A 288,358-nucleotide genomic window follows, 5' to 3' on the forward strand; every position below is an offset into this window, starting at 1 on the left:
TTAACAGAACTGCGCAAGCTAACGAAACACTTCCAGTTTGGAACGGGACTAGCAGATACTTTAAGGGACAAATTTGTGTGTGGGCTTCAAAGTGAAGGAGCCCAGAAATGGCTTCTATCAGAAAAGGATCTTACACTGGACAAGGCTTTCAGCATTGCAGTATCACATGAAGCAGCAGCACGGGGCGCGGCAGAGATACAACGGAGACCGCAAGAATATGGCACAAATGAAATGTCATACGGAACAGTGAAGTGCTATCGCTGCGGCAGAACAACACACGACCATAAGGATTGCTGGTTCAAGGGCAAAGTGTGCAGACAGTGTGGAAAAGTAGGACACATAGCAAGAGTCTACAGGCCAGGAAAGAAAACCAGCAGCAAGAAATCTCCACAGGAGAAGTACAAGAAGGTACATAAGGTGACGGAGAGTAGTTCAGACGAACAGAAAAGTGATACAGACTCCGGAAGCAAGGAGCTGGGTTGTCTGAAACTACATAATGTGATCAAAACGGAGGATCACCAAACTATCTGGGTCACACTCAAGATAGCAGGAGTCCAAGTAAAAATGGAATTGGACACAGGATCAGCCCTAGCAGTCATAAATCGAAGGGACTACAAGTGGCTATTCTCACATATACCCTTGAGAGATACAAAGATTGTCTTGAAGACGTACACGGGGCAAAAAGTCTACCCCAAAGGAAAAATAAGGGTGAACGTTATATATAACGGCAAGGAAACACCAAAAATGGGCCTATATGTATTGCCAGATGGAGGACCACCACAACTAGGATGTGAATGGATCCGGAAGATACAGCTAGATTGGCATTCCATACAAGCACTGACTGTAGATGCCAAAAAGGATGACGACGTCACACCTGGGCGACTGTCAAAAATGCTAACTGACGCACAAGAAGTGTTCCAGCAGGGACTTGGAACACTAAAAGTCATAACAGCGATGATCAAAATAGAGGAAAATGCAAGCCCAATGTTTAAGGCCAGACCGGTACCTAATGTGATCCGCCCAGCCGTCGAAGCAGAGCTGGAAGGTTTGGAATGTTCAGGAGTGCTGTCCAAAGTGGACTGGAGCGAGTGGGCTACACCCATCGTTCCTGTAATGAAGTGGTCATTGAGTAATACGCCTGGGGAACCAAAGAAGGTTCGCATCTGTGGGGACTTTAAGGTGACAGTGAACCCACTCCTTCACACTGTACAATATCCGCTTCCGCGGATTGAAGATATTTTCGCCTCGCTATCGGGAGGGAAACGCTTCACTAAGGTTGATCTGGCCCAGGCGTACCTGCAAATGGAGGTAGAAGAAGCCTCGAAACAGTACCTCACGATCAACACTCATAAAGGTCTCTACCAATACAACCGGCTGGTGTTCGGGGTAGCATCAGCTCCGGCTATTTGGCAAAGGGCAATGGAACAAATCCTGCAAGGGATTCCAGGGACCCAGTGTTATTTGGACGACATCCTGGTCATGGGCGAAAATGACAGTGATCACCTCGCCAACCTCGAGCAGGTGCTCACTAGATTGAAGGAATATGGGCTCCGAGCTAATCGCCACAAATGCAAGTTTTTCCAGAAGCAGATCTCGTATTGTGGCCACGTTATTGATAAAGAGGGGTTACATAAGTCCCCTGAAAAGATTGAGGCAGTAGTCAAGGCTCCAGCACCGGAAAATGTGTCACAACTGAGGTCGTTCCTCGGGCTGGTGAACTACTACCATAAGTTCTTGCCGAATTTGTCTACCGTACTACACCCACTGAACACCCTACTGCAAACGGGGGTACCATGGAAGTGGAGTGACGAATGTAAATGAGCTTTCCAGAAGAGCAAAGCATTGATCACATCAAAAGAGGTGTTGGCTCATTTCAACCCAGCACTACCAATTCGGTTGGCGTGTGATGTATCACCCTATGGCATTGGAGTGGTGCTGTCGCACAAATTCCCGGACGGCTCGAAGAGGCCAGTAGCATTTGCGTCTCGGTCACTAAGCTCAGCCGAGCATAACTACGCCCAGATTGACAGGGAGGCCCTCAGCCTAGTGTGGGGAGTGAAAAAGTTCAATCACTATCTGCACGGGCAGAAGTTCACCTTGCTGACTGACCACCAACCACTTGTCTCCATCTTTAATCCAAAGAAGGGCGTTCCGGTGATGGCTGCGCAACGGGTACAAAGGTGGTCGCTTTTTCTAGGGGCGCACCAATATGAAATTGAGTATAAGGGCACGAAACAGCATAGAAACGCTGATGGGCTATCATGCCTGCGACTGCCTGCTGCGGAGGAAGCACCAGCAGTGGATCCTGTCGAAATATTTCATTCGACTATAATTGAATGCTTGCCAGTAACTAACGCTGGTATAGAGAAGGAGACCCAAAATGACCCGACACTGTCTCGGGTATATGATTTGACGGTGAAGGGATGGCCAGCACATGGCGACTCACTGTTGCCAGCATTCTCATCCAGAAGAGAACAGCTGTCATTATGCCAGGGGACATTGATGTGTGGATCCCGAGTGGTAATTCCACCCAAGTTAAGGGAGAGAGTGCTCAATGAGCTTCACGAAGGTCATCTGGGAGGGGTGAAAATGAAAAGCCTTGCTAGGGCTTGTGCGGTGGCCGGGGATCGATCAGCAAATCGAGGACCTGACAAAGAGCTGCTCAGGATGCCAGAAGGTCCAAAATGCACCACCACATGCCCCTCTACACCCATGGGAGTGGCCCTCATCTCCATGGCAACGGGTGCATAATGATTTTGCTGGTCCATTCATGGACTCAATGTTTTTAATAGCCGTGGATGCGCACTCGAAATGGCCTGAGGTGATCAAAATGTCCTCCACCACCACGGAGAAAACTATTGCAGTCCTACGGACCATTTTTGCCAGGAACGGCTTGCCAGAGCAGATTTGCTCTGATAACGGACCACAGTTTGTGTCTGAAGAGTTTCGAAGATTTATGAAAAGGAATGGGGTAAGGCATTACACATCCGCCGTGTATCATCCAGCCACAAATGGATTGGCTGAGAGGTTCGTACAAACCTTTAAAAAAGCAGTAAAGGCCATGTGCGATGACGACATTCCACTGCAGCATAAGTTGGACAATTTCCTGTTAGCCTACAGAAATGCGACACATGCAGTCACCAACCAGGCCCCGGCCATGATGTTCTTTAACCGAAGGTTGAGATCTCGTCTGGATTTGCTCAGACCAAATGTATGAAGAGATGTTGAGAATAAGCAATTCCAGCACATCAATGAGAAGCCGACAAGGAGCTTAAATATAGGGCAACCAGTCTTGGCCCGTGACTGCCGAACAGAGAAATGGCAACCAGGAACGAGATGCACACGGCAGGGGCCACTAATGTACACAGTGGATGTTGGGGAGAACATTGTGAGACGCCATGTTGACCAGGTCCTAGAGTCACAGGAACGAGTCAACCCCATGTCTCGCCCAAACGTACCTGGTGATGAACCCAACGTACAGGTAGCATCTACCCTCGAAACAGTAGCATCGGAAGCGGATGAACCAACCGATGACAGGGGGCCAGAATCGCCTCCGCACCAAGAGCAAGACACTCGGGAAAGACACTATCCAGAAAGGATCAGGAAGCCTCCCCAAAGACTGAATTTATAAATAGATGATTTTCAGTTAATGTTGCATGTTAAAAGTGTTAATTGTAATTAGTTTGATATTTAATTGTTAAATGAGTGTTATGGTACTGTTAATCTAAAAGGGGAGGAATTGTAATGTATGTACCTTTAAGGGGAGAACTACTTTTTACAGCTCCTATATACTGTAGTACCGGCAGTGACCACACCGGTATATAAACCCTGAGTAGTGATCTGTACAGTTAGTTCTAGAGTAACCCTCATTCAGTAAACACCTGTTGATCGTTGCCTCAGTCTCTTGTCTAAATATTGAAGGACACAACATCAAGATACACGGATCTAACACTCGCCCCTCCCTATCTCTGTAATCTCCTTCAGCCCCACAAATGCCCCGAGATATCTGCGCTCCTCAAACTCTGCCTCTTGAGCATCCCTGATTATAATCGCTCAACATTCGGTGGCCATGCCTTCTGTTGCCAAGGCCGTAAGCTCTGGAATTCCCTCCCTAAACCTCTCCACCTCTCTATCCCTATCTTTCTTCCTTTAAGACGCTCCTTAAAACCAACCTCTTTGACCAAGCTTTTGGTCATCTGCGCTAACTTTTCCTTATGTGGCTCGGTGTCAAATGTTTTGTCTTATAACGCTGCTATGAAGCGCCTTGGGATGTTTTACTATGTTAAAAACGCTATAAAAATACAAGTTGTTGTTGTTGAACCCCAGGACTCATTCCGGGGTATAATTCACAGGCCCCTGCGACCTTTTGACCCCTCACCCAAGTGAGGTTTAAATATAATCTTACAGAGTGAGTAGTAGTGAGGGAGATAGAGTGATGTTGTCCACACATGTGGATAGAGATCGGGGCAGTAACCCTAGCTAACCTTCCATTCACATATATTTTTAACAACCCTAATAATTAACACAAAATAGTAACATTAGGTGCACCACTCCAGCTTTTAGAATATGACAAAACCAGACCGACAATGAATGTTCTGTGACCCATCACTTTCACAGTGAAGCATCTTGTGCTGTCTTTTTAGATAAGATCATTTACATCACTTTTATGTAATAATTTTGGAATTTGGCAGAGTAAAGCTGTAGACCAGGTAATATTTAAAAGGACAAGAAATACAAGTTACCTTTTTTCTTAGGCCATAGGAACAAATTGGCATTCACATGATTTATTTACTTTCGGCAGCAAATTTCCTTTGCTCTATGTTTTTGAATACAATTGGGTGAATTATTACAGTGGATTTAAAAACACGATCGCATCAAATGTTAACAATGCTCACTCTGCCTCACTGATGCACATTAATCCCAGCCATGGAAACAGTGATTCCCGTCCCTCTATTCCATCATTGGTAGCAGAGCTTTCAGCCATTAGGATCCTGCATTGTGGAATTCTCTTCCTATGTGCACAAATCGTTGAAGGTGGCAGGGCAGTTTGAGAAAGCAGTTAAAAAACCCTCCGAGATCCTGGGCTTCATGAATAGAGGTATAGAGTACAAAAGCAAGGAAGTTATGTTGAACCTGTACAAAACACTGGTTCAGCCTCAACTGGAGGATTGTGTCCAATTCTGGGCACTGCACTTTAGGAAGGATTTGAAGGCCTTAGAGAGGGTGCAGAAAAGATTTATAAGAATGATTCCAGGGATGAGGAACTTCAGTTATGTGGCTAGACAGGAGAAGCTGGGGTTGTTCACCTTAGAGCAGTGAAGGTTGAGAAGAGATTTGATAGAGGTGTTCGAAATCATGAGGGGCTTGGGCAGAGTAGATAGAGAGAAACTGTTGCCATTGGTAGAAGGGTCGAGAACCAGAGGACACAGATTTAAGATGATTGGCAGATAAATGGGGAAAGGGTGGGGGAGTGGGACTAGCTGAAGTGCTCTTGCAGAGAGCTGGCACGGGCTCGATGGGCCGAATGGCCTTCTTCCGTGCTGTAACCATTCTACCATTCTATAAACCCCCTCCACTTTGCTTCATCTCTATCCATTTGTAAAGCTTCCTCAAATCTTACGCATTTCACCTCTTTAATCACCTCCTTCCGTTATTTTTCTAATTCTTGCTTGGACTCCAGTGTTCTGCCTCTCTTTGAGCACCTTGAAATATTAAACGTGTTGTATTAATGTAAATTGTCATTGAGCATTTCATACTGCATCAGTGTGAATTTTCTATTTCCCGTATCAACTATCATGATGGCCTCTCTGAATAATATTGCCAATTTATGCTATTTAATCTCATTTACAAACACTCTTGTGCTGTGGACTAACATGAGGAATTGGTTTGAGAATGCCCAACTTCATGTCATGCAGAGCCCTTACAACTCATCCAAGTGAGATTTAAGTTTAAGCTTATGAGTAGACTTTCAGTTCATCATCTAAGGAGGATTTGAACTCAGATCCCAACTGTGTTAAAATTTGAGAGTGAGATCCATCAAAATAAGCAACATTTTTAAACTGAAGTGAGTGAGACCCTCTCGAAGTGCACAAGGATTAAAAGGTCTAGATGGGCATGGTGTATGGTGCTATATTTATTGACACAATGGAAAATGAGAAGCAATGAATGAAAAAGCAATAGCTTTAAATCAATGAAAGAAACTTTCAAAATCTAAGTGATATAATTTCTGAACTTTGCACAAGTATTTTATCTTCCTGACAACCCTGATTTCAATAAGTGCGTGGGAACTAAGGAACGTACAGGATTAGAAAACACCATTGCAGTTCGTTGGCTGGTTCCAAAATTGGACGAGTACCATACAATACTCTACTTGTATACATCTCAATTACTTGTTACAGTGCAGGTTGAGTCTTCTTCCAGAGATACAAATATGGAGGAAGTCAACTCGATCAGCACTGTGATAAACAGTTCAATCAGTTACACAACAAACATTTAGGGCTGGATTTCCCGAGTCCCACTCGCACAGTGCAGGGAGACCCGGGAGACGACGGGAAAGTTGGAAGGTCAGGTTTCCCAGCATGCTGTGCAATGTCAGTGGCAGTTTCCTCACCTGGAAGTCAGCCTGATTGACAGGCTGGTTTCCAGTCGTAGGGGGAACTCGGAGAAGGAGGTTGCAGCAACAGTTAAGTGCTGGGCCCAGGATGGTTGGGGGGGGGGCGATCCAAGCCCGGAGGAGGGGGAGATCTGATCCCCCAGGGCGGGGTTCAATCAGAGTTATTATCCCCGGGGGGTCGTGTTCATGGCCGTGGGGGGATTCCGATCTCTGGGAGGGGTCGGATCCCCAACCCCGAGGAGGGCCAGGCTGATAGTGGGGGAGCTTGGGGGGTGCCAGGAGGAAGCACTCCTGCTCCTCCTGGCCCACAAGCATTGCTCCCGGAGGCTGAGGCCATCTCGTTGCAGCCACCAGGAATCCCGAGTCCTGGGATCCCCGGCCACCTGCAATAAAACCTGCAAAGCAGGTTAAGGTAGAGGCTTCAGGCCTCATTATAATATGTAAATTGCCAACCCGATTCCTGGCAGCGGGTTGATAGCCCGCCCCCTCCCTCTCCCCCTCCTCCCCGTCCCGCCTAAGTGAAAAGTGAAAGTGGGTGGGTTGGAGGCAGGTTGGGGTCAAGGTTCATATTTTTTCAACTTTCACTTCCCCCCCACGCCTCCAACCCACCCACTCTTACCTCAGAAAATTCCAGCCTTAAATTCTGCATCAAATCATTAAAAGTTAGATTCTGATGCATTTTTCAAGGTATCGAGAATGTTGCTCTGAATGCCACACAGCATTTTGTCTGTACACTGAAACCTATTCTTCCCTTTGTCCAAATAAAGGAAGTTGATCAACAAGGAAAATGGAATTCATGTTCAAGTTACTCTCAATCAATTATTAAAATTAACCACAGTGTATTGAATTCAACAAGGTGATCTAACTAGTGCACAGATCTAACAGTAACAAAAAGAGTGTACAAATTACTTTAGAGTACAGAAATACCATAGGGTTAAAGAAGTGGTTAATTTAGACAGTTATAGATTACTATAGATTACTATGCCATTAACTTATTTTTCATCCAGTAGGCATTGATTACATAATTACAAGATGAAAATACATGTTTGTAAAGTAGGCCATATCATTCATGAATAGACTACATCATTTATGCTTTGTTCCAAGTCACATGCAAATGATGCTACAATTCTTCAGAATTCTGTATTAATGAGAATATTGTCAAAATTAACATTATACATAAACCAAAGGAAAGGTGGTCAATATACTAGACCAACCAGTGAGATTCTCTTCTTTTCTTTCAATTCCTGAAGCCACATTTCCAAATAGCCAAACAATGAATCTTTCCAACATTCCTTTTTAAAACTTGGCATAATTTATGTTTCTCTTTTTGCTCTTAATGGATTGTTCCACTAAAGATGGGTCTTAGATATATTCTTTGCATTATCTGTTCAATTAATGGTGTCATCCATTAATCTTACCAAAAAGGTGAGCACAATCATTTTGAGATTAAAATTTATAGATTCGGGATTTTGAACTTTTTACCAATGGGTTTTGATAATGGACCCATTGGCTGCTTAAATTTAAAAAGCATACTGCTAACTCCAGGTTTTCTGTAACCTTTAAACTTGATTGACTGCAGGTGCTTGTGTAATTATGGCTTATAAATATGATTAGTAGTCAAAATTTGATATATATTCGGTGAGATGAAAGAAGGAGAAAGTGGTTTCAGCTGGCTCATCCCAATTACACTATGCAGGTTGTCCCATCTTTCTGGCCAAAGGGAAACAAGGGTTGAGCGGTCAAGGCCTAGAAATGGGCCACACGATCAAACATTTAGACAAGCGGCTAACTGTCTATATGTACCAAGAAATACCTGCCATCATAACAATCCTATACATAGAAACATAGAAACATAAAAGATAGGAGCAGGAGTAGGCCATTCGGCCCCTCGAGCCTGCTCCGCCATTCAATGAGATCATGGCTGATCATCCAAACTCAGTACCCTGTCCCTGCCTTCTCCCCATATCCCTTGATCCCTTTAGCTTTAAGATATATATCTAACTCCTTCTTGAATATATTTAATGAATTGGCCTCAACTGCCTTCTGTGGTAGAGAATTCCACAGGTTCACCACTCTCTGGGTGAAGAAATTCCTCATCTCTGTCCTAAATGGGTTAACCCTTATCCTTAGACTGTGACCCCTGGTTCTGGACTCCCCTGCCATCAGGAACATCCTTCCTGCATTTAGTCTGTCTAGTCCTGTTAGAATTTTATAAGTTTCAATGAGATCCCCTCTCATTCTTCTAAACTCCAGTGAGTATAAGCCCAATCGACCCAATCTCCCCTCATAAGTCATTCCTGCCATCCCAGGTATTAGTCTGGTGAATCTTCGCTGCACTCCCTCTGTGGCAAGAACATGCTTCCTCAAATAAGGCGACCAAAACTGCACACAATACTCATGGTGTTGTCTCACCAAGGCCCTGTACAACTGCAGCAAGACATCCTTGTTCCTGTACTCGAACCCTCTCGCTAAGAAGGCCAACATACCAGTTGCCTTCTTAATCGCCTGCTGCACCTGCATACTTACCTTCAGCGACTGGTGCACAAGGACACCCAGGTCTCGTTGCACTTCCGCTTCTCCCAATCTATTGCCGTTCAGATAATAGTCTGCCTTCCTGTTTTTGCCACCAAAGTGGATAAACTGACATTTATCCACATTATACTGCATCTGCCATGCATCTGCCCAATCACCCAACCTGTCCAAATCATACTGGAGTTTCTCGGCATCGTCCTCACAGCACATATGCCCACCCAGCTTTGTGTCGTCTGCAAACTTGGAGATATTACATCTAATTCCCTCGTCTAGATCATTAATATATATTGTGAATAGCTGGGGTCCTAGGACCGATCCCTGTGGTACCCCACTAGTCACTGCCTGCCACTCGGAAAAAGACCCGTTTATTCCAACTCTTTGCTTCCTGTCTGCCAACCAGTTCTCTATCTAAATCAGTACCTGGCCCCCAATCCCATGTGCCCTAACTTTACACGCTAATCTCTTATTCGGGACCATATTGAAAGCCTTCTGAAAGTCCAAATACACCACATCCACTGGTTCTCCCTTATCTATTCTACCAGTTACATCCTCAAAAAATTCCAGTAGATTAGTCAAGCATGATTTACCTTTTGTAAATTCATGTCGACTTTGTCCGATGCTGTCACTGTTTTCTACGTGCTCTGCTATTACATCTTTTATAATGGACTCTAGCATTTTCCCCACTACCGATGTCAGGCTTACCGGTCTATAATTCCCCGTTTTCGCCCTACCACCTTTTTTGAATAGTGGGGTAACATTAGCTACCCTCCAATCCATGGGTACCGTGCCAGAGTCTATAGGATTTTGGAAGATGACCAGCAATGCATCTACTATTTCTAGGGCCACTTCCTTAAGTACCCTAGGATGTAGATTATCAGGCCCTGGTGATTTATCGGCCTTCAATCCCGTCAATTTCCCTAACACCATTTCCGTACAAATACTGATTTCATTCAGTTCCTCCCTCTCATTAGACCCTATGTTCCCCGACATCTCTGGGAGGTTACTTGTGTCCTCCTTTGTGAAGACAAAACCAAAGTATGTATTTAATTGGTCAGCCATTTCTTTGTTCCCCATGATAAATTACCCTGATTCTGACTGCAAGGGACCTACGCTTGACTTCACCAATCTTTTTCTCTGCACATATCTATAGAAGCTTTTACAGTCAGTTTTTATGTTACCTTCAAGCTTAATTTCATACTCTATTTTTCCCCTCTTAATTAATCCCTTTGTCCTCCTTTGTTGAATCCTAAACTGCTCCCAATTCTCAGGATTTTTGCTTTTTCTGGCCAATTTGTATGTCCCCTCCTTGGATCTTATGCTATCGCTACTTTCCCTTTTTAGCCACGGTTGAGTCACCTTTTTTGTTTTATTTTTATGCCAAACAGGGATGAACAAATTCTGTAGTTCATCCATGCGATCTTTAAATGTTTGCCATTGCATACCCACCATCAACCCTTTGAGTAACATTCCCCAATCAATCCTACCCAATTCGTGCCTCATACCATCGTAGTTTCCTTTATTTAAATTCAGGACCCTAGTCTCTGAGTCAAATACTTCACTCTCCATCTTAATGAAGAATTCTATCATATTATGATCGCTCCGCCCCAAGGGGCCTCGCACAACAAGATTGCTAATTATTCCTTTCTCATTACATACTACCCAGTCTAAGATGGCCTGATCTCTAGTTGGTTCCTTGACATATTGGTCCAGGAAACCATCCCGTATACACTCCAGGAATTCCTTCTCCACAGTATTGTTACTAATTTGGTTAGCCCAATCTATATGTAGATTAAAGTCACCCATGATAACTGCTGTGCCCTTATTGCACGCATCTCTAATTTCCCGTTTAATGCCATCCCCAACCTCTGCATTACTGTTTGGGGGTCTGTATACAACTCCCACTAACGTTTTCTGCCCCTTGGTATTTCTCAGCTCTACCCATACAGATTCCACATCATCAGAGCTAATATCCTTCCTTACAATTGTATTAATCTCCTCTTTAACCAGCAATGCTACCCCACCTCCTTTTCCTTTTTGCCTGTCTTTCCTGAATATTGATTACCCCTGGACCCAGCCTTGGACACCCTGGAGCCATGTTTCCGTAATACCAATCATATCATATCCGTTTACATCTATTTGCGCAGCTAAATCATTCACCTTATTACGAATGCTCCTTGCATTAAGACACAAAGCCTTCAGGCTTGTTTTTTTTTAACACTCTTAGACCTTTTAGAAAGATTATTTACTGTGGCCATGTTTGATTTAAACCCTTGGGGGGAGAAATTCGGTATCGCCCCATTTGGGGTACAATTATCGGCCGGGCGCAAAGATTAGCGCCTGGCGCTAATTATCGCCTCTGACTGCAAACTTGGCTTTTATCACCCCTGGAGGTGATTGGAGCGCTAAGTCAGGCGCTTCACATCTGTCTTAAGGCGCAAAGGCCAAGGAGCGAGGCGCTAACTCACAGCGCTGGCGAAGCTCATGTCATGTCAGTCAGCAATGGAACACAGGCACACTGGCACCGGCCAATTCTTCAAGGGAAGTTGTGATGAATGGTCATCGACCTGAAACGTTAACTCTGTTTTTCTCTTCACAGATGCTGCTTGACCTGCTAAGTTTCTCCAGCATTTTCTGTTTTTATCTTAAAGGGGAGGGTTTATCTTGGTCTCCATCCACATCCTGTTCATTGCAGCCTTGAGTCTCGGCCTGGAGAGACCTGTACATCAAATCTGCTGGAAAGAACAATGGAGAGACCCAGGGAAAGAGCTCAGAGTGCAGCCCCAACAGTTTCTTCTAAATAGATGCAAGGAGGGGCAAATCAAAATGAACCTGCCAAGTGCTGCTCAGTATGCAAAACTCCTTCACACAGTGCAGAATCTCTCCAGAAGTCTCTCTCTCTCTCTCAGAATGCATGGTGCAAAAATGTCACCAACAAAAAAAGGCAAGAAGCGGTCGCCTTTATATAGCACTCCCCCAGTCCCTTCCCGAATGCAAAACGCTCCCCTCAACCTGTCGTTGCTAGCGGCAGGCATTAAGGCAGGGGGCGCCACTCAATTTCCAGTCCGGGGCGTTGCGCACTCGACTGACGTCATGCTCTGCCGGCGCAGGAGATCATGGCGGTAGTGTTTAGCGCCAGCACAAAATGTCCAGCCAATTTTGCGAGAGGCGCAGATATCGCCGTGCCCGGGCGCTAGTTGGTTTGCGCCCCACTTAGGGCCCTCTTAAGGCGCTAACGGGTGGTGCTACCAACTGTATTTTTTCCCCCTTGATTTCTCTGACTGCCATTTTTGCTTTTTTCCTTCCTGTCTATTGCTTCTATCCTTGTTTCCCTTTCCTCTGTCTCCCTGCACAGGTTCCCAACTCCCTGCCATTTTAGTTTAAACCCTCCCCCACAGCACTAGCAAACACTCCCCCTAGGACATCGGTCCCGGTCCTGCCCAGGTGCAAACCGTCCAGTTTGTACTGGTCCCACCTCCCCCAGAACCAGTTCCAATGTCCCAGGAATTTGAATCCCTCCCCCTTGCACCATTCCTCTAGCCATGTATTCATCTGAAATATCCTTCTATTTTTACTATGACTACACAAAGCTCCAACCAATAAAATCAGGTTAAAACTGTATGTATTCAGGCTCATCTCACCACTGCTTTCTCCCTGTGAATAACGAATAAAATAAAATAAATTCCTAAATAAAAGAATTACATTTTAAAATTAAAATTCACTCTCAGAACTGAAGATCTGCATTGCACCATTTTCAACTGCACCTGCCAGTTACAACACTTCCCCTGAACTATTGTATATTTATCATGCAGGGAGAGCAGAAAGCTAATAGTTTACCAGTAATAGAAAGACTTGCATTTATGCAGTGCCTTTCACAACCTCAGGACGTCCCAAAGCACTTTACAGCCAATGAAGTACTTTTTGAAGTGCAGTCACTGTTGTAATGTGAAATAATTTGTGCACAATTCAGCATGAAAAAAACTTTCAGGGTCTTTGAAACTAGTCATGTCACTCTAAAATATTATTTACAGTCAGAAGTGGGAAGGACAATGTCTGTCAGGATTCAAACTGACAAGTGCAGAGAGGGGCCTTTAGCTCCTCACTGCTTCGCCAACAGGCCCTATTAAGCCTGCCCCGTGTGTTACCCGGCACAATTAAATGGTGCAGATCTGCTGACATCATCAATAACGCGTTTTCAGCCAGGATATTTAAAGGAGCCATCGCCACATTGCATTTGAAGGTTCATCTAGGAGTGTGCAGTCACTGCACGGCACAATTCCACTGCTGGCCAGACCAGCAAAGATGACTGCACAGAGGCAGAGGGCTGCACCCAGGTTGTCCGATGAATCCTTCCATATACTTGTGGAGAGAGTCAGGGCATGCAGGGAGGTCCTCTTCCCTGCTGATGGGCGGAAGAGACCTCCCCAGGAGACAAAAAGAGCCTGGCTCCAAATTGCAGAGGAGGTCACCAGCAGGGATGTGGTCAGGAAGACCTGGGTGCAGTGCTGGAAATGTTTCAATGACTTCATTAGATCAGGAAAGATGAGTAAAAAGCCACACTCAACTTTATCCTGCAGTTATCATGGGTGACTTTAATTTATATATAGATTGGGCTAACCAAATTAGTAGCAATACTGTAGAGTAGGAATTCCTGGAGTGTATACAGGATGGTTTCCTGGACCAATATGTCGAGGAACCAACTAGAGATCAGGCCATTTTAGACTGGGTATTATGTAATGAGAAAGGATCAATTAGCAATATTGTTGTGCGAGGCCCCTTGGGGCGGAGCGATAATAATATGATAGAATTCTTCATTAAGATGGAGAGTGAAGTAGTTGACTCAGAGACTAGGGTCCTGAATTTAAATAAAGGAAACTACGATGGTATGAGGCATGAGTTGGGTAGGTTGGATTGGGGAATGTTACTTAAAGGGTTGATGGTGGATAGGCAATGGCAAACATTTAAAGATCGCATGGATGAACTACAGAATTTGTTCATCCCTGTTTGGCATAACAATAAAACAAAAAAGGTGACTCAACCGTGGCTAACAAGGGAAATTAGGGATAGCATAAGATCCAAAGAGAGAACATATAAATTGGCCAGAAAAAGCAGCAAACCTGAGGATTGGGAGCAGTTTAGGATTCAGCAAAGGAGGACAAAGGGATTAATTAAGAGGGGAGAAATAGAGTATGAGAGTAAGCTTGCAGGAAACATAAAAACTGACTGTGAAAGCTTCTATAGATATGTGAAGCGAAAAAGATTGGTGAAGTCAAGTGTAGGTCACTTGCAGTCAGAATCAAGGGAATTTATAATGGGGAACAAAGAAATGGCAGACCAATTAAATACATACTTTGGTTCTGTCTTCACAAAGGAGGACACAAATAACCTCCTAGAGATGTTGGGGAACACGGGGTCTAATGAAAGGGAGGAACTGAATGAAATCAGTCTTTGTAGGGAAATGGTGTTAAGGAAATTGACGGGAGTGAAGGCCGATAAATCCCCAGGGCCTGATAATTTACATCCTAGGGGACTTAAGGAAGTGGCCCTAGAAATAGTAGATATATTGCTGGTCATCTTGCAAAATTCTAGAGATTTTGGAACAGTTCCCATGGATTGGAGGGTAGCTAATGTTACCCCACTATTCAAAAAAGGTGGTAGAGAGAAAACAGAGAATTATAGACCGGTAAGCCTGACTTCGGTAGTGGGAAAATGCTAGAGTCCATTATAAAAGATGTAATAGCAGAGCACTTAGAAAACAGTGACAGGATCGGAAAAAGTCAACATTGATTTACAAAAGGTAAATCATACTTGACTAATCTACTGGAATTTTTTGAGGATGTAACTGGTAGAATAGATAAGGGAGAACCAGTGGATGTGGTGTATTTGGACTTTCAGAAGGCTTTCGATAAGGCCCCGCATAAGAGATTAGCATGTAAAGTTAAAGCACATTGGATTGGGGTCAAGGTATTGACTTGGATAGAGAACTGCCTGGCAGACAGGAAGCAAAGATTTGGAATAAACGGCTCTTTTTCCGAGTGACAGGCAGTGACTAGTGGGGTACCGCAGGGATCGGTCCTTGGACCCCAGCTATTCACAATATATATTAATGATCTAGACAAGGGAACTAGGTGTAATATCTCCAAATTTGTAGATGACACAAAGCTGGGTGGGGCTGTGTGCTGTGAGGAGGATGCCGGGAAACTCCAGTATGATTTGGACAGGTTGGGTGATTGGGCAGATGTATGGCAGATGCAGTATAATGTGGATAAATGTCAGTTTATCCACTTTGGTGGCAAAAACAGGAAGGCAGATTATTATCTGAACGGCAATAGATTGGGAGAAGGGGAAGTGCAATGAGACCTGGGTGTCCTTGTGCAACAGTCGCTCAAGTTAAGCATGCAGGTACAGGAACAAGGATGTCTTGCTGCAGTTGTACAGGGCCTTGGTGAGACATCACCTTGAGTATTGTGTGCAGTTTTGGTCGCCTTATCTGAGGAAGGATGTTCTTGCCATGGAGGGAGTGCAGTGAAGATTCACAAGACTGATACCTGGGATGGCAGGAATGATGTATGAGGAGAGATTGGGTCGATTGGGCTTATACTCGCTGGAGTTCAGAAGAATGAGAGGGGATCTCATTGAAACTTATAAAATTCTAACAAGACTGGACAGACTAGATGCAGGAAGGATGTTCCCGATGGCGGGGTAGTCCAGAACCAGGGCTCACAGTATAAAGATAAGGGGTAAGCCATTTAGGACAGAGATGAGGAGGAATTTCTTCACCCAGAGAGTGGTGAACCTGTGGAATGTTCTACCACAGAAGGCAGTTGAGGCCAATTCATTAAATATATTCAAGAAGGAGTTAGATATATTTCTTAAGGCTAAAGGGATCAAGGGATATGGAGAGAAGGCAGGGACAGGGTACTGAGTTTGGATGATCAGCCATGATCTCATTGAATGGCGGAGCAGGCTCGAGAGGCCGAATGGCCTACTCCTGCTCCTATTTTCTATGTTTCTATGTGCCTCTCATCACACCCCCATCACTCTGCCTTCCCAACCCTGCTGCTGCCCATCCTTACTCACAACAACATACCTTGCACGTCCACCCATCCCTCTCTCTCTATCTATCTATATTATCACATCCCCATATGACTAACCACCCCTCACACTCAACCTCATCCTAATGCAATCGTAACAACTAACAACACACAAGGAGGCCGCTTGGAATTACCATCCCACTCCATCATAGTCACCCTCTATAGATGTAACCCATCCATTCCTTACACTCATTCCATCACTCTAACTCATCCTTCTCTTTTTTCCCTCCTTGCAGGAAAAGAGAGCCCACAATAAGAGGGAGAGGGAGAGAACTGGCGGTGGAACGGCATCAATGGCCACCCTGACCACAGCAGAGGAGGCTGCCTTAGAGCTGGTGGGAGTCGCCGAGCAGCTGGAGGTGGGAGACGGAGAGAGGGGGACATCTCAGCAACCTGGTGACAGAATTACATATCAAACAGCTACATGGCACACAGCAGTCACTCATATGGGGGCTGATGTCAGCAGCCATTCAATGGTCATCATGTGCATAATGGTATCTGTACCCATTCTTCATGTGGCATATCTAACTCATCTCTTTACTCTCCCACAGGTCCACTGTCCAGGAGCAAGAGGAAGACAAAGGACATTTGCCAAGGAAACCTCATTCGGCGATGTGTTTTATTTAATTTGCTTTGCTAGCACTGTGCTCAGCAATATATGCAATGTGCAACGACTTTTGAAATACAACGTTCTACAACAAGGAGCTCGCTTTGGTGCAAGAATTGGTTTGGAGAAAGTCTGGAAAGGGTGAATTGTAAAATTTTGATTGTGCCAATTAATATCAAATATCAGAGTGATAACAGTTCATGGAACTCAATGAAGCATATTCTAATTCTCCTTGTAGCTCAGGTCACACATTTAAAGGATTATAATCTAACAGCATGCTATGGTAGTATATCTGTGTCAGAGACGTAACCGGTGGCATTTCAACAACCCAGAACATAATATCAACACCCTACTGTTGTATGTTGAGCTAGTCTCTAGTGACCGAACTAATGGCTTCCAATCCCTTGGTAAGGCTATGAAACTATTCAGTGCTAAAATAAGTTCTTGACCTAAGCAGAAAGAATTTCACATTTAACTCATTGAGAAAGTGGCTTCCTTATTCCCACAGAGAATAAATTATGTGGAATTGAACACATTAATTTCAAATAGTGGAATTTGAGTTAATTATTATTGAACTATTTCTAAATGGTTGTAAGATCTGCTAAAACTAACACTAAATCTCAGACTGAACATTGTATAATTAAATAATAATGAGCTGGTACGAAGCAGTGAGGAGCTAAAGGCCCCTCTCTGCACTTGTCGGTTTGAATCCTGACAGACATTGCCCTTCCCACTTCTGACTGTAAATAATATTTTAGTGACATGACTAGTTTCAAAGACCCCGAAAGTTTTTTCATGCTGAACTGTGTACAAATTATTTCATATTACAACAGTGACTACACTTCAAAAGTACTTCATTGGCTGTACAGCACTTTGGAATGTCCGGTGGTCGTGAAAGGCGCTATATAAATGCAAGTCTTTCTTTCTTTACAACCAATGGCAGAGCAACTAGTTTATTATAATAATAAAGCACAAGATTTCTTTAAAACGCCTCTCAAATTTTGAAACATATGGCATAAGGATGTATAATAATTTGTTACAAACTTGTTAAGATTTATTTCATATTATGTTGTCTCCTTCATTAATGACACCTGCAGTTTTCTGTACATCATTGTAATTGTTGCCATTTTTGTCTTTAAAGAGTTTATCAACATATATAATAAGTTTACTTCATTTAAACCTGGCCTCTGAGTGCATGTCCCTCTGTGTAGGAGTCGAGCTCACCAGCATCTCCTGTATATAATGAAGTGAATGTGCAGAGAAGCTGAATGTGTTTTACCAAATTGTGAAATACAACAATCATTAATGATGGCAACTGCACTTTTTATATTACCAGGTTTCACTGGCTTGTTTGGCGTCTTGCGGGCCTCCCACGATTTGATGTTAAAATGGGGTTGCTGCGCTAATAACGTCATCAGGCCGAGACTTTTCCATGTACAGTAGGCCCCCACCTACCTGTGGCGGGTGGCCCTCCCGTGCCTGATCCGAGGTAAGTTAAGATGGTGGGGGGAGGGAACATGTCACCCCCAACACATAACCGTTCCCACTGGATGAGCAGGGTTAAAAATCACGAGTCATACTAGAGATTCAGCACATTCTTCATTTGTAATGTCACCACTATTCATCTACTGATAATGACTAATTAATGATAAATTGGACAGCCTACTCTTCGTGATCTGAAGAATAATTTACATATTCATGTTAAAATTTAATTTTTGGGCCACGTCAGCATTTCTGTCTTGTGCAAAGCTGTAAACTCAACCCTTGCAGGAAGGAGTAATAATTTACCATGTCCTTCAATGTAAAAATAAAGCATTAGTTCCAATAAAGAAATTAAAAGAAAGTGTGAATGCTGGAACCTGAAATAAAAGCTGCCAAATACAGGACCTGCACAATGCAGACTGTCCTGTGGTACACCCGTAGCATTTCCTGTTTTATGGTAATAGCGATGAATCTCACTTTTGATACAGGGTACAAAAAAAATCCCTATTTGAGCACTCTAAATGTAATAATTAAGCAAATAAGATTTCTTCAACAGCTCAAAATCCCCATATATAAATTTAACAAGATGAACTTTTAAAAGCCAGGTTAAAACACACTCGAAAACAGAGACAGGCAAAATGACTGGTTAAGCATTGAGTTCTAATGAAGGGTCATTGACCTGAATCGTTGGCCGCGATTTTGTGGATCTTGATGGGTCCGATGCGGTTGGTGGCGGGTCCTGACCCCACTGCTGACTCCATCCCTCTGTCTGAAATGAATTTCGCCAATGGGGCTTGTTAAGCCACGCCCAGCACATTTCCCCGCCAATTAGAGGAAGCGGGTCTGATGATGTCATTTGATGACGCGCCATCCACTTTTTTCCTTAAAGGCAGCATGGCCAACTTTAGTTTGTTCTACAGCATTGAGGTGCTGCAAACACTGACAAGCACTGCACAAAGGCACAGGGCTGCACCCAGGCCTCCCATGACTCCCTCCATATGCTTATGGAGGGAGTCACAGCACACAGGGAGGCCCTCTTCCTTGCCGATGGGCAGAAGAGACCTCCCCAGAAGACCAACACAGCCTGGTTGCACATTGCAGAGGAGGGCACAAGTAGGGATGTCATCAGGAGGACCAGGCTGCAGTGGTACAAACCTTTCAATGATCTCAGTAGATCACAAAACATTAGTACAAAGCCACACTCAACCTCATCCTGCTGTGCCTCTCATCACATCCACATCACTCTGCCTTCCCTACCCTACCCCTGCCTTCCCTACCCTACCCCTGCACACCAACTTACCTTGCACCTCCACCCATCTCTCTCTATCTACATTATCACATCCCCATCTCACTAGCTACCCCTCACACTTACTCTCATCCTAGTCCAATCATACCAGCTAACCACACACAAGGGTAGGCACTTGGGTGTTTTAAGCAATGTTCATGTAAAGTTTTTGTTAATGTGGTGTCAAACATTGAAACCTTTAATTTCAACACTGACCATGGTGAGGCCATCCCTGACCTCTTGGGCAGCAATGTGGTTGGGTGCTGATGCCCTCTGTTGATTGCGGAGAAGGTTGGTATGGTTGTTGGTGCTGCTGGTGTTGGGGCTGATTGTGGTCGGATTCTGAGGACTAAAGTGAGCGAGTATAAAGGGCACTCATGCTGATAGAATAGATGGCAGGTGAAGTAGAGATGACAGAGGCAATCTGTCAATGGTGAGAGAGGTAATGAGGTCAGACTGGATGGAGACTTGTGTAAAGACTTGCAGCATGGTGAATCTGTTGTGGAAATGCATTGAGCAAGAGCTTGTGGCTGAGGAAAGATATCTCTGTAAAGTGGGAGCTTTTACTGTACATTTGAAACTGTCAACTAATCAGCTGATTCAATGGCCACTGAACTCCTGCCTCAGCTTCACAGACATGATCTAGCAATTGCATGAAACACATGGACAACCTATCAAATTCAAAAGGTAATCCATTGTTAAGTGGCTGTAAACAAGCCACTAATCATTTAAATTGGCTTCCCCACCATTGCGTGTCGGGTCTGCTCAGCGCTGGCAGACCCGACATCGGGAAAGGCAAGTGTGCGCAATTTGACAGTGGGCTCCCGACCTGCTGTCAATCAATTCACATTTAACTGCTGACCCGCCACCCATCCTGTCCACTGAGCACTGGCAAAATTCAGGCCATTAACTCTGTTTCTCTCTCCACAGATGCTGCCTGACCTGCTGAGCATTTCCAGCATTTTCTGTTTTTATTTCAGATTACCAGCATCCCCAGTAGTTTGCTTTTTCTTAAACACTGGTCCTGTTGTTTAACTATGTTCAAGAAAAGACTCGGCGTAACAGAGATCAGTACATTGAGTGAGATGAGGTCTTAGAAGGACAGTTGTGGGCTCGCCATGGTGGCCCAGGCCAGGGGAAAGGACTGGATCCCACAAATGTTATTATAATTTTAGTTTTGGCCCTGTTAGACAGGGGAGACTGTACGGGTCTCCGTGGCGGGTGTCCATGCACTCCATCCCCGGATAATGTCCAGGCACCTGTTTCCAGCGGTATGAGGTGGGTGGGTGCCTGAGATGTGGTTGTAGTGGTGCTGACTCCTGCCGGCCCCATGTTAATGAGATGCCATCACACTGAGCCTACAAAGTGGGGAGTCAGCCCTGGAGGGCTCCAGCAGGTGGGGTCCCAGTGCAACTTCAAGGATCTCGGCCACACGTTTTCAGGGTCAGATTGTTTCCCCAACAAAATCATGGAAAATTGTTATCTTCTAGTAGCATGGTTTTTGAAAAGGTTTGTCTCCTTGAACAGCAGTCATTCCATCATCTTTCTGCTTGAGGAAGGGTCAAACTGCAATACATTCACTCTCTTTTGCGGTTGAGCTGTTCCCAAGTATTTCTCCCATATAAAACAATGTTCGAATTTACCTCAAGCTCTCCAGTAGGCACTGACCAATGCGTTCCATGGGTGTAGGCAGACCTCTGGTACCTCAGCTAAGTTGCTGTTCTTCCTGTGCGTGCCTCGGCATTGAGTGCTGGTAGGCTAATCACCACGAAGGGCATCACAGACAGGTTGGTGCTGTTTTCACTTCACATCCACAAATGGGTGCTTTCTAGCTGCAATCGCTGGATATTAAACAACAGGAATGGAAACCCTGGCTCATTTAACCTTCTCTGCAGCCCAGGTCTAAATGTTGCAACCCAAATACTGGCCCAGTCAAGATCAATTGACTTAGCACAGACTGAGAATGAAACTTTTTTATTTGAATCAAAGATCACCTCAGCCTTTGTGCAAGCTGAAGTGAAGACATCATTTTGATTACCAATGCAATTATGTTTACCTATGGTTTACAAAAGGGCTACTTATTTTGCAGAAGTCTAATGATTATCATTAAATCAGGCAGAGACTCATTTACTTCAATAATCATTTTCAGTTTGTTAGAATTGTCCTCGCTACAGTTCTTCACTTACATAAGAACATAAGAAGAACATAAGAAACTGGAGCAGGACTCAGCCATTCGGCCCCTTGAGCCTGCTCCGCCATTCAATAAGATCTTGGCCTCAACTCCACTTTCCTGCCCGCTCCCCATAACCCTCGACTCCTCTGTTGCTCAAAAATCTGTCAATCTCCGCCTTGAATATATTCAATGGCTCCGCCTCCACGGCTCTCTGAGGTAGAGAATTCCAAAGATTCACGACGCTCTGAGAGAAGAAATTTCTCCTCATCTCCGGTTTAAATGGGAGACCCCTTATTCTGAAACTATGCCCCCTAGTTCTAGATTCCTCCTTGCATTAAGACTGTAACTGTAACTGTAAGCTTGGCTTAGTCGGTATAGTAAAGAATGTCCTCAGGAAAAAAAACACAGTTGCTGCATTTTACTGCGTCAACATGCAAATTTAAGTACTGGAATATTTTTGAGCATTATAATAATCTATGAAAGAAAATATCAGCAACTTTGTCAAAACGCCCCCAGATTATATAAACTGTATACAGTTTTTAACTTACAGAACTTAGGATGGAAGTGCTGCACCAGCATTTCCCTTCCAAGATTGTGTGCAATTTGCTGCAGATCATAATAGACATTGTGTTCCCTCTGATTCTTCTGTGTGCTGAGCTGAATTGCAAATTAATTGCCCCAGAATGAGCTGGCACCAGTAGGAACTAAATTGATGCAAAGAAATTCACTTGTATAAAATTTAAATATATTTAAAAAATCCTTGGCATAAAGTGCTAACAAACAGATTTATAGTGATATCAGCTTGCACTGGCTGACCCTGTGCTTTCGCCCTGTACATTCATCACAACTAAGGCAGAGATTTTATATTATGTTCCATTTTAAAATCCGCAACCTGTACTAATAAAAACTGTTTAGTCGGATCAACCTGAGATTTATGTTAATCTATTTCTGTCTTTTTTGTTGTCAGCTAAATAATTAGAGATAATTCCGCTGGCGGCTTTTTAAAATTTATTTCTGCTAATTGTAGTGCAGTGTGACTCCAGCTTTCCGAAGCAGTAAAAGAATGAAATGTTCTCTGCCGCTGCTAATGAGTAGAAATAATAAGGAATGCTGTTGGTGCCACTTTACTAACTGTGCTGTGACCGCAGTGGAACTGAATGTCAGGCGCTGCGTATAACGGGCGGCCGATTCCATACCGCACACTTTGTGCCACCGCCCGAGACGAATTTCTCGGCCTCGATCCAACCCCGGAGTCAATTGAGTCCACTGCCTCTGTTGAAGCTGCCACTTAACATTTTGCTTTGTTTTTACTCCTTGTCCTGCAACGTTTGATTTTGCTGTCAGTTGAGCGAAATGCCTTATTTAATGGGAGCACTTGAAGAGCAAGGCCACCAAAGATGTGGATGTTTCATTTGAGCACAGAAGCTGCTCCAGAAGCAGCTTTAAACTAGCGTTAGATTTATCTGCAGAATGGTAAAGCTATAAAAAGCCTGACCAAATGAGTATTGGCTACCCCAGACTTTACTGAGAGGTGCTTATTGTTTAACAGAGTACATTTTACACAAAATAAAGAAAACTTTCTCCATTATTTCAATGTGATTTTATTCAGGGGGCGGTATAGTGAAGAAAGGAATGAGTAAGCAAATTGCGGTCATTGGTAGAGTCAAAGTAGAGACGGGGGCAAAATTGGGTCACGCCTCTTTTGGGGTGCTAACTTCACTACTTTTAGCGCCCAAAAAAATTATCGCTCCCGCACGCGAAATTCACTGGTAGCAGCGCAAGAGGGAGGCGGGGCACTACTGGAAGTGCCCCGCCTTGCTCTTGGGGCGCGGCGAGTGAATATTGCGGCGCTAAGCGCTGGGGCACGACGCGCCGCGGTACTGCAGGCCTTCTTCCCCTTATTAAAGGGGAGGGGCCTAGCACAGCGTGACCTGGTGCCTAGCTGGACCACCAGGGATTGGAGTGCTGCCAAAAGAGCCCGGCACTCAAGAGAAGTGCCAGGCTCACAGAGCGCAGCCGGCAGTCCGCGAGGGGCTGCACAGGAGGCCGAGGACGGCAACAGGGGCAGGTGCTGGCAAGTGACCAGCAACAAAAATGGCCGCCCGGCACCTCCCCTTTAATTTGCGCCGCCCTGGCCGCAGGTAGGCCTCCCCGACCCTGTCAGACATAGCGTCTGGTGGTAAGCCAGGGGGCGCTACTGAAGATCACGGCTGGAGCGCGAGCGGGGCGCTGCGCACGGCGATGCCGGCATCGCCAGAGGCGCAGCGCCGCAGGGCCCTAATGGTTACTGCCGCAGCTAACCTCCTGCTGAATTTCGTGTGAGGCGTTAGCGGCGCCGTGCCCGAGCGCTAGTTGCTTTGCGCCCCATTAGTGTCCTCTTAGGGCACTAATGGGAGGCACAAATCAACCAAATTTTATGGAAATAAAGGGAGGCTAAGATGGACAATTCCAGCTGTCGAGTCCCCAAACTTATGCAGCAGCAGGAAGATGCTGGGCCTGGTGGAGTAGAAGGATTATGTCGAAATTACATAGAAATTGTGTTGTGTTGGTGTTTTTCCTTCACACCATATCCCTTTATTTCCCTTTCCATCAACCACCTACCTACTACTTCCTCTATACTTCTATAGCCACTCCGGTAGTGCATTCCACAGCCTCACAACTCTCTGTGTAAAAACGTTTCTCCTGCTCTCTGTCCTAAATTTCTTACATTTAATCATATATCAATGTCCCATTGTTCTAGGCTACTCAATTACTGGAAACAGTCTGTTTCTCTATAACAGGTCTCACTCCTTAATAATTTTAAATCTATTTTTACATTAGATAACATAAACAGGCCAGTTGGCCCATTATGTCTATGCCAGTTCTTTGCTAGAGCAATCGAAGGCTAATACCACTGCCGCACTCTCTCCTCATAGCCCTGTATCTTTTTCTGGTTCAAATATTTATGCAATTTTCTCTTAAATGAAGCAATGGTCTCTGCCTTAGCCATTCCCTGTGGTAAAGCATTCCATGCTCCAACAGCCACCTGTGTTAAGATATTTCCCCTAGCCTCTCGCCTCACTGTCTTAGTGATAATTTTAAATTAATGACCCCCTAGTCACTGACTTCCTAATCAGAGAAAATTGCCTTTCCCTATTTTCTCTATCAAAACTCATCATAATTTTAAAAACCTCTATTACAGCCTTCTCTGCCCTATTGGAAATAATTCCAGTATCTCAAATTTTATAGTTTCCCATCTATGGCATCATCCTGGTTTGTTGTATGCTCTCAATACCTTTAATTTGGGGGGTACAGTTAATACAGAGGAGGAGAACTGCGACAAAATACAGGAAGACGTAAATAAACTTGCAGAGTGGGCATGCAATTGGCAAATGGACTTCAATATAGATAAGTGGGAGGTAGTACATCTTAGTAAGAAGAATAAAGAGGTCCCTTACTCCTTGGAAAATAAGGCCACGATATTTACTCACAGGGGAGTGGTACGATATCGCGTGGGAAACCCGGAAGTAGGTTCAGCGCATTTGTTTGTGGGCTTTATAATGCAGCCACCTCACTGACGTAATAAAACTCACTACGCACTTGGTTTGAGCGTAAAGCAAGGCTTTAATCAACTTGTTTCAGAACATGGAGGTCTAGTTGTACTTCACTAGTTCCTTGTCTTACAAAATGTCCCTGGCAAGCTGGGCCGACGCCCGAGTATTTATACTCCTTGGACGGTGCCACCAGCTGGCCATCCAGCGTTATTTCACGAGTAGTTTCTTGATGAATGATGAGATTTATAACACTCACTATTATCTTACTTCCGGGTTTGGCGTCGATTGCGCTGCAGCGGGCGTGATGAGGACGCACACGACGTGATCTCAACTCCGGTATTTAAAGGACCAATCCAAAGATGGAATTTGCAGGAGCTTGGAGTTGGAAAGCAACAGAGGAAGAAAGCTGAGTAACATACAGGACGATCAAAGGCCGTGCCCCGCTTTAATGAGGCCTCACAGTTGTGAGGAGCTGCAGAGAGATACTCTTCCCCAGCAACGAGAGGAAGGAACCTGCCGCTGACACAAAGAAGGCGTCACTGGATCTGGCCCAGGACGTCACCACCAGAAGCACAGTGCCCCGCTCCTGGATTCAGTGCAGGAAGTGCTTTAATGACCTAACCAGGTCAGGAAAGGCGAGTATAGTTGCACATTTCACCTACATCCTGCTGTGCTCATCACCCGACCCCTCACTCTGCTTTGTCAAGCCTACTCCATCACATCACTCCTCACACCCACTTACCTTGCAAGCACACCCATACATCTCTTTCTACGCACTTCCTCACATCCCCATCTATTCATCCACCACTGCCACTCGCCCTGATCCTTATGCACTTTCATGCTCTCCCTGATAGTCACCCTCACCAAATGCACCCCATCCATCGGGTGAACACATGCCATTACACTCACTCATAGGTCTGTCCTTTCACCTGTTGCAGGCGAAGAAAGCACATATCACGAGAGACAGGAAGAGAACTGGAGGTGGGCCTCCACGGATCACGCAGCTCACAACTGCAGAGGAGGAGGCGCTAGAGATCAGTGGCATTTCAGCATCCCAGGCCATCGGAGATGGGGAGACGGGGACCTCCCAGCTACCTTGTGACACAAATAAATATCAGCAACCCATCTGTTATACGACACTCAGTCATGTTGACTTGATTTCAGCAGCGAGTGAAATATGTTCATCCTCATCATGATGTTGCAACATTCTTACCTTTCCAGGACTGATTCACATCTTTTCTCTCTGCCAGGGTCTTCACATGTGCAGCAGCAGTCGGTGGACCTCGCGGACAACGAATCCTCAGAGGAGCTGATTCCCTCTGAGGGAGCACCGTCACAGGACCAATGACAACCAAGCACCAGCTCAGATACTCGCACTTTGGTGGGACCAGTAAGGCAAATAGTTGGGTTTTCACCTGGTGACTCACACTTCACAAGTGAGCAAGAGCAGATAGTGGAGGCAGGGACAGCAGTGGAGAGTCTGTGTCAGAACGCGCAGCCTTCTCCGAGCTCCGCTCAGCTGGACACAGAAGCTGTGCCCTGGGGTCGGTGGGTGAAAAGTATAATCATTGAGCAGCAGCAGAGAATGTGCGATGTACTGATAGACCTTCAAAGCACACTGACCATGATTGCAGAGAGAATGGTGGCGTTTGCTTCAAGCTTGAGTGGGATGATGTCACAGGGCATTGTGACAATGTGGTCTTCTTGCATGGATAGAGTGGCCAACTCCAGGAAACATCAAGCGCGGCAATCACATGAGTCCATGCAGGCCCTGACCATAGCCGTGCAGACTCTGGATGCCAGAATAGAATGACAAGTACCTTAGCCTTGGCCTTACAGCGCTGCACTGATCTGCACCAAAGTGTTCTCCAGCAGAGTGGTAGCAGTGAAGTGTGGCTGGGCCATGAGAGGGATGATGGCGAAAGGGGACATGGAAGTGGGGACTCCACTCAAAGCGCTTCCACTGCTCACCCGTTGCCCCCCACTTCAGTCTGTACCTGATATGCTGCCTCATCTCACAGGTGCAGGTGGAGCAGTCTTTGGCGGGGCCCTCATGGGTTCCAAAACACAGAGGTCATTGGTAAAGAGCATCTCAGCAGTCAGAGCAGGGGTCACAACAACCTGGCTCTGCCTCTGCTGAAGCCAGAGCGGTTGCACCACATAGGAGCAGTAGCCAAAGGAAGAATAAAATGTTGTAGTTCACTGAGGGTTTGCACATGGGTGTCTGAGAAAATGTTATGTTGTGAAGTTTCTGTTCTTTACTTCAATCACATAAATGTTATTCTTTTGCACCACTTTCCTGTTTTGCCCATTAGGAACATAGGAACAGGAGTAGGCCATTCAGCCCCTCGAGCCTGTTCCACCATTCAATGAGACCATGGCTGATCTGTGACCTGACTCCATATACCGGCCTTTGTCCCATATCCCTTAATATCTTTGGTTAACAGAAATCTATCAATCTCAGATTTAACAACTAGCCTAGCATTAACTGCCGTTTGTGGAAGAGAGTTCCAAACTTCTATCACCCTTTGTGTGTAGAAGTGTTTCCTAACTTCACTCCTATAAGGCTTGGCACTAAATTTTAGGCGACATCCCCTATTCCTAGACTCCCCAACCAATGGAAATAGGTTCTCTCTATCTATCCTATCAGTTCCCCTTAATTTCTTAAAAACTTCAATCAAATCACTCCTTAACCTTCTAAATTCCAGGGAATACAACCCTAGCTTATGTAATCTCTCCTCGTAATTTAATCCTTGGAGTCCAGATAACATTCTAGTAAATCTACGCTGCTCTCCCTCCAAAGCCAAGTATCCTTCCTAAGGTCTGGTGCCCAGAACTGCTCACAGTACTCCAGGTGTGGTCTAACCAGGGTTTTGTATAGCTGCAGCATTACTTCTACCCACTTGTATTCTAGTCCTCTCGAAATAAAGCACAGAATTCCATTAATCTTTTTAATTATTTTCTGTACCTGTCCATGATATTTTAATGATCTATGTACATGGACCCCTAAGTTGCTTTGGATCTCCACTGTTTTTAGCTTTTCCACATTTAGAAAGTGCCCTGTTCTATCCTTTTTAGATCCAAAGTGGATGACCTCACACTGAGCTATATTGGAATCCATCTGCCACAGTTTTGCCCATTCACTTAATGTATTAATATCTCTTTGTAATTTTATGTTTCTATCTACACTGCTTACAATGCTGCCTATATTTGTGTCATTGGAAAACTTAGATATATGACTTTCTATCCCATCATCTAAGTCATTAATAAATACGGTAAATAGCTGAGGCCCCAAAACAAGTCCCTGTGGGGCACCACTAGTCACATCCTGCCAATTAGAGTACCTGCCCATTATCCCTACTCTCTAATGCCTGCTGCTCAGCCATTTCCTAACCAGGTCAATAATTTGCTTTCAAGTCCACGAGCTTCAACATTAGCTAACATTCTTGGTTTCTGGGTGGCAAGTCGTCTTATAGCTTGTTTGATTGGGAAGATACACTGATCAACTTCTTTCACCGGTGTGCTTCCAGCCCAACGAGGAAGGAAGCAGTGCTGGATCTAGTTCTGGGGAATGAAGTGCGGCAAGTGGAGCATGTTTCAGTGGGAGAGCATTTGGGGAACAGTGATCATAATATCATCAGGTTTAGAACAGTTATGGAAAAGGACAAGTACAATCAAGGGTAAAAATATGTAACTGGAGGAGGGCTACCTTCAGTTAGTTGAAAAGGGATCTGGCCCAGGTGGATTGGAATCAAAAACTGGTAGGCAAAACAGTAATTGAACAATGGGAGGCCTTCAAAGAGGAGATAGTTCGGGTACAGGGAAGACACATGCCCATGAGGGAGAAAGGAAGAGCATCCAAAGCTAGAGCTTCCTGGATGACTAAAGATAGAGGTTAAAATGAGACAGAAAAAGGAGGCTCATGACAATTGTAAGGTTCATAACACAGTAGTGAATCAAGCAGAATATAGAAAGTACAGAGGAGATCTAAAATAGGGAATAAGAGGGGCAAAGAGAAAGTATGAGAATAGATTAGCGGTTACCAAAGAAAGGAGCCCAAAGGTCTTTTATGAACACATAAATAATGAAAGGATAGCCAAAGAAAGGGTGGAGCCGATTCGGGACCAAAAAAGGAGATCTTCTTGTGGAGGCAGAGGGCATGGCTGAAGTACTGAATGAGTACTTAGCATCTGTCTTCACCAGAGAAGCAAATGCTGCCAATTTAGCTGTAAAAGAGACAGCAGTGAAATTGGATAGGATAAAAATAGATAGAGAGGAGGTACTTAAAGGATTGGCAGTCCTTAATGTAGAAAAGTCACCCAGTCCAGATGGGATGCATCCTAGGTTACTGAGGGAAGTAAGGGTGGACATTGAAAAGCTTCTGCCAAAAGCTGCCAATCCTTCTTAGATATCGGGGTGCTCCCAGAGGACTGGAGCATTGCAAATGTTACATCCTTGCACCACAACCCTACCCTTGTGTCTTTCTCCTTTCAGATATCCAAGACCTGCAACCTGGCCAGGCAGTGGTGGCGGAGCAAGAGGTGGAAGAGCAAGAAAACAGTGATGATGCACACACACCATCACTCATTTTCACACTCACAGCCACCAGCTCAGATACTGACACTCTGCATATTTTAGAGGATAGCTGAGACGCTATCTGCATGTGGTGAGACATCAGGCACGAGTGGCCTGCAGCCAGGGCAAAGGCCAAGGGTAGCACAGGTGCCAGCTCCAGGTGAGGTCGCACGTGAGTTCTGCTGCAGAGGACTCAGATGAGCACTTTGATGGGGCAGGGTACAGAAGAAAGGTGATGGGTATGTGCAATGAAATGCTTGGTGCATTGGCAGGCTGGCCAGAAAGCCTGCGTTCAACGTTAAGGAGCGTGGAGGAGTCTGGCACCAACTTGTCACAGGGCTTTGCGCAGAGGTTGAAGCATGGGGAAGTGTGATAAATCCAGAAAGTGGAACAAGGAACTCAAAGAGGCTAGATGTTAGAATTAACACGAGTACTTATTAACAACTGGGAAACACGTTTACAGACAGCCTGCATCAGCATCCTGGCATTCCACCTTGTGCTGACCTATACAGGAAGCAAACCTCTGACCTTAACAGGAAGCAAACCTCTGACCTTAGTAGCAGCATTGGCTACAGCACCACCTGGTGGATAAGCTTAATCATAACATCCCAGATTACTATATCCCTCCTCCCTTAAGATTTCAGTATGAATTTCTTAACAAACAACCATTCCTGAGGGTTACATAAGGAGTCTCCATTCATCATGTTCCATACTTGATGAATCTAACAGTTCAGTATCAATCTCTCTGGTGGCTTGCGAGCCCTTTGTGAACGTCTAACAGTAAAGTCCCTGCTTGTTTGTGGTGAAGCCACCAGCTACTCCTGAGCAGTGCTCAGGGTATCTGACTCTGCAACGATGGTTTCCTCTTGATGGGTAGGTTCCTGTGGAATTATCTCTGTCCCTGGTGGTGGCACCACAGATGCACTTGGATAACTGGGGGCAACCCTGTCTTCAGTCATTGCATCTGGAACCTTCATTTCAATTTCCCCTTGTCTGGGAAGTATCTGATCTACATGTCTCCGTACTACTCTACCATCTCCCAACATGACCTTGTATGATACTGGACCTGTCATTGAGTCTATGAAGCCAGGAATCCACTTTGGTCCATAACTGAAATTCCTGGTAAGGACCGCATCTCCTTCTCCAAAACTTCGGCTCTTTGTTCTTTTGTCATGGTTCTCTTTTTGTTTGTTTTGTCAGTTTTCCATTTTCCTTTTTAGGTCTGGGTGGACAAGGTCAAGAGTGGAGCGTAGTCTACGACCTAATAACATCTCAGCAGGAGAGAGTCCTATGGTGGATTGAGGTGTTATTCTGTAGCTGAACAGAACCCGTGACACTTTGGCTGCTAAACTCCCTTCTGCACTTTTTTTCATCATCTCCTTAAATGTTTGTACGGCTCTCTCCTCAAGTCCATTCGAGGATGGATGATATGGAGCCGAGATCACCTGCACCATGCCATTTTTTCTCGAGAACTCTTTTGTCTCTGTAGTCACAAAACAAGTGGCATTGTCAGTCACCACGATCTCCAGTAGCCCTTGATTACTGAAGCTTCGATGCAGGCAGTCTATAGTCGTAGTGGCGGAAGCAGAAATTACAGGATAAACATCCATCCATTTGGAATGTCCGTCAATGATTATGAGGAACATCTTCCCCATGAATGTCTCCGCATAATCTAAGTGCAATCTTCTCCATGGTTTATCCGGCCACTCCCAGGGGTGGAGAGGAGCCGCTGCTGGTGCCTTCCGGTGTTCCTGACAAGTGCTGCATGTCTTGACTAGATTTTCTATCTCCTCATCTAGTCTTGGCCACCACAAGTAACTCCTAGCCAAGGCTTTCATACACGAGACCCCAGGATGACACTGATGTAGTTGCTCTAGGATAGACGGTCGTGCTGGCTGTGGAATAATCACTCGTGCTCCCCACAACACGCAACCATCCTGCACACTCAGCTCTGTTTTCCTGACACTGCAGGGTGTGAAGTCAGCCCCTTCCGGATGCTGTGGCCATCCCCTCACCACATATTCTCGCACTCTAGACAGTACTGGATCTTTACCTGTCCATGTTCTTACTTGCTCTGCAGTCACAAGTGCCGTGTCAGTGTCCTCCAACTTCAAAACTCTGTCCTCTGGAGCTGCATGGATAGGTGTGCCTGGCAGTGGAAGACAGCTCAAGGCATCTGCGTTCCCATGGTACTTGCCCGCCTGGTAGATGATGACATACTCATATGCCCTCAATGTCACTGCCCACCTCTGGATCCGGGGTGACACCATCTGTGGAACTGCTTTCATTTCGTTGAAAAGAGAGAGAAGATGTTTATGATCGGTGCATATGGTGAACTTCCTGCCATATATGTACTTGTGGAACCTCTGTAACCCAAACATTACTGCTAACCCCTCTTTGTCTAACTGGGAATAGTTTTCTTCCACTGGTGTTAGAGTTCGGGACATAAGCCCTATTGGTCTTTCAGTTCCATCTTCCATGCAGTGTGAAAGAACTGCCCCCACCCCATACGGTGAAGTGTCACAAGAGAGAATGATGTCTTTCTCTGCATTGTAGTGAACCAGCACATCCGACGACAGTATCAGTTTCTTGGACTGTTCAAATGAAACCCCCTGCTCCTCTCCCCACTGCCACTGTGTCTCCTTGCACAGTAGTTTGTGAAGAGGTGCTAGCACAGTTGACAAGTTTGGTAAAAACCTATTATAATAGTTCAGCAGTCCCAGGTAAGCTTTTAACTCAACCACATTTGTAGGAGCAGGGATGTCCTGCAGTGCTTGTACCTTCTCCTTGAGTGGATGGAGCCCGGTGGTGTCCACTCTGTGTCCCAGGAACACTGCCTCATTCCCCAGGAAAGTGCACTTACTCATCTTGAGCCGGAACCCTGCCCTCTCCAATCTCTGTAGTACCTCTCTCAGAGTGCTCAGATGCTCCTGGTTGGTTCTTCCCATCACCAGAATGTCATCCAGATAGATGGAAACATGTGGAATCCCTTGCAGTACACCTTCGATTGTCCTCTGGAAGATAGCTGGACTAGATGAGACACCAAACGGTAAGCGGTTATATGTAAACAAGCCCTTGTGTCTATTTATGGTGACATACTTCTTTGATTCGTCATCCAGTGTAATCTGCAAGTAGGCATGACTCATATCCAACTTTGTGAATTTCTTTCCTCCAGCCAGGTTTGCAAAAAGATCCTTTGTTTTGGGAATAGGATACTGCTCTAGTTTGGACACCCGATTGACAGTCAATTTATAGTCTCCACAGAGTCTTACCGAATTGTCCGGTTTTAAAACAGGTACTGTGGGAGCTGCCCATTCTGAACATTTCACCGGCTCCAGTATGTTCTCTCTCAATAGACGGTCAAGCTCAGCCTCTACCTTTGGCTTCATGGCATAAGGCACAGGTCGTTGTTTAAAAAACCTTGGCGGTGCCTCCTTGTCTACATAAATCTTAGCTGGGGGGCCATTAAATGTGCCAAGTTCCTCCTTGAACACACTCTCATGTTCACTCAACACTTCTTGCAAAGTCAACTGTTTGCCCGCATCTATTTGATGTAGTGCTCCCCAGTCTAATTTAAGTTCTTTTATCCAGCCCCGACCTAACAGGTTTGGTCCGGTACCCGATACTATAACTGCCGGTAGCTGTCCCACTGTGTCCCTGTGTTGCACAGTTACCTTAGCTGTACCTAATGTCGCTACTCATTCACCTGTATATGTTTTAAGATGCAGGGAGCAAGGCTTTAACTCTGGAACTTTTGCACGGTTCCACAATTTTGAGTACTCTGCCTTGTTCATTATGGTCACGCCGCACCCTGTATCCACTTCAAAGTTCACCTTAGGGTCATTTACTGTCAGTTGCAATGTGATAGGAGCCACTTTTGGAATGTTCTCTAACATGCTATACATTATGAACATGTCCTCTTCTTCCTCAGCTTCCCCGCTGATGTGGTGTGCTCCATGTTTTTTCACTTCTCTCCCTTGCTTTTGCTATCCTCTCCCTTTTGGTTTGGATTCCTCCACAGGTGATTTTGCCCTGCAAGCTCGTTTTATGTGTCCTTGTTTCCCACACTTGTAGCACTTTTCCTCCAGAAACCGGCATTCACTCACCAGGTGATCGCCCTTGCATCTATAACATGCCTTCACATGCTCACGTTGTGGTTTCTGATGCATGTTCAACTTTTGCACAACAACCTGACCTGCAACTTGCGTAGCATTAGCCCTGTCTGAACCCTGTATTTCTTTTACATCTCAGTTCGCTGTCTCTATGGCTTGAGCAAGTTCCAATGCTTTTTCATAAGTAAGCCCAGTCTCAGTTAATAATCTACGCTGCATTCGGTTGTCCATAATTCCGCAAACTAGCCTATCTCGCAGCATTTCCTTCAGGTTGTTCCCATAATTGCAATCTTGTGCTAATTTACGCAACAACACTACATAGTCCATTACGCTCTCTTCCTCTTTCCTGTTCCTTGAATTAAACTTGAACCGCTGCACAATCTCACTCGGCTTAGGGTTGAAATGTTCTTTTAGCAAAGCCACTAATTCAACAAATGATTTGTCTCCAGGCTTTTCAGGACTGAGCAGATTTTTCATCAAATTGTAGGTTTGGCTTCCCACTGGACTAAGCAGAATGGCTTTCCTTTTTCCGGCATCATTTATTTCATTTGCTTCGAAAAAAATAACCCAACACTTCACAGTATTCTTCCCAGGTTTGTGCTTGAATATCAAAAGCGGAAACCGTTCCTACCATGGCAGCCATGCTCTCTTCCAGCTTGTAGCTAACTTTAGCTCGTGATTTTGTTGTTTAAACGTCCCGGCAGACTTTTCTTCTTCATGCAGGGTCCTTAGTTGCCTCGTCGCCAAATGTGATAAATCCAGAAAGTGGAACAAGGAACTCAAAGAGGCTAGATGTTAGAATTAACATGAGTACTTATTAACAACTGGGAAACATGTTTACAGACAGCCTGCATCAGCATCCTGGCATTCCACCTTGTGCTGACCTATACAGGAAGCAAACCTCTGACCTTAACAGGAAGCAAACCTCTGACCTTAGTAGCAGCATTGGCTACAGCACCACCTGGTGGATAACCTTAATCATAACATCCCAGATTACTGCAGGAAGCCTGCAATCCTCACAAAGCTGTGTGCTCGCTCCACCTGCTACTCTCTGGCCAGAGAGAAGGAAATATATTCAGCTGTCTTGGAATACAGAGCCTCAGTTACCTCCCTTATGCAACAGAGCACTGCAAATTGCGAGATGTTGCAAATATCTCCTGCACCAGCCTGGATAGAGCCCGATGCATAAAAGTTCATGGCCATGTTCACCTTCACAGCCACTGGCAAAGCGGTCCTCGCCCTGCTCAGAGTTTGCTATTGTGGCTGCAGCAAGTGGCAGATTTCAGTGAGACGTTCTTAGTGAAGCGCAGACATCTCACACACTGTTCCTTGCTGAAGCTCAGGTAGGTGAATTGCTCCCTGGGCGGATATGGCCTCCTGCTGAGAGCCCTTCTCCCCCTTATACCTCCTCCCACTTCCTGCACTTGTCCTGCCCTGTGTCACTTCTGCTCACTCTCCCTGTCATGCTGCAGGCCAAGTGGATTGCCTACTAGTGCACCCATGTCTTGGAGCAAGAGGTCTGTGCAGAATCCCTGAAGTCAGGACCAAGCCCTTCAGCACCTGCCACACCACTCCCTGTAGACTTTAGCAGCTTTACATAACTGTAGAAACCATCAAATACTTCCATCAAACTCAGCAACAGCCAGTAGAAATCAACCAGCAACTAACCTGTAAGTAGGTGATGACCACTTTAAATAGCGTTGGTGTCCTTCCTGCTGCTGAAGGTATGTTCAGCTGTGTGAGTTTAAAAGGTGGCATTTGCTGGAGCTTTGAGTGCCAAGGTGGCAGAGCTGCGTCAAATAAGCGTTACACGCACATCGACATCACAATCTGCCTACTCTGCATACTTGTGGCGCACACTCCCTGCGCCCGCGCTATTGCCCTACCTAAGATGGCGTCTGGCGCGGCCTGCACCAGAAGCGTGCTGGCGTGCCGTAAATGCCACTTTGAAACCAAAATGACACCCATGGCGCTCAAACAATGCGCGCTATGGAGCCAAATTTTGCGGCCACTATTTGGCATCATTCCCATTTCTGTAGCAGGTCCCAGGAGGATTTCACACTGAATTAATTGTGGCTATGCAAAGTGGATTGTAACATAACAATGGCAGTCAGCAATGACCAAGTTAAATTCCACATGCAAAAAAGCATTCTCTTAGTGTTTCTTATGTCTAACAGTTAGACTATAAAACAAATCAGTATCTCAGGAAATCTTCTCTCCAGATGAAGATTTTCAATATCAGAGGGTCCTCATCAGTAACAAAAACTCCATGGGTCAATTGAAGTGCTTCAACATGTGTAGTGTCAGAGGATGGGCGGATAGCTAACGTAATACCTATATTTACGAAGGGAGATAGAACATGTCCAGGGAACTATAGACCAGTCAGCTTATCATTGGAGGTAGGAAAAATAATGGAACCCTACTAAAAGGAGAAAATGGAAGAACATCTAGAAACCAAAAATATAATAATTGGCATGGATTTCAAAAGGGAAAGTCTTGCTTGACCAACCTCTTTGAATTTTTTGAAGAGGCAATTCAAAAGAAACTTCTTGACCCAGAGAGTGGTGAGAATGTGGAAATCGCTACCACAGGGAGTGGTTGAAGCGAATAGTATAGAAGCATTTAAGAGGCGGTTAGATAAGCATATGACGGAGAAGGGAATAAAGAGTTATGCTGATAGAGTTAGATGAGGAAAGACGGGAGGAGGCTCGAATGGAGCATAAACCTCGGCATGGACTGGTTGGGCCGAATGGCTTGTTTCTGTGCTGTATATCCTATGTAATTCTATGTAAAACATTGTGGTGGTCATTCCCTAAATAGTGATGTTTACAAGCAGCTGAAATGTGTAACAACATATTAGGGACAATTATGAGGTCCCACCCAAATGGTGGTGGGACTGCTGTACAGTGCACAAACCTGAGTATGTGAGGAATTTAAGTGATTGGTATACCCTCCCAGGCACTGATGGATGGGGAGGAATCTCAGGAAAATTTAAAGGCTAGCTGCAAGGCGGGTTATCCTGTTTGGCACTCTGGGGTACCCTCCACACAAGATGGCAGAGCACTTGGTCAGGCAGGAAGTGGCAGCCAGGCTTAACACTGTGTGCAGTATCTGCATGATATGAGAACAGGCACAGGAGAAGACAGCATACTTTAAAGAACCTGGCAAGGTAAGACTATACAACAGTGCCAAGTAGCGGTAGACTGCCCAAGGTTGTATGCCAGAAAAGATGTTCCACAGTTACTGCTCACATGCCAAGCCCTCACACAACTTATGTTGCACTTCATGTAAACCAATATTTTAGCATGGCCCACTTTCAAGATACAATTTATATTTATATAAGCCTTGTGGCACTAATCTACCAAAGATGTTATACATCAAACTATTGTGACACAAACATAGCCACTTACTGACAACAACAACTTGCCTTTATATAGCACCTTTAACGTAGCATCCCAAGGCGCTTCACAGGAGCATTTTCTTGGCAACATTTGACACCGAGCCACATAAAGAGATATTAGGGCAGGTGACCAAAAGCTTGGTCAAAGAGGTCGTTTTTAAGGAGTGACTTAAAGAGGAAAGAGAGTTGGAGAGGCGCCAAGGCTTTGGGAGGGAATTCCAGAGCTTAGGGCCTAGGCAGCTGAAGGCACAGCCGCCAACGGCGGAGCGATGGAAATTGGGGATGCGCAAGAGACCAGATTTGGAGGCGTGCATACATCTCAGAGTGCTGTAGGGCTGGAGGAGGTTACAGGGATAGGGAAGGGCGAGGCCATGGAGGGGTTAGAACACAAGATTAAGAATTTTAAAATGTTAACACTCAGGAAGGACTTCAGGTTGGGCATATGGCAGTCTTTTGGAAAATGGAGCAATTCCATTTCATTATGTTACGTGATGCAATGAAAAAGGAAATGGAAGTGTTTGCTAAGCTGATCCATGCATCAGTCACCTGTGTATTACACATGTGAGAAGCACATTCGCTGATATTGCAGTGCGAGCGTGGAATGAGCCACAGGCATAACAGCTAAGTGTGGTGATGACCTTGGCAACCACTGGCAGTGTGGTTCCTATGCTACATGTTGGCTGCAGGTGCCCTTGCTGCATATGGCAAACTCTGCAACTGGCTTTCTGCTGACCTGATTGTCTCATATATGGGTAGGTAGACATGCCAATGTCTGCAAATATGGTCTGGTCCTTTTATTTCGAGGGGCCTACTCCTGCTTCTAATTCTTATGTTCTTATGTTTGAGCACTTTAAAAACAAATTTACCTTAAGCAATAATATAATGGCCCCCAAAATGTAGAACAAAGTCATACAAACAACACTTTATTGAGAAAGAAAAAAGAACTCAGGGCGTCTCAAAGCACTTTACAGTCAATTAAGCACTATTGAAGTGTAATTGTGTTGTAAATTAGGAAATGCAACAGCTAATTTGTGCACAACAAGGTCCCACAAACAGCAATGAGTTAATGAGCAGATAATCTGTTTCAGTAATGTTGGTTGAGGGATAAATGTTGGCCAGGACACTCATATTCTTTGAATAGTCCCATGGGATCTTTTCCATTCAGCTGAGGGAACAGACAGTTCTTGGTTTAATGTCTTATCTGAAAGATGGAACCTCTGACAGTTCGGCATCCTCAATACTGCACTAAAATGGCAACCTAGATTATGCACTCAAATCTCTGGAGTGGGATTGAACCCACAATCTGTCACTATTTTTCCATCAAATCTGGGCCCTTAATGAAGCTCAGACACATTGGGCCCGCTAATAGCATAGACACGGGTTTTGAGTGGGGGGCGCGGACAATAGTGGGCACGATAACATGGGAGATCATGAGATGCGTGGGAATGTCTGATTTCAACAGGCATAGCTCATTATCATATTATCTCCAGGTTTCGCATCTCCAATGTGTGTGTGCAGGCGTGATATGCACCTACATGATGCAAATTCATCTGGGCTATTTAAAGGGCCAATGCAATCTTGGAATTTGGAGGAGTTAGGAGGATTTCAGTGGAGAGGAAAAAATTAGAAATGTCGTCAGGATGGTCAAAGGATGTGCCTCATTGATGCACTTTTGGGTGCAGTAAGGGACAGGAAGGAGGTAATATTCCCAAACAACGGCAAGCAGAAACCTACTGCTGTCACCAAGAAGGTGTGGTTACAGGTGGTTGAAGAGTTTAGCAGCAGGGTTAAGATGTCCCGTACCTGGATCCAGTGCAGGAAGCAGATTAATGACCTACCCAGGTCAGGAAAGGTAAGCACAGTTGCAGATTCACCTACATCCTGCCGTGCTGCATTTCTCAAACTGGGGTCCACGGACTCACCAGGTTGAATATAGAAAGTTCAGAGGGGAAGTGAAAAAGGAAATTAGAGAGGCAAAGAAGGAGTATGGGAATAGACTGGCAGCTAACATAAAAGGAAATCTAGAAGTCTTCTATAGGCATATAAATAATAAACGGGTAGTAAGAGGAGGGGTGGGGCCAATTAGTAACCAAAAAGGAGACTTATGCATGGAGGCAGAGGGTATGGCTGAGGTACTAAATGAGTACTTTGCATCTGTCTTTACCAAGGAAGAAGATGCTGCCAAAATCATAATGAAAAAGTAGGCAGTTGAGATACTGGATGGGTTAAAAATTGATAAAGTGGAGGTACTGTGGCGGAGCCACTAAAGGACTCCAATCAATTGTATATAATTCCCTTTAATAATATGTTGGCTGCAGCCTGAGTCTGTATCTTTGTTTTCACTGTTTACATGTACAGAGCGTGATCACTTTAATAGCGCGGGCAAACGCGGTGACGTCACGCCGTTCATCACGTGATCCCCACCGGCGGGAAAAACGTGATGACATCATGATGTCAGCCACGGGACAGCCCTAGCAGTCCTCGTGGAGCCTCCGAGCTGACTAGACCTATATTCGATGTTCTCCTGTAGTTATCCGTTAAACTCTGTTACTTTTCATTAAACCTCATTTATTTGATCGCCTGAGTGGACCTCAGTCTTTTGGATAGGAACTAGACATTCCTACAGGACCAGAAACATGGCCGACCACCCACAGTCGCCGTGCCAGATCAAACGCAACCGCCCGCCAGCTCGCCCGCCATCCATCAGCTTCCACTTCAAGGCTACAGAAGTCGATCTGACAGGCTTGTCAGGCCTCCTCGCCGTTTTACTTTTGCTATTAAAGACAATTCTGGGGGGGCGCATGTGGCGGAGCCACTAAGGGACTCCAATCAATTGTATATAATTCCCTTTAATAATATGTTGGCTGCAGCCTGAATCTGTATCTTTGTTTTCACTGTTTACATGTACAGAGCGCGATCACTTTAATAGCGCAGGCAAACGCGGTGACATCACGCCGTTCATCACGTGATCCCCCACCGGCGGGAAAAATGTGATGACGTCATGACGTCAGCCACGGGACCGCCCTAGCAGTCCTCGTGGAGCCTCCGAACTGACTAGACCTATATTCGATGTTTTCCTGTAGTTATCCATTAAACTCTGTTACTTTTCATTAAACCTCGTTTATTTGATCGCCTGAGTGGACCTCAGTCTTTTGGATAGGAACTAGACATTCCTACAGTACCAAAAAGGCTGGCTGTACTTAAAGTAGAAAAGTGACCAGGACCAGATGGGATGCATCCTAGGATGCTGATGGATGTAAAGGTGAGAATTGCGGAGGTACTGGCCGTAATCTTCCACTCCTCCCTAAATATGGGAGTGGTGCCAGAGGATTGGAGAATTGCAAATGTTACACCCTTGTTCAAAAAAAAAGGATAAACCCAGCAACAACAAATCATTCAGTTTAACCTCGGTAGTGGGGAAGCTTTTAGAAACGATAATCCAGGACAAAATTGACAGTCACTTGGACAAGTGTGGATTAATTAAGGAAAGCCAGCATGGAATTGTTAAAGGCACATCGTGTTTAACTAACTTGATTGAGTTTTTTAATGAGGTAACAGAGAGGGTTGATGAGGGCAATGCGGTTGATGTGGTGTACATGGATTTCCAAAAGGCGTTTGATAAAGTGCCACATAATAGGCCTGCCAGCAAAGTTGAAGCCCATGGAATAAAAGGGACAGTGGCAGCATGCATACGAAATTGGCTAAGTGACAGGGAACAGAGAGTAGTGGTGAACAGTTGTTTATTGGACTGGAGGATGGTATACATTGGTGTTCCCCAGGGGTCGGTACTAGGACCACTGCTTTTCTTGATATATATTAATGACTTGGATGTGGGAGCACAGGGCACAATTTCAAAATTTGCAGATGACACAAAACTTGGAAGTATAGTGAACAGTGAGGATAGTGACAGACTTCAAGAGGACATAGACAGGCTGGTGGAATGGGCGGACACATGGCAGATTAAATTTAACGCAGAAAAGTGCGAAGTGATACATTTTGGTAGGAAGAATGTGGAGAGGCAATATAAGCTAAAGGGTACAATTCTAAAGGGGGTGCAAGAACAGAGAGACCTGGGGGTATATGTGCACAAATCATTGAAGGTGGCAGGGCAGGTTACAAAGCGGTTAAAAAAGCATACGGGATCCTGGGCTTCATAAATAGAGGCATAGGGGTGATTTTCACTCAGAAGTCGGGAAGGAGGCGGGACTACAAATTTCGGGGTTGTAGTCCTGCTTCCATCGAGATGCAGCCAATCCACGCGATTTTAACTTGATTGACCTTGTTGAGCCCGCCCAGCGGGCTCAGCAGGCCAATTAAGGGCCACCCGGCAACAAGTGACGTCACAGACTGAAATTTCATCTGTCAAGCCGTTTTGACAGCTGAAATATCAGTGTTTCACAGCTGTTTGAAGCTGTCAAACACTGACAGTCTTACTTCTAACCTGAGTCCTTCTACACAGACTCAGTTAGAAATCTCACCAGCACAGAAAGCTGCAGGCTGTCAATTTTGACAGTTCGCAGCCATTCTGCTTTCTGTGCTGGTTGGATGATGGGCTCCCGAAACCTAGAGGAAGGAAGGCTGAAAAGGTAAGTACAGGTAATTTAAACTTCTTTACACACTTTAGACACACCAAACACACTTACCTTTGCACTCATGCACCCATCACTCACCTGAACACCGACATCTCAACCCCTCCAAGTCTTTCAGCCCGACGGCCCGACTCCTCTAACTTGGCGTGGTTTGGAGCCATCGAGAATCCCACACTTCAAGATTTAAAATAGGGATTAGGCTAAAAACTGCCTGTTAACTACCTGTTAACATGCAGTTAATTGGCACTAATTCCTTCCCGCCTCGGGTAGGTGGGTCCCAGTGCGGGGCGGGTACCCGCCTCCTTTGAAACTTATATGGAGGCGGGTTGGGGGCGGGATGGTGTCGGTACCCCCGAATTCGGGACTTTAACCACCCGCACGCCCCCAATCGCGACTCCACGGGTCAATGAAAATCGACCCCCTAGAGTACAAAAGCAAGGAAGTTATGATGAACCTTTATAAAACACTGGTTCAGCCTCAACTGGAGTATTGTGTCCAATTCGGGCACCACACTTTAGGAAAGATGTGAAGACCTTAGAGTGGGTGCCGAAAAGATTTACAAGAATGGTTCCAGGGATGAGGGACTTTAGTTACGTGGAATGACTGGAGATGCTGCGATTGTTCTCCTCAGAGCAGAGAAGGTTGAGAGGAGGTTTGATAGAGGTGTTCAAAATCATGAGGGGTCTAGACAGAGTAGATGGAGAGAAATGTCGAGAACCAGAGGACACAGATTTGATATGATTGGCAGAAGAACCAAAGGCGACATGAGGAAAAACTTTTTTACGCAGCGAGTGGTTATGATCTGGAATGCATTGCCTGAAAGGGTGATGGAGGCAGACTCAATTGTGGCTTTCAAAAGGGAATTGGATAAGTATCTGAAGGAAAAAATTTTGCAGGGCTACGGGGAAAGGGCGGGGGAGTGGGACTAGCTGAAGTGCTCTTGCAGAGAGCCGGCACGGGCTGTAACAATTTTATGATTCTATGATTCTGTGACTTTGCAGTACTTAGTAGCTTCAAGAGTTTTGATAATGTGTGAGTAAATTACTTTAAAATGCAAAAGTATTTGAAATGAGTGGGGTGCCGCAAGGATCAGTGTTGGGGCCTCAGCCATTTATAATCTATATGAATGACCTAGATGAAGGGACCGAGTGTAATGTATCCAAGTTTACTGATGATACAAAGCTAGGTAGGACAGTAAGCTATGAGAAGAACACAAAGGGCTGGATTTTACCAGCCCTGAAGAGGCGAGTTTGGAGGCAGGACTGCTGGGAAAGTAAAAAAGAATGGGAACAGGTCCCGAATCCGCTCCCAACCCGCCTCCAACCAATCTTCCCGGGAGTCGGGTTCCCAATTTGCGTAGGGACCTGACTCCGAGCGATGGGAAGAGGATTGTAGCCACCTAACTGCCTGTTAACAGGTAGTTAACTGGCAGTTAAGAGGCTTTTCCCAATTTTTACACTGCTGCTGCGGGCTTCCCGACATCGGGGAACCCTGCCAGGGTAAGTGAGGTGTGCTGTGGGTCTGTTGTAATGCTTGTGTATAGATGACAGCTGCAGAAGTGGTGTGAAGGATGCAATGGGACAATGGTTAGTATCAGAGGTAAGGAAATTGTTAAATCTCAAGAGTTTAATAACTTTGCTTGTATAACAATTAAAAGAGTACGCAGGAGATAGAGTTCAGTTTACAGCCATCACTTTCCAGAGAATCCTCTCAACTCAATGCACTCTATTTCCCATAGTGCATTGCACATCACAACTATGGTAAGCTATGTGGAACAATTCAAATACAACATTCAAAATACACAATATCTCCTCCCCTCTTACATTAGATGTCCCAATAGAACCACAAAATTTTTAAAACACAATAACCTGGGAGTGAGGGTAGACTTCCTCCAACCATGGCTATACCCATGGGGATTATTCTGCCCCAGATAAAGGGTAAGCCTCTGAATTATAAGTTCAAATGTATAGGGGCCCGCCGCTCTCTGGTAGGATACCGGCGGTCAACCTGGCTCTCCAGTTCATTGTCTCTCATAGGTGACGTCAACACAGGTGTAGGCGGCTGAGGTGCCTGTATACAGGTCTCCCTTGCTGATGAGATAGGGGCTGAAGCGGCTGCTTCCTCAGAAGGTGAGCGTCTCGGTGTAGAAGGCAGATGACCCACAGCGTCACCCAATGGCAGATAAACTGCTGTTGGTGGTTTAGTGGGTGTTGCTGCACTTCGTAGAAGCTGATCGGTGTGTCTCTTCCAGACAATATCCTCGGGTGTCTGTACAGTGTAGGATACTGGACCAGTCTGTGCAATGACAGTAGCAGGAACCCACTTAGGTCCACCACAGTAGTTCCGTGCCAACACATGTTCACCTGGACTGAAGACTCTGTCTTTGGAGTGTTGTTCACATCACTTGATCTGCTTGTCCTGCTGATACTGTACCACATCTTTCACCTTTGGCGGTTTCAGCAGGGCGAAGTTGGTTCGTAGCTCTCTTTTGAGCAGTAGAGTGGCAGGTGATGCTTTTGTGGTCGCATGTGGTGTGTTCCTGTAACTCAACAGGAAACTATTCAGGCGCTGATGAAGCGTTCCCTGGCCTTGCGATGCCTTTAGAGAGTGTTTCATGGTCTGAACAAACCTCTCAGCTAGACCATTGGTCGCAGGGTGGTATGGTGCAGCCCTGATATGTTGTACGCCATTCACCTGCAGGAATGTAGCCATTTCTTGTGACACCCACTGTGGACCGTTGTCTGAGACAAGTTGCATCGGAGATCCAAATCGGCTGAACACCTCACCTAACTTCTCGATTGTCTTCTCAGCGGTGGTGGACCTCATTATAACAACCTCTGGCCACTTACTGTGCACGTCAACAGCCACCAGGAACATTCTCTCCTCGAATGGACCTGCAAAGTCTACATGAATGCGGTGCCAGGCTTCCTCCGGAAAGTCCCAGGGGTGAAGAGGTGCAAGCTGTGGCACATTTGAACTCTCTGACATGAGGAACAGGTTTTAGCTTTGTCCTCAATCTGTCCATCCATACCCGGCCACCAGAAGTAGCTCCTCGCTATTTCTTTCATACAAACCATTCCAGTGTCCAGAGTGTAGTTGCTGTAACACTGGTTTCCGTAGCGATGGTGGAATAACCACTCTCCTCCCCCACAGCAAACATCCAAACTGCTCCGACAGTTCATTTCTCCTTAAGAGATATGGGCCTAGAAATTTGGTTGTTTGCGTCAGCGGTTAGCGCCTAAAGAGACCGAGAATTGGGGCGTTACCCAATGTTGAGGCGGGCGCAATGAAGATAGCGACAACTCCCATATTGACTATACATTTAACGCCTGCGCTAAGTGTTTGCGCGCGTCCGCGAGCGCAAGCAGATCATGATGTCATTTCAGTGTGCAACGCCTTTTAGGGGCACCTGAGCGGATATTGGGTGGCGCCCGGAGCCTTTACGCCTAGCGCTATTAGTGACAGTTCGAAGGAGCGTTAGCAGGCCCTTCTCGGAGTCGGGGGCGCTATTTAAAGGGGACAGCTCTAGTATAGAAGCTTCAGCCACTTGGCCTGTTCATTGCGATCGTTGGTGGAGAGAGTTGGTGAGCTACTGTGGAGCAGAGTTTTTGGAATTTAGCATTAGAGTACTTGGGACCTTCAAACCTGGAGCAGTTGGAGCACTAGACCTAAGAGCCTTTTGACCAACTGGCATCGGAATGGGAGATGCTTTGGAGGGCGACGGCCTCATGGCCGAACACTATGAAGGGGCAGAGAGACAGCGGGAGAGAGGGCCGGGATTGGCCAGAAGGAGGAGGGGCAATGGAGGTCGGCCAATCCGAAGGTATGCTGCGAGGGTCTTTAGGCAGCAGGTGTCATACCTTGACATGTCGGAGGAGCAGTGTGTGCGAAGGCTCCGAATCGGGAGGGACGTTGTTACTGAGCTGTGCCACCTGCTTGCTGAGGGTCTGCAGCCGCGTCTACGGTGCAGGACCGCTCTGTCAGTGGCCGTTAAACTGACTGTTGCCCTCAATTTTTATGGCAACGGATCCTTTCAGTCAGCCATTGGGGACATTGCGAATATCTCTCAGGTTGCAGTCCACTGTTGCATCCGGCAAGTTACAGCTGCCCTTTATAGGCGAAGGCGTCAATTCATCACCTTCCCTCTGACCTTGGAGAAGCAGACAGAGCGCGCGCAGGGCTTCGCTGCTATTGCGGACTTCCCCATGGTGCAGGGGGCGATTGACTGTACACACGTGGCTTTGAGGGCGCCATTCCAGAATCCTGAGGACTTCCGCAGCCGCAAGGGGTTCCACTCCCTCAACATGCAGCTGGTCTGTGACCACCGCCAAATCATCATGGCAGTCAACGCCCAATTCCCAGGGAGCAGCCACGATGCCTTTATCCTGCGGTAGGCCTCACTTTGTGACCTTTTTGAGGGGCCGGCTCGACCACGAGGCTGGCTTATTGGGGACAAGGGCTATCCTCTCTGCCCATGGCTGATGACACCACTCCGTGTGGCCGCCACCCCAGCAGAAGAGCAGTTCAACAGCCGCCATCAGGCGACCAGGAACATTGTAGAGCACACTATTGGTGTGCTCAAAAAGCGTTTCCGATATCTTGACCATTCAGGGGAGCCCTGCAGCACTCGCCGGAGCAAGTGGGTCACATCGTCGTCGTCTGCTGCATGCTCCACAACTTGGCGATTCGACGCACCCAGCCAATTCCAGCTGTCCATCAACGACCAGCAGAGCAGGCTGTCGAGGAGGAGGAGGAGGAGGAGGAGGAGGAGGAGGAGGAAGAGCAGGCGGAGGAGGTGGAGGAGCATGCGGACGAGGAGGAGGAGGAGGAGGAGGAAGATGGAAGGGCTCCTGAAAGTGGAAGGGCCATCCATCAGAGGCTCATGAGGACTCGTTTCGAGGCCCCTCTGGCGGAATGATGAGTGTCTTTACTCCTGCGCACTTTGGATGTTTGAAAGCCTCTGAAGGCCAGCATCACTGTAATTAGTCACGTGCACCATAGCACATTAAAACTTCTCTTTATTGTCACAAAAGTCTTTCATTACAGCAAAACAACGTCATGTCAACAGAAACCATAACTAACAAAATAACAGTTAACTCTTCGGCAAAGCCGCAAAACTAAACAAACCATTTCCAACAATTACAACAGGTGAGGGTGTCCTTGAATTTGGCCAAGGAAACGTCTCAGCACCTCCCTCTACTGCTGGCCCCTTGATGGAGAACGACTTCTCTTTCGCGGACGGCCCCTTCCCTCCCTGCTGCTCCTACGTAATTGAACCCCAGTGGCGGGGTGAAGGCTGGGGGACGCCTACTGACTGTGTGGAAGCGCAGATGCCCCTGAGGGACGGCCTGCCCGACCTCTGGGCTTGGAGGGTGCAGACACAGGATGCTTGATCTGACCATGGCTGGAAGCAGTGTGCCCTGCAGGTGGTGGCAGCTGCACTGCAGACGTACCAGCGCTGGCATGTGCAATGGTCACCTGCCGAGAGAGGACACCTGCACCATGGTCGGACGACACACTGGCTCTCTGAGGGGACCGGCTCGGCTCATCCGCCACAATCGTATGCTCCACTGATTCCTGGCCTTGTATGGGACTGGAAGGGCCCGGGGTGATCCTAGCTGATGCAGATAGGGTGGCTGCAGTGAGAGTTCGTGTTGCCTCAATCTGGGTGTGGACGAGGCCGGCAAGTGGCTGCGTGGCAGCAGTGAGGACCTGTGAGCCAGGTGCCAGTGCTTCAGAGAAGCCCTGGACAGTTCCTTCCATTGCTTCGGACAAGGCCGGTGCCGACCGCTCCACTGCCTCGGACAAGCCCTGGACAGACCTTTCCAGGGATTGTCCAAAGCCCTGAACAGTCCTTTCCATAGCGGCCTCGAAGCCCTGGACAGTCCTCTCCATTGTTGGCCCGAAGCCCTGGACAGTCCTCTCCATTGTTGCCCCGAAGCCCTCGAGAGTCCTGTCCATTGTTGCCCCGAAGCCCTGGAGAGTCCTGTCCATTGTTGCCCCGAAGCCCTGGAGAGTCCTCTCCATTGTTGCCCCGAAGTCCAACACACTCTTTGCCAGTGTATCTATTGACTGAGGCATCCTCCCCACTGCAGCCATCAGCTCAGTGTGCCTGAGCCAGGCCTGGGTGCTCATTTCAGCCAGGCGACGCACCTCCTCTGCACTCTGTGCCGCAGTCATCACTACCTGCCTTGCCCTCCGGGGAGATGGTGGCCGAACTTGCCTACCCCCCTTGCGTTGCTGCATGCCGCTTGTTCCGGCAACTGGCTGATCCTCAGAGCACCACCCCCCTCCCCTCCAGGGAACTACTATCCCCAGTCTGTAGATGTGTATGCTCCCCTGAGATTGGAACGGATGGTCCGGCTTCCTCCTGATCCTCGCCTCCGGAGGCACTGGCACTGGCAGCTTCAGGGCGTTGAGCCCGAGTTGGTGATGCATCATCTGAAAGCAGGGAGGTGGAAGAGTGGCTTTAGCAAAAGGACAGGTTGGCGGAAAGGCATGCCAGATTGCGGCAAGGCTCTGACATGGCTGCACACTGAGGAAGCATGCTGGCGGGGGGACCAAGTGGAAGGAAACAGCTGAAAAAGGAGAGCGCCTTACCCTCGCTGTCGGAAATGGGGTCGGCAGCTGCAGTGGTAACAGGACCAGACAGACGTCCTCCAAGAATCTGGTGCACTCTCTCCTCGAGATCCGTCAGAGTGACGACTTGTGGAGGCCCGCCACCGGTTCGAGTCTGGTCCTTTTGCCTCGCCACCAGCTTGGACTGCAGGGGAAAGAAGGGGAAGTTCTGTAACATGATGCCTTGAGAGATCATCTCATGCCCCCCATGGTGCAAGAGCCCTTACATGAGGCGTTGAGAGATCATCTCATGCCCCCCATGGTGCAAGAGCCCTTACATGAGGCCTTGAGAGATCATCGCATGCCCCCCATGGTGCAAGGGCCCTTACATGTGGCCTTGAGTGAAGTGTCCATGTGTGTGCCCAGAAAGGGCCATGGGTGCTTGCTGACAGATGGCCATTGGGGCATCATGGCAACAGGGTGCTCGAAGTCAGGTGCAGATGGAGGGAATCAGAAGTTTGCATAACCAACACTCACCCTAACGACCCGAGTGAGGTCGTTGAATTTCTTCCTGCACTGAACAGGGGTCCTGGTCGCCATACTGCTGGAGTTGACCCTCAGAGAAACCTCCCTCCAAGATCGCCGGTAATCCTTTTGATTCGGCCTCTTGCCATTGTCAGGATACAGAACATCTCGACGGCGCTCAACTGCAGACACCAACTGGTCCAGAGCCTCAGTGCTGAAGCGCTCTGCTCTCTGTCTCACCTTCTCCATCCTGACCAAGTTTCTTGCGCCATAGAAGGGCGAGCGCCGATTCTGAGGCCTACAGGGCGTTGAGTGTGGCAGCTCAGGCTGACTGACCCACCCCTTTAAGAGCTGGCCGGCGCCTGGAAGTCTCGTGGTTTCCGGTAATTGAGATCACCTGCGCTGCGCCCGTCCGCGCCGATATTGGGTAGCGCCTGAACTTTGGCGCCTTAGGAGCCCCGTGCAATGTCTGAGTTCGTACCTCAATCCCCTTTGGGGGCGATGCAACCCAATATCTCGCCAGGCAGCGATAAGTTTCGTCTGGCTATAAACTTTGCGCAGCGCCAGTTCTAACGCCTCAAGCGGGGCTATACCCAATTTCTAGGCCAAGGTTTCAGGTTTGGGTCATCGCTGTCAAACTTGCCCCTGACGATAATGTCCAGCACTGCAGACAACACTGGGTCATTTCTGGTGTTTCGTTGGACCTGTGTTGAAGTAACAGGCGTGTTCGCCACCTGCCTAAAATAGCAGATGTCCATGCTACGTGTCATAGGCTTGGTGACAGGCAGCGGCAACCTGGAAAGACCGTCGGCGTTGCCATGCAGGTCAGTCTTGCGATATCTAATGTCAAATGTGTGTGCAGGCAACAGCAGTGCCCACCTTTGCATTCTGCTCGCAGCAAGTGACGGAATCCCTGTATGTGGCCCGAAGATGGTCGTGAGAGGGCGATGATCTGTTAGTAGGGTGAACTGTCTCCCGTACAAATATTAGTGAAACTTGCGAACGCCAAAAACGATGCTCAGTGCTTCTCATTCTATTTGGGCGTAGTTAGTTTCAGCTCTGTTCAAAGTCCTAGATGCGAATGCTATCGGCTTCTCTTCTCCGTTTGGCATGATATGAGAAACGACCGCTCCCACACCATATGACGATGCATCGCAAGCTAACTGTATTGGTAATGAAGGGTTAAAATGCGTCAAAGCCTCTGACTTCAGGAGCGTGTCCTTTGCTGTCATGAACACCTCCTGGCACTTGTTAGTCCATTCCCACTTCTTGTCTTTACATAGCAACCAATGCAGCGGCCTCAGCATCGAGGCTAGGTTCGGTATGAACCGTCCATAGTAGTTCAGTAACCCTAGAAAAGAACACAGCTGGCTGATATTTTCAGGTGCTGGGGCATCCACGATTGCCTTGGTCTTGGACGGTGCCTTGTGAAGGCCTGTGGCATCGATCACTTGACCGAGGTACTCAACTGATGCCTGAAAAAAATCGCATTTATCCCTGCGAACTCTGAGTCCGTAATCCCTCAGTCTCTGTAGCGTTGCGTCCAAGTTACACAGATGGTCTTGGTCATCACACCCAGTAACTAAGATATCATCTAAGTAGCACTGGACTCCAGGCAATCCACTAAGGATCTGGTCCATAGCATGTTGGAAAAGCACTGGAGCTGATGTAATTCCGAAAGGAAGTCGATGATACCTAAATAGGCCCTTGTGCGTCACAATAGTCAGCATTTCTCGTGACTGTTCATCCACATACATTTGCAGGTAGGCTTGACAGAGGTCGATTGTGCTAAACTTCTGGCCCCCAGCAAGTCCCGCAAACAAACCATCAATATGGGGGAGCGGATATTGCTCAACTGACAATACAGGGTTAACAGTTACTTTAAAATCTCCACATATCCTAACTCCACCCCCTTTCTTGAGCACTGGTACGATGGGCGTTGCCCATTCACTCACGCTGACTGGTTCTAGTACACCGCTTTCAACTAGGGCTTCTAAGTCAGCCTCGACTTTTGGTCTGATGGCATAAGGTACGGGTCGTGCCTTCATAAACTTGGGTTTGCTATTCTGCTTAATACGAAGCTTCACAGTAATATCTTTCATGCTACCCAGTTCTCCATTAAAGACTTCTGCATGTTTCTTTAAGATGGCGGGTAAGCCTGGATCATTGTGTGACATCATGTAGACTGATGACCAGTCTAATTTTATTCTCTCCATCCACGAACGTCCCAGCAGGGAGGGGTAGTCTCCTTTAACTACGTAGAGTGGTAACTTCCTAGTTTGTCCATTCAACTGAACTGTGACCTCAGTGATACCTCTCACGGTTACTCTTTCACCGGTATATGTCTTTAACGCTAGGTTAGCTGGCTGAAGTGGAAGGTGCTTTAATGTCTTTTTGTAGACTGTCTCTGACATAAGAGATACTGCTGCCCCGGTATCGATCTGCATTCGCACAGGCTGCCCCTCTAGCAAGGGTGAGACCCAGTAGCCATGCGAATCCCCAGCTACAGTCAGCACGTTCAGTGGTAGTTCCTCCTCTGAAGTGTCACTTGCCTCTGTTTTGTCCTGTTCTACAGAGCGGACATGCTTCTTTGTCTTTTGTCTGAATGGTTTTTTTTCTTCCTTCCATCTTTGACGTTTTCTCTGTGTCCTTTTTATTTCTGCATGTGCACTGAATATGTCCCTTTTTACCACGGCTGTGGCAATCCATGTCCATACACCAGCATGCAGATGCAAGATGCCCCATTTTGCCACAACGGAAGCATGGCCCTTGGCTCTCTGTTCTTACTTTGTGCACTTTTTCTGTTGCACCCAACTGTTGAGCTTCCTTAGCTGCCAATTCCATGGAAATACTGATTTCAATGGCCTTTTGTAGAGTCAGATTACTCTCCATTAATAGTCTCTTCTGTATGGCTTCAGTTCTCATACCACACACTAGCCTGTCTCTTATAGTATCATTTAGCACATCATTAAACTCACAGTGCTCTGATCGTCTTTTTAGTGCAGCTACAAACATGGTCACTGTTTCTCCTTCTTCCTGGTTACACCTGTGGAACCTAAACCTCTCAGCTATGACTAGGGGTTTGGGTGAAAAATGCCCTTTTAGTATCTCCACAATTTTGCTATATTGTTTAGTCCCTGGTTTATCTGGATGCACTAAAGTATGCAAAAGATTGAAAGTCTTTGGTCCCATCACACTTAACAATGTCATTTGCTTGTGTGAAGTATTCAAATCATTCTGTGTATGAGCTCCATTGTTCGACATTCTCATCAAACGGTTCAATGTTACCGATAATTCCAGCCATTTTCCTTCTCTCAGGCTCCTAATTATCATTCACTAAGGATCCTTCCAATGTTGAACTCAACTAAAATCACTATCAGTTATTTAGTGCTTCAATTCACAGATCGTTTCACAGTTGAATAAATGTCCTTCCCGATTTACTCACTGCTTTTCCTCCCCTTCCCCAAGTCGTTAATACCTTATACGCCATCTCGTCTTCCCGCCATTGCAAGCTCCTTTATCCTCGAGCCAGCCTCACTTTAATTAACTCTCCACGGCAAAAATAACAGTTTTAAAACATGTAAAACCCGACTCTCTTCCGCACAGCAGAGCCATGTAAGTTCAGACATCCTCATCGCCACTTTTGTTAAATCTCAAGAGTTTAATAACCTTGCTTGTATAACAATTAAAAGAGTACGCAGGAGACAGAGTTCAGTTTACAGCCATCACTTTCCAGAGAATCCTCTCAACTCAATGCACTCTATTTCCCATAGTGCATTGCACATCACAACTACGGTAAGCTATGTGGGACAATTCAAATACAACATTCAAAGTACACAACAGAAATGTTGTGAAAGTAATTTTTAATGCGGTTAGATGTTCCTGCAGATGACAAGCTGTGAAGTGTTTGTGTAGCCTCATCTCATCGGTAGAAGTGACAGATGGCTTCTGCAATCTCAGCTGCAACTGCCATCTGTTTCATCCTAAGGAGAGAGTAATTGGAGAGTCTGGGTGCAAGGGCTCACCTGTGTACAGTGATTGTCAGTGTTTGACAGCACTTCAATGCTGTGAAACACTGTCAAACCATCTGTCAAACAAGTGTGGTGCATATGCCTTTAAGAAAACGGGCAGCTGAAGCATCATCAACTGATGTCATCTGACACTGGCTTTCCCTTAATTGGCCGGCAAGCCCACAGGGCAGGCTTAACAAGGCCAATCACGGCAAAATAGCGTCTGTTCGTCAGGTGTCGCTGGGGGCGGGACTAGAAACCGGAAGGCAGCAGTCCCGCCCCCAATGCATCTCGGTAAGTAAAATCCAGCCAAAGAGTCTGCAAAGGGATATAGATAGACTAAGTGAGTGGGCAGTAAGGTGGCAGATGGAGTATAATGTAGGGAAGTGTGAGGTTATTCACTTTGGTAAGAAGAATAGAAAAACAGAACATTTTTTAAATGGTGAGAAATTTTCAAATGTTGGTGTACAGAGAGATTTGAGTGTCCTCGTGCAAGAAACACAGAAAACTAGCAAGCAATGAGGAAGGCAAATGGCATGTTGGCCTTTATTGCAAGGGGGTTGGAGTATAAGAGTAAGGAAGTCTTGCTACAATTGTACAGGGCCTTGGTGAGACCACACCTGGAGTACTGTGCACAGTTTTAATCTCCTTATCTAAGGAAGGACATACTTGCCTTGGAGGCGGTGCAACAAAGGTTCACTAGATTGATTCCTGGGATAAGAGGGCTGTCCTATGATGAGAGATTGTGTAGAATGGGCCTATACTCGCTGGAGTCTAGAAGAATGAGAGGTAATCTCATTGAAACATACAAGATTCTGAAGGGGATTGGCAGGGTAGATGCTGAGAGGTTGTTTCCCCTGGCTGGAGAGGCTAGAACTGGGGGGCATAGTCTCAGGATAAGGGGTAGGCCATTTAAGACTGAGATGAGGAGGAATTTCTTCACACAGAGGGTTGTGAATCTTTGGAATTCTCTACCCCAGAGGGCTGTGGATGCTGAGTCTTTAATATATTCAAGGCTGAGATAGATAGACTTTTGGACTCTAGGGGAATCAAGGGATATGGAGATCGGGCGGGAAAGTGGAGTTGAGGTCGATGATCAGCCATGATCTTATTGAATGGCGGAGCAGGCTCGAGGGGCCGTATGGCCTGCTCCTGCTCTTATTCCTTATGTTCTTATACTGCCGTTGCAAGTGCTTCAGCTGAAGCAATGGGCAGGGCTGAGTCCAGTAGCAAGAAACAAACAAAGAACAGAACATAAGAAGTAAGAGCAGGAGTAGGCCATACGGCCCCTCGGGCCTGCTCCGCCATTCAATAGGATCATGGCTGATCCGAATCTAGACTCACGTCCACTTCCCTGCCCTCTCCCCGTAACCCCTAATTCCCTTATCTGCTAGGAAACTGTCTATCTCCATTTTAAATGTATTTAATGTTGCAGCTTCCACAGCTCTCTGGGGTAGCAAATTCCATAGATTTACTACCCTCTGAGTGAAGAAGTTTCTCCTCATCTCAGTTTTGAAAGGGCAGCCCCTTATTCTTAGATTATGCCCCCTAGTTCTAGTCTCACCCATCAGGGGAAACATCCTCCCCGCATCCACCCGATCAAGCCCCCTCACAATCTTATATGTTTCGATAAGATCGCCTCTCATTCATCTGAACTCCAATGAGTAGAGTCCCAACCTACTCAACCTTTCCTCATACGTCAACCTCCTCATCTCCGGAATCAACCGAGTGAACCTTCTCTGAACCGCCTCGAGAGCAAGTATATCTTTTCTTAAATATGGAAACCAAAACTGCACACGGTATGAGGAGTTTGATATAGAATTTGGATTTATGGAGCTCAGTGATGGATGGCCGCAATGTGATGTGTGCTTGCAAACTTTATCCAATGAAGCAATAAAACCTGCAAAACTAAGCGACACCTCACAATAAGGCATACAGAATATAAAGATAAATCAAAAGACATCTTTGAACTGTAAAAAGGACAATGCAGTTGTCAAATAACTCAATTGACAAATATAACATCGGTTCCGGAAAAGGCCTTGAAAGCATCCTTGTTAACAGCATTCTGGATCGTTCAAAGCAGGAAAGCCCATTGTATCGGTGTGGAGCTGATCTTCCAGCAGCTGTAGAAATGTGCAGAGTAATGGTGAGTGAAGACGCAGCACAGAAGTTGAAGGCCGTACCACTTTCTAATGGCACAGTTAGTAGAAGAATCGACGAACTTTCAAGAGATATAAAATACCAAATGACAGTAAGTCTTTGTGAATGTGAGCAGTTTGCAATTCAGCTCGATAAGACGACTGATGTCGGTAGTGCAACACAATTAATAGTCTATGTTTGTGATGTTTGGCTGGAGGAAATTTTAGGAGAACTTCTTTTCCGTCAGGCGTTACCAGAATGAGCAACAGTTGAGGAAATATTCAAGTCAATGGATAATTTCATGGAATCTGAATTGCTTAAGTGAGAGAACTGTGTTGCTGTTTACACAGACAGTGCGAGGCGAGGCCGAGAGCAGAGCGGCTGAGGAGGGCAAGGTGAGGCCGAGAGTGAGGGGCTGAGGGGGGCGAGGAGAGGCCGAGAGTGGAGAGACTGAGGATGGCGAGGAGAGGCCGGGAGTGAGGGGCTGAAGAGAGCGAGGCGAGGCCGAGAGTGAGGGGCTGAGGAGGGCGAGGAGAGGCCGAGAGTGGAGAGACTAAGGAGGGCGCGGAGAGGCCGAGAGTGGAGAGACTGAGGATGGCGAGGAGAGGCCGGGAGTGAGGGGCTGAAAAGAGCGAGGTGAGGCCGAGAGTGAGGGGCTGAGGAGGGCGAGGAGAGGCCGAGAGTGAGGGGCTGGGGAGGGCGAGGAGAGGCCGAGATTGGAGAGACTGAGGAGGGCGAGGAGAGGCCGAGAGTGAGGGGTTGAGGAGGGCAAGGAGAGGCCGAGATTGAGGGGCTGAGGAGGGCGAGGAGAGGCCGTGATTGAGGGGCTGAGGAGGGTGAGGAGAGGCCGAGATTGAGGGGCTGAGGAGGGCGAGGAGAGGCCGAGAGTGAGGGGCTGAGGAGGGCGAGGAGAGGCCAAGAGTGAGGGGCTGAGGAGGGCGAGGAGAGGCCGAGAGTGGAGAGACTGAGGAGGGCGAGGAGAGGCCAAGAGTGAGGGGCTGAGGAGGGCGAGGAGAGGCTGAGAGTGGAGAGACTGAGGAGGGCGAGAAGAGGCCGAGAGTGAGGGGCTGAGGAGGGGGAGGCGAGGCCGAGAGTGGAGAGACTGAGGAGGGCGAGAAGAGGCCGAGAGTGAGGGGCTGAGGAGGGGGAGGCGAGGCCGAGAGTGGAGAGACTGAGGAGGGCGAGAAGAGGCCGAGAGTGAGGGGCTGAGGAGGGGGAGGCGAGGCCGAGAGTGGAGAGACTGAGGAGAACGAGGAGAGGCGGAGAGTGAGGGGCTGAGAAGGGCGAGGAGAGGCCGAGAGTGAGGGGCTGAGGAGGGCGAGGAGAGGCCGAGAGTGGAGAGACTGAGGAGAACGAGGAGAGGCGGAGAGTGAGGGGCTGAGGAGGGTGATGAGGGGCTGAGGAGGGCGAGGAGAGGCCGAGAGTGGAGAGACTGAGGAGGGCGAGGAGAGGCCGGGAGTGAGGGGCTGAGGAGGGCGAGGAGAGGCCGAGAGTGAGGGGCTGAGGAGGGCGAGGAGAGGCCGAGAGTGAGGGGCTGAGGAGGGCGAGGAGAGGCCGAGAGTGAGGGGCTGAGGAGGGCGAGGAGAGGCCGAGAGTGGAGAGACTGAGGAGGGCAAGGAGAGGCCGAGAGTGAGGGGCTGAGGAGGGCGAGGAGAGGCCGAGAGTGAGGGGCTGAGGAGGGCGAGGAGAGGCCGAGAGTGAGGGGCTGAGGAGGGGGAGGCGAGGCCAGGAGTGAGGGGCTGAAGAGAGCGAGGCCGGGAGTGAGGGGCTGAGGAGGGGGAGGCGAGGCCGAGAGTGGAGAGACTGAGGAGGGCGAGAAGAGGCCGAGAGTGAGGGGCTGAGGAGGGGGAGGCGAGGCCGAGAGTGGAGAGACTGAGGAGGGCGAGAAGAGGCCGAGAGTGAGGGGCTGAGGAGGGGGAGGCGAGGCCGAGAGTGGAGAGACTGAGGAGGGCGAGAAGAGGCCGAGAGTGAGGGGCTGAGGAGGGGGAGGCGAGGCCGAGAGTGGAGAGACTGAGGAGGGCGAGAAGAGGCCGAGAGTGAGGGGCTGAGGAGGGGGAGGCGAGGCCGAGAGTGGAGAGACTGAGGAGAACGAGGAGAGGCGGAGAGTGAGGGGCTGAGAAGGGCGAGGAGAGGCCGAGAGTGAGGGGCTGAGGAGGGCGAGGAGAGGCCGAGAGTGGAGAGACTGAGGAGAACGAGGAGAGGCGGAGAGTGAGGGGCTGAGGAGGGTGATGAGGGGCTGAGGAGGGCGAGGAGAGGCCGAGAGTGGAGAGACTGAGGAGGGCGAGGAGAGGCCGGGAGTGAGGGGCTGAGGAGGGCGAGGAGAGGCCGAGAGTGAGGGGCTGAGGAGGGCGAGGAGAGGCCGAGAGTGAGGGGCTGAGGAGGGCGAGGAGAGGCCGAGAGTGAGGGGCTGAGGAGGGCGAGGAGAGGCCGAGAGTGGAGAGACTGAGGAGGGCAAGGAGAGGCCGAGAGTGAGGGGCTGAGGAGGGCGAGGAGAGGCCGAGAGTGAGGGGCTGAGGAGGGCGAGGAGAGGCCGAGAGTGAGGGGCTGAGGAGGGGGAGGCGAGGCCAGGAGTGAGGGGCTGAAGAGAGCGAGGCCGGGAGTGAGGGGCTGAGGAGGGCGAGGAGAGGCCGAGAGTGGAGAGACTGAGGAGGGCGAGGAGAGGCCGGGAGTGAAGTGCTGAGGAGGGCGAGGCGAGGCCGAGAGTGGAGAGACTGAGGAGGGCGAGGAGAGGCCGAGAGTGAGGGGCTGAGGAGGGCGAGGAGAGGCCGAGAGTGGAGAGACTGAGGAGGACGAGGAGAGGCGGAGAGTGAGGGGCTGAGAAGGGCGATGAGGGGCTGAGGAGGGCGAGGTCTGGAGTGTGTGACTGAGGAGGGCGAGGAGAGGCCGAGAGTGAGGGGCTGAGGAGGGCGAGGCCTGGAGTGAGGGGCTGAGGAGGTCGAGGCGAGGCCGAGAGTGAGGGGCTGAGGAGGTCAAGGAGAGGCCGAGAGTGAGGGGCTGAAGAGAGCGAGGAGAGGCTGAGAGTGGAGAGACTGAGGAGGGCGAGGAGAGGCTGAGAGTGAGGGGCTGAGGAGGGTGAGGAGAGGCCGGGAGTGAGGGGCTGAGGAGGGCAAGGAGAGGCTGAGAGTGAGGGGCTGAAGAGAGCGAGGAGAGGCTGAGAGTGGAGAGACTGAGGAGGGCGAGGAGAGGCTGAGAGTGGAGAGACTGAGGAGGGGGAGGTGAGGCCGGGAGTGAGGGGCTGAGGTGGGTGAGGCCAGGATTGAGGGGCTGAGGAGGGTGAGGAAAGGCCAAGAGTGGAGAGACTGAGGAGGGCAAGGAGAGGCCTAGAGTGGAGAGACTGAGGAGGGTGAAGGGAGGCCGAGAGTGAGGGGCTGAGGAGGGCGAGGAGAGGCTGAGAGTGGAGAGACTGAGGAGGGCGAGGAGAAGCCGAGAGTGAGGGGCTGAAGAGAGCAAGGCCGAGAGTGAGGGGCTGAAGAGGGTGAGGCTGAGAGTGAGGGGCTGAAGAGGGTGAGGCCGAGAGTGAGGGGCTGAGGAGGGCCACTAATGAGGTTTATAAACCAACTGTCAATCTATATTGATTTTTGTTTGAAAATAATAGCAACTCCTGATTTCTGTACCACATCTGATTTTTAAGAGTTTGTCCCTTGATTTATGAGATGGCGGGGTTGGCTTTACTGAATACCTGTTTTCTTAAAAGCATTATTAAAACACTCTTTACATGCAGCACTTGCATATTATGAGTATTATATATTATTATAATTAAATTTTAGATGGTGGGTCCGTGACTACTAATCCATTTGAAAAGTAGTCCTTCAGCCAAAAATGTTTGAGAACGCCTGCTGTAGTCCACCTACCCCCCAGCTCTGTCTTGTCAAACGTATTCCATCACATCACTCCTCACACCCATTTACGTTGCAAACGCACCCTTCGTTCACGTTCTATGCGCTTCCTCACGTCCCCATTTGTCAACCCACCACTGCTGCTTATCGCAATACAATGTCAGCCAGCTCACCCGATTCCTAGCAGACGTCAACACGTTCCTCGGATGCATACCAGTGCCAGTCGTGATGCATCTGCCTGATAGTCACCCTCACCGAATGCATTGCACCCATCGGGTGAGCACACGCCTTACCGATACTCATAGGTCTGGCATTACCCCTTGCAGAAGAGAGCACAAAATACAAGGGAGAGGGAACGGACCAGAGTGGCTCGCCACAGATCATACAGCTGACATCATCAGAGGAAGAGGCTGTGAAGGTCAGTAGCGTATCTGTGTTCCTGACCATCAGAGATGGAGAGACCAGGACATCGCAGGTTCATGGTGACAACATTAAATATCTCCGACCCACATCTCATACAAGACTCAGTCCTGTTGACTTGATTTCAGCACAGAGTGAAACATGATCATTTTAATGATGCTAAGTAGCAACATTTTTACATTGCCGTAACTAATTCATATCTGTCTCTTCTCTCCTCCAGGGCCATCATGTGAAGAACAGCAGCCCATGGCCCTTGCGGATGATGATTCCTCAGAGGAGCTGATTCCTTCTGAGGATGCACCATCACAGGTCACATGCTTACCAGGAGCCAGCGCAGATGGACACTTCGGTGGGTCCTCTTAGACAGTTGGGTGGGTTATGACCTAGTGAGTCACAGTTCACAAGTGAGAACGAGCAAGGAGTGGTGGCAGGAACAGCTGTGGAAAGTCTGCTTCAGGAGGGCGCAGTCCTCTCCAAGCTCTTCTCAGGTAGACAGAGATGCTGAACCACGGGGGCGATTGATGAAAAGGATAATCATAGAGGGACAGCAACAAATTTGCAAGGTACTGACAGTCCAGCCACGCACACGGACAACAATAGCAGAGAGGATGGAAGAGTTCAGCTGAAGCATTTGTGGACTGATGTTGCAAGCCATTGCGAGGATGTCTTCCACAGATAGACTGGCCTCCTGCGTGGAACTTCAATTGTGGCAATCTAATCAATCCATGCAAGCCCTGACCACGGCCGTGCAGACTTTGGATACCAACATGCCTGCCACCTTAGAAAGAATGAGATACTTTATCCGTGGCCTTACAACACATCACAGTGGTAGGAGTGATGTGCTGCTGGCCCAGGAGAGGGATGATGGCAAAAGTGGACATGGATGTAGGAACTCCACTCAAAGCGCTCCCATGCAGTGCACAACGATTATCCTAGAAACCCTCGCTGGTGAGTACAGACGGGCACCTCCAGTCCTATCCAGGCACCTGAAGCGCATCTTCAGCATGACGATGGCTTGCTTGATGACACATCTGGTTGTCATATAGCTGTCGCTGTTGCGCTCTTGGTGTTCATTGGTGGGGTTCCTCATCGGTGTCATTAGCGAGGTTTGAAGGGGGTATTGTAAGATTCGCAATTTTCAGCAAAAATCACGCAAGAAAAACTGGATAAAATAAGACTGTTTATTGACCAAAGTAAGCTTGCACAGAAAAACCTTTGATAAAAGGGCATACAAAATGGCCACCAGGCCCCGTGATCAGTTTCTGAACCATTTTATTTCTGTTACTGCAAGCCAGACAGGCTTGTGGATTGAAGACAGTGAGCCCGCGAAAGCCAGTATCTGGGAACCGAAACTCAGAGGAACAGCATACATATTCAATGGATTACAAGTACAGGATGGGGCCCATCAAGATATGGGCGGACAATGCAAAATCACTCATACCCATTTATTGTACAAAGGAAAAACCGTTTAGCAGCCATCAAGGAAAATCTCCGGACCGATCAATATGCGAACCGAGCCGCGGTGACAATGCAAAAGACATTAAAAGACATTATCGGCCAGGAAGGCCAGTTTAAGTCATCACCGGCTCCGTTACAAGACAAAGCGCCCCTGCAGAGATTTCTGCCCGCCAAAAATTAATACAAAGACAGGACTATGATTTGGCGGGAGATAAGACTGTCCCAAAAGAGTATAACTATGGATTGAAAGTCCATCTAAGTTACTTCGGACTTCGGGTTACTTGAACAACTTCACTTGACTGGACGGCGGCTGCTTCTTCTTCTTGGACTTCTTCAATTTCTTCGGACGGGGCCAGGATCGGCGCCCCTTCCACTTCGGCAGATGCAGAATCGATGAAAACGTTTTCGTCTTTTTAAAGACGGACGGTTTCGGTAAAAGGACAACGTGGTCGGTGTTCAGCCAAACAAGGCTCGGCCACGACGAGAAGACGACGAGGGTGGCCCGGGTACTGGGGTCGGGAGATCAACGACGACCCAGGCCGACGGAGAAGAAACCCTCTGGAGGACTGGCGATCTAGGCCACAAGATTCTCCCATGTGCATAGCCTGCATCTGGGTCTGCTCCATGAACCCAAACAGGCTTAGTGGATCTCAACCTTGACGAGCGCTCATCGAGGCTGTGTCTACCCCATCGCCTCGAGAGAGAGAGAGAGAGAGAATATCGACTGCGCCAGAAGTTTCCAAATCCACGTGACGACGGAAAGCGGTGCCAAAAAGGCTGCGAACCCCCCTTTCTCGCGATTTCGAGAGTGGTGAGCATGATCCCAGGTTCCCCAGGTCGAAACTTAGTTTAGGTATAGGGGAGGGAGTTAAGGGAAATCGTAATGTGTTTCCCCTTTTACGACGTGCCGTGTGTTCCCCATTTCCATAGAGTCAAGTTCATAAATTTGTGCATGATTGTAGTTGCTTTAATCTGTGCCTATGACATGTATTTTGTAATGCTCCAAGCTGTTTAAAAATAAAAGCATCCATTTCGTGCTATTCAGCCTGGTCTATTGAGTCCTTTTCTCTGCACTACTGTTCTCTGCATCTAAGTCCAAGGTCTAGAACTGTAGGGGGAGTGGGTCGAACCACTCAAGGGTAATTCTTGCACGAAGCCTGGCAGGAGGCCAGAACGGGCAAGAGAGCAGGAAAAAAAACCCTACAGTATCCTTTGTCGCCTAGCAGCCAACACTTAAGAGTGCTTCCAGGTATGATCAGGTCAAGGATGTTGGACTGTCACAGTATGAACATATCATGGCAGCTCCCAGGAAATTTAGCAGAGACCTGCAGGAACCTTTTCTTGTGGTTGTACTCTAGCTGAACATTGATGGAATGAAATCCCTTGCGGTTGATGAATACTCCTGGTTGATCTGGAGGTGCTCCGATTGCCACATGTGCACAATCAATGGCACCCTGTACCTGTGGGAAACCAGCCAGAAACGCAAATCTGAGTGCCCACTCATTCTGGCTATTGTCATCACAGGGGAAGTTTACATAACTCCCAGCCCTGGCAAACAATCCATCCATCACCTGCCTTATGCATGTATGTGCAGCCAACTGGAAAACCCTCGATATGTCTCCAGTCATGCCCTGGAAGGAACCAGAGGTGGTGACTTTCACAGCCACTGGTAATGGGTGGCCACCAGGTCCAGCAGGTTTTCTTCCAGGAGGCTGCAGATATCTGAGACCACCTGATGTGACAATCATAATCTCTGGAAGCAATGCTCTCCCAAGAAGTTAAGAAAGCTATGCCTCTGTCTGTACACCCAGTTAGGTGGGTAGTGCCTCCTGCAAACTGAACCCCATCTATTGTTCCCCTCTCTGCTGTCTACCTCTCTGTTGTCCACATGCAGCTCCCTCCACAGCTCGCGCTCACTGGTACTGATGCTGATTGCCTTCTTCAGCTGAAGTCCAATCTAAATCAGCCATGGTGCCAGCCATCCTGATGTTCTGTGTGTGAAGACCTCCGAACTGTTTAAATAAGTCTCTCACAACAAGTATTCTCACCGAACTGAGAAAACAGCTGTGAGCACTGGGCCTTTATTGATCTTGGGACTCCTGACCTTTCACTAGCCTCATGAAGTGCCACTTAATCTCGCCGCCATTTTATTGCCGAGTTTCCCGCACCCCAGGAAACCAGTGCAGGAGGCATTAAGTTCAAATCGTGGCGAAAATCGAATTAAATCCTAATTTAAATACTAAAATCACGAACCCACCTCTCCAGAGGGCGTTGCTCGCATGCACCCAAACCTGCCGCGATTAAACAGGAAGTAGGCATATTTTCAGCGGGTTGGGTTTGGGTTTTAGATTTCTGCCAATTTAACCCACCCCACCCCCGACCCTCTCCCACCCATTATCACAGAAATCACAGAAATCACAGAAACCCCACAGTGCAGATAGAGGCCATTTCGGCCCATCGAGCCTGCACCGACACATATCCCACCCGATCCCCGTAACCCCTGCACCAACATATATCCCACCTTATCCCCGTAACCCCACGTATTTAATCCCCCTAACACTAAGGGTCAATTTATCATAGCCAATCAACCTAACCCGCACATCTTTGGACAGTGGGAGGTAACCGGAGCACCCGGAGGAAACCCACGCAAACACGGGGAGAATGTGCAAACTCCACACAGACAGTCGCCCGAGGCCGGATTCGAACCCGGGTCCCTGGCGCTGTGAGGCAACAGTGCTAACCACTATGCCACCGTGTTAAAATTCCCCCCATTAATGCATAGAACGCAGCAGACCACAAAATTGTAGCCCAGTAGGAAATTGGCACAGATCTGGCCCTTCCAATTCTGTAACCCCTGCGGCTCGCCCAGTGCACAACATCATACCCCGTCATCTACATGTACACTTGGTCCTTCCACAACCTGTAATAAATTATTTCACCACAAGAAATCTGCGTAGATATACAAGTAACATTAAACTGAAGAAGGCACAGCCCATAGATCATGTGGCAAACAGAAATTCATGTCAAATTAAAGAATTCATCTGCAGGATGTGGAAACAGACACCATTAACAAAACATTTTTATACTATGTAAACCATGGATTAAGTGCCATTAAAACACTAAACCAAACAAACATAGTAAAGAAAAAATAAACTCCCATAAGAGCTGAGATAGATTGGAACTCCTGTCGTGCATACATAAGAACGTGAGAATTAGGAGCAGGAGTCGGCCATTCGGCCCCTCGAGCCTGCTCCGCCATTCAATAAGATCATGGCTGATCTGATCTTGGCCTCAACTCCACTTTCCCGCCCAATCCCCATATCCCTTGATTCCCCTAGAGTCCAAAAATCTATTGATCTCAGCCTTGGATATCCTCAAAGACTGAGCATCCACAACCCTCTGGGGCAGAGAATTCCAAAGATTCACAACCTTCTGACTGAAGAAATTCCTCCTCATCTCGGTCTTAAATGGCCTATCCCTTATCCTGAGACTATGTCCCCTAGTTCTAAACTCTCCAGCCAGGGGAAACAACCTTTCAGCATCTACCCTGTCAATCTCCTTCAGAATCTTATGTTTCAATGAGATCATCTCCCATTCTTCTAAACTCCAGAGAATATAGGCACATTCTACTCAATCTCTCAACATAGGGTAACCCTCTCATGCCAGGGATCAATCTGGTGAACCTCTTGTTCAGACTTCATGGGCTCGATTTTGTCAATGGGGAGCTTTTGGAGGCGGGACTCCCACTTTTTGGGTTGTAGTCTTGCCTCCATCGACTTGTGGCCAACCCACGCTATTTTTCCTTGATTGACCTTGTTAAGCCCGCCCAGCGGGCTCAGCAGGCCAATTAAGGGACACCTGGTTACTGGTGACGTCAGCGATTGACATTTCATCTGTCAAGAGCTTTTGACCGATGAAAAATCAGTATTTGACAGCTCTGTGAAGCTGTCAAACACTGACAATCTGTCTTCAAACTTGAGTCCTTCTACTCAGACTCAGTTAGAAAGCTCTCCAGACCAGAAAGCAGAAGCTGCAGCTTTTGACAGTTCAGTTGCCATTCTGCTTTCTGTGCCGGTGAGCTGAGGGACTCCTGAGAACTGAAGGAAGGAAGCCTGCAGGAGAAAGTAAAGGTAAGTTAAACTTACTGGCCCAGAAATTCGAGTCGGGGGCTTCCCGCGGCTGCAAGCCCCCGACCTGCACTTAACTTGCGCGCCGGCCGTTGAGCTGTAGGGCCCCGTGGAATTCCGATCCGGGGCCTGCTCCAGCTGCCGGCGCGCAGTGCTTGCGTATCCCAGGGGCGCAGTTAGTTCGATGCGTCCCCTGGGATCTCGTGGGCCATGGGGAGCCAATTGGAGCAGGGAATGTTCCATTCATAAGTCTGACAGGAAGTGCTGTCAAGACTTATAAATACTACGGCCCCAAAATAGCACTAAACCTTCAAATACATTTTTTTTTTAATCACATTTTTAAAATAAACTATAAATTACATGAAATAACTATTTAAAACAATAATTTAAATTTTTGAAAAAAATAAATTTATATTCTAACGGGGCTAAAAATAAACTTACCTTGCTTTAAAGTATTTAAAAATAATAAACCTGTGGAAAATGTTTTTCATTTTAATTAATTCACCACTTACCTTGTAAAAAGCAGGCCTTACGCCTGCTTTTTATATTTCTAAATTCTGCAGACTTACCCTCACGGAAAAACCTGTAAAAAAAAACTAAGTTCCATGCGCACGCGCAGCCTCCCCCGAGCACGCGTTTGACCTCTGAACCTCTGGGTTCAGAGGAACGGAAGTACTGGTTTCCCGCTCATGCGCAGTGCATGCAGGAAACCGGCACTTCCATTGGGCCTACGGGTGATTACCCCGTGCGTACTCACCCATGGAGACCCGAAGTTCTGGGCCATTAAAACACTTTACACTTACCTCACACACTTACCTCTGCACACATGCACCCATCACTCACATGCACAATGGACATCTCGACCCCACCAACCCCTGCAGACCGATGGTCTGCCTCGCTAAATTGGCGTGGTTCGGAGCCGTCGGACAGCCCACACTTCAGGGCTAAAAATAGGGATTAGGCAAAAAACTGCCTGTTAACTACCTGTTAACAGGCAGTTAATTGGCACTAATTCCCTTCCCGCCTCGGTGAGGTGGGTCCTAGCACAGGTCGGGTACCCGCCTCCTGGGACATTGGCACGGAGGCGGGTTGGGGGCGGGATGGGTTCCTGCCCCCCGATTCTGCAATTTTCCCACCACTCCCGCCTCCAAACCCGCCTCCTCGGGGTTTGGAAAATCGAGCCCCATGTGTTCTGTTAGATATTTTTTACTATATAGGAATGTTAGAAAGCAGGAGGCCATTCAGCCCCTCAAGCCTATTCTGTGATTCAGTTAGATCATAGCTGATCTGTATTTAACTCATTTATCCTTCCTTTGCTCCATAATCGTTAGTCTATCAGTCGTAGAGCCAGAAAATACATAGGCCTAGAAATTCACTTGGGCGCGGGCAGCTCGCTCGCGCCCAAAAGTTAGCGCTGGGCGGGGAGGCATTAGCGCACACCGTATATTCATCTTCTGCGCCCCAATTCGGAAGCGGGCGCTATACCAGGGTGTGCCCGCCTCCGTTTGGGGCGCTGCAACTGAATATTGGCGCGCTAGTTGCCGCAGCGCCACCCGATGCGGTGCGGCAGGCTGCGGTACTGCAGGCCTCCTCCTTCTCTTAAGGGGGAGGTGCCTGCAACGGCCGGAGCCCCGATCGCGAGTGCCAGCAAAAGAGCCCGGCACAACGGAGAAGTGCCGGGCTCCACGGAAACCAGCCGGCAATGCCGCGGGGGGGGGTGGAGGAGGCCGGGGAAGGAGGTGCGGGCAGGCGGCCGCCGAAAAAGCGGCCGGCCGCACCTTCAGCTTTAAAGCGCCCCACTATGGCAGCAGGACGGCCCCGTTTTCTGTTCGCTGTTTGCGCCCGCTTCGGAGGAGGCGGGCGCAAATAAATATGGGGATCGGCGCGGTTTCGGGGCGTTACGGGCCACCGCGCACACCGATGACGTCATCGGTCCCGGCGCAGCGCTAACGGCTACCGCCGCCAATACCGCTGCACTCAATTTCCGCGCTACCACCCCGCCGGCGCAAAAGACCTCTTTAGGCGCTAAGTGGGCGCAAGGCCCACTGAATTTCTAGGCCATAGCATTTAGTCTGTCACAAGTTGCTAAACTATTTTGGGTTCTGATCATTGGGAATTTTCTCCTAACGTTTACATTTGGACAACCAATTCATTTTCCTAATTCGTCTATTTTTCTTGTCGGTTTCACCATCCTTTCACTGCTGACTCTTTGCTGGAACATGGTTCCACAGGTGTCACTTGCTCTACATTTCCTCACCCAAGTAGCCTGCATTCATGCGTGGCCTTGATACTGACTGCGAGCCAGCTATTCAACTGCAGAATGCACTGCAGCTGGCATTAACGTCACCTCGGGCTCATTTGCAGTGGGAGTGGGGGGGAATCACCGAGTAGAAATCATGAGCAAGACTCTTGGCTGATTATCCTCACCCTAACTCAAGAGAAGTGAGACCAATTATCATGTCCCCGCTGCCATTTCAGCTGAAATAGCTAATTCAGCACAGACCAGCGTTCAAACCTCAGACTTTTATGGTCTGTTTTAAGGAGGTTAAGAGTGGGCTAAGGGGAGCTAAGAGGAAGCAACAGGAAAATAATTCAAAAAACATCAAAAGGTATAGTATTTTATAAGTATATCAGTAAAAAGAGAATTGTTAAAAGCAAGGTGGACCCTTGAGAGGAGAGGATTGTCAATTTGTAGATGCTGATCAAAAAATGGCAGAGGTTTTTTATAAGTACTTCTCATCTACCTTTAGTGAAGAAAAAGATATCAGAGAGGACATGAATCCTGAATTAGTTGAAAGCGAGATGAGCGATATTCTGACGAATACAAATACATTTTTGATAAATTAGTTAGTCTAAAGGAAGGCAAAGCACCAGGGTCTGACATAATAAGAGCAGTAATTATACTCTGAATGGAAGTTGGTGATGTGCCTCAATAAATCCGAGACTCGATGTTAGCGAAACAAAACAAGGCTTTTATTGACTTAGAAGGTAACACACAGAGGAGAATGTATCTTCCATCCAGAGGTCTGCCGTACTGGATGTGCTGCAGGCTGGGCCAGCTTACATAGGAGCCAGGTATGGGTGGAGCCCTACACACAGTACAATACAATGGAAATGAAACTGAAACCAACCACAGTCACAGGCAGAGAAATACTGATGAGTGATGAATGGAATATTTCATCACATTCACCCCTTCTATAGATTTAGTCTGTTCAGGGGTTTGATAGTCCTCTGCGACCGACGTGGCTGTTGTGGTGCCGCGGGTGTCGGCTGGGTGTCCCCGGTGGCCTCCTGGGTCTCTGCCGGGGGTGCCGCCAGGGTTGTTGAAGGGGTAGTTGGTGGGGGTACCGTTGGTCGATGTTCTTCCGGGGGTGATGAAAGAGTAGTGGATGGGTAAGAGTTGCTGTGGTCGTTGTTGCTGCTGTTGTCGTGGTTGTTGTCATTACCGGCTGGGGCGACGTCTTTTATGGACACGGTGTCCTCCCTTCCGTCGGCGTGCCGGACATACTCGTATTGGGGGTTGGCGTGGAGTAGGTGCACTGACTCCACGAGAGGGTCCGTCTTGTGGCCCCTCACATGCCTTCGCATGAATACCGGACCTGGGGTGGAGAGCCATGATGGCATGGATACGCCTGAGGTGGATTTCCGGGGAAAGACAAACATTCGCTCGTGAGGCGTGGCATTAGTGGCAGTACACAATAGCGACCGTATCGAATGGAGCACATCTGGGAGGACTTCCTGCCAGCGGGAGATAGGGAGGCCTTTGGTCCTTAGAGCTAGAGTGACTGCTTTCCATACTGTCCCGTTCTCTCGCTCCACTTGACCGTTACCCCGGGGGTTGTAGCTGGTGGTACGGCTCGTGGCGATCCCCCTGGACAGCATGTACTGGCGTAGCTCTTCACTCATGAAGGACGCCCCCCTATCCGTATGGATGTAGCTCGGCATACCGAACAGGCAGAACAGGCTGTTGAGGCATTTAATGACCGTGGCGCTGGTCATGTCTGGGCAGGGGAAGGCGAATGGGAAACGAGAGTATTCGTCCACAATGTTCAGGAAGTAAACATTGCGGTCGACGGACGGGAGGGGGCCCTTGAAATCTAAGCTGAGCCGCTCAAAGGGCCGTGTAGCTTTGATTAAGTGGGCTCTATCTGGGCGGTAGAACCGAGGCTTGCACTCAGCGCAAGTGTGACAGTTCCTGGTCAGGGACCGAACTTCCTCAATCGAGTAGGGTAAGTTGCGGGACTTTATGAAGTGGAACAGCCGCGTGACCCCTGGGTGGCAGAGGTCATTGTGGAGGGTCTGTAGCCGATCCCCGGTGGCGCTGGCACACATCCCTCGTGAGAGGGCGTCGGGGGATTCGTTAAGGGCCCCTGGCCGGTAAATGATGTCATAATCGAAGGTGGAGAGCTCGATCCGCCACCTAAGAATCTTATCATTTTTAATCTTCCCCCTCTGTTTATTATTGAACATAAACGCTACCGACCGCTGGTCGGTAAGTAGGGTGAAGCGTTTGCCGGCTAGGTAGAGGCGCCAGTGGCGCACTGCCTCCACGATGGCTTGGGCCTCCTTTTCTACGGAGGAGTGTCTGATCTCAGGCCCTTGGAGGGTCCTCGAGAAGAAAGCTACGGGCCGCCCCGCCTGGTTGAGGGTGGCCGCCAAGGCAAAGTCAGACGCATCACTTTCCACTTGAAAGGGAGTGTTCTCATCCACTGCCTGTAGCGTGGCCCGCTCAATATCCTGCTTAATGCTTTTGAAGGCGGCATGGGCCTCAGCAGAGAGCAGAAAAGAGGATGCTTTCAAGAGGGGGCGGGCTTTGTCGGAGTAGTTGGGGACCCATTGGGAATAATAAGAAAATAACCCCAGGCACCTTTTCAGGGCTTTGGGAGTGTTGGGCAGGGGCAGCTCCCATAGGGGGCGCAATCGGTCGGGGTCTGGTCCGATTTCCCCATTCTCCACCACGCTGCCTAGTATGCAGAGGCGCGTGGTGTTGTAAACGCACTTGTCCTCGTTGTAGGTGAGGTTGAGTTTTTGTGCGGTTTTCAGGAACCTCTCGAGGTTCGAGTCGTGATCCTGCTGGTTGTGACCGCAGATGGTGACGTTGTTGAGGTAGGGGAAGGTTGCCTGCAAGTGGTGGTCATTGACCATGCGGTCCATCTCCCTCTGGAAGACCGAGACCCCATTCGTCACCCCAAAGGGGACTCTGAGGAATTGGTAGAGGCGTCCGTTCGCCTCGAAGGCGGTGTACGGGCGGTCCTCTGGTCTGATAGGGAGCTGGTGGTACGCTGACTTGAGGTCGATGGTGGAGAACACCCAGTATTGGGCGATTTGGTTCACCATTTCTGATATGCGGGGTAGCGGGTAGGCGTCTAGTTGGGTGTACCTGTTGATCGTTTGGCTATAGTCGATCACCATCCGTTTCTTCTCGCTACCCCTTACCACCACCACTTGGGCGTGCCACGGGCTATTGCTGCGTTCAATAATGCGCTCTTTCAGGAGCCTGTCTACCTCGGTCGCGATAAACCGCCTGTCCTCCCAGCTGTACCTCCTGCTTTTGGTCGCTATTGGCCGGCAGTTAGGGGTAAGGTTCGCGAATAGCGAAGGCGGCTTTACCTTCAGGGTAGCCAGACCGCACACTGTGAGGGGCGGCTGGGACCCACCGTAATTGAGCGTGATGCTTTGGTGGTAGCACTGCAAATCCAGGCCCAAGATCACGCTTGCACATAGATTCTTCATGATTAATACTTTAAAATTACCGTATACAGTTCCGTTAACGGACAATTGTACCGTGCAGTAACCCATAATGGTCGATGTCTGGGTTTTATCAGCCATAGAGATGGTACCCAGAGTAGGGACCACCTTTAGGGAGAGTTGTTGTACCAGTTCAGGGTGGATAAAACTCTCCGTGCTTCCACTGTCAATTAAACATTTAACCCTGCACCCGTTTACCTCGATGTCCACCATTGATTTGGATAGCGGGTGCGGCCTGGTCTGGTCCACTGTGACCGATGCCACTGTAGGGCCCTGATCAAGACAAGATGGCGTCCACGCTGTCTGCTCACAAGATGGCGGACCCCACAAGGTCGGGCAAGATGGCGTCCAAGATGGCCGCTCCCACGGCGCACACGCGGCGGTGGTGGGTTTTCCGGCGGGGTTCCCTCTGCACACCTTCCCGAAGTGCCCCTTCTTACCGCACTTAAAGCAGGTGGTGCCTTTCGCCGGGCACAGGTTTCTGGTGTGCTTCGGCTGCCCGCAGAAGTAGCAGTTGGGCCCCCGACGCGTCGCGGCTGTCGTAGGGCTTCTGGGGGGAGAGCGGGGCCCCGACGGTGTTGGGCTGCCGGGCGGGGAAGATGCCTTCCAAGATGGCGGCGCCCTTGGTGCACACGTGGCGGCGTGGACGGCGCGGGCTGAAGAGTAGGCGTCCGAGTTTCTCTGGGCCACATCCAGGGATCGTGCTGTGTCCACAGCCTGTTTCAGGTCCAATCCCGTTTTTTCCAGCAGTCTCTGCCGGATGTAAGTGGAGCTGAGGCCTGTGATAAAGGCATCGTGAACAAGCTCGTCAGTGTACACTGCGGCTTTTACATCTTGGCACTTGCAGTCTTTGCCAAGCGTTTTCAGGGTGCCTGGGAACTCCTCCACCGATTCCCCAGGTCGCTGTGCGCGAGTAGCGAGCAGATGCCTAGCATACGCCTCATTCGTAGGCTGCTGGTAATGCGCCTTTAAGATGTCGCAGGCGGCCGGGTACGTGTCGGCGTCTTGGATGAGGGGGTAAACCCGGTGGCTTAACCAATTCCGCAGAATTCCGAGTTTCATACTCGCAGCGTCCGTAGCGTCTTTGACGGCTGCGGAATTGTCCAGGAAGAATTCCATATACATAAACCAGTGTCTGAAGCGTGCCGATGCATCCGAAGCATGCTGGTCCAAATCCAAACATTCAGGTTTCAAGAGTTGATCCATTGTGTTGAAAATTAAGTCAATAAAATTGATGTGCCTCAATAAATCCGAGACGCGATGTTAGCGAAACAAAACAAGGCTTTTATTGACTTAGAAGGTAACACACAGAGGAGAATGGATCTTCCATCCAGAGGTCTGCCATACTGGATGTGCTGCAGGCTGGGCCAGCTTACATAGGAGCCAGGTATGGGCGGAGCCCTACACACAGTACAATACAATGGAAATGAAACTGAAACCAACCACAGTCACAGGCAGAGAAATACTGATGAGTGATGAATGGAATATTTCATCACAGTTGGCTCGTTGCTGTGGAAGAGCAGAGGGACTTGGAGGAACAGGGTCAGGGGGCATTAAAGGCAGCACCACGGGTTAATAAAAAAAACAGGTCGAATTCTACGTTTTATCACAAGTGGTATAGAATATAAAAGCAAAGAGGTAATGATTAGCCTATAAAAAAACCATAATAAGACCTCATACAAAAGCAAAGTACCGCGGATGCTGGAAATCTGAAATAAAAACAGAAAATGCTGGAAATACTCAGCAGGTCAGGCAGCATCTGTGGAGAGAGAGAAACAGAGTTAACGTTTCACGTTGATGACCCTTCGGCAAAAGAACCAGAGGGGAACTGAGGAGAATTTATTTTTGCAGCGAGTTGTTATGATCTGGAATGCGCTACCTGAAAGGGTGGCAGAGGCAGAATCAATAGTAACTTTCAAAAGGTAATTGGATATATACTTGAAAAGAAAAACAATTTGCAGTGCTGTGGGGAAAAGAGCGGGGTAGTGGGACTAATTTGACAGCTTTTTCAAAGAGCCAGCGCAGGCATGATGGGCCGAACGTCCTCTTTCTGTGCTGGATGATTCTCTAATACAATGATTTAATGTAAGAGATTTCGAACAGAGGGAAGGAGAAACTTCTTTATACAGAGAGTTGTGAGGCTGAAGAATTTACTTCCAGGGCAAGTGGTTGAGGCAAAAACGATGGCCGCTATTTCGCCAGCGGAGGCGGGATGGTTGGCGGGTTCTGGTCCCGCTCCCGGCTGCAGCCTCTCTGTGAAAAGGATTCTCCATTAACAGGGCTTGTTAAACCCGCCCTGCGGGGTTCCCGGCCAATTAACAAGAAGCGGGTCTGATGATGTCATTTGATGACGCATCGTCAGCCGGTTTCCTTAAAGGGACCATGACCCCATTCATTTTGACAGTTGTGCTGTCAATGTTCTACAGCATTGAAGTGCTGCAAACACTAACAATGACTGCACAGAAGTGCACGGCTGTACCCAGGCTCTCCCATGACTCCCTCCATATGCTTACGGAGGGAGTCACAGCACGCAGGGAGTTTCTCTTCCCTTCCAAGGATTCCAATGCAGCCTGGTTGCACACTGAACAGGAGGGCACAAGCAGGGATGTCATCAGGAGGACCAGGCTACAGTGGCGCAAACCTTTCAATTACCTCAGTAGGTCACGAAATGTTACTGCAATCTTCTATGTTAACATACTGCTTGCTGACTTCCCGACCAAAACAGCCAGGAGGTCGATGGGAAGTGGCTGTCTGGCCATTAAAATCAGACGGCAGGAAGCTATGCACTCTATGTCTGGCTGAACCGCTCACTGAATATAGTCACTGAGCCAATGGGGTATTATTTTGTTTAAAGTTTGCACTGCTACCACAATGTCAAAGGCCATGACTATAAAATGGATTGTAAATGGTGTGCTCCTCTCTGTATTAGTGAAATAAAGAGAAGGCTGAAGAGCAAACTCAAAAAGCACAAGACCGCAGTTAAATAAGGCAGGAGAAAATTTCCAATGATCAGAACCCTGGCAGTAACATTAAACTGAAGAAGGCACAGCCCATAGATCATGTGGCAAACAGAAATTCATGTCAAATTGAAGAATTCAGCTGCAGGCACACAGGATATGGAAACAGACACCATTAATAAAACATTTTTATACTATGTAGACCATGGATTAAGTGCCATTAAAACACTAAACCAAACAAACATAGTAAAGAAAAAATAAACTCCCATAGGAGCTGAAATAGATTGGAACTCCTGTAGTGCATACATAAGAACATGAGAATTAGGAGCAGGAGTCGGCCATTCGGCCCCTTGAGCTGATCATGGCTGCTCTTCGACCTTAACTCCACTTTCCCGCCCGATCCCCATATTCCTTGATTCCCCTAGAGTCCAAAAATCTATCGATCTCAGCCTTGAATATACTCAACAATTGAGCATCCACAGCCGTCTGGGGCAGAGAATTCCAAAGATACACAACCCTCCGAGTGAAGAAATTCCTCCTCATCTCAGTCTTTCATGGCCGACCCCTTAACCTGAGACTGTGCCCCTAGTTCTAGACACACCAGCCGGGGGAAAGAACCTCTTCAGCATTTACCCTTTCATCCAGTTACAAGTAATGCAGGAGAACAGAACCCTGAATATATCACACTCTCCATTACAATGTGCATAATATATGAATTTTCATAGCAACAGAACTTGGGAAAATCATTCATAATTAAAGAAACAAAATCCAAAAAAACATACATTTCCTTTGTTCTGAAGATAGCCTACCTACATAAAATCAAAATATAAAACAAACATACCTTACAGATTTAGTCAAGTCCAGAATCATCTTCTTTGAATAAACACATATTAAGCAATACTTAATCCACATTTTACAGTTGAATCATTAGTATTAGTCAATATCATCCAGCCCAGACTACACTTATTTGTCTGGACCAGACTAAATCTGTTTATAACTTTGCCTTTCAGATGCAAACCTAAGAGTTTTAAGTCATTTTTGTATCAGTTTCATGATCAAGTGAAAAACTAATTTCATGCTACCCTATAGTTGTATAAAACGAAACTCCGATTCACAGGATCTGGGTTCAAATTCAATTCGGACTGTCATTCACACTGAAGTATCCTCCAAAGCACATCAACTCATTGTAACGCAAATACTACTATTGAAACAGACTCTCTCCCCACTCTCAAAACACATGCACTTCCCTTATCGGATGTATCTTTTTAAAAATTCATTCATGGGATGTAGGGGTCACTGGCAAGACCAGCCTTTATTGCCCATTCCTAGTTGCCCTTGAGAAGATGTTGGTGGGTCTTTGTCTGGAACTGCTGCAGTCCATGTGGGGAAGGTGCACCCACAGTACTGTTAGGCAGGGAGATCCAGGGTTTTGACCCAACAGCGATATAGGACCGGTGATAAAAGTCCAAGTTGGGATGGTGTGTGACTTGGATGGGAATTTGCAAGTGTTGGTGTTCCCATGCACCTGCTGTCCTTGTCCTTCTAGGTGGTGGAGGTCGCAAGTTTGGGAGATGCTATCAAGGAAGCCTCAGAGAATTGCTGCAGCGCATCCTATAGATAGTATAAAACTGCAACCACAGTACACCAATGATGGAGAGTGTGGATGTTTAGGCTACTGATGAGGTGCCAATCAAGCGGACTGCTTTGCCCTGGATTGTGTCAAGCTTCTTGAGTGTTGTTGTAGGTACACCTATCCGGGCAAGTGGAGAGTACAGGAAACTTTTTTTTATCCGGCACCGACGGGACCGACGTGGTGCCGCTTCATCAAAAATTCCGGATAACCGAAAGCTATAGTAAAAGATACAGAGAGCTGAGAGCTCCGTTTAAAGCAACAAACCCTGTTGCTTAGCAACAGGTTCAGAACAATGGCCACAAGTTCCAAGCGTCTCTGTAGCTTAGCAACAGCTGGAGCCACACCCTTGCACAGCAACAGATCGAGGAAGGCAAGTACAATATGAAGTAAAACTTGCCGGAACCTACTCCTGAATTTTGCCAGTTAACCGAGATTTCCGGTTATTTAGGTGCCGGTAAATCGAAAGTTTCCTGTATTTCATCACACTCCTAACTTATGCTTCATAGCTGGTGGAATGACTTTGGGGAATCAGGAGGTGAGCTACTTGTAATGATATCAGCAAATAGTGATGGTATTTGCCTGTTTGATTATGATGCCTTACCAGCATGTTTGCCTGATTGATTACTTATGCCTGACCAGCAGAGGGCATGTGAGAGACAAGCAGTTTAGTTTTACTTTCGTTTTAGATGGATCTGAAAGATGGTGTCTCCTGAAATGCTGTTAACTGAGTTGTAATACTTTAGATAAAAAGTCATTCTCTTTCATGAATGTGTCGTCATTGAACCCACATACAAATCGATACACTACTCACCACAGAATACCCAGCCACTGACCTGCTCTGGTAGCCATAGCATTTATGTGGCTGGTTCAGTTGAGTTTCTCGTTAATGGTAACCCCCCCCAGGATGTTGATGGTGGGGGATTCAGTGATGGTAATGCCATTGACTATCAAGGGCAGGTGTTTATGCTCTCGCTTGTTGGAGATAATCAAATGTTACTTGCTACTTATCAGCCCAGGCCTGAATGTTGTCCAGTATCTGGGCATGGACTGATTCATTGGGGTCAATTTTCCCGAAGCTGTCGGGAAGAAGGTGGGACTACAACTTTCGGGTTTTAGTCCCGCCTACATCGACGTCCAGCCAATCCGTGCGATTTTACCTTGATTGACCTTGTTGAGCCCGCCCAGCGGGCTCAGCAGGCCAATTAAGGGCCACCCGGCAACAGGTGACATCACAGACTGCAATTTCATCTGTCAAGAGTTCTTGACAGATGAAATATCCGTGTTTCACAGCTGTTTCAAGCTGCCAAACACTGACAGTCTGAGTTCTCACATGAGTCCTTCTGCACAGACTCAGTTAGAACTCTCAGCAGCACTCAAAGCTGAAGGCTGTCACTTTTCACAGATCGCAGCTGTTCAGCTTTAAGTGCCGGCTGAGTGATGGGCTCCCGACGGCTACAGGAAGAAAGGCTGTGAAGGTAAGTACAGGTAACTAAAAGTTCTTTACACACTTTAGACACACCAAACACACTTACCTTTGCACTCATGCACCCATCACTCACCTGAGTGCTGATATCTCGACCCCTCCAACTCCTTCAACCCGACGGCCCGCCTGCTCTAACCTGGTGTGGTTTGGAGCCATCGGGAAACCCACACGAAACCCCTCAAAATAGAGATTAGGCTCAAAACTGCCTGTTAACTACCTGTTAACAGGCAGTTAATTGGCACTAATCCCTTCCCGCCTGGGGTCGGCGGGTCTCAGTGCGGGGCGGGTACCCGCTGCCTCTGAAACTTATGTGGAGCGGGGTTTTGTGCGGGATGGTGTCGGGACCCCTGAAATCGGGATTTCCGCCCCCCCCCACACACCTGAAACCCCGCCTGACGGCTCCACGAAAATCAACCCCATTATCTGAGGAATTGCAAATACAGCTGAACAATGTGCAATCATCTCCAAACAGCCCCATGTACTGCGACCTCAGCAATACTCATACTAGCTTTTAGCTGGCTTGAAAGTTGCTGAGGGCTATGGAGGGCATAAAGAGTGGTATTGTCCAGGGAAGCCTGGGAACTGCCCCAGACATGCCTCCATGAGGTGGGGGGACCAGTGAAAACCCGCCAGTGGTCCCCCAAATGGTGCTTTGGGTTTTACCCACTACCTTGACAATTCCATCATTCCAGTTATTTAATCCACAAGCATAAATTCAATGTACCTGTACTTTACAGATGAGTGCAATGACTCCAATCATAAACCACTGTCTGTGATTGGCTGAATTATTTTATTTATTTTAGTTTAGATACAAGAAAGTGTCAGCCCTTGGATAATTTCTTTTTTTTTAAATTATATGAATGTCAATACTGGGAGGGAGTGGCAGCAGGAAGTCCACCTGAACAATTAATTGGTGGAGGAATAACAGAAGGGGAAATGGGCAAATATGATGTGCCAGGCCAATCAGTAACAGTAAAGGCTTACTCCGGTAGTATAATCATACAATATTACATACAGACACAAGATTGAAATTAAATTACTGAAGTAAAAACAGAAAATGTTGGAAATGCTCAGCAGGTCAGGCAGCCTCTGTGGAGAGAGAAGCAGAGTTATTGTTTCAGGTCAATGACCCTTCATCAGCACTCTGGTCACCTGTGTCAGTTGTGGCTCAGTGGGTAGCACACTCGCCTTGGCGTCAGAAGGTTGTGGGTTCAAGTCCCATTCCATGGGACTTGAGCACATAAAGCTAGGCTGGCAGCCAGTGCAGTGCTGAGGGAGCGCTGCACTGTCAGAGGTGCCATCTTTCAGATGAGACATTAAACTGAGGCCCCGTCTGCTCTCTCATGTGAATGTAAAATATTCCGGGGCACTATTTCGAAGAAGAGCAGGGGAGTTATCCCTGGTGTTCTGGCCAATATTTATCCCTCAACCGACATAACAAAAAAAGATTACCTGGTCATTATCATATTGCTGTTTGCGGGAGCTTGCTGTGCGCAAATTGGCTGCTGCGTTTCCCACATTATAACAGTGACTCCACTTCAAAATAGTACTTCATTGGCTGTAAAGCACTTTGAGATGTCCGGTGGTTGTGAAAGGCGCTATAGAAATGCAAGTCTTTCTTTCTCTCTCCACAGAGGCTGCCAGACCTGCTCAGCATTTTCTGTTTTTATTTTAGATTCCCAGCACCCGCAGTATGTTGCTTTTTGTTCTGAGAGATCAGGTCGGCAGCGTTGACAAAGATTTGCAGTGTACCTGCAATGTTCAGAAACCTTGATCCAATCAAAACAGTTCTCAGCAGACTAGTTGTCCTTTTGCCAGGATTCAGCTATGTTTGGCATTTGTTTTCGAACAATGATTAGCAGATTTAGTTGCATTGAAACGTTTTTCAGCATTCAATTGTTAACAATTAGTCACTGCAAAAATGGTGTTGCTTCTGTCAATGTACAAGGGACAATATAATAGTTTAGATTTCTGCAATTAGCTCTTCAAGTTACGCTATTCCTTTTTATCTTATAACAAACCTGATGCAATGCCCTGAAGACTTGTTACACTATCCAAAGTTACCGACTGGTGCGAGAACAAATATTTGCTTTGGGTAGAGTACTTGATCACAATGCATTTCATACAGTTCTGAAATCACTTCATCTTTCGCAAGTGTATTCAACAGCTCCTTTTAATTTGCAAGTCCCAGTACAAATACATTATTTCCACACTGTAGTTCTGCAGAAGGCAGCACAATGACAGTCTAGAAGTTTGAGCAGTGCTTAATTTAGTGTTTAATCAGTAAAAGGCCTGTAGTGTAAGCTGGCTGGTTGTTCCTCAGGTTGCTCAATTTTTTCAGATAATTGCAGGATATACTTTATTGTGACAGGACCTGAACAGTAGAATTCCAATATACTATACATCAGTTTCTCCATTATTGGATTAGCTAGATGAGGCATCATTACTGCAGTACCCTTATTCCTATCATTGATCGAATTTTTTTTTCTATTTCACAATTAATGCAAGTAGGCTGGATTGATCAATCTTCTAATGAGTTTGGGCTGCAGTCAATACATTCTTATGAGTGCATGCTACAGATCAGTGTGTGTTATGGCCAAGCCAGAAGATTTGTCATTCTTGCAATAGCTTTCCCTTGTTTGGCTTGTCTCATTTTTAAGACCTTTCTTCCTTTAGTAGTTACTGTCAAAGCACAGCGATGCTTTAAAAAAAATTCAAATGCAGTTGAATCCTAACAAATGGAGTACATGTAGATCACAAATTTCTAGACTTCAAAAGAATTATGCTTTAATCAGATGTTCTGTAGGCTGCGTAGGAAAATATCTGTTCTTCCGCCCACTACATCATTCTTTCAGAAAAGACTGCAAATTAATACAGAACACTTTACTATTACAACGTGTATTGATTGAGGGTGTAATTTATAAAAACATGTGACAGGTTTAACTTTTTAGCCTGTGCTGCTGTCTTTCAGGAAAATGATGTGATATATTCAGGGTATTGAACATTGCAAACATGAACAATTGGCGAGAGTGCTGTGCATGCATCACGGTTAGGTGTGTACATGTTGCGTCCGTTACTTCAAATAGAATTCAGTTTTGAATTTTAGGTTCGGGGACTAACGTTTTGTGTAGGCTGCCATCCATTTCATGGCCTGTTTAAATGAATCAACTGTAGTGTAATTGGACAGTAAAAAAAAAAGCACTTTTCAAAATTGATTGAAATGCAATGTTCAAGAGGAGCTCTCTTAAATTAAATTTGTATTTTCCACAGAATGTTAACTTTTTTTGATAAGCACAGATTTAAAGTAATTGGTGGAAGGTTTAGAGGGGATTTGAGGGGAAATTTCTTCACCCAGAGGGTTGTGGGGGTCTGGAACTCACTGCCTGAAAGGGTGGTAGAGGCAGGAACCCGAACCACATTTAAAAAGTACTTGGATGTGCACTTGGGATGCTCTAACCTGCAGGGCTATGGACCAAGAGCTGGAAAGTGGGATTAGGCTGGATAGCTCTTTGTTGGCCGGCGCGGACACGATGGGCCGAAATGGCCTCCTTCCGTGCTGTAACTTTCTATGATTCTATGATTCTACGAAGCTAACGTAAATCTCTCTCAGATATCACTAGTTCGGTTTACATAAACAATTGTACAACATTTTGATAACAGACTTGTAAAAATATTACCAATGAATCGGGTTCAGTGATCAGTCTGACCAGAGTGGGGGCTGATGCCCAAAGATCCTCCGCAATAAACAGTGTTGCCAGCACACTGGGAATTTCCTCGGGGGTTCTCCCAATTGGCCACCGTAACTTGCAAATTAGTTGGAAAAGTGAACTGCACAAAGCTACCCAGAAGACTGGATAAGTACCCTGTACCCAAAGATGTTTTCCCATCTTGCCTGAACTATTTTCAAGAGTATAACCAAATTAGTACTGTAATGTATGTACCATTAAAGGAGAGAACTACTTCTTACAGCTCCTGTATACTGTAGTACTGGCAGTGACCACACCTGTATATAAACCCTGAGTAGGGATCTGTATCGTTAGTTCTAGAGTAACCCTCATTCAGTAAACACCTGTTGATCGTTCCCTGCAGCTTCTTGTCTAATTATTGAAGGACACAACATTAAGATACACGGATCTAACATTGGCGATGAGCAGATTCAAACCTACCTGCAACTCTGCATCACCTCCCAGGGATTCGCTCCTGGAGAACAGTGGAAAAAGGCCGAGTCCAGAAGCACGGGCGTCGACCACGGGAAACCCCCCAGTCATCCAGCGGAGATTTGAGCATCGCAGGGGAGGCTGTCGAGAGCCAGGCTTGGCTTTCCAGTCACGGTGGTCCAGCGAAACAGGCTGGCAACAGGTACTGCGCAGACCCTTCCCGGACAGCGGCGGCTAGAGCCGACCGAAGGCACAGAAAAAGGCCGAGCAGTGTCGACGGGGGAGAGAGGGTAGAGCGCACAGGGTGCAGCCGGTGTTCAGGACCGAGCGGCATCAACGGGGGAGAGAGGCGAGAGAGAGCAGAGCATAGCCGGTGTTCAAGGGCCGAGCAGCATCAACGGGAGAGAGAGGCGTGCAGGAAAACGCGCAGAGCGCAGCCGGTGTTCAAGGGCCGAGCAGCGTCAGCGGGGAAGAAAGGAAAGCGCGGGAGACACCATTTTAAGCCGCAGTGGGGAAGAAAGGAAAGCGCGGGAGAGGCCATTTTAAGCCAGTCTAACCACACCCAAAAATGCCGAAGAGTGGCAGTATCACAGCGTTCGACAATGAAGTCGAAGATTGGACGACATATGTCGAACGCATAGAAGCATACTGCAAGGCGAATGAAGTGCCAGATGACAAGAAAGCACTGGTATTGTTGAATTCAATGGGTGCAAAAACGTATGGCTTACTACGAAACCTAGTAACCCCAGAGGAGCCAGTAGAAAAGGATTTTGAAAACATAGTGTCAATCCTACAGGACCACTTAAACCCCACACCGCTGCTGATAGCAGAAAGATTTAAGTTTCACAAAAGGAACCAGCATAAAGATGAAAGTAATGCTGAGTATTTAACGGAACTGCGCAAGCTATCGAAACACTGCCAGTTTGGAACGGGACTAGCAGATACTTCAAGGGACAAGTTTGTGTGTGGGCTTCAAAGTGAAGGAACCCAGAAACGGCTTCTATCAGAAAAGGATCTTACGCTGGACAAGGCTTTCAGCATGGCAGTATCACATGAAGCAGCAGCACGGGCGCAGCAGAGATACAATGGAGACCACAATAATATGGCACAAATGAAATGTCATACGGAACAGTGAAGTGCTATCGCTGCGGCAGAACAACACACGACCATAATGATTGCTGGTTCAAGGACAAAGTGTGCAGACAGTGTGGAAAAGTAGGACACATAGCAAGAGTCTGCAGGTCGGGAAAGAAAACCAGCAGCAAGAAATCTCCACAGGAGAAGTACAAGAAGGTACATAAGGTGACGGAGAGTAGTTCAGACGAACAGAAAAGTGATACAGACTCCGGGAGCAAGGAGCTGGGTTGTCTGAAACTACATAATGTGATCAAAACGGAGGATCACCAAACTATCTGGGTCACGCTCAAGATAGCAGGAGTCCAAGTGAAAATGGAATTGGACACAGGATCAGCCCTAACAGTCATAAACCGAAGGGACTACAAGCGGCTATTCTCACATATACCCTTGAGAGATACAAAGATTGTCTTGAAGACGTACATGGGGCAAAAAGTCTACCCCAAAGGAAAAATAAGGGTGAACGTTATATATAACGGCAAAGAAACACAAAAATGGACCTATATGTATTGCCAGATGGAGGACCACCACTACTAGGACGTGAATGGATCCGGAAGATACAGCTAGATTGGCATTCCATCCAAGCACTGACTGTAGATGCCAAAAAGGATGACGACGCCACACCTGGACGACTGTCAATAATGCTAACTGGCGCACAAGAAGTGTTCCAGGAGGGACTTGGAACACTAAAAGGCATAACAACGATGATCAAAATAGAGGAAAATGCAAGCCCAAAGTTTTTTTAAGGCCAGACCGGTACCTTATGCGATCCGCCCAGCTGTCGAAGCAGAGCTGGAAGGTTTGGAACATTCAGGAGTACTGTCCAAAGTGTACTGGAGCAAGTGGGCTACACCCATCGTTCCTCTAATGAAGAGGTCGTTGAGTACTACGCCTGGGGAACCAAAGAAGCTTTGCTTCTGTGGGGACTTTAAGGTGACAGTGAGCCCAGTCCTTCACACTGTACAATACCCGCTTCCGCGGATTGAAGATATTTTCACCTCACTATCTGGAGGGAAACGCTTCACTAAGATTGATCTGGCCCAGGCGTACCTGCAAATGGAGGTAGAAGAAGCCTCGAAACAGTACCTCACGATCAACACTCATAAAGGTCTCTACCAATACAACCGGCTGGTGTTTGGGGTAGCATCAGCTCCGGCTATTTGGCAAAGGGCAATGGATCAAGTCCTGCAAGGGATTCCAGGGACCCAGTGTTATTTGGACGACATCCTGGTCACGGGTGAAAATGACAGTGATCACCTCGCCAACCTGGAGCAGGTGCTCACTAGATTGAAGGAATATGGACTCTGAGCTAATCGCCACAAATGCGAGTTTTTCCAGAAGCAGATCTTGTATTGTGGCCATGTTATTGATAAAGAGGGGTTCCATAAGTCCCCTGAAAAGATTGAGGCAGTAGTCAAGGCTCCGGCACCGGAAAATGTGTCACAACTGCGGTCGTTCCTCGGGCTGGTGAACTACTACCATAAGTTCTTGCCGAATTTGTCTACAGTACTACACCCACTGAACACCCTACTGCAAACGGGGGTACCATGGATATGGAGTGACGAATGTAAACGAGCTTTCCAGAAGAGCAAAGCATTGATCACATCAAAAGAGGTGTTGGCTCATTTCAACCCAGCACTACCAATTCGGTTGGCGTGTGATGCATCACCCTATGGCATTGGAGCGGTGCTGTCGCACAAATTCCCGGACGGCTCGGAAAGGCCAGTAGCCTTTGCGTCTCGGTCACTAACCTCAGCCGAGCATAACTACACCCAGATTGACAGGGAGGCCCTCAGCCTAGTGTGGGGAGTGAAAAAGTTCAATCACTATCTGCACGGGCAGAAGTTCACCTTGCTGACTGACCACCAACCACTTGTCTCCATCTTTAATCCAAAGAAGGGCGTTCCAGTGATGACTGCGCAACGGCTACAAAGATGGTCGCTTTTTCTAGGGGCGCACCAATATGAAATTGAGTATAAGGGCACGAAACAGCATGGAAACGCTGATGGGCTATCATGCCTGCCACTGCCTACTGTGGAGGAAGCACCAGCAGTGGATCCTGTCGAAATATTTCATTCGACTATAATTGAATGCTTGCCAGTAACTAACGCTGGTATAGAGAAGGAGACCCGAAATGACCTGACACTGTATTGGGTATATGATTTGACGGTGAAGGGATGGCCAGCACATGGCGACTCACTGTTGCCAGCATTCTCATCCAGAAGAGAACAGCTGTCAGTATGCCAGGGGACCTTGATGTATGGATCTCGAGTGGTAATTCCACCCAAGTTAAGGGAGAGAGTGCTCAATGAGCTTCACGAAGGTCATCTGGGAGGGGTGAAAATGAAAAGCCTTGCTAGGGCTTATGTGTGGTGGCTGGGGATCGATCAGCAAATCGAGGACCTGACAAAGAGCTGCTCAGGATGCCAGAAGGTCCAAAATGCACCACCACGTGCCCCTCTACACCCATGGGAGTGGCCCTCATCTCCATGGCAACGGGTGCATATTGATTTTGCTGGTCCATTCATGGACTCAATGTTTTTAATAGCCGTGGATGCGCACTCGAAATGGCCTGAGGTGATCAAAATGTCCTACACCACCACGGAGAAAACTATTGCAGTCCTACGGACCATTTTTGCCAGGAACGGCTTGCCAGAGCAGATTTGCTCTGATAACGGACCACAGTTTGTGTCCGAAGAGTTTCGAAGATTTATGAAAAGGATTGGGGTAAGGCATTACACATCCGCCCTGTATCATCCAGCCACAAATGGATTGGCTGAGAGGTTCGTACAAACCTTTAAAAAAGCAGTAAAGGCCATGTGCGATGACGACATTCCACTGCAGCATAAGGTGGACAATTTCCTGTTAGCCTCCAGAAATGCGACACATGCAGTCACCAGCCAGGCCCCGGCCATGATGTTCTTTAACCGAAGGTTGAGATCTCGTCTGGATTTGCTCAGACCAAATGTGCGAAGAGATGTTGAGAATAAGCAATTCCAGCACATCAATGAGAAGCCGACAAGGAGTTTCAATGTAGGGCAACCAGTCTTGGCCCGCGACTACCGAACAGAGAAATGGCAACCAGGAACGATATGCACACAGCAGGGCCCACTAATGTACACAGTGGATGTTGGGGAGAACATTGTGAGACGCCATGCTGAGCAGATCCTACAGTCACAGGAACAAGTCAACCCCATGTCTCGGTCATACGTACCTGGTGAGGAACCCGACGTACAGGTCGCATCTACCCCAGAAACAGTAGCATCGGAAGCTAATGAACCAACCGACGACAGGGGGCCAGAATCGCCTCCGCACCAAGAGCAAGACACTCGGGAAAGGCGCTATCCAGAAAGGATCAGGAAGCCTCCCCAAAGACTGAATTTATAAATAGACTATTTTCAGCTAATGTTGCATGTTAAAAGTGTTAATTGTAATTAGTTGATATTTAATTGTTAAATGAGTGTTATGGTACTGTTAATCTAAAAGGGGAGGAATTGTAATGTCTGTACCTTTAAGGGAGAGAACTACTTTTTACAGCTCCTGTATACTGTAGTACCGGCAGTGACCACACCTGTATATAAACCCTGAGCAGGGATCTGTAAAGTTAGTTCTGGAGTAACCCTCATTCAGTAAACACCTGTTGATCGTTCCCTGCAGTCTCTTGTCTAATTATTGAAGGACACAACATCAAGATACACGGATTTAACAAGTACCACTGAAACTACTGGATAGTTATGTCAATACATTTCTTTAGTATTAATAGAAAAATGCATTTGGTTAATTATATGATTCATTTATGATCTGAAAATGAAGAAAACCTGAGAATTGGTTTTTCACATATCGGAGCAGTGTCTGAAAACATTATTACTCGTTAAGAAGAACTCCAGCAGTGCAGACTCCTTATTAAGAAGCATCCCATTATTGGCGTCAGTGCATTTCCTACATACTTTACTGGTTTCATGGAAAAGCAAAAAGTAAGAACCTTGACTGATAATATGAGTTGTTTAGCTTATCTCAGTAAGTTCTTACTAACAGGTTTCCCCCATGATAAAGCCAGTGAATAAATGTTTATTGCATCCTTGATATGACTGTCCTTTAGATTAGTTCCCTCGTGCTCCATTACTTCACCTTATGCAGATCAACACAGAAAAATTAGAGAGAGAGAAAACATGCAAACAAGGAATATTTTAAGGTTCAAGGTTTTTCTTTTCTTGGAGGAATTTTGAAGGTTGGCGAGACAAAAGCCTTCTGCCCATAATTCTATTTACCTGACAAAAACAGAATTGTTTGATTATGTTCTATTTCCTCCTTTCGGGCATCGTATTACCAAACACATATCATAGCTGTCAAAAAATATCTCCTTTCTAGCTCAGAAATCTTGTGTGTCAAATGTCTGTCAGTGATCAGTTGGGGCTGACATCATGATTTGTAAAGACACACAGAGCTGCTGAAATGTTCTAAGAGCCTGTAACCCAAAACATGTCATTTTTCAGCAAGTGAGGGGCACTGAATAATAAAACACACCTTTCACTGGAACGAGGGCAAATGTTCGAAATTTCAACATGTTTTCATCTACTTTTTCAACCTAGGACAGCCCCAGCTTGCCGACTACCCTCAGGCTACAGAAACCTAAAGCTCATGTGATGACAACCAAAATGTATTTGCACACATCACAATATTTGTCATCTGCATGAGGCATCGAAGGCTGTTCTCTATCAAAGCATCAAAAGGTGCAAATTGCTAAAATGATTCTGTTGATTTTGCTGTCGTGGTAAGAAAGGGATCTCAATGATGGATTTCCAAAAGATATTCTTTCAGGTACTGAGGTTTAATTAAAACAATAAAGAAATGAAATTGGGTGACTTTGCGCCTCCCGTTAGGGCCCCTGGGGGGGGGGGTGCTGACGGGGCGCAAATGGCTTTGCGAACGGGCGCGGCGCTGATAACGACTACCGCCATATTCAGCGGGAGTTTTGCGGAAGCACTACACCGTTGCCCCCTGATCTCCTTTGCCCAGAGATCGTGACGTCATCGCTGTGCACATTGTCCTGGTAGCGCGCCAGACCCGAAATTGACTTCCACCCCCTGCAGCAGCGCCGGTTGAAAACACCGACAGCTGCAGGAAGCATGCATCGGGCGACCGGCCGCTTCGGGGGCGATGATTAAAGGCGAGGTGGCCAAGGTAAGTAAAAAAAAACTTACCTTTCTTGTTCCAGTTTTTCTCGCGGGTTCTTGCCCGCGATCGATCAGCTTGGCTCTCTGCTCGAGTGCCGGGCTGATCGCACAGGATCGCGGCTGCCTTGGTGGTCCAGGTTGGTAATTTTTCTATTGCAGAGCCTGCAGCGATGGCCCTTCCCTTTAAGTGGGGGGGGGAAGGAGCCTTTGAACGCGGCAGTGCAGCACGGCCCAGTGTGCAGCGCTGCTGGAATCTCCACCCCGCCTGCTGTTGATTGCGCTCCAAGTAGAGCGCTAATTTTCACAACTTTTAAAAGTTAGCGGCTCAATCGGGGCTATAATGAATTTCTCCCCCTAAGACCTTTATCTATTCCCTATGTTTCAGATTCCGAGACTGAGCAAATTGTATTTTTAAGCCTGTGTAAGTAGTATTTGTCAAAATAAACATACACATGTATGCACATCATATTATGTAGCTATTTACTGACAGTAAATTAGATGTCTATGTCGATAACCTGATTTCACAAAATGTATCACTAGCTCTCAAAGACATTTAGGTGAATTGTCATTAGATAAGTTGGTGCAATGCTTTAAATAGTGCAGTAATATTTAATGTATTGATGTGATTGAATGAGACTGTGATAGACCTCCATTTTCGCAGGCATAGAAGCCACTTTGTTGTAAAAAATAGCTTTTTTTGAACTCAGACTCCAAATGTAATGATATGGACCATTAAAATGGTTAATGAGCTTTGATTAGGCATAAGTACATTTCATTATCCATAAAAGTTTTAATTCTGGTCAGATAGTATATTTAGCTGAAAACTAATGACAAAGCTGGATTTATTAAATAATGGGCTTTTATTTCACTTTGTACATTTAATCATTAACCTGATATAAATGTACTGTCAGAATTTGTGTTCCATACGGATAGGCTACAACCTATTTGATGCGACAGTGAGGCTAGAATGGACGAACCCCACTCTCATCTACCTCCAACTCAATTCCCAAGAATCCTACTTCATCACTGGTGGAGATTTTTCCCACAAATCGCAGCCGTGTCTAAGTGCACTTATACCCATTTGTTAAGTCCTACGGATGCCGTATTTGGTTCCATAACGAAACCACACAACTCTCTCAAGCTGCTGCATGCCTACTTCCGTCACACTTACTCTGCCTCATATCATATCATTTAAGCAATTATTATCTACAATCAATACAATATGGGATACATTAATTTACTCCCTCAGAGAATTGTTCAGAATAAGAGTTATTGCTCCACAAGCACTTTCATGAAGCCTGTGAGTGGGCTATCGACTACAGCAAGTACAGCATGATATGTTCTGCATGTTAAATCTTTGAATCCTTCTTTGTTGTCAGGCTGGTATCAATAACTGTAAGCATACTTTATAAAGGGGAATACTCAATTCTCCATATGAAAACAGACATGATTTTCAGACTGTCAATACATTTCCTTTAGATTCCTTAAAAAACAATGCTTTCTAGGTTTTACTATTTATCATATCTGGGCTCTAAAAGATTCATTTGAAATGTATGAAGTTATTAAGGAAGATTATAAAATGTTATAAAACTTATGAATTGTATTGCAGTATGCGATGTTGGAGGGAGGCGTGCTTACAGTATTTAATTTTCTGTAAATGGCTCAGCCAGTTTAAGGAATAAGGGGCTAGATTTTCAGTTGCTTGCGCCAGCAGTTAGCGCCTTAAGAGAAGTGATTTTCGGGCGCTATGCGTGTAGCGCCCGGGCGCAGCGCAGTTTGCGCCCCGCCCCAAATTAAGTTGCCCGTTAGCGCCGGCGCAAAGTTTAGCGGCCGCCCGGATGCGCGCGCAGAAAATGACGTCACATCCTCGTGCAACGCCCTTTGGCCGCCCCGAATCCAAACTTCAGTCGGACCGCCCGATTGTGCGGCTGGCGTCCAGTGCGTTTGTAAAATGGAACGCAACACACCCTGGGGAGCGCAAATTAAAGGGCCCTCCTCCTGCACTATAATGGAAGGAACCAGTGTGTTGTGAATGGTGTATTTATGTTTCCGTCCTCCTCCTCCTCCTCCTCCTCCTCCTCCTCCTCCTCCTCGTCTTTTCCCCCCCAGACTCTGCCTTTGCAAAAAACACATGCACCCTTCCCCTTTAAGAGCTCACTGGCACCAGAGTGTCTGCCGTGCGCAGCGCTCTGCACCGCCGGCTTAGCGCCTAAAGATAGTAGTGGAACGCCTCTTTTAGCGCTCCACCAACCTCTTAGGGCGAAGCCACTGAATTTCCGGCAACGGGGCGCTACTTTGGGGCGGGCGCTAAGGTTAGCGCCCCAAAACTGTCTATACTGAAAATCTAGGCCAATATTTCTCTCGTTGACCTTATATGAAAATATTTGGATGCTAAATTATCCCATAACCATCAAGCAATGAATTAATAAATTTAAACAAACACAAGGAGCTTCATTATCTAGCTAAAAACATGTCTACCAGGCATATCAGCGGTTTAGATCTGGAAGCAAGTTCTATTAGTTGGCCAGCTTAGCTTGAGATGAACTGAAAATCCAAATTAAGACAGTTAGTTGATCCACATCATTGTCATTTGAAGAGGTACGACTTGTGCCATGTAGTTAAATGGACAAACTTGCCAACTACCCTCAGGCTACAAAAATCTAAAGCTCATGTGATGACAGACAATATATTTGTACACATTGCAATATTTGTCATATGCATGACACTTCGAAGGCTGTTCTCAAAGCATCAAAAGTACAAATGACTACCCATTGCCCAAATTATTCTGTTGACATTGCTGTCTTGGTAAGAAATGTATCTCCCATCACCAGTGCATTGGGCCAATCTGAAATCCTAATAGTAAATACAAGGATTGAGCAGGCATAAGGTCAGGCTTGACATTTATTTTTGATTTACAGACACAATACGATATTTAAAATGAAAGAATAAAACCATATTTTAAAAATTGGTAAGGTTAGAAATTTGTTTTGGCCAGTAGTGCAAAAGGGACAGAATTGCATGGGCTGCCCCTTATACCACAGTGGAACTGAATCTCAGGCAGGGCGTATAAGAAATGGTCAACACGGTGTAAGCGGTTTTTGACCCTAGCCCAATTGCTAGACGGACGGTTCGAATCATCCCCGCCTTACGAAAGTTCTATACCCAGGAATTATTATTCAGAGTGTAAATGAAATAAGTCATGGACAGGAATGCTTTGGTGAAAAATCAAACTTATATTTATTTGGTCTAACATACACTGGCTAAAACATGCACTACTAAATGAAATCACTGTCTTTGTGGAGAATAAAATCCAGGTTACAAACAACATACATACAATACACAACTGGGGACTATAACAAGCAGTAATTCCCTTGTTGCTATGGTGGACTCTAATTCCACCCCTACCAACGAATTACCCAGTCACATAAGCCCCTTCACCTGGCTGAACCAAACGAAGCTCCCACCTTCGGTATAGCCCAAAAACTTCACTTCTGAGAAAACTCTGAGCACTTACAGCTCACGGGTTACCGGCTTGGGACACTCGAGACTGTGCTTACCCCCACACGTGGTCGGTTTCGATCGCTCCACTCGGTGGCTTCTCTGGTACTTCTTGTTAGTTCAATCTTGTTGGAGCAGGGAGCGAGAGAGAAAGAATGGTGGAAAAGAATCTATCTGTTATAGGAGTCTGGCAACCCCTATCTTTCCCGCCAATCTTTAAAATCCTTTTGTTTCTAAGCACTCTGGTGCTTAATCAGTGATGGGTTATCCTTGGACCCATAAGTGTTGGATTAATGGCCCTAAGTCTGGGAAATATCTTTCGGTCTTTGTGTTGGGAAAAAAACTGGCTCCTTTTCAGCAGGCTGAGGCCAGTGGGTTCATTGTTCTGCTTCTCTTCTGAGATGGAGGTGAGAAGTGCTTTGCATATTAGAGTGGCCTTTTAATCAAGTTCAATGGCCCCCTTCCTATTGCCAGGACTGTCGGGCGAACCCATACATTCTGGATGACTGACAGTTCTTTTGTCACAGCCAAGTGCCATGCGTTCTCTGGAGTTTTAACAAACCAGTCCCCCACGCATTTGCAAAGGGCGATCCCACCACAGGGAAAATGCCCTCAGAAAATTCCATAAAGTCCACAAAAATATTCTCAACTGAGTCCATTCTTCAAACAGAGACTTTGCGATCTCTTCAATGGTACTGCCCATCTTGTGTTATCGCCCAAGACCAATTTCTACACACAATTTTTAGTAATTTCCTCGCAAATGTGGTTCACTGCCAAGTATATTGAACCATGTCCTACTGTGTGCTGGAGAACTACTACTAACACTGTATTTTCACTGCCAGTGTTTTGAAAAAAAAATCAGGTAAGTCAACTTTACACACATCATCCTGCTGCCTCAGGAACAGCATTGACCTGAAAAAAGGCCACCTCCCCATACTCAGCTGAGAAACGGCGGACAGCAGAGCAAAACTTAAAGAAGGAAGAAAATAACTAACAGGGAGAAAATATAAAAAAATATAAGTAGAATTTGCATTTTTTTTTCAAGCCTTTCTGCACTATTTCAGTTACGTGCAGACCTCCTCACATGGTGCCTTTATGTCGAAATGCACCCGTGATGTTTCTGCCTCACAAGATTTTTTTGGCACCTTGAACAAGCTACTGATGGACATTAATGGTGATGGATGCAACATTATACCACTGAAAATGTAGCTTCAAATTTCAAAGTTGTAAGATTCTGATTTAGAGGTGTGCGAACTCATGAAACCTGATTTTTTTAAATCTTTGTTAAACTTTTAGCTTCCCACTTTTTTTGCTATTAATTCTATGCAAACCTGGAACCAGCAGTGCTAGAGTTTGGAACTCGAGCAGATTTATGCCTGACATATATTTCACGTGTCATGTCCACCATCCACCCCTTTAACCTGGGATTGTGCCAAATGCACATAAATTGTTTTGAAAGAGGCAAACATTAACTCCATTACCTAATGCAGATAAATGCTAAATAATGCAAATGATTCAAAGGGGATGAAATTACTATCCAGAGGCTTGTGAATTAAGATATGGCCCTTGCATATGTCCGACCCTCACTACTTACTCAATATTTATACTGAAAGCAGAGGTGGCTGCCTTACACATTAGTTCTGGATCTCTGATATTGTGTTTTACAATCCTTTAGGCAGTGCACTAAGATCAGGGAGCAAAATTTAATTCAGACTTTACTGAATAAATGTTAACTTACTATAGCACCTAATGCAGTGCCGATTTATATTTTTTATACAGTATTTATTTTTTCCCACTCTGTAATCCAATCTAGTTTATACTGTCAGTGGTTGCTCAGGGTTTTGCTTCAGTGACTAAACATCATCAATATTTTGACCCAGAAGTAGAATTGTTTTAACAAAACCTGCTGTGCCCCAATTTGCCATCATTTTCTTGTACATTTTCCCCCCTCCCCCCTTATTTTGGTCCCCTCTGCTAAGTGAAATAGGTCCTTTCTATCCACTTTATCGATGCCCCTCATAATGAGGAAAGACTGGATAGGCTGGGTTTGTTTTCCTTGGAACAGAGGAGGCTGAGGGGAGACCTTATTGAGGTGTATAAAATTATGAGGGGCCTAGATAAAGTGGATAGAAAGGACCTATTTCCCTTAGCAGAGGACTCAAAAACCAGGGGGCACAGATTTAAAGTAATTGGGGGAAGGTTTAGAGGGGATTTGAGGGGAAATTTCTTCACCCAGAGGGTTGTGGGGGTCTGGAACTCACTGCCTGAAAGGGTGGTAGAGGCAGGAACCCTAACCACATTTAAAAATGTAAGAAGTCACACAACACCAGGTTATACTCCGACAGTTTTATTTGAAATCACAAGCTTTCGGAGCGCTGCTCCTTCGTCACACTTCACCTGACGAAGGAGCAGCGCTCCGAAAGCTTGTGATTTCAAATAAAACTGTTGGACTATAACCTGATGTTGTGTGACTTCTTACATTTGTCCACCCCAGTCCAACACCGGCATCTCCACATCATCATATTTAAAAAGAACTTGGATGTGCACTTGGGATGCTCTAACCTGCAGGGCTACAGACCAAGAGCTGGGACGTGGGATTAGGCTGGATAGCTCTTTGTTGGCCAGTGCGGACACGATGGGCCGAAATGGCCTCCTTCCATGTTGTAACTTTCTATGATTCTATAATTCTAAACGCAATCAGTTTCCAGATCACTGAATATGCTGCTTGAGTCAAACATCAGAAGGAACATAAAACATCATGGCCTAGAAATTCAGTATAGCCACTTTTGGGGCGGTAAAGTCGGGCGGCCGCTAAAGTTTGCGCCCGCCGGAAAGTGGAGGCCGCTTCGCCGATATTCAGTAGCTTTGGCCAAGGAGTTCGCTCGAGCGCTAAAACTGGCGTTGCACGGCTATCTTTAGGCGCTAAGCCGGCGGTGCAGACTGATACCGCCGAGGCCGGACGCAGCGCATGTGCGGTCATGTTTTGATTGACAGCAGACACCCTGGCGCCGGCCAGCTCTTAAAGGGGGAAGGGTCGACTTGGTCTGCTGCCATGCCCTGGATACTGCAGCCCTCCAGCTAGGCCTAAACACTGCTGCTGGAGAGAAATAGCGCCAGGAAGGATGCAGAGGGCCCGTGAGCGAGCGCAGCACTTCTCTGCCCATGATTTAAAGGTGCTGGTTAGGGCTTTGGAGAAGAGAAGCCATATCTTGTTCCCGGACAGTGGCAAGAAGCCTCCCAAGAGGGTGTACAGGAGAGCCTGGAGGGAAATCGCCCAGAGGGTCACAGCCACCTGCGATGTCCCCAGGACTGGTGTCCAATGCCGGAAAAAGTTTAACGACCTCACTCGGATCGTCAGGGTGAGTACCCTTTCCAGTGTCCTCCTCATCCTTGCATATGCACCTCACATTATGGGCAAAGGGACCTCAAAGCCCTAATGGTCAGCCCTCATCCAGCAGCTATGGCACTGGCATGAACATCAATTGCACTTTCTGCACTTGACACACTGGCCAAGCTATTCGACCATGGGAGGCAGTGCATACAGCAACAGGGCACCACACTGGCCAAGCTATTCGACCATGGGAGGCAGTGCACACAACAACAGGTCACCACACTGGACAAGCTATTCGACCATGGGAGGCAGTGCACACAACAACAGGGCACCACACTGTACTCAGAGGCCGTCCTTTCTCTTGCAGGCCAAGCTGGCCCAGAATCTGAAGAGCCGGACTGTCACCGGGGGAGGCCGTGCCCAGTTCCAGCAGCTCAGTGACCTGGAGGAGCGCGTGGGTCGAGTCATGGGTGCCCGGGTGATTGGCCCCGTTGCAATTGGAGATGCCGACCCTGTGCTGGGCCCCAATGGTAAGGACATGACCGTTTGGACCTCTCTCGTTCCCCTTGCGCTTCAGATCTACATCCTTTGCCACTGTCCGACCAATGCGCAGAATGCCACCACTCATGCCTCCCTCGCTGACGCCCTGTCCTCACTCTAAAGCTACTCTTGTGCCTTCCTGCTTTCAGCTGGTGAGGAGGAGGTCACTGAAGCTGCAAGTGTCAGTCCCTCGGAAGAGGAGGACGAGGAGGAGCAAGAGGAAGGCGGCACATCGGGGGAACCCTCATCCGCGCCAGGGGATGGCAATGGAGGGGACACGTGTTCCCTGGAGGAGAGCCAGGGGGAAGTGTTGCAGGGGGGTGCAGCTCCTGTGCCCAGTGGCGTGCAGCCACGCGGGAAGGGTCGGGCAGCTCGGCTGCCTTCTCCCCAGAGGGGGGAAGTGTTGCAGGGGAGTGTAGCTCCTGTGCCCAGTGGCATGCAGCCACGCGGGAAGGGTCGGCCAGCTCGGCTGCCTTCTCCCCAGAGGGGGGAAGTGTTGCAGGGGAGTGTAGCTCCTGTGCCCAGTGGCGTCCAGCCAAGCGGGAAGGGTCGGCCAGCTCGGCTGCCTTCTCCCCAGAGGGGGGAAGTGTTGCAGGGGAGTGTAGCTCCTGTGCCCAGTGGCGTCCAGCCAAGCGGGAAGGGTCGGGCAGCTCGGCGGCCTTCTCCCCAGAGGGGGGAAGTGTTGCAGGGGAGTGTAGCTCCTGTGCCCAGTGGCGTCCAGCCACGCGGGAAGGGTCGGGCAGCTTGGCGGCCTTCTCCCCAGAGGGGGGAAGTGTTGCAGGGGAGTGTAGCTCCTGTGCCCAGTGGCGTCCAGCCACGCGGGAAGGGTCGGGCAGCTCGGCGGCCTTCTCCCCAGAGGGGGGAAGTGTTGCAGGGGAGTGTAGTTGCTGGGCCCAGTGGCGTGCAGCCACGCGGGAAGGGTCGGCCAGCTCGGCGGCCTTCTCCCCAGAGGGAGAGTCTGGCCTCCAGTCCGGAGACGGTCCTCGCCCAGGAGGTGCGCCTCCTTGATCAAATGTCTGCGGACTCGGATCGGCGGCACACCGAGTTCATGGGGGTTGTGGCACGGTTGCCTAAGCCCATTGAGTCCCTGGCACATAGTGTGTCCGATTTCGGGGCCTCACAGGCCAGGGGTTTCGAACAACTCGCGGCAGCACAGGCCAGGGGTCTCGAACAATTCGGGGCATCACAGGACGCGAGTCGGGCACAATTCGGGGCATCACAGGACGCGAGTCGGGCACAATTCGGGGCATCACAGGACGCGAGTCGGGCCGAATTCAGGGCAGCACAGGACGCGAGTCGGGACGACTTCAGGGCAGCACAGGCAGCGAGTGGACAGTTGATCAGTGGTGCCGTGCAGTCACTGGCTGGTCTGATGCGGGCACAGACCAGGGCAGTACGGGCACTCACTGCTGCCACACTCGCTGTGTCACGCATGCATCGCCAGGGCACCCGCCGCGCTGCTGCAGCACAGCGGTCTGGCCTTCACCAGATTGCTGCGCTTGCTGCAGTGCCAGCCCGGCCGAGTGCCAGTGTCTCTGGCGACCAGCGAGCGCCTGCCATCAGCCAGCTTGCCCCCATTGCTGCAGCCGCCACTGCCACTCCCCCAGCAAAGCTGCGACGAGCTGCTGGAGAGACTGATGCTGCCCAGCCACAGCTGCAGCAGTCAGCAGCCGGCCCCTCGAGGGCCAGAGCTCATCTAGGCCGACCCCCAAGGGCATCTGCCGTCACGCAATGTGCCCCTCAGGAGCCTTCCCCCAGCCTTGCAACACCCACAGGGCCCAGGTTGAGGCGGAGCAGCAGGTCGTCCAGGGGCCGGAAAAGGCTGGACAAGGACTCGCCCTGTCGGCACACAAAGTAGTGTGTTGGCAAATGTTTTTTTATATGGGGGTGGTTGTGCTGTCTATGGGGGGGGTTCTTTTGGTAAGGCCGAGGATGAAGGCAAATGTTTTTTTATATGGGGGTGCTTGTGCTGTCTATGGGGGGGGTTCTTTTGGTAAGGCTGAGGATGAAGGCAAATGTTTTTTTATATGGGGGTGCTTGTGCTGTCTATGGGGGGGGTTCTTTTGGTAAGGCCGAGGATGAAGGCCATTTGGATGGACAAGTTTTGTTATTCCTCCCCAGGTTGTGGGAGTGAGATATGTTTTTGACTGTTTTTTGGGGGTGTTGTGTGTTTTGGGGTTTCATGTGGGAAGGGCCCTGAGTTTGTTCAATAAAGCTTTTTCTTTATTCAGCTTGTCCATGTGTGATGTTTCAAGTGGTTGTTGCGTTAACCGGCTGAGGGCTTGCGGAGCGGCTGCATTCATGTGCCTTCATTGCCACAAGCCATTCCCTGACAGGGGGCCTAGAAGTGTCGTTCAATAAGCCGCCGACGGACAGCCCTTGGACCTTGTGGCTCCCTCCTGGGCTGGTACTCCTCCTCCTCCTCCTCCTCCTCCTCATGGTCCTCCTGCTCATCCTCCTGAGGTGGTGGTCCAACGTGAGGTGGCAGTGCCTGAGTCCTGCGGATAGCCAGGTTGTGCAGCATGCAGCAAACGACGACGAACTGGGAGACTCTATCCGGCGAATACTGCAGAGATCCGCCGGAGCGATCCAGGCAGCGGAACCGTTGCTTGAGGATGCCAATCGTTTGCTCTATGATGTTCCTTGTGGCTTGATGGCTTTCGTTGTATGCCTCCTCAGCAGGGGTCCTGGGCGCGCGGAGCGGGGTCATGAGCCATGTACACAAAGGATAGCCTTTGTCCCCGATAAGCCATCCTCTTGGGGGAGGCTGTGCCTGGAACATGTCAGCCACAGTAGTCTGGCGCAGGATAAATGCATCGTGGCTGCTGCCTGGAAAGCGGGCATTGACAGCTAGGATGCGCTGCCTGTGGTCACACACCAGCTGTACATTGAGGGAATGGTAGCCCTTCCGGTTGCGGTAATCCTCGGCATTGTCGATAGGTGCCCGCAAAGCCACATGCGTGCAGTCAATGGCGCCCTGCACCATGGGGAATTCGGCGATCCTCGCAAATCCGACTGCACGCTGCTCCTGCCTCTCTAGGGTCATGGGGAAGGAGATGAATTGGTGTCTCCATGTGAAAAGGGCATCGGTGACCTGCCGGATGCAGCGATGCACGGCGAACTGGGAGATGTTAGCTATGTCCCCAGCAGCGGCTTGGAAGGAGCCGCTTGCATAAAAGTTCAGAGCCACCGTGACCTTCACTTCCACCGACAGAGACGTCCTGCACATCAGCTGTGGACGCAGATCTCTGTGAAGCAGCTGGCAGATCTCTGCAGCCACCTCCCTTCTGAAGCGCAGCCTCTTAACACACTGCGTGGCAGTCATGGTGAGATAGGACACCTGCTGGCGGTATTCCCTGAGTGGGTAAGGCCTACGTTGCCGACGCCTGATGGCCCCTCTGCGTCTAGGCATGGCTGCCCCTCTCACACAGCGTCTGCGAGCCCTTCGCACATAATGCTGGAACTGAGGGTTGGAACCCCATGCAGCCCCCATAATATACTTGCAAACAGTGAAATCACAATGAGTCAAATTTCCAAGCTCTGGCCAGAAGCCAAAAATACCTCTCCTATGTTGGCCCAAATCAGTAAGGTCTCTTCCTTGGTCTCTGTCCAGAAATCCATTGCACTAAAGTCATTGCAGCAAAATGGCTGCCCTTTATAGTTCAGTCTAAGTGCCCTTTAATTAGCGCTCCCCGAGGCCCGCAGGGCCTCTGCTGCGTTCCACTTCACAGTTCTTAACAGCGCCACGCCCACATTGGGCGGGCGCCACTGAAGTTCCGGTTTGGGGCGCACAAACGGCGTTGCACGACGAAATGATGTCATAAGTTGCGCGTGCAGCTGAGCGCGCGCAAACACATTGCGCCAGCGCTAAATGTCTACTGAAGTTGGGCGTAGGCGCAGATCGTTCTGCGCCCGGCCGCTAAGTACCTAGCGCTCGAGATCTACTCCTGTTATGGCGCTAACGGCTGGCGAACGCAACTGAATTTCTAGGCCCATACATATTACTCACTCTGATTCTCCCAGTTCTAGTTGGGATGGTGCTTTGCCAGTGTCCCGAATTCAGGTTTGGGAATTCATCACTTAGGAAAACAAAGGAATATTGGGCACACCGTAACTGTGCTACACTTCATTAATACACCAAATTGTAGTGTCTTGAACAAAACATGTTACCTCAGCAAACAAGTATTCAGGTAAATGACAAATAAACCCTTTCATTGCATAATAATATACATAAGAATCTTTGGCACAGACCTACGTCCTTCCAACCTGTGACATGGCAATGATTCAATGGGCGACATGACTGTTTAAACATATATATCCAGTTAAGAATAACGGAGCAGTTAGCAGAATCCACAAAATTGTTGCTGTTCTGACGATTGTGGGTAGTCACAGAGCTGATTCGTTACAAGCGACTCTCTATCAGAAACTGAGACCCTCACACTGTGATACCAACTGAAAAACAGAACGGTGCAGACATCAGCATATAAGTTAATTCCAGATGAATGGAAATTGAACATTATTCGAGGTTGCAAGAAGTGCAAAATGCAACCATAACACAATACTCAAGATGTGCAATTTGAGACTTGCTAACAGGTTTTGATTAATCTGCAGATTGCACCAAATTGGGGTATGTGTAGTTAAGACAGAGGAGTACTGCAACAAAATACAGACAGACATTCATAAGCTTGCAGAATGGGCATGTAATTGGCAAATGAAGTACAGTATAGATAAGTGTGAGGTAGTACACATTGGTAGGAAGAATAAGGAGGCCACATACTCCTTGGAAAGTAAGTGACTAAATGGGGTAAAGGAGCAGAGGGATCTGGGGGTACAGATACACAGATCACTAAAAGTAGTGATGCAGGTTAATGAGGCCATAAAAAAGCAAACAAAGCACTGGGGTTCATTTCAAGAGGGATAGAATTAAAAAGCAGAGAAGTTATGTTAAACTTGTATAGGCCCTTGGTTAGACCACACTTGGAGTACTGTGCACAGTTCTGGTCTCTATATTATAAAAAGGATATAGAGGCACTGGAGAAGGTTTAAAAAGATTTACAAGAACGATACCAGAACTGAGAGATTATACCTATCAGGAAAGACTGGACAGGCTGGGGCTCTTTCCTCAGAAAAGAGAAGACTGAAGGGTGACCTGTTAAAGAGGAGTGCTGGGCTGAGCGATCGCGACTGGCACCCTGCATACAAAAGTGAACGGGGGCAGGGGCTGGCAGCCAGCCAGAATAAAAATGGTCGCCCGACACCTGCCCCTTTAACTAGCGCCGCCACTGCTGCCAAACCGCCCCCTGACCCTGTCGCACATATCATCCAGCGATAGGTCAGGGGCGCAAGGGATGTATGCAGCTGGGGTGCAAGCGGGGCGCTGCGCACGGTGATGACGTCATCGCCAGCGGCGCATGGCGCTACTGGCTACCGCTGCTGCTAACCTCCCGCTGAATTTCGTGGGAGGCATTAGCAGCGCCGCGCCCGGGCACTGGGGGATTTGTGCCCCATTAGCACCCCCAAGGGGCGCTAAAGAGAGGCGCAAACCAACCCAATTTTTCCCCCAAGCAAACTAGTGGAAAATAGCAGACGTTGCATTTATACAGTCAATTTATTTTTAAAGGAATAATTTGTCAGCCCAAACCCGTTTCCAGTCGACTAAAAATTCATGGCCGCCATGGGAGTTGCCGGTGACACCGTGGCTTCGGGTTGACGGCCGCTGAAAATGGATGACGCGCTACGAGAGTTAGGAGGTAAATTAAAAAATAGGACCTCAAAAGTAGTAATCTCAGGATTGCTGCCAGTGCCACGTGCTAGTCAGAGTAGAAATAGAAGGATATTTCAGATGAACGGGTTCGAATCCGGCCTCGGGCGACTGTCTGTGTGGAGTTTGCACATTCTCCCCGTGTTTGCGTGGGTTTACTCCGGGTGCTCCGGTTTCCTCCCACAGTCCAAAGATGTGCAGGTTAGGTTGATTGGCTATGATAAATTGACCCTTAGTGTTAGGGGGATTAAATACGTGGGGTTACAGGGATAGGGTGGGATATGTGTTGGTGTAGGGGTTACGGGGATCGGGTGGGATATGTGTCGGTGCAGGCTCGATGGGCCGAAATGGCCTCTATCTGCACTGTGGGGTTTCTGTGATTCTGTGATTCAAGTTCCTGGGACATTGGAACCGGTTCTGGGGGAGGTGAGACCAGTTCAAACCGGATGGTCTGCACCTGGGCAGGGCTGGAACCAATGTCCTAGGGGAGTGTTTGCTAGTGCTCTGGGGGAGGGTTTAAACTAAAATGGCAGGGGGTTGGGAACCTGAGCAGGGAGACAGAGGAAAGGGAAACAAGGATAAAAGCAAAAGATAGGAAGGAGAAAAACAAAAGTGGCAGTCAGAGAAATCAACGGTTTAAATCAAACGTGGCCACAGTAAATAATAATTCAAATAGGTCGAAGAGCGTTAAAAAAACAAGCCTGAAGGCTTTGTGTCTTAATGCGAGGAGCATTCGTAATAAGGTGGGTGAATTGGCTGCGCAAGTAGAAGTAAACGAATATGATTTGGTTGGGATTACGGAAACGTGGTTCAAGGATGGCCAAGGCTGGGAACTCAACATCCAGGGGTATTCGATATTCAGGAAAGATAGGCAAAAAGGAAAGGGAGGTGGGGTAGCACTACTGGTTAAAGAAGGGATTAACACAATTGTAATGAAGGATATTAGCTCTGATGATGTGGAATCTGCATGGGTAGAATTGAGAAATACTAAGGGGAAGAAAACGTTAGTGGGAGTGGTATATAGACCTCCAAACAGTAAGGCGGAGGTTGGGAATGGCATTAAAAGGGAAATTAAAGAAGCGTGCAATAAGGGCACAGCAGTCATCATGGGTGAATTTAATCTACATATAGATTAGGCTAACCAAATTTGTAACAATACTGTGGAGGAGGAATTCCTGGAGTGTTTACGGGATGGTTTCCTGGACCAATATGTCGAGGAACCAACCAGAGATCAGGCCATCTTAGACTGGGTATTATGTAACGAGAAAGGATTAATTAGCAATCTTGTTGCACGAGGCCCCTTGGGTCGGAGCGATCATAATATGATAGAATTCTTCATTAAGATGGAGAATGAAGTAGTTGACTCAGAGACTGGGGTCCTCAATTTAAATAAAGGAAACTACGATGGTCTGAGGAGCGAGTTGGGTAGGATTGATTGGGGAATGTCACTCAAAGGGTTGACGGTGGATAGGCAATGGCAAACATTCAAAGACCGAATGGATGAACTACAGAAGTTGTTCATCCCAGTTTGGCATAAAAATAAAACAAAAAGGTGACTCAACCGTGGCGAACAAGGGAAATTAGAGATAGCATAAGGTCCAAGGAGAGGACATATAAATTGGCCAGAAAAAGCAATAATCCTGAGGATTGGGAGCAGTTTAGGATTCAACAAAGGAGGACAAAGGGATTAATTAAGAAAGGGAAAATAGATTATGAGAGTAAGCTTTCAGGGAACATAAGAACTGACTGTAAAAGCTTTTATAGATATGTGAAGAGAAAAAGATTGGTGAAGTCAAGCGTAGGTCCCTTGCAGTCAGAATCAGGGGAATTTATAATGGGGAACAAAGAAATGGCTTACCAACTAAATACATATTTTGGTTCTGTCTTCACAAAGGAGGACACAAATAACCTCCCAGAGATGCCGGGGAACATAGGGTCTGATGAAAGGGTAGAACTGAAAGAAATCAGTATTTGTAGGGAAATGGTGTTAGGAAAAGTGATGGGACTGAAGGCCGATAAATCCCCAGGGCCTGATAATCTACATCCTAGGGTACTTAAGGAAGTGGCCCTAGAAACAGTAGATGCATTGTTGGTCATCTTGCGGAACTCGATAGACTCTGGAACAGTACCCATGGATTGGAGGGTAGCTAATGTTACCCCACTATTTAAAAAAAGTGGTAGAGAAAAAGCGGGGAATTATAGACCGGTAAGCCTGACATCAGTATTCGGGAAAATGCTAGAGTCCATTATAAAAGATGTAATAGCAGAGCACTTGGAAAGCAGTGACAGGATCGGACAAAGTCAACATGGATTTACAAAAGGTAAATCATGCTTGACTAATCTACTGGAATTTTTTGAGGATGTAACTGGTAAAATAGATAAGGGAGAACCAGTGGTTGTGGTGTATTTGGACTTTCAGAAGGCTTTTGATAAGGTCCCACATAAGAGATTAGTGTGCAAAATTAAGGCACATGGGATTGGGGGCAAGGTATTGACTTGGATAGAGAACTGGTTGGTGGACAGAGAGCAAAGAGTTGGAATAAATGGGTCGTTTTCCGAGTGGCAGGCAGTGACTAGTGGGGTACCGCAAGGATCGGTCCTAGGACCCCAGCTATTCACAATATATATTAATGATCAGGACGTGGGAATTCGATGTAATATCTCCAAATTTGCAGACAACACAAAGCTGGGTGGGAGGGTATGCTGTGAGGAGGATGTCCTGAAACTCCAGTACAATTTGGACAGGTTGGGTGATTGGGCAGAAACATGGCAAATGCACTATAATGTGGATAAATGTGAGGTTATCCACTTTGGTGGCAAAAACAGGAAGGCAGATTATTTTTTGAATGGCAATAGATTGGGAGAAGGGGAAGTGCAAAGAGACCTGGGTGTTCTTGTGCACCAGTCGCTGAAGGTAAGCATGCAGGTGCAGCAGGCGGTTAAGAAGGCAAATGGTATGTTGGCCTTCGTAGCAAGAGGGTTCGAGTACAGGAACAAGGATGTCTTGCTGCAGTTGTACAGGGCTTTGGTGAGACCGCACCTTGAGTATTGTGTGCAGTTTTGGTCGCCTTATCTGAGGAAGGACGTTCTTGCCATGGAAGGAGTGCAGCGAAGATTCACCAGGCTGATACCTGGGATGGCAGGAATGACGTATGAGGAGAGATTGTGTCGATTGGAGTTTAGAAGATTGAGAGGGGATCTCATCGAAACCTATAAAATTCTGTCAGGCCTGGACAGACTAGATGCAGGAAGGATGTTTCTGATGGCCGGAGAGTCCAGAACCAGGGGTCATAGTCTAAGGATAAGGGGTAAGCCATTTAGGACTGAAATGAGGAGGAATTTCTTCACCTAGAGAGTGGTGAACCTGTGGAATTCTCTGCCACAGAGGGCGGTGGAGGCCAGTTCATTAAATATATTCAAGAAGGAGTTGGATATATTTCTTAAGGCTAAAGGGATCAAGGGATATGGGGAGAAGGCAGGGACAGGGTACTGAATTTGGATGATCAGCCATGATCTCATTGAATGGCAGAGCAGGCTCGAAGGGCCGAATGGCCTACTCCTGCTCCTATCTTCTATGTTTCTATGTTCCTATGAGAGAAAGATTCGCGCTGGGGGCTAAAGAATTGTATCCCAGCGCTAACTTACCATGTAACACCCTCCTCGTAGCATTACTGCAGGCATGGGAGTCGAAGTTCCCGTCCAGGAGCGGCGTTCTAGCAATAGAGGCAATAGAGTTCGCTAGGCATTGTGTGAAATTAAAAGGGCAATGCACTAAAAGGGCAATGCCTTCTAAACTAATAAAAGTAAAAATGAAGTGAAAAAATGCAGTTTTCAGCCCTTACTGCCTTTTAAAAAGAAATTAACATTAAAAAGAAGTCCCAAATGGGAGTCTTCCGCTGTTAAAGCTGAATTTCCTTCCGAACCTCAAAAAATGGGAAAAGTGCTTCAGCACTAACCCAAATGGCTCAGCAAGCCAGGGAAGGGGCACCCAGAATCTCACACGCAGCACTCCAGCTTTGTTCAGGGGGTCAACACTGCAAGAGAGGTCCTCTACCCACAGGGACCAGGAGGCCCTCCAGAAAGAACAATGTGGGATCAGATCACCAAGGTCATCACTGCCAGCAGTGTCACCCTCACACCACCTGAATCCAGTGCCCAAAGAATGACCTCAGACCACTGGTCAAGGTCAGTAAATGCATCTTCAAAAGCCGTTTCCTATCAAGTGCACCACTAGCCTCATGCACTGCTCAATGTACGACTTCCCACCTTCCCCCCCCCACCCCCGCCACAACCACTCACATACCAACAATCTGCACCAATCACAAGGCACACCTTCCATTCCTACCCTCACCTCACCCCCTTCGAGGAGACAGTGCAGGCCATTCTTGGCAGGGGCATGGCTGAGCCCTTGGCCAGCGGCGGGGCTGAAAGAATACAAGATGCTGGTACAGTCATATGTTATCCGCCTTCTGGCATACACCTCTTGCTTTCCTGCCCTCATTTCAAACACACAAGAAATGCAGCCTGCCCAGCTAGTGCTTGGCCAAGAAGAGGGAGAGGAGAGTGAAGAAGAAGAAGAAAAAGAAACACCATCACTTGATTTGACACTCCCAACCACCAGCTCCTTATGGTCAAGCAGCAAGGCCATCTGCAGTGTCCCCCACTGAAAGTCAGCTGCCTTCCACCAGCCATGCTGCAGCCATTGGGGTAGGACTGCGTGACATGAGTAGGATCGGCAAAGGCACACACAGGACAGTCACTAAGGGAATGCATAAGGGTGATGAGTTGATTTTTTGATGTCATATTGGATGGATAGATGTATAAAGTTGGATTGGAAAGTTTGCTTTGTGGTGGCTTTTATTTCAGCATTGTGGCCAAGAGGATGCTGTGATGGTCAGTAACAGAGGGAAGGTAAGTGTGGGACAAATGCTGAAAGGGGAATTAGGGTTGTAGTCACTGGTACCACAGGCAGATGATTCCATCCCAGATATCCTGACCAGAAAGGGGCTGTCTAGGTTGCATCCTTCCTTCTACTTCCTCCTCTTCTGTTTCCTCCTCTTCGGTTTCCTCCTCTTCAGCGTCTTCCTCTTCCCTCTGTGAGCAGATGCTGTAAATCTGCAATGACAGCATGAAACGCTGGAAATACTCAGCAAGTCAGGCAGCATCTTGACCTGAGACCTGATTTCTGTTTCTCCCTTTACCGATGTTGCCTGCCCTGCCCTGCTGAGTATTTGCAGCAATTTCTATCTTCTCAGAGGCCTTCCTTTACCATCCAAGGCTTAGCAAGCATCCAGCAGCACTCTCTACACAATTAAAAAACTTTTAACATCTATTGCAGCAGCAAGCCACTACTTCAATAAAATCCCAAAAAAAGTCCAAAAGCTTAAATGAAAACTTACTGGAAAGATGTGTGTGTCCCTTTAGCAGATGCTGACAGCATCTCTGTCAGTCTGCTGCATGCTGGGTTTACCTGGCAAGCTTAGGACCCCGTGCTGAACTCAGCGCAAAGGTCCAAGTTCGCCGTGGTGACGTTAAGTCGACGTTGCACACCGACTGACGTCGCCGCTCCCTCATTTTAATTTGCCGGTCGATGGGTCTTACCGGCATCGCTGCCGAGCCTGGGAAAATGGAGGATGCCGCGGGACCCGCCACCAGCTGGCGAGAGAGCGGCGGCTGCCCTCTTAACACAACCTTTTGCCAGTAACGGGTGACGTGAAGCCCCCGAATTATTAGCCCCAAATGACTTCAGCTCATGTGCTTCCAAAGATGATGGCATTGGGTCGAGGTGGGACTCTGTCCAAATATGCCTCATTAAAAAGGAAATTGCAGCTTATCGCAGAAATAGAAAATTTCACTGGGTTAGTATTCAGTCCAGGAGCAAGACAGCGATGCCACTGACAAAACAGAGTGACTTCAATTCAAATAAGCCAAACATAAACTAAAATGTACAGCACAAGAGAGCATCAGTTAGATTGAACCTTCCATTATTTAAACCATCCTCAATATTTTAGATAGAACTTTCTGCTTTAAACCTAATTGAAGTATTCTGAAGTGTCTAGCATAAATGAATATTAACCGCGTCCACATTTTTTGAATTATATATTACACTGTCCAAACAATGTAAACTATTATGATTAAGGCGAAACAGCTGCACTAAATTTCATTTCTGCTCTTAAAAATTTAACATGTCAGTCATTTTACCGGAGAATATAATCAGCGACAGTGGTATTTTCTTCAATGAAACGTGCTGTAAGTGAATATGATTTAATCATGAACAATGGGTGCCGACCACAAACCAAATCGACAGCTGATGCGATGCTGCGTGCAGCAATGCCATGTATATGATGCGTTCACTTGAAGACCCTCAATCGAGGGAAGCAGTTTTGTAAGGCATCACTGCTCATAGGCGCCCTGATTATATTTTAAAAGCGTTCATTAAAATAATTCGAATTCGAGCAAAGAAACTGCTTCACAAAAGTTGAACTGCATCAGGCAGAGCAGCTTCTGCCCTTTGAACTGCTTGCCCGTGGCCATCATGGCAGAGAGACTCCTCGCAGACTCTCACAAATATTTGAGCCATCCTCAACATAATTGATTTACCATTGTAAACTTTCCACAAATTGTGCTACAAGACTAAATGAAAAAAAAGTTCAACTCAAATCTGATTCAACATATATTACACATACACACATGCATATCGTTTTATTTTAATATTGTGTTCAAGCCCCTTGGGACAACGATCATCTGCTTTAACTCGCATCTTTCAAAGGATAGCGCAGCCATTTCTTTCCCTTCTTTTCGAGGACCATATTAAATCTCAGCAAAAACTGCTGATGCAGTTGTCGCAAAGAGATGATTATAACACACCAATCTTTTTGAGTTATCTCATCTGATACCTAAATTGTTATCGGAGTTCCTCATAATTTTCTTTTATAGATTAAGTGCTGATTTACAAAAGTAAATGCATGCAGCTGCCTTTGGTAAATGTAATTAGGTTACAATTGATTCAGATGCTTGTTGTAAGAGACTGGAAAGTTAAATGACTATTGGTTTGTTGAAGTGAGACTATACTCACAAAATATTGATAAATGAAGCTTGCATCTGCTGAATATATCATACAAGTGCAAGTGCAGCTAAATCAAACAGCATACGATGGAAATAATATTTTAATCTTCTGGCACAAGCAATGTAGATTATTTACTAGAACAGCTACAGAGTGATTAAATTCTGTGGAGAAAATGCACATAGATTTACAGTCAATCATCTGTAGTGTCATTCTTTTCCTATAATATGCACTACAATACATAGTGAATAACTGGATATCAAATTAAAAGACAAAGAAACTGAAAATGGTACTGCTCTAGTACCACAGGATCAATATCTTCTTTTCTCTTTATTGCTACAAAACAAATGTTATGGTCAACAAACCAATCAAAGGAAAAACCATTAGAGTAATATGCAAAACAAAACAGTGGAAAGCTGTGAGATTCAATCATTGCGGGGGCATTAATGAGTCCAACAGCTCCATCTATGGAAAGCCTGAATGGAAATTGGTATCTTCCTCAAAGATCTTCCAGAATGATGGCTTGGAACGCCAGTGCAACTAGTTGTGACAACCCCACAGGTCTCTTTCGGTTTAGACGGGAGCGTGTTTATTAATTTAACCATTCAACCGTTGCCCAAGTTCTTTTTTTTTATTTAGAAGAGCTCTCTTCAGAGGCATCGATCTGTTCACTTTTCTCATCCACTTTAAGTGCTCAAAATGAGACACTCTGGGCGCGATTTTGCCAGCCCTGGGGAGGCAGGTATGGAGGCGGGACTGCCGGGAAAACGGCAGAATTTGGGGGCGGGGGCCCAACCCGCCCCCAACCCACCTCCATGCCATCTTGCTAGGAGGCGGGTAGCCGTCCCACACCGGGTCCCGTCTCCTTGGAGGCGGGAAGAGATTACAGCCACTTAACTGCCTGTTAACAGGTAGTTAACAGGCAGAAAATAGGATTATCACCATTTTGCCCTCACAAGTGCGGGCTTCCCGAAGGCTCCGAACCCCGCCAGGGTCACTGAGGTGAGTAGTGGGTCTGCGGGTGTCAGAGGGGTCCAAAAGTGTGCTGTGAAGGTGAGTGATAGGTGCACGTGTGGAGAGGTGAGTATCTGAGGTAAGTGGAAAGTGTTAGAAAATGTTTACTTACCTTTGTTTCTTCCTGTAGGCTTCAGTCGGTCTGTATGCGGAGAGTCTCGCACCTCCACGGTAGAGATGACAGATGGCCGTTGCATTCTCCAATGCAATAACCATCTCATTTCTGCAAAAGAAAGAGGTTTGATGAGGTCTTGAATTCAAGATCTCATCAAATACAAAGAATGTCAGTGTTTGACAGCTTCTCGGAGCTGTCAAACGATGACAATTCATCTGACAGATGAAACGTCATACGTTGACCTTCTCTGTAACTGGCTTTCCCTTAATTGGCCTGCTCAGCCCACTGGGAGGGCTTAACAAGATCAATCAAGGGAAAATAGCATGGGTTGGCCAGAAGTTGATGGAGGCGGGACTAAAACCCGACAAGTGTGAGTCCCGCCTCCAAAAGCTTCCCATTGGCAAAATCACCCCCTTGGATCTAGTATACCTATTTGTGAATAGCAAGAAGCTCTGGAAAATATTTGTCTGGACTTATACTCGGGTCAGCAGAGCAAACAAGGTGTCCCAAAACATTAATACAAAATCAAAATACGGCAGATGCCGGAAATCTGAAATATTTCCAGCATTTTCTGTTTCTGTCTCAAAACATTGCTGGCTGGATTAAGAGATATATTCATCATTAGCAATGTCCTAAAATCTCACAGAAGAGATGTGTTTATGTGCTCTGTCCTCAACATCTCAGCACCTTGGGGGAAATAAACAGCTCATATTCCTCAATTCTCTCAGCATCAAATAAAGAAATAACTTTAATGTATACAGCGTTATTGGATCCTCAGGAGGTCCGAAAGTGCTTCATGCCCAATTTAATTACTGTTGCCACACAGGTAAATGTAGCAGCCTATTCGCGCACAGCAAGGTTCCACAAATGAGGTAAATATCTCTTTTGATAGTGTAGGCTGAGGGATGAATGTCAGCCAGGACACCTGGAGAACACCCCTTGCTCTTCAACTGGTGCCATGGGATCTTTTACCTCCACCTGAGTAGGCAAGTAGGGCATCCGTTTGATCTCGCCACCGAATGATGGTACTTCTGACAATGTAGCACTCCCACAGTACTGCACTGAAATGTCAGCCTAGATTATGCACTCAAATCCTAGAGTGGTGCTGACTCTGAGGCAAGAGAGCTACTACTGAGCCTAGCTGACGCATTAACACATGAGCAATATCTATGGTTATATTTTAGTTACTTTTATTGGAATCTAACATTGTATGAGTCTTTTTTTTGAGGTCCATACAAAACGTGGCACCATCTAGTGGAGATCAAGCGTGTCTACAGGTTACTCTGCCAAAATGCTGATTCTCAATAAATCTTCAGTTCTTAGGAACACACTGCTCAGCCTTTTGAGTTATTTTGAGAAACAGATAAAATTTCAAAAACAATCTTTGACAGCTTTCTCTCCAGGGAATTACAGAACTGATGTAAATTGAATATACTGATAGGGTTGCTAATTTGTCAGGACATCATCATTTAATGGGGAAAGGGAATATATAAATTGTCCTGGCTCGAGGTCATCACCTGAGACTGTCTGTATTTTCAGCAGTTTTGACCTGTCACATTCAACAGGTTTCTCCCATATCCTGAATGGCCAGTATACCAGAGTGATATGCTTATTTATTTAAATCACAGATTTTGAGTTACAGCAACAAGGACCCAATGAAGCCTTCAAACATTTAGTGCACTTCATCAGTTTCATTAGCCAATGTGGCCCTTGCAATCTGTGCCATCGTTCTGAATACTAAAGGCCTTGTATGCCAGCACTATAACCACCACCCCCCCCTCCCAAGGCTCGGTATGAACACCCCTTTCTGGATATTGAGAGACACTAATTAGCACATTCATACTCCACACAGAATGGACACCATTCTCACCTGAGATCTGAAGCCCCATTGTAATTTTGTTTAGCAATAAATGGGATCATTACTTCTACTCGGTGAATACAATGCCACATGACTGCGTGTCCACAAATATGAGCCATAGTCTCTTTAGGAGGATCCCCCCCTTCCTAAATTAAAGGGGTGGGATTATGCTACTTGGCATGTTAATAATTCAGTCCTCACAATACTCCCTCTCCTTTGCTATGGGTCTTAAAGAAGGTTGCTAATACCTTTTCACAAACCCATTTCTTCTCTTGAGTTTTATGATATTTTCTTTGACCTGTACAGAATACACTTTACAAACTATTAATTAACATTCAGGATTCTTAATAATGTTAAATGTAACATCAACAGTGGCAACAAGAGGATTATCTGGAAGATTCAGAATCACCTAGGAGATTAACACTGGGAACTCCCGTATAATCTAATATCCTTCATTTTATAGTGAAAATCATTTGAAGATGTTAATTTACATGCAATTACTTGACTAACAACTGGAACAATTGCAAACCTGATAAGAAGAATGGTACAGAAATAGAAAAGGTGGTAAATAAAATTAGCAATGACTAGTAGACAGGGGATTTACCGATCACTCTGGGTCACTCTGGATCACTCTGGGTCACTCTGGGTCACTCTGGGTGACTGGTGTAATTTTTATTTAAAGGAAAAGAGCCCCAAGTCATTTTCAGCAAAACAATGAATTCCAACAGTTTATGCCATTGCATCATATCTTTGCCAAATCTGTCTTCCTTTGTCACAAACACTTTTTCATACTGTTTTTACACCTATGACTAAATTAGAAAGGCACATTGTTTCTGAAGATGGCACTTACTAGCAACAAGGACCTAGAAATTTGTTTGCCCCTGAAAATGGGTGCAGGGATCGCAATACGCTAGCAACCCGTGCCCTTTCAGGGGACTGCAGGCAGCATGATTACTTCGTGCTGCCTGATCATTTCCATGATTGTGGCATTCAACCTAGTGCTGAATGCGCTGCTGAGTAGCTGAATGCCCAGCAGGGGGTCCAAGTTTGTGTGAGGCTAGCTCCACTTAAAGCTGGCCTGTACTACTTAAAGGCAATCTGCACCTCTTAAAGGGGAGGTGTATTCTGCCTGCAGCAGATCATTGAACTGGCTGAGGAAGACAGTGGAAAGGAACTATTAATGATAGCACAACAGGGGAGAGAGCATGCGCCAAGGTTCTCTGATACTGCACTGGAGGCCTTGGTGCAGGAAGTCAATAAGAGGAGAGAGGTCCTCTTTCCACAGGGGGCCAGGAGGCCCTCCAGGCAAATATGCAAAATCCAATGAGGGCAGATAGTCGCTGTGGTGAATGCCATGGTATAGCCCCGAGGATGTGGACACAGTGCAGGAAGAAGTTTAATGACCTCACATGAGTGGTCAGGGTCAGCGAATTCCTCTTCAAATGCCATATCCCACCTTATGCCCTACTACCCTCACAATCTTCTCAAAGCACCACACCCCCATCACTCACCTACCAAAAACCTCTACAAATCACGACGCATACTTCACATTCACAGCTTCACCTCACCCTCACACATTTATCACTGCTGGCTGCAAGCCTCACACCCACATCTCATAGCTTGAAGACACTGTCAGCTATTCAGCCATGATAGGCACATCACTCAAACACATTGACCCACACTCACTGACACAGTTCCCTTTCTCTTGCAGGAAAAGGTGGCATATAACCGGTGTCAGCAGAACCTAACCGGCAGGGGACAGGTTCACCTGCCTCATCTCACCCCCATGGAGGAGACGGTGCTGGCCATTCTTGGCAGGGGCATGGCTGAGCCCGTGACCAGTGGCGGGGCTTAAAGAATACAAGATGTCAGTATCCTCATATTCTATCATCCTTCTCATATCCCACTTCCCCCTCATCTCATAATCTCTTCTGACATACAAGCTGCAGATGGTGTAAGCATGCACCTCTTGCTTCCCCGCCCTCCCCTCACTGCAACCCTACCCTTGTGCTTTCTCATTTCAGAGACTCAAGAAATCCAACCTGCCCAGCCATTGTTTCAAAAGAAGAGGGAGCGGAGAGTGATGAAGAAGAAGAGACACCATCACTCGATCTGACAATCACAGCCACCAGCTCAGATACTGGCACTGTGCGGAGTTTAGAGGGTAGCTTAGAGGGCGAGGTCGCACACAAGTTCTGCTGCAGAGGACTTAGATGAGCACTTCGATGGGGCAGGCTACAGAAGAACGCTGATGGGTAACGCACAACAAAATGCTTGGTGCATTGGGAAGCCCGTCGAAAGCCTGAGTACAATGTCAAGGAGCATGGAGGAGTCCGGCACCAACCTTGCCCATAATTTCCAGCATGGAAGGGGTGGCAGATCCATTAGGGCACTTGTGGACCCAACCATCATGCAGCATTTGATGGCCAATGTCTCAACTTCCATTGCAGCACAAGCACAAGCCATCCTACGTCTGAGTGCTGCAGTGGAAGCTCAGGCTTCTGCCATCGTGCTTTGGTTTACCAGTGTGGAAAGAGGCTTGCAGGGTGTCACAGCAGTCCAGCAATCTGTCCTCGAACAGAGAGAGTGGCAGTGGCTCCGTGGAGCATGAACCTGCTGTCCTCTCTCAGGATGACAGCATTTGTCCTCCCACCACTGACACTCTGCCAGTGCCCTTGCTGTCTGCCAGCCAAGGTGGTGAAGTTTGAAGCCAGGCCTTCTAGGCTCAGAGCTGCTTGAGGTCACCCTCCAAGGCCATCTGCAGTCTCCCCCACCGAAAGTCAGCAGCCTTCCACCAGCCATGCTGCAGCCACTGGGGTAGCACTTCGTAGGAGCACTAGAACAGGCAAAGGCACACGGAAGACAGACACTAAGGAAACGTACAAGGGTGGTTAGTTGACTTTGTTATGTTGTATTGGATGGACTGATGGATAAAGTTGGATTGGAATGTTTCTTTTGTGGTGGCTTTCATTTCAGCATTGTGGCCAAGAGGACGCTGTGATGGTCAGTAACAGAGGGAAGGAAAGGTGTGGGACTAATGTTGAATGGGGAATTGGGGTCACATTCACTCATACTGCAGTCAGATGAGTCGATCACGATATCCTGGCCACAAAGGGGCTGTCTGGGTTGCCTCCTCCCTTCCGCTTCCTCCTCCTCCTCCTCCTCAGCTCTTCGCCTTATACGTGGTGGCAAGGGCTGTGCCCTCATGATGGCGAGGCTGTGGAGCATGCAGCAGACCATGACGGACCCTGAGACGTGCTCTGGCGAGTAATGCAGGGCTCCTCCAGAGTGGTCCAGGCAGCGGAAGCGTTGTTTAAGGAAGCCAATAGTCTGCTCTATCAGGTTCTATGTGGCAGCATGGCTCTCACTGTACACATGCTGCCCACATGTGCGTGGGTTGCGGCGTGCAGTCATGAGCCAGGTGGTCAGCGGATAGCCCTTGTCACCCAGTAGCCACCCTCTGGTTTGTCTTGGTGGCTCAAAGACTGAGGGAACAGCAGACTGGCGCAGAATAAAAGCATCATGACTGCTGCCAGGATACCGGACATTCACCATCATGACGTGCTGAGCATAGTCGCACACTGACTGCACATTCAGTGAGTGGTAACCTTTGCGGTTGTGTTAAATCTCAACATTTAGATGCAGTGCCTGCAAAACCACATGTGTGCAGTCGATGGCGGCCTGTACCATGGGTAAGAGAGAAGACAATGAAGTCCCCTCTCCTGGCATAAAGAGCATCTGTCACCTCTCTTATGCAGCAGTGGACGGCAAACTGGGAGATGTTACAGATTTCGCCTGCTCCAGACTGGAAGGATCCCGATGCGAAGAAATTCAGGGCCATGGTCATGGCCACGTGCACAGCCACTGGCAGCACTGTCCTCACCCTGGTGTGAGGCTGCAGGTCTGGTTACAAGAAGTGGCACAGTTCTGTGAGCATCTCTTTCAGAAAGTGCAGATGCCTCACACACAGCTATACAAAACCCTGGTTAGACCACACCTGGAGTACTGTGAGCAGTTCTGGGCACCACACCTTAGGAAGGATATATTGGCCTTGGAGGGAGTGCAGCGTAGGTTTACCAGAATGATACCCGGACTTCAAGGGTTAAGTTACGAGGAGAGATTACACAAATTAGGGTTGCTTTCCCTAGAATTAAGAAGGTTAAGGGGTGATTTGATCGAAAGTTTTCAAGATATTAAGGGGAACAGATAGGGTAGTTAGATAGAAACTATTTCTGCTGGTTGGGGATTCTAAGACTAGGAGGCATAGTCTAAAAATTAGAGCCAGACCTTTCAGGGGTGAAATTAGGAAACACTTCTACACACAAAGGGTGGTAGAAGTTTGGAACTCTCTTCTGCAAACGGTAATTGATGCTAGATCAATTGTTAATTTTAAATCGGAGATTGATAGCTTTCTGTTAACCAAAGGTATTAAGGGATATGGGCCAAAGGCGAGTATATGGGGTTAGATCGCAGATCAGTCATGATCTCATCGAGATGTCATGCTGCAAGCCAGGGGGGATGACAACTAGAGCCCCCATGACTGGGAGCAAGTGGTCTGACCAGAACCCTTGAATTCAGAACCAAGGCCTTCTCCACTCACAGCACCACTCCCTGTCACCTCACCAACTTTAAACAACTCTAGAAAGCTGCAAACACTTCCACAAACTTACACAGAGCCAGCAGAAATCAATCAGCAACTAACCTTATAGTGGTTGATGAACCCTTTAAATATCGCTGGTGGGGGTCCTTGCAGCTGCTGAACGCATGTCCAGCTGTGCCAGGTTAACACAGGGCGTTAGGTCCAGCATTGAGGATGAAAATGGCACCGCTGTTGTCAAATCAGCATTGCGCGCTGATTGACGTCACGATCTAGCCTACTCTGCATATTTCTGTCGCACGCTTCCAGCGCCAACGCTAACGGCCAACCAGAAGTGTGCACACGCGGCTCAGAACCCATTTTTGACCCAAAATGGCACCGGTAGCGCCCAAACAACAGGCGCTATATGATTGAATTTTTCGCCCATGGACTATTAAAAACCCAATTCTTAAAATCTCATGTAAATAAAAAGTAGTTAACACAATTCATTGTGTAGTTAAACTATATTAACTGAAGTTTTCCAATGAATTGATGAGAATCAGGACACGCTTATGATGACCTCTGAATTCTACTTGAATTCTGCTACCCAAATAATTTTAATTCATGTCTAACTGTGAAAGTAAGTATTATGTTCTTTGTTAATTTTACATTAAATTCCAATTTATGTGCACAAAATGCACAATGCGAGCTTTAAATGAGCAGAGCTGTGAGAAGGCAATAATGCTAAGAAAATGCAATAGAAAGTAACAGAATGTGACTGCGATAAGATGACTCAGAGACAATGCGCTTTAATCAAGGTGACTGAGTATATTCTGTGTGCTGAGTCTCACCATTTTAAAATAGATTGCATGTCCATATCAATATTATTGATTTAGATCAATCATAACCAATTGTTGTCCATGTTCAGTAAACCACAACAATTACACATCATTTAAATAATTTAATTTTCTTCCCTTATGGGGGAATAAGGGAAATAAGTTCAATGTAAAATCTTCATGTTCTTATGGCTTTATTTAATGTTATTGTCTTCTTAACATTTGGTTATGATTTTATCTAGGTCAAGCTCCAACACGTAGAGATTAATTAGCAGATATATTGAAACATCCTGCACATTTAATGCCAAAAGAGGGCAGAATTCAGACTCCAGCAGAGAAATTGTAGTTTTATAAAGTCTGCCACTCAAGTATAATATCTGCCAAATTGAACAACACTCTAGTTAATATGTAAATTGCATCCATCCACAGAACCTGGTAATGAAATGTTACGACAGATATTTATCAAGGCTGACTACACAGATTCTCATGAATAAGGTGATGCAAAATGTAATGAAAATTAAGCATTGACTGACCCAAATAAAATGATCATTCCATTAAAATTTTATTGTTTTATATGGTGTCCACATCCTCGAAAGAACACATTTGTGGTTAGCGAGTAGATTCAACGGAGTCTACTTTAGGTTAGCTTGAAAGCTGATGGTCAGTTTTATGTTAAAATTCAACAATGAGACAAGATTCATTGGGTTAAATTTCGGGCTGAGGCATATTGCTTAGCTACAGTTTAAAGAAAGAAAGGCTGCCACACTGAGAAAAGATCCTTACAGGATATGGGAAAGCACGCCACATGATACTGTGCGGAGAAATATTTTATCTATACATACACACATACATATATACACATGACAATGTACAAAGTTTAAAAGTATAAAAATTCATGCCTTAGTTTTTATGCGAAACTGATCTATGAATTGTTTTGGTGAACATTACGTGTCCCTGTTTTCGCGAATCAATGGCCAGGATTTTCCGGGGGGTCAGCAGGCAGGATCAGTGGAGGGTTGGGTGAGAAATCAGATTTTTTTGACAGCGGGTCAGGAACCTGTTGTCATCCCGCCGCAATGTGCCTTTCCCAATGGCACGTCTGTGATCTCGGATAAGACCTGACCCGCAGAGACAGGCAACCCAATTAAAGCCATTATTAGCTTGTTGACAGACCCTTAATAATGGTTTCAACCTTACCTTTTCACTTTAACTGCTCGTCCACGGTGTCCATGCTGGTCGTGGACCACATTTGTTAACCTGAGGCGGGAGTTGAATGGCCATGGAATCAGCTGATTACAGGAAACTTTTTTTTATCCAGCACGGACGGGACCGACGTGGTGCCAGTTCATCAAAAATTCCGGATAACCGAACGCTATAGTAAAAGATAGGGAGAGCTGACAGCTCCATATAAAGCAACAAACCCTGTTGCTTAGCAACAACTGTAGAACAATGAACACAAGTTTCAAGCATCTCTGTAGCTTAGCAACAGCTGCAGCCACACCCTTGCACAGCACAGATGGAAGAAGGCAAATACCAATATGAAATTAAACCTACTCCTGAATTTTGCCGGTTATCGAGATTTCCGGTTATTTAGGTGCCGGTAAATCGAAAGTTTCCTGTAGTTGACAGCTTGAAATGTGCTATAAAAACTCCCAACTCAATATTGCTAACTTTCCAAGCACAGAAGCTGTTGCTTACTTCATTTGGAACACAGACTGAGCTTTATGCAGGCTGCAAGTGTGTGGAGCAAACTCTCCGTCCAGTGTCACCTCATTGGAACAACCTCTCTCATCATTGACAGATTGCTTCTGTCATCTCAACTTCACCTGCCATCTATTCTATCAGCATGGGTACCATTTATACTGTTTCACCTTGGTCCTCAGAATCTGACCACGATCAGCCCCAACACCAACATCACCAGGCACACCAGCATCACCAGGCACACCAGCAGCACCAACGACAACACCAACCTTTTCCGCAATCACCTGATGCTGCACAGGACAGAGGGCATCAGCACCCAACCACATTGCTGCCCGGGGGGCCAGTGATGGCCTCACCATGGCCAGATTTACTTCACTTGATGCTGCACACCCTGACTGCCACATGATGCACCAGGTTGGCACTACCCCACACCAACACCATAAAGCATTCCTACAATGTCCAATCCATCCCTTTCACACTCACCATCATTGCAGGGGATACCGTTATGTCTAATTAAGCCACTTCCAGAGTTGCACACTAATCTGTCCAAGAACACAAAGTGTTGAAAATAAAGGTGGAAAGGCTTTGGGGAGTCAGGAGGTGAGTCACTTACCACAGAATACACAGCCTCTGACCTGCTCTTGTGGCCACCGTATTTATGTGGCTGGTCGAGTTAAGTAACTGATCAATGGTGACCTCCAGTATGTTGATGGTGGGGGATTCGGCAATGGTAATCTCATTGAATGTCAAGGGGAGGTGGCTAGACACTCTCTTGTGTGGAGCGAATGTTACTTGCCACTTACCAGCCCAAGCCTGACTTTTGTCCAGGTCTTGCTACATGCAGGCACGGATTGCTTCATTATGTGAGGAGTTGCGAATGGAACTGAACACTGCAATCATCAGTGAACATCCCCACTTCTGACCTTATGATGGAGGGAAGGTCATTGATGAAGTAGCTGAAGATGGTTGGACCTAGGACACTGCCCTGAGGAACTCCTGCAGCGATGTAGAGGTACCATCCTTAATGTAGTAAAATGTCCCATGGTGCTTCACATGAGCATTATCAAACAGAATCTGACACCGAGGCACATGAGAAGATATTAGAACAGGTGACCAAAAGTTTGGTCAAAGAGGTAGGTTTTAAGGAGTGTCTTAAAGGAGGATACAGAGGTAGAGAGGTGGAGAGGTTTAGAGAGGGAATTCCAGAGCTTAGGGGCTAGGCTGTTGAAGGCACGACTGCCAATGGTTGAGCGATGAAAATTGAGGATGTGAAAGAGGCCGGAATTTAAGGAGCGCAGAGATCTCAGAGGGTTGTAGGACTGGAAAAGGTTACAGAGGTGAGGAGTGGTGAGGCCATGAATGAAAGTCTTGCTACATGTAAAAAAAAGAGTTCTGTGCAAATCTTAGAGACATCTAGCCTCGGAAAAAAATTCTAGGAAACTGTCAAAATAAAGCTGTTAAATATGGGGCAGATTTAGGACTAACCAAATTGTGGAAGAGAACCTCATGTCTTCAGCAACGTAGATGTCACAATGGATCTTCTGCACAGATCTGACTCCTTTCAACATACATTTTTGCTGCTTTTATTTATCTCTCTCACTCCCATTTAGAACGTTATCTTTGTCCACCTCCTCAGGTTATCTCACACCATGTTGCTTCCTGGATCTGAGGCACAGGTCCCCACCAATTCCATTCTGAACCAGTTGCTATGAAGCGTGTGTGAAAGTGGCACTGGAGCCACACGATCAATACCTTTAGCCAAATTCTTCAACTTTTAGTAGTCACCTCAGTTTTACAATATCATATCACACAATTTTGCGTTTTAATATTTTTCTTAAAAAAGAGCATTCACTAATATCACGATGTGCTCTTAATGACTCTGGAAAATGGAGAAGTAGTCGAGTGCACTAATAAAAGAAAGAAGCAAAGGGAAAATATTGCAATCAGATTCACAAAATAAAAGGAAATAGGGATTATGTAACCATGGAATATCATTTTTATCCCATCAGTATGATTCAGAAGTGACAAAATAATGAAAATCATTGGCCCAGAAATTCGGATCGGGGGCTTCCCGCGGGTGCAAGCCCCCGACCTGCACTTACCTACCGCGCCGGCCGTTGAGCTGTGGGCCCGCGTGGGATTCCGATCCTGGGCCTCCTCCAACTGCCGACGCGCCGTGCTTGCGTATCTCAGGGGCGCAGTTAGTTCAATGCGTCCCCTGGGATCACGTGGGCCATGGAGAGCCAATGGTAGCAGGGAATGCTTCATTCATAAGTTTGACAGGGCCTGTCAAACCTATAAATACTATAAGCCCCAAAACATCACTAAATCTTCAAATAAATTTTTAAAAAACATCACATTTTAAAAATAAACTATAAATTACATGAAATAACTATTTTAAACAATAATTTAAATTTTGAAAACATTAATTACATTTTCTAATGGGGCTAAAAATAAACTTACCTTTCTTTAAAGTATTTAAAAATAATAAACCTGTGGAAAAAATGTTTTAATTTTAATTAATTCACCACTTACCTTGTAAAAAGCAGGCCTTGCGACTGCTTTTTACATGTCTAACTTCTGGAGACTTACCCTCCCGGGAAAACCTGCAAAAAAAATGTTAGTTCGATGCGCACGCGCAGCCTCTCCTGCGCACGCGTTCGACTTCTGAACCCCTTCTTTCAGGGGAACGGAAGTGCCAGTTTCCCGTGCATGCGCAGTGCATGCTGGAAACCGGCACTTCCATTGGGCTTACGGGTGAGTACACCATGCGTACTCACCCATGGAGACCCGAATTTCTGGGCCATTATTATATTTTCTTTCTGAATGCTAATCCTGTAAATGATATCATTGCTTTCAACAGCATTATTTACTGTATTGATTTTCAATGACAAATTTAAATATTTTAAGTACTCTCCTGGCATGGAGCTAAAGGTTTTCAGTAGCACCATCACCGATCCAAAATTAATGTCATACTTGGCCTTGAACAGCCTACGCTGCTTCACCTAAATGTCTGCTATGTAAAACTCCAAAATGGTAACCAAAGAATTGCTTGGAGCTGTGGGAAAGCTGAAGTAGTTAAGGTCATTTGTTAATCTGAATAGTCTTCGAATAACGTTTTTTCCTGTGTCATGGGAAAGGTCACAGATAGATTATGTAAAAATTTGTTCTACCAGGTAAAATATTTTCCACCTGCGATTCCTTGGCTGAAGCACACAGGTCCTCCTCATGACTACTGGCCACTGAACTTCATACAAAGCAAAATCAATGTTATGGCTGTCAGATCTCTTTTTCATATAATTTCCATTTTCAAGGTGTTGTAAAAAAAAATATGTTGAATGATTCAACTGATACTGTTGAAAATTTAAAATTTTTAAAATCAGCAGTGTTCCACCATTATCCACAGCAAACTACTGCAAGGCCCCGGTTTTCTGGCAGCCGTCGGGCGGCTTTTCATGCGGCCGGGGTCCAAAAATCGCGGAAAAAGCGGGTCGGGACCCCCCGCCCCGTCTGATTCCCCGCCCCATCCGCCTTTCGGACCGCCGTTTCTCCGTCACCCACTTCAGTCCCGGCCGCCGCTGGCTGGACTGCTCGTCGGAGCACTAATCATCAATGATCACCTTGTTAAGGAAGATTTTCCGGGGCCGTTGCGACTTTGGGGCTTTCCCCACATGAAACATGCCTGCGGGGAACCCCGCCGATGAGAGCTGGCATGAAAACAGCTGGCTTGCTTGCTTGCAGCAGCAGGTCGCTGAGGGCTGAAGAGATTTAAATAGGCAGCATTTGCAGGCTGCAGGGCCTTGTTGATCAAGGCTTGGGGGAACTTTTTGAAGCCTTAGCAGCAGCTGTAGAAAGTTGGAGCCTCACACACTTCTCCAGTGTGAGCTCCTGGGAAGCCCCTTTCACCACTCTAACTCAGCACCTCCTCAACGGAGGCATCTGCCAGAAGCATGGGAGGCCTTTGGTAACTTCCCTTACTGGCATTAGAGGATCTCCAACAGCAGAGGCGGCAGCAGCAGAACCAGGAACATCAGGATGAGCACCAGGAGCATCAGGCTGCTGCTCACTCACCTGAAGCTGCACAGGCCAGAAGGGGCCAGCGCTTGGAAGTGGCTTGAGAGCACCTTGCTGCGCTTTAGGGGGCCAGTGGGACCCATTTCTGCAATGGCAGTCCTACTCAGAAGGACTTCCATGAAGATCTGGTTTCTCTGTTCAACAGATGGCCAACGCTCCTCAAGAGATGTCATTCTCTTATGAGCACTCACCATGTTTTCCGTACCCTGGCGAGTTATCTCCTGCATGGAGGTTGCCAACCTTTCCATGGTGATGCATTCATGCGCCAATGACTCCACAAAGGCTCTGCTCATGGTCGCTGTTGTGTCTGGGTATAATAAGACACAGACTGCAGGAGAAATGATACAACAGGTGTTTACTCAACGTGGCTCACAGTGGAACTGCCTGTACAAATTACTACTCAGTGCTATATACAGGTGTGGTCACTGCCGGTACTACAGTATACATGAGCTGTACAAAGTAGTTCCCCCCTTAAAGGTATATACATTACAGTCGCTATGGACTCCTCCACTCGCTCCACACTCGCAGCGAACCTGGAGACAAAACCTGCCAGAGACTCCTGCATCTGTGCATGGAGATCCATCACCTCTTCTCTTGCGGATGGACCCAGAGGCAGAGGGTCGACATGCAGCGCAGCTGAGCTGAGCTGGCAGAGTCCTGCGCCCTCCGACAAGGACTCTCCACTGCTGTCCCTGTCTCCAGAATCTGCTGAGGATTACTTGTGAGCTGTGAAACACCAGGTGACAACACTACTCTATGTCCCGAAGGTCCCCCCGAGGTGTGAGTGTCTGCGCTGGTGCTGGGTGCGCTTACTTCTGCTGACGCTGCACCCTCAGAGGTTGGAGCTTCCTCTGAGGAGTCTGGCTGCGCAGCCTCTTCCTCCTCCACAGTGAGGATGGGGGCTCTGGATGGTACTGTGGGGGAGTAAAGGAAGGAGATAGAGATGTAATGCCAAGGTTCTTCTGGTGACTCCCAGCGAGTTGGCATCTGCTGACACCTGCATCCATGCAGCATTGGTCTCATTGGGAGGCCTCTTCCTCCCTGACCTAGGGAAGAGGACCTCCCTGTGGGCTCTAACCCCATCCAATAATGCCTGCAGTGAAGCCTCATCGAATTTGGAGGCAGCTCGGGGTCTGGCACTGGCCACAGCTGCTGCAGGCTCCTCTGCCATCCTGTATGGTTCATTTGGAAGCCTTCAGAGGATGCAGTGCTTGCTATGGACCTTGAAAGCACCACGAATGATGACATCATACTGTGTGGATTTCTGACTCGAATTGGACAATTAGCAAGGCTTCCCACATGCTGGAAATTAATTGGCCACTTGAGAGAAAATTGCATGGAGCTGGCTGACACTTTTTTATGTGTGTCAGAAACCCTACATTCGGGGAAATCCGACCATTCCCCACACAAGCCGAAAATCGGGGCCCAAATGTCTGAAAAATATTAGTGTTAATATATTTTACAAAAAGAATCAATCTATTTAATAAATCAGGCTCATTTGAGGAATTAATGCTACATGCAGCCAAGATAACCCATATCTAGCCATTGACAACACACAGATTGTCAGTAGCTATCACACAAGCAAACTTGAAATAGGATTGGGAAATACATTCTCTCCATGAATGGACGCCTTTTAAAGGAGACAAGCACAGAGGAATCCATGATGTCAAAATTGGACCAAATTTGTGTCACTTTTGAGTTCAGGATTCAGTTCAGCACTCATCCATAGCATATGGTCAATAATGCCATGTGCCTCAACACACTGAACTGTCACTTAAAGAGAAACAGAAATCCTTCCAATTAGTTTCAGTTATCCTTCAACTGAACTGCTGGAGGTTGGAATGTCTCCAAACAATTTCTTACTTGTCAACAAGAAAATGCTGATGAGATATGGCCTGGATCACACCTCAAAGCACCCAATATTTTTTGAACAAATACTATATAAAAACAGCAACTGACTGAGACATGTTGCAAAGCTGTAACATGAGACATGTGGATGATTTAATATGAACCTATGGGTATGTGTTAGAAATTTAACCAAACTCCTGAAATTGTTTTGTAAAGTATATTTGTTTAAATTTTTTTTATTGCAAATAGCAAGCTCTCTACTTTGAGAATTGCTTTTAAAGTTTCTCTCTTCCACTAGTCACCAGCATGACTGCCAAAAATGTTCACATACCATCATATTACGTGACAAAAAGCTTTTTTGGCTAATTGGTATAATTATCAAGGTACGATTATGTATTAATTACAATAAATGGCATCCCTGGGAGGGAAGGCAAACCTCACAGGCAGCCCACATTGTCAATAATCAGGTTGTTGCTTCTGCACTGGTTATCCCAGTAGCTTCCTCATGCCGTTGATATTTCTGGTAATCACTGCTGTTTAATTGTTGTCACGGCAAGAAAATTTTACTCGCAATTTTTGGTTTTCAAATATTTTAGAAAATAACCCTGAGATAGGCAGTTCAAACTGACTTTATGATGGGGGTGGATTTTAACTGTCAGCTGCCTTCCAGCAAGTGTATGAACCTGGGGCATTGTGAGGCCATGCTGATTTTAACCGCCCCTACTCCATCTGCAGAATGAAGTGTCGCTGGGGGCGAGGGGGTGGTGTCGTCTAGTACAGAACGGGGAGGATCTAAACTTTCCTTCGGGAGCTCTGAGGAGCACTCCTGCTTCATCTGACCCCACAAGGGAAAGTTAAAAACTTGCCTGGAGGACCCCTTCAGCTCTCCAATAATGGTCAAGCAACGGCTTACCACAGAAGCCAATGTTCAAGCCCCTGTAGGGGCCTGGAAACGTCATTGGATCCTGATTAACATATGTGAATTAGGAACCCGCCAGCTTTGGGTGGACAGCATAGCTGCCTGTACAGAATCGTCTGTTAAAATCAGAAATGGTGGGATCCGGCCGGGTAAATACCTGGGACATTTTAACTGCCCACCCGCTTGGTTTTTGCCTGGCAAGTAGGGTTCTTAACGACGGGACACTCGCGTGCCCCGATATCCGCTGCCGTTAAAATGGTTGGGATGGTGTTCAGCGCATTGCACGTTTTAACCCCACCTGTTGTGGGGGGTTTAATTTTGAGGCTGTCATGTCACAAGCAGACACTTTTAAAATTATGTAAGGAACCTTTTACATTTCCTAAATCTCAGAAAAGCACCTCCTTGATATACCTATCAATTCGTCCAATGAAAAGCGACGAGTTAAGAAAGTAACTATAGGTTTTTATTGACTAAATAACAGAGCCCACCCTCGTGGGTGATCGGATCCAAGAAGGAGGAATACCAGCCAGTCGACCACCTTTATACCCGGGCAGGTAGGCGGAGCCATGGGCGGAGTCGGCAGTGGTCAGCCCAGGTATAGCAGCGTGACAAGAGGCGACCTCGTACAGTGATACAACAATGTGAACAGTGATAACTATAGGGAAACGATCTAACAGTGATAACTATAGTGTAACGATAGTGAACGGTAAAAGTGGTTTACCACATTCACCCCTTGTTTAGATTTGAGTCCGGCGGGGTGAAGTGTACTACCAGTTCTGGTATGTCAGTCTGTCCGGAGGCCTCGTAAGCCTGTCTGATCGTCGCAGCGGTGGTGTTGCGTTCTCCGGTGTTAATGCTGGCGTCTGCGAGGTAGGCGAAGGCTCTTGGGGTTCCGGCGTACCGTCTACCTGGGCTGGAATTGGGGGGGTGGTGGGGGGGGGTAGCGGTGGTGTCTCCGGAGTGCCCGAGGGTGCGAGGTCTCGTAAGGAGACTGTGTCCTCCCGCCCGTCTGGGTATGCCACGTAGGCGTACTGGGGGTTGGCGTGCAGGAGGTTCACCCTCTCGACCAAGGGGTCCGTTTTATGGGCCCTCACGTGCTTTCGCAGCAAGACAGGCCCCGGAGAGGTCAGCCAGGTTGGTAGCGTGGTTCCCGTAGTCGACTTCCTGGGGAAAACAAACATTCGTTCATGGGGGGTGGCGTTAATGGCAGTGCAAAGTAGTGACCGGGTGGAATGCAGCGCCGCCGGGAGGACCTCCTGCCAGCGAGAGGTTGGGAGGCCCTTAGACTTTAAGGCTAAGAGGACGGCCTTCCATACCGTCGCGTCCTCTCTTTCCACCTGGCCGTTCCCTCGGGGTTTGTAGCTGGTGGTCCTGCTAGTGGCGATGCCTCTCGCTAGTAGGAACTGACGGAGTTCCTCGCTCATGAAGGAGGCGCCCCGGTCACTATGTATATAGTTTGGGAACCCGAACAAGGCAAAGAGGTCGTTCAGGCATTTAACGACCGTGGTGCTGGTCATGTCTGGGCAGGGGAAGGCAAAGGGGAAACGGGAGTACTCATCAACAATGTTGAGGAAGTACACATTACGGTCAGAGGACGGGAGGGGCCCCTTAAAATCGATGCTCAAGCGCTCGAAGGGGCGGGTGGCCTTGATCAGGCTTGCTCTGTCCGGCCTAAAGAAATGCGGTTTGCACTCGGCACAGGTCTGGCAGTTCCTGGTCATGGTCCTGACCTCCTCGATGGAGTAGGGCAGGTTGCGGGCCTTAATGAAGTGGTAAAGCCTGGTGACCCCGGGGTGGCAGAGGTCGTTGTGGAGGGTCTGAAGTCTATCAATTTGCGCGCTGGCGCATGTAATTCGCGATAGAGCGTCAGGGGGTTCGTTCAGCTTACCAGGCCGGTACAAGATATCATAATCGTAGGTGGATAGCTCGATTCTCCACCTCAAGATCTTGTCGTTCTTGATTTTATCCCTCAGCTTGTTATTAAACATAAAAGCGACCGAACGCTGGTCAGTGAGGAGGGTAAATCGCTTGCCTGCGAGGTAATGCCTCCAGCGGCGTACCGCCTCCACAATCGCCTGGGCCTCCTTCTCGACCGAAGAGTGTCGGATCTCAGGGCCCTGTAGGGTCCTTGAGAAGAAGGCCACCGGTCTCCCCTCCTGGTTGAGGGTAGCGGCTAGGGCGAAGTCGGATGCATCGCTCTCCACTTGGAAGGGGATGGACTCATCCACTGCATGCATAGTGGCCTTAGCAATGTCTCCCCTGATGAGGGAGAAGGCCGTGCGCGCTTCTTCCGTAAGGGGGAAGGAGGTGGACTTCATGAGGGGTCTGGCTTTGTCCGCATAATTCGGCACCCATTGGGCATAGTAGGCGAAGAGCCCCAGGGTTCTCTTCAGCACCTTTGGACAGTGGGGAAGGGGTAGCTCCATGAGGGGACGCATTCTTTCGGGATCGGGGCCGATGATTCCGTTCTCTACTACGCAGCCGAGGATGGCAAGGCGCGAGGTGTTAAACACACATTTCTCCTTATTGTAGGTGAGGTTCAGCCGTTGGGCCGTATGGAGGAATCTTTCCAGATTAGCGTCATGGTCTTGCCGGTCGCGGCCGCAGATGGTGACGTTATCTAGATAGGGGAACGTGGCTTGCAGCCCGTTCTGGTCAACCATCCGGTCCATCTCCCTTTGGAAGACCGAAACCCCGTTGGTGACGCCGAAGGGGACCCTAAGGAAGTGGTAGAGGTGGCCATTCGCCTCGAAGGCGGTATACTGGCGGTCCTCGGGGCAGATAGGGAGTTGGTGGTAGGCCGACTTAAGGTCGATGGTAGAGAATACCCGGTATTGAGCAATCTGATTGACCATATCAGATATGCGGGGAAGGGGGTATGCATCCAGCTGGGTGTACCGGTTTATGGTTTGGCTGTAGTCGATGACCAGGCGGTTTTTATTGCCGGTCTTAACGACTACAACCTGGGCACGCCAGGGGCTGCTGCTCCCCTCGATGATGCCCTCCTTCAGGAGACGCTGCACCTCAGAGCTAATGAAAGCTCTGTCCCCGGAGCTGTACCGCCTGCTCTTGGTAGCGACGGGTTTGCAGTCGGGGGTGAGGTTAGCGAACAGGGAAGGTGGCGGGACCTTGAGGGTGGATAGGCCGCAGGTGTTACGCGGTGGGCGATTTAAAGGCTGCTGGTTGTCGACTGTGAGCGGGGGGAGGGGTCCACCGTATGCTAGAGTGACGCTTTGGAGGTGGGATTGAAAATCCAGCCCTAGTAGGACGGCAGCGCATAGCTGGGGCAGGACGAGGAGTTTAAAGTTTTTATACTCCGTGCCCTTAACCGACAGGGTCACAACACAGTAGCCGCTGATGTCTGTGGCGTGGGACCTCGATGCCATCGAGATCCGGTTGCGCGTTGGCTGGACAGTGAGGGAGTAGTGGCTCACCGTGTCTGGATGTATGAAGCTCTCCGTGCTTCCGCTGTCGAACAGGCAGGTCGTGGCGTGGCCGTCTACTTTGATGTCCATCATTGACTTGGACAGCTGATGCGGGCGAGCTTGGTCGAGTGTGACGGAGGCTAGTGTGTGGCTGAGCGGGTCGCTGTAGTCTGTAGGTGAAGCGGTCGTCAGGTCTGGAGGTAAGGTGGCGGTCGAGCGTGGTGGGTAAAATGGAGGCGCCCACGAGGTGGGGCAAAATGGTGGAGAAGATGGCTGCCCCCACAACCCACATGAGGCACTGCTGGCGTCGGTTGCCTGGATCAAAGATGGCCACCCCATTGCTCATCTGTGGCCTTGATAAAAGATGGCCGCCCCCACAGTTCGCATGAGGCACTGCTGGCCTCTGCTGCTCTCCCTCTGCAGGCCTTCGCGAAGTGGCCTTTCTTCAGGCAGCTGGAGCACGTCGCGTTTTTGGCTGGGCAGCGCGACCTCGGGTGTTTCGCCTGCCCACAGAAGAAGCAGCCGGCGGCCCGGTCGCGGGGGTCCGAAGTCGCAGCCGGTACCGGGGGTGGCGGTCCCGATCGGGTCCGGGACGCCAACGCTGAGGTAGGTCCCGGGGGCGGCGCTACGAGGGGTATTGCGGTCGGGGTCGGGCCCGAGTCCCAGAGTCGCGAACTGTACCTGGAATACACCTCGAGGTCCCGCTGGGTCACTTCTAGGGAGTAGGCCAAGGCTGCAGCTGTGTTCAGGTCGAGGTCCTTTGATTCCAGCAGTCTCTGCCGTGAGTAGTCGGACCGAAGGCCTTTCACGAAGGCATCACGGATGTTATCTTCAGTGTTTTCTGCAGCCGATACTGCTTTAAAGTCACAGTCCCTGCCGAGTGTTCGTAGCGCCCGTAAAAATTCAGCTACAGACTCTCCTGGCTGTTGCGGGCGGGATCTTAGGAGGTGTCTGGCATACATGGAATTTACCGGGCTCCGGTACTGCTGTTTCAGTAGGTTGATAGCGGCCTCGTAAGTAGTAATGTCCTGGATGAGTGCGTATACTTTAGGGCTCGCTTGGGCGGTCAGAACTCTCAGTTTGGATCTCTGAGGGACGCCGGATTCTTCCAGGTAGGATTCGAAGCAGCACAGCCAGTGTTTGAAGTCGAGGGCTGCGTTTGTTGCTTGTGGGTTTAGATCCAGGTACGGTGGTTTGAGGGCTCGCAGCCAAGCCGGCTGCTGTGGCTGTTGTAGCTGGGCGTCTGGCTGGTCGTTTGGCTGCTCCGTTGACTGGTTGTTTGGCTGCTCAAGTGACGACATTTTAAAATTTAGTCAATAAAATTGATATACCTATCAATTCGTCCAATGAAAAGCGACGAGTTAAGAAAGTAACTATAGGTTTTTATTGACTAAATAACAGAGCCCACCCTCGTGGGTGATCGGATCCAAGAAGGAGGAATACCAGCCAGTCGACCACCTTTATACCCGGGCAGGTAGGCGGAGCCATGGGCGGAGTCGGCAGTGGTCAGCCCAGGTATAGCAGCGTGACAAGAGGCGACCTCGTACAGTGATACAACAATGTGAACAGTGATAACTATAGGGAAACGATCTAACAGTGATAACTATAGTGTAACGATAGTGAACGGTAAAAGTGGTTTACCACACTCCTACTGCACAAAAGTAATTTTCTCCACTTCCCATCTTTGAGTACTCTTCCAAGTCACAAGCACTTGCATTTATGGAGTGCTCCTCATCTGCAGAAAGACGTCGAAGAGCACTGTGCGAGCAGCTGTACACTATGGGTAGAAGTTCACTCAGAACTGGGCTGAACCTGGTCCAACACATTTCACATTGGTCCCTCAAAGTGAGCAGAGATTCTGATTGCAATGGTCTGAGCTTCTTTCCTTGTCACAGAGATGAAGGAGTGGTATGTTCTCCAGATCAATACATGCAAGCAAGACCATTCAGCCCAGGAACAAAAAAAAACTTCCAGTTTCCAACCGCCCACCTCCCACCCCACATTATTAGATTTGAATAAGCCTAAAGTTTTCACCCCTCTTTCCCTACCTAGCCAACCAGTTCTCTTTCGCTCTTTCCCTCTGTCAATTATTTTGACATAATTTTAGCCAGGGGTCTGTAGTGGGTGGGTGGGGCTCCAATAAGATTTGGGAGGAAAATATTCAGGTACTTGGTTGGATTTTTTTTTGTGCCAAGGAATTCTTTGAAAGATATTGAAATAAGTGTTTGTGATTTTTTTTAATTGTTTGCTTTGTTGTGAATGTAACATTTGAGCCAATCAGCATGTTCCTTACCCTACAGGTACAAGGACTCAAGGGAAGATCCCCAGCCTTATAAGAACCTACCAGACACAAAGGCTGGAATTTTCTGTACCTCGGCGGGTCGGGTGTGAGCGGTCGCCATGGCAGGTCTCGACCCCGTTCCTGAATCCATGCCGCTCTTCAGAGCGACTTTGCATTAATGGGGCCTATTAAGGCCGCCCTGCGCGTTACCTGGACCAATTAAATGGTGCAGGTCTGATCACATCAGCTATGACGCATTTTTAGCCAGATATTTAAAGGAGCCATGGCCACATTGCATTTGAAGGTTCATCTAGGAGTGTGCAGTCAGCACACTGCACAATTGGACTGCTGGAAAGAGGTCCTCTTCCCTTCCAATGGGCAGAAGAGACTTCCCTAGGAGACCAAAAGAGCCTGGCTCCAAATAGCAGAGGAGGTAAACAGCAGGGATGTGGTCAGGAGGACCTGGGTGCAGTGCTGGAAATGTTTCAACGCTTTCATTAGATCAGGAAAGGTGAGCACAAAGCCACACTCAACTTCATCCTGCTGTGCCTCGCATCACATCCCCATCACTATGCCATCCCAACCCTACTCCTACACATCTTTACTCGCACTAACATACCTTGCATTTCCACCCATCTCTCTCTCTCTCTCTATCTACATTATCACATCCCCATCTGACTAACCACCCCTCACACTCACCCTCATCATAATGCAATCATACCAACTAACAAAACACAAGGAGGCCACTTGGCTTTGGCACCCCACTCCATCATAGTCACCCTCTAAAGATGTAACCCATCCATTCCTTACACTCATTCCAGCACTCTCACTCAACCTTCACTTCTTTCCCTCCTTGCAGGAAAAGAGAGCCCACAATAAGAGGGAGAGGGAGAGAACCGGAGGAGGAACGCCATCATTGGTGACCCTCACATCAACAGAGGAGACTGCCTTGGAAGTCTCTGGAGTCGCTGAGCAGCTGGAGGTGGGAGACGGAGAGAGGGGGACATCTCAGCAACCTGGTGACAGAATTACATCGCATACAGCTACATGGCATACAGCAGTCACTCATATGGGGACTGATGTCAGCAGCCAATGAATGTTCCTCATGTGCATAATGGTATTTGTACCCAATCTACATATGACATATCTAACTCATCTCTTTACTCTCCCACAGGTCCATCAAGAGTCCCCCCAATCATCCAGGAGGAAGAGGAAGACGGCTCCTCAGAGGAGCCTCCAGCCTCTGAAGGAGCTCCGTCACCAGACATAAGCGCACCCAGCACCAGCGCAGATACACACACCTCGGTGGGTCCCTTGCGAGATAGAGTAGTGTTGTCACCTGGTGTCTCACAAATCACAGGTGAGCAAGAGCAGATGCTGCTGACAGGGACAGCAGTGGAGACTCCTCGTCGGAGGGCGCAGGACGCTCCCAGCTCTGCTCAGCTGCATGCAGACGCTGAGCCTTGGGGGCCATCCAGAAAGAGGGCGATCCTGGAGCTGCAGGAACAAGTGCAGGAGGCTTTGGCAGGTTTTGTGAGCGCAATGTCTACAAACGTGCAGAGAATGGAGGAGTCCATCTCCAACATGAGCACCAACGTGTCGCAGGCGATGGCGACTGTAGGCTCCACCATGGATAGGATGGCCACCTGCTTGGAGCAGCTAATGCGCCACTCACAGCAGCACATGGTCTCTATGGAGAATAGATGGCTAGCTATGGAGAATAGATGGCATATGCTTATAGACCTCCTCTCTAAGAGGGATGTCAATGTAGATGTGGGTCCTCATGGCTCCACGGCTGTGCAGCAAGGTGCTCTCCAGCTCCTTGCTAGCAGGGAAGTGCGGGTGGTCCATGAGAGGGATGATGGTGAGAGGGGACATAGAAGTGGGGGCTCCTCTCAAAGCTTCTCCCCTGTTGCCACCCCCTCAGTCAGAGCCCCAGATGCCTCCTCGGATCGCAATGGCCGAGTCTGCACAGTCACAGGAGAAGCAGACTTTGGCAGGGCCATCAGTGGCTCCTAAACCCAGAAGACGTCTGCCAAAAGTGTCTAAGCAGTCGCAGCAGGGAAGTGAGCAGCCTGCCTCTACCTCTGCTGAAGCCACAGGGGTAGTACCTCGTAGAAGCATGCATAAGAGAAAGATGAAACACAAGTAGATGCACAAGGGTAGCCACTTGGGTGTTTTATTAAATGATTGTGTAAAGTTTCCGTTACTGTAATGTCACACAGAAAAATCTTTATTTTCACCACTTTCTGGTCATGGACAAATTTGTGTGCACCTTTGGAAGTAGCTTAGTGAGTTGCAGTGAATGATGAAACATAGCGTTACCTCCAGCATTGGTGGTCAGTCTGAAAGGAATGGATTGGTCTTTGTAGGATGCTTTATGGTGTTGCTGTGGGGTGGTGCCAACCTGGCACAGCATGTGGCAGCCATATGGGCGTACTGCGTAAAGTTAAGTAAATCTGGTCCTGATGAGCCCAGCCCTGGCCTCCCAGGCAGCAATGTGCTCAGCTGCTGGTGGGATCTGGACCGTAGCTTTCTCCTGCTCCTCCTCCTCTGAAGAGGCTGTGCACTCAGTGCCTTGCTCCTCATGCAGCGCTAATCCTCACTGCTGCACTATGTTGTGCAGGGCGCAGCAAACCACAGTGATTCTGGAGACCCTGGCTGGTGCGTACTGAAGGGCTGCTCCAGATCTGTCAAGGCATCTGAAGTGCATTTTCAGCATGCCTATAGTCTGCTCTATGACACATCTGGTGGAAATGTGGCTTTCATTATATCTCTCCCAAGCTTCAGTACTTGGCCTCCTCAAGGGTGTCATGAGCCACGTCTTCAGTGGACAGCCCTTGTCTCCAAGCAGCCAGCCAGAAATTCCACGTTAACTCCGTTTCTCTCTCCACGGATGCTGCCCTGGCCTGCTGAGTTTTTCCAGCATTTTCTGTTGTTAAGCCAGAAATTCTGTTTGGAGGAGTGAAGAGCTGAAGGAGGGTGGACTGGCGCAGGACGAAAGAGTCATGGCAGCTGTCAGGGAATTTGGCACACACATGCATGATGATCTTCCTATGGTTGCAGATGAGCTGCACATTGAGGGAGTGGAAGTCCTTGTGGTTCACAAAGACTCCTGGGTGATGTGGGGGTGCCCTGATGGCCACATGTGTGCAGTCAATGACGCCCTGCATCTCTGGGAAGCCAGCCAGAGCAGAAAAGCTGAGAGCCCACTCAGTAACACTGGCTTCATCAGTGGCAAAGTTGATATAATTGCCTGGCTTGCCAAAGAGGACATTGGTGACCTGTGTGATGCATCTGTGGGCGGCCGACTGCGAGATGACACAAATGTCTGCAGCAGATCCCTGGAAGGAGCCTGAGGCGAAGAAGTTGAGGGCATTGGCAACTTTGACAGCCACTGGTAAGGCATGTCCACCCGCTCCTCTGGGCAGCACGTCTTGCTCCAGCGAGCTGCAAATGTTTGCAATGACCTGGTGCGATAATCTGAGCCTCCTGAAGCACTGCTGCTCAGTCATGTCCAGGAAGCTCATCCTCTGCGTGTAAACCCTGTGTTGGGGGTATCACCTCTGGCATGGTGCAGCTCTGCGCTGATGCCCTCTGTCCTGTGCAGCATTAGGTGCTTGAGGAGAAGGCTGGTGGTGTTATTGCTGCTGCTGCTGGTGTTGGGGCTGATCGTGGCCCGATTCTGAGGACCAAGGTGAGACAGTATAAACAGCACCCATGCTGATAGAATAGTTGGCAGGTCAAGTAGAGATGACAGAAGCAATCTGTCAATGAGGTGATAGGTTCTACCAATGAGGTGAGACTGGATGGCGACTTTGCTGGAAACACTTGCAGTCTGTAGAAAGCTAAATCTGTGCTGGCAATGCAGCCAGCAACAGTTTCTGCCTGAGAAAAGTGATCAGCTGTCAGGTGGGAGTTTTTAATGTACTTTCCATGCTGTGCACTAATCAGCTGTATCAAACCCCTAATAATGAATTAAATTAGCTCGCCCGCCTCTGCCATTTAGGTCACTGCCAAACCAGCAAACGCGCCCGAGGGAAATGCGCATGGGGGGGGGGGTGGGACGATGGCTGGTTCCTGACCCGCTGCAAGATTTTTTGAATTTTCCACCCGACCCGCCTCCAATTGCACCCGCACGGACCCCATAAAATTGCAGCCAAAGATTTTAATTATATAGATAATGCAAGTTATCCAGTTTCTGCATTAGCTATTCAAGCATTTTGTTAAATTACCAGATTTTGTTGCAGGTCTGTAAAGGGACAGTGGCAACGTGGATACAAAAGTGGTGAAGAGACAGAAAGCAGACAGTAGTGGTAAACCATTGTTTTTCAGTCTGAATGGAAATACGCAGGGGTCGTTACTCGGACCACTGCTCTTTTTGATATACATTAATGGCCTGGACTTGGGTGTACAGGGCACAATTTCAAATTTTGCAGATGACACAAAGCTTGGAAATGTAGTAAACAGTGAGGAGGACAGTAGCAGATTTCAAAGGACATAGACAGACTGGTGAAATAACAACAGAAAATGCTGGAAAAACTCAGCAGGCCAGGCAACATCCGTGGAGAGAAAATAGAGTCAACGTTTCGGGTGAAAACCCCTTTGTCAAGACTAAAGAAGCACAGGAAATGAAATGGATTAAGAGGCCAGGCTGGGAGAGAACAAAAGAGAAGAAGAGACATTAAGAGGTATTCAAAACGAGACGAGATGGCGATAGGACTAGTGGAGACAAAAGACGGCTCTAGACTGGTGAAATGGCCAGACACATGGCTGATGAAATTTAACGCAGAGAAATGTAAAGTGATGCATTTTGGAAAGAAAAATGAGGAGAGGTGATATTAATTAAATAGTGCAGGGACAGAGAGTCCAGTTGGCTCATCTACACAAATCTTAGAAGGTGGCAGGACAAGTTGAGAAGGCTATTAAAAAGGCATATGGGATTCTTGGCTTTAAAAATAGAGGCATATGGGGAATTTTAACCCCCAAAAAAGGTGTGTGTTGGGGTTGGGTGGGAAGTGTTAAAAATCTGAATCTCGACCCCAACCCGCCTCCAACCTGCTCACTCCCGGTTTTAATGGGGTGGGATGGCGGCGGGCAGCCAACCCACTCCCAGTCGTTGGGTCCCTATTTAAATATTATAATGAGGCTGGCGTGCCTCAGATTTAGCCACCATTGTAAATGCAACAGTCGCTGATTGGGTTTCCCTGGCCTCGTGAAACCCTCTAGCTAATGGAAGGCGAGGACTGCTGGATCCAGGAGGTAAGTGCCTTTATACATATTCCCTGGGTCCAGCGGCCCTGTCTCAACTATCACCCGCCATCAGAGACCACCACCACCCCCCCCCAACAAGGCCTCCAATTGCCCCAGGCCTCCGATCACCTCCCCGGCCTTCTCCCTCCTTCCCCACAATGCTCCTTCAGCCCCCCAATATTGTCTGCCTCCCCCCAACCGATGCTTCTCTGGCCTCCTCCATTGTCATCTGCCTGCCGCACCCCCCCACACCCCCACCCCGCCCGATGAATCCTCGGCCCCCACGCGATGAGGCCCTGGAACCCCCCATTCAGCCCCAGCCCCCGTAAAATGAGCCCCCGGCCCCCATGCAATAAGCCCTTCGATCAGCCCCCGGCCCCCATGCGATCCCTCCCTCCCTCCTCTTTGTGGCCTAGTGCTGGCACGTTGGCTGCTGGTGGAAAACAATAGTTTCAAATGCAAATCAGGCCCTGCCATTAAATTCAGTTGGGCCCGCCAGGTTTCCCGACTGCTTCCGAGCCCCCCTCCCACGCTCCCAACCCGCCAAAGGATTAAAATTCAGGCCATAGAGTACAAAAGCAAGTAAGTTATGGTAAACTATAAGTCACTGGTTAGGTCTCAGCTAGAATATTGTGTCTAAATCTGGGCACCGCACTTCAGGAATGATGTCAAGGCCTTGGAGAGGGTCCAGAGGAGATTTACCAGAATGGTACCGGGGTGAGGGAATTCAGTTATGTATAAAGAAGATGGGGTTGTTCTCCTTAGAGCAGGCAAGGTTAAGGGGAGATTTGATAGAGGTGTTCAAAATGATATGGGGATTTGATCGAGCAGATAGGGAGAAACTGTTTCCACTAGCAGGATTGTTGGTAACCAAAGAACACTGATTTAAGATCAAAGATCCGGGGCGAAATGAAGTGAATTTTTTTTACGCAATGAGTTGTTGTAATCTGGAATGCATTACATGAAAGGGTGGCGAAAGCAGATACAATAGTAACTTTCAAAAGAGAATTGGATATATACTTAAAGGAGAAATTTGCAGGGCTATGGGGAAAGAGCAGGGGAGTGGGACTAATTGGATGGCTCTTTCAAAGAGCCAGCATGGACATAATGGGGCGAATGGCCTCCTTCTGTGCTGTATGATTCTATGATTTAGCTACCTTATATTTATTACTAAATGTATTTTAAGTACCTTTGTTCTTTTCAGGTTACATTTACACTACAGCTGTAGCTCTGGTAAGAAATCGTTGTGTAATGCAGATTGAGTGCCCACCCTGACTTGAGAGTGAAGAGGAGTGAGTGAGTGAGATTACTTCCTCCCAAGAGTCTCACTGCACTTCACCCAGGAGTCAGATTGGGTCTTGACTCTGGATATACACAACGTAACTGCTTGGTACTGACTTCAGCCAATATTTATCCCTCAATCAACATCACTAAAAAAAACAGATTATCTGGTCACTATCACATTGTTGTTTGTGGGAGCTTGTTGTGCACTAATTGGCTGCCGTGTTTCCTACATTGCAACAGTGACCACACTTCAAAAAAATACTTCATTGGCTGTAAAGCGCTTTGGAACGTCCTTGTGGTCGTGTAGGGCGCTATAGAAATGCAAGTCTTTCTTTCTTTACAGTTGTAGTGTAAATATTGCCAGAATGTTTTTAATTTATTTTAGATTTAAAGAATTAAATTGATCACTCAACTCCAGCATCCCCTGTTCATCTCTAGGTAGAGTGACAGTTGCAACAGTGAACCCATGGTGTCCATCACCGTGCCATGTGCTGCTTTGGAAATGGGGTCAGCCTGCAGGTGGGCGGCTGAGAGCAGTAGCTGAAATGTTTTGAGTTTAAAGGTGAATATTCCTACTAGTACACCATTAATACTCCATGGAGGAGTAGACGCCTGTGTGTTGTGGCAAAATAAACTATGTTAGTTGTAATTACGCCAATCTCTGCCTCCTCATTTGCAGTACAACATGAAATACATGCACAACGGCAAAGGGAGAAAAATAAAAGTTATGTGCTTTACAGTAAAATGCATTCTTTCTACAAAATATAAAAATATTTTTGCCATAAGGGAAATGCATTAAATTTTCCCCTATATTTCTAGATTTAACAATCAAGTCTAAATAGTGTTATCCAGGACAAAGCAGCCCGCTTGATTGGCACCCCATCCACCACCTTAAACATTCACTCCACCACCGGCGCACCGTGGCTGCAGTGTGTACCATCTACAAGATGCACTGCAGCAACTCACCAAGGCTTCTTCAGCAGCACCTCCCAAACCCGCGACCTCTTCCACCTAGAAGGACAAGGGCAGCAGGAGCATGGGAACACCACCACCTCTAAGTTCCCCTCCAAGGCACACACCATCCTGACTTAGAAGTAGATCACCGTTCCTTCATCATCGCTGGGTCAAAATCCTGGAACTCCCTCCCTAACAGCACTGTGGGAGTACCTTCACCACACGAACTGCAGCGGTTCAAGAAGGCGGCTCACCACCACCTTCTCAAGGGCAATTAGGGATGGACAATAAATGCTGGCCTTGCAAGCGACGACAATATCGCATAAACAAATAAAAAGAAATTGAAATTTTCGCCTATTAAATTCTACATCCATTCTCCTGAGAAGCAAGTGGGTAGATTTTTCCGCAGATTGGTAGACTGGGCCAGAGTTGTTGCTCCTAGTCACTGTCTAGTACCCGCTGCTAGACAGTGTGTGCATGTGCACATCAGATGAGGACAAGATTGAGCTCGATTGTGATACTCCCACAGTTGGACAGTGTGCAGACAAACGCTCTCTGGGTTTACACATGGATGGCCACTTGGCAGAGGAGGGCTGCCAGTCATCACAAAACTGTACCCAGCAATAGTCAATGTATCCAGGAGGGGAGGCAATTGGAAAATAAAAACCCTGCACCTCAACCTGTATCTCTAAAAGGATAGATTTAAACTGCATTTGTTTCAGTTGCAGTTTTGCTTCTTGCAGCTCAGCAGTTCCTAACACACAGCTATTCAATGAAAAGCAAACCTTACGAAAAGGGACCTAGTAATTAAAGAGTTAAATTGTAAAGTGCAGGCTGAATACACAGTACATTATTTACCACCATCTGCATAGCATTCAATCTTTATACCAAGCTTCTTCATTTCCCTTTGGCACATGTGGCATTTTACTACCACTCTGGGAGGCTGGCATTGCAAGCTTCAGCGAGTGACTTCTACGTGTAATTTTGTCTGTGACCAAGTCTATCAATACTGCTAAAGACATGACACTTCTTGGTAACAACCTCTTTTCAAATGTGCTCATTCATTTGCTTCAATTAAATTGCCATCAGAACACTTTTCTCCTGCATGCACATTTTGCCAGCTTTCTGACATGACAAATTTTATCTCCATTATCAGCAGATGTCCCCAGGTAGGCTTACCACTGATGCACTTCTTCAGCAACGACTTCAATAAGATGCAGAGAAACGTTCATTACAAGAATTGTCTTACTGTCAGTAGAATTATTAACTGACTAATTGACCATTCATTGACCACAGCAGTAGCTGGTATAAGGGGCTATGGGATACATTGGCCCTGATATTTACTGGGGCGGGGCTTCAGAACGGGTGGGGGGTGGGGGTGGGAGGTGGGGAGAAGTTACGGTTGGGCAACCCAGAAGTCCAGGAGTTTTAACTCCAGGGTGTGTTTGAATTTTATTTCCCAGGTTCGCTGCCCAACAGCCAGCCTGGTTGGCAGTCTTGGCTGCCTGTCGGACGGGGAAGGCTGCGACACAAGGTCACAGCCCAGGAGCAGGTAGGTTTAGATGTGGTGGGAAGGAGAGATCGCGAGAGGTGGGGAGGGGGTATGGGTAAAGCTTGGTTGGGGATGGTTGCTGATCGTGGCGAGGGTGGGGGGAAAGCTGACAGGTTGCGGAGGGGAGATCGCGGGGGTGAGCGATGGGGGTGTCAGTGATCACAGGGGGTTGGGGGGAGATCGTGCAGGTGGGTGGGTGGTTTTACAGGGGTAGCTTGTTGGGCCTGGAGGAAACACTGCTGCTCCTCCTGGCCTGCAAGCAGTGCTGTAAAGGCACTTACCTCATGGATCCAGCACTTCGCGCCTCCTTTTATCTGCTGGGTTTCCCGAGGCCCGGGAAACCCGGCCGACAGTAGTTAAATATAAAAACCCAGTAAAAATGGAGACACGGAGAGAGATTTCAATGACCGATTCACCTCCTAAAAGTGAATTGGTCACCCGCCCCTCATTCTGCCTCCATTAAAACCGAAAATGGGTGGGTTCAAGGCAGCTTGGGGACGTGTTTGAAATTTCTAACATTTTTACTTTCTACCCGATGCAAACCCACACGTTTTCAGGGGTTAAAATTACCCCCATTGTATCCACGGAGGAATGAGTGAGCAGCTGAAGTATAGTAATAGCTTAAGAGTTTATACCATAGCAAAAACAATCGCATGACATCTTCCACAATGGTAAATAGTAAAATCAAATGAGATAATGAGAATTATTTAAAAGTTTATTATACATTGTTATTTTATTTGCACTGCAAAGAGGTATCACAATCTCTTTGCCAGGTTCCTTTTATTGCATAATGTTGATTTTTTTTAAAAATTTGTTCTCTCACCTAAACGTCTCTTCATGAATTAACTCTGTCCCATGCACTCTTCACCAGTTAAGAACAGTTCTAACACTTGTGCCAATGCAGCACCGTGACTGACTGTTCAGTTCTGGGGAGACTCGCCCACAGGGTTTGACTCCAAAAGGGAAGATGCTGTGCTCTGCGCCTTCCCTTTGACAAAACCAGACAAGACTGCAAAACTCAACATGCGGGGAGTCGGATGAGAAACTGTGATTTGCCCTCCACAGTATAGCATGTTGGGACGAGGCTGCTGTAAACTTCAATGCAAACTTGAATAGAAAGTCATTTCCAGGGCTGCGCACTGTAAAATTATCAATTTGAGAAGAATCAAAACCCGTGGCATAAAGCCTGTATCGTCATTCAAAATGTTGTATTTCAATAATGTCACACTTGCTGATCATTAAATTCCAGCATTCAGCTGTCTCTTTTTCAGCCCATGTGTCATGTTATATCTTGAAGAGTTGATGCCATGCATATAGCATCAGTGATATGAATAAAACAAGCTATCACTCTGCCAAGTTACTTTGGTGGAGAAAGAGCATAGCTTCTGTTACTACTGTAGTATTCTCAACTTCTGCACCGATGGTTCCAGATCTCTATTAATACAGTACATTTAATGTAATTATATTGCTAATTTACTTATTGCCAATGCTGAAATTGGCAAATCAATAGTCCCCTGAAGAGCTCTAAAAGGCAGATGGTGTTTTAACAATCATTATATGTTCTACATGTAAATGTTCCTAAAACTGCTTATTAGTTGTAGCATGACAAAGTGCTGGGGCATAGCAAAAAGGAAGAGGGCAGGCAGTCCATAGTGTCCCATTCCGGTGACTTTGTAAAGCAGGAACAGATGTTGCTAAATGGCATTTCACAGAGTCTGAGCTGTAGGCGCATTAACCATTGGTCTGATGTAATGTTCTATGCAAAGCTCTGTGTTTTTGTTTTACCCCGAGAAAGCAGTATTTTCCCTTGTCTGGTGCAATGCAAGTTCCTCTGAAGCCAGTTTGCAGTGGCCCATCAGCAACCTCGTACAGACTTCTGGCCTGCAAGTCCAATGATGTGCAGACATCATGGATTCTACAACACGGGCTGATGGTAAAAATGCTAATGAGGAAAAATGGCCAGCACAAAACTTGCCTTTATGGAGCAAACCAGCAACTCTTTACTGAAGAGTCCTGAACATTTCTTTGGCACTCCAGACAAGGATTCCACACCAGCAGCAGATAGCTCTAAAAATCACTATCATTTCTCAGGTTAAGAGTACAAAGCATAAGCATTGGAAGCATTTCAAAGCTGCTTCCAGGAAATTTGAGGAGAATCTGAAAGCATAAAGAAAGCTCTGATAGGTGTGATGGCTATGGGGGGGGGGGAATTTTGTCCCCTTAGTGCCACCCATTAGCGCCAGTAGATGGCACTAATGTGGCATTGAGACCAGCACCGACAGGGCGAGGCGAATTCAGCACCGCACACCAAATCGGGACCCCCCCCCCCTTAATGCTGCCAGTAACAGCTATCACCAGGGAGCTCAACGCCAGGGAGATCGTGACGTCAGTGAGTGTACAACATTCACTGAACACCCGATTTCCCAAATTGCTTTTAGCCACTTACCTCACCACCTGGAGTAAATACTGACAGGGAGAGCTAGCATGCCACATCGGCTGCAGGGATGTTATTTAAAGAGATCATCAGTAATCACTCGCACCTGTCAATTTAGTGTAATTTCAGTGGCTTTTTGTTAGTTTCAGCTACTGCAACAGTTTTATTGAGTAATGTAAAGGTTCTTTTGTATCAGGAGTCTTGTGGCAAGTACAAAGTAGCTACATTTATTCTTCAAAGATTCAAACTGCAACACTTGGTAAGATTAATGGGGGCTGTACTGGCATGCCACCTCGTCCTCCAGGATCTATGTTGGAGGGAGTGAGAGCAGCGAGAAAGACTAACATGTGCGCAGAGGGAGGAGGACGAGGATGAGGAGGAAGAAAATGAGGAACAGGAGGGAGGGAGGAGGCAGTCGGATAATCGGGCTTCCAGATGGGTGGTCTGTGATATGGTGTGCCACCTCCCTCCACATAGTGCGGCAGACTTGCGGGAAGGGCCTCCTGCCAGTTGGTGGGTACAGGGCTGCCTGCTTTTTCTCCAGTGCTAAAACCAATGCCTCCAAAGCTTCATAGGAAAACCTGCAGGCTCTCTCACTGAGGCGGTGATCTTCCATGAGGATTTGTAAATAAGTGCTCCTTTTGCTTGTCCTTCTTATGGTTGTTGAGGCAGCTGCACAGCCAACAATGCTGAGAATGAGGTGCTGCAGCATCAATGAACCTCCCCTTTAAGCAGTGAAAAAAGCCTGTGGCAATCATGAGTTGCGATTAGACTGCACCCGATATTGGTCCAGCCTTTAAGTGTAACATCAATGAGCTTGGGTTTTTAGACTTGATTTAAGACTCCAATCATTTTATTGAGCAGTGAGGATGAATTTTGCATTTTCGCCTGGCACTAATTCACCATCTTTTGTCCTAACACCACCCATTCCTTGCCTATAATGAATTTCTAGCCCATGGAGATAAACAGAAGAGCACAAGAGTATCTAAGCCAGAGGGGGACGACGAAGTGAAATGCACGGTGACATGGTTTACTCCTGAAACACTTACAGGTAGCCAAGTTGGTTTTTGGAAAATATATATTTTAAGAAATCAGTTTCCCGTGGCATTATTTGAATGGGGTGGAGTAATTCAAACTAAATGGCATATATACTACACTATTACACTGTTCCAATGAAGCTCAACGTAAGCTCGAGGAACAGCACCTCATCTTTCGATTAGGCACTTTACAGCCTACTGGACTCAACAGCGAGTTCAACAATTTGAGTCCATAATCTCTGCCCCATCCTTTTTTTTCCTTTTTTTTCTTTCTCTCATATGGTAGCTGTCAATCATTATGCCATTGCCATTTACACTTCATCTAGAGTCATTTTTTGTTTCTTAACTTGTCCCATTACCCTCTCTTTATGCCTTGCACCATCATCCCTTTTGTCTCTTAATCTCTCCTGCCTTCCATCCTATCACAGACCTTCCCTTTTGTTCTTTCCTCCCCTCCCCCTTTCCCTGCCCCTATACTTGCTTAAAAACCTGTTCCATCTCCAACTTTTTCCAGTTCTAACGAAGGGTCATCGACCTGAAACATTAATTCTGTTTCTCTCTCCACAGATGCTGCCTGACCTGCTGGGTATTTCCAGCATTTTCTGTTTTTATTATGGCATATATACTACATGTGAACAGAAGGAATACAACATACAAAATAAAACAATCTTAATTGTTTCTTATATATATAGACTAGCTGGGGGTGCCCGGCGGTGCCAAGGCTTTTTTGAGGGCATGTTGTTGTTGGAAGAGAGAGAGGGAGCGACTGGGGGGAAGAGAGAGAGGGAAGGAGAGAGAGAGAGAGGGAAGGAGAGAGAGAGAGAGGGGGAAGGAGAGAGAGAGAGAGGGGGAAGGAGAGAGAGAGAGAGAGGGAAGGAGAGAGAGAGAGGGAAGGAGAGAGAGAGGGGGAAGGAGAGAGAGAGAGAGGGAAGGAGAGAGAGAGATGGAAGGAGAGAGAGAGAGAGATGGAAGGAGAGAGAGAGAGATGGAAGGAGAGAGAGAGAGATGGAAGGAGAGAGAGATGGAAGGAGAGAGAGATGGAAGGAGAGAGAGTGAGGGAAGGAGAGAGAGAGAGGGAAGGAGAGAGAGAGAGGGAAGGAGAGAGAGAGAGGGAAGGAGAGAGAGAGGGAAGGAGAGAGAGAGAGAGGGAAGGAGAGAGAGAGAGAGGGAAGGAGAGAGAGAGATAGAGGGAAGGAGCGAGAGAGAGAGGGAAGGAGAGAGAGAGAGAGGGAAGGAGAGAGAGAGAGAGGGAAGGAGAGAGAGAGGGAAGGAGAGAGAGAGGGAAAGAGAGAGAGGGAAGGAGAGAGAGGGGGAAGGAGAGAGAGAGGGGGAAGGTGAGAGAGAGAGGGGGAAGGAGAGAGAGAGAGAGGGAAGGAGAGAGAGAGACGGGGTGAGAGAGAGAGAGAGACTGGGGGAGAGAGAGAGAGAGACGGGGAGAAGAGAGAGAGAGAGATTGGGGGGAGAAGAGAAAGAGAGAGAGATTGGGGGAAGAGAGAGAGACTGGGAGTGTGAGAGAGAGAGAGAGACTGGAAGTGTGAGAGAGAGAGAGAGACTGGGAGTGAGAGAGAGAGAGAGAGAGACTGGGAGTGAGAGAGAAAGAGAGAGAGAGAGAGACTGGAAGTGTGAGAGAGAGAGAGAGGGTCTGGGAGTGTGAGAGAGAGTGGGAGTGTGTGAGAGAGAGAGAGAGAGAGTGGGAGTGTGTGAGAGAGAGAGAGAGACTGGGAGTGTGAGAGAGAGAGAGAGACTGGGAGTGTGAGAGAGAGAGAGAGAGACTGGGAGTGTGAGAGAGAGAGAGAGAGAGACTGGGAGTGTGAGAGAGAGAGAGAGGGAATGTGAGAGAGAGAGAGTGGGAGTGTGAGAGAGAGAGGGAGTGCGAAAGAGAGAGAGAGAGAGAGAGTGGGAGTGTGTGAGAGAGAGAGAGTGGGAGTGTGTGAGAGAGAGAGAGAGACTGGGAGTGAGAGAGAGAGAGAGAGAGACTGGGTGTGTGTGATTGAGAGAGAGACTGGGAGTGTGTGAGAGAGAGAGAGACTGGGAGTGTGTGAGAGAGAGAGAGACTGGGAGTGTGTGAGAGAGAGAGAGACTGGGAGTGTGTGAGAGAGAGAGAGACTGGGAGTGAGGGAGAGAGACTGGGAGTGAGAGAGAGAGGGAGAGAGAGACTGGGAGTGTGTGAGAGAGAGAGAGACTGGGAGTGAGAGAGAAAGACTGGGAGTGAGAGAGAGAGAGATTGGGAGTGAGAGAGAGAGAGAGACTGGGAATGTGAGAGAGAGAGAGAGAGACTGGGAGTGTGAGAGAGAGAGATAGACTGGGAGTGGGAGTGAGAGAGAGAGAGAGAGAGAGAGAGAGAGAGACTGGGAGTGTGAGAGAGAGAGAGACTGGGAGTGTGAGAGAGAGAGAGAGAGAGAGGGAGTGTGTGAGAGAGAGAGAGTGGGAGTGTGTGAGAGAGAGAGAGAGTGGGAGTGTGAGAGAGAGAGAGAGTGGGAGTGTGAGAGAGAGAGAGTGGGATTGTGAGAGAGAGAGAGAGTGTGTGTGAGAGAGAGAGAGAGAGAGACTGGGAGTGTGAGGGACAGAGAGACTGGGAGTGTGAGAGAGAGAGAGATTGGGAGTGTGAGAGAGGGAGAGATTGGGAGTGTTAGAGAGAGAGAGATTGGGAGTGTGAGAGAGAGAGATTGGCAGTGTGAGAGAGAGAGATTGGGAGTGCGAGAGAGAGAGACTGGGAGTGAGAGAGAGAGAGAGAGACTGGGAGTGTGAGAGAGAGACTGGGAGTGTGAGAGAGAGACTGGGAGTGTGTGAGAGAGAGAGAGAGACTGGGAGTGTGAGAGAGGGAGAGAGAGAGACTGGGAGTGTGAGAGAGAGACTGGGAGTGTGTGAGAGAGAGAGAGAGACTGGGAGTGTGAGAGAGGGAGAGAGGGAGTGTGATAGAGAGAGTGGGAGTGTGAGAGAGAGAGGGAGTGTGAGAGAGAGAGAGAGAGAGAGAGTGGGAGTGTATGAGAGAGAGAGAGAGAGTGGGAGTGTGTGAGAGAGAGAGAGAGAGAGACTGGGAGTGAGAGAGAGAGAGAGAGACTGGGAGTGTGTGAGAGAGAGAGAGACTGGGAGTGTGTGAGGGAGAGAGAGACTGGGAGTGTGTGAGAGAGCGAGAGACTGGGAGTGTGAGAGAGAGAGAGAGACTGGGAGTGAGAGAGAGATAGAGAGAGAGAGAGAGTGGGAGTGTGAGAGAGAGAGAGAGAGAGAGAGAGTGGGAGTGTGAGAGAGAGAGAGAGAGAGAGAGAGAGAGAGAGAGTGAGAGAGAGTGAGAGAGAGAGAGAGTGGGAGTGTGAGAGAGAGAGACTGGGAGTGTGAGAGAGAGAGAGACTGGGAGTGTGAGAGAGAGAGAGATTGGGAGTGTGAGAGAGAGAGATTGGGAGTGTGAGAGAGAGAGAGGTTGGGAGTGTGAGAGAGAGAGAGATTGGGAGTGTGAGAGAGAGAGAGATTGGGAGTGTGAGAAAGAGAGAGATTGGGAGTGTGAGAGAGAGAGATTGGGAGTGTGAGAGAGAGAGAGATTGGGAGTGTGAGAGAGAGAGAGAGACTGGGAGTGTGAGAGAGAGAGAGACTGGGAGTGTGAGAGAGGGAGAGTTTGGGAGTGTGAGAGACAGAGAGACTGGGAGTGTGAGAGAGAGAGAGACTGGGAGTGTGAGAGAGAGAGATTGGGAGTGTGAGAGAGAGAGAGATTGGGAGTGTGAGAGAGAGAGAGATTGGGAGTGTGAGAGAGAGAGAGATTGGGAGTGTGAGAGAGAGAGATTGGGAGTGTGAGAGAGAGAGAGACTGGGAGTGTGAGAGAGAGAGAGACTGGGGGTGTGAGAGAGAGATTGGGAGTGTGAGAGAGCGAGATTGGGAGTGCGAGAGAGAGAGACTGGGAGTGTGAGAGAGAGAGAGATTGGGAGTGTGAGAGAGAGAGACTGGGAGTGTGAGAGAGAGAGATTGGGAGTGTGAGAGAGAGAGAGATTGGGAGTGTGAGAGAGAGAGAGATTGGGAGTGTGAGAGAGAGAGAGATTGGGAGTGTGAGAGAGAGAGAGATTGGGAGTGTGAGAGAGAGAGAGATTGGGAGTGTGAGAGTGTGAGAGAGAGAGAGAGATTGGGGGTGTGAGAGAGAGAGAGAGACTGGGAGTGTGAGAGAGAGAGAGACTGGGAGTGTGAGAGAGAGAGAGAGATTGGGAGTGTGAGAGAGAGAGATTGGGAGTGTGAGAGAGAGAGATTGGGAGTGTGAGAGAGAGAAAGGTTGGGAGTGTGAGAGAGAGAGAGATTGGGAGTGTGAGAGAGAGAGAGATTGGGAGTGTGAGAAAGAGAGAGATTGGGAGTGTGAGAGAGAGAGATTGGGAGTGTGAGAGAGAGAGAGATTGGGAGTGTGAGAGAGAGAGAGACTGGGAGTGTGAGAGAGAGAGAGACTGGGAGTGTGAGAGAGAGAGAGTTTGGGAGTGTGAGAGACAGAGAGACTGGGAGTGTGAGAGAGAGAGAGACTGGGAGTGTGAGAGAGAGAGAGATTGGGAGTGTGAGAGAGAGAGAGATTGGGAGTGTGAGAGAGAGAGAGATTGGGAGTGTGAGAGAGAGAGAGACTGGGAGTGTGAGAGAGAGAGAGACTGGGAGTGTGAGAGAGAGAGATTGGGAGTGTGAGAGAGCGAGATTGGGAGTGTGAGAGAGAGAGACTGGGAGTGTGAGAGAGAGAGATTGGGAGTGTGAGAGAGAGAGACTGGGAGTGTGAGAGAGAGAGATTGGGAGTGTGAGAGAGAGAGAGATTGGGAGTGTGAGAGAGAGAGAGATTGGGAGTGTGAGAGAGAGAGAGATTGGGAGTGTGAGAGAGAGAGAGATTGGGAGTGTGAGAGAGAGAGAGGTTGGGAGTGTGAGAGAGAGAGAGAGAGATTGGGAGTGTGAGAGAGAGAGAGAGAGACTGGGAGTGTGAGAGAGAGAGAGAGAGATTGGGAGTGTGAGAGAGAGAGATTGGGTGTGTGAGAGAGAGAGAGACTGGGAGTGTGAGAGAGAGAGAGACTGGGAGTGTGTGAGAGAGAGAGACTGGGAGTGTGAGAGAGAGAGAGAGATTGGGAGTGTGAGAGAGAGAGAGATTGGGAGTGTGAGAGAGAGAGAGATTGGGAGTGTGAGAGAGAGAGAGATTGGGAGTGTGAGAGAGAGAGAGAGAGAGATTGGGAGTGTGAGAGAGAGAGAGAGAGATTGGGAGTGTGAGAGAGAGAGAGATTGGGAGTGTGAGAGAGAGAGAGATTGGGAGTGTGAGAGAGAGAGAGAGAGATTGGGAGTGTGAGAGAGAGAGAGATTGGGAGTGTGAGAGAGAGAGAGAGAGATTGGGAGTGTGAGAGAGAGAGAGAGAGATTGGGAGTGTGAGAGAGAGAGAGATTGGGAGTGTGAGAGAGAGAGAGATTGGGAGTGTGAGAGAGAGAGAGAGAGATTGGGAGTGTGAGAGAGAGAGAGATTGGGAGTGTGAGAGAGAGAGAGAGAGATTGGGAGTGTGAGAGAGAGAGAGATTGGGGGTGTGAGAGAGAGAGAGATTGGGAGTGTGAGAGAGAGAGAGAGAGATTGGGAGTGTGAGAGAGAGAGAGATTGGGAGTGTGTGAGAGAGAGAGAGAGAGATTGGGAGTGAATGTATCCAGGCAATTTTCACAAGAATTAGAAGAAAACGGCTGGCCCAGTTTTCATTGCAACACTGCTTCTTTTAACTTGACAGTTGTTTGCTTATAATTATTTTTTGCTACTCAATACATGGGATGTAAGCACTGGGGAATGAACACTTTTCAATTCCAGACACTCAAACGTAAGCAGCTCCTAACCTGGTTACATGCCAAGGAAAGCTTCCTTTACTGCCCAGCAATATACCCCAGTCCCAATCTCAACCTTACTCCACTCGTGTGACATTTTCATTTTTCTCACTTGTCCTAAACATTTTTATTCTAACCCAATGCATCTTTTAACTTGGGAATGTTGATGCTTCTAACAAATAATAAATTAACTAACTCAAAGAACAATGCCCTTTTTTTATTGTCTCAGTGGACACAAACAAAATATGAGAGGCCACAAAGCCCGTAGCGTTTAACCTGTTTGATATAAATTGTGCTTTTGGTTCCTTTCGATCAGGTCCCCACTGCTTGAAGTGGCAAGTTTGGCCCAGCTCTTGTGGGTTGCCATGTAAGTAGTAGAAAAAAATGGAGTAGGCATCTCCAGATTAAATGTACTGCTTCCAATACGTATTCTCAAGTCTACCTCTTCTGAGATATGTAAAGAAAGGAAGATGTAAAACAAAGGTGGTACTTGTGTGATGAGTGTAACTGGCAGAACCACTTCCACAGTGGGATATAAAGTAAATATTATTGTGTAATTGCACTTGAAACATGAGACACCACTGGGAAATCAATACCTCGGAAACCACCCTGTACAGGATCCATTAAATTCAGGAAGAGTGCTATGATAACATCCAGTTTTGATGAATCTGCATAGCCCCACATCGTCCGTTTTATTGTGTGTCAGCTTGGCTCACTTGCTGATACTCTCATTTGAGTTGGAAGGTCATGCAATCAAGCCACATTACAGGACATGTGCACTATAAGCTGACACTAAAGTGCAGTATGGACGGAAACGGCATTGTCAGAGGTGTCACCCTTTAGATGAGAGGTTAGGCCAAGGTCTGCTGTAATGATTTTGGTGGACATTTAAAAATCCCATGGCACTGTTCAAAGAAAAGCAAGTGATTCCCCGATGTCCTGACCAGCATTTCTCAACATCGGCAAAAGAAAACAGTTTAATTGGCCATTCACCTTATTTTTGGTTGAGATTTATTGCTTGCGCAAAATGGCTGCTACAGTTGCTTACATAACAACAGTCATGGTGCTAGAAAAGGCCGCTTGGCTCATTTAGCTCATTTCATTGGGATGGAAGAGTGGGGGCTAGCTCTGACAAATTGGTTGGCAAAAGCTTATGGATCAAACAGTGGATCTGCAATTGGATATATTTAAATATGAGATGAATAAAGTACTGGCTAAATAAATTATGACTAGAAGTAAAGGGGTGTGTCAAATGCTGGGGTTCCACTGATAAATCAAGAGATTTAAAAAGAAGTATGATAAATATAGCACAGATGACACAAAAGTATGGAAGGTAAGCAATAAGGAATATTATAAAGGCTAAGAGGAAGAATGAAAGTAGACTGCTGGTCAACATAAAGAGAAACATTGGTGTTTTTATAAAAATGGACGAAGTAAATTGAAGATAATTGAAGATGGGGTTGATTGGACTAGAGAAGATGGGGGTCATCTTGTCATTGACAGTGAGGGAATGATGGAAATGCTTAATAAGTAATGTGTCTGGGTTTGTACAGGAAAAAGGCAAAAGTGGAACTATAAACTACCGAAGGCAAACATCAAAAAAACACTCCTGGAGATGAAAAGCAATTTTGGTGGGTGTGCAAAATGGAAGGTAGCGAATCAGCCGTTATATACCCTGATTTTACTTTCCATTGATTCACCACCACCTGTTTTGCGTCCCCGGCAAAGTTGAATTTTACCATCAAACATTTACCATCAACTTTGCATCCCAGAGCACGGAGTAAGTTGGGAAGGAGAAATGAAAATTCTGCCAAAAGTCTGGAGGGCGGCAAATGTTACACACTGTTTAATAAAGGAGCGAATGATAAGACAGTAAATTACAGACCAATTAGTCTTACCTTGATTGTAGGTAAACTTCTAGAGCCCAAAAGACAGGATGAAAGTAAACACTTAGAAAGGCATGGCATAATTAGGGATAATCAACTTGGATTCATAAAGGGCAGGTTGTGCTTCACCAATTAAGGAAGTTTCCATGGCCTAGGATGTTGCAGAGAGCTTTCCAGTTGTAACACATCGCAAAATGATTTATTATCATAATCTGAACAATAGTGCTTGACAACAAGTCTACTCTTAGGGCTAAGGACTTGGATCTGTTATCCCATCTACTGTTAAATTAGGTCAGGACATATAAGTATAGTAATGAATTATATTGTATAGTAATTAATGAACAATTTCTGTTCTGATGAAAGGTCCTGAAATGCTAACTCTGTTTCTCTCTCCACAGATGCTGCCTGACCTGCTGAGTGTTTCCAGCATTTCTGTTTTTATTTTAGATTTCTAGCTTCCGCAGTACTTTGCTTTTGTAAAGAACAGTTTTGTTGGCCTTCAGAACTGCCAGTTTTCCTTTTCCTGTAGCAGAGGGAAATAGCCCAGCTTGTAATGTCAATATTGTCTTTGCATCACTTCCATTCATTGACTACTGTTATTGAAACTAGGGCCACGATTTCTCCTACCTCAGCGGGTCCATGGCGGGCGATGTCAGTGGCAGGTCCCGACCCCGCTGCTGGCTCCAGCCTGCTCTGTAGAAACATTTTACGTTGATTGGGCTTGTTAAGCCCGCCCAGCGCGTTTGTCAGCCAATTGAAGGAAGTGGGTCTGATGACATCATTTGATGACGCGTCATCAACCGGTTTCCTTAAAGGGACCTGCGCAAATTTACTTTGACATTTGTGCTGTCAGTCTTCTACAGCATTGAGGTGCTGCAAACATTGACAATCACTGCACAGAGGTGCACGGCTGCACCCAGGCTCTCCCATGACTCCCTTCATATGCTTATGGAGAGAGTTACAGCACACAGGGAGGTTCTCTTCCCTTTCAATGGGAGGAAGAGACCTCCCTAGGAGACTAACGCAGCCTGGTTGTACGTTACGCTGGAGGACACAAGCAGGGATGTCGTCAGGAGGACCAGGCTGCAGTGGTGCAAACCTTTCAATGATCTCAGTAGATCACAAAACGTTACTGCAAAGTCACACTTAACCTCATCCTGCTGTGCCTCTCATAACATCCCTATCACTCTGCCTTCCCTACCCTACTCCTGCACATCCTTACTCACACCAACTTACCTTGCACCTCCACCCATCTCTCTCTATCTACATTATCACTTCCCCATCTCATTAGCCACCCCTCACACTCACCCTCATCCTAGTGCAATCATACTAACTAACAACACACAAGGTAGGCACTTGGGTGTTTTAGGCAATGTTCATGTAAAGTTTCTGTTAATGTGGTGTCAAACATTGAAACCTTTATTTTCAACACTTTGCATTCTTTGACAGATTTCTGTGCACCTTTGGAAGTGGCTTAGTGAGTTGCAGTGAATGGTGAGACATAAAGGTACCCCCCGCAATGGTGATGAGTGTGAAAGGAATGGCTTGGGCATTGTAGGGATGCTTTATGGTGTTGGTGTGGGGTAGTGCCAACCTGGCGCATCATGTGGCAGCCAGGGTGTACAGCATCAAGTGAAGTAAATCTGGCCATGGTGAGGCCATCCCTGGCCTCCCGGGCAGCAATGTGGTTGAGTGCTGATGTCCTGTGTTCTGTGCAGCATCAGTTGATTGCAGAGAAGGTTGGTGTTGTTGTTGGTACTGCTGGTCTTCCTGGTGCTGCTTGTGTTGGGGCTGATCGTGGTGGGATTCTATGGACCAAGCTGAGATAGTTTCAAGGGCACCAATGCTGATGGAATAGAAAGCAGGTGAACTTGAGATGACAGGAGCGATCTGTCAATGGTGTGGGATAAAACTGGATAGAGAGTTTGCTCCAAACACTTGCAAACTGCATAAAGCTCAATCTGTCTTCCAAATGCAGTAAGCAACAGCTTCTGAGCTTGGAGAGTGAACAGCTATGAGGTGGGAGCTTTTATAGCACATTTGCAGCTGTCAAGTAATTAGATGATCCCATGCTGATTCAACTCCCGACCTCCTTACCTGACGTGATCCCTGAAGTAGGCCATTCAGCCCATCGTGCCTGTGCTGGCTCTTTAAAAATGCTATCCAATTAGGTCCACTTAGAGAATCATAGAATGATGCATCACAGAAGCAGGCCATTCGGCCCATCATGCCTGTACTGGCTCTTTGGTAGAGCTCTCCCATTAATCCCACTCCCCTCCTCTTTTCCCATAGCCCTGCAAATCTTTTACTTTCAAGTGTTTATCCAATTCTCTTTGGAATGCTACTATTGAATCTGCTTCCACCACTTTTTCAGGCAGTGCATTCCAGATCAGAATGGCCTGGAATTTGCAGTTGTCATGACGGCGAAACTGTCAGAGTTCGCTGTCATTACAGCTGTGAAACTGACAGCAACTCCTGGCGTCCGCACGTGTGCAGTTAAACGTGGAAATCCAGAAGTTGCTGTCAATCATTCCCTGCTCCTCCACAGGGTGTGGTGTTGAACTCCCCGCAGCCGGCCAGGAATTGAAATCACTGAACTGACGAGATCTTCAGCTTTTATGCTCTAATATCACTGTTAAAAAACCCTGAAAAAGTTAAGCCTTGTTCAATGAGGTGTAACTGGATTTTTAACAGCATACTGAGTCATAACTACTGTTGATCAACTGTTCTGGCCCTGAAAAACTAATTTCATATTTATGGAATGTTAAATTTTTCCATTATGATAAAAAAATCCATGTTTTTAAAAGTAATTTTTTAAAATTTTGTTTATGATATTTCAGCTTCTACCCTAACCCCATGTGTAGGTCCCAATCTTCATTTCGCTCTCTGTAAAATTGATTTAATGTGAAGGATAATCAGTGCATTTTGCTTCCTAGTTTGCTGTCTGAGAATTCTTCAATGTGATTGGCTGCTTAGCCAGCTTGATGACATCACTGTTGCTGGTTGCTGGAGATCCCCTAGACTTAGTGGCAGGTTCAAATTAATGCTGGGAGAGGTGAAATCCACACCACAGAGATCACTAGATCTTTGTGGGCAGCTTTCTTCGAGGTCAGCAGTGAGAACCATCGCTTCGCCGCTGACTGCAAATTCCGGGCCAATAACTCACTCTAAAAAAATGTTTCCTCATGTCACCTCTGGTTCTTTTGCCAATCACCTTAAATCTGTGTCCTCTGGTTACTGCCCATTCTGCCACTGGAAACAGTTTATCCTTATTTACTCTATCAAAACGGTTCATGATTTTCAACACATCTTTTAAATCTTCTCTTAACCTCTTCTGCTCTAAGGAGAACAACCCCAGCTTCTCCACATAACTGAAGTCCCTCAAAACCAGTGCCATTCCAGTAAAGACTTGTATACACTAGTCCAGCTAATTAATATATATCAAAAAGAGCAATGGTCCTAACATTGACCCTTGGGGGACACCACAGTATGATTCCCTCCAGTCTCAAAAACAACCGTTCACCTCTACTCTCTGCTTTCTGTCCCTTAGCCAATTTTGTATCTGTGCTACCACTGTCTCTTTAATCCATGGGCTTCAATTTTGTCTATTATGTGGTAATGGCTCAAGTACTCTCCAGTCTTTCCTCTTAACTCAGACCCATGGCACCAGGTATCAACCTCACGGTTCCTCTCTGCACCGCCCCCAGTGCCAGAATACCTCGGCTGCCTTTCAACAACCAGAAATGGACACAATACATAAGATGTGGTCTGACCAGAGCACTGTACAGTTTGATCACGACTTTCTGACAGTTTTGGCTATGTAGGTCAACAACCTATTGATGAAAGGTCGTTGACCTGAAACGTTAACTCTGTTTCTCTCTCCACAGATGCTGCCTGACCTGCTGAGTGTTGTCCAGCATTTTCTGTTTTTATTTCCTATTAGCTTTGTTGATTGCTGTGTTTCATTGACTGAACATGTTTAGCGTCATGTCTATTCAACTCTTTATAACTTCATCCACAGCTATTTCCACACCAATCATATGCTGGAGTTCTTCCTTGGCCGGAATTCTCCGGGGTGTCAGCGGGCGTGATTGGTGGCGGGTCAGGTGGGAAAGTGCTTTTTTTTGACAGCGGGTCAGGAACCTGCTGTCAACCCACCGCCACGCGCCTTTCCCAATGTCGGGTCTGTAAACACTGAGCAGAACCAACCGGCAACGGCAACGGAACCAAATTATAATGATTAGCATCTAGTTGCCAGATGCTTAACAGCCTTTGTTCATTTACCGTTTTTCTTTAACTTTATTACCATGGGATCTCCGCTGTGCACAGACCACGGCTGTCAAGCTGAGGCATGAGTTCAGTGGCCATTGCTCCAACTGATTACTTGACAGCTTCAAATGTACAGTAACAGCTCCCAAATGACTGATAGCCACGTTCCTCAGCCACAAGCTATTTCTCAGTCCATTTCCAGCATACATTCTGCAAGCTTTCCACTTTCCACTCTCCAACGACTCGCACCTCATTGGAAGAACTCTCTCACCATTGACAGAATGCTTCTGTCATTTCTACTTCATCTATCATCTATTCCGTCAACATGGGTGCCCTTTGTACTCTCAGAATCCCACCACGATCAGCCCCAACACAAGCAGCACCAACAACAACACTAACTTTCTCAGCAGTCAACTGATGCTGCACAGGACACAGGGCATCAGCACCCGACCACATTGCTGCTCGGGAGGCCAGGGCCAGATTTACCTCACTTGACGCTGTACATCCTGGCTGCCACATGATGCGCCAGGTTGGCACCGCCCCATATCCTCACCATAAAGCATCCCCACAATGCCCAAGCCATTCCTTTCACACTCATCACCATTGCGGGGGGTACCATTATGTTTCACCATTCACTGCAACTCACTAAGCCACTTCCAAAGGTGCACAGAATTCTGTCAAAGAACGCAAAGTGTTGAAAATAAAGTTTTCAATATTTGACGCCACATTAACAGAAACTTTACATGAACATTGGCTAAAACATCCAAGTGTGTTGTTAGTTGGTATGATTGCACTAGGATGAGGGTGAGTGTGAGGGGTGGCTAGTGAGATGGGGAAGTGATAATATAGATAGAGAGAGATGGATGAAGGTGCAAGGTAAGTTGGCATGAGTAAGGATGTGCAGCAGTAGGGTAGGGAAGGCAGAGTGATGGGGATGTGATGAGAGGCACAGCAGGATGAGGTTGATTGTGGCTTTGTACTAACGTTTCATGATCTACTGAGATCATTGAAACGTTTGCGGCACTGCACCCAGGTCCTCTCTACCACATCCCTGCTTGTGTCCTCCTCTGCAATGTGCAACCAGGCTGTGTTCGTCTCCTGGGGAGGTCTCTTCTGCCCATCAGAAGGGAAGAGGACCTCCCTGTGTGCTGTGACTCCCTCCATAAGCATATGGAGGGAGTAATAGGAGAGCTTTGGTGTAGCCCTGTGCCTTTGTGCAGTGCTTGTCAGTGTTTGAAGCATGTCAATGCTGTAGAACACTGACAGCACAAATGTCAAAATAAATTTGGACATGGTCCCTTTAAGGAAACAGGTTGATGATGCGTCATCAAATGATGTCACCAGACCCGCTTCCTCTAATTGGCCGGGAAATGTGCTGGGCGGATTAATAAGCCCAATGAAAGGAAATCCATTTCAGAGGCCGGGATGAAGACTGCAGCTGGGCCGTGACCCACCACCGATGTCGCTCGCCATTGTCCAGCCAAGGTGAGCAAAATCCTGGCCCTTATTTCATCCTTCCTGCTTTTTCCCCATAGCCCTGCAAATTTCTCCTTTTCAAGTATATCTCCAATTCCCTTTTGAAAATTACCAATGAATCTGCTTCCACCATCTTTTCAGGTAACGCATTCCAGATCATAACAACTTACTGCGTAAAAAACAAATCCTCATTTCCCCCATGGATTTTTTGCTGAAACCCCTCATAATTTTGAACACCTCTTTTAAATTTCCCCTTAACCTTCTCTGCTCTAAGGAGAACAATCTCAGATTCCCTAGTCTCTCTACATAACTGAAGTCCCTCATCCCTGGTACCATTTTGGTAAATCTCCTTTGCTCTTTCCCAAAGGCCTTGACATCCTTCCTAAAGAGTGGTGCCCAGAACTGGACCAAGATAGGGCCTTACCAGTGCTTTATAAAGGTTTACCATAACTTACTTGCTTTTGTACTCTATGGGGGAGAAATTCGGTACCTTAGCTCCTCCCGTTATCAATTTCGGGGGGGGGGTGATAACGGGGCTCTAACGACTTACCAACTGGGTGCGGCGAAATGAACGACTCCCGCTAAATTGGCCAAGAGGTTGTGCCACAATCACCTGCACCTGGAGATCGTGATGTCATTGCCTTGCTCACCGCCCCAGTAGCGCCCCAGACCCGAACTTCGGTTCCACCCCCTGCAGCATCGCCGGGCGATGACACCGACAGCTGCAGGAGGCCTTGTTCGGGAGGCCGGGAGCTTCGGAGGCGCAAATAAAAGGGGATGTTGGCGCGGGTAGGAGAAAAATGTTAACAACGCTTCGAGTGATTTTTTTCAATTGCTCCTGGGCCGCGATCAATCAGACCGGCGCTCTGCTGGAGTGCATGGGGGCTGATCGGGCCGGATCGCGGCTGGCGTCAGGGACCAGCTAACTGGTCCCAACACAGAGCCTGCAGCGATGGCCCTTCCCTTTAAGGGAGGGAAGAAGTCTCGCGCAGCGCTACACCACTACCACCCTGCCTGCGTCTTTTAGCGCTCCAGGAAGGAAGTGGAGCACTTGATTTCGCGCTCCACTTCCTTCCTGGAGTGCAAACACGGAATTTCGAAAAAGCTGGAAATCATTCGTGCCTGGTGCTAAGTTTCCCAGATTTCAAAAGTTCGTGCCCCAAACAGGGCGATACTGAATTTCTCCCCCATGGGGGATAAATTCAGTATCGCCCTGTTTGGGACGCAATTATTGGCCAGGTGCAAAGTTTAGCGCCTGGCGCTAATTATCGCCTCCGACTTCAAACTTGGCTTCTATCGCCACTGGAGTTGATTGGAGCGCTAAATCAGGAGCTTCACACCTCTCTTAAGGCACTAACGCCGAGGAGTGAGGCGCTACCTCAGAGCGCTGGCGAAGCTCATGTGATGTCAGTCAGCAATGGAACACGAACACACTGGCATGGGCCAGTTCTTAAAGGGGAGGGTCGATCTTACTCTCCGTCCACACCCTGTTCATTGCAGCCTTGAATCTCAGCCTGGAGAGACCTGTACATCAAATCTGCTGGAAAGAACAATGGAGAGGCCCAGGGAAAGAGCTCAGAGTGCAGCCCCCACAGTCTCTTCTAAATCGATGCAAGGAAGGTCAATTCAAAATGAACCTGCAAAGTGCTGCTCAGTACCCAAAACTCCTTCACACAGCATTGACTTACTGCAGAAGTCTCTCTCTCTCTCTCTCCTTCTCTGAGAATCTCTCTCTCTCTCTCAGAATGAGTGGTGCAAAAATGTCTCCCACAAAAAAAGGCAGGAAGAGGGCACCTTTAAATAGCACTCCCCCAACCCCTTCCCGACTGCAAAACGTTCCAGTCTCCCTGTCGTTGCTTGAGGCAGGCGGAAAGGAAGGGGGTGCCACTCAATATCCGGTCCGGGGCACCACGGGGCGTTGCACGTGGCAGTAGAGTTTAGCGCCGCTGCAAAAACTCTGGTTAATTTCGCGAGCGGCGCAAACATCGCTGCGCCCGGACACTAGTTGCTTTGCACCCCATTAGCGCCCTCTTAGGGCGCTAACGGGAGGTGCGAAGCAACTGAATTTCTCCCCCATAGAACTTTAAAGGTGGGAATGCAGGTAAAACAGCAAATGAGATTCTGTGAGTTATACACAGGAGCAGTGAATATAAAAGCAAGAAAGTGATCCTGAATTTGTATGAGACATTGGTTTGGCCACTGTTGGAGGACTGCATGCTGTTCTGTGCACCCTGCTTTGGAAAGGGTATTAAAGTCAAGGAAAGGGTGCAGTGCAGATCCACTAGAATGATACTGGGAATGAGAAAATATAGGCAAAGAGCAGGGAAATCAGATTAGAATAGGTAAGTTAAGTTTAAGAGCTAGCATCAGGCTTCTGTGATTTAATTTCTATGATTCCATAAAAGCAATTCATTACTCTATAACCTTCAATTGCCCACCTGAACAGATATCAATCCAGCTCCTTTGTAAATGTGTCAAATGACTTCAAATCACTGAGGTTCTCTGGCAATTTCTTCCACATGTTCACCATCTTGTGGGGGAGGACGGGGTATCCTGTGCCTTTCAAAGTAATTCATTGTACTTTTAATTATTTGTGAGAGACTTGATAAGGCACTATATGAATACAAGTCTTGTTTTCTAATTAGGAACTTCAAAATTGTTTAGCTCTAGTACAAGCAATCAATCTGGATTGGATCAGGACAGATTTATGGACTAATTCAGCACAGCATGACCAACATAAGCAGGCAGAGGACTGAGCTAGCTTGCTGCTTATATGCTGACTCATTCTGAGGCCACCTCTGCTCACGTGAGTCCAGCAATATTGAGGCCTGCCAAGCCTGTCTGAATGTTTCCACTGGGCCTGCTGGAGTGGGATTATGACCTGGGATGTTGCAGAGAGCTTTCCCGTTGTTGTAACACATCGCAAAATGATTTATCATGAAACAATAATAATCTGAACAGTAGGGCCTAGAAATTCAGTTGCGTTCGCCAGCCGTTAGCGCCATAAGAGGGGTAGATTTCGAGCGCTAGGCACTTAGCGCCCGGGCGCAGGCCGATCTGCGCCTACGCCCAACTTCAGTTGACATTTAGCGCCGGCGCAAAGTGTTTGCACCCGCTCAGCTGCGCGCGCAGCTTATGACGTCATTTCGTCGTGCAACGCTGTTTGTGCGCCCCAAACCGGAAATTCAGTGGCGCCCGCCCAATGTGGGCGTGGCGCTGTTAAGAACTGTGAAGTGGAACGCAGCAGAGGCCCTGTGGGCCTCGGGGAGCGATAATTAAAGGGCACTTAGACTGAACTATAAAGGCCAGCCATTTTGCTGCAATGACTTTAGTGCTTTGGATTTCTGGACAGAGACCAAGGAACAGACCTTACTGATTTGGGACAACATAGGAGAGGTATTTTTGGCTTCTGGCCAGAGCTTGGAAATTTGACTCATTGTGATTTCACTGTTTGCAAGTTTATTATGGGGGCTGCATGGGGTTCCAACCCTCAGTTCCAGCATTATGTGCGAAGGGCTCGCAGATGCTGTGTGAGAGGGCCAGCCATGCCTAGACGCAGAGGGGCCATCAGGCGTCGGCAACGTAGGCCTTACCCACTCAGGGAATACCGGCAGCAGGTGTCCTATCTCACCATGACTGCCGCGCATTGTGTTAAGAGGCTGCGCTTCAGAAGGGAGGTGGTTGCAGAGATCTGCCAGCTGCTTCACAGAGATCTGCGTCCACAGCTGATGTGCAGGACGTCTCTGTCGGTGGAAGTGAAGGTCACGGTGGCTCTGAACTTTTATGCAAGCGGCTCCTTCCAAGCCGCTGCTGGGGACATAGCGAACATCTCCCAGTTCGCCGTGCATCGCTGCATCCGGCAGGTCACCGATGCCCTTTTCGCAAGGAGACACCAATTCATCTCCTTCCCCATGACCCTAGAGAGGCAGGAGCAGCGTGCAGTCGGTTTTGCCAGGATCGCCGACTTCCCCATGGTGCAGGGCGCCATTGACTGCACGCATGTGGCTATGCGGGCACCTATCGACAATGCCGAGGATTACCGCAACCGGAAGGGCTACCATTCCCTCAATGTACAGCTGGTGTGTGACCACAGGCAGCGCATCCTAGCTGTCAATGCCCGCTTTCCAGGAAGCAGCCACGATGCATTTATCCTGCGCCAGACTACTGTGGCTGACATGTTCGAGGCACAGCCTCCACCAAGGGGATGGCTTATTGGGGACAAGGGCTACCCTTTGTGTACATGGCTCATGACCCCGCTCCGCGCGCCCAGGACCCCTGCTGAGGAGGCATACAACGAAAGCCATCAAGCCACAAGGAACATCATAGAGCAAACGATTGCCGTCCTCAAGCAATGGTTCCGCTGCCTGGATCGTTCCGGCGGATCTCTACAGTATTCGCCGGATAGAGTTTCCCAGTTCGTCGTCGTTTGCTGCATGCTGCACAACCTGGCTATTCGCAGGACTCAGGCACTGCCACCTCACGTTGGACCACCACCTCAGGAGGACGAGCAGGAGGACCATGAGGAGGAGGAGGAGGAGGAGGAGTACCAGCCCAGGAGGGAGCCACAAGGTCCAAGGGCCGTCCGCCGGCGGCTTATTGAACGACACTTCTAGGCCCCCTGTCAGGGAATAGCTTGTGGCAATGAACGCACCTGAATGCAGCCGCTCCGCAAGCCCTCAGCCGGTTAACGCAAAAACCACTTGAAACATGACACCTGGACAAGCTGAATAAATTAAAAGCTTTATTTAACAAACTCAGGGCCCTTCCCACATGCAACAGAAAAACAGACAAGACCCCCAAAAAACAGTCAAAAACATATCTCACTCCCAGAACCTGGGGAGGAATAACAAAACTTGTCCATCCAATTGGCCTTCATCCTCGGCCTAACCAAGACAAACCCCCCCATACAGAACACAAACACCCCCATATAAAAAAACAGTTGCCTTCATCTTCGGCCTTACCAAAATAAGCCCCCCCCATACAGAACACAAACACCCCCATATAAAAAAAGTTGGCAACACACTCTACTTGGTGTGCCGAGAGGGCGAGTCCTTGTGCAGGCTTCTCCGGCCCCTGCCCGACCTGTTGCTCCGCCTCAACCTGGGCCCTGTGGGTGTTGCAAGGCTGGGGGAAGGCTCCTGAGGGGCACAATGCGTGACGGCAGATGCCCTTGGGGGTCGGCCTAGACGAGGTCCGGCCCTGGAGGGGCCGGCTGCTGACTGCTGCAGCTGTGGCTGGGCAGCATCAGTCTCTGCAGCAGCTCGTCGCAGCTTAGCTGGGGGAGTGGCAGTGGCGGCTGCAGCAATGGGGGCAAGCTGGCTGATGCCAGGCGCTCGCTGGTCGCCAGAGACACTGGCACTCGGCCGGGCTGGCACTGCAGCAAGCGCAGCAATCTGGTGAAGGCCAGACCGCTGTGCTGCAGCAGGGCGGCGGGTGCCCTGGCGATGCCTCCGTGACACAGCGAGTGTGGCAGAAGTGAGTGCCCGAACTGCCCTGGTCTGTGCCCGCATCAGACCAGCCAGTGTCTGCACGGCACCACACAGGAACTCTCGACTCGCGTCCTGTGCTGCCGCGAGTTGTTCGACACCCCTGGCCTGTGAGTCCCCGAAATCGGCCACACTATGAGCCAGGGACTCAATGGCCTGAGGCAACTGTCCCACAACCCCCATGAACTCGGTGTGGCGCCGCTCCGAGTCCGCGGACATTTCATCAAGGAGGCGCACCTCCTGGGCGAGGACCGTCTCCGGACTGGAGGCCGGACTCTCCCTCTGGGGAGAAGGCCGCCGAGCTGCCCGACCCTTCCCGCGTGCCTGGACGCCACTGGGCCCAGCAACTGCCCTCCCCTGCAACACTTCCCCCCTCTGGGGAGAAGGCCGCCGTGCTGCCCAACCCTTCCCGCGTGCCTGGACGCCACTGGGCCCAGCAACTGCCCTCCCCTGCAACACTTCCCCCCTCTGGGGAGAAGGCTGCCGTGCTGCCCGACCCTTCCCGCGTGCCTGGACGCCACTGGGCCCAGGAGCTACACCCCCCTGCAACACTTCCCCCTGGCTCTCCTCCAGGCAAGACGTCACCCCTCCATTGCCATCCCCTGGCGCGGATGAGGGTTCCCCCGATGTGCCGCCTTCCTCTTGGTCCTCGTCGTCCTCCTCTTCCGAGGGACTGGCACTCTCAGCTTCAGGGACCTCCTCCTCACCAGCTGAAAGCAGGAAGGCACAAGAGTAGCTTTAGAGTGAGGACAGGGCGTCAGCGAGGGAGGCATGAGTGGTGGCATTATGCGCATTGGTGGGACAGTGGCAAAGGATGTAGATCTGAAGCGCAAGGGGAACGAGAGAGGTGCAAACGGTCATGTCCTTACCATTGGGGCCCAGCACAGGGTCGGCATCTCCAATAGCTACGGGGCCAACCACCCGGGCACGCATGAGTCGAGCCACGCGCTCCTCCAGGTCACTGAGCTCCTGGAACTGGACACGGCCTCCCCCGGTGACAGTCCGGCTCTTCAGATTCTGCGCCAGCTTGGCCTGCAAGAGAAAGGATGGCCTCTAAGTACAGTGTGGTGCCCTGTTGTTGTGTGCGCTGCCTCCCATGGTCGAATAGCTTGGCCAGTGTGGTGCCCTGTTGTTGTGTGCACTGCCTCCCATGGTCGAATAGCTTGGCCAGTGTGTAAAGTGCAGAAAGTGCTATTGATGATCATGCCAGTGCCATAGCTGCGGGAGGAGGGCTGGCCATTAGGCCTTTGAGGTCCCTTTGCCCATAATGTGAGGTGCACATGCAAGGATGAGGAGGACACTGGAAAGGGTACTCACCCTGACCAACCGAGTGAGGTCGTTGTACTTCTTGCGGCATTGGTCACCAGTCCTGGGGACATCGCTGTTGGCTGAGACCCTCTGGGCGATTTCCCTCCAGGCTCTCCTGTACTGCCTCCTGGGAGCCTTCTTGCCACCGTCCGGGCACAAGAGCTCTCTTTTCTTTTCCAAACCCCTAAGCAGCACCCTCAAAGCATGCTCTGAGAAGCGCTGCGCTCGTTCACGGGCCTTCTGCATGGCTTCAGGCGCTATTTGGGTCCACCAGCAGTGTTCAGGCCTAGCTGCAGGGCTCCACTATCCAGGGCGTGGCAGCAGACAAAGTCGACCCTTCCCCCTTTAAGAGCTGGCCGGCGTCAGGGTGTCTGCTGTCAATCAAAACATGACCGCACCTGTGCTGCGCCCGGCCTCGGCGTTATCAGTCTGCACCGCCGGCTTAGCGCCTAAAGATAGGAGTGCAACGCCAGTTTCAGCGCTCGCCCAAACTCCTTGGCCAAAGTTACTGAATATCGGCGAAGTGGCCTCCACTTTCCGGCGGGCGCTAAATTTAGCGCCTGCCCGACTTTACCGTCCCAAAAGTGGCTATACTGAATTTCTAGGCCTAGTGCTTTTCAACAAGTCTGCTCCTAGGGCTAAGGACTGGGATCTGTTATCTCACCTGCTGTTAAATTAGGTCAGGACATAAAGGCATAGTGACACCAGGCCTGTGGTGGACAACTAAAGAACAATGCTGTTGGCCTTCAGAACTGTTATTTTTCCTTTTCCTGTGGTAGAGGGAAATAGCCCAGCTTGTTCTGTCAATATTGTCTTTGCATTACGCCCATCCTTTGACTACTGTTATCGATGCTAGTTGTTAAGTCTGTGTGTTCCAGTTGTAGTAAGATTAATTACTGACACAGACTACAAGAATAAAGTTTCAACAGGTCTTTACTAGTTGGAGGTCAGGACTATACTAAATACAATATCACTACACAGTACTTATATACCGGTGGTCACCACCGGTATTACGTATACAGCAGCCAGAGAAAGTAGTACATCTCTTAAGGTGGAACAGGCTTAAGTTCTCTTAAGGTGGAACAGGTTACATACACCACAATCCTCCCTTTTTTAGCTTAACAGTCATATCCCCATTTAACATAACATAATAACATATATACATATATAACTTCAGGTATAAACAGTTCAAAGGTTCAGTCTCTCAGGAGGCCTTCTGATTCAGTTTGGATAACGCCTTTCAGTGGTCTCTGATTCTTGTTGCTGAGGTGACTCTTCTTGTTGGTTTCCTATGTATTGGACGTCATCATCAGGTACAGTCCCTGCCGAGGTAGATGCTTCAGGTTTATTAACGTCTTCCACAGTTGTCTCTGTCGCAACCATGGGTTCGACCCTTGCTCTTGATTCTACCAGTTGATCCGCATGACGCCTTATCACATTGTTACCAATATCTACCGTGTACATCAGAGGTCCTTGTCTGGCCCGAATTGTTCCGGAATGCCATTTTTCGTTTCCATAGCCCCTTGCCAACACTGGTTGTCCTACGTCGAAACTTCGAGTGGTCTTGTTATTAATATGCCGGAACTGTTTGTTTTCCACTTCCCTCCGCACATTTGGTTTTAACAAGTCCAACCTGGACCGCAACCTCCTGTTATAAAACATCATGGCAGGACTTTGGTTAGTCACTGCATGAGCGGCGTTTCGATATGCCATTAGGAAATTGTCCACCTTGTGTTGTAACGGAATCTGATCATCGTTCATGGCCTTTATTGCCTTTTTGAATGTTTGGACAAATCTCTCGGCCAACCCGTTTGTCGCCGGATGATATGGGGCAGAGGTATAATGTTTCACCCCATTCTTCTTTAAGAATTTTTGGAATTCTTCCGACACGAACTGTGGTCCGTTGTCCGAACATATCTGTTCTGGCAATCTGTTCCTTGCGAATATTGTTCTTAACACCGCAATTGTCTTTTCTGAAGTAGTGGTATTCATCTTGATCACTTCTGGCCATTTGGAATGTGCGTCCACCGCAATTAGAAACTTTGGCCTAGAAATTCAGTGCCCTTAGCGCCGATTTTGCGGCGCTAGAGGGCCTAGCGCTGCAATTGGCGCCGGCGCCGAAATTGCCTGGGGCCCTTGCGCCGCGGTAGACCGGTAGCGCTGCGCCGGCACCGATGACGTCATCGGTGTGCGCAGCGTCCCGGTTGCCATGGCGACGGGCCCCAGCGCCGAAATTCAGTTGCGGCCGCCTCGCCCGTGGCAGCCGCAACTAAGACTCTGGCAACAGAGTCTTACCTGACTTTGCGCCGGCGCATTAAAGGCCCCGCGGCGGCTGGCCGCTTTCCCGCCGGCCGCCTGGCCGCAGCTCCCTCCCCGGACTTCCCCCCACCCCCCCCCCCGGAACAGAAGCAAGCCCGGCACTTGTCCGAGGTGCCGGGCTCATTTTTAAAACGATTTTCGCGGGCCGCGGCCGGGTTCAGGCAGCTCCTCCTTAAGGGAAGGAGGAGGCCTGCACTTCCCGAACCTGCCGCACCGCAGCGGGCGCCGCAGCGCCGGAATAGCGCCGATATTCAGCGCGTAGCGCCAGTTTTCAGGCGCAGACACCTCTCAGCAGCGCCGGCAGCCGTTTGGGCCCAGAACTATTGAATTTTGGGCCCGACCAGCGCGACTTAGCTCCGGCACTAACTTCCGGCGCTAAAGCCCTGGCTGCACCAAAACTCAATTTCTAGGCCATGGAGTCCATGAATGGACCAGCAAAGTCAATATGTACGCATTGCCATGGGGCTGAAGGCCATTCCCATGGGTGTAGCGGTGCGATCGGAGGTGCATTTTGCACTTTTTGGCACCCAGCGCAGCTTTTTGTCAACTCCTCTATCTGTTGGTCAATGCCCGGCCACCATACATAAGCCCTAGCAAGACTTTTCATCTTAACTCCCCCCAGATGACCTTCATGCAGTTCCTTTAGAACTCTTTCCCATAACTTGGGAGGAATAATCACTCTTGTCCCGTACATCAAAGTACCATGGCAGACGGACAGCTGGTCTCGCCTTGCCGAGAATGCCGGTAACAGAGGATCACCATGTGTTGGCCATCCCTTCCCTGTCACTTCGTAAACTCGGGACAGTGTCGGGTCATTCCTGGTTTCTCTTTCAATACTTGCATTGGTGACTGGTAAACACTCGATGATGGTCGAATGAAATAACTCAACAGGGTCAACTTTCGTCGTCTCTTCCGCTTCAGGTAGTGGCAGGCGCGACAGCCCATCAGCATTGCCATGCTGCTTTGTACCTTTGAATTCTATTTGATATTGATGTGCCCCTAGGAAAAGGAACCACCTCTGGAGTCGCTGTGCTGTCATCACCGAAACACCCTTCTTAGGGTTAAAAATGGATACCAACGGCTGATGGTCTGTCAGAAGTGTGAATTTTTGGCCCTGCAGGTAATGATTAAACTTCTTCACTCCCCATACAAGGCTGAGAGCCTCCATATCGATCTGCGCATAGTTGCGCTCAGCGGAGGTCAATGATCTGGATGCAAACGCGACTGGCCTTTCCGTGCCATTTGGCAACTTGTGTGAGAGTACTGCCCCAATACCATATGGAGAAGCATCACAAGCCAACCGAATAGGCAGTGTCGGGTTGAAGTGAGCCAACACTTCCTCTGAGGTGATCAATTCTTTGCTTTTGTGAAATGCCTTCTTACAGTTTTCGCTCCATTCCCATGGTACCCCCTTCTGTAAAAGAGCATTCAGCGGGTGCAGTACCGTGGATAGATTCGGTAGAAACTTATGGTAATAGTTAATCAATCCCAGAAACGACCTCAACTGTGAGACATTATCCGGAGCGGGAGCCTTTACAACTGCTTCTATCTTGTCAGGAGACTAATGAAGCCCCTCCCGGTCAATGACATGACCACAGTACGAGATCCGCTTCTGAAAGAACTCACATTTCTGCCAATTAACTCTAAGTCCATACTCTTTCAGTCTGTTGAGCACCAGTTCCAAGTTTGCGAGGTGTTCTTCATCACCATCACCTGTAATCAGAATATCGTCCAGGTAACATTGTGTGCCTGGAATTCCCTGTAATACCTGCTCCATGGCCCTCTGCCAAATTGCCGGAGCCGATGCCACTCCAAAAACCAGCCTATTATACCGGTACAAAGCTCTATGCGTGTTGATCGTGAGGTACTGGCGTGACTCTTCTTCAACCTCCATCTGCAAGTACGCCTGCGCCAGGTCTATCTTGGTGAAGTGTTTCCCGCCAGACAACAAAGCAAAAATATCCTCAATCCGCGGAAGCGGATACTGCACCGTGTGAAGCACCGGATTAACGGTGATCTTGAAATCTCCACAGATACGAACCTTCCCTGGTTCTCCTGGCTTGTTGCTCGAAGGACGTTTCATAACGGGAACAATGGGCGTAGCCCACTCACTCCAATCTACCTTAGACAGTACACCTGAACGTTCTAGCGCTTCCAGTTCCGCTTCTACAGTAGGTCGTTTTGCATAGGGTACCGGCCTGGCTTTGAAAAATTTTGGTTGTGCATGTTCATCAATCTTGATGTTTGCCGTAATTCCTTTCAGTGTTCCCAGTCCTTGCTGGAACACCTCTTTAGCATCATCCAATATTTTGGACAATCGTTTAGGTTTGACATCTGTTTCCCCGGAATCTACCGTTAGTGCTTTTAAGGAGTGCCAGTCCATATTCATTTTCCTAATCCACTCCCGTCCCAGTAGTGGTGGACCTCCTTCAGGTAGCACATATAAGTCCATTACTTGGCTTTCTTCGCCCTTGTGGACCACTTTTACCTCTATCTTTCCGATGGGGTACACTCTTTGCCCCGTGTATGTTTTCAATATAATCTCCGTATCCCGTAGGGGAATATGTTGGAATAACCTTTTGTAATCTTTCTTATTCATGACCGTCAATGCCGATCCAGTGTCCAATTCCATCTTTACTTGGACTCCTGCTATCTGAAGAGTGACCCAAATTGTCTGGAGATCTGCATCCTTACCAACGTTGTGTACTCTTAAGCTACCCAGTTCATTACTGCTAGCGTCTGAATCTGACTTCTGTTCGTTCGAACTGGTCTTTGTCACCTTGTGCACCTTTATGTATTTTCCTTGCGGTGACTTTTTGTTGCTGGTCTTCTTTCCTGACCGGCATACTTTAGCTATGTGGCCAAGCCTGCCACACGTTCTGCATTCTTGGTTTTTAAACCAACACTGGTTCTGATCGTGTGTTGTCTTTCCACAACGATAACATTTTACAGTACTCAAACCCAATTTATTTGTACTGAGTTCCGGTGACCATAGCTGCATTACTGCCGTGCCTCTCGCTGCGGCTTTGTGTGCTGCTGCCATAGTGACCGCTTTTTCAAGCATCAGCTCATTCTCCTCGAGCAGTCGCTTTTGTGCATCTTCTTTTAATAATCCATACACAAATTTATCTCTTAGCGCGTCTGTTAGTCCCGTTCCAAACTGACAGTACTTTGCTAGCTTACGCAATTCCATTAAATATTCAGCATTGCTTTCATCCTTCAGCTGCCTTCTGCTGTAAAATTTAAATCGTTCCGCTAGCATCAGCGGCGTGGGGTTTAGATGATTTTTCAGGACAGTAACAATCTCCTCGAACATCTTATCCGCCGGTTCATCTGGTGATAAAAGGTGTTTCAATTGCCCGTATGTCTTCGCACCCATTAAGTTCAATAAAGTTAGTGCTTTCTCTGCATCTGGGATTTTATTTGCTTTACAATAATTTTGTATGCGTTCTACATACATGGCCCAATCTTCGATGTCGCTATCAAAGGTATTAATGTTCCCATGTTTAGGCATCGTTGCAATTTATTTTATTTTATTTATTTATTTTTTTAAATTTTATCCCAAGATGGCGGCTTCCCGCTCTTGTCTTCGTCCTCCGCCTACAAAATGGCGGTTTTCCCGCGCTTGGCGGTCTTCACCCACTGGCTGCAATGGCGTTTGGCGTGCCGCTGCTGCTCCCCTTTCCCAGCGGTTAGTAACTCCCCCGACGCTGTCTCCGCTTCACCGCGGCTCCCTCGGGCATTCGCGCTTCCCCGATGTCGCGCCTCGCAGCCCTTCTTGCAGCCCGGTTATTAGCACTGGCTGCGTTCGCCTTCACCGCGGCTCTAGCGCCTTCAGTCGCCCCAGACGCTGCGCCTTTTTGGCCCGAAAGCGGCCCGGCCCTTATCACCAGCCGCGATCGATGTCCCCGCGCTGCGCCTTTCGGCCCGAATGCAGCCCGGCCCTTATCTCTGGTCGCGATCGATCTCACCGCCCTTATTCCTCCGTCTTCCTCCCCCCGTCTGTACAGCCAACGCGGCCGACTTTCTGCTCGCGTCGCTGACCGGCTTACCCACCACCGAGGTAGAAAGAAGATAGCTGACTGCCGCTGATGGAGGCTTCGAGTTCAGGATGTCTTCTGCACTCCGGGTTCTCGATGCCTGCCGCGCGACGTGTCTTCCAGCAGGGTGATGAGGGTGGATGCCTCTCTTCGACGCCCGTTCTGTGGACGAAGCCGCCGTGGATATAAACTGCCGCAGGGTAAGAATCGGACTCGTCGCCACTGTTAAGTCTGTGTGTTCCAGTTGTATTAAGATTAATTACTGACACAGACTACAAGAATAAAGTTTCAACAGGTCTTTACTAGTTGGAGGTCAGGACTATACTAAATACAATATCACTACACAGTACTTATATACCGGTGGTCACCACCGGTATTACGTATACAGCAACCAGAGAAAGTAGTACATCTCTTAAGGTGGAACAGGCTTAAGTTCTCTTAAGGTGGAACAGGTTACATACACCACACTAGTTGTTTGCTGCAAGCACAGATTGAAAAGTGCAAGTAGAGCATGTTTTGGATTGACTTGCTTCGTTACTATTTTATTTAGAGGCAAAATCATAGCACCAGAGTAAGGTAAGGAGTGGAACATGCAGAACAGCACAAACACTGAACTGCTGTGAAAGGAGGTTCGTGCTGGTGAAACTATATTTGTGTTCTTGCAGTAAAATGAAAATTGCACCCCACTGCATTCAATCGATTTATATATCATCAGCAGAAAACAGAATGAAAATACTTACTCTGTCCAGTTCATTGTCTGAATGTACAGACCTCCCAAAGCATTGTAACGGTATGAATTAATTCTTTGGTCCATGGAGGCTCCTTCTTTCCGCCCTATATAATATGCTCTTCGGCAGATATAGAGAATGGATGCCTACATGCTATGGGGGAAAATTCAGTTGCTTGCACCTCCCGTTAGCGCCTTAAGCGGGCGCTAATGGGGCGCAAAGCAACTAGCGCCCGGGCGCAGCGATGTTTGCGCCACTCGCGAAATTAACTAGACATTTTGCGGCGGCGCTAAAAACTACCGCCACGATCTCCTGCGCCGGCAGATGGTGACATCAGTCGAGTGCGCAACGCCCTGGTAGCGCCCCGGACCGGATATTGAGTGGCGCCCCCTGCCTTACCGCCTGCCGCTAGCAACGATAGGTTGAGGGGAGCGATTTGCAGTCAGAAAGGGACTGGGGGAGCGCTATTTAAAGGCGACCGCTTCCTGCCTTTTTTTGTTGGTGACATTTTTGCACCACGCATTCTGAGAGAGAGAGAGAGACTTCTGGAGAGATTCAACGCTGTGTGAAGGAGTTTTGGGTACTGAGCAGCACTTTGCAGGTTCATTTTGATTTGCTCTTCCTTGCTTCGCCCGCGCTCTGAGGTAGCGCCTCGCTCCTCGGCATTTGCGCCTTAAGACAGGTGTGAAGCACCTGATTTAGCGCTCCAATCACCTCCAGGGACGATAAAAGCCAAGTTTGCCGTTAGAGGCGATAATTAGCGCCAGGCACTAAACTTTGCGCACGGCCGATAATGGCACCCCAAACGGGGCGATACTGAATTTTTCCCCCTATATGTTTTGTTTCTTCTCCCTGCATCCTCAAAGTACTAAAATCAAGTTATTGCCAGGACCTCAAACCTATGAAACTCCTCACCTCCCACAGCCTTCCCTTCAAGCTAAAATCTTCAGGCATTTAAAATCCAATGCATCACCTAATCAGGATTACTTAATTTGCCTAATGTTTCTTTTCTTACTCTTTTCAACTAAAGTAATGTTGATGGATATTGGCTTTTAAAACAAAGTTTCTCAATAAGAACAAAAGGTGATGCTGAATGAATAACCATCTGGCAACGAGTTCCTTCATTGTGATGGCATTGGTGTGGTATTATGGATGTAGAAATTTGATCGCGCCTGAAAACGAGCACACACACACACACACCTGTTCACCTGGTCGGTGATATTGGAGCTGCCAGCTCATTATCATTAGTCAGCGGTGCAGCCAGCTATTGGCTGCAGGCCTCTTTGAGGGGGTGGGAAATCAGGCATCTCTGATGCCACATAACCAGTCAGCACCTCTTGAAGGGGAGTTACACTCTTGCTGCAGACAGCAGGGAAACACTGTGGAAAGTAAAAAAATGACTGGAAGAGGTGCAGAGAGGGCACCCAGTTTCTCGGGTGCAGCTATGGAGGCCCTGTCCCAGGCTGTCGACGGGAGGAGGGAGGCCCTGTTCCCCCCAGGGGGCAGGTAGCCCTCCAGCCAACACCTCCACTGTCAGTGAGGTAAGGTCGCTGAAGAGGTTAATGCCAGGAGGTTAGCTCCCAGGACATCACTGCAATGCAGAAAAAGTTCAATGACCTCACCAGAGTTGTCAAGGTAAGAATTTTACCTCTCACCTCAATTACTCTCTCCTTCCACCTACACCACCTGCAATCTCACTGCTCACAACACTCCTCTCCCACCTTCTCCTCACTCTCCTACAATCACTCCATCACACTTCTCCTCCTACTCAAACAGTCTGTACTTCCTACTCTCACCACTATTGCAATCCTCACTTCCCAATACCTCACATCTTTACACAACATACAAACTATTCCACCATGGCAGGCACATTCTCAAAACACCTCAGAATGCTGTCAGTAACACTTGCATGAGAAGTTGGCGCACAACATGTGGTAGGAGGCAGTGACTGGAGGATGCAGAACCTGCCTGCACCTCACTCCCCCCCCCTTCCCCACTGGAAGTAGACATGTTGGCCATCATGGGCAGGGAGGAGTGTCATGGCTGTGGTGACTGGCAATGTTGGAGATGTTGTACAGGGTCCATTCACACCTTATCCTCTTTTTCCCTTCACAATTCCCTGATTTCACCTGCTCCAACTTGGAACAACCCTGTAGTGTAAATGCTAAATGCCACAATGACCTTGACAGCCACAATGCAGTGCTGTCCATGCCCTGATGTGAGGCTCCAGATGTAGCTGCAGCACATGACATAGCTTCCTTGGTGAACAAAGAGCCTGAGATGTTGCCCCTCAGTGAAGTTGAGGTATGAAGACCTGCTCTGGGTATGACCTGCTGTACAGTGCCCTCCTCCTCCCTCTTCTCCCAGTGGCTCCGTCTCCAACTCCAGCCCCAAAGAGCGGACCTACCAGACCACCCATGACTGCAATAAAACTGTGTTCAAGACAGACAAAAGCGGTCCAGCACCAGCAATAACTTGTTGCCAGAAATCAGAATTCAGCTGTAGAACACAGAAAATAGGCAAAAAACCCACCCAAACATTAACCAGCAGCCTAAAAGTACAAACAAGCGACTGGCTTGTATGGAGTAGATGAGCCCTTTAAATAGTACTGGCGCAGGGTCTTTGCTGCAGCGCTCTGAGCTGTTGAGAGAGTTTGTCATTTGGTGAGTCAGGCGCTGGGACAGACCAATTTCTCAACAGGGTCGGACCACCAACTTTGTACCCTTATTCAAAATATTAGAATGAGTATTTTAATAGTTCTGGCACATGCTATGGAAAGCTTATGGAAGAGCCCAATCTAATATGGTGGGAAGCACACTTCTGGCACAGAATAAGCATTTGCACACTGACCACCATATTCGGACCCTTAGTTGCCCATTTTACACCTGTAAAAAGGATGCAGCACGATCGAATTTCTAGGCCATGGTTTTTATTTTCTGGACCACCCCAACTTTATCAATTACATTTTTAATACTAATAATAGTTTATATGGTGTATACCTTTGATGTTTAAATATTTCTGTTGTAGTTTCACAGTGAATCGTGACAACATATAAGTAAAGGAGCCCTGGCATGGATGAACACTTCAAAATATGACCAATGGAGTTCAACTGGGTTGTGTTAGCGGAAGTGGCAAAGACCCTTATTATAAATAATCCTCAAAATATAACAGCATTGAAGTAAGAAAACTACTAGGCACTTGGCCTGAGTATTAAACAAGGCTTTAATCAACTCTTTCACAACATGGAGGTCTAGTTGTCCTTCACTAGTTCCTGTTTTGAAATGTCCTGAGAAAGCTGGGCCCATGCCCGAGTATTTATACTCTCCTGGACAGCGCCACCAGCAGGCCGCTCAGTATTATTCCATAAGTCATTTCTACATGAATGGCAAGATTCATGTCATTCTTCCTGCTTGAGGGAATGGAAGTCCGGTGACTTCCTTCTAGCGAATTAGTCAGACTACGAATAGCCACAGTCATTTGGCTCTCCGCTTGTGGCAGGAAGGCACATCTCCTCGGACCGTGTCTTGGTCCCTGGGTCGCTTGGTTCGTACCAGCGGGCTGGCAGGCCCCCTGTCGCCTTGATCGACCTGAGGGGGACTGGGGAGATTGTGACTCCGCGTGCGAGTCCCCACAGACGCAGAGCTGGCTTCATCCTGCTCAGTAGCCGGTGATTGACCAGCGTCCTGGCTTCGGGTGGCCATCCTGCGGGGAGCGCTCTGTTCCACAGGAGTAGCTGGCAAATCCCTTGATGTCCCGGGTAGGGCGTCATCCTTGGAGGAGCGCAGAGTATCGGCGTCGTTGATACAGATCCCTCTATCGATTGGGTCTATGGGACCGGTTGGACAAGGAGCCAGATCCCGAAGTGAAACTGTGGACTCCCAGCCATCAGGGTACCGCATGTACGCGTATGTAGGATTGACGTCCGTTAGTTCCACCTCGTCGACGAGAGGGTCACTCTTGGAGGATCGGACGAATCTTTGGAGCAACACGGGCCCAGGAGCTGCCAACCATGATGGTAGGGACGTCCCATGAGTGAAGCGATGCTGGAACCCGAAGACTCGTTCGTGAGGAGTAACATTGGTGGATGTAGAAAGAAAAGACCTGATGGTATGCAACGTGTCAGGGAGCATAGTTTCCCACTGCTGGTCTGATAGGTTGTGTGACCTCAGTGCAAGACGAACAGCATTCCAAACGATGGCATTGTATCTCTCAACCGGTCCGTTTCCAATAGGATGATACGGTGTCGTTTTACTTGTGGCGATTCCTGTTGGGAAAGATAACTTTTGAGTTCACTTGACATGAAGGAGGGACCCCAATCAGAGTGGATGAAATTGGCTATACCGCAAAGGGAAAAGACCTGATCGAAGCATTTGACTACTGTAGATGTAAGCATATTGGGACAGGGGAAAGCAAAGGGAAAGCGTGAATATTCGTCCACCATAGTAAGCAAGTAGGTGTTTCGCATTGAAGAAAGCAGTGGCCCTTTAAAGTCAATGCTGAGTTGCTGCATAGGCTGTGTAGCGTGTATGAGCGAGCCATCCGATGGATGGAAGAATTGCGGTTTTAATTCCGCGCAAATTCTACAAGTGGAGCTTGTTCTTTTCACGTCTTCCGTAGAAAATGGGAGATTTTTAGATCGCACAAAGTGCAACATACCAGTAACGCCAGGATGGCATAAGTCAGTATGAAGATCCGCAAGAGTCGAAGTTGACATGGAAGAGCAGAATGCACACGTGAGGGTATCCGGGGCCACATTCTCTTTGCCGGGTCGATAATCTATTGTGTAGCCAAAGGCAGCCAATTCCATCCTCCAGAGCTAATTTTGTTATTCTTGATCTTAGTGCATTTCCGGTTATCCAGCATAAAGGCCACAGAGCGCTGGTCAGTTATAAGCGTGAAATGGCGACGAGCGAGAAAATGACTCCATTTACGTACTGCTTTGATGATAGCTGTAGCCTCCTTCTCGACAGGAGGATAATGGAGTTCGCTACCCTGCAAAGTTCTGGACAGAAATGCAACGGGTCGACCACCTTGATTCAAGGTAGCCGAGATCGCCACCTCCGATGCATCGCACTCGACCACGAAAGGGAGATTTTCATCAATGGAACGAAGCGTGGCTTTTTCCAGTTGTTGCTTGAGGAGGTCGAAAGCTGAAATAGCCGTTGCCTCCAATGAAAATGACTTTGCGTGAAGCAGGGGCTGGATCTTGTCGAAAAAATGGGGTATCCACTTCGCATAATAGGCGAACATGCCGCGGGCCCGATGAAGAGAGCTGAGATTCGCAGGAGGAGGGAGCTCCTGAAGCAGACGAAGTCGCTCTGGATCCAGTTTGATGACACCATTGCTCACCCAGTAGCCAAGAATGTTGACTGATGGTACTGATTACACAGATTTGGACTCATTTAAGGTTAAGTTGCGATGACGGAGAAAGTCAAGAAATTTCTGGAGGTTGGCATCATGCTCCTTCTGGTCATGACCAGCAATGGTGATATTCTCCAGATATGGAAAGGTGTCCATTAAATTCTCCTGTTTGACTAGGCTATCCATTGCCCGTTGAAAGACGGCCACCCCATTGGTGACCCCAAATGGAAGGCGACAAAACTGGTAAAGCCGACCATTGGCCTCAAAGGCTGTATACTTTTTGTCAGAGTCCTTTAACGGTACTTGGTGGTATGCGCTCTTTAAGTCAAAAGTTGAAAATACCTTGTAGTTGGCAAGGTTATTGACCATGTCATTGATGTGTGGTAGTGGGTAGGCATCCAGGTCGGTATATTGGTTAATAGTTTGTGAGTAATCGATGCAAATACGTTTCTTGTGTTGCTTCAGAGGATTTTTAGTAATGACGACTTGAGCCCGCCAGGAAGATGAACATGGCTCAATGATACCGTCAGCTAGAAGGCGAGAGATCGCTGCCTCGATAAAGGATAGGTCATCTTGGCTGAAACGCCGTGATTTAGTGACTATGGGCTTACATCGGGGGGAAAGATTGGCAAACAAGGAGGGCTCATCGAGCGAAGCCGCCGAAAGCGCACAAATTGCTCCTTTGGAAATAGTAAGCTCCGGCTTTGACCCTCCAAACTCGAAAGTGAGTCTTTTGTGTTGTTTCTGGAAATCCTGTCCCAGGAGCACATCACTGCATAGGTCTTTGAGCACCCCGAACCGGGTGGAGAAATAAGTGCGGCCATTGAGAATAAGGTCGACAAGACAAAATCCGGAAGAGTTGGTGGTCAGTGTCGTCAGAGCCATTGCAATTTCCCTGTCCAAGTGGTAAATACGCAGTTTTAACTTACTGACAGCCTGCTCACTGATGAAGCTGTCAGAGCTGCATGAGTCGATTAGTGCACACAAAATGTGTCCATTTACCGAAACCTTCATGGCTGCATGGGACAGGCTTTGGGGAAAAACAGCTGTGATGGGAGGAGGAGCAGTTTTACCCTTGACAGCTGTAACCTTAGCAGTGGCTCTTGGGGGAGGAGCAGTTTTATAGATAGCAGCTGTTACATTAGTAGTGGCTGTTGGGGGAGGGGCAGTTTTATAGATATCAGCTGTAAAACTAACAGGGGCTCTTGACCGGTATACCTTAGAAAAGTGACCTTTCTTACTGCAATGATTGCAGGTTGTGTTATGAGCAGGACAACATTTCCTATAATGGAATGCACCTCCACAGGAGAAACACTTCCTTCTAGATTGCCAAGATGCCACTAGGACAGGGTCATCATCAGTGAGGGCTTCTAGGGTAGGGTCATCATCAGCTAGGATAGAGTCGTCATCAGTGAGGGCTTCTGCCCGAGGCCCATCGGAGGAGTCACCAAAAGTGATAGCAGCAGTCCGTGCACATGGTAAATGATAAGCATCTGCATTTCTTTTTGCTAAGTCCAGAGAACATGCCTGGTCATAGGCAGCTTGTAACTCGAGGGTTTTATTCTCCAACAGACGCTGGCGTATGAAGGGAGACGCAATTCCATTAATAAAGGAATCACAAATTAACTCCTTCTGGTACTGCTCAGCCGAGACAGCTTTGAGATTACAATCCTTGCTGAGCCTGCAAAGCTTTTGAAGGAATTCATCCAGTGATACCCCAGGTTGTTGTTGAGTTGTGGCCAGTAGATGCTGAGTGAAAATTTCATTTGGAGCCTTAACATATAGCTGTTGTAGTATTTGGATAGCGGAGTCATAGTCTACACAGTCTTCGATATAGTCAAACACATGAGGGGATACATAATTGGCAAGTATCTCTAACTTATCAGGAACATTCTCACCACACACCCTGAGGAAGTTGCTGAAGGTACGATACCAGTGTTTCCATACCTTAGCAGTTGTAGGTGAATTCGGGTCCAGGTCAAGATGGGCAGGTCGGAGTAGTTTCTCCATGATGGATTGATTACTACCTCTGGTTCCCTTCTACCATTTGAGTCGTAGCTGTCTGTTCCCAAAACCACTCAGAGCGTGGAGCAGGTTCAGTTGATTAAATTGACATAAGAAAACTACTAGGCACTTAGTCTGAGTATTAAACAAGGCTTTAATCAACTGTTTCACAACATGGAGGTCTAGTTGTCCTTCACTAGTTCCTGTTTACAAAAATGTCCTGAGCAAGCTGGGCCCATGCCCAAGTATTTATACTCTCCCTGGACAGCACCACCAGCAGGCCACTCAGTATTATTCCATAAGTCATTTCTACATGAATGGCAAGATTCATGTCAAGCATTATTTTAGGGCTTGAAATGCACAGAGATAAAAGGAAATATCAGTCAGAATATCTTCAGTTACTTATCAAGAATACCGAGAAAGAACTTGTATTCACATAACGTCACTCATATCCTCAGGATGTCCCAAAGCACTTCGCAGACAGTAAACTAAGTGTAGTCACTCTTGTTATGTAAGCAAAAGTGGCAGGCCATTTGTACAACGAGACCAACAAACAGCAAATGAAATAAATGTCAATCTGTTTAGGTAACGTTTATATTATAGTTTAAAATTCTTTCCATCGCTTTGAATACTTTGGCACAATGGTAAGTGAAAGTGCTATCCAATAAATGAATAAAATCTTCCATAAAGTCTGCTAAAGTGCCTGGAGCTGCTGGGGGCTTTCAGTTCCTCCAGTTATTCAGAAACCCACTGATGACCATCCTGGCAAAATGACATTATTTAGAGTTGAAAATGATCTCCAAAGTTTGCAAATAAACAGCACTAGAAGGAAAGCAATCATGCAGAATGAAAATGGACATTTCCCACACATTTCAATTTGTTTTAGCTCATTTTTTGGTTGGTAAAAACCAATATTTTGCTTGTATGAATGAAAATAAATAGCTGTTTTGAATAGGGCTAGGTATTTATGTAACAGTAAATATATCACTATGCTGACACCTGCTTATTAAAGGCAGGTCCAATTGATTTTTGTTTGAATAGACTGTTGTAGTGGTTACACTGGATATGAAAGAAAACACAATGTAAAGGGATAGCACTTCATGAGAAAAACTGTTTTTGTTTGTTTACAAATATAATTGAAAGGTGCTATATAAATGCAAGCCTTTCTTTTCTTTCTTGCACAGTGTAATTATTACAAAAAATGACACTGCTTCCTTTGCCTCCATAAACTTTTGCCAAACACTTTTTCATGACGACAGTGCCCCTTTAACAAAGCAACAAAAGGATACACAGAACCTGGTAGCTCGCCACAGTGTTCCTGTATGAATAACACAAGGACTTGTATTGGAAAATAACTGGACTGGTGTACAGTATGTAACTGTCAGAACCATTTGGATAGTTTGATGTTGCAGAGATTATCAAGCACTGGGACTGAAACACTAAACATTATTGGCTGAAGAATGGTCTTGTATGAGAAAATAGCTGTTGATAGTCCTTAGGTAATAAAACTGTTCTGTCACATGCAGTTACAATTCAACCAATTCTATTTAATATTTCAGTCCAAGGATACAACAATTGTACTATCATATTCACTCAGAGAGTTGTCAAGGTCTGGAACGCTCTACCTGAAAAGGTGATTGAAGCTGATTCCATAAATAATTTTAAAAGGGAGTTGGACAGGTTCTTGAGGATGAGGAACTTACAGGGTTACGGACAAAAAGCGGGGATGTGGGACTGAGTACGACTGCTCTTTCAAAGAGCCAGCACAGACACGATGGGCCGAATGGCCTCTTTCTGTGCTGTAAGTTTCTATGAATCTATTCTATACTGCCAAAACGGTGCTGACAATGGGCACCCTTTCCACCATCTACAAGGCACAAATAAGGAGTGTGATGGAATAATCTCCACTTGCCTGGATGAGTGCAGCTCCAACAACACTCAAGAAGCTCGACACCATCCAGCAGCCCGCTTGATTGGCACCCCATCCACCATTTTAAACATTCACTCCCTCCACCATGGGCATACCATGGCTGCAGTGTGTACCATCTACAAGATGCACTGCAGCAACTCGCCAAGGCCTCTTCGGCAGCACCTCCCAAACCCGCGACCTCTACCACCTAGAAGGACAATGGCAGCAGGCGCATGGGAACACCTCCAAGTTCCCCTTCAAGTCACACACCATCCTGACTTGGAAATATATCGCCAATCCTTCACCATCGCTGGGTCAAAACCCTGGAACTCCCTACCTAACAGCACTGTGGGAGTACCTTCACCACACGGACTGCAGCGGTTCAAGAAGGTGGCTCACCACCACCTTCTCAAGGGCAACTAGGGATGGGCAATAAATGCTGGCCTTGCCAGCGACACCCAGATCCCATAAATTAATTTTTTAAAAGCTCAGCATAATTCACAACATTTCTTTACACAAGCATTGCAACTTCTAATGCTGGAGTGAGGCTCTATCCCCTGGCTGCTGCATTGCGACCATGAGTATGACAGGTAGATAGGATTTGAAGATGATTCATGTAGAGATTTATCAGCTTCTGAAATCCTGCTTTATGCAATTGAAGCAATTATACAAATATTAGAAACGTATAATTATCTGCAACAATCCACAGATAATGTATCTACCCAATGCAATCTGCACATAACACGTAGAAATCAGATTACAGCATTTCACATCCCAATTTGTTACCACCTATCAGTATTTGTAAAACCGATGCAGTTGTTTGCAAGTCGAATCATGAATATTTTTTGTCAGTTATTGTACTTAAGGATACCATAATATTATACTGAGTTTTTTTCCCCCCTTTGTGAGCCAACACTTGGTGGAGGTGCTTAGTGACAAAGCAGCGAAGCACTTACTTCACACCTTTGTGGCTGCAGGGTTAGATCCAGTCAGAGGCTAGGTTTAAACTGCAATTATGTGCGTGATGAGTTTGTCAGTTCTTATCAGCTGCTTACTGAGAAGACCCTCTGGTGTTAAGCTGACAAGCCTTCCTTGCTGGCCATAAATATCTTAAGACACATCTAGCAGGCTGCTAGAGGCTGCATTGCTGGTATGGTACAGGTGAATGCACCACTATATATCTGCATTGTGAATACCCAGCTAACTAAATGACTTGCACCATATTAGATACCCAACTAAACCTGGAAACTTGCTAACCAGCAAAGATTTTTTTAAACAGATTTCTTAACTGTTCCATGCAGGTGCTGACCATAGACTGTTACTTTGCAAATATCAATGATGTTTTTGCAAAACTGATTAAAGTAGGCAGTTAAAATTGTCAAGTGCAGAAATGACACTTAAATGGCATTTTATCTTTCTATACACACTCTTCTGCACGTGTGCTAAGAGCAAGATGTAGCCACAGCATATGTTCTCTGAACCAAAAATAAGGTGAAATCTTATATTTGTTTCATACCAAACATATGTCATCAGAAAATGATGAGGCACATTGAAACTGCTTTATACCCACTGCCATGTGCCCAATCACTTGAATAAATAAACTCAGTCCGGCAAGTATATTTAACATGTGTGATGCTGCCATGTTTGCCACACACCCTGGGTGCTCCAGGTTGCATCTGCAGTGTAATGCAATGCATATGGTGGCACAGTGGTTAAGTTACTGGACTGGTAATAGAGAGGAAAAAACAAGGCAGCCTGGAAGGCAGAGCAAATATGTAAAGGCACAAGGGAGTATGGCAAGGCTGGATGGCATTTATTTCAATGCAAGAAGTCTTGCGAGTAAAGTAGATGAATTGAAGTTGTTGATGAACACCTGGGAGTATGATAGCAAAATACTGCAGATGTTGGAAATCCGAAATAACAACAGAAAATGCTGGAAAAACTCAGCAGGTCAGGCAACATCCGTGGAGAGAAATTTGAGTTGACGTTTCGGGTTGGACCCTTCTTCAAAACTGGAAAGAAAAGAAACTACATCGGAGGCAGGGCTGCGATCGGACAAAAGAATAAAAGAAACAAAAGAAGTAAAAGAGATTAGAAGCTAGACGAGATGGTAATAGGCTGGGATTAGGTGTAAAGTGTACTGGCAGGGCAAAAGATAGCTGCCAGATGTGAGAGAGAAACAAAAGGAAAGGGGGGGGGGGAAAGGAGTGGAACAATTACAAGAGAAAATGAAATGGGGGCCGAGCTTATGATCTGAAATTGTTGAACTCGGTATTGAGTCCGGAAGGCTGCAGACTGCCTAATCGGAAGATGAGGTGCTGTTCCTCGAGTTTACGTTGAGCTTCCGTGGAACAATACAAGAGGCCAAGGACGGTGAGGTCCGAGTGGGAATGGAGCGGTGAATTAAAATGACAGGCGACCGGAAGCTCGGGGTCACCCTTACGGGCTGAACTGAGGTGTTCCGCAAAGCGGTCACCCAATCTGCGTTTGGTCTCCCCAATGTAGAGGAGACCGCATCGTGAGCAGCGAATACAGTATACTAGATTGCGAGAAGTACAAGTAAATCGCTGTTTCACCTGGAAGGGGTGTTTGGGGCCCTGGACAGTGGGAAGGGGGGAGGTATAGGGGCAGGTGTTACATCTCCTCCGCTTGCACGGGAAGGTGCCAGGCGAAGAGGAAGGGCTGTTTGGGGTGATAGAGGAGTGGACTAGGGTGTCTCGGAGGGAGCCACTGTCCAGGGCCCCAAACACCCCTTCCAGGTGAAACAGCGATTTACTTGTACTCTCGCAATCTACTATACTGTATTCGCTGCTCACGATGCGGTCTCCTCTACATTGGGGAGACCAAACGCAGATTGGGTGACCGCTTTGCGGAACACCTCCGTTCAGTCTGTAAGGGTGACCCCGAGCTTCCGGTCGCCTGTCATTTTAATTCACCGCTCCATTCCCACTCGGACCTCACCGTCCTTGGCCTCTTGTATTGTTCCACGGAAGCTCAACGTAAACTCGAGGAACAGCACCTCATCTTCCGATTAGGCAGTCTGCAGCCTTCCGGACTCAATATTGAGTTCAACAATTTCAGATCATAAGCTCGGCCCCCATTTCATTTTCTCTTGTAATTGTTCCACTCCTTTCCCCCCCCACCCCCCCTTCCTTTTGTTTCTCTCTCACACTTGGCAGCTATCTTTTGCCCTGCCAGTACACTTTACACCTAATCCCAGCCTATTACCATCTCGTCTAGCTTCTAATCTCTTTTACTTCTTTTGTTTCTTTTATTCTTTTGTCCGATCGCAGCCCTGCCTCCGATGTAGTTTCTTTTCTTTCCAGTTTTGAAGAAGGGTCCAACCCGAAACGTCAACTCAAATTTCTCTCCACGGATGTTGCCTGACCTGCTGAGTTTTTCCAGCATTTTCTGTTGTTACCTGGGAGTATGATATTGTTGCTATCTCAGAGACATGGTTGAGGGAGGGGCAGGACTGGCAGCTCAATATTCCGGGGTATTGAGTCTTCAGGTGGGGCTGTAAAAGAGGAGGTGGTGTCGCAATATTACTCAAGGAGTCAATTACTGCTGTAAGGCAGGTTCCTCTAATGAGGCCATATGGGTAGAACTTAAAAACAAAAAGGGGGCAAGCACTTTGCTGGGAGTGTACTATAGGCCCCCAAACAGTCAGGGGGAGATAGAGGAACAGATATGTAGTCAAATCTCAGAGAAGTGTAGAAATAATAGGGTAATAATAGTAGGGGATTTCAACTTCCCCAATATTAACTGGGATAGTCAGAGTGTGAAAGGCTTAGAGGGTGCGGAATTCAGGAGAGCTTTTTGAGCCAGCATGTAGAAAGTTCTAAAAGAGAGAGGGCGGTACTGGACCTAATTCTAGGGAATGTAGCTGGGCAAGTGGTAGAAGTGTCAGTAGGAGAGCATTTTGGTGACAGTGACCATAATTCAGTGAGATTTAAGGTAGTCATAGAAAAGGACAAAGATGGACCGGAAATAAAGGTTCTAAATTGGGGGAAGGCCGATTTTAATATGATAAGGCAGAATCTGGCCAAAGTGGACTGGGATCAGCTAAATGTAGGAAAATCCACATCAGAGCAGTGGGGGTCTTTCAGAAAGGAAATAGAGAAAGTACAATACCAAAATGTTCCCATAAAGGTCAAGGGTGAGACCAAAAAACCCAGGGAACCCTGGATGTCAAGGGATATATAAGAATGGATTAGGAAAAAAAGGGAGGCTTTTGGCAGATACAAAGGACTAAAAACAGTGGAAGCCCTAGATGAGTATAGAAAGTGCAGGGGGGTACTTAAAAAAGAAATTAGGAGAGCGAAGAGGGGGCATGAAAAAACATTGGTGGGCAAAATAAAGGAAAATCCCCAGGTGTTTTTTAAGTATATTAAGGGCAAGAGGGTAACCAGGGAAAGAGTAAGGCCCATTAGGGAACAAAGTGGCAACCTGTGTGTAGAGCCGGAAGATGTAGGTGAGGTTTTAAATGAATATTTTGCATCTGTGTTCACTATGGAGAAGGGCGATGTAGGTATAGAAATCAGGCAGGGGGATTGTGATATATTTGAACAAATTAGTATTGAGAGGGAGGAGGTATTAGCGGCTTTAGCGGGCTTAAAAGTAGATAAATCCCCAGGCCCAGATGAGATGTATCCCAGGCTGCTGAGGCAAGGAAGGAGGTTGCAGGGACTCTGACACAAATTTTCAGAACCTCTCTGGCCACAGGGGAGGTGCCAGAGAACTGGAGAACAGCTAACATAGTACCATTATTCAAGAAGGGTAGTAGGGATAAACCAGGGAATTACAGGCCAGTGAGCCTAACATCAGTGGTAGGGAAATTATTGGAAAAAATTCTGAGGGACAGAATTAGTCTCCACTTGGAGAGGCAAGGATTAATCAAGGATAGTCAGCATGGCTTTGTCAAGGGGAGATCATGTCTAACCAATTTGATTGAATTTTCAAGGGGGTGACTAGGTGCGTGGATGAGGGTAGTGCAGTTGATGTAGTCTACATGGACTTCAGTAAGGCATTTGACAAAGTCCCACATGGGAGACTGGTCAAGGTGGTAAGAGCCCATGGGATCCAGGGCAATTTGGCACATTGGATCCAAAATTGGCTCAGTGGCAGGAGGCAGAGGGTGATGGTCGAAGGTTGTTTTTGTGACTGGAAACCTGTGTCCAGTGGTGTACCGCAGGGATCGGTGCTGGGTCCTTTGCTGTTTGTAGTGTACATTAATGATTTAGATATGAATGTAGGAGGTATGATCAGTAAGTTCGCAGATGGCACAAAAATTGGTGGAGTGGTAAATAGCGAGGAGGGAAGCCTCAGGCTACAGGACGATATAGATGGGTTGGTTAGATGGGCAGAACAGTGGCAAATTGAATTTAACCCTGAAAAGTGTGAGATGATGCATTTTGGGAGGACTAACAAGGCAAGAGAATACACAATGAATGGTAGGACCCTAGGAAGGACAGAGGATCAGAGGGACCTTGGTGTGCATGTACATAGATCCCTAAAGGCAACAGGACAGGTAGATAAGGTGGTTAAAAAGGCATATGGGATACTTGCCTTCATTAGCCGAGGTATAGAATATAAGAGCAGGGAGGTTATGATGGAATAACAACAGAAAATGCTGGAAATACTCAGCAGGCCAGGCAGCATCCGTGGAGAGAGAAACAGAGTTAACGTTTCAGGTCTGGGAGCTGTATAAAACGCTAGTTAGGTCACAGCTGGAATACTGTGTGCAGTTCTGGTCACCTCACTATAGGAGGGATGTGATTGCATTGGAGAGGGTGCAGAGGAGATTCACCAGGATGTTACCTGGGCTGGAGCGCTTCAGCTATGAAGAGAGACTGGACAGACTGGGGTTGTTTTCCTTAGAGCAGAGAAGGCTGAGGGGGGACCTGATTGAGGTGTACAAAATTATGAGGGGCATAGATAGGGTAGATAGAAAAGAACTTTTCCCCTTAGTAGTGGGGTCAATAACAAGGGGGCATAGTTTCAAGGTAAGGGGCAGGAGGTTTAGAGGGGATTTGAGGAAAAACTTTTTCACCCAGAGGGCGGTTGGAATCTGGAACTCACTGCCTGAAAGGGTGGTAGAGGCAGGAACCCTCATAACATTCAAGAAGTATTTAGATGAGCACTTGAAATGCCATAGCATACAAGGTACGGACCAAGTGCTGGAAAATGGGATTAGAATAGATAGGGCTTGATGGCCGGCGCAGACACGATGGGCTGGAGGGCCTCTTTCTGTGCTGTATAACTCTATGACTATATGACTCTATAATCCAGAGGCCTGGACTAATTATCCGGAGGCATGTGTTCAAATCCCACCATGGCAGCTGGGGAATTTAAAATCAGTTAATTAAATAACTCTGGAATTTTTTTTAAAAGGCTAGTATCAGTAATGGTGACCATGTAACTACTGGATTGTCGTAAAAACCCATCTGGTTCACTAATGTCCTTTAGGGAAGGAAATCTGCCGTCCTTACCTGGTCTGGCCCATATGTGACTGCAGATCCACAGCAATGTGGTTGACTCTTACCTGCCCGCTGAAAGGGCTTAGCAAGACATTCAGTTGTACCCAATTGCCAGAACAAAGTCAGCACTGTGGGAGTACCTTCACCACATGGACTGCAGCGGTTCAAGAAGGCGGCTCACCACCACCTTCGCAAGGGTAATTAGGGATGGGCAATAAATGCTGGCCTTGCCAGCGATGCCCACATCCCATAAATGAATTTTTTAAAATGCTGTATTCAGTCATGCTCCACATTTTACATGACTCCAAACCTGCCAGTGTGTGTGATGAGTAGAATTTCGAGGCAGCTTTACCTGTTGTGCAACACTCACACTGGACTGGTAAGTTGCCTCCGCAAATCCTGCAAATCTATTGGCAGGATAGGTGCACCAACGTCAGTGTCCTTGCTCAGGCCAACATCCCCAGCATCAAAGCTTTGACCACGCTCGATCAGCTCCGATGGATGGGTCACATTGGCCGCATGCCCGATACAAGACTCCCAAAACAAGCGCTCTACTCGGAGCTCCGACATGGCAAGAGAGCCACAGGTGGGCAGAGGAAACGCTTCAAGGACACCCTCAAAGCCGCCTTTAAAAAGTGTAACATCCCCATTGAGAACCTGGGAATCTCTGGCCCAAGACCGCACAAAGTGGAGGAGAAGCATCCGGGAAAGCACCGAACACCTCGAGTCTCTTCGCTGGGAGCAAGTGGAAGCCAAGCGCAGGCAGCGCAAGGAGCGCACGTCAACCCAAGCACCCCACCCATCCACCCCTTCAACCACTGTCTGCCCCACCTGTGACAGAGACTGTAGGTCCCGCATTAGGCTCATCAGTCACCTGAGAACTCATTTTTAGTGTGGAAGCAAGTCATCCTCGGTTCCGAGTGACTGCCTAAGAAGAAGGACTGGTAAGTGCAACTATGGGCTTTATACAGATTGAGTGCGGTGGAAGTTCACTGGGCCCGTTTTAGGGCGGCAGGCAACAGTGCCCCAACTGGGAGAATTAGGGTCTTGGGGAAATTGGGCCTTGGCCCTCATTTCAATGTTTGCCGAGCTGCTGGCACCTGCTGCAGCTCCACAGGAAGTTCGCCTATTTCAGCTTTTTGAATTCTGGGCCGCTGACATTGATGACAGCGGCCCTAAGGTAGGTGCCAGAGGAGGGTGCGTCGAGTGGCAAAGTGAGGGTGGGGCAATCGCAATACTGTGGAGTCGGGGGAAGACCTGCTGCTCCTGGAGCCACGGGAACAATTTTTAAAAGATTTTTTAAACAACTTACGTTTTGTTGGTGGCCGCAGTGGCTGACGAGGAATCCTGAGCAGAACAGGTACGGCTCCTGCCCCATTCATCCCACAGCAATTTCTGCCAACGGGACTAAAACAAGTATCAGGCCCCGCATGCAAGAGGCCTAATGTATGCTTTAGGTGGCCACCAGGGACGCCTCAATAATGGCCCCAATATTGGGACCATGTCTTTCAGACATCCTTTGGGAGTGGGACATTGGTTCCTGAAATTAGCCCTCGTTAAGCCCATTTTATGCCTGTTGTAAGGAGCCCAACTAGGACCAATTTCTACCCCAACATCTCAGAATGTCTCCACAGACCTATAATGCAAATTCAGCCCAGAGGAAAGAAAGTTTCCTGTGGAAAAAGTGAACCATGAGGTTATATGCAAAGAAATTATATAATAAATTACTGTACTTTTCAAAAATATCACATTGCAACTCATTTTTTTTGTAGTTTCACTGTATTAGTTTGTTTCAAATAAGAAGCATTTTAATCGTTATGAACCCAGAACTGTGAACATGTAGAATCCTGACAGCTATCTTGCTCCAGAGGAAAATAGGGATCAGCTTGTTCTCCATAAGAAACATCTCGTTTCGGTGTTTCCAGTTTTCCATTGTTAACATAACATAAGAATAGGAGCAGGAATAGGCCACTTGACCCTTTGAGCCTGCTCCACCATTCAATAAGATCATGGCTGATCTTCTACCTTATTGCCACTTTCCTGCACTATCCCCATATCCCTTGATTCCCTTAATAATCAAAAATCTATCAATCTCTGTTTTTAATATACTCAATGACTGAGCCTCCACAGCTCTCTGAGGTAAAGAATTTCAAAGATTCACCACCTTCTGAGTGAAGAAATTTCTCCTCATCTCAGTCCTAAATGGCCGACCCCTTATTCTGAGACTGTGACCCCAGTTCTAGACTCCCCGACCAGGGGAAACATCCTCCCTGCATCTACCCTGTCAAGTCCTGTAAGAATTTTGTATGTTTCAATGAGATCACCTCTCATTTTTCTAAACTCTAGAGAATATAGGCCTAGTCTACTCAATCTGTCCTCATAGGACAATCCCCCCATCCCAGGAACCAGTCTGGTGAACCTTTGTTATACTCCCTCTATGGCAAGTATATCCTAGGTAAGGAAACCAAAACAGTACACAATACTCCAGGTGTGGTCTCACCAGGGCCCTATATAATTGCAGTAAGACATATTTACTCTTATACTCAAATCCTCTTGTAATAAAGGCCAATATACCATTTGCTTTCCTAATTGCTTGCTGTACCTGCATGTTAACTTTCAGTGATTCGTGTACAAGGACACCCAGGTCCCTCTAAACACCAACATTTCCCAATCTCTCACCATTTAAAAAAGACTCTGCTTTTCTATTTTTCCTACCAAAGTGAATAACTTCATATTACTCCACATTATATTCCATTTGCCAGTTTTCCATTTAACATTTCATCCAACAAATTGGTACAAAGGATAGACTGCTCTCTAGAGGAAATTGTTCTTACGTGAAGTAGCCTGTATAGCCTGATGCCTTGGTTAGAAATGCGACTGTTTTAAGGGCACATCATTATGCATAGAACTGATGCATGGTGCTGGCATTCAGGTTTGTGGCGGGATGGTGGCTGGAACCATTGTCATAACAAAAATACAATGTCAAAAGTTTGAACCTCATCAAAAAGAGAGACAGTTAGTGCAAGAATACATTCTTCTACTAATATCCAATTATAAATTGTAGCATTACTGTACATGTATCGCATATTCTGTTTGTAATGAGTTGTTCTGCTGTAATGCGGACTCAGAACTGAAGTTCACACTAGTGAATTTAGTTGAGCCAATTTATTTACAATACTCGGCTGCGGTGGTGTATTTTTTGTACAAGCTTCACATGTTGCAACCGGGGCCTTTTTTTGGGGAGTGGCTATCATGTGGTCGGTAGAACAGACAAGTGTTACGTGAATAGAACCACTTAGATTGGCCCCCATAGCACTGTCCAACAAGTGACAACACCGTTCTCCGCATCCTCTCCGCTTCGCTAATTGGCAAGGAGAAAAGTGAACTGCAGAATTATATGTGACTATGTATTGAATTCACATCAAAATTACACAGCGCTCCAAATATGATGGACCAGAGGGAAGTAAGAGACAGATTTACTCCTGCATTTCTCCACATTGTAAGGTCCTGGTCTTGGCTATACTTTCAGGTGAAGAAATCAAACAGAGGCCAGACCAACTCCGCAGACTGGAATAGGAACCCCAGGAATGTCTTTACAGATCTCTCGGTGGCTGATCAGAAGCCAGCATTGGTAGAGGTCAGGAAACAGGTTTGTGAATGGAACAATAGTATGATGGGTAAAAAAATAAATCAAAATGTGTGGGGGGGGGGGCAGAAAAATAAAATGATCCACAATTTCAACATTTGTTAAAGATGAGCTGAAATGTTCCATCTTTTATGAAACCAGTCAAAATAATCATCAATTTGTTAATCCTGCTGATTGACACAGGTACCAGAAGTATATCTTCACAGAGAAAAAAAAATGATTGCATGAGAAAACCTCCATAAGATACTCCTCTCCGTAATGCCAGAACATTGGATTCCAGGCTCATTCTTGCTAATGTTCGTCATAAATTTTTAAGCATACGATTAAAAAATTCCTGAAGCGGCAAAATAGGAACTGGATAGGCTTTTTTTTATTTGCATGTGAACCCTAATTAAAAATTCTGCATCAACACAAGTGTGTTTATGCATGACAAATAATGTAGGACAAAGTAGTGCATTTTATTGTTGCTCTCCATTACTACCATTTTTCACATCACTTGCACTTTTTACTTAATAAGTGAATGGGAGCTTGTAAAACAGCAGCACCTTATAAAATACAAATTACCTTTTATGAATATAGGGAATCTATACACAAAGTGTTGGCTTATTAATGATACTTGACCATAAAAAAGACAAAAAGTGCTGATTCTGGCAGATTATAAGGTTGGGTGCAGAAATGCTACTTCAGGATTCAGAAGGTTAAGCTCTAATGTGTATTTTGAATTGAGTGTGGTGGAATAATTACCTCATAAAGTAATGAATTGACCAGCCTTGCTAATGGCCAGATACTGCAAAAGTCAGCAGAGAGTGCCAAGTTTACTGGAAAAAATGCTGCCGCATTACTTTCTCCACATTTTGTCAGAAAGTAAACTTTTATTTTGAAGTAAAACTTTGTGAACTGAAAATAAGCAAACTAAAGTTCATAAATAAAAAAAGGACAGCCAGATTTCCTGTAGAGCAATTCCACTCAAGACTACGAGCACTATCCACTGAGACAGCAAATGTTTGTGCAGTCGGAAGGCTAATATATACCACAGTAACAGTCCACCACGGCACATCCTTATGATGAATTTTTAATGTGCAGTGAGGCTGTCTTCTACAATGCAAATGGCTTTAATGATGGATGCATGGTTGACACATGAATCAATCAAATATCATATTAGACAAGCTTCTAAAAAAAACAAGCTGACATCTTTGTCAGGCTGACACAGAGTCCAGCACTGCAGTCATAATGCTGCTTTGAAAGGTCCACCACCAACAAGCAGTTTTCAAATATACTGGAAATCTACAATTATTGACTCAGCACACACACTGGGAAAAAACTTGATAAATCATCCTCTGTAACAACTTGCCTCGTTAGCAAACCAGGACAAAATTCAACCAACCACTCAAACTGTTATTATTTTGTTATAACTATTTTGATGGCAATCAAGATTATGCTTATAGCACAATGTAAGTTTTAATACTTTCCCCACAAAAGATATATGGGCTAGAAATGCATTATAGCCCAGGAATGGGCGGTATCTTTAGAAAAGTTTGAGAATTAGCACCAGGCGCTAATGCTTTAGACTGCACGCAAAATTCATTCTCACTGCTCAAAGAAATGATTGGGGCACTGAATCAAGTCTTAAAGGCCTTGCTCAGTGGCGTTACACGCAAAGGCTGGACCAGTATCGGGGACAGTCTAATCTCAACTCATCATTGCCACAGGCTTTTCCCAGTACTTAAACGGGAGGTTCATTGATGCTGCAGCACCTCATTCTTAGCATTGCTGGCTGTGCAGCTGCCTCAGCAAGGAGGAGCACAACAACAAAAAGGAGCTGGAGGACTGAAACAGGTGTGCTCATGGCAGATCCACCTCAGTCGGTTGGTCAGGGTGATTGAATGCTTCAACAAATGCTACATACCACCATCTGCACCCCAAGCTTCACACACTGCCCAAAGTACCAGACCCCCAGCATTCACCCACCAACAATCTCTACCTACCAACACGCACACCCACATCTCACACCTTGCACACAATGACAGCTATTCAACTATGGCAGGCACAAGGGCTATTAGAATGAATGTGATATGTGTGATATCTTTATGCATAAATGCATTAATGGAGTTTGCAATATTTTGTGGTCTCTTTCATTCCATCTTTGCACCCAGGAGGATGCTGTGACATAGCATGACAGAGGGATGGTATGATGGGCATGTGGTGAGCAAAAGGGATCTTTAAGTCATCCTGGTATGAGGCTGGAGGTCTGTTTGGAGGAGGTGGTAGAGTTATGTGACCACCACCTTGGTGAAGCAGAGCCATCTAATACGCTGCTCCTCGCTTAATTGAAGGTAGGAGAAGTGCTGTTGGAATACCCTTGGAGGGTAAGGCCTCCTGGTGAGAGCCCTGATGTCCCTTCTCATCCCTCTGGGCACATGTTCTTGTATTTCTGGCTGCCTGCAATCCCTCCACTGTAGATCCTGGAGGGCAAGGTGGCGCCAGTACAGCCCCCATTAATGTTGCCGAGTGTAGCAGTTTGAATCTTTGAATAATAAATGTAGGCACTTTGCACTTGCCAGAAGATAAAAAAGAAGCTTGAAATTACTCATACAAACTGATTCACTGGATGAAACTGACAAGAAACCACTAAAACTAATCTGCTCTGACAGCTGTGAGTGATTAATGCTGATGCCTTTAAATAACGTTGTTGGAGCCAGCTTCCATCAGCTGTGCGCCTGCTCTCCCTGTCGCTGTCTGGTTGAGGCACAAAGGTAAGTGGCCAGAATTAATTTTGCAGATCGGGTGCCCAGTGAGCGTTGCACACTCACTGACGTCATGATCTGCCTGGGGTTGAAGTCCCAGGCAGTACCTCGTACAGGAGATGCAACAGGGGGGCCGGATTTGCCATGCGCCGCTGGATTCGCCTCGCCCCAGCGCTACTGCATCAGTGCCCCAATACCATCCTCTGCAGGCGCTAACGGGAAGCGCTAACCTATGGAATTTTCCCCCCATACTGTGTGAGAGAAGAAACAAGTAACCTGTGGAAAATAGTGTAATTTACTGCAGCTCACAGACCTTAGCTGAAATTAGTCCTGTGCTAAAACAATGTGAAGTAAATATTCCGCTTTGGGTGCAATCATCAATCCAGGCGCAAATTGCATTCAAAGTTGTGCTGGTTTTCCGAATTGATTTAATGTTCAAGTTTCCACTCAAACTGATTTGCATAATCACAAACATAAAATCATCCATGAACCAGCGCAATCTTGCAGCGTAATAGAACGTAATTTTTTTTTTAAAATTTGTATTAAAAAATATTCCTTGATATATTTAAGAGCGGTAACCTGGTGCAATACAACTGAAAATGGGTTTATCACAAAAAATAAGCATTTTTAATCAGAGTGTCTAGTCCACCACCTGTGATTTTAAATAACTGCAAATGACTTAAAAAAATTAAAAGTTTAATTGGTGTACAGTATTCAGTTAGTAAATTTAATGTTTTTTTAATATTTAAAAGCTTTTAAAAAGGTGGCTATTAGTGCCCTTGCGCCTAATAAAAAGCTTAATTTTAAGAGCCTCCTCCAAGGGATGCAAATGGGTGCAATTAGTGGAAATTTTTTATGGCGATTAATTTGATCAGGGGTATGGCCGGTTTTGTGGGCAGGGCCGGCTTCAAGTGCGACATCTTTTTAAAGCACAAAAGATCGCAGTTTGCGTTGAACGTAACTTGCGCTTGAAATTCCGTGATTGTTTGCACTGGTTTGGTCGATTTTGGGGCGAATTGACTAGGAATAACAGTGCAACTGAGTGGAAACTCTAGCACTGTGTACTAAAGACACTGAACTAACCCAATTACCTGCAGGTCTCAAAATTCACAAAAATAACAGAACGGAAACAATGGTGAATAATATTAATTCCTTTCTGTTCTATTTAAACTCTCCAAACTCTTGAGGTTCAGAAACTCAATGGAATAAAAAATTGGCAGAGATGTAAAACGGGCTACCGATTCGCTGTCACCTGGATTACACTATTGCACAAAGTCAAAATCTACCCCTAAAAGGCAGTTAAAAAAAAGGAAACTTGGAGCTGCAGCATGACGGGCCCTCATTCTAATATATGTTCATGGGATCAGTTAGGGCTCAGTGGCTGGCTCACAGGGGCGGCCAAAAGCACAAAGGAACTCAAGGATAGCGCTTTTATAGCGGAAATAGCTTCTTCACAATTTTCGTATAACATTGGCCCTGAATTTGCTGTCGGAGGCTTCCCGCGGGAAAATGCCTCCGACCCGCAAATAAAATCTGGGCCTACCTGGTGGTCCGGGAGGTACGGAGACTCGCGGTCCCGGGCCTCCCCGGGTATCCGCGGGTAGAGGCCCAGGTATCTCGGGAGGATAGGCGAGCGCCCCTGGGATCACGTGGGCCAACCCAACAAATGAAAGAAGGAAGATCCCCATTCATGCTTATGCTGATTCCATATCTACAGAAACCCCATAAGCATGAATGGGAATAGCCCAAAAAATCCACCTAGACATCAAATACATTGAAAAAAATCACATATTAAAATTAATTAAAATGCCATTTAATTAAATATTTAGAACAAAAATTTAATTATTTTAAAAATAAATTTAAATGTTTAAAAGGGGTTAAAAATAAACATACCTTATTGGACAGGTTTTTTTAATGTATAAATTATTGAAAAAAAATTATTTTAATTTTTCTTAAAACTCTTATTCTGGTAAAAACAGGCCTTACACCTGTTTTTACTAGGCGTAAGAATTTCACGGGCATTCGCCGGGCAGAAGTTGGCCAAATAGCGCAACCCTCTGCCCGCGGAGGCCCTTTTCCCGGGGATGCATTGGATCTGTTAATATTCTTGACAGATCGCAAGTTCCGGGTTTTTGCGCATGCGCTTCGGCGCGAATACCCGGAACTTGCGCAGCCCTTACGGGCGCATATGCACCTCGTACGCACCCGTCGGGGCTGCAAATTACGGGCCATTACAACCAAAGAACATCGTTTAATAATAGTTTACAACTTCAAAGCAAACATGTATCCTAGCTTGACTCTTACATTTAAATCTATTTTAAACTTTAATCACTGTCCTTAAACTCACTGACCAAAACAAGTCACTGGCCTAGAAATCGGATCATTCTGCGCCCATTTTTGAGCACTAACTGGGCACCTAAGCCTCCAATATGGCGTGCAGGAAGAGTGCGCTCATTACGAACTGGAAATGCGCCGCCTGTAATATTGGCTTAGGCCAAAAAATTGGCATCCAGGGCCCGCGCCTGAAACAGGCATTGGGTCCTTTGCTTATGCAAATATGGGGCCTAATGCTTGTTTAAGGCCTCTTGTGCAAAATTGGGTTGGTCAAAACGCAGGCACTGCGATTGCAGGAGCGTTCCTCCTGACTCCACATTAAAACCACGAATCGCTCGATGGCGACGCAATGACCGAAATTCACAGCCTCTTCGTTGTTGATGTGCTGACTCCCATCAGGTGTCCGCAACTCGCCGATCTCATTTAAATGAGGCCCACTATCGGGGGTGCCTCAGGTCTACCCGTTCAAGCACAATGATCAATCCCTGTGCCCGGTTCTTGCCGGCAGGCCGCGCAAACAAATTTTCAGTACACTTTCTGTAGATATGCAATTTACATTTTCTGTCACGAGAACCTTGGACAACACTGGCATCCAAACATCGGTATCTCAAAAAAAAGGAGCTAAGAAAGATGTTAATGTCACTTGAATAAATTATTGGACAGAAGAGTTCAGCTATCAGCTCCTGTGACATCACCACAACATTGTAGCAGCAGGTAACATACCACTACTTTTCTCGTTAGCAGTGTGTATTAGCTCCAACAGCCTTCTTCAGTTGGTCCAAGTTTGCATTATATGGACCCAAGACGTCAGCAATTACTTACTGTAGACATTTATGCGGTTAGCATACAATTTGCAAATGGTTTATAGTTCAGCAAACAGTAAAATCCTGAATATATGTTATACTACCCTCAAAAATGTACCAGATGGGGAGTAGAGAATTAAATTGGCAGGGATTCTTAGCTGGCTCCTTCGCTCACAACCAAAGATCGCACTTCACTGATCATGACTCCAGAAGCTCTCTCAAAATAAATCTCTTTATATGGGCTGCGCTGGAAGCTCAGGCCTTTGTTTGCGATGTAGCTTATGTTAACAGGTTAATGTTGTGCTGCCTGTCAGTTGCCATGAAATTAGCAGGGCAAAATCAGCAAAATAGGAAAGTCATTAGCTAGACGCTCAGTGTAAGGATGTTTTAGGAGGCTGGAACGATTGGTCGTGCTATTACAAGGTTCAACACTTCATCAACTGATTCAGTAAAATCTGGAAACTAATTTTATCCTCCTCCTTGGAACCAGAAAGAGAGCTCAGCAGGATGAAGTTGGACAAATTAGACCTTCCACTGGCTAGTGGGAATGACATAGAATATGCCACCAGAGTTACGTGGCTTTACTGTATTTCTTTAGCTACTAAGAAATACTAGTATTTCTTAGCATGCTCGCCTCTGTGTCAGAAGGTTGTGGGTTCAAGTCCCACTCCAGGGACTTGAGCACATAAAGCTAGCCTGACACTCCAGTGCAGTGCTGAGGGAGCGCTGCACTGTCGGAGGTGCCGTCTTTCAGATGAGACGTTAAACCAAGGCCCCGTCTGCCTTCTTAGGTGGACGTAAAAGATCCCATGGCACTATTTCAATGAAGAGCAGGGGAGTTATCCCTGGTGTCCTGGCCAATATTTATCCCTCAACCAACATAACAAAAACAGACTGTCATAAATCGCAACTTCTACAAGAAGTAACTCAGGAAGTACTACTGGATGGCCAGCTGAGGGCACCGTCTGAGGAGTATAAATACTCGGGCGTGTGCCCAACTTGGCCAGAGACAATCTGGAAACAGGAAGCTAGTGACTACTAACTAGACCTCCATGTTTTGTTACAAGTCGATTAAAGCCTTGCTTTATGTGCAACCAAGTGTGCAGTGAGTCTTCATTACGTCACAGACTATTTGGTCATTATCACCTTGCTGTTTGTGGGAGCTTGCTGTGTGCAAATTGGCTCCCGCGTTTCCCACATTACAACAGTGACTATACTCCAAAAGTACTTAATTGCCTGTAAAGCACTTTGAGACATCCGGTGGTCATGAAAGACACTATATAAATGCAAGTCTTTCTTTTTTCTTTTATATAACAGTCAGTAAGGATAGACTGTAATTAATCATACGTAAATGAGTTTAAGAAGTTCCAGGACATGATCTTCCCCATTTCTATAATCATCTGACAGCAAATATGCTTCTGGCAGGACAAGATGGCTGAGGGCAGTTTACACTTCCTCCAAGATAGAATTATCACCTGGCAACTAAGGCAACAATTGACTGTGGCAAGCAGATTCAGTCATGGAACTTTGGCAGGCTGCCCTGGTGCTTGAATCAGCATTTAATCGACTGCGATGCCAGAGTTGTTACAATTAGAACACCAATCGAGTTACTGTTGCAAAAGAAAGCCTGAAGAAAACACAGGGCAGTTTTTCCATCAAGAAATCTTGAATTACATCAGTGAATATGATGGAGGCGCTCATAATGTCGTTGTGCTTACTGCATTATATCATCAAACTTTTTGTACTGCAATGAAGAAAGATCCTTAAGGGAAGAACAAGAGAGGATGGATGTCAATGGCTGGGGGATGTGGTGGCTGTTTGATACTAATGTGAATGAAAGTAGAATATGTATTTGCATGTAATATTGAAAAATGGTCTGCACATAATCTGATAGGCCTGACGCAATGATGGACTATGTTTGAAGCAAAACATATACACAAGTCAAAGAAATCTCAGTAAGTAACCAAGCATAATTTATTATATCCATAGGAGATCGGGACATCAAACATCTCTCAGCTGCTGCTGCTTCAAATATATTTTAAGTCTTGTCTTAACTTCAAATGTTAATGTTTACCTTTGGCTGAACAGCTCAGTTAATGACCTATACAGAAGATCTCAATTAGAAGAATTACGAGCACTTTTACAATATTTAAATAGGACAAAGTTCATCTTCAAGTTTCTTGACAGCAATCAGAGATTTACTTACCTGCTCTACAAAGACTCTTTTGATGTAACATACGCCTGGGGGATAACACTGTTCAGATTCAATTTCTATTCTTACATTGAGAAATTTAAGTCAGTCTATCCCTCAAATGTTCTTTAGAAGAAAACATGAAATCCTAACTTTCCATCTGTTTTGCTTCTCATAGGTACTTTATCCTCAATTGATGGACCGGATGTGTCTTTCAGCGTACTGTGTTATATACATAGATAATAATATAATACTCTGTCTTCAGAAGGTCCTGTAAGGCAAATGACATATTCTAAACTGGCACAATAGTTTTATAGGCTCTGATTTCATGCTCAATATAGTATTATAGAATTTCTTCATTTAGATTTATGGGGGGAAAAATTCAGTATCGACCATTTTGGGGCGCTAACATCGCCTGGGCACGAACTTTAGCGCCGGCAACTGCGAAATTGAGTTTCAGCACCCCAAGAGAGAGGTAGAGCGCTAATTCAAGCGCTCCACTTCCTTCTTAGGGCACTAACCCCGAATATCAGGGCGGAGACTTCAGCAGTGCTGCACACTGGGCCATGCAGCCCTGCCGTGTTCAAAGGCTCCTTCCCTCCCTTAAAGGGAAGGGTCATCGCTGCAGGCTCTGCAATAGAAAAATTACCAACCTGGACCACCAAGGCAGCTATGATGCAGCAGAATGCTGGGCTGACTGATACAGGAAACCGTGAAAAAGACACCAACACGGAAGGTAGTTTTTTTCCACTCACCTTGGCCACCTCGCCTTTAATCATCGCCCCCGAAGCAGCCGGCTGTCCGATGCACACCTCCTGCAGCTGTCGGTGTTTTCGACCAGCGCTGCTGCAGGGGGCGGAAGTCAATTTTGGGTCCGGGGTGCTACCGGCTGATGCGCACAGCGATGATGTCACGATCTCTGGGTGAAGGAGATCGGGGCGCAACTCCGTAGCGTCACCGCAAAACTCCCGCCGAATATGGCGGGAGTTGATGTCAGCGTCGCGCCCGGTCGCAAAGCCATTTGCGAACTGTAAGCACCCCCCCCCCCCGCCGGGGGCCCTAACAAGAGGCACAAAGGCACCCAATTTCTCCCCCATAATGTTGTAAACGGCTGAAGCAAAATGTAAGCAAAATCAAGAGCACCTTATTATACCTTATCTCAGAAATATCTCCAAATACTTCTAAACATGGCAATTTCTACAACATCATGAATCCTAGTGGAAGTTGGCCTGCAATACTGTGGCTCTGACAACAATTCGTGCTTCTTGCTATGAGCAAAGGATCATTGAATTTACCCTATAATGAAGTAAAGTGATTGTTATGTAGGCAACTACACAGCAAGGTCCCAATAAGAGCAAATTGATGAATGATCAGTTTATCTGCATTTGGCGGTGTTAAATGAGGGAAGATCATTGGCTAGGACACCAGGAGAGCTCCCCTCTGAGTGGAAATACACCGTTGCATGCACTGTACTTTCACGGAATGGTAATTTTAACAGATTGCTTTCATTATACTTTTCATCTCCCCAGTCTATTGCTCCCCAAAACCAAATGATTGCTCCACGAGGTGTTATCTATGGCTCAGTGGGCAGCACTCTTTCCTCTGAGTCGGAAAGTCGTGGGTTCAAGTTCCACTCCAGGGACTTGAGCTCAACATCTAGGCTGACACTCCAGTGCAGTGCTAAGGGGGTGCTGCACTATCGGAGGTGCTGTCCTTCAGATGAGACGTTAAACTGAGGATGCGACTGCTCTCTCAGGTCGATGTAAAAGATCCCATGGCACTATTTCGAAGAACATCAGGGGAATTCTCCCCGGTGTCCTGGCCAATGTTTAGCCCTCGACCAACATCAATAAAACAGATTACTGGTCATTATCACATTGCTCTTTGTGGGAGCTTGCTGTGCGCCAATAGGCTGCCGTGTTTCCTACATTACAACAGTGACTACACAGCAAAAGTACTTCATTGGTTGTAAAGTGCTTTCCGGTGCCCTGAGGTTGTGAAAGGTGCTATATAAATGAAAGGCTTTGACCACGAAATTCGGTAGGTTAGCGCCTCCTGTTAGCGTCTGGCGGGGGTGCAAACGGGGCGCTAAGGGGTTAGCAGCCAGCCGCGGCGAATCCAACGCCTCACACAAGCTTCAGTGGTGAATCAGTGCTGGCACTATCTGTTAGCGCCTAGGCCTCTAGCGCCTCTCACATGGTGACATCAATGCGTGTGCAACGCCCCGTTAATGGCCCTGATGCAAAATTGTCTTCCGCCCCCTGCTTTAGCACCTCGAGTCGACAACACCAGCAAGAGGAGGCGCTGTGCACTCGGAAGTGCGCTGCAGGAACGGTAATTAAAGTGAATGCTTCCGTATCGCTTGAACATCGCGAAAAAGGCACTTTCAGTGATCGCATCATTTATTATTTGCACCAGTCTGCTGCCTGCGCAAAAGTTTTTACACCTTTTCCTCAAACATCTCCAAATGCTGCACTTGCTGAAAGTGATGGGGGCGGCAATGGCAGTCACCCAGATCGCGTTGAAAAACACCACTGATGACTGAGGTTATACAGCGTAATTGGCTCTTGCCTTTAAGAGATGGAAGCAGCCTGTGTGAGTTAAAGAGTGCCGTTTGGACTGCGCATGACCTTCATTATCACTCTGCCAGTAGCGCCCCGCTCTCAGCGGGTTAGCGCCCTAAGTTAGGAGTGCAGCGCTTGACTTAGCACTCCACTCCCCTCTTGGAGCACTAACAATGAAATTCGCGGGATTTGACAATGATTAGCGTCTGGCGCTAATTCTTCAACTTTTAGGGGGAAAAATTTGGTTGCTTTGCGCCTCCCGTTAGTGCCCTAAGAGGGCGCTAACGGGGTGCAAAGCAACTAGCGCCCGGGCGCAGTGTCGCCAACACCTCCCGTGAAATTCAGCGGGAGGTTAGCAGTGGCAGTAACATCATCGCCATGCACAGCGCCCCGCACGCGCCCCGGCCACGATCTTCGGTAGAGCCCCCTGACTTACCACCGGACGCTATGTCCAACCGGGTCATGGGGGCCTACCTGCGGCCGGGGCGGCGCTATTTAAAGGCGAGGTGCCGGGCGGCCATTTTTGTTGCTGGCCGCCTGCCAGCGTCTGCCTCCGCTCCTGCCCTCGGCCTCCTGACCCGCCCCCCTGCGGAGTGCCGGCTGCGCTCCATGAGCCCGGCATTTCTCTTGAATGCCGGGCTCTCTTGCCGGCACTCTGATCCCCGGTGGCCCAGCTGGGCCCCAGGTCACGCTGCGCAAGGCCCCTCCCCTTTAAGAAGGGGAGGAAGGCCTGCAATACTGTGGCGCGACGTGCCGCAGCGCCATGTAGCGCCACGATATTCCCTTGCAGCGGCCCAAGAGGGAGGCGGGGCGCTTCCAGTAGCACCCCGCTTCCCTCTTGGGGCACTACCACTCAATTTCAGCTGCGGGGGCGCTAATTTTTCCGGGGTGCTAAAAGTAGCACCCCAGCGAAGTTAGTGCCCCAAAGAGGGCGCGACTCAATTTTTCCCCCTTAAAGTTTTAGTGCCCCAAACAGGGCTAGACCGAATTTCTCCCCCAAATTTCTTTCTTCTTTCTGCCCTGTCAGGACAGGAGGCTGTTTTCCCTCTCCTAATTTTCTCTACTCTTTTCACGATAATTTTTTTGGTGTTGTATTCAAGCAATGTTATCATATCACATGCAAAAGTTATTGGACAATCTCTGGATCCCTGCCCCCACTATGTGCGACAGGCCGACACTATCCAATTTCTACCCCGATATGCAACTTATTTGAATGTAAGCATGTTATGCCTCAAGTTTAATATATAAAAGTATGTATTAATTAATTTTTTTTTTAAAAAGACTTACTCAATGCACATGAAATCCCATCATGGAAACATCAGCTTGTGTTTCAAAGTTGACTCCTATTTTAAATTGATTTATTTGTAAATGTGATGTGTTGCACACTGTATAAAATGCACCACAAATACTGATGACAGCCCTATAAGTACCAATCAGAGCTGCATTGAATACAAGGAAATAAGGAACAAGTTTCAGCAATTTGGCCTGTTTAGTCCATTCCTCTTTCATTCAAATCATTGAATCCATGTCATAGCCTCCATTTCATTTTAACCCCTATTCAAGTGAGAATTCTGTTAATTTGCCAATCCTGAAACTTGACTTACCTTTAAAGCAGTTGGTTTGTCTGTCTGTCTGTCTGTCTGTCCGCTATACACTCAAAAGTTATAGAGCGTACCTACACACATGTTATATCAAAAGAAAGGGGAGTCTAATAGGCGTATTTACTTTTTGGTCAGGCAAAAATTGTTCGGACACTATACAAAAAACGTTCAAAAATCCTCAAAAATCCACTCATTAGCGGTTGACCAATCCTACCGCTCATTAGCGTTGAGTGATGTGATGGTTGACCAATCCTACAGTTCAGTGACCTGATGGTTGACCAATCCGCCGTCTGTGGGCAGGCCTAATCCTGCAGCCTCCCGAAAATTTGCCGCCATTTTTTTAATCCCCACAGTGATAGCACCAGCCAAACAAACCCCCACATTGCGGCTCCGGGAGCGGGAGGTGAGTTGGAGTCACTCGGGCCGGGCCTCACAACCGCTTGGCCCGAGACACAGAGTGGGCGGGGGAGCGTCAGCGGCCATCCATAAACCACGCTACCCGCGGCACGGTGGCTGGGCGCACCGGGTAATCAGCTGGGGTCCGTCTCGGCCCTAGAGCCCGGCCGGGCCTCAACTGCTAGGCCCCGCACGGCCACCGCGGCCTGGCTCAATTTTCAAAGCCCTTCCCCGGGTGCCAAAAGAGGGGGAGGGAGGGAGATCAGAGGGGGAGAGGTAGAGAGAGGGAGAGAGAGAGAGAGAGGGGACATACATGGGCAGGGAGAGAGAGGGGGGAGAGAGAGGGGCAGGGAGAGAGAGGGGCAGGGAGAGAGGGGAACAGAGAGAGAGAGGGTCAGGGAGGGAAAGAGTGACACAGAGCGCAGGAGCGGCAGCACCCAGCCGTAAACCGCGTGGCCCAAAAAAGCCCTGGCAACGCCAGGCACCCCCAGCTAGTATATTATAAACTAACAGAGTAATGTTGCTATCTGTTGGTTGCTTCTGACATTTCAGTGAATGTTCCAGAACTTCTCAAAATATACTAATTTATATAACTGTTTTCATGTAATTACAGCACTAGGCTTTGTTACATTCAGCAGGGTGGTCTAAGTCTGCAGGTCTGTGTTGAGCGAGTTTTCCCTATGACTCAGCTATGTGGGACTGGGAATTCCTGCGCAGTTGCTACTTAAAAAGAAATTGGCTTTGATACCTAAATTACGATGAGCTATTATTTTTATTTAATTTCTCGAACACCAATTATAAAACTCAAGTAAAACTGTGTGTGTGTGTGTGTGTCTACTGGGAACCCCAACACCAGAGGCCATTGTACGTACCTATATCATGAGAGTAGCATGATAATGCAGCACCTTCGACCATGGGTGGACCATCTCAAACATGCTACTACAAGCAGATGGCAGCTATTTTCCCACAAGGCGGTGGGGGTGGGGGGGAAACGTGGAGGAGCTGATCACTATGGGCCACTCACACACGAGCAGCTGGCTTGAGAGTCATACCGATAAATCCCTAACAACAGGTCTCTTGCTGAGGGGACCAGCTAACGATAGTGGTTCTGTGAGACTTCAGGAGTGTTAAAGGGAGAAAAATAATTAAAATAGCTTAGTTAAATAAATACAAATAACAAACTAGACTTGCAGCTCCCATCAACAAAATGTTACTACAGTATTTCTATTCATTTGTGATTTATGTCACAGGCATTTCATACGATATGAAGGTACTGTTGGATTCAAAGGATCGAAGCCTCAAGAATCAGTGTCTTCCACCTTTTAAAAGAAGATTCAGGCTTAATACAGTTTTGCCTCATACTAGTAATATATTAATATAAAAATTCACAGATTTGTTCCAGTCACTCAACAATATAAATGGTATCTATAAACAATGTTTGGAATTAAAATGGTCCATAATGGTAAATATTTGTTTGCCAAATTAAACTTTACAATGATTGATAATGTCTCTTATGTGCAGATTAATAACTGGAACAAATGCTGTTAAATAACTGTTCCATGAATGTGCTACTGTCCTCTAGTAACTGACCTTCCAACAACTGACCCTGGAACCTGATCACTGCTTTCTGCACAAATATTTAACTTCAGTTTAACAAGTTCAAGAATCTTCAATCTAAAGTCCCTACTCCAGCAGCTACCCACCTCATTATACTACCAGAAAATGGATGTAAAATAACAGTGCACAGAATCAGAATGAAGTTGTTGTAACACAATGGCCTAGAAGACATTAGACGTTTTCCTTCAGCTCGAAGATATTTTGCCCTGCAAGTTGCTGGAGTTGTGAGTTGGTAACTGGGCATCTGGGACCTTGGTGAACGACAGGACCAACAATCAATCTCCTCAACCACTGAGATTGAAAGACTGAGAAAGAAACAATGGAGGAGGAAGGTGAATTAGTCAAATCATGTACAGAAAGAGAAATAAAGAGAAGGAAAGAAAATTGGATCAAGAGAGAAACAAGTGACAGGAAGGAAAAGTAAGAAAAAAATTAAAAAACTTAAAATGTAAATTTTTTTAAATCTCTAGAAGTGAGGCTCTACAGGTTCAATTGTTCCCTTTCTGGGCTGGAGAGGTTGAGTGGCATTGCAACAACATAAATCTAATCATTTAAAAGGTACTTACACTGTTAAGTACTAGCCTTAATTTTCTGCAGTGAGTTTAACTGGCAATAAATGTGAAAATGCAGCAATTTTGTGAAACGCATGGGACGGTTGAGGGCGAGCTGCTGTTTTAGTGGGGCTAACGGCGGAGCAGTGCAAGTCCTCCCACAACTTGCGGTGATTCACAATTCCCGAGGAATCTCTTCCTTGCCACAAGTCGCTGGGCGATTTACACATGAATAATGTTGAGTGCACTAAACTCACCATTTTTCAGTCACCAAAATCTGGGCTATTGTGTTCAGCAATATCAAAAAACGCAGCCTAAAAGATTACAGAATTTTGTGTGTAAGTGAATTACGCGCATAAGCACAATATGCCCAAATCTCCTCGATCTTTTATCAACGTCGATTGATCCGTCTGCCCCAATGCATCTCCAACTACATTCACGGCCTCACCGTCAAGTTACAGAGCCTTCAATGCGAGTTTCCTGCAACTGCGCTTGTTCAGATCGCAGCCAGATTTTCAGGCACAGCAGGAAAAAAAAACATTTCTCTGGTGTTTTATTGTAATATTTTTAGCATTTTTTTTCAAATTTATCCTCACTGAGACCTACACTGTATTTTCTGTTTCTTTTAATGCATTTTGATGGCAGCAGTTATAAGTCATTGACGTGCCTCAATAACTTCAAGACTCGAAGTTAGCAGAATAAAACAAAGGCTTTTATTAGCAAAGAAAGGATGCCGGTGGCTGCACCTAGCTTCACCTGGCGTGCTGCTGTTCTACTGCAGGACAAGCCTGGACTTGTCTTAAGTAGGGCCAGGTATGGGCGGAGCCGACACACAAAGGGGGCAGTGCCCTATACACAATACAAGGTACAAACACCGGAGCAGGCAATACAATATATACAGTTAACTACAGAGTCTGATGAATGACATATTTCATCACATTCACCCCTTCTACAGATTTAGTCTGTCCGGGGGTGTGATAGTCCTCTGTGACCGACGTAACGGTTGCGGTGCCGCGGGTGCCGGCTGGGTGTCCCGGGTGGTCTCCTGGGTCTCTGCCGGGGGCGCCACTGGGGTTGTTGACGGAGTAGGTGGTGGGGGAGTAGGTGGTGGGTGTACCATTGGCTAGTGTTCTTCCGGGGGTGATGAAAAATTAGTGGGTGGAGTGGGTGGGTAATAGTTGTTGTGGTTGTTGTTGTAGTCATTGTCGTTGTTGCTGTTGTTACCGGCTGGGGCGAGGTCTTTTATGGACACAGTGTCCTCCCGTCCGTCGGCGTGCCGGACATACGCATATTGTGGGTTGGTGTGGAGCAGGTGCACTGGCTCCACGAGGGGATCCGTCTTGTGGCCCCTCACATGCTTCCGCAGAAGTACCGGACCTGGGGTGGAGAGCCATGACGGTGTGGATATGCCTGAGGTGGATTTCCGGGGAAACACAAACATTAGCTCATGAGGCGTGGCATTAGTGGCGGTACACAATAGTGACCGTATTGAGTGGAGCACATCTGGGAGGACTTCCTGCCAGCGGGAGATAGGGAGGCCCTTGGTCCTTAGAGTTAGGGTGACTGCCCTCCATACTGTCCCGTTCTCTTGCTCCACCTGACCGTTACTCCGGGGGTTGTAGCTGGTGGTACGGCTCGTGGCAATCCCCTTGGACAGCATGTACTGGCGTAGCTCTTCACTCATGAAGGCCGCCCCCCTATCCGTGTGGATATAGCTTGGCATACCGAACAGGCAGAACAGGCTGTTGAGGCATTTAATGACCGTGGCGCTGGTCATGTCTGGGCAGGGGAAGGCGAATGGGAAACGGGAGTATTCGTCCACAATGTTCAGGAAGTAAACATTGCGGTCGACGGACGAGAGGGGGCCCTTGAAATCTAAGCTAAGCCGCTCAAAGGGCCGTGTAGCTTTGATTAGGTGGGCTCTATCAGGGCGGTAGAACCGAGGCTTGCACTCAGCGCAGGTGCGGCAGTTCCTGGTCAGAGACCGAACTTCCTCAATCGAGTAGGGTAAGTTGCGGGACTTTATGAAGTGGAACAGCCGTGTGACCCCTGGGTGGCAGAGGTCGTTGTGGAGGGTCTGTAACCGATCCCCGGTGGCGTTGGCACACATCCCTCGTGAGAGGGCGTCGGGGGATTCGTTAAGGGCCCCCGGCCGGTATATGATGTCGTACTCGAAGGTGGAGAGCTCGATCCGCCACCTAAAAATCTTATCATTTTTAATCTTCCCCCTCTGTTTATTATTGAACATAAACGCTACCGACCGCTGGTCGGTAAGTAGGGTGAAGCGTTTGCCGGCTAGGTAGTGCCGCCAGTGGCGCACTGCCTCCACGATGGCTTGGGCCTCCTTTTCCACGGAGGAGTGTCTGATCTCGGGCCCCTGGAGGGTCCTCGAGAAGAAAGCTACGGGCCGCCCTGCCTGGTTGAGGGTGGCCGCCAAGGCAAAGTCAGACGCATCACTTTTCACTTGAAAGGGAGTGTTCTCGTCCACTGCCTGTAGCGTGGCCCGCTCAATATCCTGCTTAATGCTTTTGAAGGCAGCATGGGCCTCAGCAGAGAGCGGGAAAGAGGATGCTTTCAAGAGGGGACGGGCTTTATCGGAGTAGTTAGGGACCCATTGGGCATAATACGAGAATAACCCCAGGCACCTTTTCAGGGCTTTGGGAGTGTTGGGCAGGGGCAGCTCCCGTAGGGGGCGCAATCGGTCGGGGTCTGGTCCGATTTCCCCATTCTCCACCACGCTGCCTAGTATGCAAAGGCACGTGGTGTTGAAAACACACTTGTCCTCGTTGTAGGTGAGGTTGAGTTTTTGTGCGGTTTTCAGAAACCTCGCGAGGTTTGAGTCGTGGTCCTGTTGGTTGTGGCCGCAGATGGTGACGTTGTCGAGATAGGGGAAGGTTGCCTGCAAGTGGTGGTCATCGACCATGCGGTCCATCTCCCTCTGAAAGACCGAGACCCCATTCGTCACCCCAAAGGGGACTCTGAGGAACTGGTAGAGGCGTCCGTTTGCCTCGAAGGCGGTGTACGAACGGTCCTCTGGTCTGATAGGGAGCTGGTGGTACGCTGACTTGAGGTCGATGGTGGAGAACACCCGGTATTGGGCGATTTGGTTCACCATCTCGGATATGCGGGGTAGCGGGTAGGCGTCTAGTTGGGTATAGATGTTGACTGTTTGACTATAGTCAATCACCATCCGCTTCTTCTCGCTACCCCTCACCACCACCACTTGGGCGCGCCACGGGCTGTTGCTGCATTCAATAATGCGCTCCTTCAGGAGCCTGTCTACCTCGGTCGCGATAAACCGCCTGTCCTCCCAGCTGTACCTCCTGCTTTTGGTCGCTATTGGCCGGCAGTTAGGGGTAAGGTTCGCGAATAGCGAAGGCGGCTTTACCTTCAGGGTAGCCAGGCCGCACACTGTGAGGGGCGGCTGGGTCCCACCGAAATTGAGCGTGATGCTTTGGTGGTGGCACTGAAAATCCAGGCCCAAGATCACGCTCACACATAAATCTTTCATAATTAACAGTTTAAAATTATTATATACAGTGGCCTAGAAATTGAGTGCCCTTAGCGCCGATTTTGCGGCGCTAGAGGGCCTAGCGCTGCATTTGGCGCCGGCGCCGAAATTGCCTGGGGCCCTTACGCCGCGGTAGACCGGTAGCGCTGCGCCGGCACCGATGACGTCATCGGTGTGCGCAGCGTCCCGGTTGCCATGCCGACGGGCCCCAGCGCCGAAATTCAGTTGCGGCCGCCTCGCCCGTGACAGCCGCAACTAAGACTCTGGCAACAGAGTCTTACGAGTCTTTGCGCCGGCGCATTAAAGGCCCCGCGGCGGCCGGCCGCTTTCCCGCCGGCCGCCTGGCCGCAGCTCCCTCCCCGGACTTCCCCCCCCCCCCCCCGGAACAGAAGCAAGCCCGGCACTTGTCCGAGGTGCCGGGCTCATTTTTTAAAAGATTTTCGCGGGCCGCGATCGGGTGCAGGCAGCTCCTCCTTAAGGGAAGGAGGAGGCCTGCACTTCCCGAGCCTGCCGCACCGCATCGGGTGCCGCAGCGCCGGAATTGCGGCGCGAAACGGCAGTTAGCGCCGATTTACCGCCGCAAAGACCCTTCAGTAGCGCCGGCAGCCGTTTGGGCGCGGCCCTGCTGAATTTTTGGCGCGCGCAGGGGGACTTAGCGCCGGCACTAACTTCCGGCACTAAAGCCCTGGCTAAGCCAAAACTCAATTTCTAGGCCAGTGTCTTTAACGGACAATCGTACCGCGCAGTAACCCGCAATAGTCGATATCTGGGTTTTGTCGGCCATAGAGATCCTGCCCTGAGTAGGGACTATAGTTAGAGAGAATCGTTGTACCAGATCAGGGTGAATGAAGCTCTCTGTGCTCCCGCTGTCAATTAAACATTTAACCTTGCACCCGTTTACCTCAATGTCCACCATCGATTTGGATAGTGGGTGCGGTCTGGACTGGTCCACTGTGATCGACGCCACTGTAGGGCCCTGATCGGGACAAGATGGTGGGCCACACGAGGCCGGGTAAGATGGCATCCACGCTGTCTGCTCGCGAGATGGCGGACCCCACGAGGTCGGACAAGATGGCGTCCAAGATGGCCGCTCCCACGGCGCGCACGCGGCGGTGGCGGTTTTGCCTGCGGGGTTCCCTCTGCACACCTTCCCAAAATGCCCCTTCTTACCGCACTTAAAGCAGGTGGTGCCTTTCGCCGGGCACAGGTTCCTGGTGTGCTTCGGCTGCCCGCAGAAGTAGCATTTGGTGCCCCGATGCGTCGCGGCGGTCGTAGGGCTTCTGGGGGGAGAGCAGGGCCCCGACGGTGTTGGGCTACCGGGCTGGGAAACAGAGGCGGCGTGAGCCGCGCGGCCTGCCGAGTAGGAGTCAGAGTTCTTCTGAGCCACATCCAACGATCGCGCTGTGTCCACAGCCTGTGTCAGATCTAGGCCCGTTTTCTCTAGCAGTCTTTGCCGGATATAATTATCCACCCCAGTCCAACTCTGGCATCTCCACACCATGGATATAATTAGAGCTAAGGCCTGCGATAAAGGCATCCCGAATCAGCTCGTCTGTGTATACCGTGGCTTTCACGTCTTTGCATTTGCAGTCTTTGCCAAGCACTTTTAGGGTGACTAGAAAGTCCTCTAGCGACTCTCCGGGTCGCTGTGTGCAGGTAGCAAGCAGGTGCTTGGCGTACACTTCGTTGGTAGGCCGCTGATAGTGGGCCTTTAGGATGTTGCAGGCATCCAGGTAGCTGGCGGCGTCTTGTATGAGTGGAAAAACCCGGTGGTTTACCCGATTCTGTAGGATCCCGAGTTTCACATCTCCGGTGGCTGTAGAGGCTGTGACGGCTTCGGAGTTGGCCATAAAGAATTCCAAGCACTGGAACCAGTGTCCAAACCGTGCCGATGCATCCGAAGCATGCGGGTCCAAGTCCAAGCGTTCCGATTTCAAAAGTTGATCCATCGTTAAAAGTTTGCTAATAAAATTGACGTGCCTCAATAACTTCAAGACTCGAAGTTAGCAGAATAAAACAAAGGCTTTTATTAGCAAAGAAAGGATGCCGGTGGCTGCACCTAGCTTCACCTGGCGTGCTGCTGTTCTACTGCAGGACAAGCCTGGACTTGTCTTAAGTAGGGCCAGGTATGGGCGGAGCCGACACACAAAGTGGGCAGTGCCCTATACACAATACAAGGTACAAACACCGGAGCAGGCAATACAATATATACAGTTAACTACAGAGTCTGATGAATGACATATTTCATCACAGTCATATTAAAAATTGGATCGCTTCCCCGACTGCTGATCCGTAAACATGCTGGGATAGAGTTTCCGCTTTGGGTGCAATAGGCTAACCGGACGCGAATTGCACTCAAAATTGAGCTTGTTTTCTCAATTGAATTTTTTGCTCTTGCTCAAACTCTTTTACACCTCGCCGAATGTAAAATCTTCCATGAACCAACGCATTTTAATAAGTCCACCACCTGTGATTTTAAATAACTGAAAATGGGACTTTAAAAACTTCATGGAGCCATTTACAGTACTAGTTTCATTGGTGTACATTAGTCAGTTTCTTAGTAAATTACATTTTCTTTTAATATTTAAAAGTTTTTAAAAGGTGTCTTTGCGCCCCCGAAAAAGCTTAATTTTTAAGAGCCTCCTCGAAGGCCTGCAAAAAGGCCCAGCTTGCAGTGCGATGTTTTATAAACCAGCGCCAAAGATCGCGAAAACTCGATTTGCGCTGGACGTAATTTGCGCTTGAAATTCCTCGATCTTTTGCATTGGCAGGTTTCGGGTGACGTGCGCGGAAAAAACCAGCGCAACCTAGCAGAAACTCCAGGCTGCTGTGCCTAATGTGTTTGATGATTGAATGAGTTGAAACTTGAAGGAGTAGATGGTGTGAGTTCGGAGTTTTCCTTGGGCCCCGATGGTTTACAGTTTACCAGAAAAATTACTTTGTTTCACGCTGCACCTAAAATTCTGGGCTTAATTTTGCATCCATTTTAAACCAGCACAATTGCAAGAAAATCATGTGCATGACTCATTAGCCTAAGGGTGGAGATATTCTAATGAGCTGAGATGAATTCAGACAGAGGGTTCAGTAGACAGGGGTACAAGAGCAAAGAAAATCAGGCATAACATAATTATGTGTGTAACTTGCGCCTGTGTTTCCTCGCTCTTTTACGCCGAGTATTTGCTTTACACATGTCTCTGGGCACAAATACACAGGAAATTCAACCCCATAATGTTCCCACCAACATACAACTCATACCTCTAGATTCACAAGTCATAAATACCTGCATAAAGGTGATGTATGCAATTTTACAGTAAGTCATTACCTGAGTGGACCGACTCAAAGGGAAAAACAAAGCAGAAAGTAACTAAAATAGGAAGTAACTAAGCATTTAAATGTCTTATTTTCAGCTTGGATGCATTCCTGAGATTGCTAAGAATACTCAAAAAGAAAGCTCAAGTCAAAGTTAGCCATGTTAAACATAGAAGATAGGAGCAGGAGTAGGCCATTCGGCCCTTCCAGCCTGCTCCGCCATTCAACGAGATCATGGCTGATCATCCAAACCCTAGCACCCGGTCCCTACACCGACAGCCATCCCACCCAAGCCCTATCCCCGTAACCCCACGTATTTAATCCCCCCTAACACTAAGGGTCAATTTTTTTATCATGGCCAATCAACCTAACCTGCACATCTTTGGACTGTGGGAGGAAACCGGAGCACCCGGAGGAAACCCACGCAAACACGGGGAGAATGTGCAAACTCCACACAGACAGTCACCCGAGGCCGGATTTGAACCCGGGTCCCTGGCGCTGTGAGGCAACAGTGCTAACCACTATGCCAAGCTAAGTTATTACTGGAGCAGCTAATACTACTGCACTCCCGGCTCCACATTCAGGTGAGAAGTTTTGTTAAATTTACCTTTTTGGTGGCAGCCTGCAGCAGCCCCTTTAAGGACTGCTGTTTAGGCCGCTTGTAGACCTGGCTTTCCTGAACACAGCTGGCTCAGCACCAGCTGCTTTCAGGGCAAACCAATTCGGTACAGGGTGCATCAAACAGACCGTAGTCCCCTGATTTGCATCTACAATGGATCTAAGCCTGTTTCAGGTGCAGTGCCTTTGATGCCTGTAAATATGGCGGGCGGCACACTTCCAGCTCAGAATGTGCATACACGCACCAGCCGCCATATTGGACGCTTTGGTGCCCGTGTCATGCCTGTAAAATGGCCGCAACGTAATCAAATTTCTAGGACAACAGTACAAATCTTTGCAAAGTTGTGATTTCAACTAAAGTGTATTTTCAATTAAAATGGAAATGTTTATTGGAGCAGATGTAACAGATAAAGCAATAATGTCAGATAACTGAGCAAACCCCAGCTGCTGTTGACACAGTTCCTTTAACGCAATACTAGAATTATAATCTCAGATCCCTATGGCATTTTGGTACAATATAAAACCTTCACAAGGCACCAACCGATTATATTACATGAAGACAGTTTCTGCCCTGTGGAAACCTAATCTGGATTTGGATCTCTCCAATGATCTGCCTCAGTAAGATCAGGAGATGGTCAGACCTACCTGAAGTGTAGCAGACAAGACTGAAATCATGCGGATTAACGACACGTTGCCAAAAATCATGGTTTTCTCTAAGGCAGCATCTTTAGCAAATCACCTTGCAAAGAGTGCAATGGCTCCAAATTGAGAAAGTATTGAAATATTAAAGAGATTATATATCTTTATTGTACAAAATAAGGGCGGTATTAAAAATGAAAAAGAAACCTAGCCTATAACACAGTCTTACACATATTGGAGCCATTTAACAAATGTCACAGTGTACAAAATCAGACTGTTGAAAATATACACATAACAGAGTTTTAACTAAAGGGGAGGATATTGGGCCAGTAATTCCAGTCCCAACGCGTGAGTACGGATGGGGTACTCACGCGTGGGCCCGTTGGAAGTGCCGGATTTCAGCATGCACAGCGCATGCGCGGGAAACCGGCATTTCCTCCAAGGGTTTCAGAGGTCCAACGCGTGCGCGCAGGACTCTGCGCGCGCGCGTTGAACTTCCTTCTTTTTGACAGGTTTGCCCGTGTGCAAGGGCCTAAACTTTTTACACATATAAAAAGGAGGCGTAAGGGCTGGATTCTTGAAGGTAAGCGGTCTATTATTTAAAATGATTACATTTTTTCCACAGCTTCATTGTTTTTAAGGACTTTACAGTAAGGTAAGTTTATTTTTAGACCCGATTTCTTAAAAAATTATTTTTTTCAAAAATTTTATTAATTGTTTAAAATAGTTTTTAAAAGTTATTTATAGTTTATTTAACTATTGGGATGTTTTTTAAAATGTTATTTAAAGTTAAACTAGTCTTTTGGGCGCCCGTACTTTTCATGAGTTTGACAGTTCTTACTGTCAAACTCATGAATGAAGTTTCCCCTCCCCTGATTGGCTGCAGAGTGCTCACCTGATCCCAGCCGGCACATCGCACTAACTACGCCGCTGGATCAGGTAAGCACATCGCGCCGACATCTGAACCGGGCCAGTGACAGGAATTCCAAGCAGGCCCAGGCTTCAGATGTCGGTGCGCAGGGTGAGTGCACATCGGGGGCTTGCACGCGCGGCAAGCTCCCGATCCTAATTTCTGGCCCATTGTAATTTTAACAAAAATAAAGTTATTTAAAATAGGTGCTGAGGTACTAAATGTGCTTTAAATTATAATTACTTTTAACTAATAATAACAGGGAGTGAGGGTCCTAACGCTCAATTGCTTATTTTGTGGAAAAAAACAAGCGGTTATATGTGTTCATGAGCTGCAAATTGTGGTAGTTGTTTATGTGTAAAATGTATAATTCAAAGGTTGCAAAGATGAGAGTAATTTATGCCTTGCATGCATGCAAAATCAATAAATAGCTTATGTAAAAATAGACTTATTTCTTATTTCTAGGCATTACTCTTCCACACATTGAGTAGGTGAACAGTCAGCTCAAAGGGGGCCAAGTTCAGATCTCAGCCTTTGCTGGTAAACCTATTTGCCTTCAATCAAAAAGCTTTGCAGGTCTTAGCTGTGCTGTTGTATGAAGCACATTTTGCATCAGTGGAGAACTACATTGCTGGGAAGAGGGAGCAACTCTTAACATGTATCCTACAGGCCCACAGAGGCGCAATTCCTGTGGCTGAACAATGGGTTGACATTGGTGGTGGCCATGGAGAGGTCAATGACCAGGACTATAACCCAGCCCTTTGGCTGAAGGAAGATGAGCTGCAACAGAAAGCTTCAGTGAGGGCCTAGAGCATTCAGTAAAATACATTAATTATTTAACAAAAAGCAGTTGAGATATCAATAAAGTTAAAGGAAACATACCACTTTCATACATAACTATTGAAATGTAAAATATTCTATTTTGTTACGGTAATGAAGACACATCATATATTAAGGACATAGAGGAATGCCTGGAATGACAAAGGGACATTAAGACTATCATCTTGTACAGATAACATACAATCGATGATGAACTTTTCTCCACCCATCCAATTTCCTAAGAGAAAGCTCTGCTTAAAATTAAATTGATTCCAAAAGGAAATAAAGAAAAGCTCCAAAATAGTCAGCTATCCTCACATAACTATTCTTCGTTGCCGTTCTGCGGTCTTCCAGCCAGCACCCTTTTCCGCCCATTATGTGGCGTAGGGTACTTGGTCATCTGAGCCAACCCAAACCCCATCACAACAAATTCCATTCCCAAACAGATATTTGTTGAGGCCCTTTTAGAAGGAGTTAATCATGTCTGTTTTACATGTCTGCAGGATGGAGGAGGCTCTCCTAACCTTATGTTTCACTTAACATTCAGTCATTCAGTTATGCATTCACAGTCCAAGTAAAATAGCCTGTTTACACTGCTACCATCTAACTCCCTCAGAGTTTTAAACATTTCAATCATTATATAGTATTACATAGTATTTACAGCACAGAAACAGGCCATTCGGCCAAACAGGTCCATGCCGGTGTTTATTTTCCTCATGAGCCTCCTCCCACACTACTTCATCTAACTTTATCAACATATCCTTCTATTCCTTTCTCCCTCGTGTTTATCTGGCTTCCCCTTAAATGCATCTATACTATTCGCTTCACCCACCCCTTGTGGTAGCGAGTTCCACATTCTCACCACTCTCTGGGTGAAGAAATTTCTCCTGAATTCCCTATTGGATTTATCAGTGACTATCAGATATTTCTGGCCCCTAACTCTGGTCTCCCCGTAAGTTGAAACATCTTCTCTATGTCTACCCTATCAAACCCTTTCATAACCTTAAAGACCTCCATCAGTTCACCCCTCCGTCTTCCCTTTTCTACAGAAAGGAGCCCCAGCCTGTTCAATCTACCCTGATAGGTAGAGCCTCTCAGTTCTGGTATAATCCGAGTAAATCTTTTTTGCACGTTCTCCAGAGCCTCTATATTCTTTTTATAATATGGAGACCAGACTGTTCACAGGACTCCAAGTGTGGTCTAACCAAGGTCCTATTCAAGTTTAACATAACTTCTCTGCTTTAAAATTCTATCCCTCTAGAACTTAACCCTGGAGTACTGTGTACAATTTTGGTCTCCTTACCTAAGGAAAGATATACTTGCCATAGAGGGAGTACAACGAAAGTTCACGAGATTGATTCCTGGGATGGTGGGACTGTCGTATGAGAAGAGATTGAGTAAACTAGGCCTGTATTCTCTTGAATTCAGAAGAATGAGAGGGGATCTCATTGAAGCATACAAAATTATTACAGGGCTTGATAGGGAGTCTAGAACCAGGTGCCACAGCCTCAGGATAAAGGGTAGGCCATTCAGCACTGAGATGGGAAGAAATTTCTTCACACAGAGGGTGGTGAATCTTTGGAATTCTCTACCCAGAGGGCTGTGGAGGCTCAGGCATTGGGTATATTCAAACAGAAGTCGATAGATTTCTGACTAGTAAGGACATCAAGGGACATGGCAATAGGGCTGGTGAATGGAGTTGAGGCAGAAGATCAGCCATGATCTCATTGAATGGCGGAGCAGGCTTGAAGGGCCCAATGGCCGCCTCCTGCTCCTATTTCTTATGTTCTTAACCCCAGTGCTTTGTTTGCTTTTTTATGGCCTTAATAAGCTGCATCGCAACTTTTAGTGATGTGTGTATATGTGTACCTGATCCCACTGCTCCTCTACATCATTCAGACACTTATTTTCCAAGGAGTATGTGGTCTCATTTTTCTACTAAAATGTACCACCTCATACTTTTTTTTATTCATTCAAGAGATGTGGGCGTCGCTGGCAAGGCCAGCATTTATTGCCCAACCCTAATTGCCCTTGAGAAGATGCTGGTGAGCCGTCTTCTTGAACCGCTGCAGTCCATGTGGTGAAGGTAGTCCCACAGTGCTGTTATTTAGGGAGTTCCAGAATTTTGACCCAGTGACAATGAAGGAATGGTGATATATTTCCAAGTCAGGATGGTGTGTGTCTTGGAGGGGACCTTGTAGGTGATGGTGTTCCTATGTGCCTGCTGCCCTTGTCCTTCGAGATGGTAGAGGTCGCGGGTTTGGGAGGCGTTATCGAAGAAGCCTTGGTGAGTTGCTGCAGTGCATCTTGTAGATGGTACACACTGCAGACACGATGTGCTAGCGGTGGAGGAAGTGAATATTTAAGGTGGTGGATGGGGTGCCAATCAAGCAGGCTGCTTTGTCCTGGATGGTGTTGAGCTTCTTGAGTGTTGTTGGAGCTGCACTCATCCAGGCAAGTGGAGAGTATTCCACCACTCTCCTAATTTGAGCCTGTAGATGGTGGAAAGGCTTTGGGAAATCAAGAGATGAGACACTCGCCGCAGAATCCCCAGACTCAGACCTACTCTTGTAACCACTGTATTTATTTATATTGAAGTTCATTTGCCAATTGCATGCCCATTCTGCAAGTGTATTAATGTCTTCCTGTATTTTTTCACTGCCCTCCTCTGTATTAACTACATCCCCAATTTGTTCTTGTCCACAAATTTTGAAACTGTATTTCCAATTGCCGAGTGCAAATCGTTTATGTAAATGCTGAACAACAATGATCAAGCGATCCCTGTGGAACCCCACTTCCCACCTTCCGCCAGTCTGAGTAGCTACCTTTAACCCCTACTCTCTGTTTCTGTTTTGTAGCCAGCTTGCTATCTATTCTGCTACTTGACCCCTGATTTCAAATGTTCTGACCTTAGTCATGAGTCTACTATGAGGTATCTTATCAAAAGCCTTTTGAAAATCCAAATAAATTATGTCTACTGCATTACCCTTGTCTACCCTTTCTGTTGCTTCTTCAAAGAATTCAATAAGTTTGGTCAAGTATGACCTTCCCTTTTGAAATCCGTGCTGACTATTCTTTATTGTATTTTCAGTTTCTAGATGTTTTTCTATTTTACCTTTGAGTTAAGATTCAATCATTTTCCTACCACCAATTTTTTTGATTTCTTTCCTAATCTTTCCATATTCCCTTTTGTATCCTCTCTCTTGTTGTCTATGTACTTAGTGTGTGCTTTTTTCTTTAGTTCCAATGTTGCCCTTATTTCTTTATTCATCCATGATGTGCCACTATTGGCTAGTTTGTTCTTGCTTTTTAATGCAATATATTCCTCCTGGACTCTATTGATCGCTGTTTTAAATGTTTTCCACTACTGATCTATTTTTTTGACTGTCAGTTAATTTTTGCAGTTTATTTTCCCTAGCTCCATTCTCATCCCCTTAAAATCAGTTTTATTCCAATTTATTACTTTGGCCTTTGTCTTACTTATGTCCACTTCAGTCTTTATATTAAAACTTGTTATGTTGTGATTGCTATTGCCTGGATGTTCCCCCAAGCTTACTTCTCTTATTTATTCTGGTTCATTTCCCATTACTATATCCAGTGGTTCTCATTCTCTTGTTGTTCTCCCTTAATCATCAAAGCAACTTCAACTCAACAAGTCTCTCCTCATAACTTAGGTCATTTGACATTCCACTGAACACTCTCCAAATATCAATATATTTTTGAATGTAAAGCCATGTCAAAAATAAACTTTGTGAAAACATAAAAAAGTGACATGATTAAGTGAAATAAATGAAAACGTTTTGTCAGTTTTCCCCCATGCACCAGTTTTTGATGAAACAGCAATGGAAGATGCAATTCTATAAGAGCTGTTGTTTGCTGCTATTGAAAAACTTGGGTGTTCCTAAGAGGAATCAAGCCTATATGCACAAGACATTTTACTTTAGAAATATTTCAAATGTAGTCAAACTGAAAAAAATAGGGCTTGGGAGAATGTTACAAAGATAAAATTGCTGACAAAATGTCATTCTCAGCACACAATGCACAGTCCTATAAAAACCTCAACTTTACAGAAATCCAGGAGTGTGCAACTTCAAGATTTAATCTTCAACTCCATAAATTAATTACAAAGGGAGTCTGCCTGACCCTTAAATACATGCTGCTGTACATAATTATATTACAAGTTCCCTCCAGTATTGCCAACATCAACAGCTTTCTTGCCCACCTATGCAAAATTAATGTATTGAATAAATAAAATAGATACAAGCTTTATTGTTTACAATCCCTGAAGACACGCCTGGAAATGTCTGCAGCCGCAAACAAATTGACACGGTAATATTGTTTTGAACACCAGGATGTTTTCATTCTTCATTTGAAGGAGTATTTCATCATCATTCCATGAACAAACCAAGAAACAATGCATATTGGGGAATCAAAAGGATTGCGACTGAGAACTGCTTAAATGTGAGAAATTCTCACATAAATCAAATGTTAAACATGAATTGGCTGGCCCCCTGCAGTTTTTGCACTTGTAACCGTGAGTAACCCTGCAGTTTTGTTGTACTGCTTAATTGCAGAGCTGCTAACATTCACACTGAGCGAAAAGCAAGTGCAACATTTTGAGCACAGTGTGTCTACCATCATCCTGCTCTGCTGAGACAAATTAGTCAGTTTGTGATACTCTCAATCTCAGGTGCAAAAAATGGATTGGCTGTCCCAATTTCTAGCATAAAGCTGGCGTAGCAACTCTAGTGTATTGGAAAACTAATCCTTGTGGAATATCTGGTGAGCTGTTAACTTGAAGACACCATTTCATCAGAGGCTGTAAGTATCAGATCATGGTTAATTAAACTTTTTTTTGAGCACTGCAGGGATTCCCTTGGGGAATCACAATGGACCCACTTTGTTATTTTTATTGCAACACATTAGCAGGATCACTAAGGAAGTTTGCTGGGTCTCACTCCATTTACAGGCTTCATCAATGACCTGTTGCTGTCAACAAAATTCAGGTTTTTCTCTTTGATGACGTTCAACTAAACGATTAACTTCCCATCTAATATATTTATCACTGAGAAGATCAAGTCATATCTCTGTGAAGAAAATTTGACTGTACCTGGGTAAATTTCCCCTAAGAAACAATATCCTAATGAATCAACTTTTCCTTTTAACTGATGTCAACTGAACTGTTTTATTTGATTGTTTTTTTTCTACCAAGGCACAAATTATGTCCACAGATATTACCCACCCATTCTTTGCAAACATGAGATATCTGCGCGCCTCTAATTCTGCCCTCTTGAGCATCCTGGATTATAATCGCTCAACCTTTGGTGGCCGTGCCTTCTGTTGCCTAGGCCCTAAGCTCTGGAATTCTCTCCCTAAACCTCTCCAACTCTCTACCTCTCTTTCCTCCTTTAAGACACTCCTTAAAACCTACCTCTTTGGCCAAGCTTTTGGTCACTGGCCTTAATTCCTCCTTATGTGGCTTGGTGTCAAATATTTTGTCTTATAATACTCCTGTGAAGCGCCTTGGGACATTTTACTACATTAAAGGCACTATACAAATACAAGTTGTTGTTGTATAAGTGACGTTATGCAGTAGGCATATTTGGCAACTAGTGGACTTTGTAAGGGCAGCTTACTTTATGCTATACTATATTTGATCCAAACCTGGATAGATGTGTCTAACTATATCCCTTCTACAATATATGATGGGAGCAACACCACAAGGTTTCTGAGCTCTTAAGCCAGAGATCCATTCTTGTGTTGGAACACATAAACTGCTGGAGGAAGACCTCAACATTCAGCACCAACTGCATACAAAATGGCGGTGATAAAGCTTCTTCTCTTGCCTCTGGAACTCTCTCCCAGGCAATGCTGTCACCTGGAACTTTGTTCCTTATATGCAGCAGTTCAGATTCAAGATTATCCATAATTAGGAGTGCTGAAGCAGGCAGCCACCAGCATCAAATTCTTGAGACATCTGGGCCTCGATTTTAACTGCTGCCACCTGGCAAAAACAGGATGGTGGAGGGGACAGTTGAAAATAATGGGCGTCAGTGACCCCCAATGATCCCCTTCCTGCCATTTCCCCATATTAACCTGCTCTTTGGAGCAGGCGAGCAGGACACCCACAGGAAGGAAGCGGGGTCCTGTTTTAAATATGTAGATCAGGTGCATCAGGAACTGACTTGCAATTTCAGCCTGAGGCCTGAGCGGGGGAATCAGTGTCAGCTCCTCCATCAGGTAAAGCCTGCTTGGAGCCGGATCCTGGCCCAGAAGAGGCCCAGAATTTTAAAAATGATTTTTCTGGTTTTCTTGTGGGTGAGGAGGGGTAGGTGTGCTCCTCCGGGATTCACCAGGAAGACTTGGTCCTGCCTTAAACAGGGCTAACACCCCCTCCTCCCAATCGCTGACATAACACCCCCCTCCCCCCACCCCCCGCCACAAATGCATATCCTATCACAACCCCTCCACCTTTGATCACAGGTCCATTCACAGTCCCCCACATAGCATCTCCTCCCGGACCCCAGATCACCGATCACAGCTCCCCGCACCCTCCCCCACTCAGATCACAGCTCCCCCGCAGATCACAGCTCCCCCCCCAGATCACAGCTCCCCCCCAGATCACAGCTCCCCCCAGATCACAGTTCCCCCCACAGATCACAGCTCCCCTCCCTCAGATCACAGCTCCCCCCCAGATCACAGCTCCCCCCAGATCACAGCTCCCCCCACAGATCACAGCTCCCCTCCCTCAGATCACAGCTCTCCCCCAGGTCACAGCTGCCCCCCCCCTCAGATCACAGCTCCCCCCCAGATCACAGCTCCCCCCCAGATCACAGCTCCCCCCCAGATCACAGCCCCCCCCCAGATCACAGCTCCCCACCCTCAGATCACAGCCCCCCCCAGATCACAGCTCCCCCCCCAGATCACAGCTCCCCCCAGATCACAGCCCCCCAGATCACAGCCCCCCCCAGATCACAGCTCCCCCCCTCAGATCACAGCCCCCCCAGATCACAGCTCCCCCCAGATCACAGCCCCCCAGATCACAGCCCCCCCAGATCACAGCTCCCCCCTCAGATCACAGCCCCCCCAGATCACAGCTCCCCCCAGATCACAGCCCCCCAGATCACAGCTCCCCCAGATCACAGCTCCCCCCCAGATCACAGCCCCCCCAGATCACAGCTCCCCCCTCAGATCACAGCCCCCCCAGATCACAGCTCCCCCCAGATCACAGCCCCCCAGATCACAGCTCCCCCCTCAGATCACAGCCCCCCCAGATCACAGCTCCCCCCAGATCACAGCCCCCCAGATCACAGCTCCCCCCAGATCACAGCTCCCCCAGATCACAGCTCCCCCCCCCAGATCACAGCTCCCCCCAGATCACAGCCCCCCAGATCACAGCTCCCCCCAGATCACAGCTCCCCCAGATCACAGCTCCCCCCCCAGATCACAGCTCCCCCCAGATCACAGCCCCCCCAGATCACAGCCCCCCCAGATCACAGCTCCCCCCAGATCACAGCTCCCCCAGATCACAGCTCCCCCCCAGATCACAGCCCCCCCAGATCACAGCTCCCCCCCAGATCACAGCTCCCCCCAGATCACAGCCCCCCCAGATCACAGCCCCCCCAGATCACAGCTCCCCCCAGATCACAGCCCCCCAGATCACAGCTCCCCCCCCAGATCACAGCTCCCCCAGATCACAGCTCCCCCCCAGATCACAGCTCCCCCCAGATCACAGCCCCCCCAGATCACAGCCCCCCCAAATCACAGCTCCCCCCCCAGATCACAGCCCCCCCAGATCACAGCTCCCCCCAGATCACAGCCCCCCCAGATCACAGCCCCCCCAGATCACAGCCCCCCCCTCAGATCACAGCTCTCCCCCCCGACACCACAGCTCCCCACCCCCAGATCACAGCTCCCCCCCAGATCACAGCTCCCCCCTCAGATCACAGCTCTCCCCCCCGACACCACAGCTCCCCACCCCCAGATCACAGCTCCCCCCCAGATCACTGCTCCCCCCCAGATCATAGCGCCCCCTCCCCACCCAGGCAACAGCTCCCCCCCCTACCCCAGACCACAGCTCCCCCTTCCTGCCCAGGTCACAGCTCCCCCCTCCCCCACCCCAGATCACAGCTCCCCCCCTCCCCCACCCCAGATCACAGCTCCCCCCCCTCCCCCACCCCAGGTCACAGCTCCCCCCGTCAGATCACGGCTCCTTTCATAGCTCCCCCCCTTCCCCCCCAGATCACAGCTCCCCCCACCCCCCAGATCACGGCTCCTTTCACAGCTCCCCACCCCTCCACTCCCGATCGGGGCTCCACGTAGGCTGTCGATCTGGCTGGCTGTTGGACAGGAGATGTTGAGATCAGCAGGGCCTTCACATCTCTGGTCCTGACGGGTTTTTCAGCCAACTTCAGCCTCCCCTGCACCCTCCCTGTAAATATTGGGGCCCAGCTGATTTTTGCAATAATCTCACCACTATTAAAGAGAGAGTGCTGTCAGTATTGTTGGGCGTTTGAAACTTTTTGTGAATAACATCCTCAATCCTGATATATTATAACATAATGTACATTATTAACTGGAGTTTCTAATGTAAGAAATTGTTAAAAGGACATTTCCAGTGTCTGCCACAACAAAGCCTCGGTTTTAACCTCACCCACCTGGTAGAAACGGGACGAGTTCAGGTTGGTATCTGTTTTACATCTAATCTGTTGTAGTCTCCATTACAGTCAATGGAGAGTAAAATTGGGTGGGTTGTGAAACAGGGATCCGACCCAAACTTGCCTTGTTCCTGGGTTTGGTTAAACTAGGGCTGTGGGTTTTGAGGTTTAAAAAAAAATGGACTGGATTATCAGATCTTAATTATCGTCTTTCAATGCGTCTTCAGCTCCAAAAATTTTGGGGAAATCAGTTGCATAGCAATAATGCTGCCAAGCAAGACCCAGGAATAAACAATTTCTTATATTAGAAACTCTAGTTAATAATGTACATTATGTTATAATATATCAGGATTGGGGATGTTATGCACAAAAAGTTTCAAACGCCCAACAATACTGCCATTCTATCTCCTGCACTTCTGCCCTCACCTCTTCCCCTCCCTCCCGGAACCACAATAGAGTTCCCCTTTCACCCCACCAGCTTCCACATTCAATGGATCATCCTCCGCCATTTCCGCCACTTCCACTGTGATCCCACCACCAAACGCATCTTCCCCTCATCTCCCCTTTCAGCATTCCGTAGGGACCGCTCCCTCTGCGACACCCTAGTCTACTCCTCTACCACCCCCAGCACCCCTTCCCCTTCACCCAGCACCTTCCTGTGCAAGTGCAGGAGATGCAACACATGTTCTTATACCTCCCCCCTTCCCACTGTCCAGGGCCCCAAACACCCCTTCCAGGTGAAACAGCAATTTACTTGTATTTCTTGCAATTTACTATACTGTATTCGCTGCTCACGATGTGGTCTCCTCTACATTGGGTCTCCTCTACATTGGGGAAACCAAACGCAGATTGGGTGACCGCTTTGCGGAACACCTCCGTTCAGTCCGTAAGGGGGACCCCGAGCTCCCGGTGGCCTGTCACTTTAATTCTCCGCTCCATTCCCACTCAGACCTCACCGTCCTCGGCCTCTTGCATTGTTCCACGGAAGCTCAGCGTAAGCTCGAGGAACAACACCTCATCTTTCGATTAAGCGCTCTACAGCTCTCTGGACTCAACATAGAGTTCAACAATTTCAGAGCATAACCTCGGCCCCTATCACATATATGTACATTTTTTATTATTTTTTTATCCACTTTTGTTTGGCCTTTTTTCTTCCCTCCCACATGACAGCTGTCCTTTATTCTGCCAGCACAATTCACACCTCATCTATTGCCATCCTTTGTTCCTTAAGCTGTCCCATTATCACCTCCTTTGCCTTGAATATCTCTTAATGTCTCTTAATCTCTCCTGCTTTCTATCCTATCACTGACCTTCCCTTTTCATCCCCTCCCCCTTTTCCCAGCCCCTAACTTGCTTCACAATCTATTTCTTTTCCTGCTTTTTTCCAGTTCTGACGAAAGATCGCTCTCCACAGATGCTGCCCTGGCCTGCTGAGTTTTTCCAGCGGTTTCTGTTGTTACCCAGGAATCCATTACTTTTGAACCCATTCCTTTCACAATTTCAGAGGCCGTGTAGCAGTGCAGTTCCAGGACGAGCCTACCATTACAGTCACATTTTCAGAATCGCAGAGTGTTAAATTTTCAACTTGCTGCAATAAATTATAGATAAAAATATTAAAGCACATTAATTGCAATGCCCCAATGGAAATGAATTTGTTCCATTTATCAGATGGTTCCCCATTACAGAAATCCATCAGCACACATTGGGAATCAATTGATTTCCTGAGTAAATTTCCACTAAGAAACACTACTCAGTTAACCAGCGCTTCTTTTAACTGCTGTCAACTGTACTTGTTTTAATTGGATCTTCTTTCCCTCAGGCACAAATTACACTCACAGGTTTTGTAAAGTTACTTGACAGTTCAATGCTATTCAAAGAAAAACAAGAAAAAAATGACATGTATATTGAGATCATCACAAGCTGAAGCACTTAATATTTTGTAGTTCAGGAGCTCAATCCAAAATCCAGTTTTTTTAAAACTAGTCTTCTCAAGTTAACCTCTCATTCTCAAACTGTCTCAAATATGATTAGTTAAGGGAAGAAACTGAGCTGTTTATCCCAATACAATTCAGGCGCCAAATGCTGTTGGGTAATTCCAATAACAGGGGGTGGCCTTAATGTAAAATAAGAGCAGATATCTAACCGTTCCCCAAGATGGGATACATCAACTAATGGCAAAACCAAGGAATAATTACACAAATTATAGAAATTGAATCGAGTACTGGGCACAGCCATGGCACAATGGCAAAGAAAAGCTGACAATTTAGTTTGGCAACTTGTGTTTGGAGGGAAAAGTGATTTTAGGGGAAAACCATGAAACACTGCAGGAGATTCTACCAATACCCGAATATTCTCATCAGTAACAGTCTATATTCAGTTCACTGCTAGCACAATCTGAGAAGTGGCATCAAGTGTGGTCAATACGCTCACATTAGAGCAATAGGGGTTGCTTGGTATTAATCAGATAGCCAATTTTATGTCACCTGTGCAAATGTTCCCCTCTCATGTCCAACACTGCTGGATTCATGCTTAAGTATGATTTCATGGCACTGATTGCCTTCCAATGCCCATTATTCATGTGTGAACCTCGACAGTGAGTGTCTGCTAACTACTTGCCCAGAGGGGTATCATAGCCAAGCCCAATTTTATCCTTATCCTCAATGCCTGCACTGTTCCAGCAAAGGCAGAGTGGCCATTGAATACTGTTCAGAGGCAAGGACCTTAGCTAATTTCTCCTCTTTAACCCAGAGGAATAGAGACCTGTTGACCCGAATGATTGAACCTGGGCCCTTCTTAGCCTGCATGGTTTACTAATGTACTATATAAACCCACTGAGCCATTGAGATGGGCTGTATTTCAGTGTTAACCATATAGTCTTTGCCATATTCATCTGGTAGCCCCGTCAAGCACCAGATAAACAAACCCAATGAGAAAATAAAATAAAGTTTATAATAAGTACGATAACATCTCATATACTTCACTTCTGTTGTGGGATTTGAAAAAATTGGGGAAATGTGGAGATGCAGGAAATAAAAATGCTAAATCCATGAATAAGAAGTATGGGGGAGAAATCGGGTACCTTTGTGCCTCCTGTTATCGCCTCCGGGGAGGTGATAACCACTTACCGCCCAGGACTTAACACCTCCCTATGCAACTGGATCCTGGACTTCCTGACGGGAAGACCCCAGGTGGTGAAAATAGGCAGAAACACCTCCTCCACACTGATCCTGAACACGGGAGCTCCCCAGGGTTGTGTGCTCAGCCCCCTTCTGTACTCCCTCTTTACTCACGACTGCGTGGCCACGCACAACTTCAACTCCATCATCAAGTTTGCTGATGACACTACCGTTGTAGGCCTGATCACAGATGGCGACGAGACAGGCTACAGGGAGGAGGTAAGAGCCCTAGGAGAATGGTGCAAGTACAACAACCTCTCCCTCAACATCAGCAAAACAAAGGAGATGATCGTGGATTACAGGAAGCGGCAGGGGGAGGGACACACCCCAATCTACATCGAAGGGGCTGAGGTGGAGAGGGTCAGCAGCTTCAAATTCCTGGGTGTATTCATTATGGAGGACTTAACATGGTCCCATCACATCAACGTTATAACCAAGAAGGCATGCCAACGCCTGTTCTTCCTCAGGAGACTGAAGAAATTTGGAATGGCCCCCCAGATTCTCACCAACTTCTACTGGTGCACCATCGAGAGTATCCTGTCCGGCTGCATCACTACCTGGTATGGCACCTGCACCGCCACAGACCGCAAGGCTCTACAGATGGTAGTGAAAGCTGCACAACACACTATAGGAATTAAACTACCTGCTGTGCAGGATATCTACACCGAGAGGTGCCGGGGGAAGGCCCTGAGAATCATTAAAGATGCGAGTCACCCCAGCCACAACCTCTTCGCCCTGCTCCCGTCCGGTAAGAGATACCGAAGCATACGGTCTCGTACCAGCAGGTTTCGAAACAGCTTCTACCCCCAGGCCATAAGACTCATGAACGATTAATTTATTATTATTTATTACTGTTGTTTTATTTATTATTACTGTCTTTCTATTAGTATTTTTATCATTGTTATGCCATATTTATTCCAATGTTGGGAGGACTCGTAAAAATCAACATTTCATTGTGCAGTACACACGTCTGCTGCATATATGACAAATAAAATTGAATTGAATTGAATTGCGTGGTGATAATATCGCCTCCCGCAAAATTCGGTGGGTTGTTTGTGGCGGCGGTACAGCGCTGCGCCCTGATTTCCTTCGCCCGGAGATCGTGACGTCATCACCATGCGCATCGCCCCTGTAGCGCCCCGGACCCGAAATTGACCTCTGTCTCCTGCAGCATCGCCGGGTGAACACACCGACAGCTGCAGGAGGCGTTCATCGGGAGGCCGGCTGTCGCTTCGGGGGTGATACTTAAAGGCGAGGTGGCCGAGGTAGGGAAAAAAAAATCAAATCTGTTTTTGATCCAATTTTATATCCTTTTAGGCACAGAAATTAAATTATCCTGGCAGCACTTTCTCTTAAATGGTAAATATTTTTTGAAAAAAATTCCAATTTTTTAATCACGTTCAATCAGATTGTTTAGGAATACTTTAAAATCGTAAAGCAGTAAGAAAAAGAGAATGTTTTACACTCTGGAAACAATTACTGCTCATAATGTTTAATTTCAGTGCCACATTTGTATAAGTGCGGTGCCAGCAAAGCCAAATAACAGGGAACGCAAATTCCAGTATGTCATATTCCTTTTTTTGGTTCGCCAGGTGACAGACATACATTGAAACACAAGACTATGTACGAGAGTCTCCAAACCAAGCTGAGAAATGCACTCAAGTAGAGTTTCTGTTTGCTCCATAAGGACACACCCTAAATCCAGAGAGTTGAGGCACAGAGTGTCAGCTGTGTCTCAGTTGGTAGCAGAAGTGTGGGTTCAATGTCCCACTCCAGAGACTTGCACACATAAATCTAGGCTGACACTCCAGTGCAGTGCTGAGGGAGTGCTGCACTGTCGGAGGTGCTGTCTTTCGGATGAAACGTTAAACCAAGGCCCTGTCTGCCCTCTCACGTGGATGTAAATGATCCCACGGCACTATTTCAAAAAAGAGCAGGGGAGTTATCCCTGGTGTCCTGGCCAATATTTCTCCCTCAACCAACATAACAAAAACAGATTATCTGGCCATTATCACATTGCTGTTTGTGAGAGCTTGCTGAGCGCAAATTGGCTGCTGCATTTCCCACATTACAACAGTGACTCCACTTCAAAAGTACTTCATTGGCTGTAAAGCACTTTGAGACATCTGGTAGTTGTGAAAGGTGCTATAGAAATGCAAGTCTTTCTTTATTAGACTGCGCTAAAGCTCAGGGATCAGGTATGCAGCTGTTGGAAGGCTTTACCTTGAAGGCAGGAGTGACATTATGCATTTATTTCTCTATGGCTTGGTACACAGAGACAAGCAGCTGTTGCCGAAGCTGCTCACCTCCAAACCAATGTTTGATGGGGTATAATGTAGGTCCATGCTGTGGTCAAGAGCACTGTGACAATACACTCAAGTTGCTGTTTACTACTCACTGTTGCTTATAAGGTATATGCTGTCTGCCTAGATAGGGCTGAAACTTGCACTTGTCAGTTGTCTAATGATGGACTAGTGACTATCCTTTTTGGGAGGGCAGGTAAGCAGAGTCTGTTTGATTTGAGGTGGTTCCAAAATGATATGCTCCAGCAGGAAGTACTGTTGGAGCATAACCAGCTAAATCCATAGACGACTGGTCATTTTCCTGCTCCTTGTCTAGACAGGATCACCTAACCTGTTAAGGTATTTTCTTGCAGGGTTAACTGGAGCCAAGTAGGAAGAATCTCAGCCCCCAGTGACAGGCCTACCACTATTGCCAGTAGTTTCTTGATAAGATTACTTAAGCAGTTTAAGTAAAGGGGAAAAGTTAAATATTTGGGATTCTGTTGGTTTAAGAAGAGTAAAACAAGGTAACACTGCAGTAGGAGTTAATTGGCAGGCAGTGAAAACCAGTTCTCTTACCAATCAGCAGGGGTGACTCATTTGGCTACAAACAAACAGTATAAAAAGACCAGTGCTAGCAGCACTGAGTGCGAATAGCAGAGAGTGCTGTGAGAATTTGGGTAAGTGAGAGAGTTAGGGTAAGTGGGGTGTTAGGTGCTGTTCCTGTTTTGTTTCTGGCCTTGTTTTTCCTGCCAGTCTAAGGATTAGCAGACATCGTGGAGGCGGAGCAGAGAGGCAAGACCCAGTCGAGGCAGCCAGGAGCAGCAGTGGGTGTTGAGTCGAGTCGGAGCAGCAAGGCGAGGCAGCCTAAACAGGCTCCACAGGCAACATTCCAAGGGGAGGTCAGAATTCAAAAGTGACATCACAGCCAAGCTGGTAGGTGATTGGCTGGTTGGTGAGTACTTTTCCTTCCCTTTTAAACCTTTATAAGTTGGTAAGTTCAATTAAATAGAGGTGTGATATTCATCATCTAGAATCGGGGCAGAGGGTATTTAAAAATAATAATAATAAATTTAATTAATTACATAGAATGGGAGAGCAGGTGATGTGTTACTGCTGCAATATGTGGGAGCTGGTGGACACCATTGATGCTCACAGTGATCACATTTGCAGTAAGTGCTGGTGCTCGAGGAACTCCGGCTCCGTGTTGATGAGCTGGAGTCCGAACTTCAAACACTGCGACACATCAGGGAGGGGGAGAGTTACCTGGACTCTGTGTTCCAGGAAGTAGTCACACCAATTAGATTAACTAATTCAAATGTAGTCCGTGGTCAAGGACAGGAGGGTGTGACTATGAGTGAGGCAGGTACAGGGATCCAGGAGGTAGTGTTGGAGGATCCGCAGCCCTTGCTCTTGTCCAACAGGTTCAAGGCTCTTACTCCCTGTGAGGGCGGGAATGGGGACTGCAGGGAGGATGAGCAACCTGGCCACAGCACTGTGGAATGAGGGGCCATTCAAGTGGGAGGAGTAAAAAGAAATGTTGTAGTGGTAGGGGATAGTATCATTAGGGGGATAGGTAGGGTTCTTTGCAGCCGAGAGCGAGAGTCTGGAAGGTTGTGTTGCCTGCCCAGTGCCAGGGTTAAGGACATCTCCTCTGGGCTGGAGAGAAACTTGGAGAGGGAGGGGGAGGATCCAGTTGTTGTGGTCCATGTTGGTACCAACGACATAGATAGGACAAGGAAAGAGGTTCTGCTGAGGGAGTATGAGCAGCTAGGGGCCAAATTAAAAAGCAGAACCACAAGGGTAATAATCTCTGGATTACTACCTGAGCCACGAGCAAATTTGGCTAGGGTAAATAAAATCAGAGAGTTAAATGCGTGGCTCAAAGACTGGTGTGGGAGAAATGGGTTTTGCTTCTTGGGACACTGGCACCAGTACTGGGACAGGAGAGAACTGTTCCATTGGGACGGACTTCACTTGGCCAGTGCTGGGACTAGAATCCTGGTGAATCGAATAACTAGGGCTGTAGAGAGGGCTTTAAACTAATTAGTGGGGGGGAGGTTTCAAGAGAGCGAAAAATAAAAATGTCAGCGGAGAAGGCAATAGAGCAAGGTAGCAGTGGGGGAATTACAAACCAGAGCGTGTCAGGAAGGGACAGAATATATAAAGGTAAAGTAGTAAAGGGGGTAAAAGCAGGAATAAATTGTCACAAAACATATTTTAAAATTCTTTATCTGAATGCACGCAGCATTCGTAACAAAATAGACGAGTTGACGGTACAAATAACTACACATAGGTATGATCTGGAGGCCATTACAGAAACATGGCTGCAAGGTGACCATGACTGGGAACTAAACATCCAGGGGTATTTGACTATTAGGAAGGACAGACAGGAAGGAAAGGGAGGTGGGGTGGCTATGTTAATAAAGGATGGAATCACTGCAATAGTGAGAAATGATATTGGGTCAAAGGATCAGGATAGTGAAACAGTTTGGGTGGAGATAAGGAATAATAAGGGGGAAAAGTCACTTGTGGGTGTAGTCTATAGGTCTCCTAACAGTTGCAACTCTATTGCTCGGAGTATAAATCAGGAAATAGTTGGGCCTTATAATAAGGGAACAGCTATAATCATGGGAGATTTTAACTTTCATATTGACTGGACAAATCAAAGTGGGCAGGGCAGCCTTGAGGAAGAGTTCATAGAGTGCATTAGGGATGGGTTCCTTGAGCAGTATGTTACTGAACCAACCAGGGGGCAGGCAATCTTATATCTGGTCCTGTGTAATGAGACAGGATTAATAATAAATGTCCTAGTAAAGGATCCCCTTGAAATGAGTGACCATAACATGGTTGAATTCCAAATTCAGTTGGAGGGTGAGAGAGTTGGATCTCAAACCAGCATACTAAGCTTAAATAAAGGAGACTATGAAGGTATGAGAGCAGAGTTGACTAAAGTGGACTGTGAAAATAGATTAAGGTGTAAGACGGTGTACATTCAAGGAGATATTTCACAACTTTCAAGAAAAATATATTCCACTGAGGAAAAAGGGGCGTAAAAGAAAAGACAGCCATCCGAGGCTAAGTAAAGTAATTAAGGATAGTATCCAACTGAAAACAAGGGCATATAAAGTAGCCAAATCTAGTGGGAGGATAGAAGATTGGGAAGCATTTAAAAGCCAGCAAAGAATAACTGAAAGATTAATTAAGAAAGGGAAGATAGATTATGAAAGTAAACTAGCAAAAATATAAAAACAGATAGCAAGAGTTTCTACAGTTATATAAAAAGAAAAAGGGTGGCTAAAGTGAATGTTGGTCCTTTAGAGGACGAGACCGGGAAATTAGTAGTGGTAAACATGGAGATGGCAAAAACGCTGAACAAATATTTTGTATCATTCTTTACAGTAGAGGACACTAAAAATATCCCAACACTGGACAAACAGGGGGCTATAGGGGGGGAGGAGCTAAACACAATTAAAATCACTATGGAGATGGTACTCGGTAAGATAATGGGACTTAAGGCGGATAAATCCCCTGGACCTGATGGCTTACATCCTAGGGTCTTGAGAGAAGTGGCGGTAGAGATTGCGGATGCATTGGTGATAATTTTCCAAAGCTCCCTGGATTCAGGAAACGTCCCAGCAGATTGGAAAACTGATAATGTAATGCCCTTATTTAAAAAGGGAGGTAGACAAAAGGATGGAAACTATAGACCAGTTAGCCTAACATCTGTGGTTGGTAAAATGTTGGAGTCCATTATTAAGGAAGCAGTGACAGGACATTTGGATAAGCATAATTTAATCAGACAGAGTCAGCATGGTTTTATGAAGGGGAAGTCATGTTTGACAAATTTGCTCGAATTCTTTGAGGACGTAACAAACAGGGTGGATAAAGGGGAACCAGTGGATGTGGTGTATTTGGACTTCCAAAAGGCATTTGACAAGGTGCCACACAAAAGATTACTGCACAAGATAAAAAATCACGGGATTGGGGGTAATATACTGGCATGGGTGGAAGATTGGCTATCTAACAGAAAACAGAGAGTTGGGATAAATGGTTCATTCTCGGGTTGGCAATCAGTAACTAGTGGTGTTCCGCAGGGGTCAGTGCTGGGACCCCAACTCTTTACAATCTATATTAACGATTTGGAGGAGGGGACCAAGTGCAACATATCCAAGTTTGCCGACGATACAAAGATGGGAGGGAAAGCAGTGAGTGAGGAGGACATAAAAAACCTGCAAAAGGACATAGACAGGCGAAGTGAGTGGGCAGAAATTTGGCAGATGGAACATAATGGCCCAGAACTTGGTGTCGGGGGCTTGCTGCGTGTGCAAGCCCCCGATGTGCACTTACCCAGCGCGCCGACATCTGAAACCTGGCCCGCAGTGGATTTCTTGTCAGTGGCCCGGTTCTGATGTCGGCGCGCTGTGCTAACCTGACCCAGCGGCGTAGTTAGTGCGATGTGCCGGCTGGGATCAGGTGAGCACTGTTCAGCCAATCAGGGGAGGGGAAACATCATTCATAAGTATGAGAGTAAGAACTGTCAAACTCATGAAAAGTACTGCACCCCAAAACACTACTTAAACTTTAAATAAAATTTAAAAAAAATCCCAATCATTAAATTAAGTATAAATAAGTTTAAAAAAATAATTTAAACAATAATTTTTTTTTTTGAAAAAAATAAATTTTTAATAAAAAGGGTCTAAAACTAAACTTACCTTATTGTAGATTCTTTAAAATAATGAACCTGTGGAAAAAAAATTCTAAATTGCACTAAAACACCACTTACCTGTAAAAATAAATACTTACGTGTGCTTTTTACAAGCGTAAAGACCGGAGGCCTTTACACATGCGCAAATCCCCCAAAACAGAGGAAATCCAAGACGGACGCGCTGCCCCCTACAGCGCACGTGCTAGCCTCTTCACCTCTTGGGTTAGAGGAGAGGAAATGCCGGTTTTTAGCGCATGCGCTGTGCATGCTGAAAACCGGCATTTCCTCCGGCCAGACGCGTGAGTGCCCCTTCCGTACTCACGCGTTTGGGGAGGAATTACTGCCCCAATGTTGGAAAGTGTGAGGTTATGCACTTTGGCAGAAAAAATCAAAGAGCAAGTTATTATCTAAATGGAGAGAAACTGCAAAGTGCTACAGTTCAAAGGGATCTGGGGGTCCTGGTGCATGAAACACAGAAGGTTAGTATGCAGGTACAGCAGGTGATCAGGAAGGCCAATGGAATCTTGGCTTTTATTGCAAGGGGGATGGGAGTATAAAAGCAGGGAAGTCTTGCTTCAGTTATACAGGGTACTGGTGAGGCCACACCTGGAATACTGTGTACAGTTTTGATTTCCATATTTAAGAAAAGATATACTTGCTCTCGAGGCAGTTCAGAGAAGGTTCACTTGGTTGATTTCGGAGATGAGGGGGTTGACTTATGAGGAAAGGTTGAGTAGGTTGGGCCTCTACTCATTGGAATTCAGAAGAATGAGAGGCGATCTTATCGAAACATATAAGATTGTGAGGGGGCTTGATCGGGTGGATGCGGGGAGGATGTTTCCACTGATGGGTGAGACTAGAACGAGGGGGCATAATCTTAGAATAAGGGGCTGCCCTTTCAAAACTGAGATGAGGAGAAACTTCTTCACTCAGAGGGTAGTAAATCTATGGAACTTGCTACCTCAGAGAACTGTGGAAGCTGCGACATTAAATAAATTTAAAACGGAGATAGACAGTTTCCTAGCTGATAAAGGAATTAGGGGTTACGGGGAGCGGGCAGGGAAGTGGACGTGAGTCTAGGTTCGGATCAGCCATGATCCTATTGAATGGCGGAGCAGGCCCGAGGGGCCGTATGGCCTACTCCTGCTCCTACTTCTTATGTTCTTATGTTCTTATTAGCAACTCAAGCTAGCTGGTCAATCATCAACTGTGCCCAAGAATATGGCAGACCTGCTTGCCTCAGGCATTGGATTCCCGAGTCTGCCACAGAAGCTTGACTTAGTTCTGAACTTCCATTACCAGGCATATCAGCTGTTATCTCAAGTCTCAAAATTTTGGCATCACTATATAATGGAAATTCGCCATCCAAATGGTGCACAGACCTATATAGGGCAGCTTGCAATGAGCCTTCATGTTCTGGACAATCAAGTTTAGAGCTAAGTACCAGGCTCTGGCAAAGTGTTGTCCCAGCCATGAGGCTGACTCCCTCTCCAAAGTAAATAGTCACAAATCTGTCTAAGCTGAAGCTCTTCTTTCCTGCAGACTTGCACAAATCCACCTCTTCCTGGATCATAGAAAAAGTGCCAAAGGAAGGCTGTCCATTGCATGCATAGAACTTTTGAATCACAAAGGAGAACGAGCTATACACACGTCATGCATGCCGCAAGTTTAACCGGCACTGGCATTTTGCTGTCACTGAAGGACAGTGAAGGCCCTTGTGATATTTTAGCCCCAGTTTTACCTCAGGGCACGAATCGGGCGTGCTGGGATGGGGCAAGCATGAGGCCTTGATGATTTTAGTTCCTCTGACTCTTTCAATATGATTAACAGGCTGTCCACATGGTGTTGCAATTTTCCGTGAGCCTCCCGAGGTCTACCTAAAGTGGGGATGCACCGTTTAATGCGAGGTTGCATTCACTGAAGACAGATTTTGTTCTCATACTGCTGCAAGGAGGGGAATCTCATAAATAATTCTCAGGGCTTCCCCCAGGTTTTCAGACGTCTCCCTGGAAGTCCTGGTGGAGGAAGTCAGGGCGAAAGAGTCGAGAACCAGAGGACACAGATTCAAGGTGATTGGCAAAAGAACCAAAGGTGACATGAGGAAAAACTTTTTTATGCAGTGAGTGGTTAGGATCTGGAATGCACTGCCTGAGACGGTGGTGGAAGCAGATTCAATCATGGCTTTCAGAAGGGAATTGGATAAGTACCTGAAGGAAAAAAATTTGAAGGGCTACAGGGGAAAGGGCAGGGCAGTGGGGCTAGCTGAAGTGCTCTTGCAGAGAGCCGGCATGGGCTCAAAGGGCCAAATGATCTCCTTCTGTGCTGTAACCATTCTATGATTCTATCGGCTGGATTTTCTCAATGGGGAGCTTTTGGAGGCGGGACTCCCACTTCTGGGTTTTAGTCTCACCTCCATTGACTTGTGGCCAACCCACGCTATTTTCCCTTGATTGACCTGGTTAAGCCCGCCCAGCGGGCTTAGCAGCCCAATTAAGGGAAAGTTGGTTACTGGTGACATCAGCGAGTGACATTTCATCTGACAAGAGCTTTTGACAGATAGAATGTCAGCGTCTGATGGCTCTGTGAAGCTGTCAAACACTAACAATCTGTCCTCTAAGTTGAGCACTTCCACTAAGGCTCACTTGATCTCTCCTGAGCAGAAAGTAGTGGCTGCAGCTTTTGACAGTTCAGCGGCCATTCTGCTTTCTGTGCCGATGAGATCAGGGACTCCCGAGACCTGAAGGGATGAAGCCTGCAGGAAGAAGTAAAGGTAAGTAAAACTTATTAAAACACTTTACACTCACCTCTCCACACTTGCACCCATCACTCACCTGCACACCGGGCATCTCGGCCCCGCCAACCCCCGCAGACCGATGGCCCGACTTGCTAACCCTGGCGTGGTTCTGAGCCATTGGGAAGCCCACACTTCAGGGCTGAAAATAGGGATTCTCCACAAAATTGCCTGTTAACTACCTGGTAACAGGCAGTTAATTGGCACTAATCCCCTTCCCGCCTCGGGGAGGCGGCTCCCAGCGGTTTCAGGTACCCGCCTCCTGGAAAGATGGCATGGAGGCGGGTTGGTGGCGGGATGGGTACCCGCCCCCAGATTCTGCCATTTTCCCGGCAGTCCCGCCTCCAAACCCACCTCCCCAGGGCTGGCAAAATCGCCCCCTATGATTCTATATAAAATAGTTTTTCTGCAGTTCAAACATGCTATCGCTTTAAAGCTTTCAGCTAGGTGCTGGAATGGCGGCTCATAACAATCATTTCCCATGCACAGACCTTATGACTTCAGCTTGATTTGATAGTGGAAGGCCAGCATTTAAATGTCAGATATTTTAACCTCTGCCATTACCATGCATCCCTGTGACCAGTTACAGTGTTTCAATACAGACCTCGGAGCGGGATACCTGCACACATTCAGCTCGGAAAGATATATTCTACAGAAGCCCTGGAAGTGCAAAGAGGGAGTTACTTAAAATTATGATTTACCGAGAGTGAAATAGTTGCTGCTAGATTGTGAGTTAGAATGAACCAGCAGAATAGTTTTATGATTTGCATTTTAGTATGAAATTATATACATTGCTTTCCTATTTATAATGAATTCCATAGAATCTCCCCTTGCACTGGCATCTGTAACACTTTCTTAACTCAGAATTTAGGACAAGAGGGTGCAGTGGAAAAAATATAAGAAATCATTTGAAAGCAAGACAGGTGCACAAAGCTCATTTGCAACTGCATGGGGAATAGTTTGATGTGGTTTATTCTATACGTGAAATAGTCTTGCACAAATTACCTATGGAATAAAAGCCCTATCAAGCTGCTTGCCTGGAAATATCTGCTCTCAAACATGTATTATTCATTTGTATATATTTGGTATAAAATATTTAAAATATTTTTCCATTACATTTGGTTCCAACATCTCAGATTTATTTCTTTATCATGGATCATGCATAGCTCTCACTTAGATTATTTTGAAAAAGGGATCCATCGTCAGGTAATGACTAAGTAGATGCATGAATTTACCTCAGCCTTAATCATTGCACGATAATAATTCTTAATTTTTAAGTGCCTACTAAGTTGTTATAATTAATCTGTAGTGCGTTCAAAGCAAAATCTATAATCTCTTAATTAAATATTTCTAACAGCATGGTGTTCAAGAGTAACAGTGACCCAGTTGGCGAAGATCACTTTATTGAGCAACAGAGCAGTAAGAGGAGAGTGCACATTTCAGTGGCCTAGTGAATGTATTCAACTGGCTTATTGCTTTGAATATCTAGTACAAGGAGCTTCTTATACAGATTTGAATCCATCTTCAACAAGTAGCTGTCCTGGAGCAAGTTGCAGCTCCAACAACACTCAAGAAGCTCAACACCATCCAGGACAAAGCAGCCCGCTTGATTGGCACCCCATCCACCACCTTAAACATTCACTCCCTCCACCACCAGCGCACCGTGGCTGAAGTGTGTGCCATCTACAAGATGCACTGCAGCAACTCGCCAAGGCTTCTTCGACAGCACCTCCCAAACCCGCGACCTCTACCACCTAGAAGGACAAGGGCAGCAGGCGCTTGGGAACACCACCACCTCCAAGTTCCCCTCCAAGTCACACACCATCCCGACTTGGAAGTATATCGCTGATCCTACATCGTCGCTGGGTCAAAATCCTGGCACTCCCTCCCTAACAGCAGTGTGGGAGTACCTTCACCACACGGACTGCAGCGGTTCAAGAAGGCAGCTCACCACCACCTTCTCAAGGGCAGTTAGGGATCGACAATATATGCTGGCCTTGCCAGCAATGCCTGCCATTAAAAAAGTACATTTTGAGTTTCTATTATATTATGTTGGCAGGTCAGTGTTTATCTCCCCCACTGCCGACTAATTCCTTTTTTGGACCTATGCCCTGTTGTTTAATGGTCCAGAACCCTTATTTCCAACAATGCAATGTGCTGAATAGAATACATAGATAAACACAGCACAGAAACAGGCCATTCAGCCCAACCAGTCTGTGCTGGTGTTCATACTCCACACGAGTCTCCTCCCATTCCATCTGCCTCATCTCAGCCTTTCAGCATATCTTTCTATTCCCTTTTCTCTCCTGTACTCATCTAGTTTCCTTTTGAAAGCATCTAAGCTATTTGCCTCAACCACTTCCTGTGGTAGTGAATTCCACATTCTAACCACTCCCTGAGTAAAGCAATTTCTCCTCATTTCCCTTTTGGATTTATTAGTAACTATCTTGTATTTATGGCCCCTAGTTTTGGATTCTCCCACAAGTGGAATCATTCTCTTCACATCTACCCTGCCTAACCCTTTCATAACACTTTGCTATGATCTTGTGCCATTAAATTAGAAAGACTTTGTAACCAGTGTTTTTCCCTCACAGATGATAATGTACATCTGTATGGGAATTAGAGAAAAGTGAAATTCAGAAGATAACACAGACTGGTTTGTAACTATCATCAGAATTAGATTAGGAGTACTGGTTGCTGATGCTCCCCCGGGCCTCTCAGAGGCCAGGGTCAGATGAACTCCCAGGGCAGGATTTTCATTGGGCCGTGGAGTCGGGATTGGAGGCGTGTGGGGGGTTAAAATCCCGAAATCAGGGGTCCCGACCCCATCCCGCACACAAACCCGCCTCCATGCCAGTTTCAAAGGAGGCGGGTACCCGCCCCGCACTGGGACCCACCTCCCCGAGACAGGAAGGGATTAGTGCCAATTAACTGCCTGTTAACAGGTAGTTAACAGGCAGTTTTTAGCCTAATCCCTATTTTTAAGGTTGAAGTGTGGGATTCCCGATGGCTCCAAACCACGCCAAGTTAGAGGAGTCGGGCCGTCGGGTTGAAGGACTTGGAGAGGTCGAGATGTCGGTGTTCAGGTGAGTGATGGGTGCATGAGTGCAAAGGTAAGTGTGTTTGGTGTGTCTAAAGTGATTAAAGAAGTTTTACATACTTTTTCTTACCTTTTCAGTCTTCCTTCCTTTAGGCCTCGGGAGTCCCTCATCTCACCGGCACAGAAAGCAGAATGGCTGCGAACTGTCAAAAGTGACAGCCTGCAGCTTTCTGTGCTGGTGAGATTTCTAACTGAGTCTGTGTAGAAGTACTCGTGTTAGAAGTAAGACTGTCAGTGTTTGACAGCTTCAAACAGCTGTGAAACACTGATATTTCATTTGTCAAAACGTCTTGACAGATGAAATTTCAGTCTGTGACGTCACCTGTTGCTGGGTCACCCTTAATTGGCCTGCTGAGCCCGCTGGGCGGGCTCAACAAGGTCAATCAAGTTAAAATCGCGTGGATTGGCCGCATCTCGATGGAGGCGGGACTACAACCGTGAAAGTTGTAGTCCCGCCTCCAACCCGACTCCTGAACGAAAATCCTGCCCCCAATGTCTGGAGTCTCTAGCTCTGCCCTCTCTTATATTATTTGCCTTGTTTGGAGCAGGTGGAGGCTCTACCTCCACAAGGCCAGACAGCAAGCTTTTTTTTAATTCGCTTACGGGATGTGGGTGTCGCTGGCAAGGCCAGCATTTATTGCCCATCCCTAGTTGCCCTTGAGAAGGTGGTGGTGAGCTGCCTTCTTGAACCACTGCAGTCCGTGTGGTGAAGGTACTCCCACAGCGCTGTTAAGGAAGGAGTTCCAGGAATTTGACCCAGCGACGATGAAGGATCGGCGATATACTTCCAAGTCAGGATGGTGTGTGACTTGGAGGGGAACTTGGAGGTGGTGGTGTTCCTACGCGCCTGCTGCCCTTGTTCTTCTAGGTGGAAGAGGTCGCGGGTTTGGGAGGTGCTGCCGAAGAAGCCTTGGCGAGTTGCTGTAGTGCATCTTGTAGATGGTACACACTGCAGCTTGGGACAAGGTTGTGACCCGAGAACACACCAGAAGGGCCACAGACTGCAAATTTAATCAAGAAATAGCCCAGTTGATTTGCAGTAAATGTTCTAGTCAGCACATATTAAGAAACAATAATTAAAATCAAGGGATTCAGATGACACCATGAATTCCAAGGAAGTGGTTTGGGCAGTTTATGTTTGTCCTCTGAAAATGTTGAATCAGCCTCAAGTTCCCTTGTAGGTTCTGTAAAGCATCACAGACTATGAATTCACTTTAACACTAATCCTTTATGTTCCAGTGCAACTCTGTTTCTGTGACATGGTGTTTTTTCAGTACTTGAATTACAAAGTTTTACTGTGTGGTGCAGGACCAAAGGTATTAACGAGTTTAATAATGTAGTTACATCAGTTAATGAGGTAACACTGTATCTTCACAACAGACTACTGAAAAATTCATTATCTGATATAAGCATTATATATTAACACATCATCTAACATTATAAACCATTTATGAACCGATTATAGTTCTTTATTTACAACTAAACTGAAACTTTTTTTTAAATTAAGTAATTTAATGGGCAATGTTATTGTGCTTTTATTATCCGGTTAATATTTTATAGTTTGGTTATTACAGCTCTGTTAAAAATTAAGTAACAATTTATAGTTGACACTTAAAATAAAGCACGAGCCAATATTCAAACTACTTTAACCTTAACTTATAATGAAATCTAGAACCATAGAATTATGGAAATGAGAAGTGCTAGAGTTAATGAGCAGCATTTTGTAAGTATCATGACATGGTGTGAGTCTCACACACTGAGCAACTTATTTTTTTTTAATTCAGTTTTTTTATGGGATGTGGGCATCGCTGGCAAGGCCAGCATTACTTGCCCATCCCTAATTGCCCTTGATAAAGTGGTGGTGAGCCGCCTTCTTGAACCGCTGCAGTCCGTGCGGTGAAGGTGCTCCCACAGTACTGTTAGGGAGGGAGTTCCAGGATTTTGACCCAGCGACGATGAAGGAACGGTGATATACTTCTAAGTCAGGATGGTGGGGAACTTGGAGGTGGTGATGTTCCCATGCGCCTGCTGCCCTTGTCCTTCTAGGTGGTAGAGGTTGTGGGTTTGGGAGGTGTTGCCGAAGAAGCCTTGGCGAGTTGCTGCAGTGCATCTTGTAGATGATACACACTGCAGCCACGGTATGCCGGTGGTGGAGGGAGTGAATGTTTAAGGTGGTGGATGGGGTGCCAATCAAGCAGGCTGCTTTGGCCTTATTGAAAAATAATGGGTAATTTTTCCTGTTAAATGGCCCGATGCGTGAAAGGCCCAGTTAGTTGCATGCTGATTGAAGTCACGCTCTGCCTACTTACCATATTTCTACTGCACACTCCTAACAGCCACCTTACTGCCCTCACCAAGATGGCTTCCGGCACAGCCCACACGAGAAGTGTGCACACGCTGTTCGGAAACCATTTTTGTCACAATTCGGCCCCTGTAGTGCCCAAACAATGGGCACTATGGAACTGAATTTATAGGCCATTGTCTTTGGTCCCCGCCACAAACTTTGTTCCCTGGCCATCTTTTCTCTCCCTGGCAACTGTCTGAAGCTGAGCCAGACCGTTTGCAACCTTGGTGTTGTGTTTCCCAGAGATAAGCTTCTGACCACATATCCGCTCCATCACCAAGGCTACGTATTTCCATGGCCCCTCTATCTCTGTAATCTCCTCCAGCCCTGCAAGCCTTCGAGATCTCTTCCTGCTCCAATTCTGGCCTCTTGCACATTCCTGTTTTTAATCATTTCATCGTTGGCGGTTGTGCGTTTAGCTGCCTTGGCCCTATGCACTGGAATTCCCTCCCTACCTCCCTCTCCTTTTAGATGCTCCTTAAAACCTACCTCTTTGACCATGCTTTTGGTCACCTGTCCTGATACCTCTTTCTGTGGCTCGCTGTCAAAAATGTTTTTATTGATATCACTCTTATTAACACCTTTGGACATTTTGCTATGTTAAATGCACTATATAAATCTAAGCTGATGTTGTTGTTGTTGTGTTCTGCAGCTTAAACGATTCCACGCGATCTAATGTGGCAGGGTTTCAGCACAAGATGTTTCTAGCCTTTTCCAGAAATTTTCCTGACTTATGATCATGCTTCGGCATCTGTAACCAGAAGAAAACATTAATCCAATAGCAAAATACTGCGGATGCTGGAATCATCTGTTGCTGATACTGCTATTCCCATTTGTACCTCTTCTAGACCCATCTTTCGTTTCTTTACTTGTCCCATTACCATCTCCTTTTGCCTTGCACCATCATCCCTTTTGTCTTTTAATCTCCCCTGCCTTTCACCCTATCACAGACCTTCTCTTTTGTTCTTTCCACTCCGCCTGCCACCCCACCCCCCACACACACACTTTCCCTGCCCCTGCACATGCTTAAAAATCTGTTACATCTCTAACTTTTTCCAGTTCTGACGAAGGGTCAGTGACCTGAAACATTAACTTTGTTTCTCTCTCCACAGATGCTGCCTGACCTGATGAGTGTTTCCAGCATTTTCTGTTTTTATGTCAGAAAACATTGTTCTGTGTGATTTTGTTTTAGGACAGGTCAGTGAGGTAGCTGTAGTTTGATATCAATGGTTGTGAAACTCTGTATGAATAAACCATGGGGGAAAAATTCAGTATCGCCCCGTTTGGGGCGCCATTACCGGCCGTGCGCAAAGTTTAGCGCCTGGCGCTAATTATCGCCTCCGACGGCAAACTTGGCTTTTATCGCCCCCGGAGGTGACTGGAGCACTAAATCAGGTGCTTCACACCTGTCTTAAGGCGCAAAGGCCGAGGAGCGAGGCGCTACCTCAGAGCGCTGGTGAAGCAAGGAAGAGCAAATTAAAATAAACCTGCAAAGTGCTGCTCAGTACCCAAAACTCTTTCCACAGCGTTGAATCTCTCCAGAAGTCTCTCTCTCTCTCTCTCTCTCTCTCTCTCAGAGTGCGTGGTGCAAAAATGTCACCAACAAAAAAAGGCAGGAAGCGGTCGCCTTTAAATAGCGCTCCCCCAGTCCCTTTCTGACTGCAAAATGCTCCCCTCAACCTGTCGTTGCTAGCGGCAGGCGGTAAGGCAGGGGGCGCCACTCAATATCTGGTGCGGGGCGCTAATGGGGCGTTGCGCACTCGACTGACATCACGATCTGCCGGCGCAGGAGATCGTGGCGGTAGTGTTTAGCGCCGCCGCAAAATGTCTCGTTAATTTCGCGAGCAGTGCAAACATCGCCGCGCCCGGGCGCTAGTTGCTTTGTGCCCCATTAGCGCCCTCTTAAGGCGCTAACGGGAGACGCAAACAACTGAATTTTCCCCCCATGTGTAAGGAGGAGACCTTTATGAAAACTGTATTCAGGGAAAACAAAACATGCATATAAAGGACCTGATGGCTTCAACACACAAACAAAGACAGTAAAAACACAGTATTTATTTCACCAATCTATTAATATATAGGCTGGAACGTTGGATGAAAACAAAAATCATTTAATATCGAAGCCAACAGTAGCTTGGAGTCACTAACTGTGGCAGGTGACATTTTCAGTGACTCACTGGTTTTGTAGCATGGATTTCATCTTTCAATTTTAAGATTCATGTATAGATCTGATTATATTTAAGGCACATGTATGCTACAAGTTTAGATTTGCACCAACACTTTTTTTTAGTGTAAACTGGGTGTTTAAGCCACCAGGGAGTCTCACTCTGGCATCAGCTCAGGTCCTGGTTTCATAATAGCATAAGAAATAAGAGCAGGAGTACGCCATACGGCCCCTCGAGCCTGCTCCACCATTCAATAAGATCATGGCTGATCATTGACCTGAACTCCACTTTCCCGCCCGATCGCCATATCCCTTGATTCCCCATGAGTCCAAAAATCCATCTATCTCAGCCTTGAATATAATCAAAGTCTCAGCATTCACAGTCCTCTGGGATAGAGAATTCCAAAGATTCACAAACCTCTGAGCGAAGAAATTCCTCCTCATCTCAGTATTAAATGGCCGACCTCTTATCCTGAGAATATGCCCCCTAGTTCTAGACTCTCCAGCCAGGGGAAACAACCTCTCAGCATCTACCTGTCAAGCCCCCTTCAGAATCTTATATGTTTCAATGAGATCACCTCTCATTCTTCTAAACTCCAGAGAGTATAGGCCCAATCTACACAATCTCCTCAGAGGACAGCCCTCTCATCCCAGGAATCAATCTAGTGAACCTTTGTTGCACTGCCTCCAAGGCAAGTAAGTTCTTCCTTAATTAAGAAGACCAAAACTATGCAGGTGTGGCCTCACCAAAGCCCTGTACAATTGTAGCAAGTCTTCCTTACTCTTTTACTCCAATCCCCTTGCAATAAAGGCCAATGTGCCATTCATGTGCTCTTAGAGATAATTTGAGTGGTGCTATTGATAGTAAGCAAGCATTTTTATACATAACTACTGATTCTAAGTTTTGCCATTTGACTTTAATCATTGAAACTTTGAAATGCATTGCTCATTCCTGGAAAGTGTCAATAAAAGAAGAGGGGCAATGATGGCAAGCGATAACCACCAAATGCTCACCACATTTCAAAAACAATAATAACTGGATTGGAGTCATTAAAACTCAAAGGTGCTGTAATCTGCGGTTTATAGTGATAGAACTGTGAATGCATGTTCCTGTTCAGAACTGTGTCTGCATGTTCCTGTTCAGAACTGTGTCTGCATGTTCCTGTTCAGAACTGTGACTGCATGTTCCTGTACGGAACTGTGTCTGCATGTTCCTGTTCAGAACTGTGTCTGCATGTTCCTGTTCAGAACTGTGACTGCATGTTCCTGTTCAGAACTGTGTCTGCATGTTCCTGTTCAGAACTGTGTCAGCAAGTTCCTGTTCAGAACTGTGACTGCATGTTCCTGTTCAGAACTGTGACTGCATGTTCCTGTTCAGAACTGTGACTGTATGTTCCTGTTCAGAACTGTGACTGCATGTTCCTGTTCAGAACTGTGTCTGCATGTTCCTGTTCAGAACTGTGACTGCATGTTCCTGTTCAGAACTGTGTCTGCATGTTCCTGTTCAGAATTGTGACTGCATGTTCCTGTTCCGAACTGTGACTGCATGTTCCTGTTCAGAACTGTGACTGCATGTTCCTGTTCAGAACTGTGACTGTATGTTCCTGTTCAGAACTGTGACTGCATGTTCCTGTTCAGAACTGTGACTGCATGTTCCTGTTCAGAACTGTGACTGCATGTTCCTGTTCCGAACTGTGACTGCATGTTCCTGTTCAGAACTGTGACTGCATGTTCCTGTTCAGAACTGTGACTGTACGTTCCTGTTCAGAACTGTGACTGCATGTTCCTGTTCAGAACTGTGACTGCATGTTCCTGTTCCGAACTGTGACTGCATGTTCCTGTTCAGAACTGTGACTGCATGTTCCTGTTCAGAACTGTGACTGTATGTTCCTGTTCAGAACTGTGACTGCATGTTCCTGTTCAGAACTGTGTCTGCATGTTCCTGTTCAGAACTGTGTCAGCATGTTCCTGTTCAGAACTGTGACTGCATGTTCCTGTTCAGGACTGTGACTGTATGTTCCTGTTCAGAACTGTGACTGCATGTTCCTGTTCAGAACTGTGACTGTATGTTCCTGTTCAGAACTGTGACTGCATGTTCCTGTTCAGAACTGTGTCTGCATGTTCCTGTTCAGAACTGTGTCTGCATGTTCCTGTTCAGAACTGTGTCAGCATGTTCCTGTTCAGAACTGTGACTGCATGTTCCTGTTCAGAACTGTGACTGCATGTTCCTGTTCAGAACTGTGACTGTATGTTCCTGTTCAGAACTGTGACTGCATGTTCCTGTTCAGAACTGTGTCTGCATGTTCCTGTTCAGAACTGTGTCTGCATGTTCCTGTTCAGAACTGTGACTGCATGTTCCTGTTCAGAACTGTGACTGCATGTTCCTGTTCAGAACTGTGACTGCATGTTCCTGTTCAGAACTGTGTCTGCATGTTCCTGTTCAGAACTGTGTCTGCATGTTCCTGTTCAGAACTGTGACTGCATGTTCCTGTTCAGAACTGTGTCTGCATGTTCCTGTTCAGAACTGTGACTGCATGTTCCTGTTCAGAACTGTGTCTGCATGTTCCTGTTCAGAACTGTGACTGCATGTTCCTGTTCAGAACTGTGACTGCATGTTCCTGTTCAGAACTGTGTCTGCATGTTCCTGTTCAGAACTGTGACTGCATGTTCCTGTTCAGAACTGTGTCTGCATGTTCCTGTTCCGAACTGTGACTGCATGTTCCTGTTCAGAACTGTGTCTGCATGTTCCTGTTCAGAACTGTGACTGCATGTTCCTGTTCAGAACTGTGTCTGCATGTTCCTGTTCAGAACTGTGACTGCATGTTCCTGTTCAGAACTGTGACTGCATGTTCCTGTTCAGAACTGTGACTGCATGTTCCTGTTCAGAACTGTGACTGCATGTTCCTGTTCAGAACTGTGTCAGCATGTTCCTGTTCAGAACTGTGACTGCATGTTCCTGTTCAGAATTGTGACTGCATGTTCCTGTTCAGAACTGTGTCTGCATGTTCCTGTTCAGAACTGTGTCTGCATGTTCCTGTTCAGAACTGTGACTGCATGTTCCTGTTCAGAACTGTGTCTGCATGTTCCTGTTCAGAACTGTGTCTGCATGTTCCTGTTCAGAACTGTGTCTGCATGTTACTGTTCAGAACTGTGTCAGCATGTTCCTGTTCAGAACTGTGTCTGCATGTTCCTGTTCAGAACTGTGACTGCATGTTCCTGTTCAGAACTGTGACTGCTGGTTCCTGTTCAGAACTGTGATTGCATGTTCCTGTTCAGAACTGTGTCTGCATGTTCCTGTTCAGAACTGTGACTACATGTTCCTGTTCAGAACTATGACTGCATGTTCCTGTTCAGAACTGTGTCTGCATGTTCCTGTTCAGAACTGTGACTGCATGTTCCTGTTCAGAACTGTGACTGCATGTTCCTGTTCAGAACTGTGTCTGCATGTTCCTGTTCAGAACTGTGACTGCATGTTCCTGTTCAGAACTGTGTCTGCATGTTCCTGTTCAGAACTGTGACTGCATGTTCCTGTTCAGAACTGTGTCTGCATGTTCCTGTTCAGAACTGTGACTGCATGTTCCTGTTCAGAACTGTGTCTGCATGTTCCTGTTCCGAACTGTGTCTGCATGTTCCTGTTCCGAACTGTGTCAGCATGTTCCTGTTCAGAACTGTGGCTGCATGTTCCTGTTCAGAACTGTGTCTGCATGTTCCTGTTCAGGACTGTGACTGCATGTTCCTGTTCAGAACTGTGTCTGCATGTTCCTGTTCAGGACTGTGACTGCATGTTCCTGTTCAGAACTGTGACTGCATGTTCCTGTTCAGGACTGTGACTGCATGTTCCTGTTCAGAACTGTGACTGCATGTTCCTGTTCAGGACTGTGCCTGCATGTTCCTGTTCAGGACTGTGACTGCATGTTCCTGTTCAGAACTGTGTATGCATGTTCCTGTTCAGGACTGTGACTGCATGTTCCTGATCAGAACTGTGTCTGCATGTTCCTGTTCAGGACTGTGACTGCATGTTCCTGTTCAGAACTGTGACTGCATGTTCCTGTTCAGAACTGTGTCTGCATGTTCCTGTTCAGAACTGTGTCTGCATGTTCCTCTTCAGGATTGTGACTGCATGTTCCTGTTCAGAACTGTGTCTGCATGTTCCTGTTCAGTACCGTGACTGCATGTTCCTGTTCAGAACTGTGTCTGCATGTTCCTGTTCAGAACTGTGTCAGCATGTTCCTGTTCAGAACTGTATCTGCATGTTCCTGTTCCGAACTGTGACTGCATGTTCCTGTTCAGAACTGTGACTGCATGTTCCTGTTCAGAACTGTGTCTGCATGTTCCTGTTCAGAACTGTGTCTGCATGTTCCTGTTCAGAACTGTGACTGCATGTTGCTGTTCAGAACTGTGTCTGCATGTTCCTGTTCAGAACTGTGTCTGCATGTTCCTGTTCAGAACTGTGTCTGCATGTTCCTCTTCAGGATTGTGACTGCATGTTCCTGTTCAGAACTGTGTCTGCATGTTCCTGTTCAGAACTGTGTCTGCATGTTCCTGTTCAGAACTGTGTCAGCATGTTCCTGTTCAGAACTGTGTCTGCATGTTCCTGTTCAGAACTGTGACTGCATGTTCCTGTTCAGAACTGTGTCTGCATGTTCCTGTTCAGAACTGTGTCAGCATGTTCCTGTTCAGAACTGTATCTGCATGTTCCTGTTCCGAACTGTGACTGCATGTTCCTGTTCAGAACTGTGTCTGCATGTTCCTGTTCAGAACTGTGTCTGCATGTTCCTGTTCAATACTGTGACTGCATGTTCCTGTTCAGAACTGTGACTGCATGTTCCTGTTCAGTACTGTGACTGCATGTTCCTGTTCAGAACTGTGACTGCATGTTCCTGTTCCGAACTGTGACTGCATGTTCCTGTTCAGAACTGTGACTGCATGTTCCTGTTCAGAACTGTGACTGCATGTTCCTGTTCAGTACTGTGACTGCATGTTCCTGTTCAGAACTGTGACTGCATGTTCCTGTTCTGAACTGTGACTGCATGTTCCTGTTCAGTACTGTGACTGCATGTTCCTGTTCAGAACTGTGACTGCATGTTCCTGTTCAGTACTGTGACTGCATGTTCCTGTTCAGAACTGTGACTGCATGTTCCTGTTCCGAACTGTGACTGCATGTTCCTGTTCAGAACTGTGTCTGCATGTTCCTGTTCAGAACTGTGTCTGCATGTTCCTGTTCAGAACTGTGTCTGCATGTTCCTGTTCAGAACTGTGTCTGCATGTTCCTGTTCAGTACTGTGACTGCATGTTCCTGTTCAGAACTGTGTCTGCATGTTCCTGTTCAGTACTGTGACTGCATGTTCCTGTTCAGAACTGTGACTGCATGTTCCTGTTCAGAACTGTGACGGCATGTTCCTGTTCAGAACTGTGTCTGCATGTTCCTGTTCAGAACTGTGACTGCATGTTCCTGTTCAGAACTGTGTCTGCATGTTCCTGTTCAGAACTGTGACTGCATGTTCCTGTTCAGAACTGTGACTGCATGTTCCTGTTCAGAACTGTGACTGCATGTTCCTGTTCAGAACTGTGTCAGCATGTTCCTGTTCAGAACTGTGTCTGCATGTTCCTGTTCAGAACTGTGACTGCATGTTCCTGTTCAGAACTGTGACTGCATGTTCCTGTTCAGAACTGTGACAGCATGTTCCTGTTCAGAACTGTGACTGCATGTTCCTGTTCAGAACTGTGACTGTATGTTCCTGTTCAGAACTGTGACTGTATGTTCCTGTTCAGAACAGTGACAGCATGTTCCTGTTCAGAACTGTGACTGCATGTTCCTGTTCAGAACTGTGACTGCATGTTCCTGTTCAGAACTGTGACTGTATGTTCCTGTTCAGAACTGTGTCTGCATGTTCCTGTTCAGAACTGTGACTGCATGTTCCTGTTCAGAACTGTGACTGCAAGTTCCTGTTCAGAACTGTGACTGCATGTTCCTGTACAGAACTGTGTCTGCATGTTCCTGTTCAGAACTGTGACTGCATGTTCCTGTTCAGAACTGTGACTGCATGTTTCTGTTCAGAACTGTGTCTGCATGTTCCTGTTCAGAACTGTGACTGCAAGTTCCTGTTCAGAACTGTGACTGCATGTTCCTGTTCCGAACTGTGACTGCAAGTTCCTGTTCAGAACTGTGACTGCATGTTCCTGTACAGAACTGTGTCTGCATGTTCCTGTTCAGAACTGTGACTGCATGTTCCTGTTCAGAACTGTGACTGCATGTTTCTGTTCAGAACTGTGTCTGCATGTTCCTGTTCAGAACTGTGACTGCATGTTCCTGTTCAGAACTGTGACTGCATGTTCCTGTTCAGAACTGTGACTGCATGTTCCTGTTCAGAACTGTGACTGTATGTTCCTGTTCAGAACTGTGACTGTATGTTCCTGTTCAGAACTGTGACAGCATGTTCCTGTTCAGAACTGTGACTGCATGTTCCTGTTCAGAACTGTGACTGCATGTTCCTGTTCAGAACTGTGACTGCATGTTTCTGTTCAGAACTGTGACTGCATGTTCCTGTTCAGAACTGTGACTGCATGTTTCTGTTCAGAACTGTGTCTGCATGTTCCTGTTCAGAACTGTGACTGCATGTTCCTGTTCAGAACTGTGTCTGCATGTTCCTGTTCAGAACTGTGACTGCATGTTCCTGTTCAGAACTGTGTCTGCATGTTCCTGTTCAGAACTGTGTCTGCATGTTCCTGTTCAGAACTGTGTCTGCATCTTCCTGTTCAGAACTGTGTCTGCATGTTCCTGTTCAGAACTGTGACTGCATGTTCCTGTTCAGAACTGAGTCTGCATGTTCCTGTTCAGAACTGTGACTGCATGTTCCTGTTCAGAACTGTGTCTGCATGTTCCTGTTCAGAACTGTGTCAGCATGTTCCTGTTCAGAACTGTGTCTGCATGTTCCTGTTCAGAACTGTGTCTGCATGTTCCTGTTCAGAACTGTGTCTGCATGTTCCTGTTCAGAACTGTGTCTGCATGTTCCTGTTCAGAACTGTGACTGCATGTTCCTGTTCAGAACTGTGTCTGCATGTTCCTGTTCAGAACTGTGTCAGCATGTTCCTGTTCAGAACTGTGTCTGCATGTTCCTGTTCAGAACTGTGTCTGCATGTTCCTGTGCAGAACTGTGATTGCATGTTACTGTTCAGAACTGTGTCAGCATGTTCCTGTTCAGAACTGTGACTGCATGTTCCTGTTCAGAACTGTGTCTGCATGTTCCTGTTCAGAACTGTGACTGCATGTTCCTGTTCAGAACTGTGTCTGCATGTTCCTGTTCAGAACTGTGTCTGCATGTTCCTGTTCAGAACTGTGACTGCATGTTCCTGTTCAGAACTGTGACTGCATGTTCCTGTTCAGAACTGTGACTGCATGTTCCTGTTCAGAACTGTGACTGCATGTTCCTGTTCAGAACTGTGACTGCATGTTCCTGTTCAGAACTGTGTCTGCATGTTCCTGTTCAGAACTGTGACTGCATGTTCCTGTTCAGAACTGTGACTGCATGTTCCTGTTCAGAACTGTGACTGCATGTTCCTGTTCAGAACTGTGTCAGCATGTTCCTGTTCAGAACTGTGACTGCATGTTCCTGTTCAGAACTGTGTCTGCATGTTCCTGTTCAGAACTGTGACTGCATGTTCCTGTTCAGAACTGTGTCTGCATGTTCCTGTTCAGAACTGTGACTGCATGTTCCTGTTCAGAACTGTGACTGCATGTTCCTGTTCAGAACTGTGTCTGCATGTTCCTGTTCAGAACTGTGACTGCATGTTCCTGTTCAGAACTGTGACTGCATGTTCCTGTTCCGAACTGTGACTACATGTTACTGTTCAGAACTGTGACTGCATGTTCCTGTTCAGAACTGTGACTGCATGTTCCTGTTCAGAACTGTGACTGCATGTTCCTGCTCCGAACTGTGACTACATGTTCCTGTTCAGAACTGTGTCTGCATGTTCCTGTTCAGAACTGTGTCAGCATGTTCCTGTTCAGAACTGTGACTGCATGTTCCTGTTCAGAACTGTGACTGCATGTTCCTGTTCAGAACTGTGTCTGCATGTTCCTGTTCAGAACTGTGTCTGCATGTTCCTGATCAGAACTGTGTCTGCATGTTCCTGTTCAGAACTGTGACTGCATGTTCCTGTTCAGAACTGTGACTGCATGTTCCTGTTCAGAACTGTGACTGCATGTTCCTGTTCAGAACTGTGTCTGCAAGTTCCTGTTCAGAACTGTGACTGCATGTTCCTGTTCAGAACTGTGTCAGCATGTTCCTGTTCAGAACTGTGACGGCATGTTCCTGTTCAGAACTGTGACTGCATGTTCCTGTTCAGAACTGTGTCTGCATGTTCCTGTTCAGAACTGTGTCTGCATGTTCCTGTTCAGAACTGTGTCTGCATGTTCCTGTTCATAACTGTGACTGCATGTTCCTGTTCAGAACTGTGTCTGCATGTTCCTGTTCAGAACTGTGTCTGCATGTTCCTGTTCAGAACTGTGTCTGCATGTTCCTGTTCAGAACTGTGACTGCATGTTCCTGTTCAGAACTGTGACTGCATGTTCCTGTGCAGAACTGTGTCTGCATGTTCCTGTTCAGAACTGTGACTGCATGTTCCTGTTCAGAACTGTGACTGCAAGTTCCTGTTCAGAACTGAGTCTGCATGTTCCTGTTCAGAACTGTGTCTGCATGTTCCTGTTCAGATCTGTGTCAGCATGTTCCTGTTCAGAACTGTGTCTGCATGTTCCTGTTCAGAACTGTGTCAGCATGTTCCTGCTCAGAACTGTGTCTGCATGTTCCTGTTCAGAACTGTGACTGCATGTTCCTGTTCAGAACTGTGACTGCATGTTCCTGTTCAGAACTGTGTCTGCATGTTCCTGTTCAGAACTGTGTCTGCATGTTCCTGTTCAGAACTGTGACTGCATGTTCCTGTTCAGAACTGTGTCTGCATCTTCCTGTTCAGAACTGTGACTGCATGTTCCTGTTCAGAACTGTGTCTGCATGTTCCTGTTCAGAACTGTGACTGCATGTTCCTGTTCAGAACTGTGTCAGCATGTTCCTGTTCAGAACTGTGACTGCATCTTCCTGTTCAGAACTGTGACTGCATGTTCCTGTTCAGAACTGTGTCTGCATGTTCCTGTTCAGAACTGTGACTGCATGTTCCTGTTCAGAACTGTGTCAGCATGTTCCTGTTCAGAACTGTGACTGCATGTTCCTGTTCAGAACTGTGACTGCATGTTCCTGTTCAGAACTGTGTCTGCATGTTCCTGTTCAGAACTGTGACTGCATGTTCCTGTTCAGAACTGTGTCTGCATGTTCCTGTTCAGAACTGTGACTGCATGTTCCTGTTCAGAACTGTGACTGCATGTTCCTGTTCAGAACTGTGTCTGCATGTTCCTGTTCAGAACTGTGTCTGCATGTTCCTGTTCAGAACTGTGTCAGCATGTTCCTGTTCAGAACTGTGTCTGCATGTTCCTGTTCAGAACTGTGTCTGCATGTTCCTGTTCAGAACTGTGACTGCATGTTCCTGTTCAGAACTGTGACTGCATGTTCCTGTTCAGAACTGTGTCTGCATGTTCCTGTTCAGAAATGTGTCAGCATGTTCCTGTTCAGAACTGTGTCTGCATGTTCCTGTTCAGAACTGTGACTGCATGTTCCTGATCAGAACTGTGTCTGCATGTTCCTGTTCAGAACTGTGACTGCATGTTCCTGTTCAGAACTGTGACTGTATGTTCCTGTTCAGAACTGTGTCTGCATGTTCCTGTTCAGAACTGTGTCAGCATGTTCCTGTTCAGAACTGTGACTGCATGTTCCTGTTCAGAACTGTGTCTGCATGTTCCTGTTCAGAACTGTGACTGTATGTTCCTGTTCAGAACTGTGTCTGCATGTTCCTGTTCAGAACTGTGTCAGCATGTTCCTGTTCAGAACTGTGTCTGCATGTTCCTGTTCAGAACTGTGTCAGCATGTTCCTGTTCTGAACTGTGACTGCATGTTCCTGTTCAGAACTGTGACTGCATGTTCCTGTTCAGAACTGTGTCTGCATGTTCCTGTTCAGAACTGTGACTGCATGTTCCTGTTCAGAACTGTGTCTGCATGTTCCTGTTCAGAACTGTGTCTGCATGTTCCTGTTCAGAACTGTGTCTGCATGTTCCTGTTCAGAACTGTGTCAGCATGTTCCTGTTCTGAAATTTGACTGCATGTTCCTGTTCAGAACTGTGACTGTATGTTCCTGTTCAGAACTGTGTCTGCATGTTCCTGTTCAGAACTGTGTCAGCATGTTCCTGTTCTGAACTGTGACTGCATGTTCCTGTTCAGAACTGTGTCTGCATGTTCCTGTTCAGAACTGTGTCAGCATGTTCCTGTTCTGAACTGTGACTGCATGTTCCTGTTCAGAACTGTGACTGCATGTTCCTGTTCAGAACTGTGTCTGCATGTTCCTGTTCAGAACTGTGTCAGCATGTTCCTGTTCTGAACTGTGACTGCATGTTCCTGTTCAGAACTGTGTCTGCATGTTCCTGTTCAGAACTGTGTCAGCATGTTCCTGTTCTGAACTGTGACTGCATGTTCCTGTTCTGAACTGTGACTGCATGTTCCTGTTCAGAACTGTGACTGCATGTTCCTGTTCAGAACTGTGTCTGCATGTTCCTGTTCAGAACTGTGTCTGCATGTTCCTGTTCAGAACTGTGTCAGCATGTTCCTGTTCTGAACTGTGACTGCATGTTCCTGTTCAGAACTGTGACTGCATGTTCCTGTTCAGAACTGTGTCTGCATGTTCCTGTTCAGAATTGTGTCAGCATGTTCCTGTTCTGAACTGTGACTGCATGTTCCTGTCCAGAACTGTGTCTGCATGTTCCTGTTCAGAACTGTGTCAGCATGTTCCTGTTCTGAACTGTGACTGCATGTTCCTGTTCAGAACTGTGACTGCATGTTCCTGTTCAGAACTGTGTCTGCATGTTCCTGTTCAGAACTGTGTCAGCATGTTCCTGTTCTGAACTGTGACTGCATGTTCCTGTTCAGAACTGTGTCTGCATGTTCCTGTTCAGAACTGTGTCAGCATGTTCCTGTTCTGAACTGTGACTGCATGTTCCTGTTCAGAACTGTGTCTGCATGTTCCTGTTCAGAACTGTGTCTGCATGTTCCTGTTCAGAACTGTGTCTGCATGTTCCTGTTCAGAACTGTGTCTGCATGTTCCTGTTCAGAACTGTGTCTGCATGTTCCTGTTCAGAACTGTGTCTGCATGTTCCTGTTCAGAACTGTGACTGCATGTTCCAGTTCAGAACTGTGTCTGCATGTTCCTGTTCAGAACTGTGTCTGCATGTTCCTGTTCAGAACTGTGTCTGCATGTTCCTGTTCAGGACTGTGACTGCATGTTCCTGTTCAGAACTGTGTCTGCATGTTCCTGTTCAGAACTGTGTCTGCATGTTCCTGTTCAGGACTGTGACTGCATGTTCCTGTTCAGAACTGTGTCTGCATGTTCCTGTTCAGAACTGTGTCTGCATGTTCCTGTTCAGAACTGTGTCTGCATGTTCCTGTTCAGAACTGTGTCTGCATGTTCCTGTTCAGAACTGTGACTGCATGTTCCTGTTCAGAACTGTGTCTGCATGTTCCTGTTCAGAACTGTGTCTGCATGTTCCTGTTCAGGACTGTGACTGCATGTTCCTGTTCAGAACTGTGTCAGCATGTTCCTGTTCAGGACTGTGACTGCATGTTCCTGTTCAGAACTGTGTCTGCATGTTCCTGTTCAGAACTGTGTCTGCATGTTCCTGTTCAGAACTGTGACTGCATGTTCCTGTTCAGAACTGTGTCTGCATGTTCCTGTTCAGAACTGTGTCTGCATGTTCCTGTTCAGAACTGTGTCTGCATGTTCCTGTTCAGAACTGTGTCTGCATGTTCCTGTTCAGAACTGTGACTGCATGTTCCTGTTCAGAACTGTGACTGCATGTTCCTGTTCAGAACTGTGTCTGCATGTTCCTGTTCAGAACTGTGTCTGCATGTTCCTGTTCAGAACTGTGTCTGCATGTTCCTGTTCAGAACTGTGATTGCATGTTCCTGTTCAGAACTGTGACTGCATGTTCCTGTTCAGAACTGTGTCTGCATGTTCCTGTTCAGAACTGTGTCTGCATGTTCCTGTTCAGAACTGTGATTGCATGTTCCTGTTCAGAACTGTGTCTGCATGTTCCTGTTCAGAACTGTGTCTGCATGTTCCTGTTCAGAACTGTGATTGCATGTTCCTGTTCAGAACTGTGACTGCATGTTCCTGTTCAGAACTGTGACTGCATGTTCCTGTTCAGAACTGTGTCAGCATGTTCCTGTTCAGAACTGTGTCTGCATGTTCCTGTTCAGAACTGTGACTGCATGTTCCTGTTCAGAACTGTGTCTGCATGTTCCTGTTCAGAACAGTGACTGCATGTTCCTGTTCAGAACTGTGTCAGCATGTTCCTGTTCAGTACTGTGACTGCATGTTCCTGTTCAGAACTGTGTCTGCATGTTCCTGTTCAGAACTGTGACTGTATGTTCCTGTTCAGAACTGTGTCTGCATGTTCCTGTTCAGAAATGTGTCAGCATGTTACTGTTCAGAACTGTGTCTGCATGTTCCTGTTCAGAACTGTGACTGCATGTTCCTGTTCAGAACTGTGTCTGCATGTTCCTGTTCAGAACTGTGTCTGCATGTTCCTGTTCAGAACTGTGACTGCATGTTCCTGTTCAGAACTGTGACTGCATGTTCCTGTTCAGAACTGTGTCTGCATGTTCCTGATCAGAACTGTGACTGCATGTTCCTGTTCAGAACTGTGTCAGCAAGTTCCTGTTCAGAACTGTGTCAGCAAGTTCCTGTTCAGAACTGTGACTGCATGTTCCTGTTCAGAACTGTGACTGCATGTTCCTGTTCAGAACTGTGTCTGCATGTTCCTGTTCAGAACTGTGTCTGCATGTTCCTGTTCAGAACTGTGTCTGCATGTTCCTGTTCAGAACTGTGTCTGCATGTTCCTGTTCAGAACTGTGTCTGCATGTTCCTGTTCAGAACTGTGTCTGCATGTTCCTGTTCAGAACTGTGACTGCATGTTCCTGTTCAGAACTGTGTCTGCATGTTCCTGTTCAGAACTGTGTCTGCATGTTCCTGTTCAGAACTGTGACTGCATGTTCCTGTTCAGAACTGTGTCTGCATGTTCCTGTTCAGAACTGTGACTGCATGTTCCTGTTCAGAACTGTGACTGCATGTTCCTGTTCAGAACTGTGACTGCATGTTCCTGTTCAGAACTGTGTCTGCATGTTCCTGTTCTGAACTGTGACTGCATGTTCCTGTTCAGAACTGTGACTGCATGTTCCTGATCAGAACTGTGTCTGCATGTTCCTGTTCAGAACTGTGACTGCATGTTCCTGTTCAGAACTGTGACTGCATGTTCCTGTTCAGAACTGTGACTGCATGTTCCTGTTCAGAACTGTGTCTGCATGTTCCTGTTCAGAACTGTGTCAGCATGTTCCTGTTCAGAACTGTGACTGCATGTTCCTGTTCAGAACTGTGACTGCATGTTCCTGTTCAGAACTGTGTCTGCATGTTCCTGTTCAGAACTGTGTCTGCATGTTCCTGTTCAGAACTGTGTCTGCATGTTCCTGTTCAGAACTGTGACTGCATGTTTCTGTTCAGAACTGTGACTGCATGTTCCTGTTCAGAACTGTGTCTGCATGTTCCTGTTCAGAACTGTGTCTGCATGTTCCTGTTCAGAACTGTGTCTGCATGTTCCTGTTCAGAACTGTGTCTGCATGTTCCTGTTCAGAACTGTGTCTGCATGTTCCTGTTCAGAACTGTGTCTGCATGTTCCTGTTCAGAACTGTGACTGCATGTTCCTGTTCAGAACTGTGTCTGCATGTTCCTGTTCAGAACTGTGTCTGCATGTTCCTGTTCAGAACTGTGACTGCATGTTCCTGTTCAGAACTGTGTCTGCATGTTCCTGTTCAGAACTGTGACTGCATGTTCCTGTTCAGAACTGTGACTGCATGTTCCTGTTCAGAACTGTGACTGCATGTTCCTGTTCAGAACTGTGTCTGCATGTTCCTGTTCAGAACTGTGACTGCATGTTCCTGTTCAGAACTGTGACTGCAAGTTCCTGTTCAGAACTGTGTCTGCATGTTCCTGTTCAGAACTGTGACTGCATGTTCCTGTTCAAACTGTGACTGCATGTTCCTGTTCAGAACTGTGTCTGCATGTTCCTGTTCAGAACTGTGACTGCATGTTCCTGTTCCGAACTGTGACTGCATGTTCCTGTTCCGAACTGTGACTGCATGTTCCTGTTCAGAACTGTGACTGCATGTTCCTGTTCAGAACTGTGTCTGCATGTTCCTGTTCAGAACTGTGTCTGCATGTTCCTGTTCAGAACTGTGTCTGCATGTTCCTGTTCAGAACTGTGTCAGCATGTTCCTGTTCAGAACTGTGTCTGCATGTTCCTGTTCAGAACTGTGACTGCATGTTCCTGTTCAGAACTGTGACTGCATGTTCCTGTTCAGAACTGTGACTGCATGTTCCTGTTCAGAACTGTGTCTACATGTTCCTGTTCAGAACTGTGACTGCATGTTCCTGTTCAGAACTGTGACTGCATGTTCCTGTTCTGAACTGTGACTGCATGTTCCTGTTCAGAACTGTGATTGCATGTTCCTGTTCAGTACTGTGACTGCATGTTCCTGTTCAGAACTGTGTCAGCATGTTCCTGTTCAGAACTGTGACTGCATGTTCCTGTTCAGAACTGTGACTGCATGTTCCTGTTCAGTACTGTGACTGCATGTTCCTGTTCAGAACTGTGACTGCATGTTCCTGTTCAGAACTGTGTCAGCATGTTCCTGTTCAGAACTGTGACTGCATGTTCCTGTTCAGAACTGTGACTGCATGTTCCTGTTCAGTACTGTGACTGCATGTTCCTGTTCAGAACTGTGTCTGCATGTTCCTGTTCAGAACTGTGTCTGCATGTTCCTGTTCAGAACTGTGTCTGCATGTTCCTGTTCAGAACTGTGACTGCATGTTCCTGTTCAGAACTGTGTCTGCATGTTCCTGTTCAGGACTGTGACTGCATGTTCCTGTTCAGAACTGTGACTGCATGTTCCTGTTCAGAACTGTGACTGCATGTTCCTGTTCAGAACTGTGACTGCATGTTCCTGTTCAGAACTGTGACTGCATGTTCCTGTTCAGAACTGTGACTGCATGTTCCTGTTCTGAACTGTGTCTGCATGTTCCTGTTCAGAACTGTGTCTGCATGTTCCTGTTCAGAACTGTGTCAGCATGTTCCTGTTCAGAACCGTGTCTGCATGTTCCTGTTCAGAACTGTGTCTGCATGTTCCTGTTCAGAACTGTGACTGCATGTTCCTGTTCAGAACTGTGTCTGCATGTTCCTGTTCAGAACTGTGTCAGCAAGTTCCTGTTCAGAACTGTGACTGCATGTTCCTGTTCAGAACTGTGACTGCATGTTCCTGTTCACAACTGTGTCTGCATGTTCCTGTTCAGAACTGTGTCTGCATGTTCCTGTTCAGAACTGAGTCTGCATGTTCCTGTTCAGAACTGTGTCTGCATGTTCCTGTTCAGAACTGTGTCTGCATGTTCCTGTTCAGAACTGTGTCTGCATGTTCCTGTTCAGAACTGTGACTGCATGTTCCTGTTCAGAACTGTGTCTGCATGTTCCTGTTCAGAACTGTGTCTGCATGTTCCTGTTCAGAACTGTGACTGCATGTTCCTGTTCAGAACTGTGTCTGCATGTTCCTGTTCAGAACTGTGACTGCATGTTCCTGTTCAGAACTGTGACTGCATGTTCCTGTTCAGAACTGTGACTGCATGTTCCTGTTCAGAACTGTGTCTGCATGTTCCTGTTCAGAACTGTGACTGCATGTTCCTGTTCAGAACTGTGACTGCAAGTTCCTGTTCAGAACTGTGTCTGCATGTTCCTGTTCAGAACTGTGACTGCATGTTCCTGTTCAGAACTGTGACTGCATGTTCCTGTTCAGAACTGTGTCTGCATGTTCCTGTTCAGAACTGTGACTGCATGTTCCTGTTCCGAACTGTGACTGCATGTTCCTGTTCCGAACTGTGACTGCATGTTCCTGTTCAGAACTGTGACTGCATGTTCCTGTTCAGAACTGTGTCTGCATGTTCCTGTTCAGAACTGTGTCTGCATGTTCCTGTTCAGAACTGTGTCTGCATGTTCCTGTTCAGAACTGTGTCTGCATGTTCCTGTTCAGAACTGTGTCTGCATGTTCCTGTTCAGAACTGTGACTGCATGTTCCTGTTCAGAACTGTGACTGCATGTTCCTGTTCAGAACTGTGTCTGCATGTTCCTGTTCAGAACTGTGTCTACATGTTCCTGTTCAGAACTGTGACTGCATGTTCCTGTTCAGAACTGTGACTGCATGTTCCTGTTCAGAACTGTGACTGCATGTTCCTGTTCAGAACTGTGATTGCATGTTCCTGTTCAGTACTGTGACTGCATGTTCCTGTTCAGAACTGTGTCAGCATGTTCCTGTTCAGAACTGTGACTGCATGTTCCTGTTCAGAACTGTGACTGCATGTTCCTGTTCAGTACTGTGACTGCATGTTCCTGTTCAGAACTGTGACTGCATGTTCCTGTTCAGAACTGTGTCAGCATGTTCCTGTTCAGAACTGTGACTGCATGTTCCTGTTCAGAACTGTGACTGCATGTTCCTGTTCAGTACTGTGACTGCATGTTCCTGTTCAGAACTGTGTCTGCATGTTCCTGTTCAGAACTGTGTCTGCATGTTCCTGTTCAGAACTGTGTCTGCATGTTCCTGTTCAGAACTGTGACTGCATGTTCCTGTTCAGAACTGTGTCTGCATGTTCCTGTTCAGGACTGTGACTGCATGTTCCTGTTCAGAACTGTGACTGCATGTTCCTGTTCAGAACTGTGTCTGCATGTTCCTGTTCAGAACTGTGTCTGCATGTTCCTGTTCAGAACTGTGTCAGCATGTTCCTGTTCAGAACCGTGTCTGCATGTTCCTGTTCAGAACTGTGTCTGCATGTTCCTGTTCAGAACTGTAACTGCATGTTCCTGTTCAGAACTGTGTCTGCATGTTCCTGTTCAGAACTGTGTCTGCATGTTCCTGTTCAGAACTGTGACTGCATGTTCCTGTTCAGAACTGTGTCTGCATGTTCCTGTTCAGAACTGTGTCTGCATGTTCCTGTTCAGAACTGTGTCTGCATGTTCCTGTTCAGAACTGTGTCTGCATGTTCCTGTTCAGAACTATGACTGCATGTTCCTGTTCAGAACTGTGACTGCATGTTCCTGTTCAGAACTGTGTCTGCATGTTCCTGTTCAGAACTGTGTCTGCATATTCCTGTTCAGAACTGTGCCTGCATGTTCCTGTTCAGAACTGTGTCTGCATGTTCCTGTTCAGAACTGTGACTGCATGTTCCTGTTCAGAACTGTGACTGCATGTTCCTGTGCAGAACTGTGACTGCATGTTCCTGTTCAGAACTGTGTCAGCATGTTCCTGTTCAGGACTGTGACTGCATGTTCCTGTTCAGAACTGTGTCTGCATGTTCCTGTTCAGAACTGTGTCTGCATGTTCCTGTGCAGAACTGTGACTGCATGTTCCTGATCAGAACTGTGTCTGCATGTTCCTGTTCAGAACTGTGACTGCATGTTCCTGTTCAGAACTGTGACTGCATGTTCCTGTTCAGAACTGTGTCAGCATGTTCCTGTGCAGAACTGAGTCTGCATGTTCCTGTTCAGAACTGTGACTGCATGTTCCTGTTCAGGACTGTGACTGCATGTTCCTGTTCAGAACTGTGTCTGCATGTTCCTGTTCAGAACTGTGACTGCATGTTCCTGTTCAGAACTGTGTCTGCATGTGCCTGTTCAGAACTGAGTCTGCATGTTCCTGTTCAGGACTGTGACTGCATGTTCCTGTTCAGAACTGTGTCTGCATGTTACTGTTCAGAACTGTGTCTGCATGTTCCTGTTCAGAACTGTGTCTGCATGTTCCTGTTCAGAACTGTGACTGCATGTTCCTGTTCAGAACTGTGTCTGCATGTTCCTGTTCAGAACTGTATCTGCATGTTCCTGTGCAGAACTGTGACTGCATGTTCCTGATCAGAACTGTGTCTGCATGTTCCTGTTCAGAACTGTGACTGCATGTTCCTGTTCAGAACTGTGACTGCATGTTCCTGTTCAAAACTGTGTCTGCATGTTCCTGTTCAGAACTGTGTCTGCATGTTCCTGTTCAGAACTGTGTCTGCATGTTCCTGTTCAGAACTGTGTCTGCATGTTCCTGTTCAGAACTGTGTCTGCATGTTCCTGTTCAGAACTGTGTCTGCATGTTCCTGTTCAGAACTGTGTCTGCATGTTCCTGTTCAGAACTGTGACTGCATGTTCCTGTTCAGAACTGTGTCTGCATGTTCCTGTTCAGAACTGTGTCTGCATGTTCCTGTTCAGAACTGTGACTGCATGTTCCTGTTCAGAACTGTGTCTGCATGTTCCTGTTCAGAACTGTGACTGCATGTTCCTGTTCAGAACTGTGACTGCATGTTCCTGTTCAGAACTGTGACTGCATGTTCCTGTTCAGAACTGTGTCTGCATGTTCCTGTTCAGAACTGTGACTGCATGTTCCTGTTCAGAACTGTGACTGCAAGTTCCTGTTCAGAACTGTGTCTGCATGTTCCTGTTCAGAACTGTGACTGCATGTTCCTGTTCAGAACTGTGACTGCATGTTCCTGTTCAGAACTGTGTCTGCATGTTCCTGTTCAGAACTGTGACTGCATGTTCCTGTTCCGAACTGTGACTGCATGTTCCTGTTCCGAACTGTGACTGCATGTTCCTGTTCAGAACTGTGTCTGCATGTTCCTGTTCAGAACTGTGTCTGCATGTTCCTGTTCAGAACTGTGTCTGCATGTTCCTGTTCAGAACTGTGTCAGCATGTTCCTGTTCAGAACTGTGTCTGCATGTTCCTGTTCAGAACTGTGACTGCATGTTCCTGTTCAGAACTGTGACTGCATGTTCCTGTTCAGAACTGTGTCTGCATGTTCCTGTTCAGAACTGTGTCTACATGTTCCTGTTCAGAACTGTGACTGCATGTTCCTGTTCAGAACTGTGACTGCATGTTCCTGTTCTGAACTGTGACTGCATGTTCCTGTTCAGAACTGTGATTGCATGTTCCTGTTCAGTACTGTGACTGCATGTTCCTGTTCAGAACTGTGTCAGCATGTTCCTGTTCAGAACTGTGACTGCATGTTCCTGTTCAGAACTGTGACTGCATGTTCCTGTTCAGTACTGTGACTGCATGTTCCTGTTCAGAACTGTGACTGCATGTTCCTGTTCAGAACTGTGTCAGCATGTTCCTGTTCAGAACTGTGACTGCATGTTCCTGTTCAGAACTGTGACTGCATGTTCCTGTTCAGTACTGTGACTGCATGTTCCTGTTCAGAACTGTGTCTGCATGTTCCTGTTCAGAACTGTGTCTGCATGTTCCTGTTCAGAACTGTGTCTGCATGTTCCTGTTCAGAACTGTGACTGCATGTTCCTGTTCAGAACTGTGTCTGCATGTTCCTGTTCAGGACTGTGACTGCATGTTCCTGTTCAGAACTGTGACTGCATATTCCTGTTCAGAACTGTGACTGCATGTTCCTGTTCAGAACTGTGACTGCATGTTCCTGTTCAGAACTGTGACTGCATGTTCCTGTTCAGAACTGTGACTGCATGTTCCTGTTCTGAACTGTGTCTGCATGTTCCTGTTCAGAACTGTGTCTGCATGTTCCTGTTCAGAACCGTGTCAGCATGTTCCTGTTCAGAACCGTGTCTGCATGTTCCTGTTCAGAACTGTGTCTGCATGTTCCTGTTCAGAACTGTGACTGCATGTTCCTGTTCAGAACTGTGTCTGCATGTTCCTGTTCAGAACTGTGTCAGCAAGTTCCTGTTCAGAACTGTGACTGCATGTTCCTGTTCAGAACTGTGACTGCATGTTCCTGTTCACAACTGTGTCTGCATGTTCCTGTTCAGAACTGTGTCTGCATGTTCCTGTTCAGAACTGTGTCTGCATGTTCCTGTTCAGAACTGTGTCTGCATGTTCCTGTTCAGAACTGTGTCTGCATGTTCCTGTTCAGAACTGTGTCTGCATGTTCCTCTTCAGAACTGTGACTGCATGTTCCTGTTCAGAACTGTGTCTGCATGTTCCTGTTCAGAACTGTGTCTGCATGTTCCTGTTCAGAACTGTGACTGCATGTTCCTGTTCAGAACTGTGTCTGCATGTTCCTGTTCAGAACTGTGACTGCATGTTCCTGTTCAGAACTGTGACTGCATGTTCCTGTTCAGAACTGTGACTGCATGTTCCTGTTCAGAACTGTGTCTGCATGTTCCTGTTCAGAACTGTGACTGCATGTTCCTGTTCAGAACTGTGACTGCAAGTTCCTGTTCAGAACTGTGTCTGCATGTTCCTGTTCAGAACTGTGACTGCATGTTCCTGTTCAGAACTGTGACTGCATGTTCCTGTTCAGAACTGTGTCTGCATGTTCCTGTTCAGAACTGTGACTGCATGTTCCTGTTCCGAACTGTGACTGCATGTTCCTGTTCCGAACTGTGACTGCATGTTCCTGTTCAGAACTGTGACTGCATGTTCCTGTTCAGAACTGTGTCTGCATGTTCCTGTTCAGAACTGTGTCTGCATGTTCCTGTTCAGAACTGTGTCTGCATGTTCCTGTTCAGAACTGTGTCTGCATGTTCCTGTTCAGAACTGTGTCTGCATGTTCCTGTTCAGAACTGTGACTGCATGTTCCTGTTCAGAACTGTGACTGCATGTTCCTGTTCAGAACTGTGTCTGCATGTTCCTGTTCAGAACTGTGTCCACATGTTCCTGTTCAGAACTGTGACTGCATGTTCCTGTTCAGAACTGTGACTGCATGTTCCTGTTCAGAACTGTGACTGCATGTTCCTGTTCAGAACTGTGATTGCATGTTCCTGTTCAGTACTGTGACTGCATGTTCCTGTTCAGAACTGTGTCAGCATGTTCCTGTTCAGAACTGTGACTGCATGTTCCTGTTCAGAACTGTGACTGCATGTTCCTGTTCAGTACTGTGACTGCATGTTCCTGTTCAGAACTGTGACTGCATGTTCCTGTTCAGAACTGTGTCAGCATGTTCCTGTTCAGAACTGTGACTGCATGTTCCTGTTCAGAACTGTGACTGCATGTTCCTGTTCAGTACTGTGACTGCATGTTCCTGTTCAGAACTGTGTCTGCATGTTCCTGTTCAGAACTGTGTCTGCATGTTCCTGTTCAGAACTGTGTCTGCATGTTCCTGTTCAGAACTGTGACTGCATGTTCCTGTTCAGAACTGTGTCTGCATGTTCCTGTTCAGGACTGTGACTGCATGTTCCTGTTCAGAACTGTGACTGCATGTTCCTGTTCAGAACTGTGTCTGCATGTTCCTGTTCAGAACTGTGTCTGCATGTTCCTGTTCAGAACTGTGTCAGCATGTTCCTGTTCAGAACCGTGTCTGCATGTTCCTGTTCAGAACTGTGTCTGCATGTTCCTGTTCAGAACTGTAACTGCATGTTCCTGATCAGAACTGTGTCTGCATGTTCCTGTTCAGAACTTTGTCTGCATGTTCCTGTTCAGAACTGTGACTGCATGTTCCTGTTCAGAACTGTGTCTGCATGTTCCTGTTCAGAACTGTGTCTGCATGTTCCTGTTCAGAACTGTGTCTGCATGTTCCTGTTCAGAACTGTGTCTGCATGTTCCTGTTCAGAACTATGACTGCATGTTCCTGTTCAGAACTGTGTCAGCATGTTCCTGTTCAGAACTGTGTCTGCATGTTCCTGTGCAGAACTGTGACTGCATGTTCCTGTTCAGAACTGTGACTGCATGTTCCTGTTCAGAACTATGACTGCATGTTCCTGTTCAGAACTGTGTCTGCATGTTCCTGTTCAGAACTGTGTCAGCATGTTCCTGTTCAGAACTGTGACTGCATGTTCCTGTTCAGAACTGTGTCTGCATGTTCCTGTTCAGAACTGTGTCTGCATATTCCTGTTCAGAACTGTGTCTGCATGTTCCTGTTCAGAACTGTGTCTGCATGTTCCTGTTCAGAACTGTGACTGCATGTTCATGTTCAGAACTGTGACTGCATGTTCCTGTGCAGAACTGTGACTGCATGTTCCTGTTCAGAACTGTGTCAGCATGTTCCTGTTCAGGACTGTGACTGCATGTTCCTGTTCAGAACTGTGTCTGCATGTTCCTGTTCAGAACTGTGTCTGCATGTTCCTGTGCAGAACTGTGACTGCATGTTCCTGATCAGAACTGTGTCTGCATGTTCCTGTTCAGAACTGTGACTGCATGTTCCTGTTCAGAACTGTGACTGCATGTTCCTGTTCAGAACTGTGTCAGCATGTTCCTGTGCAGAACTGAGTCTGCATGTTCCTGTTCAGAACTGTGACTGCATGTTCCTGTTCAGGACTGTGACTGCATGTTCCTGTTCAGAACTGTGTCTGCATGTTCCTGTTCAGAACTGTGACTGCATGTTCCTGTTCAGAACTGTGTCTGCATGTGCCTGTTCGTAACTGTGTCTGCATGTTCCTGTTCAGGACTGTGACTGCATGTTCCTGTTCAGAACTGTGTCTGCATGTTACTGTTCAGAACTGTGTCTGCATGTTCCTGTTCAGAACTGTGTCTGCATGTTCCTGTTCAGAACTGTGACTGCATGTTCCTGTTCAGAACTGTGTCTGCATGTTCCTGTTCAGAACTGTGTCTGCATGTTCCTGTGCAGAACTGTGACTGCATGTTCCTGATCAGAACTGTGTCTGCATGTTCCTGTTCAGAACTGTGACTGCATGTTCCTGTTCAGAACTGTGACTGCATGTTCCTGTTCAAAACTGTGTCTGCATGTTCCTGTTCAGAACTGTGTCTGCATGTTCCTGTGCAGAACTGTGACTGCATGTTCCTGATCAGAACTGTGACTGCATGTTCCTGTTCAGAACTGTGACTGCATGTTCCTGTTCAGAACTGTGACTGCATGTTCCTGATCAGAACTGTGTCTGCATGTTCCTGTTCAGAACTGTGACTGCATGTTCCTGTTCAGAACTGTGACTGCATGTTCCTGTTCAGAACTGTGTCAGCATGTTCCTGTTCAGAACTGTGTCTGCATGTTCCTGTTCAGAACTGTGACTGCATGTTCCTGTTCAGAACTGTGTCTGCATGTTCCTGTGCAGAACTGTGTCTGCATGTTCCTGTTCAGAACTGTGTCTGCATGTTCCTGTGCAGAACTGTGTCTGCATGTTCCTGTTCAGAACTGTGACTGCATGTTCCTGTTCAGAACTGTGTCTGCATGTTCCTGTGCAGAACTGTGTCTGCATGTTCCTGTTCAGAACTGTGACTGCATGTTCCTGTGCAGAACTGTGTCTGCATGTTCCTGCTCAGAACTGTGTCAGCATGTTCTTGTTCAGAACTGTGTCTGCATGTTCCTGTTCAGAACTGTGACTGCATGTTCCTGTTCAGAACTGTGTCTGCATGTTCCTGTGCAGAACTGTGTCTGCATTTTCCTGTTCAGAACTGTGTCTGCATGTTCCTGTGCAGAACTGTGTCTGCATGTTCCTGTTCAGAACTGTGTCTGCATGTTCCTGATCAGAACTGTGACTGCATGTTCCTGTTCAGTACTGTGTCTGCATGTTCCTGTTCAGAACTGTGACTGCATGTTCATGTTGAGAACTGTGTCTGCATGTTCCTGTTCAGAACTGTGACTGCATGTTCCTGTTCAGAACTGTGTCTGCATGTTCCTGTTCAGAACTGTGACTGCATGTTCCTGTTGAGAACTGTGTCTGCATGTTCCTGTTCAGAACTGTGTCAGCAAGTTCCTGTTCAGAACTGTGTCTGCATGTTCCTGTTCAGAACTGTGACTGCATGTTCCTGTTCAGAACAGTGTCTGCATGTTCCTGTTCTGAACTGTGTCTGCATGTTCCTGTTCAGAACTGTGTCTGCATGTTCCTGTTCAGAACTGTGACTGCATGTTCCTGTTCAGAACTGTGTCTGCATGTTCCTGTTCAGAACTGTGACTGCATGTTCCTGTTCAGAACTGTGTCTGCATGTTCCTGTTCAGAACTGTGACTGCATGTTCCTGTTCAGAACTGTGACTGCATGTTCCTGTTCAGAACTGTGACTGCATGTTCCTGTTCAGAACTGTGACTGCATGTTCCTGTTCAGAACTGTGACTGCATGTTCCTGTTCAGAACTGTGACTGCATGTTCCTGTTCAGAACTGTGACTGCATCTTACTGTTCAAAACTGTGTCAGCAAGTTCCTGTTCAGAACTGTGACTGCATGTTCCTGTTCAGAACTGTGACTGCATGTTCCTGTTCAGAACTGTGACTGCATGTTACTGTCCAAAACTGTGTCAGCAAGTTCCTGTTCAGAACTGTGACTGCATGTTCCTGTTCAGAACTGTGACTGCATGTTCCTGATCAGAACTGTGTCTGCATGTTCCTGTGCAGAACTGTGACTGCATGTTCCTGTTCAGAACTGTGACTGCATGTTCCTGTTCAGAACTGTGTCTGCATGTTCCTGTTCAGAACTGTGACTGCATGTTCCTGATCAGAACTGTGTCTGCATGTTCCTGTTCAGAACTGTGACTGCATGTTCCTGTTCAGAACTGTGTCTGCATGTTCCTGTTCAGAACTGTGACTGCATGTTCCTGTTCAGAACTGTGACTGTATGTTCCTGTTCAGAACTGTGTCTGCATGTTCCTGTTCAGAACTGTGTCTGCATGTTCCTGTTCAGAACTGTGTCTGCATGTTCCTGTTCAGAACTGTGTCAGCATGTTCCTGTTCAGAACTGTGACTGCATGTTCCTGTTCAGAACTGTGACTGTATGTTCCTGTTCAGAACTGTGTCTGCATGTTCCTGTTCAGAACTGTGTCAGCATGTTCCTGTTCAGAACTGTGACAGCATGTTCCTGTTCAGAACTGTGTCTGCATGTTCCTGTTCAGAACTGTGACTGCATGTTCCTGTTCAGAACTGTGACTGCATGTTCCTGTTCAGGACTGTGACTGCATGTTCCTGTTCAGGACTGTGACTGCATGTTCCTGTTCAGAACTGTGACTGCATGTTCCTGTTCAGGACTGTGACTGCATGTTCCTGTTCAGAACTGTGTCAGCATGTTCCTGTTCAGGACTGTGACTGCATGTTCCTGTTCAGGACTGTGACTGCATGTTCCTGTTCAGAACTGTGACTGCATGTTCCTGTTCAGAACTGTGACTGCATGTTCCTGTTCAGGACTGTGACTGCATGTTCCTGTTCAGAACTGTGTCTGCATGTTCCTGTTCAGAACTGTGTCTGCATGTTCCTGTTCAGAACTGTGACTGCATGTTCCTGTTCAGAACTGTGTCAGCATGTTCCTGTTCAGGACTGTGTCTGCATGTTCCTGTTCAGAACTGTGTCTGCATGTTCCTGTTCAGAACTGTGACTGCATGTTCCTGTTCAGAACTGTGACTGCATGTTCCTGTTCAGGACTGTGACTGCATGTTCCTGTTCAGAACTGTGTCTGCATGTTCCTGTTCAGAACTGTGACTGCATGTTCCTGTTCAGAACTGTGACTGCATGTTCCTGTTCAGGACTGTGACTGCATGTTCCTGTTCAGAACTGTGTCTGCATGTTCCTGTTCAGAACTGTGACTGCATGTTCCTGTTCAGAACTGTGTCAGCATGTTCCTGTTCAGAACTGTGTCTGCATGTTCCTGTTCAGAACTGTGTCAGCATGTTCCTGTTCAGAACTGTGACTGCATGTTCCTGTTCAGAACTGTGTCTGCATGTTCCTGTTCAGGACTGTGACTGCATGTTCCTGTTCAGAACTGTGTCTGCATGTTCCTGTTCAGAACTGTGACTGCATGTTCCTGTTCAGAACTGTGTCAGCATGTTCCTGTTCAGAACTGTGACTGCATGTTCCTGTTCAGAACTGTGTCAGCATGTTCCTGTTCAGAACTGTGTCAGCATGTTCCTGTTCAGAACTGTGTCAGCATGTTCCTGTTCAGAACTGTGACTGCATGTTCCTGTTCAGAACTGTGACTGCATGTTCCTGTTCAGAACTGTGTCAGCATGTTCCTGTTCAGAACTGTGTCAGCATGTTCCTGTTCAGAACTGTGACTGCATGTTCCTGTTCAGAACTGTGTCTGCATGTTTCTGTTCAGAACTGTGACTGCATGTTCCTGTTCAGAACTGTGTCTGCATGTTCCTGTTCAGAACTGTGACTACATGTTCCTGTTCAGAACTGTGTCAGCATGTTCCTGTTCAGAACTGTGACTGCATGTTCCTGTTCAGAACTGTGACTGCATGTTCCTGTTCAGAACTGTGACTGCATGTTCCTGTTCAGAACTGTGTCAGCATGTTCCTGTTCAGAACTGTGTCTGCATGTTCCTGTTCAGAACTGTGTCTGCATGTTCCTGTTCAGAACTGTGACTGTATGTTCCTGTTCAGAACTGTGACTGCATGTTCCTGTTCAGAACTGTGACTGTATGTTCCTGTTCAGAACTGTGACTGCATGTTTCTGTTCAGAACTGTGACTGCATGTTCCTGTTCAGAACTGTGTCAGCATGTTTCTGTTCAGAACTGTGACTGCATGTTCCTGTTCAGAACTGTGTCTGCATGTTCCTGTTCAGAACTGTGACTGCATGTTTCTGTTCAGAACTGTGTCAGCATGTTTCTGTTCAGAACTGTGACTGCATGTTCCTGTTCAGAACTGTGTCTGCATGTTCCTGTTCAGAACTGTGACTGCATGTTCCTGTTCAGAACTGTGACTGCATGTTCCTGTTCAGAACTGTGTCTGCATGTTCCTGTTCAGAACTGTGACGGCATGTTCCTGTTCAGAACTGTGACTGCATGTTCCTGTTCAGAACTGTGTCTGCATGTTCCTGTTCAGAACTGTGACTGCATGTTCCTGTTCAGAGCTGTGACTGCATGTTCCTGTTCAGAACTGTGACTGCATGTTCCTGTTCAGAACTGTGACTGCATGTTCCTGTTCAGAACTGTGTCTGCATGTTCCTGTTCAGAACTGTGACTGCATGTTCCTGTTCAGAACTGTGTCAGCATGTTCCTGTTCAGAACTGTGTCTGCATGTTCCTGTTCAGAACTGTGTCAGCATGTTCCTGTTCAGAACTGTGACTGCATGTTCCTGTTCAGAACTGTGTCTGCATGTTCCTGTTCAGGACTGTGACTGCATGTTCCTGTTCAGAACTGTGTCTGCATGTTCCTGTTCAGAACTGTGACTGCATGTTCCTGTTCAGAACTGTGTCAGCATGTTCCTGTTCAGAACTGTGACTGCATGTTCCTGTTCAGAACTGTGTCAGCATGTTTCTGTTCAGAACTGTGACTGCATGTTCCTGTTCAGAACTGTGTCTGCATGTTCCTGTTCAGAACTGTGACTGCATGTTCCTGTTCAGAACTGTGTCAGCATGTTCCTGTTCAGAACTGTGACTGCATGTTCCTGTTCAGAACTGTGACTGCATGTTCCTGTTCAGAACTGTGACTGCATGTTCCTGTTCAGAACTGTGTCAGCATGTTCCTGTTCAGAACTGTGTCTGCATGTTCCTGTTCAGAACTGTGTCTGCATGTTCCTGTTCAGAACTGTGACTGTATGTTCCTGTTCAGAACTGTGACTGCATGTTCCTGTTCAGAACTGTGACTGTATGTTCCTGTTCAGAACTGTGACTGCATGTTTCTGTTCAGAACTGTGACTGCATGTTCCTGTTCAGAACTGTGTCAGCATGTTTCTGTTCAGAACTGTGACTGCATGTTCCTGTTCAGAACTGTGTCTGCATGTTCCTGTTCAGAACTGTGACTGCATGTTTCTGTTCAGAACTGTGTCAGCATGTTTCTGTTCAGAACTGTGACTGCATGTTCCTGTTCAGAACTGTGTCTGCATGTTCCTGTTCAGAACTGTGACTGCATGTTCCTGTTCAGAACTGTGACTGCATGTTCCTGTTCAGAACTGTGTCTGCATGTTCCTGTTCAGAACTGTGACGGAATGTTCCTGTTCAGAACTGTGACTGCATGTTCCTGTTCAGAACTGTGTCTGCATGTTCCTGTTCAGAACTGTGACTGCATGTTCCTGTTCAGAACTGTGACTGCATGTTCCTGTTCAGAACTGTGACTGCATGTTCCTGTTCAGAACTGTGACTGCATGTTCCTGTTCAGAACTGTGACTGCATGTTCCTGTTCAGAACTGTGACTGCATGTTCCTGTTCAGAACTGTGTCAGCATGTTCCTGTTCAGAACTGTGTCTGCATGTTCCTGTTCTGAACTGTGTCAGCATGTTCCTGTTCAGAACTGTGTCTGCATGTTCCTGTTCAGAACTGTGTCTGCATGTTCCTGTTCAGAACTGTGACTGCATGTTCCTGTTCAGAACTGTGACTGCATGTTCCTGTTCAGAACTGTGACTGCATGTTCCTGTTCAGAACTGTGACTGCATGTTCCTGTTCAGAACTGTGACTGCATGTTCCTGTTCAGAACTGTGACTGCATGTTCCTGTTCAGAACTGTGTCTGCATGTTCCTGTTCAGAACTGTGTCTGCATGTTCCTGTTCAGAACTGTGACTGCATGTTCCTGTTCAGAACTGTGACTGCATGTTCCTGTTCAGAACTGTGACTGCATGTTCCTGTTCTGAACTGTGTCAGCATGTTCCTGTTCAGAACTGTGACTGCATGTTCCTGTTCAGAACTGTGACTGCATGTTCCTGTTCAGAACTGTGTCAGCATTTTCCTGTTCAGAACTGTGTCTGCATGTTCCTGTTCAGAACTGTGACTGCATGTTCCTGTGCAGAACTGTGTCTGCATGTTCCTGTTCAGAACTGTGTCTGCATGTTCCTGTTCAGGACTGTGACTGCATGTTCCTGTTCAGAACTGTGACTGCATGTTCCTGTTCAGAACTGTGTCAGCAAGTTCCTGTTCAGAACTGTGACTGCATGTTCCTGTGCAGAACTGTGACTGCATGTTCCTGTTCAGAACTGTGTCTGCATGTTCCTGTTCAGAACTGTGACTGCATGTTCCTGTTCAGAACTGTGACTGCATGTTCCTGTTCAGAACTGTGACTGCATGTTCCTGTTCAGAACTACCACGAGCGAATTTGGCTAGGACAAATAAAATCAGAGAATTAAATGCGTGGCTCAAAGACTGGTGTGGGAGAAATGGGTTTTGCTTCCTGGGACACTGGCACCAGTACAGGGGCAGTGGGAGCTGTTCCGTTGGGACGGGCTTCACTTGGCCAGTGCTGGGACTAGGGTCCTGATGGATCATATAACTAGGGCTGTAGAGAGGGCTTTAAACTAACTGGTGGTGGGGAGGTTCCTAGAGAACAAATAATTAAAATGACAACAGCGAAGGTCATAGACTTAGGTAGCAGTGGGGAAATGAAAAACCAGAGCATGTCAGGAAGGGGCAGAAGGTATGGAGTAAAAGGTAAAGTAATAAAAAGGGCAAAAGCAGGAACTAAGTGTCAAAAAACACATTTGAAATTTCTCTATCTGAATGTACGTAGCATTCGTAACAAAATAGATGAGTTAATGGCACAAATAGCTACATATGGGTATGATCTTGTGGCCATTACAGAAACATGGCTGCAGGGTGACAATGCCTGGGAATTAAACATACCAGGTTATTTAACGATCAGGAAGGACAGGCAGGAAGGAAGGGGAGGTGGGGTGGCTATGTTAATAAAGGAAGGAATCACTGTAATACAGAGAAATGATATTGGGTCAAAAGATCAGGATAATGAAAAAGTTTGGGTGGAGATAAGGAATAATAAGGGGAAAAAAACACTAGTGGGCGTAGTCTATAGGCCTCCGAACAGTTGCAACTCGGTTGGACGGAGTATCAATCAGGAAATAGTTGAGGCTTGTAATAAGGGAACATCTATAATTATGGGGGATTTTAACTATCATATTAACTGGACAAATCAAATTGGGCAGGGCTGCCTTGAGGATGAGTTCATTGAGTGTATTAGGGATGGGTTTCTTGAGCAGTATGTAACTGAACCGACCAGGGGGCAAGCAACCTTAGATCTGGTCCTGTGTAACGAGGCAGGATTAATTAAAAATGTCCTAGTAAAGGATCCCCTTGGAATGAGTGACCATAACATGGTCGAATTCCATGTTCAATTAGAGGGTGAGGAGGTTGTATCTCAAACAAGCGTGCTAAGCTTGAATAAAGGAGACTATGAAGGTATGAGAGCAGAATTGAGCAAAGTGGATTGGGAAAATAGATTAAAGGGTAAGACGATACATGATCAGTGGTGTACATTTAAGGAGTTATTTTACAACTTCCAAAAAAAGTATATTTCACTGAGAAGAAAAGGGTGTAAAAGAAAAGACAGCCATCCGTGGCTAAGTAAAGAAATTAAGGATAGTATTTGACTAAAAACAAGGGCATATAAGGTAGCCAAATCTAGTGGGAGGATAGAGGATTGGGAAAACTTTAAAAGACAGCAAAAAATAACAAAAAGATTGATTAGGAAAGGGAAGATAGATTATTAAAGTAAATTAGCAAAAAAAATAAAAACAGATAGTAAGAGTTTTTACAGTTATATAAAAAGAAAAAGGGTGGCTAAAGTAAATGTTAGTCCCTTAGAGGATGAGACCGGGAAATTAATGGTGGGAAATATGGAGATGGCAAAAACACTGAATGAATATTTTGTATCAGTCTTTACAGTAGAAGACACAGTGGCCTAGAAATTGAGTTTTGGCGCAGCCAGGGCTTTAGCGCCGGAAGTTAGTGCCGGAGCTAAGTCGCGCTGGTCGGGCCCAAAATACACTACTTCTGCGCCCAAACGGCTGCCGGCGCTGCTGAAAGATGTTAGCGCCTGAAAACTGGCGCTATGCGCTGAATTTCGGCGCTATTCCGGCGCTGCGGCGCCCGCTGCGGTGCGGCAGGTTCGGGAAGTGCAGGCCTCCTCCTTCCCTTAAGGAGGAGCTGCCTGCACCCGGCCGCGGCCCGCGATAATCGTTTTAAAAATGAGCCCGGCACCTCGGACAAGTGCCGGGCTTGCTTCTGTTCCGGGGGGGGGGGGGGAAGTCCGGGGAGTGAGCTGCGGCCAGGCGGCCGGCGGGAAAGCGGCCGGCCGCCGCGGGGCCTTTAATGCGCCAGCGCAAAGTCATGTAAGACTCTGTTGCCAGAGTCTTAGTTGCGGCTGCCACGGGCGAGGCGGCCGCAACTGAATTTCGGCGCTGGGGCCCGTCGGCATGGCAACCGGGACGCTGCGCACACCGATGACGTCATCGGTGCCGGCGCAGCGCTACCGGTCTACCGCGGCGGAAGGGCCCCAGGCAATTTCGGCGCCGGCGCCAATTGCAGCGCTAGGCCCTCTAGCGCCGCAAAATCGGCACTAAGGGCACTGAATTTCTAGGCCCAAGAATATCCCAACACTGGACAAGCAGGGGGCTATAGGGGGGGAGGAGATAAACACGATCAAAATCACTAAGGAAGTGGTACTCGGTAAAATAATGGGACTCAAGGCAGATAAATCGCCTGGACCTGATGGCTTACATCCAAGGGTCTTGAGGGAAGTGGCGGTAGGGATTGTGGATGCATTGGTAATAATCTTCCAAAACTCCCTGGACTCAGCAAAGGTCCCAGCAGACTGGAAAACTGCTAATGTAACACCCTTATTTAAAAAGGGCAGTAGACAGAAGGCTGGAAACTATAGACCGGTTAGCCTAACATCTGTGGTAGGTAAAATTTTGGAGTCCATTATTAAGGAGACAGTAACAGGACATTTGGATAATCATAGTTTAATAAGACAAAGTCAGCATGGTTTTATGAAGGGGAAGTCATGTTTGACAAATTTGCTGGAGTTCTTTGAGGAAGTAACATACAGGGTGGATAAAGGTGAACCAGTGGACGTAGTGTATTTAGACTTCCAAAAGGCATTTGACAAGGTGCCACACAAAAGATTATTGCTTAAGAAAAAAAATCACGGGATTGGGGGTAATATTCTGGCATGGATAGAGGATTGGCTATCTAACAGAAGGCAGAGAGTTGGGATAAATGGTTCATTCTCAGACTGGCAATCAGTAACCAGTGGTGTTCCGCAGGGGTCAGTGCTGGGTCCCCAACTCTTTACAATCTATATTAACGATTTGGAGGAGGGGACCGAGTGTAACATATCAAAGTTTGCAGATGATACTAAGATGGGAGGGAAAGTAGTGAGAGAGGAGGACATAAAAAACCTGCAAGGGGACATAGACAGGCTAAGTAAGTGGGCAGAGACTTGGCAGATGGAATACAATACTGGAAAGTGTGAGGTTATGCACTTTGGCAGGAAAAATCGTAGAGCAAGTTATTGTCTTAATGGCAAGAAACTGGAAAGTACTGAAGTACAAAAGGATCTGGGGGTCCTGGTGCACGAAACTCAAAAGGTTAGTATGCAGGTGCAGCAAGTGATTAAGAAGGCCAATGGAATGTTGGCTTTCATTGCTAGGGGGATAGAATATAAAAATAGGGAGGTATTGCTTCAGTTGTACAAGGTATTGGTGAGACCGCACCTGGAATACTGCATACAGTTTTGGTGTCCATACTTAAGAAAAGGCATACTTGCTCTCGAGTCAGTACAAAGAAGGTTCACTCGGTTAATCCCGGGGATGAGGGGATGGACATATGAGGAGAGGTTGAGTAGATTGGGACTCTACTCATTGGAGATCAGAAGAATGAGAGGCGATCTTATTGAAACATATAAGATTGTGAAGGGGTTGGATCGGGTGGATGCGGGGAGGATGTTCCAGATGATGGGTGAAACTAGAACTAGGGGGCATAGTCTTAGAATAAGGGGCTGCTCTTTCAAAACTGAGATGAGGAGGAACTACTTCACTCAGAGGGTGGTAGGTCCATGGAATATGCTGCCCCAAAAAGCTGTCGAAGCTACATCATTACATAAATTTAAAACAGAAATAGACAGTTTCCTAGAAGAAAAGGCAATTCACGGTTACGGGGAGCGGGCAGGAATTTGGACATGAGTTTAGGTGCGGATCGGTCATGGCCCTGTGGGTAGCGGAGCAGGCCCAGGGGCCGTGTAGCCTGATCCTGCTCCTGTTTTGTGTGTCTAATTCTGTTAGATTCAGGAGATAGTCCTGTCATCGTGGATTGGCGGTTAGGATCAGATCAGCCATGATCTTATTGAATGGCGGAGCAGGCTCGAGGGGCCAATTGGCTTACTCCTGCTCCTATTTCTTATGTTCTTATGTTCTTATGTTAACTGTGTCTGCATGTTCCTGTTCAGAACTGTGACTGCATGTTCCTGTTCAGAACTGTGTCAACAAGTTCATGTTCAGAACTGTGACTGCATGTTCCTGTTCAGAACTGTGTCAACAAGTTCCTGTTCAGAACTGTGACTGCATGTTCCTGTTCAGAACTGTGTCTGCATGTTCCTGTTCAGAACTGTGACTGCATGTTCCTGTTCAGAACTGTGTCTGCATGTTCCTGTTCAGAACAGTGTCTGCATGTTCCTGTTCAGAACTGTGACTGCATGTTCCTGTTCAGAACTGTGTCTGCATGTTCCTGTTCAGAACTGTGTCTGCATGTTCCTGTTCAGAATTGTGACTGCATGTTCCTGTTCAGAATTGTGACTGCATGTTCCTGTTCAGAACTGTGACTGCATGTTCCTGTGCAGCACTGTGTCTGCATGTTCCTGTGCAGCACTGTGACTGCTGGTTCCTGTTCAGAACTGTGTCAGCATGTTCCTGTTCAGAACTGTGTCTGCATGTTCCTGTTCAGAACTGTGACTGCATGTTCCTGTGCAGAACTGTGTCTGCATGTTCCTGTTCTGAACTGTGTCTGCATGTTCCTGTTCAGAACTGTGTCTGCATGTTCCTGTTCAGAACTGTGACGGCATGTTCCTGTTCAGGACTGTGTCTGCATGTTCCTGTTCAGAACTGTGTCTGCATGTTCCTGTTCAGAACTGTGTCAGCATGTTCCTGTTCCGAACTGCGACGGCATGTTCCTGTTCAGAACTGTGTCTGCATGTTCCTGTGCAGAACTCTGGCAGCATGTTCCTGTTCAGAACTGTGACTGCATGTTCCTGTTCAGAACTGTGTCTGCATGTTCCTGTGCAGAACTCTGGCAGCATGTTCCTGTTCAGAATTGTGACTGCATGTTCCTGTTCAGAATTGTGACTGCATGTTCCTGTTCAGAACTGTGACTGCATGTTCCTGTGCAGGACTGTGTCTGCATGTTCCTGTTCAGAACTGTGTCTGCATGTTCCTGTTCAGAACTGTGTCAGCATGTTCCTGTTCCGAACTGTGACGGCATGTTCCTGTTCAGAACTGTGTCTGCATGTTCCTGTGCAGAACTCTGGCAGCATGTTCCTGTTCAGAACTGTGACTGCATGTTCCTGTTCAGAACTGTGTCTGCATGTTCCTGTTCAGAACTGTGTCAGCAAGTTCCTGTTCAGAACTGTGTCTGCATGTTCCTGTTCGGAACTGTGACTGCATGTTCCTGTTCAGAACTGTGACTGCATGTTCCTGTTCAGAACTGTGTCTGCATGTTCCTGTTCAGAACTGTGTCAGCAAGTTCCTGTTCAGAACTGTGTCTGCATGTTCCAGTTCGGAACTGTGACTGCATGTTCCTGTTCAGAACTGTGACTGCATGTTCCTGTTCAGAACTGTGTCTGCATGTTCCTGTGCAGAACTCTGGCAGCATGTTCCTGTTCAGAATTGTGACTGCATGTTCCTGTTCAGAATTGTGACTGCATGTTCCTGTTCAGAACTGTGACTGCATGTTCCTGTGCAGCACTGTGTCTGCATGTTCCTGTGCAGCACTGTGACTGCTGGTTCCTGTTCAGAACTGTGTCAGCATGTTCCTGTTCAGAACTGTGTCTGCATGTTCCTGTTCAGAACTGTGACTGCATGTTCCTGTGCAGAACTGTGTCTGCATGTTCCTGTTCTGAACTGTGTCTGCATGTTCCTGTTCAGAACTGTGTCTGCATGTTCCTGTTCAGAACTGTGACGGCATGTTCCTGTTCAGGACTGTGTCTGCATGTTCCTGTTCAGAACTGTGTCTGCATGTTCCTGTTCAGAACTGTGTCAGCATGTTCCTGTTCCGAACTGTGACGGCATGTTCCTGTTCAGAACTGTGTCTGCATGTTCCTGTGCAGAACTCTGGCAGCATGTTCCTGTTCAGAACTGTGACTGCATGTTCCTGTTCAGAACTGTGTCTGCATGTTCCTGTTCAGAACTGTGTCAGCAAGTTCCTGTTCAGAACTGTGTCTGCATGTTCCTGTTCGGAACTGTGACTGCATGTTCCTGTTCAGAACTGTGACTGCATGTTCCTGTTCAGAACTGTGACTGCATGTTCCTGTTCAGAACTGTGACTGCATGTTCCTGTTCAGAACTGTGACTGCATGTTCCTGTTCAGAACTGTGTCAGCAAGTTCCTGTTCAGAACTCTGGCAGCATGTTCCTGTTCAGAACTGTGACTGCATGTTCCTGTTCAGAACTGTGTCTGCATGTTCCTGTTCAGAACTGTGTCTGCATGTTCCTGTTGAGAACTGTGTCTGCATGTTCCTGTTCAGAACTGTGACTACATGTTCCTGTTCAGAACTGTGACTGCATGTTCCTGTTCAGAACTGTGACTGCATGTTCCTGCTCAGAACTGTGTCTGCATGTTCCTGTTCAGAACTGTAACTGTATGTTCCTGTTAGAACTGTGACTGCATGTTCCTGTTCAGAACTGTGACTGCATGTTCCTGTTCAGAACTGTGACTGGATGTTCCTGTTCAGAACTGTGTCTGCATGTTCCTGTTCAGAACTGTGACTGCATGTTCCTGTTCAGAACTGTTTCTGCATGTTCCTGTTCAGAACTGTGTCTGCATGTTCCTGTTCAGGACTGTGACTACATGTTCCTGTTCATAACTGTGACTGCATGTTCCTGTTCAGAACTGTGACTGCATGTTCCTGTTCAGAACTGAGTCTGCATGTTCCTGTTCAGAACTGTGACTGCATGTTCCTGTTCAGAATGATAGTAATCTGGGATGTTATGATAAAGATTATCCACCAGCTGGTGCTGTAGCCAATGCTGCTGCTAAAGTCAGGGGTTTGCTTTCTGTTAAGGTCAGTGGATTGCTTCCTGTTAAGGTCAGCTAAGGTGGAATGCCAGGATGCAGGATGCAGGCCTGTTTTGTTTGCTACACAGTTGTTAATAAAGTACTCGTGCTAATTCTAAGATATCGCCTCTTCGAGTTCTGGTTCCACTACATGGATTTATCAGATTTTGCGACAAGGTAAAAAGGACCTGAATAAAGAAGAGAAGTCTGCCAGGACTTTTAAACAACAAAATCACGAGCTGAAGTTAGCTACCAGTTGGAAGAGAGGATGGCTGCCACGGTAGGAACGGACTTCGCTTTTGATATTCCAGCACAAACCTGGGAGGAATACTGTGAAGTGTTGGGTTATTTTTCAAAGCAAATGAAATAAATGATGCCGGAAAAAGGAAAGCCATTCTGCTTAGTTCAGTGGGAAGCAAAACCTACAGTTTGATGAAGAATCTGCTCAGTCCTGAAAAGCCTGGAGACAGATCATTTGTTGAATTAGTGGCCTTGCTAAAGGAACATTTCAACCCTAAGCCTAGTGAGATTGTACAGCGGTTCAAGTTTAATTCAAGGAACAGAAAAGAGGAAGAGAGTGTAATGGACTATGTAGCGGTGTTGCGTATATTAGCACAAGATTGCAATTATGGGAACAACCTGAAGGAAATACTGTGAGATAGGCTAGTTTGCGGAATTATGGACGACAGAATGCAGCGTAGATTATTATCCGAGACTGGGCTTACTTATGGAAAAGCATTGGAACTTGCTCAAGCCATAGAGACAGTGAACCAAGATGTAAAAGAAATACAGGGTTGTCAGGTTGTTGTGCACAAGTTGAACATGCATCAGAAACCACAACGTGAGCATGTGAAGGCATGTTATAGATGCAAGGGTGATCACCTGGCGAGTGAATGCCGGTTTCTGGAGGAAAAGTGCTACAAGTGTGGGAAACAAGGACACATAAAACGAGCTTGCAGGGCGAAATCACCTGTGGAGGAATCCAAACCAAAAGGGGGAGGACAGCAAAACCAAGGGAGAGAAGTGAAAAAACATGGAGCACACCACATCAGCAGGGAAGCTGAGGAAGAAGAGGACATGTTCATAATGTATAGCATGTTAGAGAACATTCCAAAAGTGGCTCCTATCACATTGCAACTGACAGTAAATGACTCTAAGGTGAACTTTGAAGTGGATACAGGGTGCGGCATGACCATAATGAACAAGGCAGAGTACTCAAAACTGTTCAGAACTGTGACTGCATGTTCCTGTGCACTAACAGCCTGCCTCCATTTACCAGGCAACACTTGGATACAATGAGTGGTATTTGTAATTATCAGTGATAAGTACAATCGGCTCACTGTCAAATCCGTCGCATCTGGAGACATGATCAGCTGGAGTGAGGGCAGTTTATATAATATTATGGCAGAGCTCAGAGGCGTTCAGTAATGCATTGAAAGCGCCTTCCCACTACTATTACCTGCACTCTGCTCAGCATTAGCCAAGCAGTTCTGGTCTTTATGAGAGTTTCGGACTGAAGACAGTCTCGATGTGGATGAAGTGCATCTGAGTTCCGTCAAGAAATCACGTTCTAAATTAGCCAAGAATGTTGTGGAACAATGCCATGAAAATCGAAGATTCTCTGGGTCTCACTGTAACTTTCCACTCACTCGGTGTCATCTGATGGTTGGAACTCATGCTCCTGTTTGGTCCCAAGGGCCGTGACAATTTATAAATAAAATCATTTAAGAATATAAGATCTTCGAGGTATACTTACTTTTTGTTATTATTACACAACTTTTAACTTTAAATCTGTCTTTGATTCTAAACTAGAAGATGGATTTCATATTGTGCCTTTGGTATTAATGTTTAATAAAGCTGAATAAGAAAGTAATCACTTCAACACTCAGTTCTGCACAGCTCTCCTTCCATTGTTATGACTTTCATCTAATATTCAGCGATTATGATGGATTATGTCAGATCTACTTGGAGAGACGATTGGAATTGCATCACCGATGTCATCACGGAGCAAACATTTCCATGGCAACTTATAAAATGCCAAAAATGTTAAAATATGGAAGAATGCAGTCAGTCAGATCCTGATCAACTCAAAACATTTCAGGTTATTTATTCCCCCTCCCCTTTCTGCAAAGGCAATTTCCCAATGTATGCACGGATTCTGTACTGAGGAGGGTGGGCGGATGATTTACCCGGGGCTGCTGCCAGTGTCCCTCTTTAATAAGCTGCTACAATATGCATGAAAGCGTGGTACAGGTTTGACTCACAATCTGTAACAGCTGTATTTTATGAACCAGTCGAGTTCTAATGAGCAGCATCAAATAATACTGCCTCACTTGCGTAGAGGTCACACGTGATGAACACTCACGTTGCTTACATGCCTGTGCATGTTCAGAGAGGCTCTGATACTGTAAAAAAGTAGCCTGAATGGTCAATGTATGTAACTAGCACTCATTAGCCTGGAATTTTCTGTAACCGACAAGTTATGCCAAAATTTACCTGTCAGCGACTTACACCAAGATTTCCTAAGAATATCATTAGCATACGCTAAAACAAATGTAAAGAATACCAAGGGAAGTGCAGAATTTACACCATATTCCTTCTTTAAGTCCCTTTTTATCTACGAAAATTAATACTTGAGGCCATCAAATCATCCTTTACATTAGGCACAGCAGCCTGGAATTTCTTGTGTGTGCGTAACCAGGAGGTTTTACCCGAAATTGCACCATTCCCGCGTTCATTCTGCCGATGTCAAGTTACGTTCAAATTTCCTGCCCATCCATTCGCATACTACGGACGTACAAATGGGCATAAATCAACGTAAATGGCCAGCGATGTCCGAACGTATTTGAAACATAACCAAGACCTCCTGAACGAAATTGAGGAAAGGCGGGATTGGCTCCTCAGCTCCCCCATATCCCAGCCTTCACGTGCAGTTAGGAGGTGGCAGAGGCACTGGGTGCCACATCATCGTCAAGAAATTCAAGGATCTGACCAAATCAGGGAAGGTAAGACACTCATCACCCTTGTTGATCAGTGACCTTGCAGCAAAAGCCCTTGGAATGGCGCAGACCGGTTGCACCTTCAGTTGTTCCACACATTCAAATGACTGCAAGTCTAATTTTTCTCTTTTTGTCTTTATAGGGCAACATGGCATAAAACGCCCGGGAGGGGGGTTCCCAAACCTCCGCCCTCTGACCCCTATGAGGAGAAGGCGGTGGAGCTCTTGGGCTGCCGCACCACTGTAGCCACAGTGGAGGGTGAGATGGGGGATGGGGGTCAGGGGGAGTCCAGAGCCAGTTGGGCACCTGTCCGTTTGCTATCTTGCAATGCTCCAGGACAGGGGCCAGTCTTTCTCTCCCAGCAAAGGCAACCATTTTAGCCCCCTGTTTTTTTCTTCCCAGAGGTCATTCTAGGCGCAGGATGAAAGTGCTGTGGGGGAGATGGGGAATGAGGAAGCGGGGGAAGAGGAGGTGAAGGAAGGGGAGAGTGTCAGGAAGAGGGGTGGGAGCAACTTCCGGACGAGTTGGAGAACACGGACGCTGGCTATGCTGTGTAACTTGTTCCCATTGAGCTGCCAGATATGGGAACAATGGAAAGCCAGAGCCACACACGTTCCTTCTTCCCTAGAAGTGCACCCACCCCCTCATTTTCAGGCCACCCTCAAGCGGAGTCAGAGTCACCCGGCTCTCCTCAGCCGGGTACCAGAGCAGACACATTCCATCGGAGTGAGCGTGTGCCTCAAGGCCAGGTGAGCCCTCCAGCAACAGAAGCCAGCTTGGGGGACCAGGGAGAATATGAGAAGAGGCCACCACCTGTCCGGAGAGACCAGTTAGAAGGTGGCCACGGACTGGTGAGTCAGTGGAGTCTGATTTGACGGCTGTAGGCTGAAGAGGCTTCTGCTGGTGGAGCATCAGAAGAGCAGGAGGACTCTGGGATCCATTAGAAGTAACATGGAGCTTCTCACAGGTGTGTCATCCGAGTCTGCTGTAATGCACAGCACCAACATTGCACAGGTGATGTTAGAGCTGCGAGAACCTTTGGGACATGCAGCAGGTCCCCCGCCAGGAGACAGTAAGGGAGCAGTCAGAGCTCCCACTTTGATGGAAGCTCAGACTCCTGCACTTAGAATAGAATCATAGAATGGTTACAGCAGAGTGAAAGGCTATTAGGCCCATCGAGCCCGTGACAGCTTTCTGCAAGAACAATTCAGCTAGTCCAACTCCCCCACCCTTTTCCCGTTACCCTGCAACTTTTTTCCTTCAAGTACTTACCCAATTCCCTCTTGAAAGCCACTATTTAATCTGCTGTGCCACTCACCACATCCCCATCACTCTGCCTTCCCTACCCTACTCCTGCACATCCTTACTCACACCAACTTACCTTGCACCTCCACCCATCCCTCTCTATCTACATTATCACTTCCCCATCTCACTAGCCACCCCTCACACTCACCCTCGCCCCAGTGCAATCATATCAACTAACAACACACAAGGGTAGGCACTTGTGTGCTTTAGCCAATGTTCATGTAAAGTTTCTCTTAATGTGGTGTCAAACATTGAAATCTTTATTTTCAACACTTTGTGTTCTTGGACAGATTGGTGTACACCTTTGGAAGTGGCTTAGTGAGTTGCAGTGAATGGTGAGACATAACGGTACCCCCCGCAATGATGATGAGTGTGAAAGGAATGGCTTGGGCATTGTAGGGATGCTTTATGTTGTTGGTGTGGGTGGTGCCAACCTGGCTCATCATGTGGCAGCCAGGGTGTGCAGTGTCCAGTAAAGTAAATGTGGCCATGGTGAGGCCATCCCTGGCGTCCCGGGCAGAAATGTGGTCAGGTGCTGATGCCCTGTGTCCTGTGCAGCATCAGTTGATTGCGGAGAAGGTTGGTGGTGTTGTTGGTGCTGCTGGTGTGCCTGGTGATGCTGGTGTTGGGGCTGATCATGGTCAGATTCTGAGGACCAAGGTGAGAGAGTATAAAGTGCACCCATGCTGATGGAATAGATGGCAGGTGAAGTAGAGATGACAGAAGCGCTCTGTCAATGGTGGGAGAGGTAATGAGGTCAGACTGGATGGAGACTTGTGTAAAGACTTGCAGCATTCTGAATCTGTAGTGGAAATGCAGTTTCGAGAAGCTAGTAGTTAAGAGAACATTTCTCAATCAGCTGGGAGCTTTGACTTGACATTTGAAGCTGTCAACTCATCAGCTGATTCAATGGGCAGTGACCTCCCACCTCAACTTCTCAGACGAGGTCTAGGCACAGCGGGAAACCGGTGGGCGACCTGTTAAAATCAAAATGCTGGGAAAAAAAGCATTGTTAAGTGGCTGTAAACAGGCCACTAATGATTTGAATTGGGTCCCCCACCGCTGCCTGTCGGGTCTGCTCAGCGCTGGCAGACCCAACATCGGGAAATGCAGGTGTGCGCGTTTTGCCAGCAGGTTCCCGACCCACTGTCAATCATTTAAAATTTCACATTGACCCGCCACCATCCGGGTCCGCTGAACACCAGCAAAATAGTGGCCTAAATCTTCATTTAAATTTGTCAACAAAGTTTGCCAAAGTTGTAACATTTTCTGATACTTAAGTTTACCTCAGGATTCCAATGGTTCCTGATGGTGATTAATGTTCATTAAAAGTTTATTGTTGTAAATAGCTGTTCAAATTTAGCTCTACACATCACTATCAATCAACAGAAATATGACTTTGGTTCCTGTTGTGCCAAAATTTGTCGGCATAAAGTTACAGCCCATTCATAACTGGCGTAAATGCATTTAACTTGCATTCTCTTGCCTTTTGCATGGGGGTGGGACTGTGTTAATGAGGAGCAGAGTGCTTCGGCAGACGTTTCGCTGAATTGGCACAATTTATGCCGAGAGTGCCTCGATCTTCTGGGCTGAAAATTGGCATTGCTCTGTACTGACACCACATTTCCAGCACAAATTTTCAGGAAATTCCATTCTCAGTGTGCAATCAATCCAAGGAGTCAGATTCATGTTGAGGATTGTTCTGAAGAAGCTGAATGTACTCATAACAGCATTAGAGTCCAAGGCTCTGTGGGTATGGCGTGACAGGAGTAAGGTAGAGGGATGAATTGTTCAGCTGAAGTAAAATCAGATTCAGCTTTTCAGTGTGTCACCTTTGGGAAAATTATATACGGCAAACATTTGGTGCTTAAATTGTGGTCTAACAAGCACATCAGATTATCCTTCCTTCCCCAGGTTGCCTGTCTGAGAACGGCAGGCTTTAACCTGGGAAGGCCTGTGATAGGCTGGAAGGCAGGAGAGATTAAGAGACATTGAGAGACATTAAGAGATATTCAAGGCAAAAGGGGATGGTAATGGGACAGGTTAAGAAACAAAGGATGGCTCTAGATGAAGTGTAAATTGCGCTGGCAGAATGGAAGACAGCTGCCATGTGGGAGAGAACAGAACAAAAGTGTGATTAAAAAAAATATATATATATGTTATGATCTGAAATTGTTGAATTCGATGTTGAATCCAGAAGGCTGTAAAGTGTCTAATTGAAAGATGAGGTGCTGTTCCTCGAGTTTACGTTGAGCTTCTGTGGAACAATGCAAGAAGCCGAGGACAGTGAGGCCTGAGTGGAAGTGGAGCAGTGAATTAAAGTGACAGGTGACTGGAAGCTCGGGGTTCCCCTTGTGGACTGAACGGAGGTGTTCCGCAAAGCGGTCACCCAATCTGCGTTTGGTCTCCCCAATGTAGAGGAGACCACATCGTGAGCAGCAAATACAGTATACTAGATTGCAAGAAGTACAAGTAAATCGCTGTTTCACCTGGAAGGGGTGTTTGGGGCCCTGGACAGTAGGAAGTGGGGAGGTATAAGGGCATTTATACTTTAATTCACCGCTCTACTCCCACTCAGACCTCACCATCCTCGGCCTCTTGCATTGTTCCATGGAAGCTCAGCATAAGCTCGAGGAACAGCACCTCATCTTTCGATTAGGCACTTTACAGCCTTCTGGATTCAACATCGAATTCAACAATTTCAGATCATAACATTATATATATATTTTTTATCCACACTTTTGTTCTGTTCTCTCCCACATGGCAGCTGTCTTCCATTCTGCCAGCGCAATTTACACTTCATCTAGAGCCATCCTTTGTTTCTTAACCTGTCCCATTACCATCCCCTTTTGCCTTGAAAATCTCTTAATGTCTCTCAATGTCTCTTAATTCTCCTGCCTTCCAGCCTATCACAGGCCTTCCCTTTTCTTCTTTCATCCCCTCCCCCATTTCCCAGCCACTACACTTGCTTAAAAATCTGTTCCATTTCCTGCTTTTTTCCAGTTCTGACGAAGGGTCATCGACCTGAAACGTTAACTCTGTTTCTCTCTTCACAGATGCTGCCTGACCTGCTGAGTATTTCCAGCATTTTCTGCTTTTATTTCAGATTTCCAGCATCTGCAGTATTTTCTTTTTGTAGGCTTTAACCTGACCTCTACCAGTGTGTTGCAACACTAGCCCATCACATTCACAGCTGTGGCACATCTACCTATAGATGTTTGATAGGAATGGCAGAGTTTTAACTTTCTTCATCTTCCACATTAATCACCTTTTCCATAACTTCCTGTGCACTTTTGCAGCAGACATAAAATGTTATGTTATTACAATTTTTGGTTTATTCAGTGATTGCGGCTGTGGTGAAAATGCTTTCCGTCTTGTAATGTCGTGTTCAACAGTCCACAACCTGTGCTCTGAAACCACCGTGGAGCCAATGCAATTGAAATTGAATGAAGGGTACCACTTACGGTTCATGAAAGCTCGTGAACATAATCCAGTAATGCTGCTAGAAAGCATTTTTCTGGGGCGAGGAGGGGGAGTGTGACATGTTTGTGCAAATTCTTTGGTGATGACAGTTATTCATTTCTACATTGAAATAGAATTAAGCTTTTCAAGAAGATGCCTTGTCCCTGATTTCAATCCCATCTAAAAGCAATACTTCATTCTAAGTCTATTTAATAAGCTTGAACATTGCAATTAACAAATATTTTAAAGAAAGAAAGACTTGCATTTACATAGCACCTTTCACGACCACCGGACGTCTCAAGACGCTTTGAAGTGGAGTCACTGCTGTAATCTGGGAAATGCAGCAGCCAACTTGCACACAGCAATGTGATAATGACCAGATGATCGGTTTCTGTTATGTTGGTTGAAAGATAAATATTGGGCATCACCGGAGATAACTCCCCTGCTCTTCGAAATAGTGCCATGGGATCTTTTACATCCACCTGAGAGAGCAGACGGGGCCTCATTGTTTCTGCCTGCAGCCAAATCATTGCACACTTCATTGATTCCCCGGGTCATCATGTATGCTACTTAAGAAGTTCAAAGGGAAAAAGTCAGTGTATGTATGTATCTCTCTGCATTGGGGTGGGTAGAACACTCTGCACTTCATAGGCCATTCCCTCGTGTGTTTTATTATAAATTCATGTACAGCACTAGCTTGACATGACATGGGTTTAATATTTCCAGTCTTTGACCAGCTATGTCATGCTTGTCTGTGGCCAAGAGAGATTGTAGCCGATGAAATGACATTGCTCTCTACTTAGCGACAGAGCATTAAGCAATAACAGTCAAATAAAATAAATCTTATTACTGGAATCTTCTGCATATGTGGTAATGTAATTTATAGCCATATAGCTTCATTTAGGTATTACATTTCTTTCAGCAAAGCAATATCCGAGTGTTGCACTGTGAAATTATCAACAGGTCTATTTAGAAAAGCCGAGGCATTTCTCACTAGTGGATTTGCTGAGAAATCTCACCCCTAAATGTTTACTTTGCTCAGCTACTAATAAAGGAATAAATCATATCTTTGTATTGTTAGCATTGAAAGCAACATTTATCAGTTGTTAAAGAGGCCTGTGCAGCCCTGTATCATCATGTGATAGATTATAAGAATGTTACAAAAGTAGAATTTATGTATATCCCCCACTACGGTAAATGATATGCAGATATGTGTTTGATGTTATTCTTTTGTGTAATTTAATATTGTAGTATGGTGATACTCAGCATGCACACAGATCTGCAAGTTAATGATTTGTTTTATTAAA

The sequence above is a fragment of the Somniosus microcephalus genome, chromosome 11, assembly GCF_052327205.1.
Source record: "Somniosus microcephalus isolate GS21.2 chromosome 11, FLI_Smic_1.0, whole genome shotgun sequence".
Lineage (NCBI taxonomy): Eukaryota > Metazoa > Chordata > Chondrichthyes > Squaliformes > Somniosidae > Somniosus > Somniosus microcephalus.